This window comes from Epinephelus lanceolatus, chromosome 13, assembly GCF_041903045.1.
Source record: "Epinephelus lanceolatus isolate andai-2023 chromosome 13, ASM4190304v1, whole genome shotgun sequence".
Lineage (NCBI taxonomy): Eukaryota > Metazoa > Chordata > Actinopteri > Perciformes > Serranidae > Epinephelus > Epinephelus lanceolatus.
Genome location: NC_135746.1, coordinates 33,065,660 through 33,317,636, shown reverse-complemented (window position 1 = coordinate 33,317,636; position 251,977 = coordinate 33,065,660). Strand labels below are relative to the sequence as shown.

General features: G+C 40.4%; 5 protein-coding genes and 1 non-coding gene across 15 annotated transcripts; 2 read left to right on the top strand and 4 right to left on the bottom strand.

The window, feature by feature from the left end:
* Window positions 1-687: 687 nt before the first annotated feature.
* Window positions 688-6,380, bottom strand: LOC117270611 (lactoylglutathione lyase-like). Its single transcript, XM_033648317.2, has 6 exons — window positions 6,224-6,380; window positions 4,606-4,688; window positions 4,298-4,438; window positions 2,851-2,918; window positions 2,511-2,600; window positions 688-1,080 (listed from the first exon to the last, which is right to left on the bottom strand). The coding sequence occupies exons 1-6, from the start codon at window positions 6,293-6,295 to the stop codon at window positions 986-988; spliced, it is 549 nt and encodes a 182-aa protein (XP_033504208.1). The 5' UTR covers window positions 6,296-6,380; the 3' UTR covers window positions 688-985.
* A 2,036-nt stretch (window positions 6,381-8,416) lies between these two features.
* On the bottom strand, window positions 8,417-22,800 carry bub1 (BUB1 mitotic checkpoint serine/threonine kinase). Of its 3 annotated transcripts, none has more exons than XM_033647987.2 (24): window positions 22,621-22,800; window positions 22,383-22,442; window positions 21,496-21,637; window positions 21,187-21,383; window positions 21,000-21,040; window positions 20,804-20,883; window positions 20,665-20,714; window positions 19,912-20,093; window positions 19,165-19,283; window positions 18,498-18,979; window positions 17,936-17,976; window positions 17,732-17,851; window positions 17,040-17,150; window positions 16,781-16,865; window positions 16,503-16,581; window positions 16,108-16,285; window positions 15,887-15,953; window positions 12,940-13,766; window positions 12,004-12,104; window positions 11,468-11,629; window positions 11,180-11,337; window positions 10,863-11,040; window positions 10,559-10,665; window positions 8,417-9,195 (listed from the first exon to the last, which is right to left on the bottom strand). In XM_033647987.2, the coding sequence occupies exons 1-24, from the start codon at window positions 22,641-22,643 to the stop codon at window positions 8,997-8,999; spliced, it is 3,789 nt and encodes a 1,262-aa protein (XP_033503878.2). In that variant the 5' UTR covers window positions 22,644-22,800; the 3' UTR covers window positions 8,417-8,996. The 3 variants fall into 3 exon arrangements, with proteins under 3 accessions (XP_033503878.2, XP_033503880.2, XP_033503881.2); XM_033647989.2 differs by having other exon boundaries at window positions 20,804-20,880; XM_033647990.2 differs by lacking the exon at window positions 17,732-17,851.
* A 2,652-nt stretch (window positions 22,801-25,452) lies between these two features.
* On the top strand, window positions 25,453-35,596 carry LOC117270763 (heterogeneous nuclear ribonucleoprotein Q). Of its 5 annotated transcripts, none has more exons than XM_078174057.1 (11): window positions 25,453-25,612; window positions 26,544-26,703; window positions 28,289-28,407; window positions 28,552-28,773; window positions 29,125-29,301; window positions 29,595-29,730; window positions 29,849-30,054; window positions 30,225-30,374; window positions 30,501-30,622; window positions 30,726-31,107; window positions 32,828-35,596. In XM_078174057.1, exons 1-11 carry the CDS (start codon window positions 25,610-25,612, stop codon window positions 32,864-32,866), a joined length of 1,716 nt encoding a protein of 571 aa, XP_078030183.1. In that variant the 5' UTR covers window positions 25,453-25,609; the 3' UTR covers window positions 32,867-35,596. The 5 variants fall into 5 exon arrangements, with proteins under 5 accessions (XP_078030183.1, XP_078030181.1, XP_078030180.1 ...); XM_078174055.1 differs by having other exon boundaries at window positions 32,825-35,596; XM_078174054.1 differs by having other exon boundaries at window positions 30,726-31,264.
* A 1,341-nt stretch (window positions 35,597-36,937) lies between these two features.
* Window positions 36,938-66,513, top strand: LOC117270918 (sorting nexin-14-like). Of its 4 annotated transcripts, none has more exons than XM_033648928.2 (30): window positions 36,938-37,127; window positions 37,325-37,477; window positions 39,177-39,297; window positions 39,483-39,556; window positions 41,819-41,897; window positions 42,168-42,211; window positions 42,298-42,385; window positions 43,680-43,764; window positions 44,509-44,665; window positions 44,820-44,895; window positions 45,277-45,321; window positions 45,427-45,507; window positions 46,321-46,435; window positions 47,141-47,296; window positions 48,489-48,613; window positions 48,766-48,824; window positions 49,198-49,224; window positions 51,069-51,201; window positions 51,568-51,754; window positions 51,981-52,064; window positions 53,484-53,584; window positions 53,998-54,109; window positions 54,732-54,772; window positions 57,699-57,818; window positions 58,400-58,523; window positions 59,412-59,576; window positions 60,491-60,586; window positions 61,965-62,056; window positions 62,678-62,734; window positions 66,342-66,513. In XM_033648928.2, exons 2-30 carry the CDS (start codon window positions 37,338-37,340, stop codon window positions 66,381-66,383), a joined length of 2,826 nt encoding a protein of 941 aa, XP_033504819.1. In that variant the 5' UTR covers window positions 36,938-37,127; window positions 37,325-37,337; the 3' UTR covers window positions 66,384-66,513. The 4 variants fall into 4 exon arrangements, with proteins under 4 accessions (XP_033504819.1, XP_033504817.1, XP_033504818.1 ...); XM_033648926.2 differs by having other exon boundaries at window positions 39,447-39,556; XM_033648927.2 differs by lacking the exon at window positions 49,198-49,224 and having other exon boundaries at window positions 39,447-39,556.
* Window positions 66,514-69,795: 3,282 nt separating this feature from the next.
* LOC117270406 (snake venom 5'-nucleotidase) lies at window positions 69,796-89,879 on the bottom strand. The gene is made up of 9 exons (XM_033648004.2): window positions 89,317-89,879; window positions 81,852-82,074; window positions 79,299-79,487; window positions 74,245-74,442; window positions 72,865-73,019; window positions 72,477-72,585; window positions 70,869-71,018; window positions 70,391-70,591; window positions 69,796-70,305 (listed from the first exon to the last, which is right to left on the bottom strand). Exons 1-9 carry the CDS (start codon window positions 89,671-89,673, stop codon window positions 70,139-70,141), a joined length of 1,749 nt encoding a protein of 582 aa, XP_033503895.1. The 5' UTR covers window positions 89,674-89,879; the 3' UTR covers window positions 69,796-70,138.
* Window positions 89,880-114,911: 25,032 nt separating this feature from the next.
* On the bottom strand, window positions 114,912-114,983 carry trnae-uuc (transfer RNA glutamic acid (anticodon UUC)). Its single transcript has one exon. It is a non-coding gene; the product is annotated as a tRNA-Glu (tRNA).
* Between the last annotated feature and the right edge of the window lie 136,994 nt (window positions 114,984-251,977).

Here is a 251,977-nt window from a genome sequence, read left to right as displayed (position 1 = left end):
CTTGACCATTTTGAGTGCACCATCCAGGTACTCATAGTGCACTGCAATTTCCCATACTTCTCAGTGTGAAAGCACCGATGCACTCAAAATATTAAGTGTAAGTACAGAAGTACGCGATTTTTGACACAGCTTAGATAGTGAACATGGTAACATTATACCTGCTAAATAACAACATGTTAGCATTATCATTGTGAGCATGTTAGCACGCTGATGATAGGTTAAGAACAATGTCATGTTTCTGTTTGTGACAGAGCGTGGAGCATAAACCATTTCACCTTTTAGCTAAAAGCAACTCTGCAACAAACTGTCAAATGATTTTAAAGAAAAAAAAATCAGAGACCACTTGTTGATTTCTGTTTTTTAATTATTATTATCCTTTGTTTCTGGATTGCAAGAACCACAGAAAATAAAAATGATAGACGTAGCCACAATGACGTGTAGACGTCTCAAGTTTGACATTTTGGACGTTACCATCTTGGATTTTTGGAGCCAGAATTGACCAGATTTAGACGAGAGGGCGGAGCTGTGGAAGAACGAGGTTTGGATCTGACTGAGAAGCTGAAGACACTAATGGCAAATAGTCTGTCACTCAGCATGGCCATCCCCTTAATTACACATAACTTTAAGTCCTAATAAAATGTAAAAAGTTGTCATGAATGTTGAAATAAGCAACAGAAACCAAAACCATTTCTTGCACCAGGCTGTAAACGTGTTTATTTCTGTTGTAATGCTGGACATTTTAACATGCGTGGTCTAAGGGAACTGACTCTGTTTTGGAGCCAGCCTCAAGTGGCCATTACAGGAACTGCAGTTTTTGGCACTTCGAGTTGGCTTAATGTTTCAACCCCAGAGGTTGCCGCTTGTAATGGACAGAGCTTATGTGTGTATCAAAGGTTTGTCATGTAAAAAATAAAAGTCTTCTTTTATTTCAGCAGTGTTTTCTCCACCATGATGCCCTGAATGTTTCCCCCAGTGTTTCTCTGCTTTAAGGTGCCATTAATGAGACCATGTTGTTAGGACTTAAAATCTCAATCCAGTAGCCGTCGGGATCCTGAATGAAGGCCAGATCCTTCATTTTACCTGTGAGGAAGGGAAATGGTGTCAGTTAATATAATGGTGAACACAAACACACACACTAACTTTTGTCTCTCAGAGGGACGCTGCACTGGCTTACATTCATTCCTGAGATTCGAAACTGAAAATTAAGTTCAGCCCTCCTGTGGGAGGACCATTGTGCTGGGAGGTGAGGCCCCATAACAGGACTGAACAAGTCTTATGTCCCCACATGGTGATTAATACAAGCAAACCATCAGCTTGCTGGCATCCAGCTGAACATGAGCTCCATCTCCTGGTGGAAACTTATATCAACCAACAACATGTGGGTGTTGTGGGGACATTTGTTTAGGTATAGTAAGATATTTGCATTTCAAAATCTAAACCATTTCCAGACTGTTTTCAGCATGTTTTGTCTGCTGATTGTGACTCTCATAAGGTGGCTGACGGTGCTGAATCCACTGCAGCTTAAGGAAACACAAGCAAATAGATCACGTGTGTGTGTGGGTGTGTATATGTTCTTCAAATTGTACACAACTGAGTAACAACGTAATATATTTTTCTGGGAAACACAAAAAGCTACTGAGTAGTAAGTAATTAACGTAAATAAAAAGTGGTTGTCATATTCGTTGGGGTTTAGTGTGCCCTGAAAATTTCCATTGTGTTGTGTTGGACTTGCAGAGCTTCTGTATTTGCAGTGTGTATGTGTTGTCAAATGGGAAAACGTGTTCTTAATTTGCTTGTGTTTTATTTAGTAGTAACATTTTCATAAGCTAAGCAGCACTGACCTCTCCTGGCCACCGTACTGTTGAGCACTGTCTGTCATTTGGGTTATTTTACCTCATAAATCAAGGTCTCTCTTCACAATAAAATCAGTCGATGTGAAATGACAGTGAGTAATTTTCAAGTCCCCAAAGTGTCCGAGCTCACCTTCTAGACTGATAAGTTAAATAATACACTTGGTAATATTCTAGATTTTCCTTGTCAACAAATCCCATGAAAAAACAAAGCCAACAGTAAATGTATCCACTAACAAGTACTGTGTATCAACGCCTGATATATCTTCTTCCTCTGTGCCATAGAGCTGCAGTGTTGTCCACATACTATTATGAGCCACACTGCTGCACTGGGTGACATGATCCTTTATTACTATGAATACACATTGTAGTTTATTTTGACTCATTCCCACATACACCATCCTGCTGCCATAAAAACTCAGTAGAGCACCAAATGTGGATTAATCCGCCGCTGAAAATAGTTCCTAACAAATGCACTGTTTACTCCTGTCTGTTTGATAAAAGTGACAGTGACCAGCTGTTTCAGGAAATCACTGAGAACTTCATAAAATTATATTTAATAGTTTGTTGACACAAATAAAACATATGGTGTAGCGACAGTCTGATTTTTTAAATCTCTAATATACAATAGTTACAGTGTGGACCTGATTTCTGACTCACCTGAATCTGGTTTCTTGACAAACGTCACTCCTTGCTCTTCAAAGACTTTGCAGGCAGCGTAAACATCGGGAACAGCGACGCCAATGTGACCTGCAACAAGACAGCAGGTTACACCCAAAACACACACACACACACATAAAGAAAACAGTGTAGGTGCCATCCTCACTTTGATCTCATCCTTAGAATAATTGGTCAGCTTGGACCAGTTAATTACAACAAATAGTGACATTAAAAATGTAAATATAGTCAGATAAAAGTAAGTGAAGGTGGTAAAATGATAAAAGAGTTACTTTTAAGCTACGTTTACTAACAGTGAAATAAACTTAGTTCAAATTCTCACCAAATCCTCTCGGCTCGTTGTTCCCATTGTGGTATGACAGACTTTCATCTGCCTCTGAACCCCAGTTACTGACAGACAGAGAAATACGATTCATTAAAACACTGACACAAAGGACAAACTTAAGATATACCTCTTGAAAAAACAGCAGACAAACAGGTCGGGATGGGAGCTGCTAAGATTCTATTGATACCAGTGCCATTATTGATTCTGCATATGGGTCCGATTCTTTATCGATCCCTTTGTTGATTCCTTATCAATTTTCTGTGTGGAAAAAAAGTAGGCCTACACAGGCTTTCAGTGTCAACGCAACTATCTTATTCTCTCTGAGGTGAAATGAGAGAATATTTGTACAGCATTCACTTTCATTTAGGTAGTTTTAGTCCAAGCCACCCTGTGTGGTGCTAATGGTATTATAATAGGATATTTACCATCGGTTACAGATTCGGTTGGAAGCAGTGGCACTCATGTGTGGAGTGTCAATTACATACCATTCTTCGAATTAAAGTCCATGTTGTGTAAAAAGATGTTTCAGCATATTGCTAGTGTTTCCACCCTCACTTGAAATATCAATTTACAGGAATTAAAAGCAGCTGTTGTCGACTTTTTTGTCACACATTGGGCTGTTTCTTTCTCTACTTCTTGTAAGTTTAAAGCAGCGTAGACGCGTGAGTTTGAACTGTCAAAAAACACATGCCGGCATCGATAAAAGGAATATATAAGCCTGGAGGCATACGATTCTAATGTCAGTGTCAGTAGTGTCAGTTCTTGATACCCATCCCTACAAACAGGTCGTTATTTTTATTTGTGATGAGCTGAAAAACAAAAGAACAACAAAGAACATTTAAACCATCTGACCCAAAGTATGTGGACACCTCAATCTATTAGATTAGATTAGAGCAAGTTGCTTCAAAGCAAAAAACTCAATGCTTCTCCAACACACATATTTGCTGGTTTCATTCTTCTTCTGTGACAGTAAACCGAATATATTCTGGTTTTGGACTGTTGGTCGGGAAAATCAAGACGTGTGACTGATATTTTCATGACATTTCACAGACTAAACGACTAATCAATGAATTGAGAAAATAAGCAGATTCATTGCTGGTGCAAATAGTCAGGCTTTTCATGTGCATTTCTTTGTGAGATCACTTGCATTAATGTGCTGCTACATAGCCTCCACTTTTCTGGTTTCAGTCTTTCCAGAATATGATAACTAGGTTCTTTGTGTATCTGAAGAAAGGGACAAAACTAAGTTTCTTCAGCACCAAACTGGGAAAACCAATTCTCTGTGGAGCTGAACGCAAACTGTTGACACAAATCGGAAGAACACTGTTGTCTACATATCACTGTATGCTGTAGCAGTACCTTCACTGGAACTGACGAGCCCAGGCCAAAAGTACACACAGTGTCATCTGGTGCTTCAGGGTGTGTTTGGTGTCATCATACGTACTGTGTGAGCTCTATGGTGGCTCGGCGAGAGAAAGTCCACGCCGTCCTCTCTTTGATGTCAGCCGGGATATCTGCTTTGTCCTCGTATCCCAGGAAGTAGAGGGTGAAACGCATTGAGGGGAAGTCGATTTTCTGGAGCAAGCTGGAAACCACAGAGGAGCTCAGTGGTTAATGGTTTAAAGGCTGAACAGAGCAGAATAAAAATGCTTGGACTGATGATAACTCCAGTGAGCACCACAGAAAAGAAAAAAGTTGAGGTGTTGGAATGAGATTTGCTCGGAAAGGTTCAGGATCAGACTGAGGACTCACGTCATGCCCAGGATTCGGGTGTAGAAGTCCAGAGATTTTGCTGGATTTTTGACTCTCAGCATCGTCTGCTGCATCATGTAGTCCTGCAGAGACAAGTTTTTCAAGTCCAATGTGACTCCTATTAGCTTTGGTTTGGTCTCCACCAACCCCTGAGAGAAAGATCTGCTAAGAGCTGCTAAATGTTCCGCAGCTAGTCTCTGACTGTGTCGTGGACTTTATCTGAGCTTGTTTGATGCTCGGCAGCCTGGGGACCAGACGAATCTGCGACCTTATGTTTTATTTGTTCTGGCAGATGCGCCTGGTCTAAGGGTGTAGAGTCACGTGTTTATGTACCGGATTGTGCAAAGTGGGAATATTCTAATTCTTCACTTGTAAAAAAAAAAAAAAAACCAAGAAAAAAAGTGGAGGAGCATCGTTCTGGTGCGCTTTGGCATGCTCCAGCGGCACTACACCCCTGGTCCGGTCCCCCTCCCAGTTTAGACAGATTGCTAGCCAACCAGGCCTGGGATGCCACTAAATCCACATCCTACACAACAATACCTATAAAGCTCCTTTTCTACTGCCTCAAATGGCATTTGCTAGAATCAAACCAGCGTGGTCATTAATAGTCTCTAACCATGCTGTAAATCATGTTAATCACTGCTTGGGAACTGGTTAAACTGTCAAACTAGGCAGCGCCAATCAAGTATGAATCAAGATTTTGTTACTGCACTGTCTATTTCTTGTCTCAAATGTTTTCAGAAACATATTTTAGTGTACTGTTTAGCTGTTAAATGAGAAAGATGGTCTGGGCGATGGGCGGTGATTGGTACTCCATTTATCTGTGTCCAGCATGGCAGTCGGGTCACAAACTTTCTCAAGGCCATTACCAGACTATAGAATAGGCAGATGGGTGTGATATTGTCATAGATTATCTGTCTCACTTAGTGCTGTCTGAATATAGTGACAGTTTTAGCAAATAGTTATTTTTATGGAAGTTACTAACTGTAGCTTTGAATAGTTGGAGAGATTTCCATCAGCAGCAGCTCTTGAAAGAAAAGGTGTCTGTGTTACTCTGGATCATCTAAAATTTCACTGTGATCTACTTCCTACTGTTCTGTGGGTTATAAAGAGTTACCTGCTTTTGGAAAGACAAGTTGTTGAGTTTCACTACCATTGTCCTGGGGTGGAAACAAAAACCTAATAGGTGGATATTTTCAAAATGTTGGCACATGAAGCCGAAACTCTCTGCATGACTAGATAACACCAGAAGTGACTAAGTGTTTAATGTAATTGAGGTGAATTGGCCCTTGAAAAATCAGTGGCAGCATTAATGTGCTGTATAGCTGTGACTCTTATGTGAGTATAAACCCTGGTCTGAATCTATCATAACACATGAAACCTCTTGAAATGGAGCTTTCAGCAGCTCAGCAGACGCTCCTGTATAAAATGTTAAAGTGTGTGAACTGTCAGTGTGGCCTGCAGGCATCTGCAGGGCTGAAGGCTCAGACAAATTGCTGCCAACAGGTTCGACTGGATTACAGTCACCCCACAGTCTGTGTCCCCTGCCAGAGCCGTGAAACAAAATTAATGAAATCCATTACCACTAAAATAAATATTAAAAAAACCAAACACTCACCTTAGTCATGGGATCTCCCTCTTTGCAGGCATTAGACACAGCCTCGTCCGACAGTCCCCCTTTGTACTCCATGGCTCTCAGATCACACTGAGTGAACAGAACAAGTTCTCCTTCTATGCAGTGCTGCCTTCAAGGGCTGCTGATAAAATGGTGCTTCTGAGATGCTTTGCTGATGTTTACAGCAGGTATATGCATTATTTTTCAGGCTGTTTGAGACATAGAATTCCTAAAAATCTGTACGTCATTTGCACAACCATCACTCTGTAAAGCCTAAAGCCCACAAAGTTTAAGTTACTTCAAAAACCTGAAAGATCTAGGGCTTTTTTTTTTTTAAAGAAAACATTTGAGGCTGATTACACGTGGAATGGAAATTACTCCCCTTGTCTATACGTGTAGAGAGTTTGGGTTTCCCAACAGCATAGTTGAGCAAATCATTCACATATGTCACCACACACTAAACACAGAGAACATTCTGGCTGCATCACATTGGCTGTTCATTTGTTTCACATACTCAGATTTTTTAAAATCACTTTTAAGTCTCAGATTGTTGGCATTTTTATAGATTATTGTTCCAATAGTTTGTGAGCATTTTTATCTGCACTTGCACTGGTTTGGAAAGATCGTATGGAAATAAACTTTACTTACTTCTGTTATTGCTGCTATTATTACTTGTACTATTACTTCTAATGCTATTACCATAGTATCTGTTCTGTTGCTATAACAACTACGTTTCAAACCTCATTAAAGACACTCTCCCTAATGAAAGTCTCACATTATCTGAATCGGTTTAACCAGTTTCACAAGATATAAGAAGAGATGTTCACTACAAAGTTTCCGTTCAATCACAGGTTTTGGCTGTAACTGCCATATCATGAAAGGTTTCATGCTTAAATTGCAGTTTTTTTTATGTAGTAATAACAAAGAGAATAACATGACAAAGTAATTAAAGAAAGAACATTTCCTCATTCTAAAGATAAACTTGGCAATTTTTTAATTATGATTATTGGCAGTAATATAATGCAGGAGTAATACTTTTGAAACGTTTTAAACATATTCGGTGCTTTAGTTTCAAAACATCAGCAGAGCTTTGAGGAAATTGAACCTTTAATGTTTCATTAACTTTTTAACACGTTCATGCATCATCTGCTGTTGTGATATTGTTGTACTTTTAATTTCTTCTCTGATAGTAACGTCTCAGATATTGCAGGGATGTCAGACTTTCAAAATTTAGACATTTCCGACAGAACAGGAAGGCAGCATGGTGACAGCCAGGTGTCTCTGCTGATGGGGAGTGGTCACAGTGCGCCGGTGCCTTCACGTCCTGACTCAACCAGTGGGAAAGCAACACCCACAGCTTTCGCGAGAAAAGCAACCGAGCAGTGATGATTGCTGAAGTTCCACTCAAGACTTTGTTCTGCTATCAGCTTCACATCAACTTGACATTTTACCTCCTCCACAGAGCATAAACGAATCTCATTATTAAGGTGATTTTCTTTTCCCTTTGTTTTGGTTCAAGCAAAGTTAGGAAGTGTTGTAAAATAAAAGCACTAAAACTTAAAGGGTGTCTGAGAGGCATCTTTAGTGTCAATTAATGTTTTTTTTTTTAATGTCTAAGAAGATAAAGATAATGACATGTTGTGTTTTATACATCACCTTGTTTTTCAACATTATGTGAATTTTAAGATGAGCTGACTCCCAGATCCCTGAGGGGGGACTTTGGAGAATCTTGAAAACATTCAGGCAGAAATATGCAGTGAGCTGAGCTGCAGGTCTGAACAGGTAACAGACATATGAGGTGAGGGAGGATGAGTTGAACTGAGGCTTCAGACTCTCATTAACACACCCTGATTCTGGATCTGATTTTAAACCAACTAATCCCCCTCATACCCTCCTAGTGATTACAGTAAATACATATTGCACAGGTATGGGAGGTATGAAACATGATAAACATGTACTTAGAGAAAACTGGATAAAAAAAAACGTGATCCAAGTAGTAATGAGTCTCTCTCCACTGAAACTGAACCAGGAATTGTGACAAAAACCTAAACTAGGGATGAAATTAGGCAAAATGGCTCCGGAGAGCTGCAGAGTTGGTGATGAGAACACCTCTGTTCACATGACGCACAATCATTTGATCCAGTGTAGAGAAGAAATATATTGATTAGTGCAGCTTTAAAGCTCCTGGGTGCAGGATTTAAAAATGTATGACTTTAATGCCATCTGATGGTTGTGTCAAAAGTGACACTGTGCAGACCACTTTAGTGAAAGAGACAAAACAAAACCCAAAATCATCTGCTCAGTTTCATTTTTACATAAAGTGTACACATAACATCCCTGTTTAAAGAACAAAATGACTGATAAATACTGAGAAAAAAAATCTGACAAAAACAGAATTAGCATGTTGTGGAGGCCTCGAATGGCTCAAACAAATAAAGTCGAATAAAAAAATAACAAGTAAACAGCAAAACAAAAAAAATTTCCATCTGAAAAACCTGTGCAATCACATAATAACTCGTGCAGAATACACTCCACCATCTCATCTACTTTTACACACACTTTATTCTCCAAATGGTCAAAAGTAAATCAATTTGAAAGCAGATAAATCAAACCAATGAAAAAGCAACTAAAATATATTTACTTTTTTTTATATGTACAAAATTCTGACCAGATGATCAAATCCTCCTCCAGTGATGTTTAACCACATCTTTAAAATGTTTAATTTAACTGCGAGGTGAAGGAAAGCAGATCTGCCTCAGGCTCTCGGGCGTCGTCGTCATCTCCGAGCTGCCTTTCTGCTCTCCAGCAACAGCACCACCAAGCGGCTCTTGAGAGTGGGCAGTTTGCTGCTGTAGTTCTGCTGCAGGGCCGATGTTAGCTTGCAGCGGAGGCTCCGGAGGCTCGGCAGGGAGCTGCAGTCCGGCACGTTCAGCAGAGTGTGGAAGAACTCCTGCCACAGGTCGCTGTGGGGGTTCCTGTGGAGCAGACACAGAGAGAAAATCTTAGTACGTTGTGTTAACACACTGGAGATACAACTTAAAGCTCCATGATGCTATTATGATTATTTATTCCACTTCACTGTGATTAATCTCTCAAACCAGGATTTAAGATAAATCAATTTTATACCAAAATCAGGATTTTTTTCTTCTTCTAATAAACATAACTTTTTGTCATATGTGCTGAGACTGTCAGTACACCCTAACAGTCATACATGAGACAGATATTATATAAAAACATAATTTTCCTTTGGCTCCTCCTCGTGCTCCTAATGGCATTTGCAAGAATCCACCATATCTTAACAAAAACAACTTCAAGTGTTTATGTATAATAATTTTGACTGCATTATGTGAACTGCATATACTAGCGTCGCGGTGCATTCCTGTGGGCTCCGGCAACACTAAACCCCTGAGCTTACCTGAGAAGAAATGAATGTAAAAACCTGCTATTTTTGAATATCGAATGGAGGGAGACTCTCACTGCAGCCTGTTTTATTTTGTTCTGAAAATGTCGGCGTGCAGCCTTGTTCTGTGGACGATAATCTAGGCGCAGACTTCCATCTGTGTCACGGGTGATGAGGAAATACAGTGAGTGCTGGACGGAACAGTGAGTGGCAACAACCCCGCCCATAGTTAAGAGTACTGTTTGCGGTGGAAACGCTAGGGTCTAGGTACCATGTCTGAAAGGTTACTTTTGGTTCCAAAAGGTACCATACCGAAAATGTTTGGTGGAAATGGGGCTTAAACGTGGTGTTAATCATTGGTCTGTCAAGCTCAATGTCTTCAGTGCCTGGCTTTAGGAGGGGCTTTGCAAACGCAATAGTTGAGAAACAACCACCAGCAAAAAACAAACAAACAAACAAAAAAAAACAAAACAACCCAGCCCATCCCCCCCTTTGCCGAAACCAACATATGTGGCAAAAAAAAAAAAAAAAAAGAAAGAAAAGAAAACAGAGGAAGAACGCTGACAAAAATCTTTCCATTAGGAGCACTAGGAGGTGCAAGAGGAACCTGATTTTTCACAGAATATCTGTCTGGTGTGTTATTTTCAGGATATATTGAAAGTTTCAGTGAATATGACATAAAGTTATTTCCCTAGAAAAGTTTCCTTCTGAAACTTCATAGTTACATTCCTTAAGATTTTCATTAAATCAAACCCTGTTTTTGATACAGTTTATGATTGGCATTTTTTTCTGCAACCTGCTACTCAGATTATTTACAGTTCCTTCCTCTCCATGGAGTAGTTGTTTTTATTTCATCTTCAATCAATATGTAAATGCTCTGCCATAAAGAAACCATACAATCTGGACTGGGGACATGAAATGCCATTTGGAGGAATTACCTTCTGAATACACCGTTTGTCTTCCACACACCGCCTTCATTTGTGACCTGCATGTACGTCCCAAACAGCATGCAGTAGACGGTCCCTGCTATTCCAAAGTAATCAGTCTAAAAGCACACACACATGTGGGAAAAATACAGAACAAAAGATAAAGTTAGACCTTTAAAGAAACCTGCTTAAAGTCTATCAATATAAAATCGATATATAATGTATCAATATAAAATGTTACTAAAGAAAACACTTGTTTTAAGTGAACAAATAATTCTGCAGTTTAGTTACAGGAATAGATCCTGTATGTCCTCACCTGATAGTTCCAGGGTTTCCCACTGAGCATCTCAGTGCACTGGAAGCCCGACGTCCTACACCTGGCGGTGAAAGCAGTGCCCTCTGGGAAAAGCTCCATGTTGATGCTCTGCCCGAGATCGATGAGGACGAGGCCGTGGTCCACGTTCTCTGACTCAAAACACTTGTTCTCCAAGAACCTGAAACACAACGGCAGTAGTAATGATGACAACGATGACCCAAACCTGCTGCTTCCTGTCCTGCTGTTACTGAGCTGTACAGCTCTTCTGTGAAAATCAGACTGGTTTAAATGGTAGAATAGTGGTTATTGATCGTCACCTTTCTCCTAGCATGAAGTTGTCAGGTTTGATGTCGGCGTGAATGATGTGGATGTCATGCAGCTGCTCCACCATGTGCAGGATACAGATGGTGAAGTACATGACGAGAGGCTGAGGCATCACTTTGTCACTCAGGGTTTTATAGATGTTAACTGCATTCTGAAAGCGGAGTCAAAGTTTCAAGATTATCAATGAGATGGTATTTATGTCCCAATCATGTTACTGCAACAAGTGAGGGAATCCTCCAGAGATTCTCTGCAGTGGTGACAAAACATCGGCGTGAACGTACCAGTAAAGTGCCGTAGTTGTGAAGCTCACCGAGCAGCACACTCCCGTTGCGGAACAGGTGAGCTGAGCGGATATTGCTGTAGAGATGACGGATGGTGGGTTGGAGTCGAGCGTCCAGCTGTGTGTTGATGTAAAACTCCCAGGGATTGGCTGGCTTCTGAACCTGCAGTGACAATAAGAAGAGAGAAAGATACATAAACCTAGAAAAAAATAAAATTCATATCCTGTTATTGTTTTCAGAAAAAACTGTTCTCACTGTGAAACTGCAGTGTTCATACACAGGTGACAGTGGCAGGCAAATCCCAAAAATCAAGAGCCACCTGAACAATTCCATCTATCCACTCCCAAAGACTTTTACTTTTAGAAATCAGTCTACATTACTCAGTTAAAGCAAAGCAAGGCCTTCCCCATCTGTGACCTCAGCGCATCAAATGTGTGAATGTTGTTTTTTCTTCAACACTGTGCAACTGCATCATGAAGATGTGTACGTAGTGCTGAGATCATAGAAGTGATGATCTTTAATTACCACCATCTTACCTTTAACACCATCCTCTCTGAGGTCACAGGGTCAGTGGCCTGGTAAACTGTGGCAAAAGCACCTTCTCCGAGGATACAGTCGACTCGCAGGGACGCTTTTCCTGTCGGCAGATAAATATTTTCAATTCAACACACGTCTCTCTTCACTTCATCTGTGTGTTCAGTGCACCTTTAGTATGTTTGGAATATACCCAGATAATCTGACTATTTAAGAAAGTGGTTCTCAGACTTATGTATATATATATATATATATATATATATATATATATATATATATATATATATATATATATATATAAATATAAATATATATATATATATATAAATATATATAAAGAGGTACAATACAGCTCTGTGCCACCAGCAGTGACTGATTTAAACTAAATGACATGCAGCAAAGACTTACTTTTAACAAGATTTCTTTACCAAATCTATAATTGATCAACTTACAAACTGGCAAGAGAGACAAGTTTCATGATGCAGTCATGTGCTTCAGCATTTCTTAGTACTTATAGACTTATTAAAGGAGTAATTCAGCATTTTGGGAAATATGCTGATTACGTCGAGTGTTATTTCATCAGTGGTTGTCTAGCACCTGTGTCTCCTGTAAAGCCATATTTTTTGGTGTGTTTTCATATGTCTGGTTTTTGTAAAAATTAGTAAAGCAAGATACAACTTGGTAGTTAGTGAGTTTAAGAGGAGTTGGTAGGTGTATTTTTTATCTTTGGACAGAACCTGGCCAGCTGTTTCTCCCTGCTTCCAGTCTTTATGCTAAGATAAGCTAAGCTAAAGGCCTGCTGACTGAAGCTCAAGAATTACTGAATAGAATCAGTCTTCTCATCTGAATCTCAGCAGGAATAAGTATATTTTCCAAAATATTTATTTAATATAGTAAGAAATACATAAATCAATAATAATCACAGCCCTCCTCCTTACCCATGCTGATGGTAATCTTTGGGGTGATGTTGGGTACGTTGCACTGCCAGGTGATGCAGCGGGGGTGAGAGGTGAGAGGCGGGGTGAGTGATGACAGCAGATCAGAGATCCGTGTATCATCCCAGGGATCAGACATCAGCTGGACTACAGCTGTTGTTGCATTCGTGGGCACATCAGCGCTCGACCTTAACCCTCTGTCCGGACTCATCATGGGCTCATCCTCAGCACTGACCCTCGGCGGCTGCGCTGGGCTCATGGGCACATCGTCGCAGAGTTGCGGCTGTTGTGGACTCATGGGGACGTCCAGGGTCCTGTTGGTGACAGCGTTCTTATTGAGCCGACGAGGACTTAGGAAGGCGTCCAGGTCCGGCTCAACTGTGGCCTCAGGGCTTCTGACAGTCAGCCAGTCCGGTTTAAGAGCGCACTCCGGGCTCATGGGGACATCATAGACTTGTTTCTGAAGCCGCTGAGGACTAGCAGGTTTGTCTTCATCTTCCATGATTGTGAAAGGTTCACTTTTGGGTCTGACTGAACTCTCTGGTGGCTGTGAGAGCAGAGAGGCCTGTTTGGGAGGCTGCTCAGAGCTCGTGTACACCTCCCAGCTGGGTGCTGTGGTCCTGGGGATGGAGGAGTCGGTGGGACATATAGTCTGGTCTCTGAAGGACAGGACAGCAGGAGGGGGAGGTAGCACCATGGTAATGGAGGAGGTGGTCAGGCATTGCTGGGCTGTGGCAAGCCCTTTAACCATGATGGTACCATGTCTGTCAGAGGATGGCTCAAGCTGACTGCAGGCTGTCTCATCAAGCGGACTCTGCTCCATGATGGGGCTGAGGGAGGGAATAGAGAATATACATGTCACAAATACTCAGAGCTGACGTTTTTAATAATCTAACACCAAGATACTCCATATTTTGCTTGGCTAATATATTGTGTAGGACCACAATTATGACTTTTTTAATTATCAGTTAAACATTTAGTCTATAAATAATGAAAAACATCCCTCACAAATGTCCCAGATCTCAAAGTGGCATCTTCACATTGTCTGCTTTGTCCGAACGACAGTCCAAACCCCCAAAGATATTAAATTTACAGTCATATCATACAATGGAGAAATTTGGAAAATGTTTGAACTTGTTGTCCATTAATCACTTAAATAGTAATACTGTAAACACATTACTTTAATCACCATAGTTTTAAACATTCATTAGCAGTATTTATGTACATCCAGGTCTTACAGGGACAGTTTGAATCTTTTGAAGTGGGGTTATATGAGGTACTTATCCATGGTCAGTGTATTACAAACAGTAGACGGTCGGTCAGCATGTCCCCAGTTTAGAGAAGCAGACAGAAGTACCACTATGGAAGCTAAGCAATGTACTGCTGTAGACAGGGGGCAGCAGCAAAACTTGTTTTAGCCACCTCAAAAAAATTGATATCACTTTAACTGTGACTTATATTTAGAATATTTTCACCACCTGTACCTGCTATCAGACAGCAATATCCAACAGGGAACTGAAGCTGTTGCATCGCTCTTTTCAAAGCCAGAGTCCACTGAGAAAAACAGTAATTTAATGTCGCTGAACACAGGAGTTTGAAGGGTTAGTTTGAATTCACCAAAGTCGCACAATAACACAAACTAACTAGCTGATTAAGGTGGTGGTTGACCAGCAGCTCCTGTGTTCAGCGAGGTAAAATTACTGTTTTTGTCAAAGGAGTCTGGTGGCTTTGATGAGAGCATAGATGGGAGAAAATGAAGCAATTAACGGCTTCACTGCCTGAAAGGGCTGTCTGATGGTAAGGTAAAGCTGTGAAAATATTCTTAATATAACTTACACTTAAACTGATATTGACTTTTTTGGATGGCTAAAATATGTTCTGTTGCTGACCCTGTAAAAATAGACCGCAGCCACTAACAAACTACTTCTACCATTCATGCACTTCTCTAAACTATAACACCGGTGTATCTGCAAGCTTCCTTTTTAAGAACTAAACAAAATGAACTTTTTCAGAGCAAAGCAAACTGGACATTATGTTTTAAATCAATCATAATATTCAGATGGATTTCTTTTCTAATATTGATATGTACCACTGTATAAAAAAACATGCAAAATCACCTTTAAAATTTTCTTAACTTCATAGATTCAACTTTAAAAATCATCACTGACATCTTCATGAGGTAGGTAGTGTTGGGAATAGAATGATTTTATGTGTTTTACTATAAGTTGTGTTTCACTATATAAGTTTTAGATGTGTGAACAATGAGAATACTGAGATGATTTCAGCTGATCTGAATGTGTTTGCTTTGCAGAAGTGGAGAAGTACAGGAGAGGAAGAGACATCAAGTCTGAGGAGCACATACCGCAATGCTTAGATAATTAGTTTCATATACGGTAAAAAGAATAGAAAGTGATGAACAGATAGTAAGGTACAGCACGTGTAGGGAGTTGTGTTGTTCTCTTGTCTTTCAAAACAGGAACCACGCCCCCACCGCCAGCGGGAAGGAGTCAGATTAACACGAGGCAGGGGCGTGGTGTGGTGAAGGAGGAAGTGGAACTGCCAATGAGAAGAGGACAACGCCTCGCGTGCACAATGACACTCTGTTACGCTCAAATATACTGGGTCAGGGGAAGGACAGGAGGTCAGACTTCGTGAACTGACACACCTTTGTTGTTCGTCAGGGACGTGAAGTTGAGACCCAGAGCTCTGTAATTTTATTCCTTTACTGCTTAATAAACTACATTAACTGAGACCGAATATCTTCTCCTATTGCTTCATTAAAGAACACGCAGGACTGAGCTCACACATAGCACATTAGAGAGTAGGATGAGACTCTTAGTCCAACAGTAGTGACAACGCAATCAGCTTTTATTTTCATTTAAGGCCTTTTAAGATTTCTAAAGACCCCTGGTAGCCTGAATACCTGAGGAAGTAGGGACAGATTGGTTACCTGAGTTTTTTTGGCTGACGTCTGATGAAAGCATCGTCATCAGCTTCTCCACCATCACAGTTCATCTCTAGAGAACAGGAAAATAAATCAGTTTGAAACTAATTTTGTTCCCGAAAAAGAGTAAGACCACATGGTGCAGGACAGTTGAAAGCTGGACTCTGTCAGACATAAAAAAGACAAAATACAGGGGGAAAGTGTGTGTGTGGGTCCAGTTGTGTTACCTTGGTCATCATAAAAGGTGCCACTGAAAAACGTCTTGTGTGTGAACGGAGTGGAGACGCACTGAGCCGCCATGGCGAAGTCTGAGGTGCTGTTGGGACAAGCAGCCAGCGAGTTAAGGGAGTTGTAGCGAGCTCCCCACATGGTGCTCTCATCTGGTATCAGGTCCGGAGGAGTGTCCTGGTCAGGGAGGATAGGGGGTACAATATGTGAAGCCCACAGTGGGCAGTGGGTCTCGTTTTGTCCCTCTGCTCTGCTAATTAATGTCCAGCTGTCCTTTGATTGTCAAGCCAGGTGCCACAGTTAATACAAACATAAACTAACCAACCTTTTATCATGCGTGCTACTTTAAAAGTGATTTCAAAGCTCAACGTCTTAAAGTTTTGTTTATACTCACATTAGGTTTGTTAGTCACTGGGATTTCTGCCAGCGCTCTGATTGGTTTAGACTTTTCAACTGCAGCGGGAGCAGCAGCGCTGAGTGGGGACAAAATAATAACAGCAACATTATTCATATAAAATGTTAATTCTAGTTGTTTATTTCATCAGAGAATCACAGAGAAGCATATAGCACATACTGTAGGTGTGTCTACTTTGGATATAAACTCCAAATAAGATGTGAGGATGATCATTTTATGTATTGCTGGCTCTCTGGTGACCTGGCATTCATTTTTACCTGCAATTTTCTTTGTCAGTGTCATCATCCTGGAAGACGGTGAATGGTGCTGCGGTCGTTGGCTTGGTCAAAGAGGAGATGCCTCCTTTGAAAATCAACGAAAGAAGAAATTAGTTAAGTAGAAGACAGCTGTAGGAAAACAGGCAGGGTGATGTGTGATTGTAAAAAATAATGTCAAGTTTGCATTTTACATATATTTCTACAAACCCTCTGCCAATAAGTAATAAAGTTAATTTGGGTGCAGCAAGAGCATATTTACCGTTTCTTGGGTAGTCGAGATCAACCTCCCTCTCAGTGGTGTTAAGCACTGATGTGTTGTTGAACGGATCCTCCAGGAGAGTTGGGGCCTGGAACATGTCCATGATCACGTCTAGATGATAATACACCACATTATGTTATTCACTGTAATTTTAGTGCAACAGAATTTGGTGCTTTATCGCCAAAAGTTGGACTGAAGCACAGGAGGCTCAGATATGTAGGATACACTGATACACCTGGAATGCAAAGCTGATGTTGTGGATCACAGCAGCTAAAAACATTACAAGTGAGCAGAATGAAATGACTGAAATTTAGGGCACATTCACGCTGGTGCTATTTGGTCTGCTTTAAAGGAACCCTGGTCCACTTCCACGGATAGTTTGGTGCCTTTGGAGTGGTGTGAACACTCATTCGAACTCTGGTGAGGACCAAATGAGCAGACCCTGGTCCGCTTGAAAACTGGGGATCTCGGTTCATTTGCAAGTGAACCCTGGTGCAGTTTGCTTACAGTGGGAAATGCAAACGGACTATCCAGTGAACCAAAAAGAGGAAGTCATGTAGAGCACAGTGCCTGGCTATTGAGAGTTACAAACACATATTCACTCCCTCTTTAACTAGCTGGAAAGACAAATAAACCCTTCAGCATGAAGATGTAGGACATATCACCAAAAGCCAAGAGGCTATCGTGCTCACCCAGTGCTTCCCGTGTGTTGACTGTGGGTGACGGCAGCACCCTTGATGGTGTGGCCTGAACATAGCCCAGTGAGTTGTTAGGAGTGATGTGAGACAGGTTAGCTGTGCCTCCCTGTGACACTGAGAGACACAAAGAGAAGGTTTGAAAGCATCCACGAGAAGTGACAGCCGGAGGGTTTACTCATCAACAAGTCGTGTACTTACTGTTGAGTTTGTCCTCGAGCTCTGGTCGGTGAGTCACATCCCTGAGCAGGAATAATGATTGGAAAAGCAATTTAGAATATCACAATATAGTTTTCTGTATTATGTTGGGCGAGGCACTAATCTGGTGTTGTTGCATTGCTGACAACTTTCATAACAGTATCGTCCACTTGTCCACATTACATACATTTTCTGAGCCAGTTTTTGTAAAATTGTATGCAGTTTTATAATTCACCTAAAACTGGAGTTTGGATTAACTTGATGCTGAGGAAAAGTTAAAAACCTGATGATTCTCAGCAAGACACGTTTAATCTAAAAAGTTGTGTGTTCACATTTGAGCTATGGCTCTATGAAGGTGTATGAATTTGGCACAAATCAGCTGCAAAAGTTTCTCCCTCCACAAACCTCCCTTCACCTCAGTTAAAAAAAAACCTTGTTCTAGAATAATACAGTATAACCAAACTTTCACAAGCCTAAAAACATTAGTCACCTCTTTCTGTGTTTGCATATGCACAAATGCACAGGAGCTTCTCAAATAATTAGAGCAGAAAAAGAAGCTACTCACTGATGTGTTGTGTTGTGCTCCTCAGGTCGACAGCTCTCAGAGCCGCCGGGCTGAGCTCCATTATCCTGGCAGAGAGCATCAGTGTTCACAGCAGAGATGCATGCGGGTTTGTGGAGTGACAGGTTCATCTGCTCAAAGCTGGCAGGCTGCTGAACCATTGAGGCCTGGACAATAGGTGCTCGGTCTGTGGACGCTGAAGTCAGTGCAGATTGTGGTAAATGAATGCTCCTGTCAGCCAGGATGGAGGGATGAAGGGACACCTCTGGGCTCGGAGTGTTTGTGTCTGCAGCCGTGGTGTTATGCTGCTGCTGCAGCTGAGGAGGTTGGGGGACGGTGATCGCTTCTTGGATGAAGGTTGGCTCAGTGTGTAATCTCAAGCCAAGAGAGCGCCTGCTGCTCAGACGGTTTGAGGGCTGAGGGCGCCCAAAGGACTGCTGGGTAGGATTAGGGTTCAGCGTGGTGGCTGGTTCTACTGCAGGCAGCTGCAGCAAAGAAAACAGAGGAGTTTCACAGTCACTAAATGCATTGTGTTATGCCAACACGGCATAAGAGCATGATGCAATATGGAAAAACACTATTTGTATCTTCAATGGAAGATGAAACAGGAAGCAGAAAGCATTATAAACTATTACAACAACAACGTTATCACTTTAATGTGCAGTCTCACCCACTGTGACGAAGGCTGGCTAGTTGCACCTCCACAGGCCTCCAGATCCTGGTTTACTCTCGCCAAAATAGATGTAATGCTCAAGATGTCCTCTTCCTGCTGCCTCCGAGCCTTCTCCACTTCAAACAAACCAAAAAGAGATGTTGTAATAAAGTTCATGGTCCCGTTTATACCTGGTGTTAACATGTGTCTGATCTGATCACAAGCCGACAGCGCTACATGCAAATGTAAACACCCACAAAAACAAATTGTGATCCCAACACTCAAACCACTTGCCATGGTGGTCTGAGATGCATTTGACCACATATCTTTTGTAGTGTAACAAGTTTGCATCCCTGACAAGGACTACGTCACTAATGCAGGGCGTTGTGGTTGTTCTGGTGACAGGACATTAACACTCTATTTACCCATTTTATGCTGAGTTGGACAACGTGTTGCATGACCCTCCACCATTCTGCCATATTGAAGGAGACGTGTTAAATGCTACTGCCAACAATATTACCTTCTAGGATAGGTGACATATGCGGTAACAAAATCTGAACACAAGTGGTCAGCTAGAGGCACATGCACAGGCGTGTTTAGATCACCAAAAGGCATGTTTATACCAGGTGTACACAGGCTCAATAAAGCCCTTAAGAAAACACTTCATGTGAGTCATGCCAGTGCAATTTTACTTAAAACCTTTTTTTCAGTATTTTGGATTTGTTTTTTCCCCAGAGTAGTTGGATGTATAAACCATCAGCTTACTGATTTCTCTTTGCTCCTTTTCCTGCTTTTCCCGGAGCTTACGGAAGTATTTTTCTGCTCGGACCTCCTCAAAGCATAATTCAGATCCCTCAGAAACAAGTTCATCCATCATGTATTCTGACACAGTCTCAACGCTGGGGCGACTGGAAGGGATCGTCCCTGAAGTCTCGGAGCGAGAGACTCTGTGGAGAAGGAAAAACATTAGACAAGATCGTTTCTAAAGTAGTTTACAGTTCTCACAGTACACATGCTACGTTGGTGACCAATCAGGTATCATATTTATATGATGTAAGTATGTGAGCTCATCAAAATAAGTCACAACATAAATAATGAATGAGTCAAGATGTAAAACTTAGATGAGTGAAAAGAGGATCGAATGCGCCTGCTAAAAATCACCTAGTGTTCGTATGTGATTATAATTAATGCCGTTTCTGGAAGTGGTCTACTACAAAATAAAATGTCTAAGTTAAAATGTCAGAGTGGGGATACATTTCTATTTTTAAATCACATTCCTTCAGCTTGGGAGATGCCATAAAGTTAAAGGGATAGATCAGATTTTTTGAAGTGGGGTTGTATGAAGTACTTAGCTATAGTCAGCATATTTAATAAAGTAAATGGCAGCTGGCATGCCTCCAGTTTGAAAAAGCAGGCAGGAGTCCAACACAGAAGCTAGGCAATGCACTGCTAGGGATGGGGTCAGCAGAAGCATAAGCCCATCTTATAGAAAACAGATTTAAAAGTCCAAAAACTCACATAATGGTAGTTTTATATGTAGGTGGTTTGGGTAGGCAATCCACAGAGGCCTGTAACAGAGGGAAAAAAATATTAATGGATTTCAAAAGCTGATATTAGGGTTATTAAATAATTATTACTGATATTCAAAGACACACACGTTGTTTTGAGCTACAGGCTCTCTGTGGGATGACATCTGATTGGTTAATTGGGAGTTTTGCAGAGGGGTCTGACCTCCTGCTTTTAAAAAAAAAATTAAATCAAACAGTTAGCAGCTGATATGATATACAGAGCACTTACAGGAAAGTGCTAAATCTTTTTTTAATAAACAAATAAGCAAGCAAATACGCTCTTACCTGATACTGGTGTCTGGTTTCCAGTTCTTATTCGAAACTGCCTGCAGATTAGATTTGGTTGTTTGTTTTTTTTTGGTACATTAAAGTTATTGTTGTGTATGTTGGTGACAGTGTATAATAAACTCTCAAACAACTATGAAACATCAAGGAAGGAGTAAGTAAATAAATAAATTCAAATGGGTGTTACCTGTGTTCATTGAGAACAGTGTCGACTGGCTGAGCTTGGTTTTCCATTGCTTTCTGGTACACGGCGTCAGCCTGTTCATTCATCCCCCTCTGTTCAAACTGCTGTGCCCAGGCCACATAGAGGGCAGCAGTCCTGGTGCCGATGCCCTTACTGAAGATGAGACTATACAGTGCAATGGGGTCGGAGTAATAACTCGCCTGTGAGACAGAGTTAGAAAAAGAATTGCTCATGTGAGGTTTAATCAGTGCAACAAGTCAGTTCTAGGTGTGCGACTGCTGTATTGTATCGTAATATTTCAGTGAGACTTACACATTTGATGCAGTAGTTCACATATCTGATGTCATTTGCGTATTGCTGGATATTCAAAAACTTCTGTACAAGACTTTCAAACACCAATGACATTGCGCTGCCACCATCTGCAGGTACTGTTTGCTCCAGGTATTTCACAAACCTGGGAAAATATACAGGGAATGTGCAGTCAGTACTCTCACAGCTGTTGGACATGCATATTATTCAAGTGCAATTACATGTACATGCACAAAATAAGCTGGACAGATAGAGCATTTTTAAGTACTAACAAGGAAATGAGAATCGCTGGGAAGAAATGAAGATACTGGGATGAGAGGAACACTGACAATATTTGAATTTAAAAAAAAAGGATCAACAGCTTGCTGACACTACAAAGGTATATGTTAAAAGCAAGGGAATACTGACACAGAAAAACAAGAGCATCATTATGTACCCATTACACTTGAGACTACAATACCAGATAGGTGAAACTGTAATGATCTCTACAACAAAATTGGTGAGCTGTAACGTTACATCTGAAACAATGACTATAGCAGGCACACAAAAGAATTAAATGGGGAAGATCAGCTGTGTTTGAGGAAAGGTTTAGAATACACAGCTTATACTTTCTTATACTATCTACCTTCGTCATGTGGCACAGCCTCAGACTTAACATGCAGATCAAAGACTGTAAAATTTGTATCTGAATTGCAATGTAATAGAGCTCTAAAGTTGCATAAATTGGAAATACTCGAATACCGAAACAAAACTGAACTTAAGTACCGTTACAGTCCTTGAGTAAATGTAGTTACTCTCTACCACTGGGGGAAATGACAACGTAATACTTGGGCAGCGGCTGTTATTAGATAAATAACGTTACAAACCAGTAAACCAGTTAAATTACTTACTTGTCCCACTGATCCAGAGGGTCGTCTCCTGTATAGGAGCTCATACTGCTTTCAAAGCTCCTAAAAGGGTAAAGGAATAGCGTAACTTAAAATTAAAGGAAAGCAACTCAATATCTAAAACTCGTGTTATTCATAAATTAGTTGCAATTAAATGGTACATTCGTAGCGCTAAAGCTAACCGTTAGCATGACGCTATCACCGACTACCGTTAATGTTTAAGTAGCTACTGTTGACTTACTGTATATAAGTGGCAATATCCATTTCGCATGAAGTTTTAAAAGGCTCTTTAAAATCCAAATTGGTGTTTTTTTCCCGAGCAATATATCCAATAGACTGTTCGGTTTGCTTTACAAATCAATTCCTCTCGATAACTTGCATCGTTAGGTTTGTTTCTTTCCTCCGCTCTGAAGGAGTTGTTCCTACGACATTTGAAATTTCGCGCTCAGCCAATAGCATCGCGAGACGCTCCTGTGCATTGGAAAACCACGCCCCTCGAGTGTGACGAAATTTCCGGGATGAAAATAACAAAATAAAAGAGATTAAAATTGTAAAACCAACATAAAAACTGTACCTCTGTACTTCTTTGTATGTTGACATCGTTAGATGTTATGTCCATCACCCTATGATAAACTGATAGGACACAAATTATGGTTAAATATGATGCATATTATGTCAGCAATGAAGAAGTAATTGATGAAGAGGGAATTTGACACTTTTTTTTCTCATTGAACTCAAATAGACAAACACTCGGGACAAGGACAATAAAGCTGGACAAAATTGAGGTAATCTAAAACATTTACCATTTTGTATGTAATATTGGAATTATATGTGAAAAATTGTATATTTACCAAATTATTCAAAATGACACAATTAAAAGTTACAGTAATGCCTTTAAGGCCAACAAAATTCAAAACACACCAAATCATAAATTGAGCACTATTTATTTTATTTAAGATGTCATACATTGTCAGGTTTCTGAATTGTATATAAAATATTACGATATTGTTGCTAATAGAAAGAATATAAAAGACTGCACATACATAACATACTGTGTTCAGTGTGACAGACTGAAAACTTTTGACCTTTCAGAATTATTATTTTTCATTCAGTCTGAACCATCTGTCTCTTTCTAGATTTCAGAGCACAGATGCAAGAAGGTGGTGACAGCTTCCTGTGTCTGTGTGCTTGTGTTTGTGTGTGAGGAGCGTCCCAAAGTCAACAGCGCAGAAGAAGCAGACTGTAACAGCATCACAGTATCCTCTGGTCAGGGTGGATTGGGGTGGTAGTTAGGGTGGATGGGTGGTGGCCAGGGGGTCTCGGACTCACTTGGGCTGAGAGTGGTTTAATGTTGTGCTGCGGTGCTGGGACTTCCTGGAATGACTGGTTGGTTTATGCCCACTCTCAGCTGCTCCAGGAGTGCCAAACACTCAGCGGAGTCGCGCCTATGAAACAGAAACACAACTGATATTTTTGTACTCATATATACAACCTTTACATTGTTGGTAGCTATATTGTTGAATTTGGAGTATTTACTGAGCCCACTGAAAGAAAGGCGACCCTTCACTCTCCATCTGGTCCTTTAGTCATCCATCCTTCTCGTAGGCTATATCTGTAGTTAACATCTCTGTCGTCAAGGAAACCCTGGATACTGAGTCTCAGTCTTCCACCTTGTTGCCTCCAGTGTGGGTGGGGGTCTGTTACAGCCATCATTACCTCTTTAAAAGAGACTTGGAGGCTTTTCTTAATGTTAGTAATTACTACCTTCCCTCAGTCTGTTACAGCCACCTACACCTAACTAAAAACACATGGCAGTGCAACAGAGTGAGAAGAAAACAACAACAACCTGGTATTATTATACTGGTCAGTGAGATAAAGACATTCAGAGACTTGTGTCAGTGTTGTCATTAAGTATTGACATATAGCCTCCTATACTTTTTAGAGCAAAATACATAACAGTAGGCCTACAGCATGCATCATATGTTACCTTGCCTCTGGTACATGTGTCAAGAATTATTCAAAAGGAAATTAAATATAAAAAAAGCCCTGGTGCAGGATGAGTGCTGTGTTAGCCTCACCAGATGTGAAGCCTGCCTGGGACACAAAGGTTTTCCAATCAGGGTTGTTAGTCTTTGATCGGAGTTGCTGTCATCAGACCTTAGGTACTCAAAAGGACTTGGCCAGTATCTTCTCTATGTGGAGGAGCTGAGGCCTGAAGTCGAGGGTGCTGGCTCTTCATCACTGCGCTCACAAGGTTTTAACAAGAAGTTTTTCACATTATAACAATATATTTTCACGTTATAACAATATAGTTTCACATTATAACAATATAGTTTCATGTCAAAATGTGATAACTTATATTGTAAAAACATGAAAAGTTACTTTTTATTTTAAGCATAAATTACCGTGAAACGTTTCACGTTCTTACAATATTAATTATCACGTTATAACAGAATTTTTTTTCAAGTTTCTACAATGTAAATGATCACGTTTTAACATGAAACTATATTGTTATAATGTGAAAATGTATTGTTATAACATGAAAAACTTCTTGTTAGAACAATAAACTTTTCACATTATAACGTAATGCTGATCCATTATTTTTTTTTCCTGATGTGGCAGCAATACGTTTCCATAGTTTTCTAGTTCAATTTAATATTTTTGAGTATTTTTTACTGTTTTTTTCTGCATTGGATCGCCTACTGTTACTTTTAATACTTTAAGTACATGTTCCTGCTAATGCTTTCTTTTACTGGTAATATTTACTTTTACTTCTCAAAGAGTATTTTCATAGTGTGGTATTAGAAGTCTAATTGTCATAGTAGGATGTGAATACCCCACCACTGGATAAAAAGTAGGCTGGCATGAAAAACAAACACTAAAGTGGAGTATGCTTGCTAAACCATGGTGGTTGTGTGATAAATGAGTATTTGTGTTATCGTGAGAGAGTCTAGGTAAATTAATGTTAGTGATACAAACTGTAGAATATAAACAGTCACTGCGTCACTGTCTGTTGACCGGATGTATGAAAACTGAGCAGCCCGTGAGAAGCAGTCTAAGAAACCCCTTACATGCAGGCAAGAAGCAGAGATCGCGACGTTACGTCGTAGCCATTTTGTTTCACCGGGAGTAAAGAAACCAACCTGAAAAGCACCGGCGTGAATATTTTCCTTTATTTGGAGCACCTTCAACACGGCGGATCAGCATCGTGCACCCAAGTTTAGATTCGCATGGTGAGTACACACCGAGCTGATCGTTACAGAACGGAAACACGCTGTGTTTTGTTTGTGAGTTACCGGCCAGTGTTAGCCACGGAGCAGCTCGTTTATATGGCTAGCCGGCATTTTGAAAAATGGGCCCGCTTTGATTCACCGCGGGTTAAACGGATGTGGTATGCATGGTTAATGTGCACCAAATGTGGGGGATTAAGTCAACACCAGAAAAGATACAGTCGTGTGGTTTATTTGCTAACATTACTCTTATATAGTTTGCACGTCCACGCGTGTGGCGAAGACTGGGGCCTGTGATCCTCATCAGCCAGCGATGCTAGCTAACATCAGCTAACAGGCGTGGTGGATGTTTGGAAACTAGCTTGATTCAAGCGGAGATGTTTTTATGTTAGTATTTTTGTTTCATTGCAGTTAAGTGAGAACGGTAGTTGCCTTTTTTTCAAATGAGTGTCTGGCGTTAAAGTCAAAGCCATACACTCATTTGAAAAAATGGTGTTTCAGTTTCAGACTTGAGTATAACGTTAGTGATCACACACATTTTTACCACCGTTGCAGCTCTGTTAACATTACAGCTTGCAATTACTGTTAACCATAGGCATAAATTATTATATACATGTGTATGTTTTTGCTCCATCGTTTGACTTTGCCCTCCTTATGTCGTAGATTACCTTTGTTGCTTGCGTGATTTTCCTTATATACATAATTAATGAGCAATGTGAGAGTGAGGCTGTAACGTTATTTAAGATTTTTAGTGCCAACCACAGCTTTTCTATCCAACTGTTGTGCACACGACATCATGAAACACAGCAGCCACTCAGGCATTACAGTCTATCAACAGTGTCCTCTCTGGCGCCAAATCGCTCTCCTAATGTGTTGTTGCTCTTGTAACTTCAGCTGTGTGTTTGGTAACTCTGCAATAATCTCATCCGCACAGATGTCTGGAGACATGGCCACAGATCATGTAAATGGGAATGGTACAGAGGAACCCATGGACACTACAGCGGAGGTGACCCACTCAGAACACTTCCCAGCTTTACTGGAGGCTGGTTTACCTCAGAATGTGGCTGAGAAGCTAGATGAACTTTACGTTGCAGGTAAGCAGAGGCTCAATCTGTGTGGTGTGAGCTCTCCCATTGTTCTTGCCTTTACCTGCTTTGAGAAAAACATGTTCATACAAATGTAAGGCGTCACCATGCTGTGGATATACAGAACTTGTCAGAGATGTGCAATAACTGAGGATTATCTAGTGTAATTTAGCATGTCCAGAAATACTTTTGTATTGTGTGGGCAGTAGTGGCAAAAGTACTAAGATCTATCACCTAAGTAAAAGTGGCAATGCCACAGTGTGAAAACTCTCTGTAAGTTAAAATCCTACATTCAGAACTGGATTTAAGTAAAGTAAAGTGGTGTATTAATGTGTTCATCACTGAAATGTTGCAGGTGGTAACAGTGAGGCGCATTGTAATTACTTGATATACTTCTGGGTAGTTTAATCTAAAATAATAAACCATAAATTGTCAGTGTTTCGTCACATAACGTACAAGTACCTCAAAATTGTACTTGAATTACAGTACTACGATAAATGCACTTACTTAGATTACACCACTGTCTGTAAGGCCATTGTCATTAAATTCTACTTTAAAGGATATGGCTGGTGATGTTCCCTCTCTGTTTTGAAAGAGGGAGTAACACATTGTTCATTTTGGTGTTTTTGTGTAATTTATTGATGACAAAAAAATATCGACTAACCTTTAACCTTTCAGTATTGATTGCTTTTAACAATGGTGTCCTGGGAAATAAAAACACCATTTACTCATTGTCAGTAGCGCAATTGGCCAAAACCTGTAATCAAGGCGTTGTTTTAAGTTGGTGTACTAATCATTTTGAGCAGCCGGATGTTAGAGTGAGGAGGAGAGTTCCTCTAACTGCTGGTTTGGCTTGCATCTTTTCCTGTATAATAATAAGTTACCTCTGTGTAGATTAAATCATGAGAGGCCAATTTCCTTGCAGAAGTCAAAGTATTTACTATTTTGTCCGCACTTACTTATTTACCAATCAGTGAGTTGATTCAGATCTAACTGTTGTCATACTGTTAAATATAGAAACTGGATTGAATTGGTTTTAGCCAAAAAGCGTTCTACGAAATGTAAATTGAAGCCAGCTGGTACTGTGACATGCGTAGAAACAAAAGAGCAGCTGTCTGTCTGCAGCAGGTGTGACTCTTTGAGCACGAGCCACAAGGATGTTCTCCAGAGCACAGTGAAATTGAACGTACTGGTGGTAGAAACAGTAGCGGTTAATAGAAAGGAGGGTTTTGCTTAAGTGTCTTACTCTGTTGAATTTTTAAGTAACACTGTTGTTTGATTTTTACTAGTCGACTTATGCTGCATGTCTTGAGGAGATTTGATTGTATTGAAACTTGGCACTGTATGGGGCTGTAAAACATTAGCATATGTGATAATGAAACTTTGATGGAATCAGGTCATTGTGCTTTCAGATATTTTCTTCAATTCATCCTGGTACAGATCACTTATTATTAATAAGCCTAGATTGTGCAACTGTTTCACACCTGCATGAGTCACACGTCCTTTGTCTGCCAGTGCTAACCTGCCCTGATGATCAAGTGTTTTTCTTCTTTTTTTAACACCACATTTACTGTATTTTTTGTTTGCTCATTAGGTCTAGTAGCACATAGTGACCTAGATGAAAGGGCTATTGAAGCTTTGAAAGAATTCAATGAAGAGGGAGCCCTGCAAGTGCTGGTCCAGTTCAAAGAGAGTGATCTGTCACACGTGCAAGTAAGTTTAATCATCTGAAAGACAGCTGGGTCTTTGCAAGTGTTGTTTTAGGACACTCTACATTGCACACTGTAATGTCATTTTATTTGTGCATAAAATGGGGGTAAATATCCACGTTCCTAAAACAGTTCTTGTCTCTCCCAGAACAAAAGTGCCTTTCTCTGTGGGGTGATGAAGACTTACAGGCAGAGGGAGAAACAAGGGACTAAAGTTTCAGATTCCACTAAAGGACCAGATGAGGCTAAAATCAAAGAACTCCTGGACAGAACCAACTACACACTTGATGTCACAACAGGCCAGCGGAAGTATGGCGGGCCCCCACCTGAGTCTGTGTACTCCGGTGCCCAACCCAATGTTGGAACAGAGGTACACTTCGTCATGTTTTGTTGACAGTCAGCTAACGATTGAAGCTGAATTTTTGTTCTTTAGAGTTATAATAATTGTTTCAACAGCTTTTTACTTTAGCTCTAGTCTGTACAGACATTATGAAAGACAGGTTTGAGCTGGATTTTGCATTGTCTTAACACGTTAACAAAATAGCTTTAGATATATATGTATATACGGAAACAAAAATTCAAAGGAAAACATGTTAATTTATGTCTTTTGTAGATTTTTTTTTTTCTTTTCAGTTTTTCCTCCTTAATACACAGAGATGTAGTTGAGTCTGTAAACATAATGTGTGTATCTTTTAAATGTCAAATTCTTCTTATCTCTTAGATATTTGTAGGAAAGATTCCCCGTGACTTGTTTGAAGATGAGCTGGTTCCTCTCTTTGAGAAGGCTGGGCCTATCTGGGACCTCAGGCTAATGATGGACCCACTGAGTGGCCTGAACAGGGGCTATGCCTTTGTCACTTTCTGCACTAAAGAAGCAGCCCAGGAGGCAGTGAAGCTGGTAAGTTTGTCGGGAATGCTTTTTTCACTAGAAAAGTCTTCTTTGGAAAACTGAAGTTGGAACAAGAATCAAGTCAGGAAATGCTCCACTTAATAAACTAGAAGCCTGGATTAAATTGTCAACCAGAGGACAAAAGGGAATGAGCATGTGGATGAAAATTGTTCTTGTTTTTTATGTTAAGTATTAAGTTTGTCATGAAAGTGTTCCTTCTCTTAGCAAAAAGTTGGAAGCAGTTGAATTTGCTTGGTATCTTCCACCATCATCACATATATGGTTGATTGTTTTTTTAACAGTGCAATAATCATGAGATTCGCCCTGGCAAGCACATCGGGGTGTGTATATCTGTCGCCAACAACAGGCTATTCGTTGGCTCCATTCCCAAGAGTAAAACAAAGGAGCAGATTGTTGAAGAGTTTGGTAAAGTCACAGGTAAATAAAAAAAAAAAAACCCATGTGATTGTGCTCTGTAACGCACTGCTGCTTTAAAACGTCTTTGTAAACCTGATTACATAATCTCAGAAAACATCTCTTTTCTGTCTGTGTATAGAGGGCCTCAGTGATGTCATACTGTACCATCAACCTGATGACAAAAAGAAGAACCGAGGCTTCTGCTTCTTGGAGTACGAAGACCACAAAACGGCTGCTCAGGCTCGCCGGCGGCTAATGAGTGGCAAGGTGAAGGTTTGGGGCAATGTGGTGACAGTAGAGTGGGCAGACCCCATCGAAGATCCTGACCCAGAGGTCATGGCCAAGGTGAGCTTTAACAGTCGCCATGTAATGTGACAGAAAACAACTCAGTTTGAAAGAAGGAATGGTATTTGCAAAGTTGATGGCATAGAGCACTCATTCAGGAATGTAACAATGGCACATATTGTAAACATTCTGCAGGGTGAGATCTGACCTTCTCTCGTCCCATGTTGCAGGTAAAGGTTTTATTTGTGAGAAATCTTGCCAATGGTGTCACGGAGGAGATCCTGGAGAAGTCCTTTAGTGAGTTTGGAAAACTGGAGCGAGTTAAGAAGCTTAAAGACTACGCCTTCATTCACTTTGAAGAGAGGGACGGCGCAGTGAAGGTGTGACTTTGATTTTTAGTTTTTGTGTCCTTTAGTTTGTCAGCTTGAATCAAGAAAATAAATTGATTGTTGAGCCAAGGACATTTGCAGGAGTTAACAAAGGTGTCTAACTTGCTGCTTTCTCAGGCGTTGGAAGAAATGAATGGGAAGGAGCTGGAGGGAGAGCCCATTGAGATTGTTTTCGCGAAGCCACCAGATCAGAAGAGGAAGGAGCGCAAAGCACAGAGGCAAGCAGCCAAATCACAAATGTAAGAAATGTCTCAGCAGGTCTTTTGGATCCCATCCTCTGATATTTTGCTCAGCATTTTCTTGTCTTGATTCTTATTGCTTGCCTTCTTTCACCCTCATCAGGTACGATGATTATTACTACTACCCTCCCCCTCCCCACATGCCACCTCCTGTCAGAGGCCGAGGCAGAGGCGGCAACCGGGGTGGCTATGCTTACCCCCCTGACTACTACGGTTATGAGGACTACTATGACTACTATGGCTATGACTATCACAACTACCGTGGCGGCTACGAAGACCCCTACTACGGGTACGACGACTTCCAGGCCCCAAGCCGAGGACGGGGCGGCAGCAGGGGCTCCCGGGGAGGATCCTCTCCAGCCAGAGGACGGGGCGGCGCCGGGGCACCCAGAGGCAGGGCCAACTTCTCCCAGCGGGGGGGTCCCGGACCAGGCCGCGGTGGGCGGGGAGCAAGAGGAGGCGTGCAGCCGAGAGGGCGAGGAGGGGTACGTGGTGCTCGGGGTGGCCGCGGTGGAAATGTAGGAGGAAAGCGCAAAGCTGATGGGTACAACCAGCCAGATTCCAAGCGTCGCCAGACCAATAATCAGAACTGGGGCTCTCAACCCATTGCTCAGCAACCGCTCCAAGGTGGTGATCATTCTGGTAACTATTCCGGTTACAAATCCGACAACCAGGAATTTTATCAGGATTCTTTTGGGCAACAGTGGAAGTAAACCAGTAGGGCTTTGATAACAAAATACGTGTTTATTGTTTTTGTTTTTGTCTTTTTATTTAGAGACTTGATCTGATTGGCCCTCAATCCCATACGGTTGCCTGCATTTTTTTCCTCAAAATTGGTGACATCTGGCAAGATATCTTTCTGTACATATTTTAATAATCCGCTTGGACTCAAACAGTAGTCACACTCCCACCTGTTTCTGGCGAACTGGTTTTTCTTTTTTTTTTCTCCTTTTGTTTTTTTTTCCCTCTTTTTTTTAAGATGGTCGTTTAAAAGATTTTCCATAATAACGTTTGAAAAAATTTTTAGATGCAAATGTGCTCGAGCTGTCTATTTGGCTATAGCTTTATGTATGTTTTTAGAGATTCTGGTTTCCATGTTTTAAGTAGCTAACAGCAACAAAGCATATGTCTCCTAAACATGTATTTAAAACAAATGAAAATACAATTTGTATTGTCACAAAGTAATGCGTGTCTTGTTATTGAAAAGAAGAAAAAAAAGGACCGTCGTAGTCCTATTTTTTGGCTTTACATTTTGGCTTGTATTCTTTGCTGTTTGTCTGCTTTAATAAACATACACGCACACGTGTACAAAACCTCAAATTGTGTTGCAAATTCATGTTTCGGCAAATTCTCTCTTCAAATTGCCTTCAAATTTAAGGCTCCTTGTGGAAGAAAATGGACTAAAGGTTTGCCAATGTTGGCCACATGCTACAGTGTCACCTTGCATGCCATCAAATTCCAAATCACCTACTTCTATAGTCGGCATCTCTCAAGTGCTCTGTATGTGTAGTGACATACTTCATCCTTATTAGTTCCTCTCATGTCCAAAAACATAATGTATCACAAATTGGTGTCCTAAATTCACTGTCAGTGCAGCATCAATAGCAAGCCCCTCCCCCTACAAGTCTGCCATACAAGTCCCTTTTGTACCAGTCGGGGGAATAAAAGCACAATTTGATTTATTAATGTCAAAGTGAAGCTTTTCCTTGTCCCAGAAGGATCTACCTAGCTGTTGAAGGCCTGGATACTAATCTTGCATGTCTATCTGAAGGATTGATATTGTGCTATTGTGAGAGATAACTGCCATGCATGATTGCTTGTAGTGTTTTTGTTCAGTTTGCTTTTATAGATTTAATGGCTGCTCTTAACCCCTCCCTTCCTCCTCCTCTTCTCTCTGCCTGTTTTAGCGTGTCCACGTTTCACCTGCTGCACCTCAATTTAATTTACAATCCGAACCAGGCCGATTCTCTGCTTGTCGTCCTCTTTAAGGCATTGACATGTGCATGTTAAATCAGAGGGCGTGCGAGTCTGTGGGAGTGCTTTGTCTTCTAATGTATGCAAATTCATGTTTTACTTGTTACACAGTTCCTCCTCTAATGAATGAGTGTGTGAGCGCGAGGGACTCAAAAACAGTAGATGTGTGTAGATGTAATGTGATCCTGTTTTCCATTCTCTAATTGCTTCCTTTTGTTACCTGACTAGCAGGAAAAAGGGGTCGAGGCCGGTCCTGATGTGTCGCTATGAAGACTGACCAGTGTATGGCGTCACACACTGCAGGCTGCCAGTGGATGGGAATGGTAAGGTCAACTGACTCAGTGGTCCAATGGTATTCCAGCCTTTTTTTAAGGAGCAGATCTCCTAAAACTGCCATGTTCGAAGATAATCAGAAGAGCAAAACTTGAGCTTGCTTTTTTTGTTTTAAAAAAGAGGTGACTTTTAAGTTTATAAGCCCTGTGCCCCCAGCCCCAAATATGCCATTTGAGACTTACTGAGTAGGAGTTCAGAATGGACATCCTCCTGGAAAAGTCTTTGCACTTTTTTTGTTCAAGTTTGGAGTGGTTTGGTGGAATTTGATGCTTTTCTTTTTGTCTTTTTGAGCTCTTAAACTACATCTTTTACAATGGACTAGACCTGATGAGCTATGATTATCAGAGATAGTGTTGAGGTGTGATCAGCTGGTCTTGAAGGTCGGGCATTCCAGGAAAATGATTCTTTAAGAACGTTAGCCACCAAGGGTCCGTTAACTACCTCAGTTTCGAGGACTGGCCTGCTCTGTCCCATTTTGTACTTGAGGAAACTGAGGCAGGGTTCGACCCCCCCAAACTCCCACTCCACCTCAGAGATATGCACAGGCAACAACAGAGCACTTAATGGATTTTAGCTCTCAGTTGAGACTTGACGTAGGCAGCAGCTGCTGTAGACACGTTAGTTGGTCCTCCTGAAATGAGCCTGAACGAGCCTTGCTGTCTTGAGAAATGAACAGAGTGAATATGTAGTTTACAGACAGGAGTTGTTTTGTAACTTGTTACTTTTTCTTTGTAAAATCCTAAATGCCTGGAAACCAGAGTCATCCTTTGTCTTCCACGATGGGAAAACTGTCTTTTGTTTTCGTTTGTACCCGTCGATGTAAGGATGTTTGCAAAGTGATGTCTCAGGCTGTCTGTTCTGCACAAACATCTGTGACGTCAGAGGTCATTCACAGATGACCACTGACATCCAGTCGCGCTACTTTTTTTTTTTTTTTTTTTATTTAGTCTTTTAAGCAGGTCTGGAAGAATATGAATTTATTTCCAGGTCCTGAAAAGTTTAAGAAGAAATTAAGAAACTAGACATGGCATGGAAAAGTTTTCATCGCAAGAAGCATGATTATACGTTTCACATTGTATGTCCCTGTAGATTATCATGCCATATATGTGGTTGTGACAAACTTTCTATAAACTGGTGTTAATTCGTGTCTACACATTATACTGGAAATCAAAATGTTAAGAATTTAAAGGAGGAATCCATCCTAATGTTAAGCTTTTGGGGAAAATAACAGGCTTTTAGTGATGTACCTCGCACTTCAGGGCACGTGGCTTCACAGGGTGTGTAATAATGTACCTGCAGAGCGCAGCTACATGTTATTATCTACAGTACTTAAAATGATTTGATTGCTTGTGTAAATTGATCAGTGAGGGTTTTCTCTTGTGGTTTTAGCTAATAAAAATCAACTAAAATCCAGCTTTTCTGTAAACCGTCAATAGAAATTGGAGATGATTGTCAACAAATCCCACAAAAATATCAAAATCAATTGTGTAAATTAATCTCTGAATACTCTCTGACTGCTTGTCTGTAGCCGTCAGCTCCAAGCTCATTGGTTCCTGCTGAAGATGTCATTAAAACCATAAATATATAGTTATGTTTAAAACAAAAAGTATGTCACTGAAATAGCGCATTTGTGGGGACTATTTTCATCTGCAGATTAATCCACATTTGGTGCTCTAGTGAGTTTTGGGGCAGCAGGACAGTGCATGTGGGTCAAAATAAACCACAGTGTGTGTGTTCATGGTGATGAAGGAATATGTCACCCAGTGCAGCAGTGTGGTTTATTGATGTGTTTTGGACAATAGAGCTCTGTGGCACAGAGGATCAGGCTGTGATACACACAGTATTTGTCCGTGGACACATTCACTGTTGGTTTTGTGCACTTTATGGGATTTGTTGATAACACGAAACATCTAGAGTATTACCAGACTTCTCCGTTTAAATGATGCGAGATATTTACAATCACGTTTTGGTGTCGTAAAGTCACAGTGTATGGAGCACTTTATAGGGCTTACAGTTTACATCATTGTTAGGCAATCACACAGGGAATGTGCACAGAGATCTATGTCTTCACTCATATAATGTAATGCACCCACAAGATGTTTGAATTATGAAATGTGGCCATGGCTGTATAGCAATATTTATAGTCCCTGTCTTTTTATAACTCCAATGCTTTTCTGGGAGTGGTAAAGGGCATTCTGGGAATTGTAGTTACATAATGAAGTAGTGCAAATTTACTGTGTCATAAAGAAACTTTTTGAATGGATTATATGTTACAGACTTACATGATTTTTGATGGTGACAGTGTATTAGGTTGGATTTCTCCTTTAAGCTCTTTTTAAACATCATTAGTGTGTAGTAGTCTTTTTGCCTTTTTGTGACATTTGCCATGAAACGCAGTGTCTTTGAATCTCACTCATGTTTAGCGTTCTTCAGAAGGGATTGTGCAGCTTGTTCTTTCTCTTTTTACCAGGTTTGTGAAAAAGAGACAGATTTTTTTTCATGCTAGTATTGACTCTGTTGGATTCCCAAATATAAGAGTCAAGAATGATTTTTTTTTTTCATTTTGTTTGTTTTTGCTAACAAGTGTGTTTGCATTCTTGCAAATGAATTGTTTTATACTGTACAGTGAGGTGAGTTAAACCTATTTTTCTAATAAAGTTATTGACTTTAAACTGGGCTTGTGTGTTTCATTGTATTGCAACTGCCATTCTTTGTAAATATGTTTGATTTGGATCATGGATCAATCACGAATTTTAGATTTCTATTTAAATAACTAACAAAAATCTACGTTAACATTTTAGAGGTCCTGAAAATGTTTACTTGTGCAGGTCTATAATATTTTCTGCGTAACTGTAGTGCTGGTTTTAAGCTATCTATATGGCAATAAAATTGTTTCAATTACAGAAATTGGTTTTCCTTAAACCTACAGACAATCCTTCACAAATAAAAACAAAATAAGTGGGTTTGTTGTACTTTTATTAAATCATTTGAAAAATTAATCTCTATTGGCTGAGAAGTATAAATAAATGTTCCCCTACTCTGATGATTTTTACAGCCTCCAGTGGTGGAAACCATACTTGGATTAAGATCAGGAAAATTAAATTAAATCAAGAAATGTTTTGGAATGAAAGTGATCACTTGATTACTAATACATATTTGTTGACATTTCTCAATTGTGGGACCAATAAAGGTGTAAAGGCATTTTACCTCTTATCTCTAGTCCCAGTCGCTTCTGACTATGGATCGCCTTAACGGAAGTGGCGTTATTTGGATTTAGGGTTGCCATGTCCGCTTAGAAAATACACGGTGCGTTATATCTTATCAAGTAAGTCATGACTCTCCAATACCAATTATAAAACGGTACAAATACAATACTCAAAGAGGGGGAAAGATTAAATAGATTTTTTTTTAATATTTTATTTGCCACTGCACTGAAATAGATCTTAAACACACACATAGATTTGAAAATAGCTGTAAAACAGCTGGCTATTGAGTATTCACTTAAAAAAGGCAAATATTCTTTTTTAAATAACTTTGAACTGAATATTTTTTGATTATAAGTTGGACAAAATAAGCAATACATGATGTTAGACTTCACAGACCGATTCACAAGATGGAGAAAATAATTTGAAAACCTTTCAGTTGCAGCCCTGCACTAATAATGAATAAAGTCCACATTTTTTCCTGTATGACATTTAGAAATGTAAGCACATTTTCTTGTGCCTAACTTGTATAAACAAAGAGCAAATATGGCAATTCAACCTTCTGTTTAACTTGCTTGTAACTGCAGCAAAATAACGCAAATGTAGAATGAAATGAAAGTAAATCATTTTATTTTGTCTTTTTCAGATGAATGGGTAATTACGATATGCGTCATTTGATTAGTGTATCATTGTTGGCCATATAATCCCATTAAAAACTGTATTTGAAGACAAAAGTCGTAGTTCTGTCTTTAAAAAACATCTCAAGATTAATTTACGTGCATCTCTGGCGGATCTGGCAACCCAGGTCGGATTAGAAAACATTCCATCTGTCAGGGAAGTCAGTCGGGACTTTCAAAAAAAAAAAAAAAGGAAAACATGAAGTAGACACTTTGGAAACTTGAATTTGTGACTGGTCTGACCGACAGACATTTGTGACTGCTTGTGGATAAAATGTGTTGTGTTATATGAAGAGGTGCTCCGACAGTATTGTCGCCGTAAGTTTGTTCTAGTAAAACTAACGCCAACTGCTAGCTAGGTCAGCTAACTCGGACTAGCTGTCTTCGACGTAGTGTAAACTTAAGTTACATTTTAAATGGCTAACCTCATTTTTACCAGGTATAACTCATTAAAACAGGTAGAGACCGTCACTTATGGTGTCGACTTGCTATATGAAATATGTGCATGTCAACAGGTCCTTCGTAAGGATGGCGGGTATTTTATTAACATATTTGGAGAATGTGAAGCGGGGACTGAAGATTGACGTCCTGAGAGAAGCCGGACGTCAGTATCCAGTCTTCTGCTTCCTGCTGCTGTCTATGGTGGCTCTGACTTTGCTGCTCAACAGGTAAACTCCAAAGAAAAGAACTGAAGTAAAAAAAAGTGTGTTTACTGGGCTTATCTTTTCTGGGTTATCTCTGGACAGTGTGTTAGACGTGATGTGTGGTGCAGTCAGGAGTGTTGCAGGAGAGTGTCAGATTATCTCTGAACACTGTGAGTCATGTGATGTATGGAGGAGTCTGACCTGCTGCTCCTGTCTTATCAGGGCAGAGCTGTTATACATCTTTGTCTCTAACAAAGACACTGAGTAGGTTTAAACTGTGATTTTGCCAGTCCATAGTATGTCCCTCTGATATTCCCTGATCCAGTTTAAGTAGTACTAACCCAGGACTGACCTTCTGTTTCTGTTATGAGGTTTGAAGAATAGCTTTGTGCAAGCAACACCCTGCCTGTTTATTTCAGCTTGTTATAGGCATTATTGTGCCCTTACACTGGAACAGGAACCTATTCCTATTAAAACCTGCACACATACTGATACCAAGCTTCCACTTTCTTTTACCTATGACTGATGATTTCTTCTGTTCTTACTGACCTGTTGCTCAGAGGGATCTTTGTGTATTTCTGCCATTTCAGTTGTATGGTTGAACTGTTGTACAGCATTTTGTGTGCATGTATCAAACAAACCCTTCACACAAAGTAACATCTATTCGTAAATAGGGCTGCCACGATTAGTCGACTAATCGATGACTAATCGACTATTAAAATAATCGGTGACTATTTTAGTGGTCGACTAATCGGTTTGAGTCATTTTTCATAGGAAAGCACTATAAAAGTACCCCAAAATACTCTTACTGCAGCTTCTTACGTTCAGATATTGGCAGCTTTACACACTCTCCCGTGACAGTGAACTAAAACCCTTTGGCGTGAGTACGGAACAAGACATTAGATGACATAATTTGGGGTTTGGGTGAGACAGACCGACATTTTTCAACATTTTAACACATTTTTCGATGAAATGATTAGTCGACTAATCGAAGAAATAATCGACAGATTGGTCGACAATGAAAATAATCGTTAGTGGCAGCCCTATTCGTAAAGAGGACTTTGTACAACCTAAAAGCATCAAAGACCATTCAAACATATAAAGTAGTCCTCTCAGACATCTGACTGTACCCAATCAAGCTTTGTGCAGGAGATAACAAACTTTTCAACTGTAAAATATATGCATACATTATTAATTAACAGCGATGATAAAATTGAATTCCAGTATTCGATCCAGGTCTGTCTAGTTTTTAGAGGTGTTTACTGTTGATGTGTAAGGGAGAGTTACAAAGACATTTTCATTATTTATTGCACTGATTACTTAATGAATAATATGACTTTAGCTGCAGCACAGGTGCAGTGTACAAAACCATAAAATCTTATTTCTCATCCAATATCAATCATGTTATTGAAAGATTAACAAGTAATAGGTCTATCTGCAATTTTAAAAACTGATGTCTTCAAATGTCTTGTTTTGCCTGATTAAAAAGTCCAATATAATATGATAGAAAGAGGGCTGTCTGTGTTTTTAAAGGTATTGAAAAACATACCTTCACGGTTTCTAAGTACCTTGGTACACTGTAATACATATAATACCTACAAACACAGGGAGCTGCCCCAGAGTCAACACTGATTACTGTTACTTTTTATTATTTGAGCAGTTTTAGTAAGTATCTTTGGGTCATTTACATGTGTTTTAATCCTGTATAATAACCTGCCTCTAGGTATATCCACATCCTGATGGTCTTCTGGTCATTCCTGGCTGGTGTCGCTACTTTCTATTGCTCCCTCGGACCAGAGTCCCTCATACCAAATATCCTCTTTACCACAAAGCCAAGAAACAAAGTAAGTCAGAAGCCTGAGACATGTAGCTGAGAAGTATGTGAAGCCTGGTTGATATTTATTTAACTGTGAATCACTGCATGGAGCAGTGCGGTGTAGCATTCACACAGATGTTTTCTCCAGTTTTATGTATATATTGTGTGATATAACAGATTGAGGAAACAGATGATTCCTTTTTCCTCCGACAGCGGCAGGAGCAGGAGTTGTTTCCTCTGGGCCACAGCTGTGCTGTGTGTGGGAAGGTCAAGTGCAACCGTCACCGGTACGTTCACAGGATTTATCTTCAACAGATAAATGCTTAATGTAATTCCTAGTGAACAGACACACAACTAACAAGTGCATGTACATCTACTCCATCGTTTCTTTACAGTGGTGGATTGTAACTAAGCACATTTACTACTTTTTATGCTACTTAATATTTATACTCACACATATATTTCAGAAGCAAATATTTAAGTTTTTTTTTCTCATCTACATATACATTTTTGATGCCTTTTGTGGATAGAGTTAGTGGAGAGGTGACAGAAAATGAGGCAGAGAGATGCAACAAAGGTCCATTTTCGGATTCGAACCGGGGACATTGCAGCTCTTGGTCAGCCAACTCCTCTGTGGATCATTCTGTTTAAAACAGGAGGTTCTTGTCCACATTTTAGATTTTGTTCAACCTCATGCATATGCAATGTGAGACCAGAACATCATGACATTTGATAGGGGCACAGGCAGAACAACTACTCTGCTGCATAATGTACAACTGTATTTGATTAGTGGTGGTGTGATACAAAATTTCAGGGGCTCTAACCTAAACATAATCCGATATATGACACAAGTGATAAGCCAAGGTTGCAAGTTGTTGCTTTTTTGAGATGCCAAAATGGTGATGTGGAAAATTTCCCTAGGACCATTGAAATTTGTGTGAAAAGGGGTTTTATATGTTGGCATTTCATGTGTAAAGGTGCAAGTTCCTTCCATGACTCTATCTTTATTTTGAACAAGATATGAGGCTTCTTATGGCCACTTGACGAGCCATGCATATATTGAGCACAGAAAAAGAGAGACTGGGACCTCTCTGTTAGATCTGATAATAGGTGTCAGGTGTGATTGGTTAGGGTTGTTCTCCAGGAGCAGGGTTGGAGACAACTAAGATTATGTCGTTGAATATATTATCAGCCTCCGTCAGACAATGTTTGTTGGATGCCAGCTGTACATGTTCTGTCAACCATCCAAGCACCAGCTACCACTGGGAGGAGGTTACTGTAGAACCTGGATAGGAATAACAACAGAGATATTGAAGTGGCTTTTTAGCACTTCCATTTTGCAGTTAAGTGAGTGTATAATCAGTTGAGGAAAAGTCACCTTTTGCATCATTCTGTAACACTGTCCATGTGTCAATACTTAGGGGGACTGCCTGGGGCCCCAGAGCCACCTACTTAACACTTGTTTCCATTTTTAAGAGCCAATAATAAAAAAGCGACTTCTGCTTGTGCCTCTCAATCAGTTGAGTCTGTTTTACACCGTTTTGTCTGTACTGCTACCAAATTTCATGGCAGAATGAATTATATTTCTGAAGATACTGAACCATATAAATGGCGTATTGCCAAATATGTTTTTTGGGGAGTGAAATAACATTTCCAGTAGCAATGCAATTCTCAATATTCTGCCAAAATATTTTACAGAACTTAATTTTTGGTCTCAAATAGCATATTTATAGATAAGGTCTGAACAAAATCCAAACTGTAAACAAAAATCTCACAAATAACTCCTGTTTCTTGACTCATACATTTTTCCACATACATTACATATAACCTGTTTATTAGAACTAATGATTTATTATAGATTTAGCTTCCCAGCTGTACATAAAGTAGTTTAAATGAACTTAATATCAACCTCCTACGAACAGTAAACTGCTTCTTACAAAAAAATGCATCAATGATAATAATTCAATAATAAAATATTGTTTCCGCTGCATGATGAATACTTTTACTTTTGATACTTTAATTACATTTTCCTAACAATACCAAGAGGCATACATGTTTTTAAATTACTTATCAAGTGGGCGAGGCATGGGTGTTTTACTTATAATCTACTCCCAGTGCAGTCAACATCTTTTTCTTGGAAAATAAACACAATTTGAAGTCATTTTTAATTGGGATGATTATGTTCTTTTTTGAGGGCTCATTACACTAGTTTGCCACCAAGTGGATATTACTAAGCAGTACCGCTCCAGATGTTAACTTGTCTATCGATTCTTGATGATGGGATCCTGGTCAAGTCAGTTTATCTGTCATAAATAACGTCTCAATGAGTCATTCAGACACTCACTATTTCTTGTCTTACGACCCAACTCCAGCCTAACCTTAGCATACAACGACAAAAAGTCAGCCATGGACACGTCACATTAGTATTTGGATGATAGCTGGAGTGAATAATTACCCTGGTGTTCTCTGTATTTCTCAAGTGTGGTGAGCTGAGATGTGTTCAAGGAGCACATGCTGATGACATGCACAAAATGTTTGATTCTTTGCAGGCCGACGCTGCTCCTTGAAAACTATCAGCCATGGTTGGACCTGAAGGTTCATTCAAAAGTAGACGCTTCAATAGCAGAGGTACCTTAGTGGATGGATACATGTCAGCAGTTTTACCCTATAAAAGATTATTGATTAGTTGTTGATATTACACTGACAATATAATTGAGAAACTTATTTTGTACCTTTTAAATGTGTCATCTGTCTATCTTCTGACATGTACTTAGAAAATGACATTTTAATGTGTCATCTGTGTCTGTAAAATTGGAATTCAACTGTTAACATAGGTAGTTCGGCAGTTTTTTTTTTCATTTCTGACCTCTTCTAACTTTTGCTGTCCCCAACCTGCAGGTGTTCGAGTTAGTCCTGGAGAACTTTGTGTACCCCTGGTACAGGTAAGAAGAAAAAAGTGTGCCATCTTTCTTAATTGTTATAGAAAGACATGGAGAAGTTGTTATAAACTACCTCCTTTGGTTTTCAGGGACATCACAGATGATGAGGCATGTGTGGATGAAGTGAGGATGACCTTTCGCTTCTTCGCGTCAGTGCTCGTTCGCAGAGCTCAGAAGGTGAAGCTTAAACACTCCTCGGCCTGCCAAAAAAGTGCAGTTACAGGAAGAGAAACATTTTTAAGGCTGTAACTAAAAACGTTTTTCATCATTGATTGTCTATCGATTATTTTATTGATTATTGATTAATTGTTTTTTTGTAAAATGGTGAAAAATAATATCCAGCAGTCCAGCAGATGTATTCATATTGCTTAAATGGTTTGACCAACAGCCCCAAACCAAAGATACTTCAATTACAATCAATATATGACAGAAAAAGACCCTTGAATTTTCAAATTTAAGAAGCAGGAACTAGCAGTTATTTTAGTACACCAGCAAATCACCCAAGTGACTAATCATTGGAGCTCTACAAATTTCTTTCTTTTGTAAAAGTTCTTGCAACAGTCCTTGTTCTTCATGCTCTTCAGTGACTAATTTACATAGAAGAAGAACAGTCAGGTTGTTGCTAGTCTCGCCACCAGACAATCAGAGATCTCCGCCTTCTGATAGTCTGGGGACACTCCTTTCTAAAGTGTGTTTAACACACTGGAGAAAACGACCGGCAACAAAGCAACGCCCTTTGCATTTTTTCAAAGGACACTCCCTCCCGGAAATGTGCGCTCCCCCTTTCCTTGTCCGCAAGGAAACAAACACACAGAGAGCTTGAAAATGGATGCTGAGAGATTTAACTCCGTTTTATCAAACGTGTGCTCAGTCCACAAAATTGTGGAAATGAAGGACTTACAGCGACTTTGTTTAAAACTTTTAACACAGTCGGACTGTGTTTACGAGCACAAGAGTTCAGCGAGCCACCGAAGGACCGCCCTGCGGATTTACTATTGGTTCTGCAACGTAGGGAGTTTTTTTAAACTCTGAAATTGTATCTGCCCATCTAAACACAAAATCAGGGAGAAAGACATCAGTCTTTAGTTAAGCAAAGCGTCTAAAGACTGACTTGTGAGTCTAGGTTGTTGCATTACTAGAAGACAACTTAATGGCTAATCTTGTACCTTAACATGTTCCTGAAGTGTACTTTACTGTTCATTGATCCTTCAGACTGGAGGATATACTGCTTTTGTTCTGTTTGAGCATTTCAACTTGATGAAGTTGATATAACCAGCAGCAGTAAAGTCACTACAGATGAAGAAGCAGCAGGTAGCTCAAGCAGACAGTTAAAAGTTAGACATTCAAATGCCAGTTTTATGCAAAAAGGACATTTAGGCATGATCCAGCTGGAGCATGTTGTTGTGTTGTTTAATCCTATAAATGAACTCTGTTTACTCTATTTGACCAATTTTGCCCTGCTTTTCGACAGGTCGATGTTCCTGCTGTGTTTGCGGACAAAGTGATGAAAGCTGGAATGAAGCATATTGAAATTATTGCAAAAGCTCGACAAAAAGGTATACATCTGTACCAGTCAACATCATAATAGTATTAACTGAACATTCCTGTTTTTGCAGTTTGTTTTTTTTTTGTTTTTTTTTTGAAAAAGTGGCAAATTTGAAAATATTATTCACTCAATTATTGTAGGAGTACACGCACATCACTTAGTTTGGGTGCTGGACTATGAATGAAAAACGTCAGAACAAAGGGAAAGCCCACACACTCTCATTATGCTCCAGAAATCTTTACTAATTAGACAAAGTTTCAAGCGTGTCAGCTCTTCATCAGGTCATCTTCAAGATCATCATCTTAAGATGACCTGATGAAGAGTTCACTCAATTATTGACATCACTCATTCTTTCACTCATATTTAACTTCTAGAGACACTGCCAGTAGTCAGTTGTTGAAAATGAATTAAAGAGATGGTGAAAGTTTCACCTCCCAGAACTAGAACTGTACCATCAAAACTGCAGATAAAACCAAAAAGGAAATGTTACATGCCACCACAAACACCTATGGCGATGTAAATAAGGATTATGTTTGTGCTGTGGTCATGCTGTTTATTGTCTTTGTTTTATTTACACTAAGAAATAGTAGATTTAGACATATTTCTGCTATCATAAATCCAGTTCTCCCATTATGGTTATGGTGGAAATGCTAGTGTAAATTGTGTCAGGTAACCTTTATTTGCAAGTGTTGATAATTGTTTGGTTAAACGGTGAACTGAGTTTAGTGTGCTCCTGCACTGTGTTTTTCTGCAGTGAGCAATGTGGAAGGTTTACAACAGGCAGCTCTGGATGAATATGGCGCCGACCTTCACATTGCTCTGCGCAGCAGAAAAGACGAGCTGCTCTACCTGAGGAAGGTGACGGAGATGCTGTTTCCCTTCGTCATGCCGCCCAAAGCAACAGACTGCAGGTAGGAAAATGCAAACCAGCCTGCAGAGACTCACTCACTCACTGTGTTCAGGGAAGTTAGGTTTGCATCTAAAGGCTGGAGTCTCTGTTAATGACTGTATGATCAAACCAAATGATCATGTGTTAGAAGTTGTAACTGAGTTGTCTTTGTTCAGGTCTCTGGCCCTGTTGCTGCGGGAGGTGATGGCTGGATCTGTCATGTTACCAACTATGGATTTCATGGCTGACCCTGTAAGTAGAACAGGAATAATATTTTTTTGGGCAGTGTGATGAATGAGCAGGCCATACTGCACTGTTTCAATACTGCACCTCAAGTGTTATTTGGCCTTACTTTTGAAGAACAACCTTAACTTCATTTGACCACAACATCAGTGATGTTAGATTTAAAACTACCAAGAGTCTCAAAATATGTGAGAATATTCTTCATATTTCTTTATTTTGTGTAAATTTTAAGGTCCCACAGGGTGTAGTGATCAGATGACACAGCATTAGAATAATATAACAGATTAATTATGTGAAAAACAAGTTTTCCATCTTTATGTTTAAGGTTTTACATTTTAAAATGCAACTTAATCCTGACATTAAGATAACATACATTTCTTTGTTTTGCAGGATACTGTGAACCTCATGGTGCTGATATTTGTTGATGACACTCCAGTAAGTTAAAAAAAAAAAAAAAAGCATTTAAGCAATACTGATAATAGATTTAATCTGCTGTTCACAGTTTACGCATCTTCATTTGTATCTCCTCTGCATCTCCAGCCTGAACCAGCCACAGAGCCTCCGTCTGCTTTGGTTCCATTTTTACAGAAGTATGCAGACGTCAGCAACAAAAAGCCATCTGTGAGTACAACACTAGGAAAGAGACCTTATTTGCTGTACGCCGAAAGATTTCTATTAGATTGAAAAAAAAAAAAAAACATTAAAGGTGAAATATATCTTCCCTTATACTGCAGATTCTGACCATTTTGTCCCCCTTGCCACCGCTTAAAGGGACAGTTCACCCCAAAAAACTCAACAGCAGTGTCTCTTTCCAGACCATGACCAGATTACTCAAAACAATTCACACACCTTGTTGTGAGCAGTTTCATGTAGGAACTATTTTCTTTCTACCAAACTACACCCCCCAACCACAGAAGGAAGCGTGCATCTACCGTTAGCTCAGCTAGCAACACGAAGCTAACTAATGTTACAGTTCAGCTGAGGAAGACACCAATAATGTTTACATCTTGAGCTGTCACGAGCATGAGTAGATGCATGCTTCCTTCTGTGTGCTGATACGGTTGGTGGGTGTAGTTCAGTAGAGAGAAAATAGTTCCTACATGAAACTGCTCACAACAAGGTCTGTGGATTATGTTGAGTAACCAGGTCATGATTTCTGGAAAGAGACATTGCTTTGAACACCACAAGCTTAGTGCCATCTAGTTTTATTATATTCTAGAGAAGGCAGACATCCTTACAATCTAGACTGATAAATAGCACTACAGGTAGGAGGGAAATGATGTATGTTTGACTTTGGGGTGAACTGTACCTTTAACATACAGTCTGTCTGTGTATCATCTTTCATTAATCTTTCCCTCTATTTTAACTGAGTATTTTTGAAACATTTCCTCTGACGAAGTAGCTATAACTAAACCTCTCCCTCTGGACACACAGGTACTGAAGTTGGACCTGAAGGAGATCAGGGACCAGCAGGATCTCCTCTTTCGTTTCATGAACTTCCTGAAGCAGGAAGGAGCCGTGCATGTGCTGCAGTTCTGCCTTACTGTGGGTAAGAACAAACCTCGCTGTACACTTAATCCTCTAATAAAGCTCAATGGCCTAGCTAGCCTTTAAATTTCAATTAGCCATGCAAGCCTGTAACAATCTCAGTAAGCTAGTTAGATGACCTCTCAAGATCAACACATTTGCAAAATATACAATTTCCTTTCATTCATCCATTCATTTTCTGACCGACTTATGGGTCCAACCTGTGCTCCACATGCACACGCATCACGTCTGGTTTTGCAGAGAGAGACTCAGCAAGCTTCAGGAAGAATTCCTCTGTATTTATTGTAAACATGTCTTTGCAATTAAACTCCTCTTTCCAGGATAATTGAAATGCTCGTATTCACTTCAGCTCATAAACTTTGTATTTACCTGCCGCCATTTTCTTGCGCGTGCCTGATTAGGATAGTGCATGTGCAGCTCTCAACAGAGACAAAAAGAAAGTGAGATGTCTCACTCCATAGCTACACCCATCAGCTCCAGAAAAACAGTCTGTTTAATTCGTTTTTACCACCTGCCTGATTGAACAAGAGAGTTGCTATATTTACCAGCCCAGCGTGGTGTTTTACTTGCGAGGGAGTCCTTATTTTTGAGCCCTGCTGATGCAATGGAGCTTAAACCCAATTGTGGAAGCTCTGTCCAGAAGCAAGTATTTGACCCTGTAACATAAATATGTCAGTCAGACAAACCTGTCATTGTTTTGCTCCAGAGGAGTTCAACGATAAGATCCTGAGTCCAGACCTGAGTGACTCTGAGCTGCAGCGTCTCCATGGTGAGGTGCAGCACATCTACGAGACCTACTGCCTGGACGAAAGCATCGACAAGATCAGCTTTGACCAGTTCATCGTGGATGAGATACGGAACAGTAAGAGGCTACTTATATACCTAACTGTCCGTGCAGCTGTCACTACTTCATAACTCCAATATTTTTGTTATTAATATTTCACTTGAAAAGGTGCACTCCACCAATTTAACACACCAAGGTCAGTATAACAGTTTTAAAATCATTGTGTTTACATGGACATGAATAATCTGTTTATGATCGGGGTTTTGGAGTATCCATATGTGTGTTTGATTATGTAAAAACCTTATCCTGATTTCAGAAACCTAGTTCAGCCCTGTCCCATTTATGAGAATCCCGAATGGGGAATGGGGAAAGGGAATTATAAGTGTAGTGCAGCTGCTATCAGGAGTAATATTAGCTCAGTATGTAGTGTGTGTTGAGAGACAGAGAGCAGGCAGCTTTTGGTGATAGGAGGAGAGAAGAAATAAGTAGCTAAGTCGTCAAGTGTTAGTAACAGTAGTAAATACACAGTGAAGTGTTTGATATTTCCTGTCCTCCTGTTTAGGTAAACATCACAGTGCCTGTACAAACAGACTGCAGTAATCAGTAAAGGGGTTGCTGGTATTTTTCATGTATATGGGGAATATGAATTACCCAATTTCTCTGTGCTCATGTAAACACCATATCCAGAATATGAAACTAACCGGGATAAGCCTCGTACACGGATGATTTATGTCCATGTAAACACACTCAGTGTCTTGTGACTATATGAAGTCTGAAAAATAACTTTGATTATGTTATCTCAACTTGGCCTTTGATACTACAGATTTATAAATGAAACCCCGTGTTACCAACTAGGGGTATGGAGTTTGAAAGGTGTAGGCATTTATGAGGAGACACTTGAGTTCCATTTTGGGAATTGTAGTGGTTTTGGAGACTGGTCCATATTAGGGTCTAAAAGTCAGGCAGTCTTGGCTTCTGCTGCTTCGACCATTGTTTCTGTCTTTCGCAAGTCTCCCTTGTGGAATTGTGTTTATTTTTCCCCACTGTTTAGTGTGTTAGTGCAGTAAGTGCAAAGGATGAATTTAAATTGAAAATTTGTAAACTAACTTTGCTCTGTACATGTGAAACACTACCTTTCTGCCTGTTTAGAATGTAGTACTATCTGTGTATGAACTTTTGTAATGTTTTCCTGTTTGCCTCCATTGTAAATATTCTAACTTTGTAAACAGAAAGGTGATAGCAGTTTAACCACACGCTGTCTCCCTCTCAGTTGCCAAAGGTCCGTACACTGGTGTGGTGAAGCTGCAGACAATGCCCTGCCTGTTTGAGGCGTACGAACATGTGTTGTCTCTGCTGGAGAGAGTCTTCACCCCGATGTTCTGTCACAGCGATGAAGTAAGACCTCAAACACTCAGTTACCCACAAATCTGCTGGTCACTGATGAAGGTTTTCAAAATATACAGTATTTGTCTGTTTCAGTGCTGCTTATTAACAAAGTACATTTACACAAATACTGAACAGTATGTGTGTCTTCTCTTTGTGTCCAGTACTTCAGATACCTGCTGAGGGGAGCAGAGTCTCCAGCAAGAAACTCAAGAATTAATAGGTTTGTGGTTTGCGTATAAATTAGACCTTTAATTTGCTTTTCATTATCGCTCTCTGTGTCAGTAATACCAAATAAAAAGTTAAAAATGTGAGAAGGTGCTGATGAACACCCTACCTGAAAATGATAAGCTGAAGCTGAAGCTTGGTCTTGTGTGTACCAACCAGTGCTCCAGCTTACTCCTTAGTTTTCACTGTTTGTGCTGTAAGATTTAGAATTTCTTGGAAAAAGAAATTCACAATCCACCAAAAACATTCTTAATGGTAGTACTGTGAAAGGTGTTTTTAAAGTATACCAGCTTTGAGTTTTGCTCACATCCCTTGGAGGTCTTTTGTCCAAACACTTCATCATCAGCCACTTGTGCATCTTATTCCAGAAATAGCTTCAGTCTGGATGAAAGCAGGTAAGTAGGTCTTCACCATGTTACCTGGCCTCTCACAGTCTGCTGCCTGAAAGACGCTGAATGCAAGCAAACAGCGTGCAGTTTGATGCATGCAGATACAGTATACATCTCACTGTAAGCTGCTCTCACAATCAAACAAATCATAACATCATGAGCTACTGCTGGGCTTTATGTTTGTTCACATGTTATGCTGATGCTTGCACTTTGATTTTATTCTCATGTTTGAAACAATGGACCTGTTAAAGGAGACAGCACTGACACTACAAGGGTGTTAAGAAGTCCTTTATCCTTATAGGTGTCTGTTGATGACTAGCAGACAGTATAGCAATGAAAGAGTTTGTCTCTGGCAGGGATTAGGTTTTTTTCTTTATACCTGAGAATGAGGTGTTAAGCCTCCATCTGAAGCTGACATGTCTGAAAGGCAGTGTCATGTTGCATCACTGTCCTCTGTCAGTCATTGACAGTTGGAGTCCAGGTCAGGTGTCTTGACATTACAGATTTACTACTTCACCCCTTTCAAATAGTTTTACATTTTGATTCTGGGGAAAAAAAGAACTAATACAGAATCTGAGTTTCAGTACGACACCAAATCACATCTTCATCATTTTCATATAAAATTCTTTCTACATTTAGCAAAACCAGCAGAACTTCTCAAATATTGTACTCAAATGTGAGTCTGGTTTTCTCTTGCAACCATACTAGCACATTCCCTTAATAAAATACAGTGTACATTTTGAAAGATTTGTTTTTAAATCAGAAATCTGACCACACATTCAATGCCTTCTTTTGGCACTTGACAGATGTTTGCTCTTGAAGTGTTTTGATCAGTACCTTAAATTATTTAAGTTTGCTTCTCAGCCTTTCTTTTAAAAAGAATATAATATAACAAGGAAGGATATAATCTTTCTGCTGTGACATATTTCCAGTCTCCGGTATTTTATCATTTCACAATAACAGTGATAATCAGCAACATTTATAGACAGTTTTTCATCCATGAAATGCTGGTCAAAGTATGAAAATACAAGTGTAAATGTTCTACAAACACAAATCTGCACCTTCAGAAAAAACTTTAAAGATGCTATAATTACAAACAAACAGATTTAAGACACCAGGTTTTCTGTTTTTCTTAATATTATGAACATGGCGACCATTTTCTACAGAGCAACTGTTGTCTTCCTCAGCATGGAGGAGAGACGGATGAATGCTAAAGCCTGTACTCGCCTTACTTTTTGTTCCAAAGGGATATTAAAGGAAGTTTTAGAGGTGACCATCTCAAACATCTTTGAATCTCTGATCCACCTCCTTCTCAGCTGTTGTAAAAGTCTGATTTTATGCCCTTTTTAAAAAAACAGGACTTCCTTTAATGTGTCTGAGGACAGGAACGTAATAACTGCAAATCTAATGACTTTGTCGGCACGTTGCCAGGTGCCTAATCATTTTTAGAAGGTTCTTTTCCATCATCAAACTCAACTGCCTCGTTGAACATTAGAAATGAGTTTTGAGTGACTACATGCTGCTGTGGCCGCTGGATGAAAAGGCTTGTAGCTATTCTGCATGTCTGCTGCTTGACTGATGTCAAATTGAAATGCTATATCAGCAAGTCATTTGACAAACGTGAAAGATGAATCTGCTTATTTACTTACTTATTTAAGCTACTGTTTTCCAACGTATGAGCATGATCATGATGAAGAGAAGCACCGGGGACAAAAGAATAGGCTAGAGGAGGGGGAGTAGTTTCAGACTAGTTAGACCAAATAGATGAGATGTGTTTATGGGGTTGTGTTATATTAATGCAGGTTAGATGCTCTTAATGTATCAGCATATTTCTCTGTTCACCACCGTAGAAACCTGTCAAAACGAGGGGAGACATTCGGGATCAGCAGAATTGGCAGCAAAATCAAAGGTGTGTTCAAGAGCACGACCATGGAGGGAGCCATACTGCCACCCAGCGCCATGAACGACATGGACGATGACCAGGTGGGTTTTTCTTTTTGACGGGTAAACATTAAATCCTTTCATCTCGTTATAGTTATAGTTATATAATATACCAAAGTAGAATATCAGCTTTGCAGTTTGCAAAGTGAGGCATGGGGTAACTTCATTCATGCATCTACATTCATTTGTCCTTTCCTTCAATGCATCTATCCATTTAATCCATTTGTCCATCTGCAGCCTTTTATCCATTATCAACCTTGTTATCCAGGCTTGCAAGCATATGCATTTATTCATCATATCTAAAATACAGACAAAAATACACTAGGTAATGATAGATAAAGGGGTTTATCAAATTTTTTAAAGTCAAAGTAAAGTTGTAGATTGTTATTTGTTATTGTTTCCCTGTAGGTGGAGGAGGCGACTGTCGTGATGGAGGACGACTCTCCCGCTGAGCCGGCCAGTTCGGCGGGCACCCTGAGAAACCTTTCGGCCTGGAGCATCACCATCCCCTACATCGACTTCTACGATGACGAGGTCAAGAAGGAAAAGATCCCCGTCTTCTGCATCGACGTGGAACGCAACGACAGGAGAGAAGGTGAGTGAGAAGTTTTAGCTGGTTGTAATCTGCAGTCCTCCCCACGAGATAACATTAAATCCCCCTAAATCTTACACACTGGCCCTTTAAGGAGAAAGTCTGGGTTGAAAGAGCAAGTTAATAACCACTGTTCGAAGTCTGTACCTTGTGTACAATGTCAGTTGTACCATTAATTATTCTGCACATATGTATGTAATGGTGTAATTTACTTGTTCTTTTCTTGCAGTTGGTCATGAAACTGAGAAGTGGTCTGTCTACAGAAGATATCTTGAGTTCTACGTACTCGAATCCAAACTCACTGAATTCCATGGTAACACTGAACCTTTACCAAAATTATTTTATTTAAATAGCTGTGACAATCACCATATTTTAAAGGGAAAGTTCCGTTTTTTTACAACCTGGACCTTATTTCTGGCATTAAATACGGTTGTTTACTCACCCAGATAAGTTTGGTTTCATTTGGAGTCCTTCGGAAGATATTTAGATCCGCGAGAGCCGCGTACATCCATATAGTGGGAATGATCGGGGCACCGACAATGAGGCTCTAAATAACACATTATCTGCCGCGAAACTCGTTCATTTCACCAATATGTTTTTATAAATCGCTAGAGTTGCTTGTCATCATCATCCAGGTCATTTATACTGACCTACTAACCTCTGACCTGGATGATGTCATCCAGGTGTGCGCGCCGCCGCACCCGCAGCACGGCTCTGTTTACAGCTGGAATTTGCTACTGTTTTGAGCCGGAGTATACGGATGAGGAGCTCTTTGAAAGGAGGATGCAGAGGCAGAGAGAGGAACAGCTGGCCAGAGAACAACAAACCGCTGCACGTCCGAGAATAGATGCTAACAGGTGGTGTTCTTGTGGACAATGTTCCACTATGCCAACAGAGGAGGAATGCCTTTGTTGCTAAGAGTGGGATTTGAGGCCAGGAGATACACGTCTGGATGTCTCCAGAAATGACTGTCTCACAACAGAGGATTTCACTTCTTTCGTGTCCCGAAAGTAAACTGGAAGACCCAGCCAAAGCCTGCAGGACCGAACAGGCAACTTTTGATTGAGTAAGTAGCCTACACACATGCATAAATTGTTTATTTTCCTTGAAATTGTTTGCTTGATAAGTAAATAACTATGAGAATTTACATTTCTTTAGTTTCTTCTCATCGCTTGTGTAGAACGGTCCGCACAAAAAGCAGAGGCACTTCTTACGCAAAACATGAATTTATTATTACATAGTGCTCAGTGACAAAAAGTGAGAAACAGAAAGGTGAACGTTTCGGTGGTAAAGAAGACTGTCTTTACGAATTGCCTCTGATTTTTTTTTTTTTTTTTTTTTTTTGCAGAGGTTAGTAGGTCAGTATAAATGACCCGGATGATGATGACAAGCAACTCTAGCGATTTATAAAAACATATTGGTGAAATGAACAAGTTTTGCGGCAGATAATGTGTTATTTAGAGCCTCAATGTCGGTGCCCCGATCATTCCCACTATATGGATGTACGCGGCTCTCGCGGATCTAAATATCTTCCGAAGGACTCCAAATGACACCAAACTTATCTGGGTGAGTAAACAACCGTATTTAATGCCAGAAATAAGGTCCAGGTTGTAAAAAACGGAACTTCCCCTTTAATGACAATACTAGCTCTCAGTTGTGGAAAATATAAATCAGATGCTGTTTCCTTTTATATTCTCTATAATGAGCTTCATTCATTCATCATTTTTTCCAGGCACATTTGCAGATGCACAGCTTCCATCCAAAAGAATTATTGGACCAAAGAATTATGAGTTCCTCGCATCAAAAAGGGAAGAATTTGAGGAGTATTTACAGGTATTCAACATTGATAGTAAAAAGAATAACTCTAGCTGATGTTTTTCCTCTTGTATTATCATTGCTTCTGAGCACTAGTTTTTCTCATGGGTAAGAGGAGTGAGATACTAAACCAAGTACACCTCTTGAACTGAATATAGTTGCATTACATATACTTCCATATTGTCATTAGAGGGCAGCAAAACAAAACAGTATTAGGAAGGTATGATGTCATGATGAGTGGAAACAGGCATGTGTGATTGTTGTAGTCATTACATACTGTATGTTTTGTAGTCAACAGTACGTACAAGATGTGCCGACTGTTTTATGTATATTACAAGTTAAGTTGGTGATCTGGAGAAGAACTTAAGTTATATGTCTAAACTATAAATGTATTAAGCTCCAGGTGTGTGTGTATTTGTGTGTGCACGCAGAGACTCCTGCATTATACAGAGCTCAGTAACAGTCAGCTGCTGGCAGACTTCCTGTCTCCTCACAGCATGGAGTCTCAGTTCCTGGACCGGATGCTGCCCGATGTCAACCTGGGTATGCACACATTATATACCTAATGGTCTGCCGTTAATTGCTTTTCAGTTTATTACTTTATATGGGATTTAGTATACATTCCCTACGCTGTGATATTAGAAAATATTCTTATTAATATTGTGTATATTGATTCCAGTCATATCATCCTGCCCTGCCACTTCAGAATGAGTTTCAGAAAATAAAAGTCAAAGTATTTCCCTTCATGACACAGTTTTACATCAAGAGAAGGTGTCTATGAGCGAGGCATTGAACCCTTACCTGGCCAGGTCTGGGTGACTCCTACCTCTTCCTTGAAATGTGTGCATGTCCATTTTTATCAAAGAGATATGAGCCAAAGTTTTCACACTGTGTCGAATGAGGCAGATGGGGTACAAAACTTATGGAAGCATATCCACAAAGCTTTTACTTTTACATTCATGTAAGTAAAACTACATTTTAATCTGACATACTGCTGGATATCCATCTCAGAAAACTCAGCTGGTTGTGATTAATTTCCTGCTGACTCTGCCTTTTCTATGTATCACAGTTTTCTGATTACTAATTGGAACATTCACCTTTTCCTCCTTCACTGTTTTACTGTTCAGTCAATTTCTTAACTGAGTGTTTTTGTTTTTTCTTACAGGGAAAATTTTTAAGTCTGTGCCAGGAAAGCTGATAAAAGAGGTGAGTCCCCCCGAGTTGAAATGCTGCTGTAATGATGATTAATAATGCAGCTATTTTCCAGATATGTGTTTTTATTTCCACATGCACCTCCCAACCTACAGGAAATTCTTCAGTTTCCAGTCTTTATGCTCAGCTAAGCTAAGAGGCTGCCTGTTGTAGCTTTATATTTAGAGTGCAGACACGAGAGTGGTATTAATCTTCTCATCTGACTCTCAACAAAAATACCAATAAGCCTGTTTTCCAATCTGTTGAACTATTTCTTAAATGTTTTCGTTAATATCATTTGTAACCAAACAAATTAATAAATGAAGGTAATAATACAGTGCATGGAAAAACTGAGTGTCTGTAACTTTTATTTTTATTTACATTTTTGGGTCAAACTTGCCCATTGTGGCTTTAGGTAATTAAGACATTTGTTTTTATGAGTTAATCCCAGTCGAACCAGCGAACATCTCATACTGCATTAAAGGAGCTCATGTGATGTTGGAGAGATGTGAGTGTGCAGAATTGCAACCCTCAGCCAGGGCTTCATATCAACTAGTGTTATGGAGAATAATCTTTTTCCTTTATCCTCTTCCACATCTGTATTATTCACTATAAAGAAGCAGTAAATAATTTTTTAGTATGACCAACACAACACTGGATAAGCGAACAGTGAAATAAACTTCTCATTAATGTAGACCAGGCCTACATATTATAATGAAATTAGGTTAACTGATGCATTAATAGATATGAATATCTTTATTTATCTTTAAAAAAAAACTAGAAGACGAGAACTAACTTGAGTCTTTGGGAGCTGCAGCATTTATTCATGGACAAAGTTAAGCTTAAACTGTATATTTACCACCACTTGACGACTTCACTGTCAGTTTGTTCTCTGCTCCAGTCGCCAACACATGTCTGCTCTGAGCACATTACATTACACTTCTCTTAGTATGTAAACATGTAGAATGCACTTGAACCCGGCTTTAGCCATTTTCACACAGTAGTATTGTGAGCATCAACCATTAATCAATCATTAGATTGTGTAGCATTAAAAAATCACTGCTTTTGTAGTTTGAAAATTGTGTTCTATCACATTATGATGTTGATTTGAATCTGATTAATTGTTCAGCCCTCATATCAATATTCTACACCTGTGTCCTGCTGGTAGTGATACTCCCCCTCTGCTGCACTATAAGATGCTATTGTGAGCCAAAAACCACAGAGTGGTTGCCAAAAAGAGAACCTTTGTTAGCTCCTAAATGAAGCAGTTGTTTTCCCAGCAAAAAGTCACTGTGGTAGATGTGTAGTGTGTAACAGGGTGTGCATGGAGGAGAAGGGGCGAGGCTGGAGACTTCCTCTTAACCAGAGGACCTTTGGAATAAATCATCCAGCCTCTTACAGGCTCCCTGAGTGTTGTTGTGTAGCTGACCCCTGACCTCTCTGTGTGGGGGTAGGAAAATAAGACACATTCATGTCTGGAAGCTTCCTTTATTTTCTTGATTCTCCCAGTATTGTAATACGAGAGTCCAGGATCCTCAAGGAAAAATCAGGCTGAGCAGGAATTCGAGACAGATTAGTCCAAAAGTGCTATGACTAGTTCAAAATGACACTAGGAGGGGCTCTATGCTACCTTCTTTCTCAAGGACAGCTTTCCCATGGTCATGGAAAACCTGGAAAAGTCATGGAATTTTACAAACTGATTTTCCAGGCTTGGAAAACTCATGGCATTAGTAGATGCATTGAAAGTTTTGGAAAACTCACGTAATGTAACGGTAACAGCAAATTTATTTTCAGGTGTATTTTTCTGTAGCTCTAATATGTGACAGCGTTTGGTTTACCATCATGAATGTTTCTTTATTTTTCCCCATGTTACGTCTCTCCCTTCATTTATGCTAGCTAGCTGGAATTATGTTTGAATAGAGTTTCATTCTGATATGATTGAAAAACGGTGGGCAAGTGGGGCAAGATTTTTTTAACGGGTTCTTGAAAAGTTATGGAAAGTACACATGCTCCTACATGAAAAAATTAGGAGCTGACAAAGAACTTTAGTATGAAAATTGTTTAAGTCACACAGTGTTTAACAGTGTAACACTTACATATTTATACTGCGTGTCTGCTCAGTCTCCTTGTGTGCAGTGGTGGAATGTTACCAAGTACATTTACCTAAGAGCTGTACTCAAGTACAAGTCTACCACTTAACATGAGTATTTCCTTTTTTTGCCACTCTACTTCTACTCCACTACATTTTAGAGGAAAACATTGTACTATTTACTCCACATTTACTTGATAACTTTAGTTACTAGTGACTTTGTAGATTTAGATCATTAATACAAAAAAATAAATCAACTAATAAATTATGACTCAGTTACCCAGCAGTATATGACGTCATTATTTTTTTTGTATTTTTACACTATAGTTTTGTGACAATAGCTGCGATAGTTACTATGTAGTTACTATAGCAGTGGAGGACTGTGATGATGGAAGACGTAACCAAGGGAACATTTTCAGTTCTCCCTCCACTGGTTTCAGTGGATATTGAAGTGACAGCAGGGGTCACGTAGCTTTGCTTAAGTTGTCCTCAGTTAAACTGTTGTTTCTAGTTGCCACGCTAATGTTAACTAAGCTGCCTCAGTGTGAAGTCTCTCTCAAAATAAATACTGAGCTTAATTTTTAGTGATTTAACTTACAGCTTGTCCATACCGATACTTTTCCCATGTTGTTCACGTTTCTCTCACTTTACACCAATAGTAAACTCTGCTGTTATTGGGACGTTGCAGTTTGTGGAATTGTGGGACTTGTAGTTTTTGAGCTATTAGTAGGTTTCCGTAGTTTCTAATCTTTTACTGGCACACACTACACATATATAGGGGCAAATGCAAGTGAAGTCCTCGCACTGTATAGCCCTGCTGAAGATACTAAACACTGTGGAACTGTTTTCCAGAAAGGACAGAACCTGGACCCTTTCCTCCAGTCCTTCTTCAGCTCCTGCGAGTCGCCCAAACCCAAACCCAGCCGACCTGAACTGACCATCCTCAGCCCCTCCGCCGAGAACAACAAGAAGGTAAAACAGAAAAAAGTTCTGCTCAACATAAACTCTGCTGCTCACACCAAAGCAGGATGTTTACTCTTTTATGCCCACAGCACTTTAACGGCCAGCTTCAAGGGGTAATGAATTATCTCGAACACTTAATCAAAAGTTATTTAAATGGAGCTTTCCTGTCGGTCTGCAAAGGTTTTAAAAAGTTCCACTTTATCAGAGTTGAAGGAAATGAATTTCCTCTGCCCACAAGGAGGAAGAGGTATGTCAGCTTGTGTAATAAACCTTTATGTTTTTCTCCATGGAGACAGTTTGGATAAATGAGGGGTGTTAGCCTGTGTGTTGGGCAGGAAACTAGTGTTTTAAAGCACTATATATAGACCGTTTATAGTGCAGTAACCTACCCATTGTTTACACCCACTCTCATTGTGTTACCAACTGAGATGGATTATTGGGATAAAATCCTCTATGTATGAACATTTATTTATTTATTTTTTATATCATTATATGTAAATTTCCTTGAAATTCAACCGAAAACACAGGAGAACACAAAATGATCACTGGTATTAATGCCACAACACTTACTGGTTTACTTTGGCCTGCAGCTCTTCAACGACCTGTTCAGAAACAACGCAAACCTGTTGGACAGTTCAGAGAGGAAGCAAAACTACAATTGCTTCATGGAAATGGTCTCTGTAGACGGCATGTATGACTACATGATGTACGTCGGTAAGTGATGCTCACCAAGTTGAATACAATGGTAACGTCAGCACGTCTAGGGTCAAGTTCCTTAAATTGATCTTTTGACTTTCTGTACCCTACGGATACAAAGAACTTACTTTGGGATGTTTAAAGGTCAAACATCCAGACAGCAGTTCAGATATCATTTAATATTAAACCACTTAACATAGTTAACAAAACATCAGCAACTTCTAAACAGGATATAGACCTTAAAAGTTGTTTTTCTCAATTTGACTCCTGAACAACTCACTTCTCTTTAGCTGCACCTTACGGTACAGGTTTACCAATTCCATTTAGTAGTACTTTCAGTAAAAGAGATGTGGTAGTGAAAAAAAACAGACACATTAACACCAAATTAAAAGGGAATATAAAGTTACATAGTCAGAATCAAAAAGGAAGCTACACGGTCAAGATGTTTTAAGTCTAGGAAAGTTTATTTGGAGGTGATTCATATATGAAAAATAAATCGTTTTAAACATGTTTGAAATACAATCAGGTGGAATAAAATGAAATACGAGGCAGTGCAGTAATAATTTTCCCCAGATTATATAAAGCAAATAAATGTAGAGTATAGGAATGTATCACCAAAAAGCAGGCACAGCAAAACAGGAGTGTTTTAAGACTTAACAAATAAGAGAAAGACATTAAGATAAGATACACCTTTATTGATCCCACAATTGAGAAATTCCAGAAAGAGATAGATAGGAGTTGTGCATGAGGAATTCAAGCTGATGTAAAAACAAATTCCCATTACATGTCATCAGGAAACAGTTGCTTCAGAAACAGCTTTTAGGTATTTGTCATGTATGTTAAATCACCCCCTCCAGCCTCTCTGTGATTTGACTCTTCAGTCTGTCTTGGTGTTTTGACCGGCAGGTCGGACGGTGTTCCACACGCCGGACTGGCTGCACCACTGCCTGGCTGCAGGGAGGATTCTGTTCAAGAACACGTTTGAAGCCTACATGGATCAGTACATGCAGTCCAAACTGGAGCAGATCCTCGAGGAACACCACTTGGTCTCCCTCATCACACAGCTCAGAGGTGTGTGTTTGCATTTCCTCTTATAGACTACATGTAGACTACCATTCAAAGGTTTGTAATCTCCTCGACCACAGTCTATAGTCCCAGCCCCATGCAAGACCCTGGTCTAATGTTAGCACTATTGGAATTTGATCAGGGAGTATCAGCTAAATTTACTGTAGACCAACAGATCCCAGTTTCAACCTCAGTAATGCTAGAGGGTCTCTTCGGTTTTTCTGGACTGGAAAACAACTTCAGAATCCAAGTTTCAGTAGTGTTCTCCCCTGTCATACATTACTGTGGGAACGTTGACTAAATGGAGGTTTGAATCATTTCATTCTCCTTTTGGAGCCAAAACTATGTCAAATGTAATGAAATATTTAGTGTCTAAATTATTTATTGCTATTTTAATAGACATTATTGAAGGAAAGAAGAAGAACGTCAACATAACAGCTGATTACAATCTTTTAAACGGCAGTATACATACTGTGTGTTGTGTTGTCTTGAAAAATAATGATCAATAAAGTGGTACAGTTTTGTTTAAACATTGGCCATGACTAGAGGTTTTTCATAACCACACATTGGCTACGGTTACATGATGGCTTCTCATTCGGAATGAAGAAGCCATCATGTAACTGTAGCCCATGTAAACGTACTGAATGTTTGGCAATCCACTTGTGGTCTGTTCTAACAAAAATGATCTGATGACACATATTCAAGGGGACAGTGGAGTTTGAGAAATAGCAGAAAGAGCAATCAACTAGATTCCTGCATCTGTGTAGGCTGGTTTGGGTATCTGCAGTCATGTTTGTAGTTTAATGTCTGCACAACTGTTTTCTCCTCTTTTGTCTTTAAACTACAGAAACCAAAAAAAATTGATGCTGGTGTTTAATAAAATTTAAAGTTGTGCTTTGTGTTGACATTTATTTCCGCAGACGCTGTTTTCTGTGAGAGCAGTGAGGAGCGAACCACCGAGGACAAACAAATCAGAGCCAAGCAGACGTTCGAGGAGATGATAAAGTATTTACCAGGTCAGTTTTCAAGTCACAATGACTTGTAGTTTCATTAATCCCTATTTATATATCTGTGTGGTGCTGTAGTATGAGACAACAGGAAGACTTGGTCAGTACCTTTAAAGGTTCTCTGTATCTTTACTCACAGTCTAAATTTATGTGATTAGTTGATTGGGAAGACTTAAAGATAAACCAGGTTAATTCACTACTGCCTGTTCATTATTAAAGCTGCATTAATGCCTCTTTGGGGGGCAGAGGAACTCAAAACAACTGGAAGAAGCACACAGCTTTGGGTTATCGCCTAATGAAGTTACTGAGATGCACATCTCAGCAATCAGTTGCCCAAACTCAGTCACATTCATGCAAATACAAGCAACTCAGCTTAGTTAAATAAAAATTATTTCAGATGCAGTGTTTCAACGACACAAGCAATTCAAAAAATCCATACAAATATACAGTATGACCCCCGGAGAGAAGCAGGTTCCAGCATTCACCCGTTGCTAATTTTGGTCTTTTTTCATGGAATTAATTGACGATAAGAAAAATACAGAATATCACCAGACGTAAGCTTTAAAAGCACAGACTGAGTGCTGTTAAACAAAAGGGAATGGAGCAATGAAAAGAGGAAACCATCATATCTTCTTTCAGTTCCCCAAACTCCACCTCAGCAGATGTGCAGATTCCAAGTAGCAATTGTATTATCAGAAAATGAATTTGTTCAAGGCCTCGGTTTCAGTGTGTGTCCTGTCAGAAATACACTTCTGGTTTCTGTTACTATTCAACCTTGTTCTTCCAAGTAAGTTGAAACTTAAAAGGAACAGACGTCAAAGCATGTAACCTTTTTATTGCGTTTATATATCTGAAAAAACGTCTCAATACCACTGAAAGTTTCTAGCTTAAGCTGTTTTAATGTGCTTTAGGTGTGTCTAAGACAGGCATACTCAACTTGTTTTGCCCAATGGCCGCTTTTGCAAAATGACAGGAGTCCAGGGGCCAGTTTTAGGAGTTGAGGAAATTCAGGGCTGAGCACGGACCTCTGTTTGGTGTGTGTGTGGGGGGGGTGATCCTCCCCTGGCACAGTGCTTGATGCTTCTTTTATGCACTCTTGACTTTTACACACAAAGTAACAAAAAAAAAAAACAACCCAGTTTGAATCAGTTTATTTTCAGTGTAAATTAGAAAAAGTTGAGTGTCACTGATCCAAGATGACAGTGTACATTCACACACACCACATCAGTTCAATATTAATACAACTCCTGATCACTGTACTCAGGAATGTGCTAGCTCTACATCCAAACGTGCTCTGCAGAGACTTTAGAGAGGTCAGAACTGACAACAGATGACCTGTTCAGTGTTGCAACAGTTCAATAAGTCTATAGTGTGTTTTTGATTTCAGACTTTGTGGTTAAGTGCATCGGCCAGGAGGCGAAATACGAAGGCATCCGGCTCCTCTTTGACGGTTTCCAGCAGCCTGTTCTCAACAAGCAGGTAAACAGAACAACTTTGAACTATAAAAACATGTACAGATGGACAAAATAACAGAAACAGCAGGTTAAACAACAGACCTGCAGTAAGTAAGTACAGAACCTTTTTACAAAGTTATGCATTTGCAAAGGCCATTTTTGAAACATTTTTTAAACTTACATTGTTTAAATGGGCCAGCTTTTTTCTTCTCTGCCTTTTGCTGGTGTGTGTGTCCACTCTTGGGCTGCTGAAATAACATGAAACACTAACTCTTTTTTGTGCTGTTTGAGTGAGACTTGTACACACAGGTGTATTTACCTAATAGCACATCAGGCTTACAGCCTTAAAAATGTTTCAAATCATGAACTATCTGATTAAAACTAATTTAAAAAAATTTGACCCAGTACTACAAATACTGTACATTTAGATACCCAGTTGTACATAACGTTTTACAATTTCAGTTTGTCCTAAAACATTTGTCAGAATAACTAAAAGGTGAAATCAAATTCAAAATACATTGTTGTATTTTTGTTTCCTGTATTACAAAGAGTTTGAAAGGTAAAGTGAAGCTCACTGACACTGTGTGATTGTATCACAGCTTCCTGGTGTCCTCTCTAACTGATGGGACATTTTGTGTCTCCTCAGATGACGTACGTCCTGCTGGACATCGCAGTGCAGGAGCTTTTTCCTGAACTCAGCAAGGTAAACAAGTGACAGTGGAGAATGTAAAGACATAATACAGGAAGAGACACATGTTTGAGACACATGTTTAGGAATGTGTACCACAAAGTCATTAACAGTGGGGCAGGGGAGGACTTCAGTATTTGACATGAGAGACTCATCTTAATGTGAGCATCAGTTCCTAGCAGCAAGGGGAGTTATTCATGTCCTCTGAAAGGCTTTTAATCTGAAACAGCAGATTCATAAACACCAAATTCTTACTAAAACATGATTGAAGGCAGAATACATCAGACTTGTTTCTCTCCTCTGTCTCTCCTGCTATTTGAGGATTTACGGTACGCTTAGTTTCTGTAAGTATGAATGCTAAGGCCAGAGTAGAAGTCATTGTGCTTCCATTTACAGGCAACATTTTGCCGAACAAGAGTACTTTTACTTTAAATAAATGTAGCACATTTTGCTGATATTACACTAATGGTTCCCAAAAAGTTGTGACATTGTGTAAAATGTAAATAAAAACAGAATGCAATGATTTACAAATCTTTTTGACCTAGATTCAATTTAATCCAGTACAAAGACAACATATTTAATGTTCAGACTGATAAACTTATGTTATGTTTTTAAAATATACACTCATTCTGCATGTGATGCCTGCAACATGTTCCAAAAAAGTTGTGCCGGAGGCAACAAAAGACTGGGGAAGATGTGGAGTGCTCAAAAAACGCCACTTTAAAACATTACACAGATAAACTGGTTATCTGGTAACAGATTTATTTAATTTATATTTATTCATTATTGGGTGTGAAAGGGGCATCCTTGAAAGGCTCAGTCGTAGACAAGCAAGGATGGTCACGTCATAAAAAACTGTGTGGGCAAACAGTCCAACAGTTAAAGAACAACCTTTCTCAATGCACAGTTGCAAAGAATTTAAGGATTTTCCCGTCTGCAATTCATCAAAAGATTCAGAGTACCTTGAGACATCTCTGCACATCAGGAGCAAGCCTAAAAACCAAAATTGAATGGCTGTGACCTGTGACCCCTCAGGCTGCATCAAAAATCTGCATGATTGTATAAAGGATATCACTGCATGGGCTCAGGAGCACTTTGAAACCATGGTCAGTAAACATAGTTTGTTGCTGCATATATAAATGCAAGTTAAGACTCTGAAATGATACAAAGAGGAAAAGAGTGTTGTGGTCTAAGGAGTCCGCATTTGAAATAATTTTTAGAATCATGGACGTCGTGTCCTCCGGGCTAAAGAGGAAAAGGACCATCCAGATAGTTACCAGTGCAGAGTTCAGAACCAGCATCTGTGATGGTATGAGGGAGTGTTGGTGCCCATGGCATTATGGGTAACAGCACATCCGTGAAGGCATCATGAAAGCTAAAAGGTACATACAGGTTTTGGAGCAGTGTATGCTGCCATCCAGATGACGTCTTTATCAGGAACGTCTCTGTTTATTTCAGCAAGACATTGAGCCACATTCTGCCCGTGGTACAACAGTGTGGCTTTGTTAACGTGACTCCCATTGAACATGTGTGGCACATTATGAAGTGCAAAATACAACAACCGAGACCCTGGACTCTTGAGCAACTATAGGTGTATATCAAGCAGAATGGGAAAGAATCTATATTTTAAAACTTAAACAGTTAGTGTCCTCAGTTCCCTTAATGCATACTGAGTGTTGTTAGAAGAAAAGGTGATGTCACACAGTGGTAAACATGCATGTTGCAGGTATCAAATTTTGAGTGAATGTATATTTACAAGATATTTAATGTATAAATGATCAAGTTAAAAGTTTATACATTAAATATCTTGTTTTTGTACTGTATTCAATTGAATATAGGTCTAAAAGGATTTGCAAATCAACTGCAAAAATCAATTTGGGTTGTAAACTGTACCATAAGGCCCGTTTCCACTGAAGAAGTTCCTGGTACTATTTGGGGGGCAGGAACTACTACAGGAACGTCCTCTCGTTTGGCCCTCTCAACCGCCGTGTCTCCACTGAGAGAGCGGAGTACGAGGAAGGTTCCTGTAAAGTTACGGGCTGCCTCTGGATGTGACTTAATCGTTGCGCCACCATTTTGACCGGGGCGACGTAGGGACGCCGTTAGCCGATAGCGGTGTCTGTAATAACTCACTAAATGGCCCGTGAAAAAAATATTTTTTCCAGCGGATGTCTTAGTTACAACATGACTGAGCTAACTGGAGTAGTTTCATGTCGTATCCAACAACGGGAGGGTTTTAACAGATGACATCCTGATGTTAGCCTGCTGTTAGCTGTCCCTGTCAGCGGCAGCCACTGATGCTTTCTAGACATCTTGATTTCCCAAAACTGAATAAATACCACACACAGCAACACAAAACTGCTTTGCTAGCTCAATCATGTTGTAACTAAGATATCCGCTGGAAAGAATATTTTTTTCACGGACCATTTAGTGAGGTTTTTTTACATGGTGGCGAAAGCTATATGAACGAGCTAACACTCGTCTGCTGAGTTTTAAAAATGCCGGCTATTTTGTTGCTTTCTGTTGACGTCACATCCCTCCTTGAGTATATCCAATCAGCACCAAGTAATCCCCAAGCCCCAGCCAGGGGTCTTTCGGGGCCGTTCTGAGTACCTACCCTGAGGCAGGAACTTGTTTAGCCCCCGTAAAAGTTCCGGAACTCTGTCCTTCAGGGGTGGTTCCTGCGGTGGAGACACGCACCAACGGCCCCAGCTCCGTAAAATTACCCCGAAGTTCCTGCGGTGGAAACGGGCCTATAAACTTTGCTCCAGAAGCTTCTTTAATCAAAATGTCATTGAGAGTTGAAATGACACAAAAAATAATGTTCCATAAAGTTTGGCAGAATATGACACAAAACTTTAAAACTTATACTTCCATACTTTAAGGTTTTGAATGCAGGAGTTTTTGTTGTGCAATATTTTCATAGTGTGGAATGAGTTCTTTTCCCACAGTAAATTATCTATGTTCTTTTTCCACCACTGGAGAAGTGTTGTTTAAATATAAAGTATTGTTACGAACAGGTTATTTAGTTTGACTTTGCTTATGCATGTGTAACTTTAGTGCAGGTGTTGATGACATAAAATTCTGGCGAATTAGTGTGAGGTCTGAACAGCTGTCACCTCATTACTATTGAACCAGTACAGATGGTTTAACACACCATGATGCAACAAGGTCATCAGTGTATTTAATACATCTATGAACACGAACAGGGGGTTGTGATCGGTGTGAAAGTTGACTCTCAATACAGTTTTTTTTTTTTTCCTTTTAAAGGAATAGTTGAACTGACGCCACACTTAATCGTGTTAGATTTCTATTTGTGTCTGGTTTAAATAAACAAGATTTAACCTGTTGTAGTAACCCCTAGAGGGGTTGGTTTGCATATTAATAAACTTTGGCACTGAGCCAGGCTAGCTGTTTGCACCAGCCACCAGTCTTTACACTAAGCCAGGCTAACCATCACCCAACATCAGCTAAATGCACACATGACCATCTAACTCTTGGAAAGAAAACACCAACATTTTGAATTACTACTTGAAATGATCAGGACAGATGAACTTTAATGAAGAGCTCTTAATAAAGACTAGAAATTGTTAAACTTCTGTGTGCGTTTCCTCCTCTGCAGGAACTGAAGGAAGCCACCGCCGTGAAGCAGATAATGTACTGAACATTGTATCCACATCTCCAATGATGGAAGTGCAATAATCAACTATTTCCAAAACCTCTGGGATCATGTCTACATTCCAATGTACATAAATAAACTAATAAAAAGATATATATTTATTGACGCCACTGCAGTTAATGCTGTCTGTCGTCTTTTCTTTCAATACCAGTGACAATATTTGCACATTACTGAAAGTTATTAGATGTATTCTAATCTTTCTATGATTCATTCTGTCAACATTTGAGGATTACTTTGTTTATTTAGTTTAAATTTAGTGACGTCACAGGTCAACTCCAGGTTCAGTAAAAGTGCAAGCTGTTATTACCTGACTTTAGTTATTTAGATCACATTGTTGAGGTTTATTAAAATTCATCTGTGTTACAAAAAAAATAAATGTTTTGGGAGGTTTTTAAATTTACAGTATAGAGCTTCACTTTGATGCCAGGAATCGTTTTGCAAGACCAGATGTTGGACAGTTATGTTGCTGTCGTATGATGTCATCATTTTACAGTCAACAGAGTGAAAACTGCTCAGTTTAACTTGAATGGTAATGTGTTCATGGACTGTTAAAAGTGTTGTCAAGACATACGCATTTTCCACTGAATAACTAAATGTAATACTAAAAACCCACAAGTGAAAACTGGACCGTGTCCTGAATGTGACCCAGTCTGATTGCGACATGTGCCAGCTCTGTGTCCCCATCTCCTCTCAGACGTCCACTAAATGAAAGCAGATGGAGAACAGTTTCCACTGAGTGTTAATGTGGTCGCTCTGCAGCATTTGGCAGCTCACATCATATGCAGGCTGGTGCCAGCTGTGTTGGCGCTCAGTGAACTGACTAATGAGGAGTTCCTGAATATTAACAGGCAGCGAGCGTTGTTTGGAAGATCCCTCACACAGGGGAGGCCTTGTTCCCTCAATTCTGAGGAGCTCTGGTTGAAAAACAGTGGATGCTGCAGACAAGAAAGTCTGCTGAATGCTGCCTCTGTGTGAGCTGACATACAGCCACAATGAGAAGATAAACTGCTCTAAACTACAACTCATAATGTGATTATCGATAGAGGCCTACAGTGAAATCTTGTCCTCTCTCCACAGGAAGTTCAGAGGTCAGTCAGATACATGAGTTTTGTTCACAGGAACTTTAACCCAGACATTCTGAATAATAAGTATTTGAGTGTTTTTTCTCTCTCACAGCAGTAAGTTTCATTTGAAATTATCTTCACACCAAGTCTGAAATTAGCATGCAGTTACAGTGCAACAGTTATTGCTCAGGGTGTCTACAGTATCAGACACTCTAATTAAATGCTTTTTAAGACCTTTTCAAGCCAAATTTAGCTAAGCACAAAGGTAAGGAGTATAAATGTGGTCCTGTGCATAGGAAGTTTTATGTAGGAATATTGTTATCAGAGTGAGTTAGGTTAATCTACATTTTGCTAATAGGTCGGTGCAAGTATAAAGGAAAAATAAAGTATCAGGTTCAGTGGTAGATTTAAAAAATTGTGAGAAAAAGTGGACTCTCATGGAGAAAGGCTTGACTTATTCTGACAAAAATTAAAAGATGGATAAATGAAATTAGATCAAATTAAGTCAATTAGGAGCTCACAAATCCAAATGTAAGACTATTTAATGACTTAATGACCTAATATTTCTAAAATTGGATTAGAGACTTGTTAAGCAGTGTAAAGGGAAGCCAGAGATATTGTACATAATTCATTGGTTTATCTTTACGAATATATCTATCAGTTACCTGCTAAATTAATAGGACTCAAACCATGCTTCTTTTAATCTCTAAAACAGATAACTGCACATGTATCCAGGATCTGGGAGCAACGGGATGAGTTTGTAGTCTCACCAACGTCATTCCGTGTGGAGAGGTGGAACGTATTGACTGAATTGCAGTCTCATGACCCAATGGCTATTGTGTGATGATGATTTAGCTTTTTTTCTGTTTTTTTTTTTCTTTCTTTCATTAAAGGAAATGGGGGTATCGGAGGATAACAGCTAGCCGGAATAACAGCTACACTTGAAATGCACGGAACCCACATTTTGAAAATGTAACAAAACTCTGCAAATGCATTTCAAAAATGTCAGAACAGCTTGTCCATCGTAAGCCGCGGCATGCAAAATTGACTTGAAAAGATGTAATTTGCTCCACTTTTATAGCATAATTTCTCGCCGTGGTCAGTTAGCCTGCCCTGCAGACGTGCTGTGTTTACATGGCAACTTGCGTGAGACTTGAGAACTAGCACCACCACTAGCCATCAGCTAGTCTCCCTTGAGTTGCCATGTAAACACAGCATTCCAACTAGCTGTTGTCCTCTGATACCCCGAACGAGTTTTGTGGATTGAAAAACTACACTGGACTTTTTGTCAGCATGAGGGTTAGTAATTACTGTCTGTATTTTCATTCTAAAGTGGTAATTTCCTTTAATTTATCTGCATTCTTATTTGCCGAAATCACCGCTGCACAGAAGAGAAAGTCTTGTCCAGGATATCTGCTTGCTACGCTAGATCTCCTGAAATACTATCACCCCTTGAAAGTGCACTGGACTTAGTAGACATGTAGCTGCAGCCACACTTGATTTGTAGCATACACAATACACCCCTACAAAACGTGCCCAGCACTAGTACAAATCAAACTCACCAATGCCATGGTTATTTGAACCCTGCCCTTGAACATTTCATAGCTAGCTAACTGCTAACTAACTCTTAAGGGCTTCCACCTGCAGCTGATCATGTAGGTATGGTAGACGAGTCATGTAGCTGGTGGACAGGTCAAGTAGCTGCTCAAGCCACAGCTGTACATACTTGGGATTTCAAAGCCAGTTTGACATAGTGGTCAACCTATGTGTCTACAACTTTTGGCTTTGCATGTGTGACCCTGTGGCCCGAACAGACTTCCTAGAGACTGACATTGGGGAAGAGACGTCTATAAATCAGCAGATACGTTTTTTGAGCATCACAACCTCCCCACAAAACTGACTGGTTTTCGGAATCGGAATTTGATCCTTTCAATTCGATTACATTTGTAAAGTCTAGAAGAGTTGCACAATTTAATAATTTTATCCTTATTCAAGTTAGCCAAGCACTAAAGTTGAAGTCAGCCACTCGGCTGGCAGAAGTCAGTGCACCTGCTCTGTGATCCCAATGATGCGGATGATCTGGGTAATTTTATACCCGTCAAGTCAAACTTTTTTGCCTTCATGTGCCACTGAACAACTTTCATAGGAATAAATGCTGTACCAAGTTCTTTTTGTTCTGTCATTGCACCCAGACGCTTATTGTCGCCAGGGGAGAGCTGATGGGTTCTGAGACTGTACTTCACTGAAAGCCATAATACCTTTGTGATGCAACAATGTTTCACGCTGCCATTAAAGAAACATAACTAGTAAAATTTAAAATCTGAGACCATAAGTTCTTGTGTAAAGAGTGTTTTTATTTCATGTTTCTGAAAAGACATTTGAGGATTTCCCGTTTAACTCAAAACATTCTGTCTCCTTGAAGTTGTCTCTAGTGGTCGTTACAGGAACTGCAGCTTTTACGGCACCTTAGCTGCGGTTTCATCCAAAGTTGGTCCACATGGAAATGGGCTTACCTTTTATTTTACAATCATTGTAAAACACACTTAAAGGTAAAATTAAAATCATATTTTCGTGAAGTAGTTAAAATGACATCCTTCAGTCTGGTTAGTGCTTCAAGTTCTCATGCAGTTTGGTTAGAAACCTTTTTCAGTCCTGTGTTTCTGGGTAAAGTCAGTCTCACACACTCCCCCACAGAGTCCATAGCAGCCCCAGTGAAACCAGTAAAACCATTGAAGCGGTTTGTCTAGAAGCTGAGTTGTAGATCTTGATGCGTCCTTCAACAGAAGGATAAACTGTCTTTTTCTGCATGATGTAGTTGGACACGACTGAAATGTCCAAATTCCCTGGAAGGAAATAAAAGGTAAAATAAAGTCAGGGTCAAGTAAATGATGACGTTACAATGAGTTCCTGAAACAAACAAAGTCTCACCGCTGTCGTGTTTGAGCATCTCGTTTGGGATCATGGTAAATCCATCTCCACCCTTCACCATGTAGGAAGGCAGCACCACTTTATAAACCGTCTCATCCTCAACAGGCTCGTAGCGTGGAACACGACACTTTGTGCAGAGGATGCTGAGGCTCTTCACCAGATGCCCCTTAGGTTTGGAGAAGTCAAACTCCACATGAAATCCTGTCAGAGGACACAGAAATTTAATCAATACATGTCTGATGATCAAACTGAAATACCTTTGACGTACCAACTGAAATATCTCAGTAGCAGAATATCAAAGTCCGAAGGTAACGAAATACACTCTCCAGCACCTCTGACGTTTTCACAGAATTCTTTAATGGTGAACAAATGTAATCGATACAGAAAGTGTGTCATCTTCTACTACTGACAGATTGGAGTATTCTAATAAAAACAATATATATATAAAGGATGGAAACAATGTAAAAATAAAAAATACCGGACACTTGGAGGAACTCTCCGGTGCTCTGGCCGTATCGTCTCACTGAGTGTTCGAAGGCTTTAAACAGCGTGGAGCCCTTCAGCTGCACCAGGTCGAAGGTTCCTCCGAAAGGTAAGACGGAGATCAGGTCCTCCATGGTGATCGAACCTGCAGACGACACATCATAACTGTTTTACAAAGTTCCTCTGGCAGAAGGATCATCACAGGAACATGCAATCATATGTGTAGTGTAGTGTCAATTTGCAGGTTGTTTTCATGCGCTGTTCATATGCATACATACAAAAAGGAATGGACCACAATTTACAGATGACCCGCAAAATCTTGAGCCAATTATTCATATATAACCATCATATTTCAGAAGGGAGCAAAGAAGGAAGTAGTACATAAAGTGATAATCCTCATTAGAAGGCAGGTTGGGATGGTAGATGGAATCAAACAAACACAGGACTCTCCCCCACGAGACTGGAGTTTGTGTCCCAGGTGAAACCGAGTTATTTATTTTAAGATATATTGTCATGCAATCACATTACTCTTTGTATGTAACTCGGTGTCAGGTCATAACGTGACAATGCCCAAACATGATTCTTTTCCTAAACCTAACTTACCTAACTTTCATTTCCTAACCTTAACCTATGTAGCTTTCATTTCCTACACCTAACCTACATAACTTCACTTTCCTAACCTAATCTATGTAACTTTCATTTCCTAGCCCAACCTTTACGTTATGCAACTGTACATGAAGTTTGTACCATGACAACAACCAACCATGATTCTTTTCCTAAACCTAACTTACCTAGCTTTACGTTAAGAATGTAACTGTACATGAAGTCCGTTACATGACAACAACTGACCATGATTCTTTTTCATAAGATAACCTAACCGGTAGGATAATTCGTTAAATATCATCCGAGCTGTTATATGATGATACATTGCACTTTGAGGAAAGGTAATATAAAAAGATACATGAATGGATTTGAAGGACTTAAACAAGGTCAAATAGAAGATTACAATTAGAAAAAAATAGAACAAAACAGTTTAAACAGTGAGTAAAAATTACAATTCAAGTTAGGAATAAATAGTCCCAAACTAAAAATGCAGTGGCAAAAAAGTGTTAAGCCCTGATATAAGAAAAAAACACTCAGAGTCTGAGCAGACCTCAACTTTTGTTTGTTTAAGATATGTGGAACTGAACTCTACCTTTCCATGTTTAGTTTGAACTCTGGAGGCAGAGCTAACACAGACCATCTGAGAGGTCTGGATGCTTCATAAGGCAGCAGCAGATCAGAAATAAACTATTCAGCATTTTATAAACCAGCAGTAGTTTTTCAGAGTCAGGTCTTTGGCAAAGATCTGAGAACTGGACTGATGTGGTCTCTCCTGGTCTTACTGAGCTCTAAATCAGCTGCAGCTGATCCACTTTGTTAGAGAGGCCTGTATGTCCATGTGTACTGAAGATAACCACAGGACATGTTGTTCTAAATAATGCAGAGAGACAAGTTCTCATGTAATTGTTGAGAGGACAGAAAGTCATTTTCTTTCTCACACCAAAATCATCTCATATTATTTCCTGTCACTTTTGGGTTCTAATTTTAAAACACTTCTGACCATTCCTGGTGCGTTCGTCAATCGATGTGCGGATGCCTCCTCCATTGAAGATGCAGGCGCTGACGTGGTTCCACTGGAGATCATCAGAGGATCTGATGTTGTTGTCGATCTGAAAGATGAAGACCAGAAGCAGATTCCCTCAGTTACACATATGTATGTAAGGCACCATGCACAATAATTAAACATAAAACTTCATGTACCAGTGTACTTCATGTTTTCTGTACTGTCACTGTGTGGCTGCTACATCACACCTTCTTTTTAATGAGGAGCTGCTTAAATACAAGACACAAACCTTTTAGGTGACAGACATGCCCGACCAGTGTAGACCCTCTGTTTTTTCAATGGAATATTCCTTTACCTCCTTAATGCCTCATTATTAAATACTTACCATGGCATCACAGATAAGGTTTCCCAGGTTGCACTCCTGAAATCGACACTCCTCAGTTGTCCCGTTCAGGAAGACCAGAGTCCTTCCCACCACCTGAGCCGAGTAGCTGCTCAGATTCTTTTTCCATTCCTCCACATCGGCAAGAATTTCTGGATCTGGAGAAGATGTTTACTTTCAGTAGGAGTTGAGGTGATAACTCACAGTGTTTTTGTATATTATTAAAAGTCTTTCATACTTCCTGTCACCACTCCTAGTTACTCTAAACACATTCTGTCTGATTTGGAGCTTTTCATATTTACAATATAACCAGCACATTCTCATTCCCAGGTTTTTGAAATACTGATGCTTTCTCACGCCCCTTAGGGTGTGATATTGACGGCAAAGGCACCCTTTGGCATCTTTATGAGACTCTCTGGGCTTTCAGCTCCGATGTAATCCCATTCATGGCAATACTTGACGCTGAGAGCAACTTATGTAGTATAAAGAGGGAGAAACTGCCAGTATGGTGGGAGGGAGGGGAGGCCGGACTTTCACCCAGGAGACTGCAGTTCATATCTCTTGAGAAACCAAAAGTTGCTGCTGGTTTAACGTAACATTATTTTGTTGCACTCTGACGTCACCTAATGTTACGTAACAAACATTCTTATTTGAACCCAAAACCTGATTTTTTTTGGCAAGTAGTTTTGTTGCCTAGACCGAACCACGACCATTTCACAACATTAACCACACTTCACAATGTATTTTAGCTGTGCGTCACATAGGGACGCTAAAGAGTATGTCAAAGTGTCGGTATTTCTGTAACACTTTCAACACAGCTCAATGCTGCAGCAACACAAGGTTATTACAAAAAGAGAGATTATCTCTGAATCCATGTAAATCTGTTTAATAAACACTGTGAAGGAGCTCGTCGTCTCATATTGAATCAAATTCACCTCGCAGACAAAAAATTCAACAATAATCATCAGACCAGCAGTGTTGTTCTGTACCTTCAATCCTCATATAGGAATCAAACAAGAGTCTCAATTTAACATCTTCTTAATATTTGCTGTCAGTCTGACATGATAAGATAAATCACATAATTCTCAAATAAATGATGAATTTGACGAAAAAATGATAAAACTCCATTAGTAATGCAGCCTGAGTCTTCTTCCTTTAGATCAATATTTACTCCCAGTGAGCAATTACAGACCGTTCACATGTCTGTGTAGTTTAACAGATGGATGGAGACAGCAGTGTTATATATTTTATGTCTGAAAGGGGTTTTTGAAAAGCATTTCTTCTTCTTATAACATAAAAAAATCAGTTAAAGATAAAGAGAGTGAAAACAACATAAACAAAGTCACACTTAGACAAAAGCAAAATGTAGTGTTTTGTCTTTACCCTGTGGAACGCTGCTGTTCAGCAGGATTGGGTTTCCTGTCGACGTCAGCACGTTCCCAGCTTTATCAAAGGTCATCTTCAGATAACCCAGATATTTTCCAAAAGCGTAGGCCTGTACAACAGGAACCTGCCGCCCGTCATCTGACTTCACCATAAACGGATAACGACCTGCAGGGACTTCAGAGGAAGGAGGGGGTCCTGAAAAACAAAATGTGGAGAGAAAGAAAGACAGATTAGAAGTTTTAGTTTTAATTCATTATAGATCAACCCGTTGATTCTTTTTTTTTTTCTTTTTTTCTTAATTGTAAAATGGGCTCTTTTAAAGTCATATTTTGTCGACTAACAGAAGAGAGGAAACTGATATTCTGTAAAACATCCTCAGGTGATGTCAGCAAAATGCTAAGCTGGCAAAACAAATATCCAAGTTCCTGAATCAAGAATCAAACCAGCTGGTGCAGACTCACCCGAATTAAAGCTTATTTGACCGTAAAAATGTCTTGGGACAAAAAACACCTGGTGGCCAAAATGGCAGCACAGAGTATTCTGTACTGCCATTTTCAAATAATAGCCTGGGCTATTATTTGCTTACATCACTGAAATCAACAGGCCTATATTAGAGACAGGCCTTTACTTTCTTTCACACAACACTGTTGCTCAGCAAAGATGGAAAATACAATCAAACTGTTTATTTAAACCAGTATGAATATTACTTGTATAAAAATTAGGCTTCAGATAATATATCAATTATGAATCATTGACATCGACAGCACATCAGAGAGAGAGTGAGAGTTACGGCATTCAAGGATTACGGCACCTAGCATACTGACACAATATCACTTTATCCTGTCAAAACAATATTCACAATTTGGATTCATTTTCACGAAAGACTCTTGATTCTTTTGATCTGAGGACCCTTATGGACTACAGAAATATAAATAATTTACAGGGTAATAGAGAAGTGCACAAATAATTTGAGGAAGCCAACAACCGAGTTTGATACATCCAGAGAACTTCTGTAAAAAAAAAAAGAACTACTTGGAAACCAGATTTGGAGTCTTATTTATAATCACTGCGTATGCACAAAACGGAGATGGTGAGGTGGAAGCCTGATTGTAGAAATTGTTGAATATTTTTTGGCACGCGCCATTTTTGGCTTTTGTCTATACGTACATTTCTAGTGTGGATCCTACACACTGTTTTGTAAATGAGAACCCAGGCCTCTAACTGAGACAGGCATTTATTTGTCAAAATGTGTCACCACAGCAGGCTAATAAAAGGGACTGGGTGTTTAATTGGGACTGGGTTTTTAATTTAAAGGTTTAAAGGTTTATGGTATGTGTTTTGATTGTGGCGTTTGAAACACACCATAAAACAGCAGGAAGTTAGTTATTGAAGTTTGGCACCAAATTACATGAAGAAAAATCATTAACTTATACTTTCCAGCGATATTATTATCTATGTCCATTGCGTATGAGTGTTCATAAGTCTACTCAGAGGTCACAGAAAGAAAAAATAACACTCCATATAACTCCTTAGAACTTGCCTGAGAATCATCACATTTTAAAGTGTTCTTCAGTATCAAAGTAATCCAGTGACTTGTCTGTTATCCATGGGAACACTGCAAACAGTGTTTAACACTTTAATGGTGCTGATTTTCCTAGAGCTAACTCACTGACCCCATGGAAACACTTCAACCCGGTTGTATTGAAGTTGATATCCTCTGGACAAAGTTTATAACTTATATATTGCTTTTTTGTTCTGGTTTAGTAGCTGCCAATTTTTTTCTTCACATTATTCTCAACAACTGCAGCATTCCTCGCTTCTAAATGGAAATGAATGGCGATAGGAGGATGAAGCCCAGGCTCTCTGCCATCACTTCAAAGGAGCCTCTGACCCCATCATTAAGTGTGCCTCACGACAACATTCCACCTCAACAGTGACTCAATGTGGACAGAAAAGCTGAGAAAATCTCACCCCTGTGGTCACGTCAACATTAAGCTCACTATGAATAACACTGAACTACATCACTTTAAATCTGATGACTTGACTGTGAGGAACACACTTTTTTTGGTCCTGCTTATGGGCATTAAGTCTGAAAACACAGGCGTTACAAATACTCTGTGTGACTGATCATCCAATGACGGCTTTTTAAAGAATGCTTTTAGAAGCTACTCACCGCTGGTTTAGAAATAATCATCTTTCCCAGACCAGGGTGTGATCTCCTATTAAAGGCTTAAAGAGTGGTGTATGTGTTAAGTTCAAGGTTTGAACGTGCCATCATAGATACTGATTTTTTGAGTACAACATTTTGTACAAGCTGAACTGTAATACAAATGTTTAAACCACTGCCTGCATGTGTACATATTATCCTGTATTAGGAGGAAGTGGAAGCTTTTATTGTGAAGAAACAGGAAGCTTTGTTGTTTTTGCCACTGTATGTTTTGACTAACAGTATGTTTTAAGGTGCGTTTACTATGGTTGCAGCTGATGATTAATATCATGGGTCACTGGGAGTACCACCAGTTGGTCCAGGAGCTTCTCCTCAATGAGGCGTATTTAAGGATGAACTGGGGGCAGTTTGAAAACCTGCTATCTATCATCAGGCCATATAGCTCTGGGTATCCAGCAACCGCTACCACCAGTTTCTCCACCATTGTTTACTAACTGTAAACTAGTTGTCATGACCGCCACAGAAGACCTGCCTCTCGAATCATCCGTTTGAGCAATGCAGAAAAGGCGGAGATGGCGTGAAGCATTTTTCTGCTCTGAGTTGAAGTTTTTTCAACTCGAGGAGTTCAGAGCGCTCCAGCAAAAACGCCAGGTGCCTAGAGCCCAGAAATGTGAGGAGCATCGCAACGCAAAAAACATGTCTGTGATAAATATGTAAAAGTTGATCATTTTGGTGCAGAGCTTTACATCAGTCCCACAGACAATATACTTAAAAACAGCGCCTGGAAGAAGATCAGCTCTGCACTCAGGATTGCAGGTAAATAGGCTATGATACGATGCTTATTAAGGTTGCTTAGCAACCTCAGATACAACCTGCTGGCTTAAAAAAAGGCACAAAATTAGCGCCCAGTGCCTGACCTCTTGTTTTCCAGGCGGTTAAAGTGTGCACGGCCCCATAAACAGCTCATTCTAAGGTGACGAAAACACAACAATTTTTATTTTCATTTTTATATACCATTTCTGCCAATCAATGCCCCTAAATCTTACACACTGGACCTTTAAGCGCAGTGGAGAATTGTAAAATCTGGTAGCACTATGGTGAGGTTCAGCCTCACCGCTCTCTCTAGAAGAAAACAATGGTTCACACCAACGATCACTGGGAAAGAGCCCTCTAGTCTGCCATCTCTGTTTGTCTGCCGCTAACTAACAAAAAATGGCAAAAAAAAAAACGATCTTTGAAAAACTTGCTGATGCCAAGTTCATGTTTTTTTTCTTCTGTCTGTTGGTTTGACTGATTTTTACAGCACTTAAATACATCACTGCCAGCTTCTCAGACACTCTCCCACTGTCCAAGCATTGACTAAGTGTTGGCCTGACAGTTACACACTCCCTGATCTCTGTTGCTTAAAAATATCTGTACTTTCCTGGAGTTTCTGCATCCTGAAGTCCAAACGGACAACTCTCTTCCTCTCTGTCTGCTCAGTGACCACTGAGTAAATAAAACACTACAGGGTTATTTATGGAGACCAGACGTGTCGACACCATGTTTACTCTACAGCTAACCACGAGTACAAAGACTCAAATTTTCCTCTCGTAGTACAGCTCACTGTGTTAAACATTGCAGGATAGTCAAATGAAACACTAACCAGCAGTGCAGGATCTCTCCTGAAGGACAATGTCTGCTCAGGAGAAAAACCCAAGAAGATTATGTCAGGAAAGTAAAAAGCTAACTAACAAAACTGGAAGTTTTTAGCACCACTAGCAGGCTGTACTGCTCATTAAGAAACTGAAAAGTTGGATAGATGAAAAGCCAGACACAACTTTGCCGTTCTCAGCAATAAAAGTTCAGTTTGTTCTGGAACTTACCATCGTCAGAAACACTGTTCAGGTCAGTGTCTGTCTTTTAAATCATAGCTGGAGATGTCAGGAATTTCTGATGATGTAACTTGGCATGGGCAGATTATTACATAATGGGTCCCTGGGCCCAGATATACAAAAGGCCCCACCACCTCTCTTACATAAGAGCAAGACTCACAGACTTTGTGATGCTTTGACTTCTTTTTTTTTTGGTAGTAATTTTATGTGTGGTCATTTTGCCTCTTTTGTAGTCGTTATGAATGTGTTGTGGGTTGGTTTGTTTTTCTTTGTGGTGATATGTTGTCTTTTTGGGTCATTTTGTGTCTCTCTGTAGGTATTTTGTTTCTATTTGAAGTAACTTTGTGTCTCTTTGTGGTATTTATGTCCTTTTTTGTCATTTCATATCTCTGAGACAATTGTGTGATTCTTTATAGTTGTTTTGTGTCTCTTGGGGGCAATTTTATGTCTTTTTTGTGGCCATTTTTGATTACTTATGTCTTTGTGGTTTGTTTTCTCCCTTTATTAGTTATTTTGTTTATCGTTGCAGTTCCTTTGCTTCTCTTTGTGGTCTTTTTGTGTCATTAATAATCTCCTCCTGATCTGTTCGTGTTACTTTGAGTGACATTTTGCAGGTGAAGGCCAAGAGGGGACACTATGGGCCCCTGGGTCTGTGCTCTGTAGGCCCGTACAGTAATCCTTCCATGACAAAAAGAGCCACCGAAGTGTCAAAAAATTGGTGACAAATTGGCAGTTACATCAAAATAAAATCAGACATTATCACATAGTTTGTTTGCATCTGTTTCTTGTTAACAAACCACACAACACAATGTTAATGATGTGACTACACTGTGGCAGTGAGGGAAATCGTCTTGAAATAATCAGGAAGGTCATAGGTTCCAGATTTTACTATGTGTGCGTAAATGCAGGATTAAACTCAGCTCAATGAGGGTGAAGTTTGCAGTCTGGACTCACTACAAAGACACCACATCACCATCAACAAACACATATCAGAGCCAGATGTTCCCCACCTGTATAGAGGAAAGTGTTGCTGTGTCCACCGATGACGACGTCGACTCCTCGGACCTTCTTGGCAATCTCCTGATCCACAGTGAAGCCTGAGTGACCCAGAGCGATGATCTTATTGACTCCCAGCATCTGCAGTTTGTCCACCTGCAGCTGCAGGGCCGTCACCTCGTCCTCGAACTTCAGGTGTGGTCCTGTAGAGGCATTGTGGACAGGTGAGAGGAACCACTGTTATGAAGTTTCCTTTTTTCTAACCACGGTAATTCCTCCCGATTCATATTGATTTTCTCTCTTTTACACAATTGACTGTGCAACTTTACCCATGATTTCAACCATAGTTTGGTTATAATTCTTCAGGCTCTCTTCTGACTGGCAAAAATTGGATTTCTTTTTGATTCAGCAGTTTCAACAGTGACTTTATCTCCTGAATTATGAACTCAGTTCTCTTTTGTTGGACTTTTTTGTGCTAAGTCTGCTTTAACCATAGCTGGGGGCACTTTAGAAACAAGCAGTCAGCCACATCTTATTATATATGCATTTGGCACAAGTAATTTTTAAAGAATCAGCATTGTTTCATTGTCCGCGTCCATCACAATCAAAGTGGGTAATTTATGCCAAAATATTACGTTTTTCTTAACCTTAACCAAGTGGTTTTTGTGCCTAAACATAACCATGTGTTAACCACAGCGTTGTTGATAAAACTGAAACAAGAAAAAACATACAGTTTCAACATATGTGAAACTACAGAAGCGTATTGCATTCACTTGACAAATAAAAAAAATCTGTTTTATTGAGTAATTTTTTTATTTTTCTGTTTTTCGTGGTAATTTTGTTTTTCGGGGTAATTTTTTCTGTTTTTCTGAGTATTTTTTCTGAGTTAAGAGAGCAATAGAACTTACACCAAAAAACAGAAAAATTACTCAATAAAACAGATTTTTTTTTATTTGTCAAGTGAATGCAACACGCTTCCGTATAAAGCAAACAAATGAAACATATCCATGGTTTGTGGAAGCGTAGTCTACAATGCCAACATCTATTCTGGCGACTGGGTTGACATGTGCAGCTAACCGACAGCAGCCAAACTGATCAGTGTTCAGTTCTCAACATAAAGGTGGCTAGCAGCTAACAGTGCTAACTCCATAAGCAGCGCTAAACAACAGCGACAGTGCTGACAGAGCTAATGGTCTTAACAAGAGGGTAACCAGAAGGTGGGCGCTGCGCTTCTGCAACGATGTCCCAATATCAACAGTAACTGCTGTGTGAGTGCAGCACAAAGCAGCAGCTATGAGCTAGCCAGTGGATTACAAACATGCAAACACAACAAACCACAGAGAAGCTCAGATTATTGACACACAGAGGGAACATGACTTCATTCTCTCTCTTCTCAGGACACCATTACCCCGTATATATTTCCCTAGCAAATAGTGGTTTGCTGCTATATTAATGCTCTGAATGTTGCATACAGAAGCCTTCATTAAAAATATGCTAAATCTTGGCCCGGTTGTAGGTGCTAAGCTAGTGTTAGCAGCTTACATCAGAGCAGAAAACACAATGTTTAATCCATTACTTACTTTTGCTGTTGGGTTAAAAGTCTTTGGAAAGGTAAAAAAGGACATCAACCTCATAGAGTGTCTTTCTTATTATAGCTCCACGACAACGTTTCAACAACTTTAAACAAATTAATAAGAAGCTGGGACTCAGTTGCAGAGAAAGGCACTGAACACCGAAAACAGTTTATCAGATCCAAATCTTTACTTAGATCAGGAGTCAAACATGTGAAAGCAGTCAGCAAAGGCAGAAAATTCCGTTCAGGGAAATCACACAAAGAAAAAAAGTCTGTAAATCCAAGCAGAGTCAAAAGCCAGGGAATCAAACACGAGGAAAAGGCTTGAGACAATGACCCCACTATGGCCACAATGACAATCTGGTGACTGAATGGGGGAAACATTGGGCTTTAAATACACAAGGGCTGATAACACTACACACACAGGAACTACGCACAAGTGAGTGAAACAAGACACAGGTGAAACATGAGATCATCGACAAAGGTTGAAAAACTCAGGAAACAAAAGAATCACTAAACACAAGGAGAACCCTTTTCAGATAAAACAGGAACTGGACAGAAACACATAAAGATGAACTTTGACTGCAAATATCAGCGTCCTGTATTGAGAGGCCCTCAGATCTTTTAAGCAGTTATTCCACTAGTAAAGCACTGATTCTAGTTAGGTATCACACAACTGCTAATAATGTTCTTGCATCTTTTGGTTCCTTCCTCTGGGAATTCCCTGCCTCTTTTTAAGTTTTGCAGGGATTTTTCCTGATGGAAGTTTTCTCAGGAAATCGCTCCCAAAGACTTTTTTGTAAACATACCAAACATTTTCACTTGTCATGACAGCTGGACAGGAAACAGTGTATACTACACTAATGTAGGCAATGAGAGGAGAAAGTGAGTACACCATGATCTTGTTTACAGTGTGGAGAACTCCAGATGAGCAGGGGACAGAGTTAGAAGCAAACAGAGAAACCCCAGACAGAAAACTTCCTCTTCCACTCACCAGGTTTGGACAGATCAGGAGTTTCCCGCGATGTATATCCCACCACGCCCACCTTCTCACCACCAACATTAAGGATCTTATAGGGTAAATAAGAGTTGCCGAACGTCGGGGCCAAAGTTTTGTCTGGTTTGATGTTGGCGCTGAGAACTGGACACTTGATCTGCTCCATGAATGGTTTCATGAGTCCTTCCACTCCATTGTCAAACTCATGATTTCCAAAAGCCTGAAAAATAAAAAGGAAATTTAAATTAGAACTGCAGACAGAGATTCAGAGCTGCTCTCACTGATATCAGATGGAAGTGTACACATGTGTAGACATACTGTATACGACAAGTTTCAACGTCCTTGTTAAGTAAAATCGCATACTGATTAGTCTCTTTAGATTCTGAAATGAAATGAATGGAGGAAGTATTCAGATGCTTTACTCAAGTGAAAGTAGATATACCACACTCTAAAAATACTCCATTACAAGTGATAAAAGTCCAGAATTTAAAACATTACTTAGGTAGAAGTACTTAAGTATCATCAGCATAACATACTTAATCTATCAAAGTAAAACTACTCATCACGCAGAATGGCTGCTGTCAAAGTGTTATATTATTTTAGAATTTTTTTATATTGTTATTCTGTTTCCATTGATGACTAATGCATGTAAGGGCATTTTAACGTTGTGGTTCATCATGGGGAGCCAAGTTTAGATACTTTTGTACTACTGGGTAGAATACTAGTATAAAACAGCATTATATTGATATGTTTATTTATGTAAATGGTACAATATTTCCCTTTGAGATGTAGTGAAGTAGAAGTACAAAGCAGTATAAAATGGAAATACTTAAGTTAAGTACAAATATTTCAAAATTGTTCTTAAACACAGTACTTGAGTAAATGTACTTAGATACTTTCAACCACTGATGACATCATATAGAATTACTTGGTTACTCAACCATAAACACGTAAATAGCCAGTGATGTGTTATACTGTTTATCTATGGTAAAAATTGTATAAAGGTAAAGTAAACAGTGGTAGGACTGTGGCCGAAGCTTACTTTTTGGGCAGTGTTCCACAGTGATGTTTCTCTGCTCACACATACTCACATATATCAGTTTTCTCTTGACTTGTTGCGCTACAATTCAGCAGACTTTATCACACAGTCAGCCTCAGCACTGATAACAAGCAGTCTAACAAATTGTGACCGAGATTTTATCACAGGGATGGCTGTTATCACAGTGTTTGAGGCCTTTGATTATCCTGTGACCTCACTGATTAGTTCCCAACACTCATGGCTCATGGGTGGGTTATGAGCCGATGGGCGCCCTGGGCACAGATATGCAAAAGGCCCCATCACCTCTTTCTCACATGAGCACGACACACAAGATTTATAGTTGTTTAGCTTCTTTTTGTTTTTGTTATGCATCTCTTTTAAGTCTCTCTATGGTTTTGTGTCTCTCTGTGGTCATTTTGCCCCTTTGTGTTGTTATTTTGTGTCTCTTTTGCAGTTCTTTTGCATCTCTTTGTGGTCACTATGAGTCTTCTTTTTCGGTACATGCAAACTTGTGTGACATTTTACAGCCCAGGTTAAGAACTTACAGTGCATATTTCAAAGGAAGAAAAACTTAAATACTTTCAACAAAACATAAATAACGCAATTAGACACACAATCGTTTTCTCTAACATGAACACTGGGAATCTTACACATTTTTAGATGTCAGAACACTACTTCTCCTCTGTTAATTATTTCTTATTTGAAAATCCGATTGAAAGAACAACATTGTGCGACAATATAACAAAGGGTGGAGCACAGGTTAGACAGAAATCTGTTTTAATTGGATGATCCACTGACCTTTGACCTCACTTATCTTAGTGGCAAGAGACAAGAGATTCTCACATTGCTGATCAGTCAGGTTATCGCTTCAGTCCTTTAAGTACAACAACACGGAGCAGGTTAGTCATAGTTTACTTAAATTCTGGAGTGTTTCCTCCTGTACTTCAATTTGTTTGAATCTGAATGAACAATCTAACATCCTCATCCAAAGAGCTGTGCAGTGGCTCATTAAAGAGAAGGAATTTAAATTAAAACCAGTTACAGGAAACCAAACTGTAAGTGTTTCCGGATAAAAGAAAATGGATGTTGACATCCGACAGCCAGCAGCTGCAGACGTGAAAAGGACAGAATTTAATGAGAGGAAACTGAAGTCTGGTCGCCATGTGACCCACAATGGTTGACCGCTCTTCAGTCAGTTGATCTGATTCCGAAACGCGGCTCCTTTTAGGGAATAAGATCTCTGATACTTCACTAAATATGCCACACACCGCAAATCACACAAGTGAGATGATTTTGTTTTAGAAGTAATAGTCAAGTAACGGATACAGGTAGTTGTTTCCCAGTAAGCATTAATTTGATGATTTGCAGGTCAAAAGACAACTATGCGTTCGGTTTAAAACTAGTCCACATAAGAGCCCTGCGCGGGACTGTTTCTTCATCCTGCTCCTGCCCGCTCCCGCTGAATTTCTGACCATTACTGCCCGCAACCGCAACATGTGTTACATTCCCGCCCGCACCCGCAATGTGTATGTCCACTCCCGCCCGCTCCCACAAAACTCTGAGAATTTATGCCCGCACAATAATAGAGATGCATTGATTTTGTGTGTTCTCCTGTCCCACAGGAGAAAACACGTCATTTTATAGGCTATTAATAAAGAGATTCATGGGGTTTTTTGTTTTGTTTCCCTGGCCTGCATGTCTTTTGACGCACTGGTCAGGAATAGCGCTCCTATTTCATTGTTTTCATTTAGTTTTTAATAAAACAAAGGCTGTTTCATATTCTATTCTCCTCCTCTGTATTTTATTTATTTTTCTACTTTTATATAATCACGCAGTGATTGAGGTTAAGGTCTCTTTTCTAAGAGAGACCTGAATAAGAAACATTAATGAGATAAAGATAAAGCCTATGCTCAATAACACCGGCATCATCACGCCTCTTTATGTAATTAACAAATAGCAACGAGAGTAGGCTGTGAGTGGCTCAAATAACACTAATAAATAACATAAAATAAACAAAGTTAACGAATGAAATGAATGAATTTAACAAATGAATCACTTGGCCATAATATTGCTGTGGAGGAAGAGAATGTTGCTGACCAACTGCGGTCCCAATCCCGTGCGTCTCTCTTCCAAGATGCACCCACAGACACTAAAGGCCCGCTCTGAAGGCACACTGGATGCGGAGATACTGAAGATGAAATGCGCCAGCTTTGAGAGTGCTGGGAAGTAGAGAGCTCAGTGCGCCTTCAGACCTTGCTTGAGCTTCTTTTCCACCTCATTTGTTAACTTCATTCTGTCGCTATAGGCTACATCCCGATCCCGCAGTGTTTTTTTTTAGCTGCCTGTTCCTGCCCGCAGCAAAGTTCAAACCCCCCGCTCCCGCAAGATTTGGGTTGGGTCCCGCGGGACCCGGCGGGACCCAATCCCAATGCAGCCCTCTAGACCACATCTAGTTAAAATGTGAAAGTTCTTAGACATCAAGGTTACATATAACTGCTGCTTCAACAAGTTAAATGTATATTTCTAAGTGAAATGGGTTCTGACATGTAGTCGCACAATTTTCTATCAAATTTAGCCCAGGTTGAACATAGACGTCTTTTGACCTGCTAACCACGTTGTCAGTAATGCTGGTATATAAGATAACAACACTTTGTTTGCATGATTGTGGTAATTTTTAAAATATATCAACTGGATATCTTAAGTGTTATATCGTAGATAACTGGACTTGAGAAACTCAAGCAAGTCCAGTCCAGTTGCCTACAATATAGCACTTAAGATTACCATGACCTGAATGACTGAGAATCTTCACCAACATCGACTTGATATATTCACATCTATGCAGATGATACACAACTTTCACATTCCCAAAATTTTCTCCTTAAATTTGACACAATCTATTTTTTGACAACCAGGTGTCCAAAGCAGTACAGTCATGCTGCATTCAACTAAGGACATCAGCTAAAGTTAAACCTTTTTTAGCAACTGCAGATCTTGAGAATGTGGTTCATTTACCATAATCCTCTTTACTCCATCCCAAACCATTGAGTTTTTTACTGACTTCCAGCTCATTCAAAATGCTTCTCAATCAGTCCTACAGGTGTTACGACTGTCCAAATCTATCATTTGAATTAATTTGTGATTCAGTTTTTGATTTAAACCTTTTTTCCAACACTGAAGGGGTTTTCATAAGAAGGATAGACTATATCCTGGTATCAAGTGTGATAACTGCCATACTTTCTTGGAATGTACACTGAGGCCTTTTGGTCAAAATTAAATAATTTATCTAAAATGTAATGTCAAGAACTTATTTAAACAGTCAATTGAAAACAAAAAGACGAGCCATTAGATTTTAGGAGGGTACTTTACAACAACAGCTTGAGTTTCCTCGCTTCACATTCACTTGCACTTCAGGACCATACCCTACAATTTTTATTTATTTTTTTTTTTTGGTCAAAGATTCATATGGCCTTTACATAACTCACAGTGAAGCAAAATGTTGACTTTGATTAAGTACGAGGATTTTCCAGTTTTGTTGTTTGTCCGTCATCTCAGACATCAACAGAGGCCAGGGTGTCTGGAAAAGTGCTGCTGCAGGCTACCGGAAAACTACACTGTGTCATCTTCTTTAAGTGTTCTTTATTTTTTCTCTGGCCACACAAAAGTAAGCAAGTGGTGGAGAGGATCGTCGATCTTGCTTTTGATTCTGATTATAACTGAAAGCTCAGTTCAATCCAGTTTTGATTTAACATGAAATCATGAAAACCCCTACTAGCTCCAATTCTTTGTGTCTTTGCACTGGCTCCATGTGAGTTTCACTTTTAAAAACTTATATTAGAAGACCATACCTTAAATTTTAACCTGTCAAGGTTATATATGTTATATGCTCCTCATTATTTTATTGTTGTATTATGTTTTTAAAAACTGTACTGGCAGCCTCGTTGTAGCACATTGCAATGTTTACTTGTTGTTTGTAGCTCTGTTTAGAAAAGTGCTACATAAATGAAACTTATATTCTCTTGAAGAAACTTCTGTTTTGTGTGCATATTTCTTTAAGTCATTTATGTGTTTAAAATTTGTGAATACCTTGCTTAATTTGCTCATGTGTTATTCATTTGCAGCATTTATTTTCAAAAATTGTTGACAAATGTTTTCCTCGTTTGCTTTTCTGAAGTTGCATACCCAGTTGTGTTGACCTCACTGGGCCACCGTACATGAGTCATGTTTTACACATACAGAATTTAAAACATCTCTTTTTCAGCTAAAACTCCTCTGCAGGAAACAGCTCAGAATAAATCTCCATCAAGTTTTAAAATGGTACAGAGATTAAAGGCACATGGAGCAGAACGCTGATCTATTAAAATGTTTCTCTCTAAGTGGATGCTGTTAAGCTGATTAAAACCATCTAAGGCCTTCAGACCTCAATCAATAGATCAAAGTCAGCCTTTACTGGGGAGAGTCCGATTCGTCTGCTCAACTGAGACCTTTTTATTTCTACTTTTGATGGATTTACTTTTGTTTAACTGTAAATCAATCAATCAAAAAAATCAACCAAGTATCTAATTTCAATACAAGAACACTGTGGTGATCCTTTCACAGCAGATAAACAGTAACACCAGGGTTACAATTATCACTGTCACCAACAAACTACAGGCTCTCATTGTTATAATTAAGAGTACTGTAATAATGTAACAGTATTATCATACATAACAGCAGAAATAAAGTAAGCACATTTAAAGCCCCTACAAGGAACTTTCATTTTGAGTTGATTTTGGCGACCCTGTGGACAAAAGCGGTAGTGTTTTGCCAGAATGAAACCTACATTTCCCATGAGCTCTAGCGCGTATTATCGTAAAGACGCTTACCTGGCTCGCGCATGTGTTTGTTTTGGGGATGAATGAAACAACAAGACGGGAAAACTTTGCCCCCGCTCCTATCGGGGATCCCAGCTCACCTCTGCCGCGCCCCAGCTCCACCTCTCCGGTGTAGGCACCACCGCCGCCGGGGTAAACACAGCAGTCGGCTGGTAAGGCTGAAGGCCTGTTTGGCGAGCACTTCCACAGCTTCTTGGACTGAGTATGGAGCGGTGCCTCGCCTCTTTATTTCTCGGCACTCGCTGGACCCTGTCGACGCCTGGCTGGTACCTGTCGTCGGCGAACAAAACGTTTATCCTGAAGGATTTCCTGACTTCCCGAGGATTGGATTTTCTCTGTGTGACTGAGACGTGGCTGACTGTTGGTGAGTCCAGTGCTTTCACAGAACTTTAACCCGATGATTGCTGCTATTTTAACTCCCCGCGGACGTCGGGTCGAGGAGGAGGAATAGCGACTATTTATAAGAGTCACTAAATGTAAGCAGCTAGGTAAGATGACGTGTGCCGTCTGAGTGCCGTAAATCGTTTTGTCCTGGAAGCGACCTGGGGCGGACCCGGGCACAGTTTCCTAAAGGTATGGATATACACTATATAGAAATAGCTTATCTTCACACCGATAGTCTCATTTGCTGTTGTGGGTCACGCACAGACATCAGCAGAAACGAGAGACTTTTGCATATCCAGTTAAAAGTTTCTTGTAGTGGCTTTAAAATAGCTCTGTCCTTAAGTACAGTTTTCACAGATTTTTTCTTTACTTGAGTATTTCTATTTCCTGATTCTTAACACTTTTACTTAGTTATCTGACAGCTACTTTGCAGATTTAGATTTACATACAAAATATGATTTTTTAAAATAAAGTATGATCCATAGGATTCAATATTATGCATGCTTATGCATCAGTAGTTTCATGAAACAATGATGAGTACTTTAACTGATACCTTATATGCTGAAAATTGGGTTTTTTTTTTACTGGTAACAGCATAGGCACAGATTTCCAGGGGACACGCGCCCCTCAATATATAGAACATGTGCATTTGTCCCCCCCTTAATAAAAACAAGTAGCAGAGGACGTTTGTTTTGCCAAACATAACCATTTACACCATACACTGATGATGAACTGAAAGGAACAAATTGATGTGTAAAAATTCACCAGAATGGAAAAAAATTTAATGTTTGATGCTCAAAATGTTCTGGCGGGGGACCCCTAAATTCCCCATTTCATATGTGTCCTCCTCAGTAATGAAATGAAACCTACATCCTTGGGTGACAGAGTATTTATATAGTATAAAGTATTTTGATTGGCTACTTTTACTTAAGAAAAAATCTGAAGACTTCCTTACTACTGGAAATTAAACACATTTCAGTATAGTTATGGTTGGAATACAAGAAATGTATAATGCAAATTCCTAATAGAATCTATCTATCTATCTATGTATCAATGCGCAACATCACTTTAAAATCACAACTTTCTGATTAGACATACAGCTGAGCAGTCTGCAGTTGTTATTAATAACTGCATTAACTTAACTTATTAACTTCTCTGAGTTTCTCACCATGGCATCATAACGCAGTTTGTTCATGAAGTGAGCAGCCTCGGCTCCCTTGTAGTAGTTAAACCAGACGGTCCCCTGGAACTGGTCTCCAGCGTCCAGCAGCAGCACGTTGCTCTCGCTGCTGCGGATCCCCTTGATCACCGTGGCTCTCCGGGCCACCCCGGCGAAACACCCGCTGCCGCCACATTTCCCGGAGTGCTTGCTGGTCTCCTCCACCCGGGCGTGTACATCGTTGGTGTGGAGCAGAACCAGGTCCCAGGCCGCGGAGGTGGACACGGAGAAGCCAAGGAGAAGGAGGACGAGGAGGAGGAGGCAGTGCAGCGGCAGAGCGCTCCGCTCCGGGCGCACCGCTCCCATCTCTCCGCGGTCCGCGCGCAAAAACACTGGAGGAGGAAACCGGGATGGTGGCTGTTTTTTTTCTCACATGACCCGCAGGAATCCTCTCTGCCTTCCTTTTATGTGCTCCTAGGCTTGCTATAAAGTCTTAATTAAATAAGTCCCGCTGACACTACATGCTGGGCAGACTGAGTGCGCGTCAGGAGGGACTCCGGGAAAAAGAGGAGGAGGAGGAGGGTATCAGGGAGGAATCTGGTTGTTATGATACGCCTCTTCCCCGATGTCCCTCCGATGTCCCTTGACTTTTTCACACATTTGTTAACTACATTTGATTACACTTTGAATGGAAGCTGTGCGCACAGTGTGAAGAGAATCTGCTTTAAGGGAAGTTTTATTCAGCCTATAGACAAGATAAATACAAGGCAATACAAAACTAGACATGTAGGCCTATAGAATAAAATATCCTCACACACCATGAATGTACATCTGGAGGTGGAAGAGATTTCTTTCTCATATTAATTCTAATAAAACTACATAAAGTTTGGTAGGAGACACCAGCCAGAGACAGAGACACCTGTGAAAGGTTGCTTGCTGACAAAAACATGTAGGCTGTATCAATTTAAAAGCACTGTGAATACTAATCACTGTGAAGATTCTTATAAAGGTGCCAAATAAGATGCATTTCTACATGCTATTCATTAATGGCACATTATTGTAGTGCACCACCAGTGTCTCTCTCCCACTGCCATGCCAATAAAGTTGACAAGCTCAAATGTAATTGAAAGCGAGAGAGCTGAAGACAGAGAGCTGCAGCTGCTGGTTTCCATCCATTTCACTGTTATGAGAAAATCTGTTTATAGAGACTTTAGAGAGAAATTAGGTTGAATGAGGAAATCCATCACAGCTAACATCATTCCTGTCTTTTTTGGGAAAAAGACTTCACACCCTTAAATCAGTTTGAATACTCAGTTTTGTTTTTCAGTTTCCATGTTCAGCACAGGGCATCTTCATTGTGTAACAGTTATTTGGCTGGGAGGTCCCCAGACGATAAACCCTAATGTCTTTTTCCTCTGGGACCACCTCCGTTAACACTTGCTGTTTTAAATGACCAACAATTATTTGATGGATTGCCTTGAAAATGTAGTTCAGACATTTATGTTTCCTTCAGGATAAATTGTAATATCTTTGATGATCCTATCTCTATCATCAGGTCAACATTTTAATATGTCCAATACTAGTACTCTTCACACTCCCATCAGTCTCAGCTCTACTCTGTGTTTACTGCTAATTGGCAAATGTTAGCATGTTAACACGCTAAACAATAGGGAAAATGCTAGCATGCTAATGTTTAGCAGGAAATATTTTTCAGATTCACCATGAGCATGTCAGCATTTAGCATTTTCAACCGCTTATCCAAAGCTGGGTCGTAGTATCAGTGAGAAAGGATAAGGAGAGAGAAACTGTCTGTGGCCACCACATGTAAAACCATTCCCTTTTTGGGGGTTGTCTTGCTTTTGCCTCTTCATTGCACCTGTTGTTACCAGGGGCGGACTGGCCATCTGGAGGCTCTGGAGAATCACAGAATGGCCGGTACTCCAGGACGGCCGGCGGTCGCCATGCAGTCATCACTGTTTTTTTTGTGGTTTTTTTTTCCTTGTTCTCCCTGATAATCTACTGTTCCATGTCCAGTCCGCTAGGTTGCAGCCTTTAAATTGGATGCCAGCCGGCCCATAGATATCTATGAGCCAGCCGGCCGCCAATCAAATTGAAGAAGAAAGAAGCGCATACCGTATGCGCACTGGTTGTTGTGGGCTGGGCCGAGTCAAAGTCCAGGGTTGTTTTTAGTCCCAGTCCGCTGAAACTGATTCACAGTCACTTGTGCTTCTTAAATGGACAGATTGATATCCCTGAAGTTTAACTGACTTGGTGTTATACTGTGACCATTAAGTGTTCCCTTTAATTCTTTTGAGCAGTGTAGTAATAATCTGTTGTTTGTCTCACATTTATCTTCAGAGAGGGGGACCCCGTCTCGGACCGCCACTGCTAGCATCCATCACAGTCTGGTTTAGATCAGATAATGTATTGCACTTATATAGTGTATTATGTGTTGTACAATAGCATGCACATAATATCCACTGAGAGTCAAACCAGTCAGAGCAGACTGTGTAGCCTATATTCTGGATATATTGCATCCATCAATAGACCTACATAAACAACCTACTGTACATTAAGTAAGTTACTCTATGCTCTGTGATATTTCTAACCTCAGATATTAAGTTTACAGAGCACTTTGACTTGTAATTACATCTACCTGAAAATAAAGACAGCTATGACGTACACTGGAGTGGATTACATAACTTTGTCAGGTTGAAACCTGAAAATGAAAGGAAACCTGAGGCAGCCTGGAAGGAAGGAAACAGAAGACACACCTTATTAAAGCTTTGCAGTCAGTTGGCCAGAACAAAACAGCAGCAATATGGCCCTTCATGTTATATTTGGTCCTTCATCATCACACACCTGTCCTATCTGACGTGTCTTTACTTATCGAAACACGTTTATCAGTAGCTTACGTACATCACAATAAACCTCAGACACCTGATAAAGCAACAAGTGCAGGAAAGTTGTTTGGGAGTTAACACAAAGCATTCATGGAGTGTATCGGATCACTTTCACACCCCAAACCTTTCACCACACTCCCTCTGTATTCGTCTGTGTTTCAGAGTGTGAATGCATTTATCTGTATGAGTATTCATGTGTGTCTACTTGCTTGCTTTCTGACTAGTGTGTTTCTTGTGTCTCCTTACAATCATGCCTATTTTCTACTGATTTGCAACAGGAAATCTGTTTAGAAAGAAATGCAATGGCTCTGCAATTACATTTTTTATCTACATAATGAGGAAGCCTTCCTAATGAACAGGACAGAACAGTCACAGTCGGCATATGTCATTTGCTTCCTGATAATAGCTTTGTACGGCCACTATCCACCCTGCCATCCTGTGTGGAACAAGATCTGTAAAAAACACGTTGCCAGTGATCGTAATCTAGGCAGCAATTACATTTCCTCCAAAACAGGTTTGGCAGCACTATTTGGCAGCATATAAATTTTTTAGGAGATGATCACAGAGTGGTGATTTACATGTTACACAAACTGCTCAGTATCAAGACACGTAACTCATGATCCAGTGTGATATTTGTGATGAGAATATACCATGATCCTACTGGACTGGCTGACAGTAAAGGTTTCTGTTTGTCATCACACTGCTGTCTGTAGCTGACATTTAAGTGACCCGCACTGCTGCAGAGCACTGGTCCAGGGTGTTACACACTCCCACACAAACCAAACACAGCCAACCCAAGCAGACGTCATCATGGAAACAGACTGCAGACCGTCTCGTGGTTTCAGCCTTCAGAATGCACGCTTCAGAGCAGAACCACTTTGATTACAGTCTGGTATGTTAACAGCGGGTCAGGTATATTTATGATGGTGTTGACAAAGAGCCACACTCTCTTTCCTTAGAGCCTTAACTCTTACCAGAAAAGAAAAGAGCAGCAGGGGAGGGATCCTTCTTCTAGGACAGACAGGCAGGCAGTGGGTGTAGTATGTACAGAGGAGTACACCAAGATGGTTCCATGTGATTCACTACAGAGCTGAGGCCAGTGACCACGTGAACATGTTTGACTTATAGCTCAGACTATAGACACAAGAACCAGACTGATAAATTGGTCCTAACAGTATGAGAGGAATTGCATTTGTCAGGCCATCAACAACATAGAACTGCAGTACAGTATAGATGTGTCAATAGTTCAACTGTAAAATGTTCCCTCAGCTCAGTCACCATTATTAAATTATTCAAGGCATCGTCATCAAAAATGTGTTTATGTAAAAACAAAAAAAAAAAACCCAATAAGCCCAGAACAAGTCTTTGTGCTATTTTCTTATCACCTCCTGCTCTTACTTAAATAAATAACCTTGCCTAGTACTAATTAAATCCATCTACAGACAGGCACCTCTTTACAATAATCTCATGGCCGTTTGTTATAATGATCTCTCACACGTGATCTCATGATTATGTATACAGCATTTATATATAGATCTGTATCTGTATGAAGATGCAAAATAAACACTTCTAAGCATCATTAAAATAACCCTAAAGTATTGTGCAGGCTTGATGAAGATGTGAGTTCTGAAGACTTTCCAGTGTTTCTACTTAATTATTTTTGCACTTACTGTCACATAATTAAGTCGATACAATAAATGTGAAAATATCTATTTTTCCACCCTTGTTTAGTCCAATACATTCTCACACCTGCCTCGTCACATATCGTCGCTTGGTTGTAGACTTTCCATGTTGACATGTGATGAGCAAGGCAGCCTGGGCGCATCTGTTGTTGTCGACGTTTCCGGATGCTGTTTCAACTTCACCTTGTTACATGCATTGTGTCTTTTCAAAATACACTTCTGTTTTCACAGGAAATGAAGAGTTTGTATATTGTTTCTTTCAAAATAAATGTTCTACAATGTGAAATTATGTTTTTTTTTACCTTCAACAAAACATGCATGTGGTTAGGTTTAGGAAACAAAAGCACTGAACCGCTAAAAGGGTTTGCCTTTACATTCATACTGGAAGCGAACACCAGCCTCCTGGTGAAAGTTGGTGATTGTTGGACCCATCCACCAGCTCTCCTACCCACCCTGCTTGGAATTTTCAGCCCCTTAATTGTTAATGTTATCCTTCAGCAATTCCCCCTGATGCTGTCGGGCGTCGCTACACACTGATGGTGCCGAGCCATGTGTCATGTCGACATGAAAGGACAGCTTTTTTTGTCTGTGTCTGACACAGATGTCCCTGCACCAGTATTTAATGGCTTCGGAATGAGACCAGGTTGTTTGGTCAGATTTTGGGATGACGTGTAGTGGCGCCCCCAAGGGCGGTGGCAGGGGCCATGGCCCCCTGAAGAATTGCTGGCCACCCTACTGGCTCCCCCAACAAAAATAATTGGAGGTGGACATTGCTGTTTTTAAAAAGCTGTGGCACACTCATTTTTTAAAATAGCGCAAACATAGTTGGCAAAGCATGTTGGAAGGGGGCTAAACAAAGCTCCGAAGTTGGGCTAAATTTGGTAAACAACTAGTGTGGCCATTTTCAAAGGGATCCCGTGAACTCTCACCTCAAGATATCTGAATGAAAATGGGTTCTACAGGTACTTACGAGTCTTCCCTAAACTTGAGAAGGCTTGTTCAATGTGTTCCTTCAAATTAAAGCTGGATAACCAGCCTATTTGAAGAACAATGAATCCCCTAACATGTATTTACAGTTACAAGACACATTAAAACAGGATTGTAGTGGAACGCGTGTTAACTGTACCAGTATTAGTCCATGCATATCAGATAATTAGTAATATTAACTGTGGCATAAGAGACTAAAGTACAGTATATCACTATGGAATTCTTTAACTCTCCATAGTGACATAGTCTTTGAACTAGCCTATGCACTATAACAGCCTAAACAAAGTCCTGAAATTCAGTTATGGCTTTTGGTTTTTGTGTGCCACCCCAATATTTTCAGTGGCCACATCTGGCTACCCCTGTGAAAGATTTCTGGTGCCACCACTGATGATGTGACTGATCCCCTTTAGATACAGTCATCAATGTCATTATAAAGTTGAGTTTCCACAAAAGTTCCTGTAGTCATGGTGGACCACTGAATCAGATTTTAGCCTCCATGAATCCACAGACTTTGATGCAGTAAATCTGGGAAATAGATGAGTACTCAGTATCAGCAAATAACCTGAGTTGAGGTATCTGAATCATTATCAGGAGAAAAACTGACTATGAGCCTTGAAATGATCATTATGAGGGAGAAGCCCTCCAGCTGTGAGGAATAATTTACAAAGCTGATGAGGGTGCTGCTGTCAAAACACCATAGTAATCTGAAAATAATGCAGAGCCTGCAGCCACACTGGTGTGATGTCCCTCCTCATATGTGGCAGGTGGAATTGATCACCATCCTCTTGCACAAACTACAGGTGGAAGCAGAGTTGAAATTATTTAACCGTGTATTGAGTTTTGGGAACATGTTATTCAGACTTCTGTCTCGTCACCCTCATCTGTGCCCCTTTAATGCAGAAGACCATAACGGAAATAAGGCGATGAACTCTCCTGAGGATTTACTGACTCAATTTTTGAGTGTATGTTTTTGCTTGAGCTTGTCAAATAAACTTGCTAATTCACTCACTCATTCAGCCTCAGGCTTTCATTATTTTGAATGCAGAAACAAGAGACGGTTTATTATTCCTGGCTGCTCTTTCTACAAACTCTTTAAACTTTTAAGCACTGAGGATTCATGTCTCTGTTGAGTCTGGGTTTTACTTTCAAAGAAATAATGTTTCTGGTTTCTTGAGGGAGTCTGGGTTTGTTTAACTGTTTGAGTCCATCAGGGGCGGAACTAGACTGTGTAGGCAGTACGATTGCACTGGGGCCCGTGGGGTGGGAAGGGCCTTTGAGAAAGTGGACCCTCCAATATTGTGTTGGGTGGAGATTGTGCCCTCGAGAGTGATTTAGATTGCAACCTTAAAAGTATACCCGTGTTCAAATAAGAACTCCGGTTGCAAAACACCGGGAAACATCTTCATCACAGACGGAGCCAGCTGAAAAATCAAGCAAAATGTCTTTTCCCCCAAAAAACTGCATGAGTTCATACTCTTGTTCTTGTTTAATGTTGTTATTGGGCTAAGGGCCCCGGGTTGCAATCAAACCCAGGCCGCTGTGGAAAGTACACAGCTTTAGTACATGGGGTGCACACTCTACCAGGTGAGCTACTGTGTCCCTTAAATTCAGACTTGATAGTAATGGGCACAGGGCTGTCCACATATTTTTGGCAATATATGTTTGAAATTATGTAGTGTTGATTCTTTGTTCCTTCTTGGCCTGCATTTAAAATGTGTCTGTGCATATTTCTGGTTCTCTTGTGCATTTTCCTGATAAACGTGGTTTTTAATATGTGTTTGAACTCATTTTATGTTATATACAGTATAGTATATTTACAGTACTGTATGTGTTTGTGCTCTGTGGGGGTGAAGATGTGTCCTACTTACCACATGAATACATATGTTGTATCACAGTCTTGACACCAGTGGCTGCTTTGATGTCGACCCTCCAGGCTTTCAGAGTAGGCGCTCTGCTGCTGCTGCTGCTGCTGTTCAACACATCCCGAATGACGCAACAAACACTGGAGACAGATTAGTTCCCCCTTTCTAAAGACGCTGAGGAAGAGGATGAAAACCCAGGGTCTTCACAGCAAAGTACCATAAAGCTGGAGGAATCTGTTTATAGTACAATTCCACAGTTACAGGAGGTAGGATAAAATATGCATGTAGAGTAGATCAGTTCACACAACAGCTTTGCTAATGATAGAAACACTTTGGAATCTTACTTTGTCAGATAAGAAGGTGACTGACAGCAGCTTCATCTCTGAAATAGGCTACATTAAGAAGATCTAGATTATGTTTTCTTTAAATCAACATAATACATGAAAAAAAATCCAACTGGCAAAATAAAATGGCTGATCTGAAGCTTTCAATCATTTTCCATGCTTCTCATCAGCAGTTGTTATCATGGAGTTGTATATAGGCAACTTGAACCCCCCTCCCCCACTACTGATTTTAAAAAGAATAAATAGAAAAACTGGCTATGCTTTGACAGGCAATCATGCACTGCTGTCCGAAATTATCATTAGCAAATGTAATCATAATCATGAATAAGTTTAATAAATTCCCATTATTATTAGTATTGTTATTAGGCAGCACGGTGGTGTGGTGGTTAGCACTGTCGCCTCACAGCAAGAGGGTTCCTGGTTCGATCCCAGGGGGAGCCCTTCTGTGTGGAGTTTGCATGTTCTCCCCGTGTCAGTGTGGGTTTTCTCTGGGTACTCCGGCTTCCTCCCACAGTCCAAAGACATGCAGGTTAATTGGTGACTGTGCCATATTGTCCGTAGGTGTGAATGTGATCATGAATGGTTGTCTGTCTCTATGTGTCAGCCCTGTCTGGCGACCTGTCCAGGGTGTACCTGCCTCTCGCCCAGTGTCAGCTGGGATAGGCTCCAGCCACCCTGCAACATTCAAGAGGATGAGTGGTTACGAAAATAGATGGATTATTGTTATTGCTACTGGATCTAGTATTATGGTGTACTGCAGTTCTGCGTGTGGTTTATCTGAGTGGTGTTGCCGTGTTTGTGTAGACACAAACAGTGTCAAACATTGTACTTTCTCTTCATTTCAAATGTATGAAAAATTAGAAAATGTACATGAGAATATAATATAAGTGTTATGTAGGCTATATCACTGTCAGTGTGATAGCTTTTTGTGTTAGCATGTCATAAACAGTCATAAAAAAGTCAGAGTATAGTTTGTCATAAAAAACATCATTTAAAAAAAGTCATTGTACAATATGTCATTAAAGAAGTCACACTGTGTGCACTTTTCCTGTGTAATATGCTGGCTCCCTAAAATGGTACTGTGTCATCAAAAGTTTGGGACGCCCTGACCCCTGACCCAAGATTGTTGTTTCAAGATGCTCCAAAACGGTCAGTTTTAGCTGTTAAGTTTCTCCTGGGGGAGATTCTGACCAGACACCCCTGGAGATTTAAGACTTAAACAGACGAGTATGGCCCTACAGTGAAGACATGAAGTTCAGAAGGTTTTAAAGGTAACACAGTCTTAACACAATGACTTCAGAAACTGTGGGACGAACACAGGTATAAGTAATCATTCTTATTAGGTAATATTGTAGGATATAAAACAACTTTTATTTCATAGGTATAGGCCTGTAAAAGAGTTTGAAAGAGGCAAGTGAAATAAACATTTACACAGCACATAAAAGCAAAGTGACACACAGCAGCTCTCCTCCTCCTCTCTTTGCCTCTAATCTGCCACCACGCCTCCAACCCACCGCAGCCCCCGCAGACCTGACAGATTTATCAGCTTCAGGGAGGATTTAGCAGCATTTGGCTGCTGGCTCTGTGGTTATTTCCGTCCCAGAACCTTTTTATTAAAATATGAATCATGTGAGGCAGTTTTGCAGAGCGTGTTGTCTCACTAGAGGTCAGCAGACTGCAAGAAATGAACTGACAACATGAGGCCAGCACAGCAGCAAACATGTCAAAGTAAGAGAATACAAATAATGTATGTTGTGTATTATGAATATTCAGCAGCTAATATGGTTTGTCTAACCAAAGTGACATCTATTTACCATATCTGTTTGGATGTGCAGTGGATTATAATAGAAACACAGAAATATAGGAACAGAAGAACAAACCCCTAGGAGCCTATAAGGAATGTCACCTCAGTAAGCATAATCAGCAAATACAAAAGTCATGTTATCAAGAAAAATAAACAAACAAGCAACCAAAGGGTCAAGAAGCGAACATGAAATAAACAAAATAAATCAAGGAAACACATAAAATAATTATAATAATAAACTGAGAGTGTGATTGTGTATATGTGTATGAGTGAGTGCATGTGCGTGAAAGCATGCACGTACAAAAACATATTTATGTATAGATTTTCAGTAAAGAGAGATAGGGATCAATTATAATCAGATATGATGAGTGTGAATAGTTTGGTTCAATTGGTTGGTGAACTTCCTCAAAGAGGTAGACTGGAATGCAAATCAAATATAAGTGTTCTATAGAGCTGAGCACCCCTATAGAGATATGACATAGTCCAATTCAAAACAATGGGAGGTGTAACAATTTGGCATGTCTGGTATTATAATAACGTACCTCATCATTAGACTGGCAAAAATACTTTGCAAGACATGGGAAACTTATCAGGCTGATGCAAATTTTTATCAATGAAAATAACACCCAGTCCCTTTTACTAGCCCAGTGTGGCTACACATTTTTAAAAATAAAGGCCTGTCTCAATGAGAAGCCTGGTCTGGTTGCCAAGCAGTTAATTTTTATAGAAGTTCTTGGATGTATAAAAGCAGGTTGTTGGCTACCCACTTGAGCATTTTACTAAAAGACTGAGCACCAGAGAGGACCATAAGTCATTCAGATTTACCTGCATGATGAAAAAACAAGTGTTGACTCCCTTCCTCTGAAGCTGTCATAAAGTCAGATCCTCCATTACTCAGCAAGTTATTTATATTCCTTTAATCTGCAAGGGTCCAATGATCAAAATTATCAAAAGTGTTTTTAATAAAAATGAATCCAAGTTATGAATATTGTGTTAACAGGATAAAATGGTGTTGTGTCGGTGTGCTTGGTGCCGTTATCCTCGGGTGCTGTGCTTGCTGGAACAAGTGTCATAATATAACACATAATTGATATGTAATTTGAAGCCTAATTTTTATTATTTAAATATACAATTTGATCATATTTCCTGATCTTCGCTGAGCAACAGTTTTGTGTAAAAGGAATTAAAGACCTGTCCCATATATAAGCCTTCTGAGTTATGTGATTTAAGCAAATAATAGCCCGGGCTATAAAGGTTTTAGGGTTTGTTAAAAACTGATATAAAATTGAGCTGATTGAAGAGAAGGGCTGAGTGTTCAGTTCTGCTGCTAAATGTGACAACTCCACAAAACCTTTTTTGTAGAATGTAAGGCTTATGAAAAGGCTCCCCAAAAATAATAAAGATTTATTAAACATTTCTGACGAACCTAACTTTTTATTTTGCAGATGATGCTAATAGATTTAGACATTTATTGCAAACAGAGCGAATATGAGTCTTCCATGAGACCTGGCTAATTGGGTTATTTCTGGTGGAGAGACAAGAGTTAGAGTTACAATATTTGACAGTAATTGCAATATTTGTTTTGAGTGAAATATCTCAGCAACTATTAGATGGACTGACATAAAAGTTAAGTTTGGTTCAGACAGTCACTCTCTCCTCCAGATGAATCATAATAACTTAGATGAACCATGAACTTTCCATCTATTGCCATGATCAGGTCAAAATTTAATTGGTAGCATTTTTTTGGGATATGACCAAACATCTGCCAAACTAACCACTTGTCATGGAAGAAAAAAAAGCACAGATGATACGCATTATTAGTTAACATTGGCTTAGTTTCCCTATTAGCCATGACAATGAGCCAGTATGTACAATACCAGCACCCTGGGGCTAACTCACCTAAATTGAATGAAGAGTGTATCTGTGTTCCCAGGGCCCCATGTTCCACATTTCAATCAGCTGTTATGACAAATTAACCCTCCATAAGAGAATGTAAAGATGTGTTAAATGTTTTGGATGTGGACGCCATCTTGTGAGGATTGTGTTGAGTTACCTTTGTCTACTACGGTGGTCAGGCAATGGTATTTGGACAAACTTAGTACAATAAACAACATAAATCCATATGAGTTGGCAGCCCAAGGCTGAATCACAGACCCTGATGCACTCCCTCCACTCACGTACCTGGACATTGTCAAGTACCTTGGTTTTGGACTGAGAAGATAAAAGAGCGCATACCCTTCAAAATGTTGCCCTAATCCCATTTGATCCCTTTCAAGTTAATGGTTTCATCTTTTGTTTTTCTTTTTCCTCTCTTTTGATTGGTTAATTAAGTGGCTTCTAATTCTTATTCATTTAAATTCAGGGCTAAAATGTGTTTGGGAGTTGTTCTCCATACAAAAAGGGTAATTAATATCTAGACTAAGACCTGCACCAGTGCAATTTAATGACTGTCAGAATCATAATCACAGCACCCTAACCTGCCAGCCCGTGTCATATTAGGCGAATACAGACCTGAGGCACATCTTTTTCATGTTCCCATTATGTGCTACATAGAGCTGGGAAACATACAATCCTAGGAGAGCACATAGAAGTGGGAAACATATAGGACCCTTTGCAATGTTCCTATTATGTGCCATATAAATCTGGGCAACATACAACCCTGGGAGAGCACATATGCAGAACTGGGAGACATAGGACCCTTTGTAATGCTCCTTTTATGTGCCATATAAATCTGGGGAGCATACTGTAGGATCCTTGGAACATAGGAATGACACCAATGGGAGGAAAACAGTCATATAATGTTGTGAATGCCTCTTGTGCTTTTCTTGCTTTGACATGCCAAATGTCTACTGTGAAATATCTCTGTGCATCCTGAGGAGGATGTGAATATCTGCACCTAATTTCATGGCATTCAGCAGCTGCTGAGACACACAAGACCACAAATGTCAGCCTTAATATGGTGCAAAAGGAGACATCTGGGGCCTCATGTACAAAGGGTGCGTACGCACAAAAACGTGGCGTACGTCCTTTTCCACGGCAAAGTTCAGATGTATCAAGAGTGAAATGACCGTGGAAATGTGCGGTGCCTCACGCCAACTTCATGGCTGGCGTACGCACGTTTCTACACCTGTTGATCCTTTGGCGACACTTAGAGTTGTTGCTGGGAAACTGTTATAAATAAATAAATGTGAAAACAATTAGTCCTCAGAGTGATGTGCACACCAGAGACACATGAACAATTAACACTGATGAACAATTAACACACCCACGTAAAAGCATACGCAAAGTGGTGCCAAAAATACCGTTAACAACAACGGCTGTTTTAGCAGTATTTGCCGCATTGGTTCCCGAGGGCAATCCTCCTGGAACCGTGCGCAGAGCTGTGGCCAACCTTGGAGCGCGATACGGCGAGGAGCCATGCGCTGCCTGTATCCATACAGGTGCTGACCACACCGGGACTCCTAGCAACACGGGCATTCCGGAGGGAGCTGGCCAACCGATCGGGACTGTGCCAGTCGACCCTGAGCCGAGTCATGCCAGCTGTGTGGGACGGAATTATCCGCATGTCAGCCAGGTATATCAAATTCCCATATGCAGCTGAACAGGCCAACATTAAAGCGCAATTTGCAGCGACAGCCGGTTTTCCTAATGCTGTCGACTGCACACACATTATAAAAGCGCCATCGCAGGATGAATTTGTTTTTGCTTCGATCAATGTACAGATCATATGTGATGCGCAAATGCAATTAACCAACATTGTGGCGAGGTGGCCTGGTTCAACGCACGATTCATAGCCTACATTCTGAGTAACAGCATGGTTGGGAACAGAGTAGCTGGCACTGTGCGCGATGGGTGGCTTCTTGGTGAGTAAATAATTTATTCGTTTAATTGTCCTAATATCAATCCCACTGAACATGTGCGCCCCCAAATATTATCTTGTCTTCACAGCATCAGTACTAGTCAGTGGTTAAAGTTAGTGACTTGCTGTTTGTTGCTGGTTAAACTTCAGTTTCAGAGCTTTCGAACAACCCCCTGATTGTCTCTGTGTGTAAAGTACTCATGTCAATAAACCCGTGCGTAAAGTGTGACATTTCTTAATCAGCCTCACCGTTTCCCCGGTGCACTTCTGCATTCATTTACAACAATAGTATGTGATCCCTGTAAGTGGTGTATAAAATTAACAAATGGAAACTGTAAATCCAGTTCACATAATTATTTGTCTGCTTTCAATTGACCCCAGGCGACTCTGTTCAACCGGGGTGAGCTCCTCCTCTCCTGTCCCCCCGCCTGTTTTGGCCACACTTTGGCGGTGGGCAGCCCTCCTCTGCTTCACTTCCACCTTAATGTCGGACCACTTCTTTTTTAATTCTGCGTGTGTACGCTTTTCTGACCCCACAGCATTGACAGGCTCACACACACTCTCCCACTCACTCCTCTTGCGTTTTGTATTGATGCCGGAGGACAGTGTGCCAAAAAGTACATCTTTGCGCTCCTCCACTTCAGTGAGTAGCGTTTCCAATTCGCATTCTGTGAAGATTTTCTTTTTTTCCCGTCTTATACATTATTTTGTTTTAATTTTCTGATAGTGCAGAGAGGGGAATCTCAGGTGCAGGGTTTATTTAAATATGATTTGCATATTTAAATAGGGGCGTGGACAGGGAGGGTTCGGGTACTCCAACGTGCGCTCAATTCCACGTTGATTGGGATGTACAAAAAAAATGTACTTATATTCATGCGTATGCACTGATTCATACATCTGGATATTTTTGTGCGTACGACGTTTTCTGGATTTAAGCGTACGCCATGTTTTAGTAGGAGAAGTCTTTGTACATGAGGCCCCAGGAGATTACCAGAAGTTATTAGGATCCATTCTCTGGGAACCACGAATGTTTGTGCAAATATAGGTCTTGAGATATGGGATAAATGACTTTATTTACCTGCTAGTAATACTGAAGGGACAGTCAAAGTATTATTAAAGTCAGTAGGATTCATCCTCCGGGAAACGAATGCCTGTACAAAATGTCATGAGAGATTATCCAGTAGCTGTTAACATATTTCAATTTTTGCATGATTTTAAAAAGTCTGGAAAGGCGTAGGCTGTCGGTTGATGAAAAGTAGGTTTATTTACAAAGTGTGTGGCTCTCGCTTTACACTAAGTCATGTAGGACCCAAAACTGAACTGTATATGGTTCAGTAAAGCCTTAATGTTAATTTTTGGTTGGACAAAAGCTATATGTAGTTAACCATTTTCCTGTCCATTAAAGCTCGAGTGGGCAGTTCAGTTTTGGCGACAGTGGGCAAAAATCCCATAATAACCTTTGAACATATTGTGATTCAAGTTGTCTGAGAGAACTCTACATTTCTGCACCTCCTCTTTGCTGTGTTTTCAGGTTTTAGAAAATCTAGCTCATGATGGGAGACAGGTCATTTCTGAGAAAGGGTGTTCCTATTTGCTGTTCTACAAATGCATGTCCCTTCAGTAAAAGCCTGAGAATCCTACAGAAAAAGTTGCTGTTCTGGCATTGGCAACAACTGCCTACACTGCAAAGCAACCCAAAAAAGGAAGACAGACTTATCAAAAAGAGAGTGACAATAAAAATCTTAAAACACATGTCATTGTCATCGAAACATTTCAGGGATGGAGAGAAAACATTGCTAAAAGTTTAGCCTTTTGCTAACCTTTTGCTAACGCTCACAGCTGCGGCTTGATGCTCATAGTTACGTTGCTAAAGTTAGCTTGAGCCTCAAATCACAGTGTGTCCTCCGCCTCACTCCCCATCGCTACAGACCACCTCGCCGGGAGGACTCAGGCAGCAGCTCTGGAGATTGACCGCCAGTCGGTGGCTGCAGGCAACCAGAATCCAGCCAGTGCAAATTATGGGGAAACTTTCTGTTGCTGCTGTTACACAGGTTATACCAGATGCTGCCACTGGCCACTAGTCGACTGTGACATCCGGCACTGAGGAGGTTTGAGCTGTCCATATTCAAAGCTGTCAACTGAAGGTCCATCTCCTGACCTGCTGCTCACCTCCCAGGGAAGCAATCTACTGTGGCGGGGAGCAAGGCCAAGGGACCAAGGGGTGGCTAGCTAGCTCATTCTTATTTCATTTATGGTAAAGAGAAAGAGAGTAGGGCGAGGAGGGGGCTGCATGAATCAGCTGAGTGCAGCTATACAATGGAATAAGACTAAATAAATGAATGTTTGGGAAACACTGACTTACTAAATGAACAAGTGCATGTGCCCATGGTTGTTTGGTGGGAGGAGCTTAGGACGGAGAGGGGGGAGCTGCAGGAGGACTGTGTATTTTCAAATTCCTCCTTTTTTCCCCTTTTTCAGATTTCTGTCAACTCGCTTTAACTAATTGATTGATCTCCTAATCTCTTCACACACAACTAACAGATCCACAGTGAAAAATCCTGAATCCTGTCAAAGTTTCATTCATAAATCACCAAACGCTGAACACGGTTTACTATTATTGAAGCAGCTGTGGTCGATGCAGGTTTTAATTGCCTAAACAGCTCAGGAAACATATTTATTCATCAGCTTCACATCCCTAAACCCACCTCTTCTCACCACACCTGCCTCAGACCAAACAATTCATCAGCCTCAGGGAAGATTTAGCAGCATTTTGCTGGTGGCTTCTGTTTATGTCCCACCAGATTCTATTAAATATGAATCCCTGTCACAGGGGAGGGCAGCAGAGAGCAAGAAATGAATCAGGAGAGGAGTCACGCTCACTGCTCACAATACACAATAACATGTCAGGGCAGAACAACACAAGTCATATTTTCTCTACATGTTATATTTATGTACATGTTTGATATGAAAAATGCAATAACTGGTGTGTCATCGTGAGGGATGTTTGGTTATTTTAACAGGCGCTGTGGGGGACTTAAATAAAATGAATGAAGGGGTGAAGAACAGCAGAGTGACGCAGCCTTTTCTCAGCCTTTCTTATTCCAGCTGATGGATAACAACAGCTCTCCAGAGAGCGACCAAGTGTATCTGGAGAATGAGAATATAGCAGGCTTACAATAAAACTCCTCCTTCATGCATTCATCCTGTCCGTCCTGCATTAATACTCTCAACAGAGACAGCGCTCCCTGATGGATTCATCCTTTATCTCCTCTCTGTGTGCTAAAGCTGAAATCTGTAACGTTCACACAACAGTGAAGGTGACAGAGTTTCTTGTGTCGACTGTTTGAACTTGTTTCACCTTGTTTTTGTCTGTGTGACTGACTGTGTACAGATGGGTGACAGATTAAAAGGGACAAATCTGAATGAAGGAGTTGAGAAACAACAAAGTGCGGAAGCTTCCACACAAACACAGAGACCCACTGAATGGTTTGATGACAATGATGTAAACTATTTGCTGTGGCCTTCACAGTCGCCAGAACTAAACATGTTATGTTTATGTCTTTCTTTCCATAACTTAAATGCAAATTTATGGACGTTTACTCTGGATGGACATCAGAAATAATAATACCATCTGAAAGTGGAAGTCATAATATCAATATGGTTCATGCTTTGTGATAACATTTGACTGAGATATCGCTCCCAGAAGGAGTCGCAGTATCTTTGTCTCCCTTCACCTCTCTGGCGCCCCCCTGTGGAGGCTTTGTTTTTTCTTCCTCTGTCTTGCGGTGCTCACACTACAGGGAAGGTGACAGAGCGTCTGGTTTCATCTTGATGAACTTGCTTCACCTTTTCTTGTTTGTGAAGAATGAAAATTAGTATCTACTTGTTGCATACAGATGTGTGACAATAAAAAAAAATCTGCAAGTTCCGACGTGCCTTTTTTATGATTTCTGACCAGATTAATGGATGGTTATACTCAATGGACATCAGCAATAGTGATATCATCTGGTAGTGTAAGTCACTCTGAATGATATCAGTAGGTTTTATGTCTCTGTGATAACATTTGACTGATTCAGAGAAAGGAGTGCAATTTTTAGACTGAAGCTCAGACAGTTTGTGCCAAGCAAGTCAAGAATCCTTCCTTGGTAGGACAAGTCCTTCTAAGGAAGGATTCACCAGAGGCAAGGCAAGAGTCCTTCTTAGCATTTGGTAACACACATTGGAAAAACAAGTGTCCCCAGGTGTACGACATTAACCCTCAGTGCATCGAGAGGGTTTCAGGATACTGTGAGAATTCCGGCACTCTCCAATGTTGTTGTACAATTTGAACAAATGTAAGCAGTATTTTCAAAGTCATGTACCTTTTAGGGAGAATATATTTCTGGATTATACTTCAAAAAACAAACAGATAGGCTAAACGAAACTTTTGTGGCACTAATCGCTCCATCACTGCTTGATCGATCAATCTGAATACTTTTATGTTTTATCCTAATCATGTAATTTAACAATCTCATTATTCGGCAGTGGACTCATTGGAAAGCATAAATTATGAGGTTTCTGTCAGTATTTTTTATGCTTGTATGATAAAAACTCCTGGAGATATTAATCCAAATAAATGACATATTTATCGAAATCATGCTGGGCTTTGCTGGCGCAAGTTTTATTGAAGAGACCTACGCCTTCACTTCCAGCAAATTGTGCGCAAAAAAATTGTGGGTACCTGCTGAGGATACACACATGCATCCTTTAAAATTCTCTAAATGAAGGACTCTTTTCTTGGTAGAGTTTCAAGGATCCTTGACATTGGAACAGTCCTTAGGCGGAATTTGATGATGTAGCATCCTTGACATTCAGCCATTTAAAGATCTTGTCTTGACTTTGAGAAACACCTAGTATCTTGGCCTCCCCTTCAACTCTTTATCGCCCCCCTGTGGAGGATTTTGTAGTCCTTGTCATTTTACAAACCACATCCTGTGATTTACCAGGCTGTTCTCATGCACTGGTCACACAAATACCTTCAAAAAGTAATGCACCACATTTGTATGTAATCAACGTAATCAGGAAGGCTGTGATTACTTAACAATTGCACTGACGAGAGTAAACAAGGAAGTACTGTTAGGAGCGAAAGTCCATATGAACACAAAGTAGGGTGGTGGATGAGTAAAACAGCACAGGACTTTCCCCAGAAGACCAGTGTCTGTGTGAAACCAGGAGAACTTTGAGTTATTTTGAGGTGCGCTGCCACCATGTTTCTTTTCCTAAACCTAACCTACGTACAGTACAGGCCAAAAGTTTGGACACACCTTCTCATTCAATGCGTTTTCTTTATTTTCATGACTATTTACATTGTAGATTCTCACTGAAGGCATCAAAACTATGAATGAACACATGTGGAGTTATGTACTTAACAAAAAAAGGTGAAATAACTGAAAACATGTTTTATATTCTAGTTTCTTCAAAATAGCCACCCTTTGCTCTGATTACTGCTTTGCACACTCTTGGCATTCTCTCGATGAGCTTCAAGAGGTAGTCACCTGAAATGGTTTTCCAACAGTCTTGAAGGAGTTCCCAGAGGTGTTTAGCACTTGTTGGCCCCTTTGCCTTCACTCTGCGGTCCAGCTCACCCCAAACCATCTTGATTGGGTTCAGGTCCGGTGACTGTGGAGGCCAGGTCATCTGCCGCAGCACTCCATCACTCTCCTTCTTGGTCAAATAGCCCTTACACAGCCTGGAGGTGTGTTTGGGGTCATTGTCCTGTTGAAAAATAAATGATCGTCCAACTAAACGCAAACCGGATGGGATGGCATGTCGCTGCAGGATGCTGTGGTAGCCATGCTGGTTCAGTGTGCCTTCAATTTTGAATAAATCCCCAACAGTGTCACCAGCAAAACACCCCCACACCATCACACCTCCTCCTCCATGCTTCACAGTGGGAACCAGGCATGTGGAATCCATCCGTTCACCTTTTCTGCGTCTCACAAAGACACGGCGGTTGGAACCAAAGATCTCAAATTTGGACTCATCAGACCAAAGCACAGATTTCCACTGGTCTAATGTCCATTCCTTGTGTTTCTTGGCCCAAACAAATCTCTTCTGCTTGTTGCCTCTCCTTAGCAGTGGTTTCCTAGCAGCTATTTGACCATGAAGGCCTGATTGGCGCAGTCTCCTCTTAACAGTTGTTCTAGAGATGGGTCTGCTGCTAGAACTCTGTGTGGCATTCATCTGGTCTCTGATCTGAGCTGCTGTTAACTTGCGATTTCTGAGGCTGGTGACTCGGATGAACTTGTCCTCAGAAGCAGAGGTGACTCTTGGTCTTCCTTTCCTGGGTCGGTCCTCATGTGTGCCAGTTTCGTTGTAGCGCTTGATGGTTTTTGCGACTCCACTTGGGGACACATTTAAAGTTTTTGCAATTTTCCGGACTGACTGACCTTCATTTCTTAAAGTAATGATAGCCACTCGTTTTTCTTTAGTTAGCTGATTGGTTCTTGCCATAATATGAATTTTAACAGTTGTCCAATAGGGCTGTTGGCTGTGTATTAACCTGACTTCTGCACAACACAACTGATGGTCCCAACCCCATTGATAAAGCAAGAAATTCCACTAATTAACCCTGATAAGGCACACCTGTGAAGTGGAAACCATTTCAGGTGACTACCTCTTGAAGCTCATGGAGAGAATGCCAAGAGTGTGCAAAGCAGTAATCAGAGCAAAGGGTGGCTATTTTGAAGAAACTAGAATATAAAACATGTTTTGAGTTATTTCACCTTTTTTTGTTAAGTACATAACTCCACATGTGTTCATTCATAGTTTTGGTGCCTTCAGTGAGAATCTACAATGTTAATAGTCATGAAAATATCAATGGTGTCATGGCTGACTGTTCAGTGTCACAGATCTACCTGCCCTGCGTTCCAATACCCATACTACCATACTATTTAGTATGCCAGAAAAAGAATTAGTGTGTCCCAATACATAGTATGTCAGATGCAGTATGCCAAAAGTACCAGGATGTTCTACTACATCCGGTCATATTTCGCAGTATGCATGTCAGCATGCTTCTTTGGCCATTCTGACCCACAATCCTTTGCGCAGCGGAAGTTACGTCACACTGACTGAGCTGCGTGTACAACCAACGCCCACACTTCCTTTCATACATGGTTTATTTAATTTGAGATACTAAGACACTACATATTAGGACTGCAATGATCTGGTTATATACTGTCACATATCATACAGTTTTGCAAGAACACAGTTACAACATTCAACTTTATTGTGATTATAGTATAATCAGTGTTAGGATTCAACTATGACTACAATATAGAAGATTCTACCAGTATAGGCAGTGGTGTAAGTGTGGTATAAATAATGAATGCATATGACTAAATATGAATACACTATGGGCCAGGTATGAGCAGTATAGACTAGTAAATATATAAATAGTAAAAGTCAAATACATATTAAGTAATGTAGTAAGAATGTGCAAGTGTGTTACACTACAAATAAAAGTAATGTGAATGTAAGGCTGCTTCACGTGCAGACAGAATATAGTGCCAGCAGCTGCACAGCTGTAAATATATTCAACATCAAACATCTGCCAGCAACAGAGAGCTATGTGTGAAGGGGGTTAATGTGCCTACTGGTGACTAGTTCAGTAGACAGGTCACTAATAATAGGCTTGGGACTGTTTACGTGAACACATCAGTTTATTAGAAACAACAACATATATTATGACATAACAGCAACAGAGCTCTCCAGCACCTCCGACGGTATGCGCGACTCTGGCGGGCTCGACGAGAGGAGATTGGCTGCATCTCCGAAGTACAACAAAACAAAATATTCAAATGTGGCGCTACGGACGGCGGCGGAGGTGAGCAAGAGGGTCGGAGTTCAGGGTGGATGTGATGGCGGATGTAGTGTGTCCCAATAGTATGCACACTGCATGCATACTGCATACTACGCTACATACTTTTTAAGGGCAGCTGCAGTACATACTAAAAGTATATAGTAGAAGTATGCGATTTGGAACGCAGGGCTGGTCACAGATATCGGTGTAACACCTGCCCAGCCAGTGCAGCTCCTTTAGCATCGTAATGATTGACAACATTAAATGGGGATGTTGAGGATAACAGGCATCGAGCAATGGAAAATAACGAGCGCCATTTAAAAGGTAATTAATTTAAAAGGTGACTTATTTGTTTGAGAGTTAATATTAAAAGTTTGAAGATGCTGTGTCACCTAACATTAAAATGTATAATGTTGTAGTTAGCTAGCTAGCACTAACTAAGCTTTACTAGCTAACAAATAACCACAGTTTGCCATAGTTTAATTAAAAAACAAGTTTGTTATTGGTTTTTGTCTACAAACCATGGTATCTACCACCATTGTTTTTATAGAAATAAAATGGTTGCACAACAAACACATGCTAATTTCAGCTAACGTTACATTGCTTGCAGTGCTTGCATTAGCCCATGGCATATTAAAGCTAGCTAAATCACGAAACTAGCTAAATTACGAAATAATGACGTTATGTAGTAAAATTTTGCAATTACAGTCACATAATTTGGAAAGACTGCTCGGTAGATTTGGTTATATTAAAACAATGTGAATAGCGATGTGTCAACAATATAAATATGGTTATACTGACTGATAATGGATCCTTGAGTTATTTGAGAACTAGCTAATTGTAGTGATAATATGGGTATTGACCAAGTCAGTGGTCTTAAAGGTGCTTCAGGTCAAGGACCCCTTCGCGACAGGGAGATGGACCAGGGGCCCCTTACTACATATACTGCGTAAAACTGAGTTGCACATTAAGCGGAATTTATACTTGTGCGTCGCCTACGCTGTTGTGAGCATTTACACATGTGCATGTGTCTGTGTCACTCTGCAGTTACACCCAAAACACCCAAAATACACATTAAACATGGCTTAATAGAGACAATTTCAAACACAAGTACACAAATTAGCTTCACTATAACTCGCAGTATTGACAGCCAGCACTTGTCTTTATCTGGACACATTTTCCCCACAAACACAACATGCTAATGTTAGTAGCACAAGCCTATGGCATTTTACATTGTAAAAATTAGCCAAGCAGCTAGTGATCTATTCCTCTGTACTTAAAAATCGAGGGACAATGGCAACACAAAGGTAAAGGTACATAATTTGTCTCCATTACAACTCACAAGGTTAACCGACAAAACAACTGTCTTATTCTAAACACGTTTTTCCCCACAAATACTGCTATATCAGCAGTCTTGACCTGTATTTGCTTTTTAAGTTGTTAAGAGAGGACACTCTACTCTCACACTCTTAAGTTGTTGCAAAAGGCAAAATACATAATCAAACATGTTTTAATTTCTGAAAAGAAAAAAAAAACGCTTTAAAAAATTACCAAGCAATAATTTAGTGCACCCCATGCAGTAACTCTGAGGACCCACTAGAGGTCACAGACCCCCTGTCAAAGACCCAGGGCCTAAAACTCGGCTACTTAACTCTATCTTAATCTGCTAATGTTTTAGAAATAGCCATATTTTTCCATTTGAAGGAACTGTATTTAATTTCACTCTTTTTCATTTGTAATACTTCATAGAATTGTTTAGCTGTGGTGGAACGTAACTAAGTACTTTTACTCAGTGTTACACAAGTAGAAATTTGAGGTACCTTACTGTACTTGTGTGTTTTCTTTTTCTATCAACTACATTTCAGAGGTAAATGTATGCTTGACTTTTTTATGTCTACATTTATCTGACAGCTTTTGTTACTAGTTACTGTAAAATTTTTTGCTACAAAACATACGGGGTATAAATGCTTATACATGTACAGTATTTTGAGTCATTTTCCATGCAAAAACATATGATGGTTCTAGCTTCATAAATGTAAGATTTGCTGCTTTTCCATTTGATAATTGTAAAGTATTAGTAATAATGTTGAAGTTTGGATAGTTAGTTCTACAAAAACAAACATTGTGAATGTGTCACTTTGGGCTCGGGGTCATTGTGACAACATTTCTTGCTTTTTTCTGAACATTTACAAACCAAACAATCAATAGATTAAAGGTCCAGTGTGCAGGATTTAGGGGGATACATTGGCAGAAATAGAAAATAATGTATTTGGTATGTTGTCTTTAGTGTGTAATCACCTGACAACAAGAATTGTTGTTTTTTCGTTACATTAGAATGAGCCGTTATATATACATAAGGAGCGGGTCCTGGTCCGAGGAGTCTGTCATTTTGTGCCACCATGTTTCTACATGGTAACGAAACACTGGCTCTAGATAGGGCTGTTTGCATTTTAGCGTTGGCCACTACTGTATATTTAATTGCCCCTGTGATGAGCACTGTCAGAAAAACACTTTGTTTTTTGTTTTTTTACACGAAACTGCTTTACTCAGTGTTTTTACCCTTCTAAATCACCGAGTCCATTTGTTTTGGAGAGGAAGAGACCTCTGGGGATAATTTGGCTCCTGGTAAAAACCTCCTGAAAGTCTGGGTCTTAAGTTATCAGAAAGAAAAGGGCAGCACACATTAACAGGTACTGGGCTAGCGACCCATCTCTAATGAGCCAAGCAGCATCAGAGCAACACAAATATATAAGGTGAAATTGCTTTATTGAATGGTTTTTATCGGTTGTCCTTTTTGTTTTGGGGAAGAGGAGACCTCTGTGGATAATTTAGCTCCTGGTAAAAACCTCCTGGGCATATGAATTCGAGATAAGGTGAGCACACATTACGTTATCAGAGAAATTAGGCGAGCGCACATAAGCAAACCGAGAAAAACCTGTGTTAGAGGAACCCTGCTTTGTAACGTCAAAGTGCTTTGTTCAGTGTTTTGTCAATTTTAATCACCTGGTCGGTTTGTTTTGGAGAGGAAGAGACCTTTGCAGATTATTATGCTTTCAGTGAAAACCTCCTGAACAATAAACACTAAAGGAATTCTTTCCAGGAGAAGTTCCAGCTAGTTGCAATCTGCAATCCTCACCTCACCCTAAATTACACACACTGCATCTTTTTAATGGAGAAAAAAATAATCAGATTAATCCATCATGAAAAAACTCATACCTAGAGCTTTCATTCTAGAGTACTCTTACTTTTAATACTCTAATATACTACACATAACTTTAATACGGATAAGCTGGAGTGATTTTGAATATAAACATTTTTGCAGATTAATTTACTATTTATTGACTATAAGAGGAATCATTTCAGTTCCACCCAGGTTTTTGTTTTGGCTGCTAGGTTTCTCTGCCTGAGGACGTTGTTGTAGATCGAAACGTTGCCTTGAAAGGAGAAAAAGAGAAATAAACTATTTTTTTGGGAGCCTAACAGTGTGCAGACCTCCTTTGTGCCCTGTTGTGAAGTATTTTCTGTCTTGCACGACATGTTTTTGCCTGGATGTGCACACACTTGGTCCCTCTTCTAAAGTTTCTTTTTGCCATGTGCTTCGGCAAAATACAACATTATTTTAAAAACGTGAAATCTATGAACGTGGCTGAATTTTGAGGTTCTTTGCCCTTTGTGGATGTTTTGTTGGTTGACTTCCCTTAAACTCTGTCCTCCTCACTCTGTTTTAGGAGCAAGTCAGGCGGAGTGGTTTTTAACAACAGCCAAAGTTGCCCTGGCTGTGGCTATAATGAAGAATAAACCCTCGGGTACGAGTAGCAGAGAATACCTTGAGGCTTTGGTCTGCAAGTTGAAGAGCCAGGATGAAAGCTGGAAGGAAAAAGCCCAGGGGCTGCAGCAGGAGGTGCTGAGGCTGCGGCAGGAATTACTGATCACCAGGATGACATCAAACACAAAGAGCACCACAGAGGCAGCAGGTTGGCTTTTCTCTGTGTATGTACGTTACTAAAAATAAGTAGAATATCAGTCATATAAGTAGGACTACCATAACAAGAAAATCACTTCTTAATTGGATTAAATGTAATGAATGTTTTTTGTTTTTGAATTGGCGACCCTCTGGTTCAACTGAGGTATTGATGCCTCCAAAGACTCTTTTTTCTTGCCTTTATTGTAGTGCAGCTGTAGATTGACAGGAAAGTGTTGAGAGGAGGAGAATGACAGGCAGCAAAGGGCCATAGATTGGAATTGAATCTGAGGTGCTGCAAAGAACTTGGCCTATACGGGGCACAGACTCTACCAGGTGAGCTGGAGGTTGCCAAATATATGTTCCCACACCGGGAGTTGAACCCGGGCCGCCTGGGTGAAAACCAGGAATCCTAACCGCTAGACCATATGGGACACCTGTAACAATGTCTTGTGTATGCTTACTTCACACGACAAGACTTAAGACTTGTTTTTCTACTCAATGTTGGCTTACAACTTGTCAGTGAGCTACAGCCAGTGAGAGCACAAGACATGTGTTGAGTGAAATCCCAGGGGAGTTGTAACATTAGCTGTAACATTAGGAACTGTAGTGGATGTGTTACACTGCAACATGGACCATAGTTGTTGTTGCAACTAGAGGAAAAAGACTATGTATATAAAGATTGACGGAAGCACGTGTGCCAACTGGGGCTATATTTAAAAAATTGTTTTTCCGGTTCAAATCAATCTTCATTTGAATAATGTGATATCGAATTGTAAAATAGATCTTCAATATAAATGTAATACAAATAAAAATGCAGCGTTTCCCATAGATGTGCTTTACTAGGCCGGCCTGGAAAAGTAAATTAAATCCAAATTCCAATTTTCACAGTGGGCTGGTGGCCATTGGCAGCACTTGCCTGGCCCTGAACGTTTTGAGTGTGGCCCTGAATGGTATAATTTTAAGTTATGCTGCACAGAGCGCCATTTGCTTGCTTATCCAATGTTTATTAAAATTGAACGTGTTGCTTGTCCAATTTCCACTAAAACCGAAACATCCTTGGGTCCCCAACAGAACATGTGCAAAGTGTGATGTAGATTGGATGGGCGGCTGTAAAGACATGCATACATACAGACAGAAAGACAGAGATCCCTTGCTTTATAGTTAGATTAAAAAAGAGAACATGAAAAGTCAAACTGTCACAACGTAAGATTTGTTCAAAGTTTTGCCCTTATAAAGCAGTTGTTTGAATGTAAATAAAAATGCATGTACTCTAGTACTGTATATAAATACTAATTTGAGGTGTTTTTATATTTCAAGTATTTTAATTTTATGCAACGTATACTTTTACTCCACTACATCTCAGACGGAAATATTGTACTTGACTCCACTGCATTTGTTTGACATCTTTAGTTACTTTTCAGTTTACTGTTTTATTTTTTTTTTTATCTCCTTCCTGTCCAGTGAAAACTATATATCTCCAAATGTATAGATTTTGCTTGTTTGTGATAAACTGAAGGATGAAGTGTTCCTTTAGGTGTTGAGGATATTCTCCTGCCCTTTAACCCTTTAAAAACCCTCTTGGATCAGCTGGAAAATGCATTGTCGCAAAGCTGAAAACAAGGCTGTTTTTCTGACACCATGAAAAGTTGACTTTTATAGATGCATGGTTCTCACAGGACGGCCAGGCTATAAACAAATCATGATCTTATGATGCATTGCTGTGGGTAAAACTATCCAACGGGATATAAAGGAGTTAAAATTAGCACAGCCTTAAACATCTACAGCCGTAACATGCAACATGGAATCATATATGATAGTAAAACACTGACAGGAACACTTTAACTGCACAGTCAATATTTTAATTTTACAAACTTTAAGTACATTTTGCTGATTATACTTACATACTTTTACTTAAGCAAGGTTTTGAATGCAGGACTTATTTGTAGTGAAGTATTTTCACAGTGTGGCATTAGTACTTTAACTCAAATAAAGGGACTGAATACTTCTCCCACCACTGTTAAAAAGTAGCACAAGTTTCAAAATAATTCATTCAGTGAGCTGTGGAGTAGCTGTTTCAACCGATAAGAGCGTCAGCTGAAAGGTGAGCTCGTGTCAAAAAGAAGTGCAGACAATTTTGTAAAGATATGTAAGCGTAGAGTGTGTCTTTGTCTGAGGAGAGGATATCTCAAGGACATTCATGTCTTCCTGACACTGAGCGAACTGTCCTGAAGTTATCTCACCAGGCTGCTAATGATTACAAACATAATTCTCAAGAGTGTTTAGTTTTCAGGTTTATAGCTGCTCCTCCCTCCTGCTGAACTGGTCAGTGTGTATTGTACAAACAGATTGGCTATTTCTTCCCATCAGACTGGTAGAATGTAGGAGTGTGATGATATTTCATGGCACCTAACCTAGTTATCTAAACATAAAGATGTTGATGACATGATGAATACAGCATGATGTCACATGTCAGTGTTTCCCTAATTCTAAACTCATCTATATCCATTATGAAATGGATAATAATTATATTTGCTAAGCTATAAGATTAGTCTGTTGAGTTTGAAATAATATCAAAACTGCTCCATAGCTCTGCTAGTTCTCAAACAGGGCGCCTTAAAGTCCAAAGAGATGAAAGCTAGAGCATCTTTAGGTTCTCTACTGTGACGGTTTTCCCAGATCCATGGTCCACACAAGATTTATGTGGTGTGTGTGTATATAATACAAGAGGGATTTAAATCAAATGCAGTGCAGATTAATATGACAGTTGTGGATAGCTAGTCGCTCAAAGTCTCATTTGATTGAATAAACTTTTGTTAATGCTCCTGAGTGCAGGATGAGTCATCCAACATTTGAAACCATTTTACCTGGTTTTACAGAAAGAGAAAATACAGGAATTTTTTGATGTAAAAATACGCTGACACTGATTTTTGGACATACGTATATTTGGTATATAGCTAGAGCTATATGGACACTTAACACACTGGGACACTGGGAAAATGTATTTACAATTTCGTGGTGATGAAGTGATGAAGGGTGTAATGAAGCTTGTTTATGATTGGTGGGCTGTGTGGTTCCATGTTGTTATACCAGAGTTATCTGCAGGTCTTGAAGTATTAAAAAGCACTGATTTCAGTTACTTTAAAACAAACAGGCCTTCAGAGGTCTTAAATTTAAAATGTTTTTGTCTGAGATTTTAGTAAAAAATAGCTTGAAAACCCTCTGTAATATTTCAGACCTCTGACCTAATGTAAAATTTATGGGGGCCTTCAATTTCTTGCAGCCAGACCACCGCTCAACCTGGATCAGTCTTGGTTAAGGTGCTGGAAACAAAAAAGTCCAAAAGCAAAGAGAGGATTTCCGCACACTTACATCTGTGCAATACTTCACTTTAATGTGAGCTTTCGGTCTAGGAGACCTTCATCAGAGCATACATGATTCGACAATGAATAGGCAGGTTAAAAGCAGGTCAGTCCTACTCTAATCATTGGCAGTATGCAATACACCTGTGTACAATCATCTGGTAGAGGCAAAGCATTCAGGGAATTGTAGTTTTGTAGTTCTTAAGGTTCTGGCTGTGAGGCCTACACATGGAGGCCTTCTCAAAATACCACAGAAGAATGTAACACAGTGAACAAAGAAAAACAATCAAAAAAGCACTTTTGAAGTACAGTAGTAAAAGTACAGTAGTAAAAGTCATATATGGTAAATGGGGCTTTGGAAGGGATCAGGAAAGGCCATCTTAAATCAGAGATCCCCAGATCCACAATAAAAAGACTACAAAAATAGAACAGAGTGCTATGGAGGGGTATCAGGCGAGGGCTGTCATGAACCATAGACCACAAGTTCTACAAAAAAACAGAAACAAGAACAAAGAGACATCCTGAATATTAGCCAGTAATGATTCTCTCTTAGAGCCATTGTGTAATTTTGTTGATTATTTTCTCAAACCATATGTTCAGAGGTTTCCTTCATACATTCAGGACTCTACTGACTTTATCAACAAGATATCTACATTAAAAGACTTAGCTAATGATATCATCCTGGCTACCTTAGATGTAGAAAGCCTGTACACTAACATTTCCCGTGATAGAGGTCTTGAGGCTCTTGAGTATTATCTAAAAGATCGTACTGAGGAAGCTCATCCTCCCAGCACATTTACTTGCGAACTGGCTATTTTGGTTCTTAAACTGAATTATTTTTCCTTTAATGGAGATTTCTTTCTACAATGTAAAGGGACAGCGATGGGTTCTACTTTTGCCCCAGAATATGCAAATCTGTATGTGGGTTTTTTTGACCACAGTTATGTTTTTGACATTAACAGAAACCCTTTTCTTCATAAGATCCTCAAATGGCTTAGATATCTTGATGATGTCTTTTGCATCTTCCAAGGTACCAGTGATGAGCTGACTGAGTTTGTTAATCTTCTTAATGGTATGAATCCTGACCTCAAATTTTCAGTTAATTTTGACCAAAAACGTGTGTCTTTTTTGGACATGTAGGTTGAATTATGCAATGGCAGCCTCATCACTACCTTGTATTAGAAAGACACTGACAAAAATACTTTCCTTTTAGCCAGCAGCGCTCATCCCAGAGCTCTTAAATATGGTTTACCAAAGAGTCAATTCTATAGACTAAGACAAATTTGTCACTCTGATGAGGATTTCACTGATAAAGCTGCTGCCATGAAAAAATGTTTCCTGGAGAGAGGTTACTCTGTACAGTGTATAGATGAAGCTTTCCAGGTTGCGTCTTCTAAAACCTGGTCCGATCTTTTACAAAAAAGTGTCAAAAAAGACAAAAGTTACTCTTTCTTTTATTAGCATATATAATCCCCAGGCTTACATAGCAAAGAACACCATCTTAAAATACTGGCCTATTTTGACCTCTGATCCAACAGTAGCTCAGCATTTTAAGGATCCCCCCCTCTTCGTTTATAGACGAGGTCCAAATCTGCGTAATAAAGTAGTGCGGCTAATATTAAGGCAAGCCCTAAGCAGACTCTTTTAGCTCCTCTTAAGGATGGGAATTATCCATGTGGTCATTATGCCCAGTGTCACAACACATGGAGAACTCCTGTCTTTAGACATCCTCGATCAGGCAAAAGCTTTTCTGTTAAGAGTTTTATTAGAGATGGGCAGCACAAGCATAAACACTATTTGAAAATCATGGCAACTATTTGACAATTTTTCGAATCCATGGCAAGCCAGCCATGGAGCTGTGTGGCGCGGCGCCGCCGGTGTGGATGACACAATCGGTTAACATGGGCGCCGAAAGGAAACTGGCCTTGCTTCTCGGTGCTTTGAGGCTATTCGCAGTGCTTCCGTGGGTGGTGTGGCCCTGGCGTTACGGTCCCTCGCCGCCTCCTGCGTGCCTCGCTCTCAAATGACTGTGCATACTTGTTGTAGACTTGTGATACGCAAGCTTTGCGTCACAGAATTTGCACTGCACCTCATTTTCGTTTATTTTGTCGAAGTTGTTCCACACGGAACTTTCTGATGACTGTAGTAGTCTCTGCATGTTTCTCCTGTTTGTAGAAGAGCATCAAACTAGCTGGTAGCCCATCTCACACCGCTATAGCAATCCTATACTGCCCTTGTGCGGTTAGGAGCTGAATTGCATGTCAAATAAAGGGGGGGGGGGGATAAGACGGCGAATAGTAATAGTCGCATTAAAAAATCGATTTTTCAAAAATAAAACGACTATTCGAAATTCGAAAATCGTGACCCATCCCTAGGTTTTGTCACATGTATTACAGAAAATGTCTTCTATCTAGTGAAATGTCCATGTGATAAGATTTATATAGGCAAAACAACATGTATGTTGAAACAAAGAATTAGTGAGCATAAGAGCTCTATCAGACGTAATGATATAAATTATCCTGTAGCCCGTCGTTTCAGTGAGGCCTCTCATCCTGTCTCTTTACGTTTTCAGGGCATTGAACATTGAATTGCCAAGAGGGGGAGATATAGATATGAAGTTATGCCAAAGGGAGCTTTTTTGGATTGATACTTTAAATGCTTTTCAACCTACAGGTGTGCGGAAATCCTCTCTTTGCTTTTGGCTTTAAATTTCTTAAAAGGTTAATCTATCCATTTATCCATCTATTTCCTGATGCTTATCCAGGTTAAGGTTGTATTTAATGATAAATTAATTATATATTACTTGGAATTATTGTTACATACAGCTGGCAAGTGCTGACAAAAATGTGATATCAGTGTCAATAAATTCATGCACTTAGTAAATAAGTCCAGTATATAATAATACAATAATGTCCTGACTGGTTTTCACTGATATCTTTCACACTTCACCAAGTATGACTTTTTAAATGGTATTTAATTACATTCTGTTTGGGATTAAAATTACTTTAAAGGTCTTAAATTGAACACTGTGGGGGCGTCGGTGGCTTAGTGGTAGAGCAGGCGCCCCATACACAACGCTGTTGCCGCAGCGGCCTGGGCTCGACTCCAGCCTGTGGCTCTTTGCTGCATGTCACTCCCTCTCTCTCTCCCCCCCTTTCACGCTTAACTGTCCTATCCATTAAAGGCAAAATGGCCCAAAAAAATATCTTTAAAAAAACTGAACACTGTGAAGTCATTTTCAAAGTAAATATGCACAATTTGTATTTGTACTTACATCTTTCCATATCTCTGGTATTAAGAGGCTCCTCTCTCACCAATTGTTCGTCCTTCTTTTTGTCAAATGTAATAACTTGTTTAAATTTTGTTATCATTCATTTCTCAATAATAGCTGTCACTGTCTCCCAGTGGAGATTATGTCATTTTGGAACAACAGTCCACTCCATATAAAAACACACAGATATAAATGTTGTTGCTTTATGACAGCTTAGTTTCACTACAACACTTGTCCACCTAAATCTGAAACCTTTAGGGCTGAGGGAGACATTTAGGGCTGTGGCCTGTGAAAATGATAACCAAGGTCCACCTGCTCATAGAATTATGAGTTACCCCAGCTATAATTTAGGTTTTAGAAGCCCACTGATCTGATTTTAAGGCCTTAAACTACAACAGAGAGTCGTGGTCTGCCTTCAGAATGTTTACCTTAACATATGCTTGTGTGAAAAGAATTTATATTGACTTACAGAAATGCATATTTGTTGGTGTCAGTCTCGTCCCCACTCTGGATTTTTTCGCCTTTGTGTTTTCCTTTCATATTTATTCAGCAGAAAAACATTTTACTTGCAGAGAAAAGTATTATTTAGCACCATTTTCCTCAAGATATGTGGTCCTGCTGTTTTGGATGTTTATGATGTTGTGTGAAAAGAAAAATAATGTTTTATAGAATAAAACCATAGAAGCAGTGAGTAGAATATAAACACTGAGGTTGACTGAAATGTCCTGATGATGACCACAGGGTTCATATTGGCAGTGATTAATTATGTGCATTGTGCTTTTATTAGCAGGGTCTAATTACATGAATATCACTTTGAATTAATATTATTCATGATCATTTGTATTATAATTCAATGCTGGCTTTTCTAACAGTCTTTAATAGGCTTTGTCTATCTGCAGTTACCTTTTGACTACAGCTATGGCTTATAGCATTAGTTCAAAAGATCATATGCTCTGTGCTTTATTAATATGGTCTTTTGGTAGTGCTAAGAGTTGAGTGAATCAATCTTATTTAGCCTGACATTATCTCTCTGTTTGCCACACAGGTCAACATTTTAATAGCAACAAATTTCTCCTTCTGTGAGCCTTTTGTTCCTCTTTCATTGTGACATGCTCATTCGTTTTAATGACTCTTCATATGTTCAGTGTCACTGAGTGAGTCACATGCCAGACTTCAAAGAAGGGACATGCAATCGTAATGCAGATATGTGAAAATTTTGATTTTGCGGGTAGCTTTTTGGCTAAGTAAGATATGATAATACATCAGAATTTATTAGTTGAATGTAATTTATATTCATAATCTGAATCTTTAAAGTAACTAGAGGAATCTAAAATGTAATGGAGTAAAAAGGAAACATCTCTCTGAAATGTAGTGGAGTGGTAGTATAAGATAGCACAAAATGGATTTGCTAAAATTGTCACTTCATACACACCGGATTATATGAGACAAAAACAAGACTGTGGCACAGCAGCGACAACCAGTCAGAGCCGAGGAGTCTCTAATGCAGCTGTTAATCATGTCAATCAATGCTCGTGAACTGCGGGCAAAGTGTCAAATGAGGCAGGGCTGATTGAATATGAATCAAGATTCTGTTACTGCATTGCCTATTTCTTGCTTCAGATGTTTTCAGAAACAACAGTCAAACTGAAATGAAAAAGAAAAAAAACCCCCAAAAAAACACCCACTTGCCGGACCAACTTCCTTACTTTCTCTTAAGGTTTCTGTGTAAAACCCTCCAGGCCATGATGCCACGATGGACGACACTTCGCAGTATCTGTTCGGTCCAGGAAGTGAGACGTGCAGCATAGACCTTCAGTCAGACTCAGAGACTCCTGAGCTCCTGCACCAGGACCCCCAACTTGCCATCACATCCCCTCAGCCATCAGTGACCTCCGGTTGCTACAGAAGTCTTCGTGGGAAAGCTATGCCTCGTCATGTACAGTTACTCCAGTTGCTGTGCACCCTACACCGAGTAAAAGGGAACAACAGAGGCCTGGAGTCACTGTGGTTCAGCCCCGATGGAAGTGCAGGGTCCCTGTTGGGGGACTCTGTGTGCCAACTCCTGGAATCAGTGGTGGCAGCATGCAGACATCTCTCTCCTCTAGAGCCCAGTGACGTGGTCCTTCAGGCCTGCCAGGTGGCAGCCCAGGCGATGGATCTCTTCTGCTCTCAGAGGCTGCCGTCTGTGGAGTTCATGGGACGTGTGGAGGAGTGTCTGAGAGAGCTCACCGGGCTGCTGCTGCACAGTAATCAGCTCAGCAGGGTGAGTAACAGGATCCATGGGGAGGGAACGTTTGCATGCACACAGTATTTCCTTATCAATTTGGCCACAGCTGGAAAATTACTCACACAGTCAGAGCAGTTTAATTAACGAGAGAAATTGATCTGGGTCTTTTTTAAAAATCATATATATATAAACATACAAACAAACAATGCTGTATCAGTTCTTGTCACACCACAACTCAGTTTCTCACGGATGGCTATTATTTCTCCTCAGTGTTGTCTTATTCTGGTATCTTGGGCACTGAGCAGGAGCTAAATTATAAGACTGTGGTCTGTCAAATGCTTATGAATTGTATTTTCAGTCTCATCAAACTGACATAAGGATCCCTATTTATGTTGCAGAATTTGAACTACTTAGCTGCGTCATGTTCACTGTCTGTGTAAGAAAGTTTCTTCAACATTTGCCTACACAGGAGGCCAACCTAAAACTTACTCTTAACATTCTACCTATAAAGATAACTGTTGTGCATATATTTTTTTAATACAAGTAATACAAACCTCAGAATGTATCCCTTTATATCAGACATCTCGAGTCACCTCCTGTGAAGTCTAAATGTGGCTATTAAAAGTCTGCTGCATGATAATGAAAATGCACTCCAGTGATGGCAGAAAGATAGTATCAAAACAAAACTTTAACTCCTCTGCCACAGCAGGTGTAAAGATCCAGCATAAGATAAAATGAGGAAAAAATGTAACTAGTATACAAACAAAAAAGAAAATTTGCACTAAGTAGAAAACAAAGAGAGAAAGCACGGCCAGGCCAGGTTGTAGTGATCTGCCTTAGCATGGTGTAGGTGCAGGGAATTTAACATTCAAATCAACCTGACATGAGTTGAAACAGTAAATAATGATACAAATCATATTCCAGGAATATGTATTTTCAGGGAACCCCTGTCTTCATGAAGTTTTACTCTATAGATTAAAGCTGCTGCAGATGAAATCAGTCACCATATTGGTCACATTCTTTTATTACCTCTGGACATCCCTGGAGTAACATTAGTCTTTTTGTAAATAGGGCTTAGGGTGCCTACGTGTCAGTTGCAGTAGTTTGAGTACATTACCTTCGACCAAATTAAGTTTTAATACTTCACAATTTCCCACGAGCATCATTAAAGATTGATGATGTTTTATTTTATCAAGGCAAGACAATATTATTGGTGTTTGTGTAAAGAAGATGTGTTGACTCAGCGTAATGTATTCAGCTGCTGCAGCCCAGAGATTGTAGGCAAATGTAAGAATTGATAATTTGTCTGCTGAAAACCAAATAGCTTGAATATAATGGGCCAGACAGATTCAAAGGCAGCCGCAAATAGGGTGAAAAAATGCTGGAGTTCTTGGTCTATAAAATGACTGAGAATAGTGAAAAACGCTCATCACAAGGTGACATTAAATCATTGTTGCTCAAAATCTGGCCCACAGGCCAATGTCGGCGATTTTGTGCTTTCTCAGAAAGGGACATGAATCATCCATTGTCCATTTCAATGCCTTCACTTTCAATAGCTTACATATAATATACCACTCTGCTACTGCATTGAACGGCGCCCCCTAACAAATGTCTTGTCAGGTCAGGGATGACAAACTTTAGAAAACTACTGGTTGCGTGGCAACTAGTGTCACCTCACAAGTGTTGCAGGAATTACACTCTGTCATCAGTGCTAGTGCCGTTCACCAAAATCAGCAATTTAGGTGGACAACTCACTACTGCACTTTTTCTCTGTGACCCTCACTCAAATGCTGGCTCCCTAAATTTGCACTCAAAACTTTAAGCAGCCCTGCTTTAAATATACAGTTCTTACTATCTGCAGTATCCGATGATGACAGTGGATACAGTGATCAACCACTTGGATTAATAAGCTTGGAACAGAATCATACCAATACAAATGCTGTTTTAATAATTTGCTTACAAAAATAGTCTACTGACAGTGTTTATTTGAAGTCTTTTCATACATGACAACATATAGGAAAACATTTTAAAACAAAAACTGCTGTTACACCAAATCTGGCGTTGTAGCGAAAACATAAGTCCTCCTGTTCATTTGAATATGGATAGTGCATCATGCCTGTAGTGGTGAAGCTGCAGGGGATGCAGAAAAGTTAAACAGAATGAATTTTTAGTTGAATTGCAACCCAACGTCACAGTGCGATGACCAATCACATAGCCAGCGATCAGACTGAAAACACCCACAGTTCACCAGAACAAGTAATACAGAATCTTTCTATTGTTAAATGTTAGAGAGTAAAAGAAATAAGAGCACTTGTTTATATCTGCACATACACATGTCTTTTGTGGCAATAAAGATACTACAGTGATGATAATACACAGGAGATCCTTAAATCTTTTAAGCCAACATAAACAAATTCACCAGAGACAATTGCTGAGATGGGAAAATTGGCTTTTCATAGTTGGTCCCCGCCCTGCCTCCCTCACAAAATGGCCATTTAAAGCCTCTTTCCCACTGCACAAAAAACCCACTAACACCTACTGGCATCTGTCTTTAGTATTTAATGGGAAAGCTTAAAATCAGCATTCACTCCTGGGTCAAATGACTTTGCAATAGTCATGAAAACTCTAGCTTTGATCTGCTGTGATCAGCAGTGATGGAAATATGACACCTGTGGATGTGCTAATTATAGTTCCCTTACTGGCAAGATGCAATGACATGCCACTGAAAAGTATTATCTGTTTCCGCTAGGGTTGGGTACCGTTCATAATTGAACCGATACGGTACCGGTACCAGTATCTGGAATTTGGTACCGGTACCAAACGGTACCTTATTTAGGTACTTTTTAACCCTATGGGTCCTAGGCCTTTTTGGGGTATTTTTACTGCCTTTACTTTTAAGCTCATATCACAGTCATTATAAAGGCTACATACACATGCTATATCATGCTATCGCTGTTCTTCTATGTGCCTGTATTTTATATTAATTTTTATATCAATGAAAAAAACAAATCTGTGTGCCTAAATTCTTACATTTTTACATGTATCTCAGCATAGTAAGTTGGAAAAAGATATATTCTACCATATATGAAGAGGGGAGACTCTCTGGAATCTGGCAATGTAAGAACCATGATACTGGGACATTCTGTCACTTCACAGTTGTCCAAAACATGTGGTTTGTGCCAGGTGGACATGATTGCCAGAATTTTTTCATTATTGCAAGAAATTCCACTGACTCATTCACAAGTCAAAAATGTGTTTTAATCTGAAAGAAACATGCAATATTTACATCTAAGATCATAGAAAAATAGTCAACCAAGTGCAATGATGTCCTCCAAGATAATATTTATTTTTCAGTTTCAGTTATATATTGGGGAGACATTTTGGGCATTGGTGGGGGGGCACGTGTCCCCCTCAATGTATATGGTAACTACTGCCCTGTCAGCATGCATTAGGCTGCAGTTGTCTGGGTGCGCAAAGGTGAAGTGGCTGGTCTTGTCATACAAAGTTTGATGGAGTGTCAACTGGACAATATGGAGATATTTGCATCTTGAAAGCCAGACTACAAATGTGGATAGACAGGGAGAAACACAAGCAAGCCTAAGACGTGGTAAGATATGATATTCCTCACTATATGAAGTGACTGACAACAAGATCTGTATAATGGATTGTAAAGAAATTCGTCAAGTTTTTATTTTGTAGACAGTTGATCTGTATTTAGAGCGTGATGGGATGACAGCACAATGATGTGTGTGGTCCTGCGCTTTCATGTGATATGCGTGGCATTTCTGTGCGAGCCTGCGTTCACGAGTAATCCATCCAAGAGTAATGTGTGTGCAAAGCTGTATGAAAGCTTCGTTATACATCATTTTATTGTAATTTTTCGCTGTGAAAACATTGGATTACCAACAAGTGCAAGTGCTTGGCCTTGTCGGAAAGCTACAATTCTGCTGTTTCCGTTGATATGCGTGGCTTCTCGCTATGACGCATGGTCGCGGAAAAAATCCACAGAGAAGAACGGGTGTGAATTTGGACGCACTATGCGTCGTTCGGGCCCATAGTCTAAACTTCTCAGTTTCAACATTTTATTGAGAACATTTAGGAACAGTGCTGCACGTTAACTTTTGTCTGCACATTGTTTTTGTCGCCATTGTTGCTGAGTCTGAGGTGTGAGTCATGCGCTCTCGCTCCGCCTCCACCTCAGGTACCGAAATTTGGCACCGTTTCATTTTAAGTGAATCGGTACTGGGTAGTACCGACGTGAATCAGTACCAAGTACAGAAAGTACAGAGTTTCGGTACCCAACCCTAGTTTCCCCCCAAACGGTGCTCGAACATAAGTCCAAATTTAGTCAGCACCGAGTTTGAGAGAGAGACTGAATAAGTAAGTGATACATAAAAGAAGTAACCACTATAACATTGTCACTGGCCTTGAGTCTGCTTTACTGTTTGCTAACCTGTTTTCAGGCATGAGTGACCCTTCTACAACAGCACATAGCCCTGTGGCTAATTGCTGCAATGTCTGATTTGGTGTGAATGTAGCCTAAACCTACTCAAACGAGAAACAGTCATGGCACCCAGTGATGGAGACAGAAAATGAAGGCGCATCAGGAAAACACCTATGGTTAGAGTCGCCCTTGTCAGGTGGATTGATAATGCCTGGACATGTAATGCCCCTGTAATGAAACAGCTTTACTGTATTTTAAAAAACAAATGGCGAAGCTGTCTGTTTAATTACATTATATTCATGTAATATTCATACAGATGTCAGTTAGATGGTAATCTGCATGAGACATAAAGGAAAGAAAAGGTTATAATCAATTACACCTGGACAGATGTGATCAACATAGGTGGTTTCCACTGTACTAGGTAGTGTATTGACTTTTAAAGGAGCAGCAGCTTGCCACAATTTTTCTGTGAGACGCCACATGCTCTACCTTCATAATATCTCCGCTTAAACCTTTATTACCTTTGAAATGTCATCGAGAATATTTTCATCACAATAAAGAAGGAGAGAAGTATCCTGTATCATTAGACTCAACCTTCACTCAAAGCCCACTGAGTCCATAAAGGGTAAAATTCAGAGCTGCTCGTAAAAGTCAGTCACCACCTTGCACATGTTACCGTCATGACAGGGCTCAGCAGCTGGGAAATGGAGATGAAAGAGAGCCGGAGCTGACAAGGATGAAGTTATCCCATCTGGCTCTAACTGAATGCTCAGAGAACGGCTTACCCAGCTAAGATGGCTGCAGGCAATTTCTTCTTACCAGCAAATTGCCCTTTCTGTTTGTTGTGACGAATAGTAAAGAGATGGAGTTTTCTTCCAAAGAGGCGAAGTGATGTTAAGCAGTTGTCAATGAAACTGATGATGGTGGTGAGGATGGTGTAAAGTAATGTAAATTTAATGAGGACTTCGATTAACACAGCGCTTGTCTCTGAGAAACTTAAATGCCACGGCAGAGACAAGGCGCCTACAGCCTTATAGGACAGGTTACTTAGAGACAGACAACCAATCACAATAATGTGGTTACATTTAAAAGAGCAGGAATGTCATTAGCTGGACTCAGTATTAGATTATTATGGAAGGACAGTACTTAGTTGTTATGATTGAATCAATGCATAATCATTTTTAAGGGAACTTGCATTGTCGGAGATTTAGATGTGATGAATAAGATGTTTGAATTGTTTAGGCTGTATGTTCTGACTACAGTTTATTTAATGTTGCATAGGCAGCTTCTCTTAAAGCAGGCCCCTATGTTGATGGGTGGGTGGGTTGGAGTGGTGACTTTAGGGATTGTGTGACTTGCTGAAATATTTGGTAATGTGTGGGTATAAAAGTTTAAGAAACCATTTTAGACCAGAATACAAAAGAACAAATTTTTTTGTCCATCGAGGTGGAAAATTGGCTTTACCTCACCATGTCAGGAAATGGGCACTAAAGCATACAAACCCCATAGAGGAACGGATAATAATTATACAGCACCATCAAAAAACTGGGCACCATAAAATACCGAAAATGGCTTAAAGGAAAAGACAAAAGAGAAGTCACAAAATACTGTAGAGCAGGATAGTGTTGGAACTTTCGGATGCTGATTGCATTGTAAATGTGTACATTTCCGGGAAACTTCAGTGAGCAGTTTATAGATACGGATTCTGATAGCTCAGGGTATCTAATGGTGCCGAATACAAATCAGTAGCGGTGTTCTTTGCCCCCTAATTTAGAATTAGTACCTCACTGTTTAGAGTTTATTGGAGTCTTTTTCATGTAGTGTAACACGAGGCCAGGGATACTGGTCCAGTGAATCGGACCACTGCATCCACAAACTAAAGACAACGTAAAGGAAATTGAGAAAAGACTACAGTAATGTAGCAAATTAGCAAAGTAATCTCCACTACAAACCTTATTCACAGTAAATAAAAGAATGACTTAATGCACAACAGTTGTCCACTTTTAAGAAACCAGACAACCTTCCCTCTGTTGCTCCATATGGTAAAGTAAATGAAAGGATGTAAAGTAACTGTTGGCAATTTAAAGAAAGCACAATACGACCTTGTCACTTGTATATTGTTCTAGTTTTGTGGTGTTGCTGTCGGCAGTTAACTGTTAGGGCTGTCCTCTGAAAGTTGAAGATTTGTATCATCAGTTGGAGAACCCTCAGTCGACTGAGATACTTCCAGTCAAGCATTCATTTTTATTTTTTTTCTTTGATTTTTTTGCTTTGTTTTTTACATTTTTTTTACGGTGTATGGTGTGGTATTAGTTCCCAGATTTAGCTTCAGAGTGAGCACCCCTCACTGTCAGGCTGTGTGGAGTAAGAGAGGCTTTGCCCGGTCAGACTCTGAGATCACGTTATCTTCTGCGTAGAAGTGGTGAATTTACAGCTCACAATACAACACACTCTCTGGCTTTTGTTTGATATCTAGTATCAAAAAATGTTTAACATTCGATCTGTCATTAGCGTAGTTGGTACGCATTAGCCCACATTACTATACTATATGAATGTCGCTGTCACCCTGAACATCTTGCCGAACCCTGTTCAAACTCTCAAACCCTGGAAGGAATAGGTGAATAATTGTACTGAACAGCCAAATTGTATTTAACTGATATAAATCTGAGCTGGGTGCAAGTGGCAATCTCCGGGGCCTAAAAGTGAAGCCACACTAAGTGTCAAAAACTGCAGTTCTTTGAATGGCCACTTGAGGCTGCTTCCAGAGGCCAGTCAATCCTCATAGACCCCCATGTTAAAATGCTCAATGTTACAACAGAAATAAACATATTTACAGCCTGGCACAAGCTACTTTCCTCCTTCGTGACAACTGTAGAGGGGGAAGAATTTATATATAACTAACCCATTTATATTTCATTAAGGCTTAAAGTTACGCATAATTCAGTGTGGGCCACATAGAGTGACAGACTGTCTGCGATAGCGTCCTCGGCCTCTCAGTCAGATCCACCCCTCTAAAGATCCAAGGTGGCGATGAGCATAATTTCAAACTCGATGCTTCAAAATGGGAGTCTACAAAGCAATGGGAGACATCACGGTAGCTACATCCATTATTTTTACAGTCTATGGTCGGGTACAGCCCTAGAAACTATAAATCAAAACATAAGCCACAGTTGCATATGTCTTGCATCAAGCATAGATCCAGGTGTGATCCATCCTGGTGTATTAATGTAATGCAAAAGTTACCACTGTTGGTTTCTGATTTCCAAATATTGTTAATGTCAACATCCAAATCCTAAGTATGACTGTGAAACTCATATCTCTAAATTGGGGCTGCAACTCACAGTTACTTTAATTATTAATGAATCTGCTTTATATTTTCTTGATTAATAGGTTAAGCATGAGATGCCCATCGCAGTTTCCAGTCCGCAGTGTTATTATGTCTTATTTTGTCAAACCAAATATAGCCAGTTTACTGTAATGTAAGGCAAGGAAAGCAACAATTTCTTGAAATGAACAATATTTGGCATTTTTGCATGAAAACTGACTTGTACAATTTATCAGTTATAAAAAAAGCTTGTGAAGTTGCGGCACAATGCACTTTATTTAAGCTCCTCACCACCCCAAGCCAGTTGATCTAAGGGAAACACTGAGCTCTTTAACTGACTCGGTGCTAAATAATATGGAAGTACAAATGGTGTTCAGCACTCAAAAGTAGTGAGAGAGCTTGAGTCCTCTGCCAAGAGAACACAAGCACAAGAGCTGTAAACATGGGATTCTTCCCCATCGATGCCCTCCATCCCACATGATGTAAACATGACCTGTCAACAGGTTTCTGATGGTGTGAGCACCTGTAGTCCTGTGTTTATTTTAAAATGCTGTTCAGTAACAGACACGTTGCACCTGTAAACATCTCTGTGGGATTCCCATGAGATTTGGCACAGGCCCTCCTACCTTTTCATCATAGCCCCTAGTAGTTCTGAGAGAGACTACACTCTTCTGTTTAAAGTAAAAACCCTCTCTGATACCACTACTGTTGGATATCTGTGATGCTCAATGCATGTGTAATTAATGTTTTTGAAGTGCTCACTCGCCTGCTTGGTCCTCTCCTTTTAGTGAGTATTATTTTAGTTTTTCCCCAGAATGTATTGTGACAAGGCCTCAGTGAAGAGATGTGAACTTGTTACTCTGGGTCAAATATGGGCATCTACAGGCAGAAAAATAGCTTTTTAAAATGTGATCATTCAGCTGCGGGTATGGGTCACTGATCTGAGCTGTGCCTGTTGCTCAAAATGCAGCACCTTGTGGCTGCATCACAGTTTGGTCTATTGACACAACCATGCCTGGAGAAATTGGTTTCTCTGCCTTTTCTATTATGGATGCGCCCTTGTATTGGTGGCTGATATTCCCAAAGGCAGCTTGGGAAAGAAGCCTTTGCACAGTGATTTTGAGGAGCTGTCACTGAGACCCAATGTTGTTCTAGGTCTTTAAAACATTTTTGAACCCAACTGATGAGCTGCTGATACATGTTCACCATACATATATGTACATATACAGCAAACAACAAACTGAACCACAGTCAAGAGTCAGAGACCTCAGGGAACTGCTCCTCAGTTTGGAGAAGCAGACAGGAGTGCTGCAGTGGAATCTAAGCAATGTACTACCAAAGACGGTGGATTAACCAAGACAGTCCACTGCGAGTCAGTTTCCTGTATCAGTGTCACGTGGGGTTCGCGACCACCACGCCCCTTTAGGAGACTAACAGCAGGTCCTGAGTCCATTGACTTCAGTGGGAGAAATGAACGTGATTATAGAATATGGCCGATTCTTTCGCCCCATAGTCACGGAAGCAAATATTGGACCCATTTATCACAAGCCACATATCTTAATAACATTCCGACTCCAAAATGGCAAATTTCAGAAGGACAAATCAGGAGACAATTTACTTTGTTCAAGACCTGTCTCTGTCTCAACAACACACTCCAGTGGATATCTTGGTTACAACATGATTGAGCTAGCAAAGCAGTTTTGTGTTGCTATGTGTGGTATTTATTCAGTTTTGGGAAATCATGATGTCTAGAAAGCATCAGTGGCTGCAGCAGACAGGGACAGTTAACAGCAGCAGCAAAGCTAACATCAGGACGTCATCTGTTAAAAGCCTCCCGTTGTCGGATACAACATGAAACTACTCCAGTTAGCTCAATCATGTTGTAACTAAGACATCCGCTGGAAAAAATCTTTTTTATTTATTTAGCTTACGGCCAGTAAGGGTACACACATGTTAACAGAAGCAAGGTTGGGGATACTCATCTTTGATTGGCGGTTCTCCATCGTCTTTGATTGGGGTACGGGGGACAACGCCTACTTAGGAGACCAGAAATGTATACCATTTCATACAATGGGAGTATATTGTAGGTGGGCCATCTTGTAGTAATCCAGTATCTTTGGTACTACTGTAGACAGGGGCAGCAGCAAAATGCCACATAAAAAATGTCTCGCCTAAAATAAAATCAGTAACAGTTTAAGTGTATGCTATATTGAGAATATTTTCATCGTTTTACCTTGCCGCAGACAGCCCTTTCCGAAGGGGAAATCTTTAACAGCTTTAGTTCTCAATCTACAGTGTGCTCTCATCCAAGCCACCAGACTCCATTTACAAAAATAGAGATTTAACCTCACTGGAAACAGGAACTGCTGGTCTTCTGCTTCCTCAATCAGTTAGTTAGTTGGTGAATCCGAAATAACCCTTTAAAACACCAAAGTCACATAATAACACAAATTAACTAACCGATAGAGGCAGCAGTACACCAGCTGCTCCTGTGTTCAGTAATGTCAAATTAATCCATCCGGCTTTGAAGAAAGTGATAAAATGACTTCAGTTCCCCCTCGGAAAATCGCTGTCTGATGGCAAGGTAAAGTGGTGAAAATAATATAGCACACACTTAAACTTAGAATAAGTTTTTTTTTGTTAGGTGGGGCTTTTTCGCTGGTGCTTATGCCCACTTTTCCAAACTGGGGGCATGCCAACGGATGCCTACTGTATGTAATGACTAAGGACAAGTACCTCATACAACCCCACTTCAGAAGATCTGAACAAGGGACTGATGATATTTTTCTTGTGAGAACAGACTCTCTGACTGAAATAAAGCCAGGAAAATATGCTATACAAACTATGACTATGACTTAATCATAATAATTTAAACAATAATACCTCCACCATATCAACTGTAAACTCCACCAGAACAGTGGTCCTCAATTAAACCGCAATCCCACACAATTTACCAGTCTCTGCAAGTTGCTTTGGCCTTTGTACTAAAATGAGCAGAAACCACTGGCTGCCTCGATGGTAGGGAATCAATCTAAATGCTCACCGTGAACTGAGGAAAATGGTGGTCAATAATGTAGTAAAGTATATTGAGTTTAGTTGTAATTTGAAAATGAAGAGCCCACAGCCCTGTTTGAAATTGTCTTTACCTCAACTTTCACTTGGCTAAAAGTGTTTTTTTATTTTTAGCTTGGAGTCAAGAATTATATTATTTTCCACAGTTGTCCGAAACCCACAAACATCAGTAGAATTAATTATATGTTTCTGCACTTTAAAGCATTGCATTTTAAATGGAGGAGCTGCAGCACCTGTGCAAGTGCCTCAAAAGCCCTGAAAAGACTGACATCCCAACAGCTGTTAGCATCTACACATTAACTGCCACTTCAACTGCCTCTCTTCTTATTTTAAGACTTTTTAACCTGTTTACAGAGTTTTTGCCTGGGATGTAGCGCATAAGCGGGCACATTAGCATTCCCCCGTAGCCGTTTCTACTTTTATATCTGGCTGTATGAGTGCCTTGCCATGCACAAATCACTCTGCATTATCTGAATGTAGAGTTCACTGATTACAGTGTATGAGATGTATGTATGTTGATGTGTATTTCAGAGCAACACGTCACTGCTTTGACTTTGACCGCAGAGCTTAATGTTCGCCGCACTAAGCATTTTCTGTGTGTAGACGATAACCTTCTCGCAATTTCCCTTCAAAGAACTGTCCTCAAAGATTTGCACATTCTTTAACTTTCTCCATCAGGACGTTGCAAAAGACTTTGAGGATACACGTTAATGAACTCTTTATATTTCTGACGTTGAGTGAACACTCCATCGCTCTGCCAGTCAAACTGATTGTTGAAGACAATTCAGATATGGAGGAGGGAGGTCAGAGATGAAGGGCAGGGGTAATTTCAATACTGGAAAGACTCCGACAAGATCAAGGAGTGTTAGCGGAGGAAAACCATCACTGGGACACAACTAAAACTGAAACATTCTGACACAAGACTAATCTTTCCAACACGCTGTTCAAAAACAATTTTATATTTGGAGTGGGATAAGATTGTCTTCATGAACCACTGAATAGATTTCTAGTGTATTTCCTGACAATATTAAGGGATTACTTAGCATATGTAATTGTGAACATTTTTCATATTGTCACAAAATGGAATAGAATAAAGACATGTATATATATTCAAGTACAGTCTGACCTCCTTTTATGAGAAAAAGAACAGAATGTAAATAAGCATATCTAGAGCAGATGACAATATAAAGAAATTCCTTGTGATCTGACGTCAACTTGAGCCAAAGTAGAGACAAACATTGGAAACAAAGTATTTAGATGTCTCTAGAGTATTCTGTAGCCTGAAGTTTTTGCTCACAGGGATTACTTTATATATGTTTACCTCATTATTGGAGACTTTGGCCATGTTTAATATGAACATCCGACATTGTCAAATACACAGTATATGACAGAAAATAAGGAAAAGCATAAGAGGTCCCCTTCAATAAAAAGGTAGTAATAAAAAATGATGCTGTAATCGTTATGAGTGGAAAACATATTGCAAGACAAACAAATGAATACATTGTTACATTTTGCTGATACATTCATTATCATCAGTTTTGCAATATGTCAGCCTCGTTAATTAGCAACATTTCTTCATTATGTTAATAAAAGTGTAATTTGCTTGGCATTATGTTTCCCAAAACTTCTTTGCGGTTTCAAATTTGTTGTATATAAAAATATTTCTCTGAGACAGGGCTCTACAATTACACTGTAACTCTTGTTTATGTGACATGCTGTTTTTCCTGGTAAAGGAAAGAGGGAAGCCAGTCAGTCCATGATGGTCTGTGTACATGAATCACAGCCTCAGGAAATTAGATTGTGGTGACAAGCAGGTTTGAGTTTAAGATATGTCTTCCACAGGCTCCTGTAGGTCTGCTTTGTTGTCATACAGGGAGGGGTGTAATATATCTTACTGTACATCAAGCCCTGCCTAAAGTGATGTATCATTTGGATTTGGCCTGTCCTCAACAGGGAGGCGGCCCAGGTGCTCATACAGGTTGCCTGTAATCTTTCTCAACCACTGAAACTGGGAATGGAAGTTTGTTGAACATGTGTTCTCTGTGGGAGCTGTAACCCAGCCCAACAATCTGCTGCTCGCAAACATGGTCCTATAGCAGAGATAAATTAGGTATTTGGGTGAAAATGGCCTTCTCAGCTGCTTTAGTCTGTGCCCTCCATCTGTGGAGATAAAATAACCGAACAGTATATATATGTATATATGTGTATATATATATATATATATATATATATGTATATATATATATATATATATATATTCAAACAGCGCACCTAATTAACAGTCCAGCTCCAAAAATAGAAAATCAAATGTGGTGGCAGATGTTTGAATTGTGGTGGCTCGCCATAAATAAAGGTGTGTGCACCTGTGGAGAGGCTCTTCAGCTTGGACAGTCTTGTTGTGACTCAGAGGAGGAACAGGCCCACAGCAGCAAGTGCTAGGCCTTTGAGCGACCCTTGTTCGTGTTCTTACTGCAGTTTTGGCTCAGATTTGAATGCTCACAGTGTAGTCACTGAGATGTCGCCATTTTAGGTGATGGAAATGGTTTGTTGTGTTTCCTGTCTTGGCTGGCACCAACTGAGGACATATTTTGCAGACCATCTTTGGACTTTTTTATCCACATTTTCATCCGTGTTTGAGGATAACACGAGCTTTTTTTAAGCTTTACTGCCGCTTTGCTCCTCACTTCCACTCATTTTCCCCTTTTCGTTATGTCCACGCTACTTAAAATTCCTCCTCACCTTGGCACACTCACCTCAGCACAAACTTTGCTGTGAAAAATGGGCGTGTACAATGAAGCGCATCCCCAACACTGCAAATTGACTGACAGCTGTCTGTTAATTTCTGCTGCATGACACGCTGTTTGGATCTATTAAGGTCTATCCATATCGAGTAAGAATGACTATAGTTTATCATCATCATCGACATATATTTTATTGCAATCCCGTTTCGAGATTGTTTTATCGCCCAGCCCTAGTTCATGTGTTTAGTCTGTTATCATCTGATTGTGTTACTCCAGGTGAGGATAGACAGTTGTGCTGATTTGTGGGTATATGTAAGGTGCAACGTTATATTGTTCTATTGATAACATTAGCCAGTAGATGTCGCATTTCTCCTCCCCTCCCCCCTTTTCCATTGCATCACTTTTTCTTGAAAAATAATATATATATGTATGTGTATATAAAAATGAAATAACTGTTGTTAGTTTTAAGTATGTTCCATTTTGAGCAGTGATGCTGGGAGCGGCAGCAATTTACCCAGCAGCAGGTCCGTACTTTGAGTCGCTCGTGGCTCTTTTTTTCCAGGCTCAGTTCTCAGACACACCTGGAGGAGTTGTTACGGTCCAGGGAGGAAGCAGATTGGACAAGATGAAGAGCCCAGACGATGAAATTGCAGATCCCTGAATCCCAAGTGGCGTCATTCAAATGTCACTCTCCCACTGTGTTCAACTGCAGGCATATTTCATGTAATAACCTTTCAGAGAAGAGCAGTTTAGTGGCTGGTTGTCCTCATATAGTCTCACAGCCACCTCATCTCACTGTGTCATCCCTTTTGTCTACTGGAAGAACTTTTATTACCTTCTCACATATTGCATGCAGCAGGCCTCGTGTGTTCAACCCCAAACAAAACGCTCAAGTACCCCTTTTATCACTTCGTTCATTTTTCAGACAATGCCACCTTTCACTGTTATGGCTACAGCGTATGCCTGTAAACATGAAGGATGGGATAGAAGTTATGTAAATATACACACTCTGGAGGTGAACCTCGTCAGTGAAAGAGTTGTCAGTTTCTTCTACAGCATGCTCCATGTTACCCAAAAACATGGTTATATACTGACAGCCTTAAGTGTTTTTCAGTCATGTCTGGCTTCCTAAGAAATAAGAGATGTATTTTTCCTCCAAAAATCCAGTGTGGAGTTACTCTTTATCAGGGTTCCTGCAGATCCTTAAAAAGCCCTAAATAAGGCCTTAATTGACATTAAAATGTCTTGAATCAGTCTTTCAGAATGTCGAAAACTGCTAAGACATGGGAAGTAAGATTTCCTTTGTTTTTTTTCTCTGACGTTGCATTTAAAAATCTTAACATTATTGGTAACCCCTATTTGAAAAAAATAAAAACTACAGAATGCCTCTTGCATGTACGTCTCACAGATCAGAATAGTGAAACCAACAACACCTCATATTTTGTTTCCACTGGATCTGGCATGGCTGAAACAAGGCAATGCATACAAGGCTGGCTGTATAGTGCTTTGTGCAAGAAAGTTTTTCAAACTTCAAGGCAGTGAAATTCCACATGCAGAATCACTAAATCACAATCAGAGAAACACTAAATTGCTGTGAAAACCCACCAACAAACACCAAGTATTTCCCAGTTATATTCTACCCTCGTCTTCACCAAGTGATGAAAACGTCTTGTTTCATGTTGCAATGATTACCAAATGGATGTCGGATCATGCTTTAGTTTTCTTAGATTTTAGTTACGGTAAAATTGATCTTAAATTTCATTCTGACCGGAATTAAAAAAAGTCTTGAACAGTCTGAAAACTAAATTGCCTTATGCTAATGGAACACAGCTCAAGTACTATAATAACTTATTTGGCCTTCATGTATGCTTGAGGACTGGCTGCTGCATTTAGAGCTGAAATTATTTATTGACTAATCAGTTAGTCAACAACTTTAATACATAAAAAGTCATGTATTAAGCAAAAAATTGGTTGTAGCTCAGTATTCCTCTGCACTGCATCTTTACTATGTCAGTGCAAGCAGCATGTAACTGAGGTGTAAATCACAAAAGCTTGTGATAATGCTTTCTTAAACATGACATCAATACTGCATCCACCAGGATTGTGAAAAGTGGTCGAAGGATAAGGACAGTGTTGAATGGAGAAGACTTGAACAGAATAGGGCTTTAGTGCTTGACATGAGAGAAGTGGTGAATCAGCTGATGAATGCAGTGAGAAAGCTGAATTCACCGAGAAACTGACCTCTATGACAAAATCAAAACACTTCAAACATGGCAGATCTTCAAGTGCTTTATATATTTCTTTTTTTTTAATATCTGTTCTGCAAGTAAACAACCACACTAGTAAAGAGGTCAGAGACGGAAGGCCTCAACAATCTACAGCCTGAGAAAATCTGGTTAGAAAAACTGAGTAACAATCTCCTCCCTTCAGTTGTTTCAAATTATGAATTAATCTCTTGATAGGATAATCATGCAGACGATTTCACATGATGTCCTCGTATCATCCAGTGCTCTGGGGTAATCAGTAGCAGAGGCAATACAAAGCGAATTGAATTTTCTTTCTCCTCCTTCAGTTGCTCACACTCTGAAGAACGCAACCAAACACGCCTATCTGATCAGCTGTAAGCATTAAACTGTTTCAGCTGTGCACTTCAGAGATGTGCAAGGTTACTAGTTGAATTCCCCAAACCAAATTAAAAGGCAACAATGGTCATGACGCCCTTGAGCCAAATGATTTATCCCCAGCTGCTGCAGCGGCGCTGCCTACTGGCACAACAACAGAGGACAGTTTGGATGTGTTGAAAATATGAAAAACTGAGTGAATATAAATGAGGCTGTTGCTGAATGTGAGCATGCATGATAAGCGTACCCCCTTCCAGGATCACAGAAATTAAAACCTGTAGCAGCAGCTAACTGTGTGCTGCATGCGTTTAGATACGTCGGGTGATTCCATATTTTTTCTGATTGTCAAAAGACCAAACCAGAAGTGAATCTGCCAGCGAGTACTGTGTGTGTATCAGAGCCTGATGTATCTTCTTCCTCTGTGCCATAGAGCTCCACTGTTGTCCAAAAACTATTAAAAACACATCAATAAGCCACACTGTTGCACTGGGCACCCTGTTCCTTCATTACACACACACTGTAGTTTAGTTTGACTCTACCACACATACACCGTTTTTCTGCCTCAAATACTCACCAGTGCACCAAATGTGGATTAATCTGTTGCTGAAAGTAGTCCCCAAAAAATGCACTATTTCCTTCCAATGCGTTCTCATCCCAACTTGTCAATTGTGGCCACATTGTCAGTGGACTTTCATGTCTAAATATGACACGCTAGGTAACCTCCTGCATCTGTTGTTAGCATTCTGGGATGGTTTGACATTTTCACTTTTTAGATGCATTGTGTCTTTTCAAAATACACTTCTGTTTTCACAGGAAATGTACAGTTTCTGCTTGAAAGATGCATACAGTATTTTAAAAATACACTGACAGTGTAGGTGAAACAGCTGGGGCCATATTCACAAAACTTCCTAGCACTAAGAGTTACTCCTGTGATTAAATTCTAAGAAAATTCTTAGAATTGTGCGTTTTCTTTGAATTTCCCCTTAAAGTTAAGGCTAGGTCCTTGTAAAGATCAAAGTTATTCACAAAGTGTCTTAACCTTTTAAACAGCTCCTAAGGTGAAAGACTGTTAGGAACAGGGAGGAGGTATTTTAAGAGTTTCTTAAACAGAGGAGAAAATGGTGGAATGATGGAGAAGTTGGAGAAACATTCTCCAAACACTGGATGACAGTTTATGAAATGCAACAGATTAGATCATGCAGTGATAATATGTGCAGTCGATCTCACTAGGGATACGCACACATTACCAATGCTATAACACCAGAAATAAAATGATCACAACACTAAGATATTTGAAAAAATGCAACAGTGCAGCAGTGATGACTTGAGTCTGTCTAAACCCTCCATCGGCAAAGTGATCACACTAACAATGACAACACTTTCACAGTCAGCAGTTCATTTTCATTTCCACTGGGTGTCCACACCTTGCAGGCTCACAAAAGGGTGTGTCTCTGACAACCAGTCACATCTGTTAAAAGAAAGCATCACACCTAGCAATGGGGTCAACCACACCTTGACACTGAGGTAAAAGTTTCTGTCTCTTTCTTGCTCAGAGTTGCTATGAGAACTTTTCTAAATCACTCAAGTTAGGACTCCTTACTAAACGATTTTAGGCTAGGTTAGGAGCTCTCTGAGTGTTCTCAGAATGTTTGTGAATACGGCCCTGGTTTCTGTGTTAATTTCCTCATGAAACAAAAGCACATGGATAGGTTTAGGCAACAAAAGCATGCGATTAGGTTAAGAAAAAAAAACAAAAACATGTTTGGCTTAAAACTTCCATGGGAAGCAAACAGCTGGCTCTTGGGTGAAAAGGGTTGGTTTGCCCCATCCATCTCCCCTCCCACTTGCCCTATAGGGACTTCATAGCTCTTTATATTACGTAGGCGGCATTACAAGCTGACACTGCCCAGTGGTGTTACAAACTGACGCTGCACGTTGGAGTATTATATCACTGCAAAGGTGCCTGTATGCGTGGGGATCTGATACCAAAATCACTGACAGAGCGTCAGTATTTGACAAGTTGGGAATGAGAATGGGCTGTTCCTGCTGTTTGTTTGATTAAAACTACAGAGACCAGCTGTTTTAGCAAATTACATTAAAAAAATTGAACTATTTATTTGTGTGATTAAGAAGTCTGAAACCAGGTTAGTATTGTGCAGAGGTACTGGGTTATTATGGAAGTATGCGTCTCTGGGGCTGTTGATACAAACTACCCGGTTCTTGTATAGCTGTCGTGCCAGATGTAAGTTCAGTAAGTTCTCAAAGAGTTCTGAGTCCCTTGTTGCCTGTTGTGTGTGTGATTTTCATTGACAAAAACTGAAGGCAGCATTATTTTGCTGCATTGCTGTTGTTTTTTGTTTTTGTGCCAGACATCGAGATAGTCACTATTACTCATGGTTTTAACGATTTTGAAGACTGAGCATATTTTGCTGCTCCTTTGTCATCTTTTGCTTCTTTTCTATTTTCAGTTCAAAGGTGAAATTGAAATTGTCTGCGTAACTATTTTTGTATCAATTGTGATCATATACATGTATGTGTTTTTTTTTAACAGAGTAATCAGCAGCAGGACTGATTTTCAAGGTTCTTAATTTTGAGCTTCAGACAGCATTCACTGTGACGCATTTGAAGGCTCGGGGAGCAGAGAGTTAGTGTTTATGTGTGGAGGGTTTCTTTGTGGCTGACATAAAAAAACAGCGGATAGTTGGAAAAGTTTTGCAGGTGGGATTTCATGTCATGGCTCAATGATACATGCAAATAATTATCGTCAAAGTGAATTCCAGTTAGCTGTGGACCGGCTGAGGCTCAGGGGGTTGAGAGGTCATCTGCTAATCAGAAAGTCAGTGGTTGGATCTCTGGCCCCTGCAGTTTACATGTCAAAGTCTCCTTGGGCTGATTGCAATGGCTCACACACCAATGTTTACCACTGCTGATGAGCAGGTGGCACCTTACATGGTTGCCTCTGCCACCAGTGTGAATGCTGGTTTGTGTTGTAAAGCACTGTGAGTGGTCACAAAGACCAGAAAAGCGCTATATAAATGCAGCTTATTTACCAGTGAGCTGAAAATTGCAAATTTAATTACCTGTCAAGGCTCCAACCTGCAATCTTTTCAATTCAAAATGCATTGGATGTGAAAATGTTACGAGAGAACAAAAGGCAGCATAATTAGCATGACTTATGTTTATGTTTATGTTTATTTTATTTAAGAAGGGACAGTGCACATTAATTAACATGATCACTTAAGTCACGTAAATATGCCAGATTTAGCCATACAGGCTAATTTTCATCTGCAGTCCCTGGCAGGTTGATGGTATATACATATATATATGAACAGGCATTAAAATAACATTCAGAAGTACAAAAGCACATAAGCACGGATAAAAGCGAATTGATGGCATGTCCATAGAAAGGCACATAAACATATATAGAAAGCACGTAAGCTCAGAGTAATTACATAACCACAGACAAAAGCACATAACAAAGCACATAGCAGAAACAGCAAGATTTAAAGCCTATTAATAAAGTAACCTAACCATATAACAAAAACATTAAAAACTTACTATACAAAAGTAGAACATAAAACATAACACACAGCCAAAAAGAGACACACAAATGCACAAAGCAAATCACATTAACAAAAGCCACAGCACATGAGCACAATTAGCAAGACAGTGAGAGAACGTACTATACAGAGCACCTAAGTCCTAAAATATATTATGAAAAATGAGGACACTAATTCAGATCATGATAGCAGGTTTGATTGTCCAGTAACCACTGTTTTATTGATTTGGAAAATGAGTTAAGATTTTACATTTTAAATAACATAACGTTTCCTGCATGTTACAGTCTTGAATAGCCAGACCTATCTCCACATTTTAAAGATGTGTGTCGAACAAGGACCACTTTCAAGCTCATAACAAAGCGGCAAACTCAGGGGCTGCAAAGTAAAGCCAACACGGAAGTGCTAAAAGATGCAGTTCTTGATCGGCCGCTTGAGGCTGACTCTGGAGGCCAGGTTTTGGTCTCTATAGCTAATTTCTCCCTTCGTAACAACTATACAGGGGTGAAGTTTTATTTTAAGTCACCTGTTTACCTTTCTTTAAGGCATAAAGTTGTGCGTGATTAAGGGCAAGCACTTTGAGGGGCAGGCTGTATGCAGATAGGGTTCTTGGTTTCTCACTCAGATCCACCCCTCCCTCCTCCACAACTCCAGCCCCTCTCCCAAATACGGTCACTTCTGGCTCCAAAAAAAAACAAGATGGCAATGGCCAAAATGCCGAAAACTGGAGCCAATGAAGCAATGGATGACGTCACAGTAGCGACATCCATTATTTTTTACAGTCTATGCTAGCAGCCCACGTGGTAAATCGTCTTTTAAGTTTTTACCACCTGCACAGGTGGCGAATGAGGGAGGACCCACTGTGCAAGTTTTGTGGTAGGAGCGGCACATTGGTGCACATACTGGTGGGGTGCAAGACTGCCCTTAGCAAGGGGAGATACAGATGGTATAATGACAAGATCCTCAGAGCACTGGTTGACATCTTGGAGCAGGAGAGATAGAGAAAGCACCAGACCCACATAAGACCAGTTTAATCCATCCAGTTTATCAGCTGCCACCAAGAAGACCAAGATGAGCTTCCTGCAGATAGCACAATCATGGGAGATGAGGGTGAACCTCGGAAGGAAACTGATTTTACCCAGACTGTCCAAACACCCCTGAGACCTAATGTGGTCATATGGGCTGAGGTGGCATAAGAAAATCATCCTGGTGAAACTGACGGATCCGTGGAAAGAGGCCTCACAGAGGAAAGCCACCAAGTATCAGGACCAGGTCTGACAATGCAGGAACAAAGGGTGACAAGCCTGGCTATTTCCAGTTGAAGTTGGCTGCAGAGGTTTGTCACACAATTTGCGTGGAATACACTTACGGCTCTGGAAATAGCAGGGAGGGAAAGGAGGACAGCTGCTCGCAGGTTGGGGGAAGTGGTGGCTCTAGAACAGACGGGAAGGGGTTGAGCTGGAAGCCAGGAAGAGATGGGCAGTGACTGGCCATCACTACCGACCCACTAACTGGAGGAAGTTGTTGAAACGTCCTCGGAAATTTGGTCGCAACCTGAGGACATCTTCTCTTGGCTGAAAGCTACAGTCAAGAGAGTGTGACAGAGGGTGTTAGCATCTCCAGTAGATGTATCTAATAGTAGATAAATTCATTAATCGAGAAAATAATTGATAATGAAAGCAATCGGAGTCACTGCCCTTAGTCTTTCATACATGCAGTGTACAGCTCTGTGATGTCATTAATCAGTATGGCATGAATTGTCAGCACATATTTATTGTAACAACCAAGAGAGAAGAAATGACTGGAGCACACAGATCAATTTACAACCTTTATTAATGCAAACACACAATGTTGCAACACCACTGTGTCTTCATCAGAGTCACTTTGACACTCTGTCCTTAAGCTGAGGGGCACCTTACTTAGCCGCGTGCTGCTGGAAGATGCATGCAGAACCCTGTTTCCTTTATTGTATTTTTCCTTTATTGTAGTAAAATTAGAATCAGTTGATTTACAGATTTTGTTCCTTTAATGTTATTAAAGATCTAAAGGTTATTAAAAGAAAGTTACAGGGAATGTCCCTAAGTTAACTCTTGTTTTTCCCCAAACCTCAGCTCCAGGCTGCAGAGAAGCTGATGGAGTACCTGATCACGCTGGGGAGCAGCAGCATGTCAAAGTCCTTTCTCATTCGTCACATCCTCTCTCAAATCAGCACCCTGGCTGATCAGCTCTGGCAGGCCTTCCAGGTAAACACCCTCACTGCTTCACCACACCTGCTCCTGCATCCCCATCATTCTCCTCTTCTTCTTTTTCTGGCTCTTTCTCTTTTGGCTCAGTGACAGCATTGATCCCTCCACTGCCTCATGATTGTTTTCTCCCTGTCTGTGTGTGTTTTGCTGCTCAGGTCGTTCACTTTTTGACATTGCTGTCTATCAGCAACCATATTTACAGTTCATATAAACATCAGTTTCGCATTTGAACCATATTAGGATCATGACTCTCTCTCGTGCTCTCACTAGTTCTGTCTCTGTTTATTTCTCCCCCACCATCTCCCTTTCTATCCCTCTCATACACTGTTTTATTTCACCTTTTTGCTCTTAGACAGTCAGCCTTTGTGCCAGGCTTCAGGTGCAAACAGTTTGCCCTATTGACCGGTTGCCACAGCCTCTTCTGTTCCTCCATAATCAATACTGCGTCCCACCAGTTTCCTGTCTGCCATGTATTCAAACGTCTCTCAGTAGCTTTTTCAACCATCTGAGTCACAGGCCAAGTGAAAGCTGCATTTGGCCAGCCTGCTTCCCGTGAAAGGCAGAGCTGAGTGTCAAGCCACAAGGGGTCCTTGGAAATGGAAATGTGTAAAATAGGAAAAGGATACAGATGATTTTCCCCCCTTCACCCCTCCCGCTGAGCTTCCCTCCCACTCAGCAGGGTCGGTCATGCTCACTTGCGCCTGTTTTTCTCCTCCTCCTCAAGAGAGCCTCCTGAGGCGGGTGATGCCAAAAAAGAGAATTTTATCAACACTGCATTTTTGAGGGCCAAGTTGAAGAGAAAAAATAGCTGAACCCACTGTTCGCTGGAGATATTGACAATGCAAAATATCCTTGCGCTGAGTTGGATCCAGGGTCTCCAACAAAACAGCAGTAAGGTTATTTCCAAACAAGAAGTGTCATCACCATTACATATGTATATACTCTATATATAAACCAGTGTGTTACTGCTCACTAGTTGATGCGTCACTAAACTGTGTTGCTGTGAACCGCCTGGGTTGTCAATGTGTTGTTGGTCTAAACGCACTCATGCTTGCAGGTAGCTGTTCTGAAACTCAGTCTTCTTGGGCATGGTCCTTATCGCTCTGTGTATTGTGTGTTCTGTTTGACTGAACATCCATTGTGTAGCCACTAGGGTTGTAACAGTATACAGGAGTCATGGTTCGGTGTGAGCTTAGTACAGCAGAAAAGAACCTCAAGTGCCTGAGGATCCGTTTCTTTTCATTTATTTTGAACAGACGGTAGTGCAAGTGTCAAAGACAGACAAAATCCTCTTGCTGGGGACTGAGGAACTATTTTGCCCACTGGTAACTGTAGTAAACTATTTTCATTACAAAAATATGGAAGTTTACAAGCACTTCTGTATTACACTGTATGGACACTGAACAAACACTTTCCCAAAAGGCGAAAGGTCACTATACTATGCTTATCACTGTAAAACTGATAAGCATCTCTTACGATATGAAACTACAAAATAGTGGTTGATTTTTTCCCTCGTCCCGGTCATCGGCACATCTGGGTTGTGCTGTTGAATGTGTGTCATGCTCAAAGTGTTTCCATCATAGACTGTGTAATAAAGGAGGACGACAGGACCAGTGACTCCCCAGAAGTGAAGCTAAAACATCTCGATCGCTCCCTGGTGGCTGGCTGCAGTATAGCTCTTAAGCCCCACTCTCTCCGTGTTAATGGATGGAACATGGGCCAAACTGAAATTTAAAGTACACATCAAGTAAACTTTTGGTTGACTGTTGGTATCTGTCATTTTAGGTAGTCCTTATAATGCTGATGTATGTTCAGCATGGGTTTTTTCCTGATGTTTGATCATAACTGCTTATTTGCTATAAAAAATTGGTTTGACATTGTGATTGACAGCTTTTTGTGCCAATCGGTGTGCTTGCGATCAGTACCGCTGCTTGTGATTAGTAGGTCAGTGGAACCTTGATTCCACAGAAATCACTCTGCAGAGCCTATCTCCAAATGACATCACTAGCACAAGATGGCAGTGGCTGATTTGGGATATTTGGCTTCTTTTTTGTATAGTGGAAGGAAGTGAAGAAGTGTTGTTCATCTTTACAAAAGTGGAGCACCACTGCCCTGTACCATGATGGTTTGGCATGAATACACAAATCATTACAGTCCAAAGTTGATAAAGAAAATACATAGAGTTACTACTACATGTTTTATCACTTTTAATAAAATTGAGGGAACATCATATTGAGGGTTCCACCTGCCAGGTTGGTCACACTGAATGTCTGACTGAGGATTTTGCCCTTGCAGCCATTAGTGTGCCCACAGAAATGTCTCCACCCCCACCGCTCATCTCTTTTCTCTCAAGGCTAAAGAAGGGACCAGATTGCTTTTGAAGCCTCTGTGTGTTTGAAGACTGAATCTCTGGACTGCTTTATTTGCTTGTAGCTCCACGCCTTCAGCTCTCTGCTGTTCATTCTCTCAGGGCGAGAGGTCTCAAGAGAAAAGCTGTGTGCCACCCCATTATGTAAAAAGCTGTAGGGGAGACTACATCTATATTTCCATTAACATTTTACGCACTTAGCTCATGCTGTTATACAGAGTGAATGATAATGAGTGCAACTGTTAAACTGTCAGTTTTCTGAATCAGTGCCATCACAAGCAAAGTGTTAAGTTTGTCAGTATTTGTTCTGGAGGTGATATATAAGAGAATACTCCTGGACTTGAGATGGCAGGATAAAGATGTGTTAATTAAGGCAGTGATACAGAGGGAGAGAATTAAAAGGTTTGATTGAAGTAATTACAAAACAACAAACAAACATTATCTTACTTTAAGCAACCATAATGGATATATTTATGCCTCTGGGTTGGCGGCAGTCGTGGCCAGAGGCAGCTGTGGCTGGAGGCATTATGTTTTCGGGTTGTCCGTCAGTCTGTACATCCATCTGTCTACAATGCTGGCCATACGTACAAACATATGGACGGCCTATTGTCATGAATGCGATATCTCCTTGTCGCCTTGAAGGAATTTGTTCACATTTAGCACAGTGTTCCACTTGGACTCAAGGATGAAGTGATCTGAATTTGGTGGTCAAACGTCAAAGGTGACTGTGACTTCACAAAACCCATTTTTGGCCATAATTAAAAAAAAATCATATGCTAATTATGACATTATTTCACCGTGACATCATAATGTTCTGCAAAAACACTTTTCTGGCCATTATTCAACAGCATAACTCAGGAACAGAAGGGGAGACATTTGGTCAGATACTGAATTGGCGACACCAATCTTGGGTGTCCACATTGAAACTGTGCTGATTGTATAGAACCTTTTAAGGCCGTTGTCACCATGATATCAGTTTGTTAGCTGGAGGCAAAACCTACTTGCTACCACAGGGCTGTAGGCTACACAGGAGTCTTAAAATGTCGTCTTCTTGTGTTATTGGGAGCCAGAATAGAAGGAGTCATGGCTCAAAACTTAACAGACAGTGAGGTTAATCACACATTCACTCGCTCTGCACTCTGCTGCGCCGTCTCCCCAGAGAGTGTGTCCAGAGTGTTCTCTGCCACTCTGAGAGTGCGGTGCTCTGGATAACCGAACAAGACATTCTGACAGTCCTCCGAATTTATGAACAGTACAAGTTTGTGCCAGAGTGTGTTCTGGCAATCAGAATCAGTATTTCTGAGTGCACCACTTGCATCATCTTCCTCCATTGTCTATAAGCAACCCAACAGAACTTGCTAGCTAGCGCTGGCTAATGTCTGAGGAGAATTGTTTTGCCTCCAGCTAAGCTCCGCCCACCAAAAAAATGTAATACTGTTTGCTAACTTACTTAGATCTTCTGTGCTGAGGGGGTGAAGATGTGTGTGAAGCATCCATGTTTTAGAATATTTAGCTTTTTTTGCAGAAACATGCATTTGTCCACTGTTATGGCTACACAAGTCTGGACAGACCGATGTAAACAGTAACTGCAACTTGACCGGTTCATGGAGGCATACAACCACTAGGCAGTAGCTCTACTTGTATCAAATAACAATGTTATGTTTGCTCTCTTGTTTTTGTACGACTAAAAAAGATTAATAGTTCAGCACTACACAGGATTAAATTATCAGTGAAACATTCTGGTACCAGGTTTCCTCTTGTAAATCTAATCCCGTGTAGATGTAGCACATGGTCGGTCGTTTACCTTTAAGATGAATATAGTGCATGGAGGTAACTTCTAGTGACATTAAACTGTATGTCACTTTGCAGACTGGGACTCTATTAAGACCCTCTGGGAGTTCCTTGTCTCCCGTTAGAATACCACTGAGCTCCACACTCCTGTTATAAAACTGTGCTTTCATAAAGTCTCCAGGCTGAGTCGGAGCCACCAACAGACCCCTGCCTCAGCTCTTTGTCAGCAGCAGGAGACCCCCAGCTCCTCGTCGATAGTGCTGAATGAAAAGTATTTCTCAGCATGGAGGATTTCCTTTGTGTGGAAACTGTCATGGCAGTGACATATAAAACTGGATGTGTGGCTGGCTTCTCTGTCTCCCTTTAGTTCAGTTTCCACTCTTTTTTTGAATTTTGTTTTTTAATGTTAGGGTTAAAGCAAGTGTGGGTGCAAGGTCACATTTCTTCAGTACAGTACATCATTTGGTGATAGAACTGTTTGTAATTGAGGAAATTACTTCTGATTTCACAAAAAGATACCAAAGGTCTTTCTGGTGATAATATTGCCTTAATAACCAGTTTGGTTTGGTTAAAATGAAATGGCAGTAATTGGGGCTGATTTCGAAAGCTGTCAATCAAACTGGACGAGATGGCTTGTGGCAGCCGTCCTGTTGTTCCGGGGACAATAGAAAATATGTTTGGGAGGAACAGAGATCCTACAAGAGCAGTCTTGGGGACGAAAGGACGAGGTAGACTCACCATCGGCGCATTACGGGATGCAGCCTATTGTTTCCCTGATAGTGCTTCATTGTGAACAACAAATCTCTGTTATAACTGGCCGGAGGAGAGCTAGTCAACGTTAGCTGTTAGCAGCTGGTGGCCAGGGCTTGTCATTCTGTATAACTGTTTACTCCTTTAGGTTTGTTTGCAAAAAGTCACTGTGAAAATGAACAAGACCAGAACTAAAGGACGACCTGTCATATCAACAATGTCTGCCCATACCGGATGAACTGAATCACAAGTGTGACCCTTTATCAGGCATAGGCCAAGGCAGGTGTAGCCTTTTTTCAATTTATATAAATAGCATGGATAAACAGACTTGCAGCTGCCCTACAGCACAACATCTGAGAACACAGGATAAAATGCCTGAGCTGCTGAAAAAGCTACTTTTTCATTGAAGCACTCCGATCTAATAGGTAAAATGAGCCGTCATCAGGCATCCACCAAATGCAGCATTGCTATGCATCTGTTCCTGATGAAAGTAGAGATTATAGTAATCAACAAAGAGCATTAGTCATACTTACTGCAAACTGAAAAGTAGAATAATCCTTCAGAAGCTGAAATGGTGAATAGCTGTGGGTTAAATCTTTGAGTTGATTTTATAAATAAGAGGGGTACTCACTGTTTCCCTTCATTTATTGTACTACTTACTTCTAATTTCCTTGATTAATAATGACACAAGGTTTTACTGAGGCGTTCTCAGGCAGCAGGTGATTTGAATGCAGTGTACAATGTGTGTAAGTTGAATAAGTGACTGGCTTTGCTGGAAAAAAAGTCAACCATAAATGATAATAAAAACAGGGATTTTTGTGAAAATCCTAAGGATTATAACTTAAAATGGTGTACTTTAATTAAAGTACTTTCATTATTTTTTTCAAAATCTAAATTACAAATTAAATTGATCTTAAATTAATCTTGAAATTAATCTTTCAAATTGCAGCTTTCACATAAAAACTACACTCAACTACCTGCTACTCTAAGGACACATTCACACTGGTGCTATTTGGTCTGCTTTAAAAGAACCCTGGTCCACTTCCCTGGATAGTTTGGTTCGTTTAGAGTGGTGTGAACACTCATTCGAACTCTGGTGCAGACCAATCGAGTGAACCCTGGTCCGCTTGAAAACTGGGGGTCTCGGTTCACTTGCAAATAAACCCTGGTGCGGTTTGCTTACAGTTGGAAATGCAAATGAACTATCCAGCACACCAAAGAGAGGAACTGACGTAGAGCACAGCGCACAGCAACATGCTGGGTAGCTCACTGCCTCGCCTGCTGCTCATACTGGGCAACTTCTTGTGAAACAACAATTGGGTTTGAACACCAAAGTAAAAACAGAAACCCCAAGACTGCATAAATTTGGTGTTGCTCCATTATTTTTGTGGTGACCAAGCCGGCTGAAGGGGATGGATTTCTGTTTTTGGTCCTGGCCAATCGATGAGCCGGGTTTTCTTCTTTCTCATGCATTTTTTCTTCCTGGTCAGTGGCCGTTTTGGGCAGTACCGCCCCCAAACAAGCAGCTGTTGTAACTGCATGACTTTGTCCAGGCGGTTTGGTCCACTTTAAAAAGTGTAGTGTGAAAGTGAACCGAACCAAATGAAGGTGTGAAATTTTTCGGTATTTCCCGCCCAATTGAACCGAGTTCCCCGGGCCATCCGGGTGCGAATGTGCCCTAAATTACACATAGGTGTGAATGCGCCCTAAGAGGGAAGCAAACACACAGATTTACTGCAACTTCAGTTTTACCCAAAGCAAACCTTTGTGTGTTTGAGTTTGTGTTTGCATGCAGTGTCAGTCTGCCATCATCATATCTACCAGCCAGCTGCTGTGCATTATATTTTTAGTCTCTGTGTCAGTGATTTATGTGGGTGTTTAGATTCAGGCAACCTTCCACTCCAGCTGATAACAAAACCATATGGTTTGCTGGTCTGAATCTCTGGCCAGTCATCGCTGCAGCCCCTCTTCCCCCAAATGTTTTGTTCCCAGAGATAGTTTCAATCATTAAATCATTTTGATATAAGTGCATTAGTTATTAGTTTTGGTCTCATTTATACATTTTGCAAATATATTTCAACACTGGCGTGCCCTTGAAGAACATTGCACAGTTTTCCTTGAAACGCAAACAAACCCAGTTTAACACGCATTCATCGTCTCTCACCAAAGTGGATGATGAACATGATGTTCATGTTGTAATTTTGGGTGAATTTTTACTGAAAAGTTTACTGGAAGAGGAAAATGACATCTGTTGTACTGATCGCTTGGATGGGACCAGGATCAGTTGATAGTGTAATAAAGTTTTTGTAATGTACTTAACTCTTTATAATAAACATGTTAAATACTTCAAACATTTGCAAAGCCCATATACTTTTTTAACATGCATTGTCCTCTTGTCCCTCTTTTCTGTGCTTTGTTACTTTTCACATTGCATTATGGCAATCAGCTGCTGTTACTCGTCTGAAACCGTTTTTTCCCAAAACCAAACTGAAACTAACTAACTAACAAAACTAACACTGAATCTATTTTATGAAAGAAAAAATGAAGAAAGATTTTATATCAAAGGGAGAATAAATAAGTATTTATCTACATTTAGAGCAGCGATACCCTGGGGCGCCGAAAAGAGGGGGGGGGGGGGGGGGGGGGGTCGGAGAGGAGAAGGATTCTGGGGGCCCATGATTAAGAGGGGCCCAGAGAGGCCCCTAATAAAATCATAATACTGACACTAAGTTATTAACTAACTTATACAATGTACTCGTAACAATAACTTTATTTGTTTTGGAAACATTAACGCCCCCCCCCCCCCCCCCCCCCCCCTATTTACATAAAATGGTTCAGTCCAACTGGATCAGCTGCAGTGCGCTGGTAATTTGTCACAGACAGCGGGTAAGGAGGCCTCAAAAATCAGGTAGCCAAAACTGAAAGAAAGGAAGCTAAGAGAGGAGAAAGAAGCAAAGGTTCGACAGTATGTCACCCAGTATTTCAAAAAGCAAGGTGGGTTTTTTAGTGGTTCATGTGGTGGAAAATTATGGAATATTAACTTTGTCCTTGGTCTATAAACAGCTTATAGACCAAGGACAAAGTTAATATTCAGAAGAAGGTGATCATTTTAGTTAGGGATGAGTAAGCAAACAACATTTTTTTTTTTTTGAAAAAAAGTCCAAAAAAGTTAATAGCTTAAAAATTATGGCGAAAAGGTAGTTTCTTGCAACCCTAGAATTAAGATAAAAATATTCACAAACGAAAAACCACTTCTGGTTGCTGATAAGTAGTGTTTAACTTTTGATTTAACACTAAAAATTAAAACCCTCTGCGCGTACTGCAGCGCAAGCAGACAGATGCATGACTCAGAGCAGCATGTGTCACTGACACCAGACTCAGAGCGCAGCGGACCGGTGGAAAATGTCACCATCAGCATATTATTTTACATCAATAAAATCTATTTTATCATTATTTTGAGTCACATTGTTGAAAGAATTTCTTTCTATTTCCTTTTCGGAGATGGTGTTGCGTTCAAGGTCCCCCCCAAAAAACGGGAGCCTATAACGTACACTCTACAGAGCCAGGTCCAGGATCCTCTTCAAGTTTGTCAGGGAGGAATGTGGAGGTGGAGGAAGAGATTGTTCTTTTTTCACAAATATGGGAATGATAGTCAAAAATACCATCAAAATGTATAGTTTTATGTAAAATAGCATCAAATATTTTCGGCGGCCTCCCGGCCGGCTGTGCTTTATACCCAGTTAAAAATATTTTCATGGGGCCCAAAATCCCTGGCGGTGCCCCTGGCGATACCAAATCATAGGCTGTGCCTGTCATTACAATTAAATCCCTAAGTAGTAGTTGTATGATTGTTATTAAGATATTAAATTCTCAGTTCATCAGCACACCACCTGTTACCATAGTGACTGCCAAACAGGCCTCCACCCTTCTCCAGCTGGTGGTTAAGAGAGCAGATCGTTCCCATCTGTCTTGGGACGTTTAGCTGACTCACACTTTATGTTCCAGAGGTTGAGAGGACAGGCGATGATGGTTGAAGGGCTTTATGTCATGTTCACACATCATCAGCCTTATTTCCTTGTTAAGACTCGCATTAGAGTGGTGGAGACCTTAACAGTCCCTCAGGGCATTTGTCTGGTAATGCACATGCAAGAAAACGAGGTCGAGAGGAAACCAGTCAGAAGACTTCCAGATTTTTGGTTGAGAAATATTAAAACTGTATGATCATACACAGAGATAAGTGGGTATTTTTAAGTTAAAGACCTATTTCACTGCAGGAAAGATGGCTTTTTAAGAAAACTAGGATGTCTATGCAGTAGAAAGATGCAAACGCTTTTGAAATTGGTGTTACAGAACCAGAGAAAACAGAGGAAAAGAACGCTTTTGCACAAAACTTTTGAAGAAAACCTACAACTACCAGAATGCCTTGCATCACACACACACACAGATTAATAAATGCTCCCGTTGGCGGCTGGCTGGCAAGAACAGTGTTGTATTATGGTTAAACATTAAGCTAAAACATGTTTCTGAAAACATTTGAGGAGAGAAATCGACAACTCGTTAACAGAATCTTGGTTTATATTTTATCAGTGCTGCCTAGTTGTACCGTTTGTTCTCAGTTTTTTCCGCCTCTGTTTTCACTGTGCAGGAAAACAGTATGGCGCTCACTTCCTGTTCCCAAACTCTGGCTATTACAGCTACACATGGTACTAAAATTTGTTCCTAAAAACATTGTAGGCAAGTGTGGTCCTCCTGACGGCTGTCAGTTTAAGCAACAGCCCAAGAGTCAGCGAAACTTCGCCAAATGATGCCGTGGGTCGGGAAGGGATATCTAGGCACTGGATAGATGGGGGGAAGTCTTCCACAGTTCATTTACACATATTACCCAAACTGTTTTGACACAGAGCTGTTTGAAAATCGGTACCCCTTAAAGTTTCTTTCCACCAAGCAGTCCAGCTCATTTCAGTTTGTTACACATCAGAGCAGTTATTTTAGAGTTTCCATTGTTCAAAGTTGTGGATAGTATCAGTAGAACTGTTCCATTCCATCCATTTTCTTCATCACCCCTCCTCCAAGCACTGCAGCCCATTGATTTGAAGAATTTAAATCAAATCCTTTGCTAGTGACCACTAAAAAGTGTGTGGGGGTTAGAGTTTACTGCGATACAGAGCTACAGTGAAGTCTGTTGCTGAGTGGACTGTTGGCTCCACACACACTTCCCTTGCCGCCAGGAGGAAGATGAGGCAGAGAGAGATGAATGAATTAGACCTTAAACACATTGTTTTGAAAGTGAAAACAACGGTTTTGCTCTCTGATATCCAAACACACATCATCTCCTATCTCTCTTCATATTTCTCTCCCAGCTACTAAAACCCACAAACAGTGAAGTGTGGGTTTATATGAGCAGTGTGGTTTGCTAGTTGCCCAAAGGCTTATTTGATTGGATGAATTTTTGTAAGTGCCCCTGAGTGCAGGATGATTATCATCAAACATTTGAAACCATTATACCTGGTTTTACAAAAAGAGAAAATGAAAATAAAAGGAATTTTAATGTAAAAATACTCTGTTACTGGTTTTCTGACATTATTTAGCATTTAACAATGATGGGCTGACACAGGGATGCAGGATTAAAACTGGGAAAATGTATGTATCATTTTTCTGGGTCTTTAAAGTGATAAACAATTTAATGCATCAATAATTATAATCAAATTGAATGTATTATTCTGAAATAATGCATAATGAGTACCTTTACTTTTAGTACTTTTATATTTCGAATAAGAAAAATTGCTCAATGATTAAGCAGCCTTAATTAATACATTTCTTTTGATGGTCCTGTCTGTTACATGAGTAGTTGTGCCAGCTCTAGGTAGACCTGTGATTTCAGTAAAGCAGACATCACAGTACAGGTATACTGTCTGCATTTGAATATAACTGCATACTGCAAGCTACATGATGCATCACTTTGAATCTCTGAATTTCAAAGGTGTCATAGCAATCCTCTAAAGAAAGAGTATTTTGGTTGCATTATTTCAAGGACATAAGTCATTGTGAGTGGAGGCATTAAAGTCATGAGTGTCCTACCAGGAGCAGAGTGGCTGAGGCCAGTGTTTCCTGTCTGACATACACCCTCAGAGATTCTGTAGCGCGGTGCCACTGTCCTTGGAGCAGCGCAGCATACAGATAAGCTGTGCCATCTGGGCGCTGCGTTGTTCTGTCAGAGGGCGTGACAGTCAGTGGCATAAACCAAGCAGCCACAGCCCCTCAGGACAAAGCCACCGTGAAACCCAGCAATAACACTAAACCACTGGGCAGTGTAAATGCCACTCTAACTGTATTACTATGCACCCTCAGTTGTCCCTGTCCCAGTGTCTGCATTTTATGCAAACTGTGGGTGGTCTAGAGGATTGTAGGTGCGTGTAGAGCAGATAAAGCCACAGGATCTGAGATGGATCCTGTACAACAAGGAGAAAACAACAAGATGAAACTGATTAATTACTTAAATTATTTACATCAGTGTTTGTTGTTAACCTGGCAATGGTTTAAAATGAACTGTGTAAGGCTGAAACTAATGATTATATTCGTTCTTAATAAGTCCTTTGATTACTGTATTACTTGTGAATGGATTTGTCTATACAGAACATAGTTAAAAATAGTCATCAGTTTCCCAAACACAAGGTGATTTCTTGTTTTGCCCAAGTAACAAACCAATGTGGAAAGAAGCAGCACATCCTTAAATTTGAGAATCTGGAACCAGAGAATGCTCTGTACTTTTACTTTGTAAATGACTTAAACAATTATTCAGTTATGAAAATAATAAAATAAAAGTAAAATGTATTTTCTACTGTTTGACTAATTGGTTGTGGGAATACAATCATGAGATTATAAGTTGTGTATACACAGTCTATATATGGCAGTGTTGTTATGAGTGAAAAATGATTTGATAGTAAACAGAGAAGGAATGTCATATGTATTAACTGATTTAGATTGTGGGAAAAAGAAGGAATAAAGAATTTGTGAAAGTGCTGAAACAGTTCATTTAAGCTGCCATGTGCAGAATTTGTTTGTATTGATAACGTATTTAAAATTATTTCAATGGCATATGTTTTTAGTACAGATGCCAACTTTGAAATTTGATGCTGTCACTCATATAAGTGTCACCTGGTCAGATCTGTGTGGTGTGTACTAACGACTGTCTTTTTAAAATGACCTAAAATGATCTACTCATTATATAGGGGCTTTAATTGACCAGAAACATATTTTAAAAAAGCATTCTATTTATTTGTTATTAATTTTAAAGCCCCACAAGTTGATTCATTTTTTTACCACTTGAGGGCTGCACAACAAACTGAAAACACAACACTGACATGTTATTGTCTTACTAAGATAATATTGTGAACACCTTACCAACAACGTTTCCTCTCACAACGGTCATATAATATCCTAAGAATTAGCGCCCCACAAATGACATTAATGTAAAGTTACTATTAAACGTAAAGTTATATAGGCTTAGGCAAATGAAGTTACTGCGTTACTGGTTTAGGAAAAGAAACATGGTAAAGGCGTACCTTAAAAATGTTCCGATCACTGGTCTCTGGTCACCGGTCTCCTGCGGAAAGTCCTTTATTCCCATGAGCACATTGGTCATGTGATCGCAGCCTTCCAAAATACGTGAATTAATTGGCTCATGATTATGTGAGATATGTACAAATTTTGCTTCATCACTTTCGAAAAATGTACGAATAGTGCATGAGAACAGCCTGCCAACAGTTGTCATCATTCCTCCTCTGCTATCATAGGATCGTCCAGAGGTTTAAATGCACCTTATGGAGATGAGGAATGAGTGAGGATGGAGGAGGCTTCTAGAAGAGCTTAGAACAGGGAAAAACCTGTATTCTACACGTCTCTGCCTTAGATCTCTAAGACGGGAGTGAGGGAAAGCACCCTTGGAGTAGTGTTTGTTTTGGATTGGTGTGCAGGTTGTTAAGTCCAATATTCACTTCCCTTTTAGCTCTCATTTTTGTCTCTTTAGCTGCTTACTGCTCCACAATATTCACTAGCTGGTCTCTAGCTGTGTCTGTCCTTTCAATCACTGATAATATAAAAATATTGGTTTGTGCAGCTATAAGTAACTTATTAAATGAAACTGCAAAACATTTGCAGGCAACAAAACCAAACTTAAGATGAAATAACTGGAAAATGAGATAATAAACATTTAATATGTTAAACAATTGATTAATTAAAACATCATCAACATGATCATTAGTTGCTCTTCTAGATTGGATTTCCTTTGAGGAATCATCAGGCATATGTGTGTTAAAGTGGTCTTCCTGGCCAACCTTCATTTGGCATGAGATCCCATGAAACTTCTCTGTGTTATTGTCTCATTAGAATGATCTGATGAGTTTCATAACCAGCCAGTGTCTGGGCTGATTGCCCTTAATGATATTAAGTTTGGCTCGAGGATATTAAATTTGGCTTTGGGGTGAGGTTTCAGACACGCAGGATTCAGTGGTGGTGGCAGAGCCAGAGGAAATGAGCATCACAGCGGATGCCTCTAAAGGCCACTGCCAGTTCAATTTGCACTCTCTGGCTCCACAACCCTCAATGAATGCTCAGGGAATATTTTTGCTCCACACATCACATTTCATCTTTAAATACCAAGAGGTGGCTGATTCCTGCATTATAAACACTCCCAGTCCGACATTATTTCTTGAGAGCCAGGTCGTCTGATGCTTGATTGTAATCTCTGACTCTGAAAAGTGTGAGTTTAATAGAAGTGCTTTGTCCGTGTGAGTGGTGGTGGGGTTTGGAGGAGGAAAGTCTTCAGGAGATATGAGTTAAGCTGCTGTGCACGCTCATGACATTACCAAGAAACGGGCTTCATGTGCCCTAAAGCTCATTTGTTCTTGTGCTCACGTGTGTCACCATGACAGCAGAAAGTTCAGCTGAGACCACTGTTTCCAAGGCACTTAGTGACTCACTGTGAAACTGAAAAAAATCATTTGTCGTGCTAAGTTGACCCTTGGGTAAATCTGCTTTTAAAGACCATAGTGTCAAACAGTAGAGGGGAATACTGTGTGCTGGATTGCACTATGAGGTATCAGGTAACTCCTTCCACAAAATGTCAGTTCTTGCACTTTGTGAAGGTACAAAGTGGAGGTACCCAGACAAATCAGTTCTGTACTGATGATAAATAACAATAAAATAAATGAATCCAATGCCAACATTTGCAACCTTACTACCTGATGAAAACCTTGCTGGTCAACACATCACATCAGTAAATACTGATATAAATATAGTGCAGACTTACTCTCTTTACCCAGTGTATAACATCCTGCATGTGTTCTAAACTGTTCTAAATAGTCTATTATATAGTTTTTGCTTCTATGTCATGAATTACCTTTTTTAATTATTTTTTTAACTGCAAAATTCCAGGCTTATATTTAACATGGGAGTACCCCAAGACTGCGTTTTGGGTCCCCTGCTGTACTCCCTGTACAACAAGACAGGGACAACAAGATTTCAGATCATTCAGACTAGTACACCATTATCAAGTGTCCAGAAGACACAGCTGTGTTGGGCCTGATTAGAATATTTATCTGTTTATTTATTGTATCAAAACTAGGAAAAAAACTTGGTGAAATAAAACTTTACTGCCCACACAGCGTGGTGGCTGTGGCTGATGCTGGCTGTGTCTATATCACCTTTTGTGAATATTCACAACTAGTCAAGCATTTGACCACAAATCTAATACAACAATCTTCTACAGTGAAGATAGCAGTTTAACATCCATCAATGTAGTGCTGAAACTATCAGCACAGCAAATGACATGGAACGTCAATGCATGATGATAAAATGTGCTGCGTTAGCTAGCGTGCATGTTAATGTTAGCACACGTTTTATTGTTCGGTAACAGATTATTACAAAATAGCCCAGTAAACGAACTGATGGCTTCTAGAGGACAACAGTATCGTGGTAGTGAAAAATACACATGTAAACCGATTTGTACCTTGGTTCTGTGTTCACCATGGTTGTCTCCTCGGCCACCATTTCATAAGCTTGAAATGTGTTTGTTGTCACGGTGACAGACTTGCTCAAGGACACGTTGACATTTGGACAGGTTGAGCTGCAGATTTACCACCAACTGTGCGATTAGTGGACGACCCCAGCCCTCCTGCTGAGCCACTGCATCTAGCGTGGGTGTGTAGTTGCCCCTTAGTTAAGCTGCCCCCTTTAAAAAAAAACAAAAACAATCAAGGTGGAATAATCGCATAATTCATTTAAATTAATTCAAACACAACTGAAGGGAAAAACCTGGATCTTGATGGTCTTTTCAGCAGCATAGAATTCTTGTTTGTCTTGGTCATAGCAGTAAAAGCACAGGTGGAGCTAATAACATTAAAGATGCCTACATTTCAGTTGTTACTGCAATGCAGCAATTACCTGCATTATTCATTACATCCGTGTTTCACAGGTCAAAATGTCTGCTGTGAAAAACTTTTTTTTTTATTTGATAAAGAAATCAGCGTCCACTGATGGATGAAAATGAGCATATCATTGGTATTGTTTTACTACCATTTCTTGTGTCTTATCAGTTGACAGTACATCAGTATTAGTGCATCTAATCTAATTTACAAGCTGATTCATCTGTTAAGCTCTGTTACACTTTATGTTTTATACGTACTAAGCTATTAAGCTGAACTGCAGTGCTTGAAATCTGTATGAAAGAGGCCAGAGTAATGTAAGGTAACATATATATTTAACGCCTATATAAGCTAAAATTGAACTTTTTTCAGCCAACATGATTTGCTAGTTGTGTCAGCTTTATAATGTTCACACAAACGTACTATGAGAATAACAAACAGTGGTCTTCTCGGCTCCAGTTGCCACAAAGAGCTTCGTCAGTGTATCTCTGCCTCTTTTTATCATTACTCATCAGCTCTGCTCGTATCCTCAGGGAGAAAGAAAACCAATAACACACCTTCGCAGGGAAACAAACGATGACGACATTGCTCGAGTTTTCTTCCTGTTGTACAGCTTTGTAAAAAGTACAGGGCAGGCAGGTGGGGAGTGGATGCTGGCATGATGAGTTGAGTCAGCTGTAAGTTGAGAAGTGGAGATAGTCGGTCCTGATACAGGAAGAGCAGCAAGAGGGAAACGATTGTGTGGTAACACTCAGTGCAACATCCAGGTGCTGATAAAGCTGCAGACACAAAGACGCACATCTCAGGATAAAAGTCAGGCTGCTTTTCAGTCTCTATGTTAACCTTATTAAACGTGTATCAGCAGTTAGATTTTTCAGTGTTGAAAACAACCACTTAACCTGTGTTGATTAGAATCTTATTTGGTCCAAAACTGACCCCTGTACCTTGACTCTTAATGAAAAGTTGGCAAACTAAGATGTGAATCGGTGAGTTCAGTAAATGTTATTCGCTGCTGTTATGCTAATATACACTGGAAAGATGTGACAAGATAGTAAAATTAATGGAGCACCAACTCGCTGGTCCTTTGTGACATTTCATCACTGCTTCCCACCTAAGATGGCATTTGTTATTTTAATGAATGAGATGGTCGCTTCCCACCCAGACGTAGCCTGCTTTGTTGTCATCAGTGGCTATGGGGGCTGAAAGGGACATGACAGTAACTGGGTGGCCAGGACAGAGGACGTTGAGATTATTCTATGTCAACTACACAATAAAAACTATATTTCTATCAGCCTTTAATTTCAAACGAAACATTTATTTTCCCTCTACAGTATGAAAACTGTTTTGTTATGATTTAAAGCACTTTAAGACATAATTCTTTTAGCTTATTACTTTCTGTTCATGTATTTATGGTATTTGGTATATGTTTTCTTATGCGTCGGCACAGGCGATGGCTGTGGCTGGAGGCGTTGTGTTTTTGGGTTGTCTGTCTGTCCCATTGTGGTGAACGCGATATCTGAAGAGGACCTCGAGGGAATTTCTTCAGCTTTGGCACAAATGTCTACTTAGGCACAACAATAAACTGATTAGTGTTTGGTGGTCAATGGTCAAGATCACTATTACCTGGTCTGTTCCATTCTTGTGAACCTGAGATCTCAAGAACGACTTGAGAGAATTTCGTCAAATTTGGACTCTATGATGAACTGAATAGATTTTAGTAGTCAAAGGTCAAGGTCACTGTGAACTTTCGTCCGTCTCATTTTTGTGAACGCAGTTAAGTCAACACCTCGAAGGAATTTGGCACAAACTTCCATTTTGACTCAAGGATGAACGTAGCAGAATTTGGTGGTCAAACGTCAAAGGTGACTGTGACCTTACAAGACATGTTTTGATGACAGGATATAATGATGACATGATGAATTTTCCAAATGTATATCCAAAAGGTCAGAGGTCAACTTCACTGTGACATCATAATATTTTGCAAAAACATTTCTCTGGCCATTACTCAATGTCATATCTCAGGAACAGATACTGAATTGGTGACACTAATCTTGGGTGTTCATCTTAAAATTGTGCTGATTGTATAGATCTTCTGTGCTACTGGGAGTAAGATGTGTGTTTTCACAGACATGGATATAAACCATTAATGACCGGTGCGTGGAGGCATACAACCCTGAGGCAGTAATTCTAGTTCAGTTTGTCTCTTCATATGATGGTTTTATTAGTATTCTGTGTTGAATTTTGTTTTCCACTCAGGCAGGCTCAACTCAGAATACCAAATCCCATCTCTAAGTAGACACCTGTTAGAGCTGCTGCCGAAATGTCCAGACGCTGGTACAACCTCTTCTACTGTCATCCTGTTCAGCTGCCTGTCACCAGCAGGAGATATACTCCTTGGTGTGCAAGGATTTTGTAAGTGGACTATGAGCAGAAGGCACACTTTTCATCTCTCTCATTGTGTAGATGACTAAGGCATTAAAACGTCTTAGAGGTGAAACACAAGACTTGTGTTGGCTGTAATAGTAGTTAACTGTGGTGCAGCTGCTCTGCAGAAAAGCTGGACTGCACTGTAACTGGGTGAAGGCCATGAATTATATATTTTTTTGTAACTGTGGGTAAGGTGTATTGAAGAAAAAAATCAGCTATAATGTTGATATAAACAAAGTTGAATTTGAGTGTCTGAAAGAACAAGATGAATATGAACCAAAATATAAGTGAGTTCACTTTGTAGTTCAGTTTGCCAGGAGAGGAGCTTAAATATCTGGTTTGGGAACGTCTTTGGGTCTCCCAGGAAGATCTAAAGGATGCCACATCAAACCTTTAACCTAAGCCCAGCATTGTCCTTGATATGTCACACCATACTTTCTGCACTAGTGTAGCCGCAAAGGTTCTAACCACTCTAACCACTTCTGTCTCCCTTTAAACTGTTAATTGGTTAACCACTGAGAATATTTTTGACATGTTACACCTATAGGTTACTTTGCTACTCTTCAGCTTACTGCACCACATACAACCCCAGTCTGGTAGGAGCTAACTAGGTAGTTGCCCGCTCATGTGGCCATTTCCACTAATAACACTGTCCCTTAATACATGTAGTCATGTCAGGTGTTTCCTGTTCTTGTGAATGCCATATCTCAGGAACACTGTGAGGGAATTTCTTCAAATCTGGCACAAACGTCCACTTGGACCCTACCATGAACTGCTTAGAATTGTTGGCGCTTCTGTGCTGCTGGGGGAAGATGTGTGTAAAGTAACCACGTTTAGAGTAGCTTCTTTGCAGCAACTTAGCCATTTGAAGCATTGTCTCCTGTCATGGCTACGTCTGAGTCTGGACAGACAAGAACGTAAGCTCCAACTTGACTGGTTGGCAGAGGCATATAGCCACCAGACAGTAATAATTTAATTTAATTTAATTTATTTTCCACATTGGCTCAATGCTGCTTGACATCATGGGAAAATGAAAACTGAATGCGCAAATCATAACATTTTTAATGATCTTACCTGTTCTTAATACATAATGTGTGTATGTCTATGTTTCTGTGTAGTCTATATCTCATTTTCTGTAGTAGTGGTGGCATTTTACTTGATGTGCTGAGTCATATGGAAGACTGACTGTGTTGTACTCAGCCATAGTTGAGGCTTGCAAATCAACATGCCCTGTAAAATTATGACTGACTGTTGTCTCCCTCACCATCACTGCTCTCAGCATTGAGCAGCAGATATAGCATTTGCTTAAAAAAAATCTATGCAGTAGGAAACAGAAAGGTGTAAAGGGAAAGGAAAGGAAAGGAAAAATGCTTCACTATTATCACTTTGCTTGTCTTGTTAGTATTTTTCAGGGATTTTCTGGGGACATCTTTTGTGAGGAAGCTCTGGTGGCATCTGTGGTGATGGCTTAATTAATTAGCATTCTTTGGCTCTCCAGTTGCCTGTTGTCTTCATCTCTATCTGTCATCTTCCTCCCACAGTGCTCGCCTGTCTCAGCTTTCATTAAAATAATCCACTGCATCCACAGCTCTGCTTAATTGTTGGTATTACATGCAGTACATGGTAGAGCGGTGCTGCCTGTATTATGTTATAGTGCAGAAATGCATTGGAAATATTTGTTTTCATGATTATCATGGCCTTCTTACCACATGATGAAGGTTACTTCCTGCAGACAGGCCTCAGGCAGGCGAAATATACCCCTTCTCTTTCTTCATTCTTCCTTTTTTAATGGACAGAAGCATTATTTAATGTCAGTCAGATGTGCCCCACATAAATGCAAGCTATAGCATTCTCAGGCAACTTGAGTAATGGCTACCCGCACTTCACAGTTATAGTCATAATGGTTTTGGCATTTTAGGTTGAGCTACTATCTGTCTGGCCTACAAATTCACTACAAGCTAACTTATATCATCCTGAGCGCTGTGTGGAGACATGCACACACATTCAGCTATATTAAGTCTGCAAAGCAGCTAAACTTGAGCTGTCATTGCAGGAGAAGTTGTAAAATTAATTGAGCCAATATTTAGACCAATCTGCATCATTGCCAAGTACATTTAAAGAGCAGGAATCTGGCCCAGAACAAAATATATTTTGGCAAAATTTCCAAAAAAAGCTCCACTAGAATCCAAACTATTACTCTGCAGAGAGAGAGGGAGACTGTCTACTAGTTTATTCTCTGAATCCACTCATGTGTCTAACTTTCCCAACTTTAAATGCACAGCATGTCAACAAAAGGAGAATTAAAATGTGTTTGGCTTGCTTTTGGTGATCCTTGTTGTTCAACATAATCGGTTCAATAAGAACCAGTTTAATAAGATATACACAAAGAATATCAGTGGCTGATGATGTGTCGTCATGTGCGGCAACTGATACAAATTTAGTCATAAACTAACCAAAAAAAAAAGATATTAGCACAAGGAAATACATAGCAGATCAAGAGCAAAATAGATTGAGAGCTTTTATGTCTGGAATCTCACATCTACAACGGACTTGAGATGCGCCCTTGTTGAGGACTTGGCTCAGATTCTGGAGTTACTTTCTTATCCTGAAACCTCCTTAAGGAATCTGATCCTGTTTGATTTGGCGGTGGGAACCTCTTGCGACTGCATGCCATTGCTGACGTCGACCCCAGCAGGATTTGAACCCTGGACCTTCCACATGGAAGATGAGTGCTCAAACCACTGCACTAAGGAGGCCCAAAGAGTGGAAGTCTACACCCAAGTCAGCTTTACTGCAATGTTGTAGGTCAAACAGTTGTGAAATTGAAACAATGAGTGCAGGCAAGCAGTGGCAGACAAAGCAGTGATAGGCAAAGCAACAGTGTTCCTGTATTTAAATTGGCGTAGTCGCTGCAGCTCCCAGTAAACAGAAAGGACCTGTGCCACAGTCCTGATCAGGCAGCACTGTAAACACAGTGAGCGAGAGGGGAGCGTAATGCTCGTCCTGCCATGGCAACGACCGGTAGCAAAGCTGGTAGATGTTCACACTGCCACACAGGGGATCGACAAGACAAGCATCTGCAACAATTTCAGTTCAGAAGAAGGAAGCTAGGCCAATGGGCATAGGAGGTGGACATGCGTTCAACCCCAAAGAGCAACAGGGAGATGAGATGGACACTGCCTCCATTTATAGAATGCTCTCTTGCGAGCAAGCAAGGTAACACAGACCCACTTGCACTAACACAAGGATGTGGCATATGATTCTGCTACAAAGGCAATAACAATCATTTACTGTCCGTGTTATAAAGAGGATGATCTTGTCCTGTACCTCAAGGGTAAGGAGCTCCTTGACTTCATTGTTTTCCCTTGGAGACATTTTCTGCCGCTGTTCTTCATCTTTGAGTTAGCTGCTAACTGCTTCTAGCTGCTTTTTAAATCTCCCAAGGGACTTAACTAAACTAAACGGCCATCCTGGCCATGGTCCTGTGCTGCCAGCTGTCCCTTCAACTATGACGTCAATTCGGCACCGTCATTACTTCTCCTGCCAGCTTAAACTCAAGACAACTCTGTCCCCCCCATTCCATAATTGTACATTTTATAAAGAATGGCGAGGCAGAATAATGGCACAACATTCCTGCGTTGAAGAGGACAGTATCAAAGAGGCTATATAGTAAATTAGACCAAAATTAAGAGCTTAAAGATGCTGTCAAGCTCTGTAGAGCTGCAGACATTTGATCCATTGTTAATGATGAAAATATTAATTAGCAGAGAAAATGTACAGAATAGCTCTCATTTTTTTTTTTTTTTACTACACCATTGAGTAAGTCATGAGTAGAAGGCACAGACGACTTTGAAAAACCTGTTGACTTGAAAATTAGTAGATTTGAAACTTTGTGTTTACATTTGTAGGTGTTCATTACCAACCAGTTTCCTTCCTCAACAAAGTGCTTAATGGCGGACATAGGACTGCCTTCTTACTTTTGGTGTGGTGAGCACGGCTTTGTCCTCGTCCACCCTGCACATGTGACAGATCTGAAGAACGTTCATCAGATTAATGGGTTGGGAAGAAAACTTGATGGACAATTAGTTGAGGATCAAAGCTGTCCTCTATCCTCAAAGCGCACAGCTCTCATTAGCGGTCTAACCAGGAAGGAAAATGAGACTGGTTGATCAAAGTCACTTTATAAAACTAAACCTGGGAGCCTCTGTGGACCGAACAGGTTTTTAACTTCCTCTGTATTCACTCAGTGAAAGGACCACCTGAATCTTTAATTTAGGATGTCTATAATCTAATTTTGCCTGTGAAATTAAAAGGTGGTCTAGTTTTGCCTCCACTACCTATTATTTTATATGGTTTATTTTTTTGTATCTTGATCTTGAACTATAGCTTCGCAGGTAACTAAAGTGTACTCTGCCTACTCTTCCTACTCTTGCACTTGAAATTAAGAAGATCATAAATGACATGTTCTGTATATCAAGGTAATACAGGGCACAACACATCAGAAAAGAACTGAGAGCAGAAAAGGTGGAACATGGTGGCCATTATTCAGCTCAAGAACAAGGAGGGAGACATTTGATCACATACTGAATTGGTGACAGTTGAAGTTAACTTGGTGAGAGTAACGCTAATACTGATAGGAACGAAAACGGCAAGAACAAGACGCATTCTGTGTGGGGAAAAAAACTCAAGTGACTGTAGTTTGTCAGTTTTAGGATTCACAAGCGGAAGTGAATCCAGTTTCATGAAGGCATTTTAGACTGACCTGTAGTGCCACTGTCAGTGGCAGGCCAAGTTAACTTAGACCAACCCAGGTTTGACAGTTCATGTTTTTTAGCTTAATTACCCAGAATTTATGGCAGTTTAGTCCTAAAATATACAAATGAACTTGATTTGGCTTTCCTTATAAACCAAAGCTTTGTGCAACAGATGGATTTAGACATCTGTCTGAAGTCTATTAGTTTGAGAGTCTGGTTATGAACCTGGCCCCTGGTGGACTTGGGTCAGTATCCAGTTTTGATGGTCCAGTCCGGTGTACATGCTTGAACTGGTTGGATTTTATGCAGACTGTCTGAATTGGCATGAGGTATTCTGATACATTTTGGCAAATTAAAAAACACACCTTACATCATCAACATGTGCCGACTGTGTCCCAGCATTAATCCAACTTGTATTATATTAGTGATAAATAACATAATTTTGTCTGTTTATAAATGGACTAATTGAGCCACTACTGTCTGACAGGCCATGCACAATTTGTTGCAGCGCTGAGGCAGGCAACATGGAAGAGATCAAATTTCACTTGAGGTTTGAGGGGGGGTGGAGCAGTGCACATCATGTTTGTTTACTAGAAAGTTCATGTTTTTTGGGGTGACAGGACATGAAAGTGCAAAGTTGGTCTATCAAGAAACCTAAAACTGCACCAATGTGGCAACATTTTGGATTTGCAGCCAATGGCAAAGGTGTCCTACCTAAATGTTTCTGTTTATTCCTGTCGCTCACTTAAATAGCCACGCAGTGGGTGACAAATGGCTGATCCATGAGGTTTAAATGAAGCGTTATCTATACGATACCTCCTGATTTTATTATAAAAACATACATAAGCTGGTAGCTGGCTGGAGGGAGATCGCCAGGGAGCTGAAAGTTTCTGGTTAATGACCATCGGTAACAACAACCTACTGTGACCTCAAGCTCACTGCTGATAGCTATGTGGTTTGTTTAAATGACATAAGAGAAAGGCATATTTATGGGTTTAATGTGGACAGAGAACACTGATGTTATGTGATGTGATAGCCGGACACTTCCTCACTGTGTGTCTGTTCTGTCAAATTTGGTTTACTTAATATCAGGCTAGTTTGAAAGTTTTTACACCGGCCCAACCCTAGCCCCTGGAGGCTATCCCACCCTCAGTGAAGGAGGAATGGCAGAGGCAAAGTTGAACTAAGGATGAGAGAAAAGAGGAAAAGGACTTGTACTTGTTGGGTCTAAGGTGAAGCTCTTCTGTCAGCTTTGGCATTTCTGCTCTATCAGGTCTCTCTAAGTGGGAGAACACTGAAAATATTGTGGTTTGGTCTTTGGGGAAAGGCTGCTGTCATATCAGCCGTCTCCAGATGTGACAGAACTGACCTTCTCTCTGTGACTGTCACTGCTTCATGAGACCATTTAACAAAAAGAAAATAATCATCCAACCTAGTGAACCCCTTTTGGGTTGTTGATGCTGAGATACACTTCCAGAAAACAAGGGGATGCAGTACATTTTTTTTGTATGTTTGTGTGTGAACCAGACAAACCTGTGTTCTTCCACCACCTCGGGCAGTCAAGATGTCAAGATATGAGCGCAGAGAACGCTGACTTAGATGAGATTGGATCGATTTTCTGTCGGTTGAATCAGTGGATTGTCAGCGGACCGCCTTGAAAGAGACGGTCAGGGGAAAAAAATAAAACACTGCAAGAGGACGCTTCTACAAGACAGATGCTGGTGAAAGAAGAGAGAAAAAATCAATTCCTGGGAGTTGTTGTCTGCCGTGGGCTAACAGGAGGGGAAGGTGGTGTGTGGTCGAGTTGTGCATGAGCCTGAAGCACACAGTGGTAGGACTCACTTCATTGGAGAACCACCAGGAGTCATTTGTACGATGAACTTCAAAGGAGAGTCTCACTATAGGTTTTATTAGACTGCTGTGCTTAACACGCCTGTATGAGGAAGACCGCAGGTCCAAAAAGAGTTTGTCATCAATACAATTTGTTTCAATGTGAGGATTTGCTGCTTTTCTGTTTACACCATTGTGCATTTAAAGTAATTTGATTTTGAAGATGTCCCCTTGGCCACTGGGAAATTATGATTTTCATCTTTTATTATTAAAACAATTAAATACTGTATTTTAAAATGGATTTATAATGAAAGTTCAATGTGATTTCTAAAACATAGTAACAGACACTACTAGCTTTACCTTGCCTTACCTTGTTAAACAAGAAATGGAATAAGAAGGAGCTCCGGCTGTTTTCTGCCTTTTGCTTTGTCTCCATTTTAAATGTCTGCTGTGTTTGTGACTGTCTGGATTTTATTTTGCATCTTTATCCCTGATACTTTTTCATATCACTCCAGACATGCTCACACCAAAGGAAGCTGTCATGTCAGATAAGCCATCTGTGATGCACAACCACAATGTTTAACAGAAAATTAGCCAGTTAGCATTTCAGGTTTGAGTCTTGCTGTAACTTGGACAGAAAATTAATTACACATAGCAGACGACAAAAGCCCTCAGGCGCAGTACTGCTGGGCGCAAAAGCCAATTTTTGACTCAGTGGCCAAGCCATGGAATCACAACTTCCATGTTTGTCATGTGATGTCATGGGGCCCAAAAAGACTCAGATTGTGAAAGAGAACTCTACAAGTCAGTGGATAAATCTTCTTGAGTTTCACAAACCCCGAGAAATGACTTGTTTCACTATCAGATTTTGATCCGATTGTCCGGTAACATATGAAAGTCCAGAATAAGTACAGAAGCTGCACGATTCAGTCACCTCAATCAGCCTCCTAAACTAGCCAGATCGTCCGACAGAGGATAGCCACTCTGCCTGCTAATTCTCTAGTGTGCTTCATAGATTGATAATAATTAGGGGGTGGGAATCGCTAGAGGACTCATGATATGATATCATCCTGATACTTGGGTCACGATATGATATCATTGCACTGTTGTGATACAATACGCCAAGTATTGCGATACAATTTATTGCGATATATTGCAATATATGAATTTTAAAAAATGTCGGGATGGAGTCACATACAAGGGTTCCATTGTTTTTAGCTTGTAACAAAAGCCTTTGTTTTCAACAACGCTGTATGAACACAGATCTTTGCACATGAAGTAAGTGATGGACTGTGTTATTTTCCTAGCTCTCTCAGAGTTGGATGGTAGTTTTATCAAGCTAAGTGTGTTCAGTTCTGGTCGATTTTTTTTGGTCGAGCAGGTGGCTTTTGTTACATCACAATGCTATTCTGTATTGATTTTTTCCCCCACCCCTAATAATCATACTACCTAGATGCCAGACCCCAAGATGGTGGCTTTTCATGTCAATGGAGTTCCTCACCTGGTGTATATGCCAAAAAAAGTCTCTGGCTTCCAGGTTTACTCCTGTGGTTTGCAACCCACTGCATATGTGCAGTAGTGTTTCTTCTGCTGGCCCTGCCAGCAAGTTCAGGCTTGGCTCATAGACTTTACAATGTGATGACATCACAGATTTTTAAATAGCTTCTCTGGCTTCCAGGGATATTTTACAAATATTAAACCTCCATGTATCAAATATTCATTATAAAAAGAGTCATAATATTTCTTTTATAATGGTGGCCTATGGGGAAAATGCTCTGTGAGACGCAGGTTTTTTTTTTTCTGCAGTACCAAATATGGCCACTGTGAAAAATTGGCTGCAAGGCTGAGCTGTGTTCTTGAGGGCCTGGTGTGCTTGCCCTGTGCGCCCAACGATATGTAAGATTCAGGTAATTTTACGCCTGAGATGTTGACCTTTTTTGTCTTCATGTCTCTTGTCATTATTTTAAGTTCTGTTTGAAGTTGGACATTAGTAATTTATCAGAGGCATTGATCTCATGGAGTGTCATACCTACTTCTTATCAGAAAGTTGGTGGTAATGTTTAAGTAAATGTTGAGAGAGAGCAAAACAGTTGGAGCAGCAACATTTGAAGTACCAGTTAATCAACGTTTGGAAGGTCTCTTAAAAAAATGAAGATTAAGTTTCATTCAAACAGAGAGAAAGTTTTCACTTAACAAATACTAACTTAGTTTAACTAGAATGGGTAAAAATGATATAAATAGAATATTTTATTACAGTGCAGTATGTGCTGCCATATCATAACTATCTTGGCTAGATGATAAAACTGTACTTGTCTTGTATATAGTCTTCCACCATCATCATTCAACCTTATTTGTAAGTGAAACAGGCAGTATTTGTCTTTAATTTAATTTCAAGGAAGCTTAACCTTGTAATAGATGCTGGGTAATATTCATAATGTGACATTATTGGCTTTTGTTATTAAGAGAAGTGATCGGAGAAAGAGAAAGAAGGGGGAATTGTTTGAAGTGGTCAAGGCTGATACATGTAGAAATTCAAAAATAAACCCAGAATAGAAAAGAAAAAGTACTTGTTTAGCAATTAAACTATATATATATTTAAACAATATATATTTAACAGGTTGTGTTGCAGCAGAAACATAAATGAATTACTGAATCTCCACATGTGGTGTTGACTTGGAAGCAGCACTGAGAAACTAGCCCTGCTTCAGCATCAACTGGACCGGGCAGTTGTGGCAGACCAAAGAGTGAAGTTGCAGTCTGGGTCAACACGGGCTGAACTTCTATGCATTTATGTGGTAATACTGTGCCGGCTAACCCACAGTATTGTTGTACAGAGCAGGCTGAAGCTTCTCACTCACGCTGTGGGCTTTCTTTTCCACTCTGGTGACAAATCAATCTCTGTCCTTGATCAGTAAATTACTGCCCTTCACACTCCCAGCCGAGCACAGCTTCATTATGTACTCTTTGTCAGCTTCTCCTTCACTCTCTCCACTTTTACTGCCTCACTCTCTGTTTGACTCTGTCACATGTTCTTTCCCTCCTTTTTTTTTTAATCAATCTCTTCCCGTCAGAGCTTTTCTTTCTCTGCATTTTGCATTTTCTATGTACCTTATTCCTTTCATAATCTTTTCCCTTGATGTCTGTTTTTGTCTCTGTATTCTCTATCTCTGGATTATTATTTTGTCTTTTTCAGCGATGTAGATCCGACAGTGTAAAAAAATAAATAAAGCAACACCTCCAGGAAAAAAGGTATTGATGTAAACTCTGAAGTAACATCAGAGTTACAAACAGCAGTAAAGTGGCGAGTCACAGAAGGTTGAAAGCTAGGTTAGCAGCATTTATCAGCTGTAGAAGTTCTGGCAATTAGCACTTTGATATGTGAGTTTTCAAAGTAGCACAAAGCAACTCCCAGAGCTTAAGAGGTGAGATCATTTGTACCCAAACTACAGGAGTGCAAGTCCCACCCACAGAAAATGTCCAAAAAGTATTTATTGTGTCTGGAAAATGAAGACAAAAACACAAAACTTCAGAGCAGCACACACCACATTGTATTTCTGTACATCTCAATCTGCTTCTCTTTATGAGCGAGGGTGTCCTTATGAACACAGTTTTTTTGCCAGAGCTTTTGTCCTTTGTTTTCTCGTTGGCTTGAAGATGGCAAGGCTCAGTTGGAGAACAGTGATGTCCTATATTTCTGTTAATATTTCTAATCTTTTCCGAGATGTAATGATGTTTGTGGGTTGGAGTTGATTAAGACACTAATCCTAAAAAGAAGAAAGTCTTCGGCACACAAAGTATGTATTATTTCTCGTTCTTTTTTTTTAAATTAACAACCTGCACACAGTGCTGATATAGGAAAAGCCCCTGCATACACACCAGAACACTTATAAAAATGTTAATAGTAATGAACATTATTATTACTATTGTCAAAGGTTTTCCCCTGCCTACCCATTCTTTATGTCGTTATTGCTTTTAGCATTTCTGTTTTTCGCTGATGTTCCTTCACTTACCATCACCACAGCAGAGTTACATTGTAGCATTACGTACTTCAAGGCCTGTGACCATGGCATTCGACTGATGATAGCTATTAATAGATCATCCACAACATCAGTGTTTGTTAGTTGGAGAATATTCGAGCAGTGGAAATATACACGTGGGATGCATCAGTCATAGATGGCTTGTGGGGATCGTATCAAACACGTGGTATTGAAAAATATTGATGTATTGTTACTCTTGACAACCATCTGACATCATGGGAAACAGAATATTTTGGGTTTTTTTGGACTGTTAGTCAGACAAAAAGAGCAATTAAAAGGCATCACATCGGGCTTTGGTTAAAAAAAGAAGCATCTTTTGTATTTTTTTTTTTTTTTACCTTTTGAAGATCAATTGAGAATATTGAGGATCATCAAATAAAAATAAATGTTAGTTGCAGTGGTGGTTTTTTTTTTAAAGTCAAACCCTTTTCATGAAGCGGTCCCCTCATATCCATCTTCTAATCTGTCTTCATTCTTGTATTTTCTCTCACATGAGAAACCTTCAATTCCACCCCTCAGTCTGACTCTCCCTCCATCAGGTGCAGGCTGCCGGCTTGCCTATGACGCAGTCCAGAACAGTAACAAGCTCCAGGTCTAATCAAATGGACCATTAAATCCCATTCAGGGTGCAGCTTTATAATCTCAAGGCAGCTGATGTTATCTGGGTCATGGTGCTTCAGGCTCCCTTGCTGCATACAGATCCATGAATTGTCTCCTCACCACAGTCCAGGTCCTCATCCACTGCAGTGCAAAGGCCTTTCACATTTTCAAATCCCACCAGTGGTAATTAACAGCGTTCCTTTGCAGGCATAGATATGTCAGTTGGTTCTTTTGACAGAGTTTTCAAGCGTCTCTACGAGGAACCCCAAACTATGAAATCTTCTACTGCTTGGTATTTCAACACTGTCTGGATACTGATGAGCCATTTCTCATTTCTTCCTTCAGACCACAGTGTTGAGACTTTGAGTAATGACAGTCGATTTGAAGGGCGACGTAGAGTTATGGTGGAAACTGACCCATGTGACCCTGTTTACTGTTTCACACATGATTCTGTCACGTTCATTTCAACTAATTTTCATGTAGCATAGCAATTAATTCAAGTGTCTGACTGTTTTTTGTTTTTTTTTCAGAATTCTAAGAAAATGTTTTTTGACACAGTTGAAGCTGATAAAGAAATCTCTACAAAACTCAAGGTCCATTTCCTAGCTTTTTATGCCTCCATGCCAGCAATAGAAGTGGCAGGAACCATTATGTTTTCGAGTTCTCCATCTGTACATAAGTCTGTAAGTATGTATGTCCATCTGTCCCATTCTCGTGAATGCAATATCTCAAGAGCAGCTTGAGGGAATTTCTTCAGATTTGTTCCAAACATCCACTTGGACTCCATAATGAAGTGAAAAGATTTTGGTGGTCAAAAGTCAAAGGGCAAGGTCACTTGCGTCCATCTCATTCCTCATGAGGATGATGAGGGCCTTGAGGGAACATCCTCAAATGTGGCAAAACGTCCACTTGGATGCAAGGATGAACTGATTACATTTTGTTAGTCAAAGGTCAAGGTCACTGTGACCACGCAACATGTTTTTGACCCAAACTCAAGAATTCATAGGTTAATTATGACAACATTTCACACAAATGGGATAAAATGATGATGAGATTTCATTTATTATCTAAAAGGTCAAAGGTCAACTTCACTGTGACATCATATTCTGCAGAAACACTTTTCTGGCCATTATTAAACACCCTAACTCAAGAGCACAAGGGGAGACATTTGGTTCAGATACTGAATTGATGACTCTAATCTTTGTTGCCCATCTTGAAACTGTGCTGATTGTATAGATCTTCTGTGCTGCCAGGTTGAAGATGTGTGTGAAGCAGCCATGTTTTAGAATATGTGGCTTCTTTGCAGCAACATGTGAAGCATTGTAAACTGTCATGGCTGCATATGAGTCTGGACAGACGTGGATGTAAAACTGTACATACAACCATGAATCAGTAATTCTAGCCAGTTTAGTTTAGTTTATATAAGGAGGTAAAATGCAAATTAATAACTGCACATTGTATAAAAATGCCAGAATTAGCCAAAAGACTATTTTACATCTGTAGCCCCTTGGCCAAGATGTTACACAAGGCTGCCTAAAATATGACACAGCACAAAAACAAACAAAAAAAAAAAACAAGCAAAAAAAACCCAAAGCAAATCGACACAAAAAAGAAAAAAGAAAGTAGGGCATACAGTTTAAAGGGCCAGTGTGTAATATTTGGCATGGTTTATTGTCAAATCCAAATCTGAATATTCTACCCATTAATATGTTTATATAAGTGTATAATCGCTATAAAATAAAATTTGTTTGGTTTTCGTAGCCTTATAATTATGCTTTTATATATATATATATATATATATATAGCAAGGGCCTTGCTTTAGAGAGGTCGCCATCTTGCGCCGCCATGTATGTACGGCAGACCGAGTGGACAATCTAGCCAGCCAGAGAACGCGTTTCGCGTGTATAAATAAACCAACAAGGAAGGAAGAAGGAGGAGGAGGAGGAAACAGCAGAGAGCGTTATTAGTTCGTCGATAGAGAGTAGTGAAAAGTTGTTTTAGTTATAAAGTTGGACCACACTTACCACGCAACAGGAGAGAATGAACCCGAACCGTCATCTGCGAGGAAAAGAAGACACAACTTCACTCCTTGTGATGCACTCTCTGCGGCGCTTTTACTCCTGATGATATATCTCCCCAACGATGGTAGCACCGAATCCCATTCTGTGCAGCAAAATGGGAGCGGCGGATTCAGCCTCTCTTCTCGCCGGCTCAGCATCCAACACATGGAGTTCCTCATCTGTATGCTCCGGCTCAAACAGGTATGGCTCTGGGTCTGTGTCCGCTACAAGAAACTCTTCAAAATCGCGTTCAAAGTCGTCCATTGCAGCTACTACAGTCCGGAGATATTGCTAGGCTAAATAAACAGCTGAGCTCTGTTTACAGGCTACGCTGTCAGTCAGTGTGCGGGCTGGAGATTGGTGGAGCAGAGAGGGGCGGGGGTACCCACTAGGTACTGTAAGTGAGTATGTGTGTATGAAGTGTGTGTGTTATGCTGGTCTCCTGCTCGTGAGGGATTCATTACAATATCGTAACATGGTTTAGATTTCTAAATAAATATTCACCTCGTCGCTAGATAGACCTACTCCTGAAAAACTCATGTCTGCACAAGGCTTTTTGTCCCTACGAGGCCACTGTCATTTACCCGACGGGAGGGGTGAGTGAGTGAGCCCTGCAGTCTAGAATTTGACCACTGATGTCACTGTTTTCAACCCATTTTACACACTGGCCCTTTAAAAGACTTTGAACACATCAACAAATGATTTTAACAGGATTATTAGTCAATGTAATGATCATCAAATTTGTGATTCAGTGTTAAAACTTGAGGCAAAATTGATGCAATATAAAAGGACATACAATTTTTAAAAGCACTAGAGGCAGTAGTGACATATTTCCATATAGAACAACATAACAACCCTAGCAGGACATATTATTAGTAGCAGTAGAAAATAGTTTAGTGCTTATTAACAGTTAATTCCAAATATGTCCATATATTGTTATTGTTTTTGAAGAATAGCACTTTAACAGACTCCGCTCAATCTGCGACAAACCCTCCATTTCCTATAGCTGTTGTACAATAGGAGCCACCCACTGGGTTTCTGGTGGGAAGTTTTTTTTTTAATGTGGATAAGCAGGAAATATTTGGTGCTGCATTAGTAATAACTTAACACAGCTCTGATATCAGTAAACAGTTAATTACATCGCCCGGCTGGCCTAGGAACGCCACGGGGTTTCCTTGGAAGAGCTGACGGAGGTGGCTGGGGAGAGGAGTGTCTGGGCTTCTTTGCTAAGGCTGCTGCCCCTGCGACCCGGACCCGGATAAGCGGAGGACGACGAGACGAGACGAGAGTTAATATTTTGATGTGTCTGACACATTCGATCATTAACTTATTGTTACTTACTGATTCATCAAAAGGTGAAAGCAGACCTCTGAGTTACAGTTATGTATAACTGATGTTGCAAATGTTGAAAGGTAAACCAAAGGAAGATTTGATTAGTGATTCAGAGGGATTCAGATTTTACTGGATTTGAATTCAATAAATTGCTATCAAATCTCAATCCCAGACATCCGACTTCACAAGCTCTGCATTTAGTGCTTAATAAGTGCCACTGACAATAAAAATAGAATTAAAAGCTGCAATAGACCTCAAGCATGAAAGCATCCATTGATCAAATGTCATTTTAGCATATAATCTTGTAGTATAGACATGGATAGACAGGGATGTAAATGCTCTTAACCATAGCAGGTGGTCTACATCAGTTTACATGGAGATGGATTTTTTCATTGCTACTTAGCAGGGTTAACTGGATATTCTCGGTCATTGACCGGATTTTTACAACAATAACCGGAAAATCTGAAGGCCCACGTGGCGGCAGAGTGCAGTCAGTGGTTTAAGTGGCTGCCGTTTTCACACTGTCTGCAGAGAAAAAGTCATTCATGACTGTTGTTGACATAACGCCCTGGACACACCGGACGCGGAACCGAAGCACGGCGCCCAGCAGCGGAGGCAGTTTTCAGTCATCGCCCATGTTAACCTATCTGACTGTCCACACAGGCCGCTGAGCAGAGCGGAGCGCCCGCTACGGTTCAGTTTGGCGTCTGATCTATTTTTCACGGGAGCCGTGAGCGCTTCTGTCAAGCTGGATCGAGCAGATCGTACCAAACAGGAAGTCGGACACAGAAAAGACGAGAGAATCCGGCCAATTTTCAAAATAAAATAACAACAGCACGCACTGCGTGAGGAGAAAATGCCGTGTTTATAATTTAAAATAACACAGCAGTGCATAACCGAACACATTTTTCAATACCCTAATCACTTCACTACAATTTTAATTTTGTGTCACCGAGCCTACAGGCATAACTACATCATGCCCTGGACACACCGGACGCGTTAGTGCCGTCCGGTGTGTCCAGGGCAAAGCCTAATGGCACGGGTGTGTGGATGTCTGTTCATCTTTTCGTTCATGTCCTTATTAATGCACACTTTATAACTTGCTTGTTGGATTTATTAAAAACGAACGAATGAAAACTAAATGTCTTTGAATATCTTTATTATCATTTAAAAACGAAAATTAAAATGACCGGTAAAAATAGATTATGACCGGATTTTTATGACCCTGTCGGTCAAAATGACCGGCGACGAAAAAGTCTAGCGCAACGTCTGCTACTTAGTCACCTGTTATGATTTCATCCAAAGTACTCTTAGCCAAGCATTTAAGTTCATTCTTGACCTTAAAAATAGTTTGATAAAACTGAACTGTAATGGATGATATTTAAGTCCTTGAAGACCATGTGGAACGGTTGAAAGCTCTGGGGAAAAAAACATAGTAAATGGACCTTCAGTTGAATTTTCAAATACCTGTTCCAGAGGTCAAGAATGAATTTTACTTTAAAATTTCCTTCAAACTCTGGTTATCAGTTTAATACATGCTATTTTGTTATGTAGTGACAAGAGTCTACAACCATGCTAGCAGCATTTTTAGGCTGTACTTAACACAGTGGTGCTATGGGCTAAATGCTGATGTCAGCATGCTAACATGCTCCTAAGGATGATATTAACATCCTGATGTTAGCAGGTATAATCTTTACCATATTTACCATCTTATTTTAGTGTGTTAGCATGCTAACATTTGCTAATGCTTATGAAGATGATGGCAAAAAGTTAACACATCACCAAAGTTATTACAGTTCCTCCTGAGGGGAACATGTACTAGAGGAAAATTGTGGGTCACCAAAGTCAGTAGGATTCATCTCTGGAAGCCATGCATGTCTGTAAAAAAATCATTGTAATCCATCCAGTATTTGTCGAGATATTTCAGTCTGGACCAAAGTGGTAGACTGACTGACCAAGATCCATACAGCCCGGCTGCTAGCATGGCTAAATACAAAGACAAATGTGTATTTTGTAGAAACATGAACCATTTGCAATGAAACAAAAACTACCCAAACCAAGTCCTTCTCAGTAAAGTAATTAAAGCAATTTTTTGGCCAACAAACTCACAGAAACACACCAGTTTATGTAAAATCTATTAGAAACATTTTTGGTGGCAGTGGCTTAGTCCATGGAGACTTGCCTTTGAGCAAGACACCAAACCTCCAACTGCTCAGGGCGCCTGTCCATTGGCACCTCCCTTGCTCTGACATCTCTCCATTATTCCCTGGGCTCTAGTTTCCTGGCGCAGCACAGGGTGGCGCAGGGTGCAAATTTTTCGGGCCTGTGTGTGTGTGATGTGTAAAATTATAACAAGAGTAGAGAAACTGAATTTCCCTTTTGGGATCAATAACATGTCCCCTTTACACATCCAGCCGACAAAAGGCATTGTCACATTGACAAAGGATTCATGTTATAGCTGACACAAAGTCCTGTGGTGTTTGTTGGGGTTAACACATTAACACAAGTAATGTATGTTATAACTTATACAGTGTTTGAAAAATAGCAAAAATCACGTACTAAATTTCAGTTGAATCCACAGAACAGCAGCTGTGAACATGTTGCACCATGCAAACACAGATGATTGTGTTCAGTTATAATGACGTGATTCTCAGGGTAGCTAATTATCACCTTTTGAGGGCACAGTTGTAGTGCACAAGCCTCTGTGTTAAAGTTGCAACCTCCTGCAGATATTGAAAGACTCTCCACAGCATCCTGTTGCCAGGCTTCAAAGCCAGAACTCATCTTCATGCTCACCCGGAAAGTCGATTACGGAATAACCTTCCCCTCGACCTCAGCCTTACCTGAACCCTCACATTTTAACCTTTAGCTGAAGTCCCTTACTGGGGGAGGAGATGCTGAGGATGAAGTTCATTTTGACTTTGCAGTTTGGCCTGGAAGTGAAAAACGGTACTGTAGCTGGCGTGGAGAGAGGTGGTAGTTTATCAGGATTATTAAAAGGCTGCAGTGAATCCTGTCACTGTCAGCCTGCGGCCCGCCAGATCCCCAAGGAGTGCTAACGAGCCAACAGACAGCACAATCAGTTTGTCCGGCTGTTTTCATCCTCTCACTTAGAAAAGGACTCTGGTTAGGATACATGCAGATGAGCCCTCCATCACCCCATCCAATGTTTTTATCTCCAAATCTTTCTGTCCTTTTTATTGATTGTCTTATGTTCTGTTTGTTCTGCTCTGTTGTTCTTTGGCTGCCACTGTTAGAGGAATATAAACACTGGTAGCCATTAGAGAAGCATAGGCACTGCAGACAGCTTTAATCTAAATTATACATAACTCATTACAAGTTTTATATGACTTTCAATAACTTGTATAAAACTTACACTAGTATACACTATATTGAGTTGTAGTGTATACACTATATTGAGTTATAGTGTGTACACTATATCTTAATGTGCATATTGAAACTTAAAACTTTATGTCTGTCTTTGGACAAATTTTGTCACCATGATAGCATCACAACCATGCAAGATGCTGTCATGAAACATTACATGTGTATAACTGAGATCAAAATGAAGGTTGAGTTCGAAGATGGTTGTGATCTGAGCAAGGGGGGCAGTTAGATAGTAGGGGCCATTGACCCCTCTATTTTACGCTTTTGGCATACATTTGTTTTGTGTTGCAGATGGTTGTATCACTATCAGGTCACTTACTGTATTCATCAACAGTTGGTCAGTTAAAAAATAGTATACACAGCAAAGAGTACACACATCTTAGTACCTTTGATAGATCAAACAAAATAACATACCACAAAAATACAGTTTATTAAAATACGAAAGTGCATCATAACCATAGACTGTATAAATAATGGATGTAGCTAGGTGAGGTCACCCATCGGATTGTGGTCCCCAGTTTTGATGCCTCAAGTTTAGCATTGCAGCCGTCGCCATCTTGGTTTTTTGAAGCCAGAAGTGACCATATTTGGGTGAGGGACGGATCTGACTGAGAAGCTGAGGACACTGTCAGTAGACAGCCTGTCAGTCAACGCGGCCTATCCTTAATTATGCATAACTTTAAGCCTTAATAAAATGTAAACCAGTTGAGTCATATAAAAATTCACCCCCGCGAACAATTGTCATGAAGGGGGAAATTAGCTATAGAGACTAAAACCATTTTTTTTTAACAGGCTAAATATCTGTGAATATCTTTATTGCTGCTGTAAAGGTGGGCATTTTAACATAGGTGTCTATGGTATGGGGTCAGATCAGTCTCATAATGAATGAACTCACGCAGGGTTTCTCACGAATACACATGCTCTGGTTCGCAGTTGTATTTTGGACTCACTAATGCACACGATCTGTTTCGCAAATGCACACGCTCTGGTTCACAAATAAAAAATTTCATGCAAACTTGTAATATAAATTCGGAAATGCACATGCTCTGCTTCACAAATATTGTTTTGAGGCACATTTGGAATATAAATTCACGGTTGATCGTAACAACTAAAAGGGCTATGTGAGTAAGTAGTTGGTTGGTATGTACACCACTTTTGTCCAGGCTGAAATATATTAAGTATTTGATGAATTGCTGTCAAATTTGGTACAGATATGTATTGCACCCAGAGCATGAATCCCTAATGACATTGGTAGTCCCTGACTTTTCATCTAGGGCCATAATCAGGTCAAAATTTAAAATGAATTGAAATATCTGGACATATACTCGTGTAGATGGAATAGTATAAAACAGCCATCCATGGTTTTAAATAAAGGTGGTGAATACTGTAAACATCAGCATGTTAGTATTGTCATATTGTCATTGTGAACATATTAGCATGCTGATGTTAGCACCCAGCTCAAGCACAGCTTCACAGAGCTGCCAGCTTGGCTGTAAACTTTTATGAAGTGTTTGTTTGTACTTGTGCTCATCAACGACCTCAACTGGCTGTGTGTGGATTACTACAGTCCATTCTGTGTGCTGTTTGCACATTGTTTAATACAGGCAAAGGTCTTGTTGAGTGTGTTGTGTTCAAAATGCATTTCATGTTTGAGAATGTATAGATTAAAGTACAGTGTGTAAGATTTAGTGGGATTTAGTGGCATCTAGCAGTGAGGATTGCAGATTGCAATCAGGTGAAACTTCTCCCAGTTAGAATTCCTTCATTGTTCATTGTTCAGGAGGTTTTTACCAGGAGCCAGATTAGGTGCACTGGTCTTTTCCTTTCCAAAACAAACAGACCCAATGATTTAAACCAGGAAAAACGCTGAATAAAGCAGTTCCATGTTACAAATCAGTGTTTCTTCAACACTCTTTGACATGTTGCAGATGGGCTCCTGCTCATGTGTGCTCACCTGTTTTCTCTGGTAAGACTTTGAGGTGGTTTTTACTGTGAGCCGAAGTATCCGCAGAAGTGTCTTCCTCAAGTTTCAAGTTTAAAAAAAAACAAAACAGTGTTTTTCTGACACTCTGGTTGCAAAGGGGCTACTAACTATGGTGGTGCAAAAACGTAAATGGCCCTTTTTAGAGCCAGTGTTTGATTTGGCTGTTCTGGGCTACTGTAGAAACATGGTGGTGCAACATGGTGATCTCTGTAGACAAGGAACCGCTCCCTATGTAAATATAAGCAGCTCATTCTAAGGTAACGAAAACAAGAGTCTTATTTTCAGGTGATTATAGACTAAAGAAAACAAACTTATTATATCATATTCCATTTGTGCCAATATATCCCCCTAAACCCTACACACTGGGCCTTTATAAGTAGAATTGCAGAAAACATGCTTATGTTTCTAAAAGTATGACAAAAAATGAATCTCACGTATATTGTAAAGGTATTCGTGAAGTTGATATTGTGTATTGAATCAATAGTAGCTGTTGTCTGGACTTGGCTTGGTGCTCAAAGCAAGGCAAGACTTCATGTGGAAAGGATTTCTAAAGTAGGTTGCACATGAAGAGGCCTGCAGATCCACTCTGTTGTTTCATCTCAAGCGGCCATTTCAGTTACCCCCTCTGGCTGAAGAGTAGTTGTGCTGTTTGTGTATCTTCCTGACAGAAGTTCCATCACTGCCCCCTCTAGACTTTCAATCCAGTTATCGATTTCTGCTGCCCATCAAATCCAGCTTCATGGCTTCATAAATTCTTCAGGCATGTTGGCATTGGACAGGTTGGAAATGAAAGTAAGAATATCTTAGGCCAACTCTTATCAGCCTAACTGACATAAACCACCTCTACTTCCTGAATGCTGTTATAAGTTATTGTGAAATTAAACTGCTGGTGTATTGTTTTTTAGAGGTGATGATTGGCTGCCAAATAGATCACATATAAAAAGTATAATGGTGGTAGTTTGTGCAGGTTGCTGCATCAGCGCACCAGATAGTGTAAACAAAACAAATAAGCATAATTTTAAAAATATGATGGCTGATGAGTTGAGTGGTTTGTTGTGTCTGAGTGTGTCAGACCAGAACCGATTGATGTGCAGAAGCAGCAAACAGTGTGAGGATAGAATGAGCTTTTCATGTCTTAGACTACAGTTAAAGGTGTTTCTGTTGGACAGCCTTATTTCCTGTGGTCAGACTGCATTTTGAAGCACAGTGTTTATTGGCAGTTATGTACCTTGGCTGAGTGCTCTGTGGCTCTTCATCTTTTGTAAGACACCTTCTTGTTTTACTTCAAATTACAGTGTTTGTCCAGCTCAGTGGTTTTAAATGATGTTCCTCCTTAAACGAGCAAACTTTTGCTGCATGTTTTAAACAATGGCAGGGACACCTTGCTGCCCAAGTTTTGATTCACTGATTTCATTTCCATTCCATGTTTCCTGTTACTCTAGAGCTTGACCAAAAATGGCCCTTCCAGATGTATCAGCAGATACATATATATATAAGTATAAAATATGAAGCTGCCACTAATGTTTGTTTTTTTTTAGTCAAAGCTTGGGTAGGCAGTTCAGTTTTGGCATCACTGGATAAAAATCCCATTGTAACCTTTGAACATATTTTTCAGGCTTTAGAAAAATCTAGCCTGTGATGGGAGACTTTGGGCAATCACAGGTCATTTCAGAGAGAGGGTGTTCCTATTGGCTGTTCCAAAATATAAATGAAAACCTGATTCAGTGGTGGAGAATCAACTGCAGAGACAGTTACTATTCCGGCAGTGGCAACAATTGCCTACATTGCAAAGAAACCCAAAAAAGGAAGACAGACTTATTCAAAAGAGAGTCTGTAAGAGTCTGACAATAAATGAACTAAAACACGTTTTAATATCAGCAGAACATTTCAGAGATAAAGAGAAAATGTTGCTCATAGTTTAGCCTTCTGCAAGCCAAAGCCAAACGGTCATAGCTGCAGATGATTCACGTTCATGTTTATGTAGCTAACATTAACTAGAGCCTCGAATAACAGCATGTCCTCCGCCTCACTCCCCACCACTACAGACCACCTTGCAAGGAGGCAGCAGCTCCGGAGACAGACCCCCAGTCAGCTGCCTTGGCAGCCAGGATCCAGTCAGTGCAAACCTCAGCTGCTGGGGACCAGACAACCCCGATTACCTGCCAGATCAGCAAACTTTCTGTTGCTGCCTTTGCAGAGGGTAGACTCTGTGCTGCTGCTGGCCACCAGCCTGCTGTAACACCGAGCGTTGGGGCGTTGTGCCGGCAGATTTCAAGCCGTTGACCAAAGGTCCGTCTCCTGAGCTGCTGCCTGTTCTCCTCCTGGAGCTGAAGAGGGGGTGAGGTGGTTTGCCAGCTAATTTTCATTTGTGGTCTCATTGTGACAGAGAGATAGAGCAGGGCAAGAAGGGACTGAGTGAAAGAGCTGTAACTATAGAATGATATAAATGAATACATGGGAAACACTGGGTTATTGTGTGAAGCCTTTTCTTTGCCTCTTCTAGGTTTCTGTCTACCCCAGCTTTATTCATTTATAGAATGTCAGAAACTGCCTCAAAAATGCCTCAGCAATGTTCTCAAAGTCACATATTAAAATGACATGTTTTTCCTGACAAGCAGTCTAAATTCTAATGATAATAAATTTAGAGTAATTTAAAATGAAGAAAAACAGCAAATCCTCACTTTTGAGAAGGAAACATCTGAGAACGTCAAGCATTTTTGCTTCACAAATGACTTCAAAGATTAATTTCTTTTTCAGTAATTATTGCAGATTCATTGTCTCAGCTCCAGTGTTTTTGTAAAAATGATAATGATATGAAAGAATAATAAATTGGTCTAAAAAAATCCATTACCTGTCTGGCTGTTCTCTCCAAAATTAAACTACTTAGAGGGGTAAAAAGCGAAATTGTTTCACCGTTAGGTTTGCTGTTGTGCACTGCCTGTAGACCAAAACAAAGTGTGTCATGAGCCACTCCTCCCTCTACCTCTGCTCTCCAGCGGGCAGCTGGCTTGCGGGCTGCCCGCTAGGCTAAAACATCACTTAAGGTTAAAGTGGGAAGAAGCAGTGGGTTTATCGGGCAGCTGAGTGAAGCTGGGTGAAGTGGAGGCTGCGGAGGAAACACCGGGATGGGTTAATGTCCGGAGCTTGAGCAGCTGGCTCGCAGGCTGCCCGCTAGGCTAAAACATCTGCTCTCTCCGACTCGGCTAGAGCCATCGCCGGATCCCAGCTAGTGCTAACACCGGGAGCTAACGCTAACGTTCCTACTCTTCTCCGTGAGTGAGAGCGATGTTTTAGCAAGGCGGGCAGCCCGCGAGCTCGCGAGCCAGGCGGGCAGCCTGGCGGCCTCGCGGGCTGCTCAAGCTCTGGACATTAACCCATTCCGGTGTTTCCTCCGCAGCCTCCACTTCACCCACCTGCCCAATAAACCCGCTGCTTCTTCCCACTTTAACCTGAAGCGATGTTTTAGCCTAGCAGGCAGCCAGCGAGCCGGCTGCCCACTAGCCTAAAACATTAACGTTAACAGAACGTTAGCATTAGCTCCCTGTGTTAGCACTAGCTGGGATCCGGTGATGTCTTCAGCCGAGTCAGCTGCATTTTACAATGCTAATTGAAAATGTTCGCTGGGCTGCCGGGCTAACTTACTCACCTAACACAACCGTAACGCCTGACCCATTGCTGGGACCGAGCCGCTAATAACTCAAGCTCTGGACATTAACCCATCCCGGGGTTTCCTCCGCAGCCTCCACTTCACTCAGCTTCACTCAGCTGCCCGATAAACCCGCTGCTTCTTCCCACATTAACCTGAATATCAAACCAGGGCTCGGTGCTCCGGTTGGATCCAAACAGAGAGCCGGGGCTAGTTAGGAAGCTTCCCTCCGGTCATGCTGCAGCTAACGCCTTGCCAGCCGCTCCCAGCTAGCTCCGGATTGTTATCAAGGTTAAAGTGGGAGAGGCAGTGGATCTGTGGGGAAGCTGAGTGAAGTGGAGCCTGAGGAGGAAGCACCGGTTAGCCCCAGCTCTTCGCCATTTCGCTTAGAAAATACGCGCTGCCATTGCTCACTGGCTGTAGCCTTTTATAGGGAGGGAGGGCCAAGGGCTCCGAGAGGAGGAGGAGGGGGGCGGGGGGATTCACATGAACGTACATGAACTCGCAGCCGGACCAGCTTGTAAACAAGGGGCTGGAGATCAACACAGAGAGAGGGTGTGTGAGGTCATGCTATACTCCAGATGAAATTACACCTCTAGTTCTTCACATAGCAATTTTTCAATTCCTTCAATCTAGAAATGATGAATTTTGCTTATTGCTCCTTTAAAGATCCAAACAATAATTAAAAATGGTAAAAAAAATAAAATAAATAAATTTAAGCAAACAATAGTTCTCTATCTCTTGTCTGGATTTTGTTGTGTCTGTGTCAGTGCTGCTATCTCAGGGGTTACTCTAATGGTGATCACTTAGCTTTAAATAATTAAATTAATCAATTTTGTGACCTTAGTCATGCTGAAATGATAATTCAGTCAATCATTGATGGACAGAGAAGTAACAATTTTGATATTTGATTAATCATTTATGTCATTTATCAAGCAATAATGCCAATCCTTCAGATTTTTCTTTTTTATATAATTGTAAACTGCTCAAGTTTTGCACTGCTGATTAGACAAAACAAGACATCTGAAGTCAACTTCTTGGGCTGTGTGATGGGCTTTTGACATTATTTTTTGAGCTTTATAGACCAAACAAATCCAAACAAGTAATCATGAATATTATTATTATTAGCAGCCCTTAGATCAGTGAGGTGGTAGCCATCTGCAGCGGCCAGGCTGCTGAAAATGTTTTTATGCTGCCCCTGGTTTCTGATGAGACCTGGAAACTGATACCTTTCCTGTGTGTGTAGAGCCGTAGTTGTTTTTCTGATTTAAAATCTGCATATTAATTAACGGCAAAGCCTGCAAATAGGATATGCACTGCTTAGTCTGTTTAACTGAAACCATGTTTAAAATAAATCGTAACATTCTCAATCTCGTAAATCCTTTAATTCCCACACTTGCAGCTTCATTTAATTTTATGTTTTTGCAGGATCTTGGTATTAAATAGATCATCCAACAATATTGGCAAATCTCTTAGAAGATGACAAGAAATCATTTAAATGTGCTGAGTTTAAAAGAGAGACCCCTGTCCAAACATCCAGACTCTGTTCATGGATAGAGTTAAAATTATCTTCTTTTTAAAGGAATACTTCAAATGGCCATTTGTGTATGAATTACTCAGCCCATGTTACGTTGAACTTCCAAAGGAAACTTTATTTTCTCACATGCTTCCATGATATACTAAAAATCCAAAAACAGAGAAAATTCTTGATGAATTCAAGTCTTGGGGTCTGTGTGAAACTACATCAAAACATCCATTCACAAACTCTCACACAACTCATACAGTATAATCTGTGTCATTTATAAAGTACCATTTATCCAGTTGAATGCTCAGTACTTCCCAAACACATTGATTTTGCTAAAACCACTATTTAGAACACTTCCACATGAACTGTCTCACACAGGGACGAGTAGCACACCTGGCACCTGGCACAATCGTGTGTGTTTGAACTCTGCTCAATGAAATTCAGGAGCAAAGCTCAAACAAATGGGCTTTTCTTTTCACTGTAAAAAGTCTTCTTCACGAATTTGATGTAACACGGGGTGAGTAATTGATATACAAATGATCATTTTTGTGGATGAAGTACCTCTAACAATGATTTGCTAAACCATGCCATGCTGCAGTCTTCCCTTCCCTCCTTTACTCAGATGCAATATGTCCTTTCCATCTTGTTGACAGTTGCTGCAGCTGCAGCAGACAGTGTGAATGTCTGAAGCCTCTGTGTCATGCTGCCTGGCTCCATCTCTTAATGGCAATGTTTCACCAAATATGCGTGCATATATACGTATAGCACAGTCCCTTAATTGACAAATCAAACGCAAATCTAACGCATGATTGGAGCCTGTTGTGCATATATTTTGATGTTGCTGTAGATTTATTTATACCAGTCATGCTTGAAAGCACTGCAGTAAAAGATAATTGAGCATCTATACCTCACTGCAGCTTTTAATTAATGTATACAGTAGGTTTCTATGGCTTTAGTGTATGAGTTCCTCTTAATTACAGACTAGGCCTTTGAATCAGTGTACTGATATTCAAAGATGAATGAAAAAGCAGAGATTTCCTCTCATGGCAAGCTTTCTGCTCATCAGTGTCATTGACTGTGAAGACATATTCATGAATAATGAGTGTATCTGCCCAATGTGAAAAAAGAAAAAGATAGCATGAACACAGTCCAAAGTTTCATCTATGTATTTACTTCCTGTGTGACCTGATAAGATAAAATAAGTATAACAACATGATGATTCATTAGGAGTGGTGTTGTGTCCACCTGATGAATGTAAGTCAATATTCACTCTTTTAGCTCTGTTTTTGGTCTCCACCAGCTCCTGATGGAAATATCTGTCTCTTTAGCTGCTAAATGCTCCACCGTGTTCTCCAGCTAGTCTCTAACTGTGTCTGGCAGCTGTTTGCTGCTGAGCAGGCTGTGAACAGTGGCTTTATCACAGCGCTGAGCCCGAAGTACAACAGTGAGGCTGGTGGCTGTAAAAACAAAGCAAATATTAAACAGCTAAGTAGAGCTGGGTTAAACTAAAGATTTCTCTGTGGATTCATCACTTTGATTAAACTTTTTCTCGTGCTTCTCATTCAATCTATTTTCAAGATGGCAATAGGCAAGTTTTTTGCTCTAAAGTGTCATAATGAAATAAATGTTGATTGCACAATGTGACAATGACACCCTCTGCAATTAGAATGGTTCCTTATTAGCCTTGTTTTCACTGTGCCACCTGTCTGCCACTGGGTAAGACATCCACTGGGAGAATGATGACTGACTGACGATCCAGTCACGCTGGCAGACTGGTACCATTTCTATTTGCTTTCATGTCTCCATTACAGAGCTATTATAGTTTTCTTTTCTTCTGGTTTGTAGTTTTTTCTTTTAGTTTTTATTTTTATTTCATTTTAAATATTTGTTTCCAATTCAGTTTAGCTTCAGTAAGTTCCCAGAGTGAGCTTGCTCATTTCAGTTTATTTGTTGCTGTTTAAAAATGTTTAGTTTTAGTTTAGTTTGTGCAGTGTGAACTGGCCAGTCTGTGCTCGACTCAAGCCGGCTGATGGTGTCACCTGCAACTCCACTAGTCAAATCTCCGACGGCTGCTTTTAGAACATATGCCCCCCACACACACACACACATTCTCACTGACTGATTAATTGGCACTAGTTATTTATATTATTGTGGCATATTTATTATGAATACAGTCCATTCAATGCTAATTTTGTTCCTGTTTTTCGTTGTTTCATCACTACTACAAATGCAACTGTAGCCAGTATCTCACTATCACTATCCTCATTCATATTTTAAGAAGCTACAAATTATATTTAGCCACCAAATAAGCTTGAAAAGCTTCAAACAGAGCAGAGTTTCATAGATTTGTTGCATAGAGATGATACACCATCTCATCTAGTTGCACTGGTGTGAACCAGCAGGTTTTTAGACTGTTGCAGAGCGGCGCATCGCAAGTAGTTGCCTGTTTCAGCTCATCTCGTCACGAATCTTTGGTCTGAACTGGGCTTTACAATACAAACACTTAAAAGGCAACTCACAGTCATGTAGACATCGCAGTTTCTAAACTTATGCACCACTGCCACCTCATGCTCAACAAATTTGACCAGATTGACAAAGACTAAAAATAAAGACATTTTCTGTTGTTCTGTTATTTTAGTTTAGTCAGTTGCAAGTACGCAATACTGTTTCAGTTCAGTCTGTGTTTTGTCTAAAATCTGTGTGTTTGTTTTTTATTTCAGTGAACAAAAATGTTCTTTCACACCTAGTTTTAGTTTTTAGTGTAGATTTAGTTAGCTAAAATAACCATGCTCCATTATAGACTGAATGAATAAGCTTTTGTTCTGTGTGGTTGCTAGTTTTCTGGGCTCCAAAGGAAACGGACAGCGATACAGTTGTTTTTACATCACCAAGAATAATACCAATTGGAAATGCTAAGGGAGAAAGTTTTCTGTTTCCGCTTTAATATTAAGATATTTAATAAGTGTTGAAGTTTTTACGAATCAAAGCTCCCCAATGTTTGAAAGGTGGCTCTGGTGTTTACTGAGGGTTCTGGAGAAAGTAATTCAGGTGCTTTGAGCATAACTGGTGGTAACATAGCAACAGATACGTTAGACACACTGCTGCCATTTTGTGCAAAGAGCCAGTAAAATGTTATTGATTACACTTTTTAGTCATTGATCATCAGGAGAATTCTGTCTTTAATAATTTGTGAGTGTAGCTACAGAAACAGTTTTCAGGCAAGCAAAAGTGAAAAAGTGAATCATGAGATAAAAAGAAAATGGAGTTCTGAGCACTCTAGAGCAAAGTGCGAAGTGACCCAATCCTGATAGGGTCTAAGTAGTGTGTGTGTGTGTGTGTGTGTGTATGTGCGTGTGCATGTGTGTGTGTGTGTAAGGGGTTACGAGGTGTTGTTGTCACATTCTGTCAGCTCTCTGAAAGCTTAGGCCTGGAGGAATACCTGACAGCCATCTGGCGGTTGTTTTTCTCTGTGACATCTCACACACACACACACACAGAAGTGCACACACAGAAACTTTCGCATGCAAAAAAAATGAGGCGCACACACACACATATTAACAAAGGCACAGTGAGATATCGCCTGGAAGAAATGCAGGAGCTTCTGTTTATTTGAATAATTAACATTTGGTTTGGAGTGTTTTGTGAATTGTATGCCTTGAACTTGGTGTGTGTGTCATGTGTTGCTAAATAGCTTGTGCAAGTATTTGCAGCATGTTGCAACATCATGTATAAACCTTCATCCCTGGAGAATTACTCCAGTGTTGGTTAATTTGTGTTATGATTCACATTTTCTGCTGGTTTCTTACTGCGCTCTCGTCCTCGGATTACACTGATCAGAAACAGCTCGGCATGACATGTAATTTAAAGGACGTCTTTAATGTCTACATCTTGGTCGCAGTAGTTTCTACACTAGTGCTGGTTGACCTTTAAATGTGGTAGGAAGCTCTGACATATTCAACATTTCAGAGTTCAAAGCTGCTGCTGGAGAGGCTGCTGCTCTGAGATGTGTCCAGAGGGTTGTAATGGCAGCAAACAGTGCAGTTACACTGTTTTAAGTGTCCCATTGCTGCTGTTTTGAAGCCTCAAGTTTGCCATTTTGAGCTGTGGAGGAGCAAGGGCTGGATCTGACTCATAGAATGTAGCGACGCCTTGTAGACAGCCTGTCACTCCAGCAGCCCTGCCCTTAGATATGCCTAATTTAAAGCCCTAATGAAATTTTAATTGTTATATAAACATCCCCCCAACCCCCAACTGAAATTGAGATATACATATATATATATATATATATATATATATATATATATATATATATATATATATGTATATATATAAATGCTTGAAGATCCACTCATTACTAAAAGTGTATGTAAAATAAAGACTAAAGTAATGGTTAAAGTTGTCATATGGAATATTTAATGTGTGTTGATTGATTCATATCGTCAACTCATGCATTGAGTAACATTACAAGTTAACGTTCCACCTTAAAAGTTGCTGGCAGTTGGCCCAGTGAATGAAGTTATATTTTCTCTGACTGCAGCTGCTGCAAGAGGCAGCAAAACGCCCTTTCATTTTGTAGTTCCAGTTTACTAATAAAACTCTCCACGGTATGACCAGTGGTTACATAAGTCTCAAAACCAGCCACATCTCAGCCCTGAGCAGACTGACCATCCGCTGATGACCAGTCAACTGACTGCAGTGTTCACAGCTCCACCTTTTAGTACCAGATATGTGTGCTAGGTACCCCAACAGAGGGGTGATAAAAACAATGGGGACGGTACGCAACAGTTCCATTGTTACCATCCACAACTTTTCACAGTGGAAAGAGAAAAATGTGTACCGAACTGAACTGTACCGTACTGCTTGGTGGAAACAGGACTTATGAGGATTGACTCGCTTCTGGACCCAGCCTCAAGTGGCCATTTTAGGAACTGCAGTTTTTGGCACTTCCTTGTTTGGCTTCGTTTTTCAGTCCTGATGGTTGCTGCTTGGGCAACAGCAGAGATGGAGGAAACTGTCAAATTGAAAAAGATGACCTTTTGGGTTTGTTAGCCTGGGGGACTCCTGAATCAGCACAGAGACAAATCTGCCCTGTATGTAAAGGTTTACACCTTTTCTTTTGTCGAGAAATCTGACAAGGAGATCCTGTAGAAGTGGTTATACTGTATGTTAAAGATATAGTCTTCAGTGTTATTAAAATAAAGGTGATGATCTACAATTTTGTTTTGATATTTAGTCTAGTTTTAACAGTTGTGCAGTTATCAGCCACTTCAGCAAGAAGCTTCAACTGTTGGAAACACCACAGAAGCAAACTAATGAATGAAATCAATTTTGCATTTACAAATCTCCATCAGATTTATGTGTTTCAGTTGCATTCTGAACCACAAAGGGCCAACAAGGGAACACCACAGGCTGAGCGTTCTTTTGCTTTTTGCACTTTCCTTCACTTCCTTCCTTTATTATCGTTTAACACTGATCCACATCATGTCACAGTGTTGTGTCTTACAAATTCTGCAGCTCTGTTGTTGGTGTTCCTCTTTTTTAGGGGCAGGAGAGCTCAGGGCTCGACCAGTTTCCCATGGACCTGCATCAGAACTCGTGTTACCTGTTCTGGATCCTGGAGGAGCTCCTGCAGAAGTCAGAGGTACCGTGCAGGGTGGAGGTGGGGTCGGAGCAGATGGGCCTCCTCAGTCACTTGGAGCAGCGCGTCTTTCTACTGTCAGATGAGTTCCCCTTGTTTTGCTTTGGCATGTGGAGGATAGGACGTTTCCTCACCTCCTCGCACAGGGAAGAGCAGGGGCCATCAGGCACATTCAGGGGTTTGCTTTCCACTTCCTCATATGACCAAAATAGTTTGAAACGTCAGGGTTTGGTCCAGGATGATTCTGTACAACATTAGTTAAGATATCGAGCACTTAAACCTAGTGGACAGTGACTGCTATTCAATGATACTCATACTTATTATCCACCTGTATTTCACATAAAGCCCAGAAAGTTCAGGTTGGGGAAAAGTAACACATACTAAAATTGATCATTTGAAAGTATTCTGTCAAAAGGTGGACATCAAGGCTTCTCTTATTGTTTACTCTCAAAAAATTATTGTTGACGTAGAAGTAGTTGGCAAATACCAACACATTTGGATTTTAATCTTTTTACATGCTTAGTGGAGTTTAGTTTGCAATAGCTGCCAAAAAATGTGGGACATGTTTGTATTTTGGGCTCATTCTGTTTTAATTTGTTCATTCTGCTAACTGGTGTGAAATTCATAACTGCATGACTGAGTGGGAAAAAATATTTTCTAATAGTTGTTTACTTATCTATCCCGTCATTAAATTTATCTGTAATTGAGTAAAAAACAAAACCTTTTTTAAAAAGTTTTATCCTGTCAGTGTTGTAGCGACTTGTTTGACTTGGAAGTGCTTTTTTAAATTGAGTAATAAAACTGAAACCATCAGTGCAAGGCACAAAATTACTATTGATTATTTTAAGTACTAATAATGTACTAATATGAATCCCAATCTGTAATGCATCAGTGAAGAGTGCTTAAAAAGTCCTGTTTAATTTATGTGAGGCTCTCTACATTATCCTTCGCCATGACTGTTAGAGACTCTGGTGTTGAATCAGTGGGAGATATCTGTTTTTGTACTTCCTGCAGGGGTTCAGTGAAGATCTTAAAATACTACACATGCGTGAGAAATGGATTGAGATCATCTCTGTCTTGTTGACGGTTAGGGAAAAGTGTTAAAACTTTATAAAATGATGTGAGGAAACAGTTTTCATTTCTGATTCATTTAGAACGCAGTATGTGTAATGGCACTCCTATTATTTTATGTGGTACAGTGAAGAGTACGCTTCATGTTGAAGATGAAAATTTGTTTTGATGGGGGTGGTAATCACCAGAGGCCTTACAAAATGGAAGGTTTGCAATACGTTTTGCAATATGCTGAATATTGTAAGTAATTCACATTATTCTAGTAGGCTACCAAAATTTTGTTTTTGCAATATAAAATATGCATATAGTAAAAAAAATTGATACTTGGCATCTGCGTATTGAGTATTGCCATGCAAAATATCACAATATCGATTATTTCCCCCACCCCTGGTAATTACATGTATGGATTAAGAACAAAACATTACAACACAATAACAAAACAAAAACTTGCTGCAGACTCAAAAAGAAGCAGCTAACTGAAGCTTAAACTTAATACACATCCATGTCTTATAATATGCAACTTATTTACCTTCAAAAGTAACAACGAAAAAATGTACATCTGCACTAAACTTATACCAACATGCCGTTCTGATGGCAGAATTTTCTGTTCATTAGATGCGTGTTTAATTCTTTACCTTTTAACTTAAAATGTGTGCTGTTCGCAGTTCCTCACAACTGTTCCATATATGTATATACAGTACAGGCCAAAAGTTTGGACACACCTTCTCATTCAATGCATTTTCTTTATTTTCATGACTATTTACATTGTAGATTCTCACTGAAGGCATCAAATCTATGAATGAACACATGTGGAGTTATGTACTTAACAAAAAAAGGTGAAATAACTGAAAACATGTTTTATATTCTAGTTTCTTCAAAATAGCCACCCTTTGCTCTGATTACTGCTTTGCACACTCTTGGCATTCTCTCCATGAGCTTCAAGAGGTAGTCACCTGAAATGGTTTCCACTTCACAGGTGTGCCTTATCAGGGTTAATTAGTGGAATTTCTTGCTTTATCAATGGGGTTGGGACCATCAGTTGTGTTGTGCAGAAGTCAGGTTAATACACAGCCGACAGCCCTATTGGACAACTGTTAAAATTCATATTATGGCAAGAACCAATCAGCTAACTAAAGAAAAACGAGTGGCCATCATTACTTTAAGAAATGAAGGTCAGTCAGTCCGGAAAATTGCAAAAACTTTAAATGTGTCCCCAAGTGGAGTCGCAAAAACCATCAAGCGCTACAACGAAACTGGCACACATGAGGACCGACCCAGGAAAGGAAGACCAAGAGTGACCTCTGCTTCTGAGGATAAGTTCATCCGAGTCACCAGCCTCAGAAATCGCAAGTTAACAGCAGCTCAGATCAGAGACCAGATGAATGCCACACAGAGTTCTAGCAGCAGACCCATCTCTAGAACAACTGTTAAGAGGAGACTGCGCCAATCAGGCCTTCATGGTCAAATAGCTGCTAGGAAACCACTGCTAAGGAGAGGCAACAAGCAGAAGAGATTTGTTTGGGCCAAGAAACACAAGGAATGGACATTAGACCAGTGGAAATCTGTGCTTTGGTCTGATGAGTCCAAATTTGAGATCTTTGGTTCCAACCGCTGTGTCTTTGTGAGACGCAGAAAAGGTGAACGGATGGATTCCACATGCCTGGTTCCCACTGTGGAGCATGGAGGAGGAGGTGTGATGGTGTGGGGGTGTTTTGCTGGTGACACTGTTGGGGATTTATTCAAAATTGAAGGCACACTGAACCAGCATGGCTACCACAGCATCCTGCAGCGACATGCCATCCCATCCGGTTTGCGTTTAGTTGGACGATCATTTATTTTTCAACAGGACAATGACCCCAAACACACCTCCAGGCTGTGTAAGGGCTATTTGACCAAGAAGGAGAGTGATGGAGTGCTGCGGCAGATGACCTGGCCTCCACAGTCACCGGACCTGAACCCAATCGAGATGGTTTGGGGTGAGCTGGACCGCAGAGTGAAGGCAAAGGGGCCAACAAGTGCTAAACACCTCTGGGAACTCCTTCAAGACTGTTGGAAAACCATTTCAGGTGACTACCTCTTGAAGCTCATGGAGAGAATGCCAAGAGTGTGCAAAGCAGTAATCAGAGCAAAGGGTGGCTATTTTGAAGAAACTAGAATATAAAACATGTTTTCAGTTATTTCACCTTTTTTTGTTAAGTACATAACTCCACATGTGTTCATTCATAGTTTTGATGCCTTCAGTGAGAATCTACAATGTAAATAGTCATGAAAATAAAGAAAACGCATTGAATGAGAAGGTGTGTCCAAACTTTTGGCCTGTACTGTATATGTACACCTCGACAACTGAAATATGTGTTTATTTTGGCAAGTTTTACGTGACATTTGGATGCTTTCAGGTCTTTTTTTAGTGTTAATAGAATACTTTATTTCCTAATATTGATGATCCTTTTATTTTTCACAAGCTATTCCCTGCATTTTCATCAATCTGGCATCTACTGTAACACATTATGGTGAAATTGTTTGTTGGTGCTCCTTTAATATTAATGGTATTCTAATCAAAACATTACAAATGCAAATTGATACACAAACCCTACTTAAAATCACATTGAGTTTCCTTTATAGAGCCCTTAAAAATTATGGCGGATACATTTTGTGTTGCCTCTTTTCTGAGAAGAGCTGCCTCATACTTGTTCAGGTCTAGCATCTCTTTAGCTGAGGTGCTGGAGCTGTAAGCTATCCAACTGAATGAAAAAATGCATTCACACACTCATTTTATTCAGAGGAATATTCACTGTAAATAGAAATACAGATGAAATGGGGGGTTTCTTTACCCCCAAAACATGCAGTGGACTTTGCTGTATTTCCTTTCCTTGTATCTGCAGTCTACCTTTACATAGCCTAAAGGGCACACCGGAAATACAGAAGTAATTTGCTGCTGCTCATTCTGTCTATTGCTGTGAGCTCATGCTGATAATTAGAGCTGAATCTGATGAGTATATCAGCATTTTTTATTAATTACTCTTTTCTCTATGGGGTTCGGCAGCTGGACTGTCAGATGGCAATATTAAGAGAAATAAGTGAGTAACTCAAGCAAGAAAGAAGGACCAAAAAAAGGTGGACATTTCCTCCCATCTCCAGTGGAAATTAGGCCTTGGCTTGCACAAGTAGAGATTATTGAAATGGAAGCTACAGCAGCCCTCTGCTAATGGATGCTATGCCTGCATCTGTTTCCTAATGCTCTGTTAGCCTTTCATCATTCCCAGGTTTGGATCTTACCCTCTCCTCAAGAAAGCGAGTGCCTCCATCTGCAGTGATGTTCTCCTCTCCCGCTGCTTATTTGGTGTCTGCAATAATGGATCGGGCATGAGCGCAGCTAAATAAGTTTCCTGGTATGTCATGAATTACCAGAGGCTCATGGGTCCCGGCTGCGCAGATAGCTATCGCCACTATTGTGTCTGCTTTGGGTTTCTGCCCGACTCTGTCTGTGATCTCCTCATCTTTCATATCCTGTTGAGAGCACAGCAGGGATAGGCAGCGCTTTAAAAAAATCAAAATGGACTGCTCATACGTGCACTGATGGTTAATGTGCCTCAGTGGGACTGACAGCTGCAGAAAATGGTGGGTTGCGTCATCAGCAGAGAACCCAACTGAGAGTCTTAGCATATGCGGATTAGCTGTTTCATCAGTAGAGATTTACATTTGGATCATGAAAGGAAGCTATAGGATATTAGAATCTGCCTACTAATACATTAAAGCTGGGGTGGACAGAAATCTGGAAAAAGCAGAAAATCCCAGCAGTATTTGAAAATACTCTGACCTCCTGCAGCTTTCTCTTCTCTGTCCTAAGCTCCTCCCACCAATCAGCCACCGGCATATGCACACGCTTCATACAGTAACTCAGTGTTTCCCATACATTGATTTATTTAATTTTATTTCATTGTACACTTGTGCGCAGCACATTCATTCATACCCTGCTCCCTCTCTGTTTATTACAAATGACACAAGAATTAGTTTGCTAGCCACCCCATGGTCCCTCCGCCTTGCTCCCTGCCACTATCAACATCTTCTGCCGGTGTAAAGCAGGCTGCAGCTCCATTGGTGGCTGTAGCAGCTCGAATTCGGCCAGCGCAAACCCTCCAGCACTTGATATGACAGCAGGCAGGTGGTCAGTGGCAGCACCAGGACTAACCTTAACGGCAACAACAGAACGTTTCCTGATTTTGCGGCGAGTCAGGGTGGTCCAGTCCCCTGGAGCAGAGGTTTGGATCCGCTTTTGGCTACTGTGGCTTCTGTTTGGGGGTCCATCTCTAGAGCTGCTGCCTGTTGTCCTCCTGGCGAGGTAGTCTGTAGTGGCAAGGAGTGAGGCAGTGGACACACTGTGATTCGAGGCTCTAGCTAACGTTAAATACATAAACATGAATTTGAAGCAGCAGCAATGAGCCTTTGGCTTTGTTTGGCAACATTTTCTCTCTATCTCCGAAACAGTTTGCTGATACTGACACGTTTTGTTGCGTTCGTCAGACTGTCTTTTAAACTTTCTTTTTTCTGTCTTTCTTTTTTGGGTTTCTCTGCCGTGTAGACAGTTGTTACCAATGCTTGAATAGCACGTTTCTCTGCAGGATTCTCCGCCATTGAATCAGGCTTTCACAGAAGATCACCTACATTTGTAAAATAGCCAGCAGGAACAGTGTCTCTCTGACCTGTGATTAGCCAAAGTCCCTCATCAGGGGCTAGAGTCCATAGGAGGTGAAAAAGGCTAGAGTTCTTTCAGTCCACTCGAATTATGATTTGCTCAAAGTTTATTATGTGATTTTTGCCCAATGATGCCAAAACAAAACTGCCTACCCCAGCTTAAGTCATGTATTATTTATTAACAAGAGAAGTGCTTAAAAGCATCTTTTTTGTCTAATGATATTCTATATTTTACTTTCTGTCGACAAATCCCATGAAAAGACCAAATCAACAAGTGTTGTATATTTATTCAAATCCTGGTATATTTTCTTCCTTTGTGCCATAGGGGGCTGCACAGTTAATAGTATTAAGATCAGGATCTTGATTCATGCCTCTGTCATTTTTGTGTGACAGCGATTCCTCCGTAGGGCGATTGACAGCATCAAAGCAAGCGCTTACAATGTCTCCCTAAGCTGTGTCAACAAATGACAAAGTTTGCACAGGAAGAGGGGGCAGGACGTTGAAGTAAAACTGTTATGTGTGAAAGAAAAGGAACACATCAGTGAGCCAAACTGTTGCACTGGGCGACATGTTCCCTCACTACCATGAACACATACACTGTCGTTTATTTTGACTCAATCCTACATACACCATCCTGCTGCCCAAAACACTGACTAGAGCACCAAATGTTGAGTTATCCGCAGCTTATAGTAGTCCCCAATAAATGCACTTTTCCCTCCTGTTTGTTTAATAAAAGCTACAGTGACCAACTTTTAAGTAAATTATTGAGCCTTTTTGAAAATCAAACTATATATTTGTGTTTTAAAAATGTATGTTTTCCATTGCTAATTGCCTTGGAGCTGGGAGCCACAAACAGGAAGTCAGGAAGTATTGAGAGACGCACTAAAACACTATTGGTTTACGTCTTGTCATGGGATTCTTTGACAAAAATATATAACACAAGCCTTATCATTTAAAGATATTCGGCATTTAACAATAAAAACAAAACTTACCGTACTACTCACTGTACTATATGTATATTTATTTTGCTGTTAGTAGTTTCAGATGAGATAAAATGAGTGTCCGGCAGCACACTGGACCGCTCGACCATGAATTATTGTGGCTATTATGAAAAGCATGAAAAGCTTGAAATAAGGTAAGAGAACATAAATCAGCGAGAGTGTGAGGTGGCTTAGTGTGCAAATCCTGCAGAAAAAAACCTTAGCAGATTGGGTAAATAATGCTTTGGTAAGGCATATCCACACTCTCCCATCAGGAGCGGATGATTTATGAGCTCTGTGACTCTTTAAATCTAGTCGACCTTGATTGATATGAAAATAAATTTTCCATATGTTCAGTGGCTGCTGTTAAAGAAGTTTTGATGGCTGATCCTGAAAGAAGCCTGGTGTTGTTAAAGCCAGCGTAGTCTGTTTTAAAATGTGGCATGTGATCGTGTGCAGGTTTTTAAATTGCAAAGTGATGTTTAATAAATTCAGCATGTATTATCCCCTTTGTATTTCTACTGATGACAGGAAAGTGAAGCTTTAAAAGTTAAAGTAAGGAGTGTATGCTGCTTCGTGGGTCATTTTTAATGCTAGATTTAACAAAAGAGTTTTAAAATGAGACAACAAAATGGACTGACTTGACACTGACACTACATATGGAGATAAAACAGATGGAAAGAGAATTGTATTCTCTTGAACTTGTGGGAGAATTGATTTAAAGAAACATTCATCACAATGCTTTGAGCAAGAGAAGAGGATTAAACCACTCTGTGTCCGTGTATTCTGAATTCAAAAGAGGGTTAAAGAGAGCTGAAAAGGGGTATTAAAACTGTCCATTTTATCATTAAGGACTTAGTGAATTTTGAGCCATTTGGGCCGATGTAGATGACTTTTGAGGCCTTTTTGACCTTGATTGATATGAGAACTAATTGAACTTTGATGCGCTCCCAGATGCTTAGTGTCTGATGTTCTAGATCATTGGCCTTATTTGACAGCTGTTTCAGAAATCAACTGTAACGGCAGCTAATTATTTTATTGCCGTGGAGCAATTAGCACACCAAATTAGACCCTCAAAAAGATATTCATAACTGGTCTGGCAAACGCTTATTGAAATGAGAGGATGCCAGTTGGGAACGACCTCAAAAATGACTCTCTGGTTGGACAAAAGCCAGATATTAGAACATATTTTAGGGAGTAGAAAGCAGAGGACTTGTTTTCTCACTGTCAGTCATGTATGGGTTCAGATAATACATTTCAGAGGTCATGAATTCATTCCACATATTACACTTTCTCTAAAAGCAGGATGGGCATCAACCTGCAAAGAGTGGCAGATCTTCCTTTTGGCAACATAGGCAGCCAAAATTACACCCAGTGATGTAATAAATACATAAAAAAGATAAATATGAAAGATATTCATAGTATAGTAATAACAGTTCTAATCATAATATAAACTTTTTGGAGCTAGGCTGCCGAATGTGCAAGGTCTGGCACTGCCTGCAGATGCACAGAAGCACTAAAATTTCAAATGCAATTTCAACGTTCGAGTTGAACAATAATGGCACACTAACAGATAATGTAATTTCTGTAATATAAAGCCCTAAAGTGAGATAAATCTTCCATATCACAGAATCAGGATGTGCAGCTAGTCATGTCCGACTGAGCCGTGAACAAGCCACTTGACCATGCTGGTAGAGTAACTGTGTTTCTCTGCTGCGGCGTATGATTCCTTTATGATGTGTTGGAGGTGTGCTGGTTTGCAGGTATCCCCCCAAAACGTATTATCTTCGTCTAACAGCTTAATGTGGTGTTATTATGCCTCAATGCTAGTGACAGCCATGGCCAAAGGCATTATGTTTTCAGGTTGTCCATCTGTCTGTCCGTACATATGTCCAACCCATTCTCATGAGCATTATATCTCAAGAACACATTGAGGGAATTTCCTAAAATTTGGCACAAATGTCCACTTAGATTAAAAAATGAAGTGATTAGATTTTGGTGGTCACGGTGACCTTACAAAACATGTTTTTGGCCATAACTCAAGAATTCATACGCTAATTATGACAAAATTTTACATAAATGTTGAATAGAATAAAATGACGAAATTATTAAATTTTATATCCTGGTTCAAGGTCACCTTCAGTGACATCCCACTGTTGTTCAGAAACACATTTCTGGCCATTTATCAGTGTCATATTTCAGGAACAGAAGCGGAGACATTTGGTTAGATATTGAATTGATTGAATAGATTGTCTGTGCTGCCAAGTTGAAGATGTGTGTGAAGCATCCATGTTTTAGAATTTGTGGCTTCTTTGCAGCAACATCCATATTTGAGGCATTGTCAACTCATGGTTACATATGAGTCTGACTCTGGACAGTAAACTGTGTAACTTGACTGGTTCACAGAGGCATACAGCTGCAAGGTGGTTATTCTAGTTATTCCAATGATGTCCATATATTGTTACTGTTTTTGAAGAATAGCACTCTAAGGGTGCTTTCACACTTGCCATGTATTTCAGTTCAATCAAACCAAAGTTCATTTGCCCCCAAAGTGCGGTTTGTTTTGGCAGGTGTGAACACAGCAATCACACTCATTAATGTGCACCTCCTTCTGTACTGCCTTAATATGCGCATTCAGTGCATCCAGTCCATCAAAACATTGTTTTCTAGTTGGAGCCACGCCTCGTTTTCAAACTCTGTGATTTGCAAGCAATATAGTACACGATGGCCAGCGCTAAAGTCAACCCCCGTAGTTGTCCCATTAGAAAATGTTGTATTTATGTCGCAAGTGTACTCTTCTTTGTTTACTTCCTGGATTTTTCCCACATGGAAATTCTGACCAATCAATGGCAGCTTGTTTGCGCATGGCATTTGATCTGGTTGTCTTGTAAATGCTGCCGTGAGAATGCACCAACTCTAGGCAATTATACAACTTTGGAAAACAAAATTAGCCCCTGATTCGGACCAAAGCAAGGTCTGAAAGCACCTTAACAGACTCCACTCACTCTGCGACAAACCCTCCATTTCCTATAGCTGCTGCACAGTTGAAGCCTCCTGCTGGGTTTCTAGTGGGAAGTTTTAAATATGGAACAGTGGGAAATATTTGGTTCTGCAAGCCCTGATATCAATGAACAGTTAATATTTTAATGTGTGTGACACATTCGATCATTAACTTATCATTAACTTAGCCTACTTATTCACTAGGTGAATGCAGATCTCTGAGTTACAGTTATTTGTAACTGATGTTGCAAATGCTGAAAAGTGAACCCAAGGAAGATTTGATCAGTGATTCAAATGTATTCTGATTTTACTGGATTTGAATCAAATAAATTGCTATCAAATCTCAATCCCGGACATCCGACTTCACAAGCTCTGCATTCACAGTGCTTATTAAGTACCGCTGACAATAAGAATAGAATTAAAGGATAACTTCGGTATTTTTCAACCTGGGCTCTATTTCCCCATGTGTATGTGTGCGTATGATTCATGGGTACCACTCGTTCTAAAATTGGTTCAGTATTGAGGCGCGAAATGAGCTAAAACGGTAACGGGGGCAAATGCGTCCCGTATAAAAGTGCTTTTTTTCGCCACTGACCGGTTCAGATCACCAGTGTTATCTCTGTAGATAGCATATTGTAGCGGCCCTGGGGCAGTGGTGACTGTGAATGAGTGGAGTCAGCTGTCAGTCAGTGTTGTTGCAGAGAGGGGGAGGGTGGCCCCGCTGGGTACTGTAAGTGAGTATGTGTGTATGAAGTGTGTGTGTTACGCTAGAAGAGTCAGAGGACGGAGTCTTTTACATGCTACCCCATGGAGTGTTACCGGAGTTTTTGGAGTGCTCAAATAAACGGGCCTTTTTCCCAAACGCAAGAACAGGATGTCACGCAACACCCCGTACAGCTTTCATAGGCTGCCTTTGTCGGACGGCGAGATGCTGAAGTTGTGGCTAGTTGTGCTACAAATGGATGCTAACACTCCTCTCCAGACACTGCGCCTTGCAGACCATCGGGTCTGCAGTGCTCACTTCTCCCAAGATGACTACTGCCAGTCGAAGAAGAGAAGACATCTAATCCCGAAACACCTCTTCCTCAAGAAAACGGCTGTCTCACGAGTAGAGAGAGCTACAGACACAGTGGAGCAAAGCTCGTCACATCACACAGCCCAGAGGTAAGGGAAAGGCTAGTATGCTATTTACAGAGCATACGGTGATCTGAACCGGTCAGTGGCGAAAAAACACACACTTCATACACACATACTCACTTACACTACCCAGCGGGGTAGTGGTCTGCTCCAACACTGACTGACAGCTGACTCCACTCATAGCACTGGCGATCTGAACTGGTCAGTGGCGAAAAAAAGCACTTTTTATGCGCAAACTTATACGGGATGTATTTGCCCCATTACTGTTTTAGCTCGTTTTTAGCTCCGGCTCAATACTGAACCAATTTTAGAACGAGTTGTACCCATGAATCATACGCACACATACACATGGGAAATAGGGCCCAGGTTGAAAAATACGGACATTGTCCTTTAAGAGCTGCAATAAACCTCAAGCATGGAAGCATCTGTTGACCAAATGTTTTAGCATTTATTCCTGTAGTGTAGACATAATTGCTCTGAGATGGAAAGCTTCCAATAAATATGTTTCCTTTTCAATGGGGCCAAATAGTTTTTTAAATTTACCGTCTCACTACAGAACTGTTTTGTTTATGTTCCTCCAGTTACACAACATGAACCCCCTGTTAGTTCTTCTAGGCCCCAAATAACCTGCTGTCATATAGTCTGAGTACAAACAGTCCTTGCCCCGTCTCACTGGCTTGGTTGCTCCATGAGCACGCAGTCAGGCTGATGAATCTAATCTGGTTTGGCTGTAAATTGTGGATGACTTCTGCTCGTTCATCTTAATTTTGCAGATTTTTGCATCACTGGGAGATGACAGCATTATTTACACTTCAGCCACGTTCAGTTGACACATTACTTCTCAGCATATCAGCGGAAATACACAGAGGAGGAGGAGACAGCGTCTATCAATCTCAATACAGAAAATGAGAGCTTTTTTTCAATACACTACTGCACTAATATCGAACAATATTAGGGGGAGTGTCAGGATTTATGCTGAAAATCAGTGCAGCCGCACATATTTATAGTTCCTCTTGTTTGTCATTATGTGACCTCATGAAGATAGAAGACAGCCATCCTCACTCTTGTAGATTTGTCATCTTATTCTCACATAGGCCAAACATTGACATGAATTATGAAGTCAAAACTGTACTGAAGAAAATCTGATTTTTATGAAAAAAAAATTAAACATTGCAAACAATGAAACACAGTAGTTTTTTCTTGTGAAATCTTTGTGTCAAAGTCGGAAAAAGAGCAACAGAATGACTGTAGCTTTGTGCCACTTACTCCAATTTACATGTGTGAATCCATCCTGCCTGGTTAGACAGTCCAGTAAATGGATGATTTTATCTTTAATTCAGACTAATTTGACAGCCAGCATCTGTCCTCCAGGGGTTCCCGCTAACTGCCTCCTTGGGCTACCAGGTGCTCTCCGCTACTCATTAATGACATTCATTTATCAAGAACACAAGCAGTAATGGATGCACATAGTCAATATGGCAGCCGGCAGTGTAGCTGAGCTTTGAATGCCACAGCGGATGAGGTTTATGTTTGTTATTAAGCTTCCCCACCCAGTGACCTCATCACCAATCTGAACATTTTCAAGTAAGACTTGCAAGCAAATGATTGTTGAAAAACCAGCTGACTATTTCCATCACACGCTTCACTATTTGTGATTTTCAGAATAAGTGGTGGAATCTGATTTTATCGATCAGTTAGCTCACATGTAAGATGTCAGGCATGTGAACAAAGTCCTGCACAATTTCCCAGAACTGTTCTCAAAAATATTCAATTTAGAACTATATAAAACAGAGAAAAACAGCAAATCCTTACATTAAAAAAAGCTAGAGCCAGACAATGTTTGGCAATTTTGACATTTATCATGAAATTTGACCTGGTTCTAAAATTAGACGGGGGCTACCAAACAGTTGGGGGCTAAAATCAGGTTAAATCTGTATATTGGCTGCCTGCCTTTACCTGATAGTATCTGTTGTAGGCATTTAAATGAGAGAAAACATATTTCTGGCCAACCCCCACCCTCAAATTAGTAGGTTAACTTGATTTCTTAGCAGCATAATATTAAAAATATTGAAATTTGTCATCAGTAAAATCTGAGTTATATTTATTGCACATATTCTTATTGCAAATTTAAATGTTTTGGTGTTTTTATTGTTATCATTGTAGGATTATTTTGAACTCACCTGTACAATCTACAGTATATTTGGCTGCACGTTCCTTTGTTAGAAAATAACTGATGCCTTTACATGGTTATTAATTTATGCTTGCGGTAAAGGTAACTGTAAACAAGCTTTCAGATGCACTTAGGGAGTTCTGTTTTCTTTTTCTGATGCAAATTTACTTTTAGCAGCTCCAGATCGGTCTGTAATTACTTCAACCCAGAATGGTCATGATTAGATTTTTTAAAAACATGTTGGTCAATGCTTAAGTTCAGTTACAATGTCTCTAGAGCAATTTTGGCCTGTGTTTTGTATGTCGACCGCTCTGAGAATTCCTTAATAAGCCATGGAGTAGAGTGAATGGAAAGGACTCTCATTTTCTTGTGTTACTGGCTGGTTTGATCTAACCTCTGTCAGACTTGTATTAATTCACACGAGAGTGAAATTTTTCACTACCTCCCTCTTGCTGTGCAGCCCTCTAAAATATTCAGCAAACAGTAAGCTAAACTCTTGCAACCTTAAAAGCTGTGGTGTCTTCAGATCATCTCTGATGCATGCCTCCATACAATCACGGTGAGTTTACCTTCAGTATATCTTTCGCCATTCTGTATTGATCGCTTTTCACCTCACAGGAAGGGCAGCCAAACAGAGCAGCACCTTCTACAGCTGTGAATTCAGTGGCTTGTTGAGGAAGCTTGAGTTCTCTGGCTGTAGCAAAGAGAACAAGATGATCAAAATCTTGAACATCCAAGCAAGCAGTGTGTCAGTCAATATCTGTCAAAATGTGCTTTACACTGTAAACAAGCTGCTTTATAATTCTCAGTAAGAGAACTGGCTCAGTGTCTGAAATATAAATGCGCAAAATGAAGTGATTAATTTTGTATTTTTGTGCAGAAATGGAGTGGGTGTTTGGTAACAGAGTTGTTTCATTTAAGACATTTATACCTTCTTGCATCACCCAAGCAAATTATTCAGAGTTCTGGTGACATGTGGGACAGATAATGTGTAAGTATGCCTCAAACCAAGTGGAAATTGGGGGGACAATTTTTTGTCACTTTCCAAAGGCTGCAATGAAACATTTACCCAACAACAGTCTCTCCTTGATGGTTGCTTAGATATACCTCATTTGTATGTCACTTTGGATGACAACATTTGCTAAATGAATTCTATAAATGTTTCCATCCTCAGTCAGGTCTGTCTTGTCTCAGTAATGCAAGTTTAAATTTTTATGTGCAGGGCTCAACAATAACAATTGCCCGATTGCCCAGGGCAAGTAAAACTCAAGGTCGGGCATGTAAACTAACAACTCACTTGCCCGATCAGGCAAGTTGCTAAAAATAGTAAAAGTTAATAACTAATTGATAAAATAAATGTATTTTAAAACGTGCTCCTTCGGCTCTGATGCAGCGGTCTCTCTGCTTGAAGTCACAGGCACACGTAACAATGTCCTGCCCACAGCCTCCATTGATATTATTTTGCGCGACGGATGCTTCATATAATAACGTAACAATATACTATTTATGGTGTTATGTCATCGTGTCATTTCTGTCTCTACGTGGTCACGCGTTAACAATTCTCCTCTGCTTTCTGTATCGCGCACGGCGGAGTTCCGCCACACACAGGTGAGCACGCTAGAGCGGCTCGGGCTGCATTTTCCTGACCAAACCTGACCCCGAGCCCGGTGCAGTTTGTCAGCTGACAAAGTTATTGAAATGGACAGTGTGTAAATAACCATCAACAGGCTGCTGTTACGCACAGACAAACATGCTGCTCGCACAGCAGCTCAGCACGGCACTCATGCTGAGCTTGTGTTGCGTTCAGGCGTTGTCACGTAAATAACAACTTCCAACACTTAAATAGGTCATAGCACAAAACAGCAGCATGTCAAGTGACTTTTTACTTTATTATATTCAATAAAATTGTATGTTCCTAAATGTTGAGACACCTCATATGTAGGCTAGACAGACATTTCACCTGCTCATTACTGTGCACACATGTACTGTATGTCCTTAGTCCTAAAGAGCCCTTCTGGTGCCAGTAGATACATAGAAACATCCCAGCAGGCTGTGCTTTGCAAGCATACAAAAAAGTTTCACGCAGGTAAAAATTATTTTTCATGCGTGTGCTTCACCTCCGCTGCTACAACTCCATCCTAGGGGAAACACTGCTGTGTGCGTTTTGTGCAACAGGTGGATGTGGTAGTCTACTGGTAGAGTAGAGAGAGAGCTAAGTAGTGTTGAAGTAGAATAGAGCAGGGCAGAGAGATAGAAGCAAAATATATTAAACCCGGTGTTAATACAGCAGAACTGGAGAGAGGGGTGAAAAATAAATAGAGGTGGGCATGGCTCAAGTAGGGTGCAAAATTATAGACGGAGAACGAACAAATTTTTCACTTTAAGCCCTGACACTGTCATTTTTGTGTAGGAATTAAGCTACAATACATATACAAGACATATGTTGTTTTAATTAATAAATACAGTGTGAATAAAGATTACATAACATAAAAATAACTGCAGTCTTTGTTATTTGATAGCCACTTAAATTAAACAATTTTTATAGGGCAAGCAAAAACTGACTTCAGGCAAGTAGATCTCTGACCAACTTGCCCGACCGGGCAAGTGGAAAAAAAAACCTTAGCGTTGAACCCTGATGTGGTTTGCATTTTTTTTTTTTGAGAAAACAGTTTCATGCTTTTTATCTATAACTTTGCTCAAGATGCAGGAAAAATTAGTCTTGCTGCACTTTTAACTGACCAAAAATAAGTTAAAAATGGGAGGTTTTAAAGGATAAGGCAGGCAATATTCTGTATTTGTTACTGTCAACTAATCCCATGAAAAGACCAAAACCAACAATGTATCTCTTAATACTTTCTGTGGCTCTCAGCTCCATGCCTATTGGTTTCTACGGAAGACATAACCTTTTAAAAAGTATATTCTGTAGTTTCATGTAAGATGACTGGTTGTGCATGTAGGTCTATAGGTATTTTTTCTGTTCTTCAGTTTACTGCACTGCACACCACCCAGATCTGGTATTGGCTAACTAGCAGCGCCGCTCATTCAGTGATAACATCCTGACCGAACAGCGTTGGTTTGGAAACATTGTACTCCCCCGCTGTCACCCCTGTGAGTTAGCAGCTAAGTTTTGAGCCAAAAACTCCCTTAAGCATTGTTAACTATGTTATCACTGTTAGGTCTGTTAGCACCGTTAGCAGTTTCAGCACGGCTAGTGCTGCTAACAAAGTTAACTATACTGAAGGGCTGCAGCCCAACATGAATCTGCTTACTCATCGGAGCCATATGGAGGAAAATCAGAGGGTGACTACCATGTTTCTGTTGCAACACCATCCCTGTCCCTGGTGGGACAGTGTCACCAATGGTAACTGCTGAATGGGCAACACCACTAGTTAGCTTCCACTCTCCTTGAGCAATGCAGTGCAGAGCTGCCAAGGCAAACATTAGCTAACCAGTGGAGACAAGAGGCTGGGCAGTGGGCACTAAGTTTCCACATATTAATGTGGCTAGCTGGCTGTCTGTTAGCAAAGCAAATAAAATAAAGGCAAGACTTTTACAAAAGATTAAAATTTCACCACCTTTAAATGGATAGTGCTTTGAAATGAGGTACTAAAGCTCACAGAGTCAATGAAGCGCCGGACTAAAAGCGAAAGGCCTCTTGTTTTTCATGCCATTTTGCTCTTTTTTTCCTAAAAATTAACCTGTTTATCACTGGCTAATGGGGGTCTGACATCCCTGATTTCGTGGTTAAAAATAGCTCTCCTGTAGTTTTTAATCAAACAGGAGGAAATGGTGGATTTGTTGGGGACTATTTTCAGCAGTGGATTAATCCACATTTACTCTTGTGAGTATTTGGGGCAGCAGGACGATGTATGTGGGATTGAGTCAAGATAAACTAGAGCATTTTTGATCTTTTTCCCTGACTCATTGAGTGTGTATTTTGGCTCCAAAGACATCGGCTGCAGTGGCAAAACATTATGGTTAAAAAACATTCTAAGTATCCTGTTGGTTAGGAGTGCACTAATAGGTATAAACCTCAGTAAGCAGCTTATACTTCCCTACTAGTGCACTGGCACAGTAATTAAACATTACAGCCTTCTTTAATTAAGTTCCCTCCTCTCTATTTCTAATGCAGCATAACAAATTACTAATTATCTGCTCAGAACTGTCATCACCACCCCACAGTTTGCAGGGGGCTGATGTCGATGAGTTATTCTTGTGTGTGAATGTCTAAATCCTGCTAAATATAGTCATCTGGCCTCAGCCTCAGTCATCTGACCACACATGGCTCATAAATAGAGAAGGTAGAAGAGCAGAATTTAAATGTAGTTCAAGTAGTCTTTGTGACATTTTGAAAGATCATGTGTCAAACTGTCAGAGAGCTATTAAAAGATGCTAGAGGGACTTTTATTGCTGTCAAAAGTCTTTTAAGCAGTCTCATTGAAGTTATTGACCCAGTCATCAGGCCTTTCTCTTGTTGTGGTATTAAGTGTCTGCAGAGGTGTTGTAGAGTCTCTACAGCCTTTGTCAAACTTGCATCAGGCTGTGCTTGTTGGCTTTATTTCAAAACCTTTTTTAATCACATTTCTGCATTTTAGTTCTCTCCTAGAATTGATCGCATGCTGGGATTATGGACAGAGCTCTCACTCCAGTTGTACAAAGACTAAATGGCCAGTAGCAACCAGTTAACAATACTCTCGCAGCACCCTGGGGGACACGGTTGTAAGCCCCCTCCAAGTCCACAAAAAACTCCCATGACCCCTCCAGTAACCCTGCAAGTAAATGAAATATACATGAAATTTAAAGTGAGCGATATGACCTTTTAATTTAAAAAACAAAACAAAACAAAACACTAGAGTTCTGTAAATTCCAAAAGTGCAATAATTAACTCAATTTTGAATTTTTATTTATATTTGAGCCGTTATCTCCCTGTAGTAATGATCGTTTAATTTGATCCTGAATTGTGTCACACTTTCTAAAGTCAGTTTCAACATGAGCATGATGAATAATTCTTCGATCATCCTTTTGGCATTTAATAAATAAAATGATTGATTTACTGCAATGATGGTTTGCAGAAACATATGATGAGTTGTTGCTACGGACGCTACAGATATCTACAGCGGTGCGTAATGACAGCTGCTCTTGCACCGCCGATGCATCACAATCAGTGAATTTGCACTTCTTTGTTGTTGACAGGTCTAATGAGTGGTGCACCAGAAATGTGGGCTCAGCTGCACAATGTTCGAGATTTATTAAACAGAATCAGGTGTATGCACAGCTTTATAAATCTGAAAAAAAGAATATGTGTGCACAATTATGTTTTTGTACATACACACATTTTTAGTTTTGAATCTACACAGTTTAATGCATCTGGCCTGAGGATAGAATCTGAGTTGCTGATCTTGAATCTGAGGTTTGGGTTTTAAGCCCAGATCAGACCAAAGATTCGCTACGAGACGAGTTGAAACATGCAACTACCTGCAATGTGCAGTTCTGCAACGTTGTAAAAACCTGCCGGTTCACACCAATGCAACTAGATGAGACGGTGTATCATCTCTGACAACTCTCTGTACTCCTGCTCTGATCTCCAGGCTTATTTTGTGGCTGAATATAATTTGTAGCTTCTTAAAATATGAATGAGGATAGTGATAGTAAGATACTGGCCACAGTTGCATTTGTCGTAGGGATGAAACGGCGAAAAACAAAACGAGCATCAGATAGATTGTATTCATAATCAAAACACCTCGATAATATAAGTCAGCAGCACCAATGAGTTAGTCAATGAGAGTGTGTGTGTGTGTGTGTGTGCATAAGAACATACAGCGAGCATCACCAGTGACCAACCATCTGATACGGCACACCTTGTGGACGGTAGCAGAGGACTTAGTGGGGACAGAGCACCTGCTGCAGCAAGTGAACACGCCGTCTGCGGTCGTTTTGTATTGACCAGTGGACTTCACTACAACCCGATTGGCTGTAGAAACAGGCAATGTGCCTTACATTCTAAAACCAGTTGCCAGCGATTTTACCAACAAAGTTGTAGATGACATCAGCCGGCTTGAGCTGAGCTCAGACCAGTCAATTCACACCACTGCAGCTTTTATCTGCAGCGTTCTAAAATGGTTTTGCCTCACCGCAAATCTTTGGTCTGAACTGGGTTTTAGTGTTGTGTCTCTGCTCTTTGCAGATGATGTGGTTCTGTTAGCTTCATTAGACTGTGACCTCCAGCACAATGTGGAGCGCTTTTCAGTGTGAGGAGGTTAGGATGAGACTTAGCACCTCCAAGTATGAGGCCTCGGTTCTCTGCAGGAAAATGATCAGTTGCTTTGTTTGTACTGATGATTGATGATTTGCTGTGAGTGAAGGTGTTTAAGTGTCTCGAGGTCTTGAGTGAATGTAAAATGGAGCATGAGATCAGCAGGTGGATTGATGGTGAACTGTCAGGGCTTGAAATTAACTTTTTTACATAGTACTATAGCACTGGTGCTCCTAACTTCAAAAAGTTAGGAATAGTCACACCAGAAGAATTATTTACACTCGCACCAGTGCTCCCAATTATATTTGGTCGCACAGATGAAATTTTGGTCGCATATGCAACCAAAACGGTTGCAATTTAGAGCCCTGACTGTGTGGTCTCATTTCAGTCTGGTTGTTCCAACCCTCACCTGTGGTCACAAGCTTTGGTGGTCTGGGCATCTGATAATAATGCCTACTGGCCCCCTCCTTTGTATGTTTTCTGGGCACTGTTTGGAGACCCAGAACATGCTGGAGGGATCATATACCTCATCTTGCTAGGAAACACCTCAGGATCCCCCAGGAGCAATTGGAAGACAATGCTGAGGAAAGGGACAACTGGACTACCTTGCATAGCTTGGTTCCACTGAGAACAAGCCCCCAGATAAGCACTGGAAGATAGTGTTCACACTTATGCCTGCCTCTGTGTGCTGCCACCAAATTTACAATTAAGTGTTTCACGTAGTTTGGATCATAAATTTTCATTCTAGTTTATGTTCAGGAACACATTAAAAAAATGAAGGAAAAGAAAACAAAGGGAAGCAAATTAGAAAGCCTCCTGAAAAGCTCATTACACACCAGAAAACTAGTGGGTTATCTCATTAATTCGTGAAAACCAAAGCAAAACTTTAATTTCAGAAATGTGTAGTCAAAGAGGCTGTTTTTACAAAGTCAACTTTTGGAGATGCGGCGTTTCATCTGATAGCTGCTTCATGATATTAATACCAAATGTACCATTATTATTCCAGTCATACTGCAGCCTGCTGATAAAATAAATGAGTCTCTGAATGTGGAGTTGATATTTTTCATACTTTTATATAAGTTTCTTTTTGATTGGCAATAATTGCTAAACCTGATCCTGTAGAACTTAATTTTCTAGTCTTGTGCACATCACGATCCTCCAACTCATCCACACTGTTCCTGAGACAATATGAATGTAAAACAGGGACCTTCTGAAAGCTCAGTTAATCACTCTATTTGGATTTCTAATGAATTAGGAAATCCCAGCCAGACTGAGTCTGTCTCGCAGGTTTAAATTACTTGGAGCTTCGCTGCAAAGTGACTCTGATGCAACACAAGGAGCCTGTTTCTTTTCCTTGTAAACAGTGTTAGTTAATATGTGAGCTTGTCAAAGTTTTCTGCTCAGCAAGAGGAGATTAATATGAGTCATGACTTCCAGTTTATACCTGACTTGTGAAGAATGTTGCTGTCACTCACAACATTGTCAGCGTTCAGATTACAAACACATGGCTTTTATTTGCTGCAATCAATCAATCAACCAAATAATCTCAAACTATGTGCTGACCAACCGCTGGTGTTCACAGTAATATTCAACCTGTTATCAGCTCAGTCTGTCATACCCACATGCTTTTAGAAATCTACCATTATTCATGTGCCCAAGAAGGCAAAGCCATCCTGCCTGAATGACTACTGCCCAGTGGCTCTCACCTCTGAAGTGATGAAGTGCTTTGAACAGCTGGTTAAGGATTACATCTGCTCCTCACTAACCAGCACACTGGACCCTATAGAGTTTGCCTACCATCTCAACCGATCTACAGATGATGCCATAGCACACATCCTCCACACCACCCTATCTCACCCTGAAAGGTAAGGGAGTTATGCGAGACTGCTGTTTCAGTGTTTAACACCACAGTTTACTCCAGGCTTTTACTACTGCTAAAGTCAATATAATTATAAACTAACAAGACATTTGAGCACTGTTTTTATTTATTCTACCCACATACACTCCCTGGCCACTTTATTAGGTGCACCTGTTTAACTGCTTAACGCAAATTGCTAATCATCCAATCACGTGGCAGCAACTCAATTCATTAAGGCATGTAGACATGGTCAAGACGACCTGCTGAAGTTCAAACCGAGCATGTCACAGGGTGTGATCATACCCAAATGCAGCACTCCAAGGCAGGCAGACAGTTGGTAATGACTTTTATTATATACGAGGTAACATGAACATGAGCTGACAGATAATTCTTCAGGCGCAGAGCCCCTACACAGTCTCTTGGTTCAGGGTCCAGGGAATGAGCCGACAGGTAGGTAAGAGAAGGACACACACACACAAGGCAATGTGTGGTGTCTCACAGCAGGTGGAAACACTCACTTTGTAACGGTGTGGCAGGAAGACACCACACAGCCACAGGCAGACAGAAACCAGAGACACTGAGGATGAACTCGTAGTCAGGGACAGAAGGTCGGGAACAAGCAGGGTCGGTACCGGGGAATCAAGCCAAGAGTGAGTGCTGGAATGTCTTACATGAGGTTGAAGAACAAGCGTGTGTTGAGTGTGTGGAGAGCAGGAGTCTTTGTACTGAGCCAGTCAGTGATTGAAAGCAGGTGAGTGGAGTTGGGCTGATCAGGTGGCAGGCTGAGTTGAGCAGGTGAGCAGAGTTGCCTTGATGAGATGGGTGTGGCTGGCAGTCAGAGTGCAGGTGAGTGGAAACTTACCAGGAGCAGGGACAGAAGCAGACTGTGACAGAGCATCAGAATGGGGAAGAAAGGTGATTTAAGTGACTTTGAACGTGGCATGGTTGTTGGTGCCAGACAGGCTGGTCTGAGTATTTCACAAACTGCTGATCTACTGGGATTTTCACACACAACCATCTCTAGGGTTTACAGAGGATGGTCCAACAAAGAGAAAATATCCAGTGAGTGGCTGCTCTCTGGGAGAATGCCAGAGGTCAGAGGAGAATGGCCAGACTGGTTCAAGATGATAGAAAGGCAACAGTAACTCAAATAACCCCTGGTTACAACCAAGGTCTGCAGAAGACCATCTCTGAACCAACAGCACGTTGAACCTTGAAGCAGATGGGCTATAGCAGCAGAAGACCACACCAGGTGCCACTCCTGTCAGCTAACAACAGGAAACTGAGACTACAGTTCACACGACTCACCAAAACTGGACAATAGAAGATTGGAAAAACGTTGCCTGGTCTAATGAGTCTGGATTTCTGCTGCAACATTCAGATGGTCGGGTCAGAATTTGGCATAAACAACATGAAAGCATGGATCCATCCTGCCTTGTGTCGACGGCTCAGGCTGGTGCTGGTGGTGTGATGGTGTGGGGGATATTTTCTTGGCACACTTGGGCCCCTTAGTACCAACTGAGCATCATTTAAACACCACAGCCTGCCTGAGTATTGTTGCTGACCGTGTCCATCCCTTTATGACCACAGTGTACCCATCTTCTGATGGCTACTTCCAGCAGGATAACGCACCATGTCACAAAGCTCAAATCATCTCAAACTGGCTTCTTGAACATGACGATGAGTTCACTGTACTCCAATGGCCTCCACAGTCACCAGATCTCAATCCAGTAGAGCACCTTTGGGATGTGGTGGAACGGGAGATTGGCATCGTGGATGTGCAGCCGACAAATCTGCAGCAACTGTGTGATACTGTCATGTCAATATGGACCAAAATCTGTGAGGAATGTTTCCAGCACCTTGTTGAATCTGTGTCACCAAGAATTAAGGCAGCTCTGAAGGCAAAAGGGGTCCAACCCTGTACTAGCAAGGTGTACCTAATAAAGTGGCTGGTGAGTATATATGTGTGTGTGTGTGTGTGTGTGTGTGTGTGAACAATTCTTGGTTGAAAGTCCACCAACTTTAAGGTGGGGAAAAACAAAATCAATTCCAATTTCTGTTTTCTTAACACTTTTACATTTGAGTGGTTAAATGAGCACGTAAGACCTTCCTTAATGTGCTGACCTGAACGTTGCCAAAGTGGAACAAGCTGGGTTGTAAACTGTGGTTTTAGCGGGAAGAGTAATTGAAGAAACTGCTGCAGGTGAAAAGTTGATCCAGTCTAACCATAATGGCACTTCGAAAGGTTAATATCTGTCAAAGGTGCCCAAAATCTTATGTAGGTATTGGGAGTAACTTATTCTCATTTCTTCAGGTGAGATGTGAGCAGTGGCCTTTTCCCCTGCAGTGACCAAGGACAGCAGTAACACAGACAGCCTGAGTCAGCAGAGGATGAATGCCTCATCTCTGGCTGCTTGTTTAACCTTTGTTTTTCACAGAGAAGATTTGCTGAGCAGGCTTGTTATTCCTCTGAGCCTCATGCCTACAAACACACTCCCAATACTCTATTGGACACGGAGCAGTAATTCAGTTTAAGTACCTTGCTTTAGCCTGCACTGACACCTTGTCTACAATGCCCACAAGGTTTATGTCAATTCTTTAAAGGGATCTTGTGGAGTTTTTGACCACTGGTGGACCTCCATGCTATATTATTTGTAGGTAATTAATAGGCGTGTGTATGCTGACACAGATACCCATTGAATTTCAATTTTGTCTTGTTTGTCATTGTACATGAAATAAATGCCACATTCTTGGCTCCTACTTTATACTTCCTTTGGTTTATTTCCGACAATTTTCTTATTGTTTACTAATAAGCATCACCCTTCAAAAGATTTTGATATCCATACTATTATTTTCGCTCCTTCCCCCCACTGGATGATTATTTGTAGACCATTGATTATGAGTGATTTTCTGATGTTGCTTTGTGGTAACTGAACGGATTTTGTGACCTCTTTTTCCCTATATGTGTGAGGGGTGTATCATAGCCAGACTTTCATACATTTTGGTGGCATCTCTACACACTGAACTGCCAACTCTGTCAAGGACACCATGCTTAACTTCACCACACCGCAGACTGTATGGGTAATAGCTGCTGCTGCAGGAGTGTGAGCTCCACGCTGGGTACAGTTGTGAGAGTCTGCCCAGCTGCACACACAAGGACAGGGCTAACTGTTACCACCATATGGCTAAGGTTACCTACCGTTATAACGGTTTCCATGTTTGTGTTAGTTTGTTGAAACGTTTAATAGCTCAGTGTTAAAATATAAAACGCTGCTGCTTCTTTAGCACATGGTGTAATTTGATTGGAGATGTTTCGTTGATACTCTGTACTGGGTCTTCATAAAGATGACCCCTGATTTTGGACATTAAAAAAAAAAGAGAGAGAACTGGCATCCTCTCTTACAGAGGGCCGAACCTTCTCATGTCTCATGTTTAACCATGAGACTGATTTTCGTTGGTCTTCCGTGGCCTGTTATGGCCTTAAAATGAAAGTCTCAAAGGTTTTTATTACAATGTCAAGGAAAGAAAGATTTTAAGTCATAGTTAAGGTATTAAATGCTATCGCACTATGGTTTGCCTTTTTGTCTTCTGACACCCACAGCACCAAATTTTACAGAGGTGCAAAGTTTCGATCGTGAGCCCTTGTCAGGATGTCTGATGATTACAAGTGCATACAGTGAGCGGGAATTCAATGTTTATTCCACAGAAGCCAGATCATTTGGTGGACAAAGCTCAAGTTAGAGAGAGTATTTCGAATTTTTTAAATGTGCACTCTGTGTAGAATTATGAGAAAACTGAAACATTGAAATTATTCTCATGGCACATGTTTTCATTTGTAGAGAAACAAGGCAGCCTCAGTGAAAGTTGGTGCAATCTGTTTAATACTTTCAGCCATTCATGGTCACTGTCTGTGCCTCAGATTCTTTGAGTTTCCTTTACAGTACTACCACTGAAGGGGGAAGTCCGAGATCCTCAAATCCTTCAACTACTGTAGTTGCTTTGATGAAATTTTTTCTCCACTGGGGTAGGTAACCACCAGGTCAGATTATTTTGAAATCACCATCGTAATCATTCAGTGTGGGGTTATGATTTAAGCAGCCATTAACTTCCTAACTATGAAAGGACGTCTGTTTGAGTTTTAACCACGTGAAGTTTAAGATTAGAGTCTAATGGTCATTAAACTTATTTAAAACTACAAATAACTGATCTAAACAGGAAAACTTTTGTGAACTTGTTTTTTTAACGTAACAGCTGCCCCGCATAAAGCAGCTGTAGCACTGACCAAAAAGTCATCCTGTTTGGATTCACTATGAGTGGTCCACTCTGGCCTGACCCAGGCTTCACTGCGCCTCTTAGGCTGCTCCTTATCCAACTAAAGGAGGACACGGACTGTGCAATCAAACTATAGCTTGAGGGATAGAGGAATAAACAATGTATAATTAAAAGGATTTGCATGCTATTAGTATTCCCTGACATTGTCAGCAGTGACCCTGGAGGCTGACGGAGCAGCAACAATGTTCGCAGATACATAAATTAGACTTTCAGAATCGTAAACAGCTGCTTGAGAAGAGCAGCACAAGAGTATGTGTGAGAGCACTGTGACACCAAGTGGGACTGTTCCCCCTGAAGGGGGGTCAGAGATCATGAAATCACTAAACGAGGTTGCCAGTTGCACCAAATCTCATTTGTTTAGTTAGAAATACAGAAGTGGGGACAACAACATGTGTTTCTTCCATTCTTATCTTTTTTCTTATTTTAGGATGTGAGGACGACAGGGGAGAGACTGTCATAATGATATTATAATTAAAACACATTTGTTTGTTTAAAATACTTCATTTCTACTTGAGGAAACTTTTTTTGCTTTAAATTGTGTTTACGTGAATCATTAAGGATACAGTAAGTATTGCTGTTATTTACAATTGATATTTTAATGTTTTTTTTCCCCTGATTATTTGGTAAATTGCTTCATCAGAAAACTGAGAAATACCCATCAGAGCTGCTCTTTTGGAAACCTTGTTTATATTTTACTAATTATCATACAAGAAAAAAGAGGGAGTGCTGTTGTAGGTTACTGAGTATCAGAGCAGCTGTGATTTGGTTGTAGACACGAGGCCACAGACTGAGTGCCAAAGATGAACCTTGAGTGTAATACTGCTTTTATACAACAGCTTTATAAGCACCATTTATTAGTTAATGCTAATAAGAGACAACGGGGCACGATTTGTTTGTTTATTTAATTATTTATTTGGCTCCACCAACGCAAATACTTCAGCATCTGGACTGGGGCTTTACTGTTGCCTAGCAACACATAAACATTCCTGCACACTAGCTTGCTTCTTTGTGTAGGTCTACATGTTACCACAGTCCAGCTGCTTTATATCATGTACTTTAATCTGTATGTTTCCATTTATTATGCAACCAATGAAATAAGAGTCTGTTGACGGTCGCTTTGGTGGCCTGTGTGATACCGATGAGTTAACAGCTTGGTCAGACAGTATTGTTATGTCACTGGCTGATGTCATATGGGCACACCTGAAGGTTTGCAGTCCTCGCAGACAACCATTCATAATTTAACTCAAATGTTATTTGTGGAAATATGTTCGCCATTGTGGCACAAAGTTTGTTACAATGACCGTTAATGTACGCTTATTAACAGTTCATGTAACTAACAACTGTAAAGTGGAGTGATACATTTAAGTCCCACTGCTGTTGTGCTCGATATCAGCACACGTGGAATATGCCTCTTACCCAATCAGAGTGCGTTGTCAAAACTAACTGTTGTATATATATGCATACATACTGTATACCAGTGGTTCCTAGCTGGTGGGTCGTGGTCCAAAAGTGCATTGGGGGTCCATTCGGAATGGATCACAAGTGTCTCACAAACGTGTCTTTTGTAAGACAAACAAAAAAAACACTATTTTTAAGTGCAGTGAATTTCTAACACAGAGCTTTTATTTTAAAGTGCTGTTTCCTGCTTTAATGTGACTTACCTAACGGACAGCTACTAGACAGCAAACTAACCCAATGACATGGCCAAACGCAATGACACTTAGTATATTAAACTGTGTGGACCTTGAACTAATGACTAAGGAGAAATCTGGAGCCTGTGGCTGGACCAGTTGGGAACCACTGCTGTATAAACACAGGAGTATGTTCAACCTTACCTGAGGAAGCCCATCTGTAGTGGAAATGCAATAGAAATACATTAGTTGGCAGTGTAGAAGTATTTTTTTCAGTCGATGCTTTCATACTCCTACGCAAGAAATTATTTAGGAGTGCTTTTAATTCCACTTGAGTAATTATTATGATATAACAAGTATATTGAATCCGTGGGTGGCACGGTGCATTGTTGTCTCATAGCAAGAGGGTTCCTGGTTCAAACCCCAGGGTGGGGGAGCCCATTCGTGCATGTCAGCATGGACTTTCTCATGTCCAAAGACATGCAGGTTAATTAGTCTAAATTGACTGTAGGTGTGAATGAGAGTGAATGTTTGTCATGTTCAAACAATAAATAACAGTTTAAACCACAATTAACTCTCTGGTTTCTTCAACTTTTACTCAGGAGCAAAAATCTGCCTTTAAACTTGATGACATAATGATTTGACTTTTTTTTTTTTGCATGATAGTTATCGATATCGACTGATGTGTCAATTTTTATCATGATAAAAGCCATATCCCCCAGCCCTGCTTCACAGTTTATCTTTAAGGAAAACATTAAACTCCTCCTACTAATACAATACTGTAAGAAAATCATCATAACTATCAGTAAAATATAGCGTAGCTTTAAAGAGGTGAAAACATGAGCATCACCTGCTGCAGGTGTTAATCAGTCCTTTGAGATGAACCACGAAAGTCGCTGCAGTCATCACATTGAGTGAGTCACTCACTCGTGATTTCTCTGACACTTTTAGAATGGTGAAAATCAGATGTTTGAACAGATGATTGACTCATTTCAGTCCGGGACTTTAATCCTGAAATCATGTAATCACAGGTTCATAATAGCTTTTTTACAGCAGATTACAGATTCATGAGAACAGCAGGGGATCATGTTCCTCACAAAAACCTTTTTTTCCTGTGACTCTGAAATGGAAATAGATTCTGAATAAATATGAATCCCTGTATGAGGTGTTTGTCCCACAGACTCTGACCTGTCTGACTGAGTGTGGCCGGCTTGTTTAGCATCTACTCTGTATTACTGTCTCCTCAGTGGAATCTAGTAAATAATTCACTATGACTGAAACCAAATGGTGTAATTTCACTGAAAATGATGTAGTGCTTTATTCATCCATTTACTTATCAGTTTATCCAGAACCAGGTCAAATTGAAAATACATGGAGTTAATTTAAACAGCTTTCCGGATTACAGGAGCAATTTTCTGTTTAAAATGCTGCAGAAGGCAATTTGGTGTTACTTTGTTTAAGAGGAAGCAGGAAGTAGGACATGCTAGTGGATTCAGTCTGGTTCAGACTCTTTACATTTCGTACCGCCAACAATCCCCTGAAAAGACTCAAACCAACAGTTTATTTTGACTCAGACCCACATACACCATCCTGCGGCGCCAATACTCACAAGAGCAGCAACTGTGGATTGATCCACCGCTGAAAATAGTCCCCAATAAATTAACTAGTTTGATTAAAAACTACAGTGACTAGCTGTTCTGGGGAATTGCTGAGACTTTTAAACAAACAGTGGCCATGGAGCTGAGAGCAAAAGACAGTAAAGTATTTATTGTGAAAACATGCAATACATGACAAAATGGAAAGACACATTTCCTACTTTGCCTCCCTCCACTGGAGTTACCTATCTGGCTGTCACCACTCCCTGTCTTTCATTTGGCACTGCAGCTGCATGAAGAGGTGGAGCTGTCTTCTCTCTGTGTCCACATTCTGTGTTTGGTCCACATCTTCCTCCTCTTCATCATCATCCACCTTCATATTACTATCCAACCTGTTGAAAGTTAGCTGTCTCAGTTATGAAATGATTCAGTGTGTACTGTTCCATTTTTTTGTCGCGGATGTGTCCCACCGCCACACAACTCTCTAAAGGCTTCTGACGGATGCGAAAAATGCAGTAAATCAAACCTGTTCCAAAAATTTAATGAAAGACAAAGGTTCAGACTAAGTGCACAAACGTGATTGACACAACCTGAAGTTGTATTTATCTTTGGACATGCAACAATTTTCGGACAAAAAAAACTGACTCTGTGGAGTCCCGCTTGATGATGAAGTAATTTAGGATAATAAAACAGGTAAAATTGTGGACTTGTCCACTGATGAGCAAGCCCGACCTCCCTCCTGCTCTCTAGACAGACTTCCTTCTTCCAAATCCAGCATTTAGAATCACCTCCTTGATTATGATGAATCTCTCCCACTTCAGATCTTAAAGAGCTCGTTACAGGATCCATCATACTTTGACATTTCCCTGCTTACAAGCTGTCAGCTAATTGAGACATTTTAACAATAGGGCTTCTGTGAGAATTGGTCAATACATCCTGTCTTGGACTTCCATTAGCACACAAATATCTGTCAAAACCACACAAATCATCTCATGTTTGTTTTCTCAGTCCTGTTTCTTAAGCGTGTGAATGAATTACTTGATGACTAAGTCATCTGTCAAAGCCTATCTGTGTTTAGGGGACGTGTAATATCATCTCCTATCCTTCAACTCATTGATCATTGTAGTGATGTGTAAATGTCAGATGGTAAAAATCTATCTGAACAGGCTTTTAAAAGAGGGAGAGGTTCTTTAAAGGTTTTCAGTTTTTAGCTTCACAGGAAGAAAAGCTCCAGCAGGATTTAGTCAAAGGTCATCAGGGACCAAAGTGTTTCCATCGGTGACAGTTTTATCCGTCAATAACCCTGTATCACCACACATCCACTCTACTTCACTCTGTGTTTAGATTTTTATAGTTTATACACAGTTTTTTTACACGTACATATCACAGTAAATGATAATATAAGCAAGCTGTATATACCATCAAATCCAGCTGCCTCAAGGCAGACTTCAGAGAACTAGCAGCGACGAGAGCCCCTGCTGCTTTGCCTCATGTCTCTTGGCCAAAATGTTGCACATGAACACACCATACCGACGGCCAGCAAGCACGTATGTTGTGCACCTGCGTGAGGGGACATCACCTCTCCATACCTGCAGACAGGGATCATCTGTAATCCTCATTTAAAAACAGAATTATTTGTGTCGACGTGTGGGTTCAAACAAAAACATGGTGACGTGCAACAGCAGTGCTGGTATCGACTCCTCGGAGCTTCAGCAAAATAAAAAATCATGTCGTACGCGCTCTTCAAAAGTTTGGGAACACTTCACATTCAGTGGAGCAGATACCGTGGTTTGGCGATTGTGTAAAACGCAGCTGGTGTATCATACAAGCACAATGGTGATGAATGAGTATCTAATAGGACGACACCTTGGAGCTGTGAATCAAGATGGCAAAACACCATAAGTTCTGTCAACTTTTTCCCTTTCCCATGTTGGGTGTTCGTTTTAGTCTAAGTTTAAGTCTAACGTAACGTTTGACTGTTGCTTGGTTAGCCTACTTATGTATCCTACCCTTACTAGTGTAGGCTAGTTTAAATGTGCAGTATATCAAACAAGTATGTTTCTTGCACTTGCACTGTCACGGACAAGTTATATTTTTGTGCGTAGCTGTGAAAAACAAAACAAAAAAGCAAAACATGGCATGTTGCTGTTTACTCCAGTTATGGAATTATATGCTCTAGCTGCCATTTTAAGTTTAAAGTCAACATGCAACGGCTACATGGCATGTTAAAACAATTGGTAAACATCATTAGATTAATGTATGGGTCAATTGGCATGACACGCCACGACTTGCTCGATGTCTGAGTAAATTCAGACAATGCTTAACATTAGTAGGAGTAGGATGTATTTATAAGTATCTAATCAATAGCAATCCTTTCTGAAGTTGAGGTCTAGTAGCCTATTTTCTGATTAAATGTCAGACAAATGAGTAACATATCAACACATGCAATGATGTGGACTGTACATGAACAAACTAAATTATAAGTTACAAGAGTAAGTTCATTAACCCCTGTGTCTGGGGTTTTCAGGAGCCAGCAAAGAAGTATGGAGGATTTTTTCCATAAGAAGACCCCCTACGCCCTGCACACCCCAGATGGCTGCCGTGTTGAATAAAATAATATCTGACCTCAGATTGTGTTATTTTGCACTACTCAACTTGACTTTTATTTCATGTTAAACATGTTTTTCTTGAATACCAATGCTCTGCAAGGCAGTGTTGAAGTGTTAATACATTATGTGTCAATAAATGTTAATGTTAATAAGAAATGTTTTGGTATTCATATTGTTAAAATTGCCTCATTAATCAAATAATGGAAAAATAATGAATAATCAAAAAAATAAGCGTTAAACTAATCGAAAAAATAATCGCTAGATGAATCGCTAGAAAAATAATCATTTGGGACAGCCCTAAACCTGTTACATTAATAGTTACGTATTCATTCAAGCACCCTTTGCACTCTGCAACATCACACTGTTGTCTTACTATCTACAAATTTCATTGCGCTGCATATATTTGTCTTCATACTTATCCCAAGACATTTCCATGTTTATTATTGTCATTAAAAAATATGACCCAAGTTCTAACATGAATCAGTCCAGTGTTTAAAGGTATAGTTTGAAGATTTTTCATCACTTTAACTAAAGTATGAGCAGGATTAATGATTTTATTTTTTTTCTGAAACCCGATGTTTTCACATCACAGATGATGAACAAGGCATGAAAAGTCTTAAATCTGATACTTAAAGTGTAGTCTAGGTCTTAACAGACATTTAGTGTGGGGCAAGTGAACCTGCGGAAGCCACAAAGAATATATTTATCATTATCGGTGAGGTGTACAGACTTTATTATATATGGTATTTAATTAAAAAAGAACAGTATCTTTAGAGAACTGCCACCTTATCGTGGTGGAGCAGTTTGAGTGCCCTAATGACCCTAGGAGCTCTGCTGTCGGGGGCATTTCGCCCCTGGTGGGGTTTCCCATGTCAGATTGGTTCTGGGCGAAGGGTCAGACGAAAAACGGTTCAAAAGACCCTTCATGATGGAAAACAACAAGAGCTGGCGTACCCGGCCTGGAGCTAGGCCTGGGGTTGGGGCCTGTGGGCGAGCACCTGGTGGCCGGGCCTTCGCCCATGGGGTCCAGCTGGGCCCAGCCCGAACCAGCTACATGGGCTCCTCCCCCTGCAGGCCCACCACCCGCAGAGGGATCCAGAAGGGTTTGGTGCAGTGTCGATTGGGCAGCAGACCAAGGCGGAGGCCTTGGCGGTCCGATCCTCGGCTACGGAAGTTGGCTCTTTGGACATGGAATGTCAACTCTCTGGCGGGGAAGGAGCCGGAGCTTGTGGAAGAGGTTGAGCGCTACCGGCTAGATATAGTTGGCCTCACCTCGACACATGGTTCCGGCTCTGGAACCCAAGTCCTTGAGAGGGATGGACTCTCTCCTTTGCTGGAGTTGCTCCGGGTGAGAGGCGGAGGGCCGGGGTGGACTTTCTGATAGCCCCCAGACTCTCTGCCTGTATGTTGGGGTTCACCCCAGTAGACGAAAGGGTTGCTTCCCTGCGCCTCTGGGGCGGGGAACGGATCCTGACTGTTGTCTGGGCTTATGTGCCAAACAGCAGTTCAGAGTACCCGCCCTTTTCGGAGTCCCTGGGACGGGTGCTGGACAGTGCCCCGACCGGGGACTCCATTGTTCTGCTGGGGGACTTCAACGCTCACGTGGGCAATGATAGCAGGACCTGGAGGGGCGTGACTGGGAGGAACGGCCTGCCCAATCTGAATCCCAGTGGTGTTCAGTTATTGGACTTCTGTGCGGGTCGCAGTTTGGCCATAACTAACACCATGTTCGAGCATAAGGATGTCCATCAGTGCACGTGGCACCAGGACAGCCTAGGTCGCATGTCAGTGATTGATTTTGTAGTCATGTCATTTGACCTGCGGCCATATGTTTTGGACACTCGGATGAAGAGAGGAGCAGAGCTGTCAACTGATCACCACCTGGTGGTGAGTTGGATCAGGTGGCAGGGGAGGACGCCGCACTGCCCAAACGAGCAGTGAGGGTCTGCTGGGAATGTCTGGCCGAAGAACCTGTCAAGATGATCTTCAGCTCCCACCTCCGGGAGAGCTTCGACCGCATCCCGAGGGAAGAGGGGGACATTGAGTCCGAATGGGCCTTGTTCCGCTCTGCCATTGTTGAAGTGGCTGTTGTGAGCTGTGGCGCTGGCCGCTGGGGCCAGTCGCGGCGAGCCGTCAGGCTGAAGAAGGAGGCCTAAAGGACATGGTTGGTCTGTGGGTCTCCAGAAGCAGCTGACGGGTACCGGTGGGCCAAGTGGAGGGCAGCAGCGACAGTCGCGGAGGCAAAAACTCGGGCGTGGGAGGAGTTCGGTGAGGCCATGGAGAAAGACTATCGATCGGCTCCAAAGAGGTTCTGGCAAACCGTCCGGCGCCTCGGGGGGGAAGGCGGCAACTTGTTCACATTTTTTACAGTGGGGGCGGGGAGCTGCTGATGTCAACTTGGGACATTGTCGTGCGGTGGAAGGAATACTTTGGGGAGCTCCTCAATCCCACCAACATGTATTCTAGTGAGGAAACAGAGCCGGGGGTCTCGGGGGTGAGTTGTCCAATTTCTGGGGCAGAAGTCGCCAAGGTAGTGAAGCAACTACACGGCGGCGGAGCCCCGGGGGTGGACAAGATTCGCCCTGGATATCTCAAGGCTCTGGATGTTGTAGGGCTGTCCTGGCTGACACGCCTCTGCAACATTGCATGGACATCGGGGGCAGTGCCTCTGGAGTGTCAGTCCGGGGTGGTGGTCCCCATCTTTAAGAAAGGGGACCAGAGGGTGTGTTCCAACTACAAGGAGATCACACTCCTCAGCCTACCCGGTAAGGTCTACTCCAGGGTGCTGGAGAAGAGGGTCCGGTCGATAGTTCGATAACCTCGGATTGAGGAGGAGCAATGTGGTTTTCTCTTGCTGGGACGGTTCGCAGCCGAGTGTGAAGCAGCTGGGATGAGAATCAGCACCTCCAAGTCTGAGGCCATGGTCCTCAGCCGGAAAAGGGTGGATTGCCCACTCCAGGTTCGGGTGAGGTCCTGCCTCAGGTGGAGGAGTTTAAGTATCTCGGGATCTTGTTCACGAGTGAGGGTAGGATGGAGTGGGAGATTGACAGGCAGATTGGCGTCAGCAGTGATGCAGGCGCTTAACCGGTCCGTTGTGGTGAAAAGGGAGCTTAGCCAGAAAGCGAAGCTCTCGATTTACCGGTTGATTTACGTTCCAACCCTCACCTATGGTCACGAGCTCTGGGTAGTGACCGAAAGAACGAGATCGCGAGTGCAAGCGGCTGAAATGAGTTTCCACTGCAGGGTGGCTGGGCTCAGCCTTAGAGATAGGGTGAGGAGCTCGGACATCCGGGAGGGACTCTGGAGTAGAGCCGCTGCTCCTCCACATCGAGAGTAGCCAGTTGAGGTGGTTCGGGCATCTGGTAAGGATGTCTCCTGGAAGGTGTTTCAGGCATGTCCAACCGGGAGGAGACCTCGGGGCTTCCCCAGGACACGCTGGAGGGATTACATCACCCGGCTGGCCTGGGAACGCCTTGGGGTTCCCTCAGAAGAGCTGACGAAAGTGGCTGGGGAGAGGACTGTCTGGGCTTCTTTGCTGAGGCTGCTGCCCCCGCGACCCGGACCCGGATAAGCGGAAGACGACGAGTACGAGTACGAGTATGACTATCTTTAGATAAGAAAAATCATGAACTACAAGCACCTAAGAAATGAAATTACCGAAGTCTGAAGTGCTGAATAATAATAAGGAAACTTTGCAATAAGCCAACAATGGCTGATAACATCCATAATGTATAGACATATCCAAATCATCCATAGCAACCATTTTTAGTCAATCAACAACCTCCTCATGCACATGTGAGCTGCCTCTGACATCCTTTCTGCTGGTATGTCATTATGGGGGAAGAAACCACACACAGTATATTTTTAAGTCTGACAGAGGTTTCTATGTCTGGATGTGTTGATTCACACATCAGTCAAACTCAGGAGTTTGCCCACCGCCTCCACACTTCACCTTAAAGTACTGCTGCACACAAAGTTTCCCTCTAACACCAATTTTAAGTTTTTTCTTGCCCTTACTTTAAGTCATTTCTCTTCAAAATGATTTTTTAATTCAAAGTATTGAAAAAAAAAATACTTTTTTAAATCAGAACTTAGGTGTTGTATTTACGACGGAGTATTAGGGCCACATTGAAGAAAAAAAAATTCGGAGATTTCGAGAATAAAGTTGAAATATTACGAGAAAAAACTCGTAATATTTTGAGAATAAAGTCATAACTGAGAAAAATTCATAATTTACGAGAATAAAGTCGAAATATTATGAGATTAAAGTCGTAATATTTCGAGAATAAAGTCATAACTGAGAAAAAGTCATAATATTACGAGAATAAAGTCGTAATATTATGAGATTAAAGTCGTAATTTAACGAGATTAAAGTCATAATATTACAAGAATAAAGTCGTAGTTTTTAAGGAAATAACCAACAACAAACAGAATATCAGATTGTCTTTCATGCCGTTGTAAGTAGCCTAATAATTAGGTTCAGGAACCGGCAGCGTGCCGGTTCTGTGTCAGTCGAAACTCCGGGCCCAACTCTGCCACTGATTGGCCAGTCTGACATTCTTCATAATACATATAGAACGTTAGTGAAACACAAATAGGTCTAACAGAAACATGCGTTTGTTTGGGGACAAGTTAGTGGTCACGTTACTCGTTTCACAGGTGAAGGACCCCGGACACATAGCCTACAGTAAATACACTGGTTGTAAGTAACTTTTAACATACGTGAGTCTTTGTGACTCTTGACTCTTGTCCCCTAACTAACGCTTGTTTCTGTTTCACTAACGATATTTTCACCCCATTAAGTCACATCCCGTTATTTCCTCTGTAAACCTAACGTTACAGCAGCCTACAAGCATGCTGTGTCAATAAATCAGCTCAGACACTGTTAGAAATGTAGTATTTAGCCTAATAACATCATGCTACAGCAGTAATAACGTCAGCTTTAGTCAAATGGCTCTAGCTCTCCCGGTAAATGTCATAAACTCTGGACACATTTTCCCTGTATGTTGACATGATAATGGCCGCGTTTCCCAGATCGCTCTTAGCTTAAGAAGATCTTTCACTAAGAAGGAGTTGTAAGATCGAGCTGACCCACTCTTAACACTCTTCTTAGCCACCAAACGCTCACAGATCCAGCCGCAGCAGGCACATTAATATTACACTAGCCTAAGCAAGGAGATGTGACTTAATGGGGTGAAAATATCGTTAGTGAAACAGAAACAAGCATTAGTTATGGGACAATAGCCAAGAGTCACAAAGACTCACGTATGTTAAAAGTTACTAACAACCAGTGTATTTACTGTAGGCTATGTGTCCGGGGTCCTTCACCTGTGGAACGAGTAACGTGACCACTAACTTGTCCCCAAACAAATGCATATTTCTGTTAGACCTATTTTTTGTTTCACTAACGTTCTATGTATTATGAAGAATGTCAGACTGGCCAATCAGTAGCAGAGTTGGGCCCGGAGTTTCGACTGACACAGAACCGGCACGCTGCCGGTTCCTGAACCTAATTATTAGGCTACTTACAACGGCATGAAAGACAATCTGATATTCTGTTTGTTGTTGGTTATTTCCTTAAAAACTACGACTTTATTCTTGTAATATTATGACTTTAATCTCGTTAAATTACGACTTTAATCTCATAATATTTCGACTTTATTCTCGACATCTCCGATTTTTTTTTTCTTTAATGTGGCCCTAATACTCCGTCGTATGTATTGGCTCCAGTGTCAAAATATTTCAAATGATAATCAGCAATTTTCTGAGGGCTGGCACCCTGTACCTTTTGCCTGATGGTAAAAGTTCGTCTACACTGAATAGGGCGTGTGAAACCATCTAATAATTGTCTGCCCTTTCCTCACCACTCTGGACTCGCAAGTCATCGTCATGCTGTTTTGCTGCTCTTATTGGACATATTGACTATCCTAGACAGTTTAATTGTTCACTGACAATGAAAAATACCAGGCAATAGAGCAGAAAGTGACAACGCTCTCTACAAATGGGGGTTAGAAGAGGACCGATATATGTCAGTCCACTTCATACTGTCTCAGTTTACGCGTGAAATACAGATGCTGCAAACCTTCATGAAGATGAATGAATTCAGAAGGCCGGCAGACCACTAGCTACAAGTTAATGTCATTATCATGTCGTTATGATAATGACATTAACTTGTAGCTAGTGGTCTGCCGGCCTTCTGAATGAATTCAGAAGGCCGGCAGACCACTAGCTACAAGTTAATGTCATTATCATAACATCAAAGATCAATGTTGAGTGCTATATTGTAGGCAACTGGACTTGCTTTAGTTTCTTGAAGATGTTTCACCTCTCATCCCAGAGGCTTCTTCAGTTCTGAACTGAAGAGGTCTATGATATAGCACTCAAGATTACCATGACCTGGATGACTGAGAATCCCCACCAACATATCAAAGATCAAACTGCTCCATAGCTTACTCAACCTGCTTAACCCCTTTGAAGCGAAGCAAACGGTCTGGGTTTGGATTGCTTCAAAGGGGTCTGTTTTCACATTTGCACAATAAATGCTGAGTCACCGCCCTGAGTCCGGTTAGAGGGCTGAAAAGGTGTGAAAACACCCTTACACTCTCTGTTAATGATTATGAATCATTATGAATCGCATCAGTTGTATTTCTAAAGGGATAGAAAATATTGTTTCAAAATTCTGAAGGACGTATCTCAGCTTGTCTGGATTTAAATCAACATGCTTTTTAATCTGACCTTCACTGACCTTCACTTCAGCACTGCCTCAGTCTGTTTAATGTACGTGTCAAGCAGTGATAGCAGCAGTGCTTTTATTTTCTGTTTTGATTAAATGCAGCCTCACTACCAAAACCCCAACAATATGTGAGTTACTCAAAACCCATCATATTTTTTCAAGCAGCAGATCTTTGGGGTGATATCCGTATCTTAGATGTCCAAATTGAAAAAATGTAGATCAATTTATTTAGGAATCATATTTAAAAAGTGCTTCTCTCTAAATGTAGTTTTTCTTCGGTACCAAAACTATTCTATAGATGAGCTGATTGACTAAAACACAAACAACTACAGAAAAGAAACTCCAATAACTCTGTTGCAACAGTATACTTCCCAGCATGATGAGAAATGTAGCACTAAAACTAAGAACAAATTGTCACAAACAAAAAATGTGACCATGATAATGTGCTTTTGATTTTGACTTTCACAATTAGATGACTAAGTCTCAAAATGTCCCATAAACATAGTGACTATATCTCTGTTACACCAACACTCTCCTCTATCCATTCATATACTGATATTTATTGGGCTGAACCAAAAAACCTGAACTAGAACAGTCAGGTGTGTTGTAACACATCTCTGAGTTATCCTCACAATAGCATATTACAGTACATAAAGTGACTCATCTCTAATGAATAAAGTGAAATTCGAGCAAAAACAGCCAAAGGGTTTGAAGGGTTAAATGCCCACTGTTTTAAAAAATGACCTAGTCATTGATCTGTCAACCCAGTCTCACTCCCAACTGGTCAAATACCAACATATGGTCAGTGGCCCTCCATGTACTGTACAGACCCATGGAGGCACTGTTTAGGAGCAGTATGAGATTCACCCAGCAGCGGCCTTTTTTAATGCTCTGAGCAACTGAGAGAAAGTGAGAAAGTCTGCATAGGATGGGTGGGAGTGAAGGTGGATGGATCAAACAAACTCAAGACTTTCACCCAGGAGGCCGCTGTTTATGTCCCGTGTGAAACCAAAAGTCAGTGGAGATATTTTTATAACATCATTGTGTGATACTATGTTTAGCATGCTATGCTAATGACATATGCTTGTGACGTTACACTGTATTATTAATAAACATACTTATTTTATGCCAAATTATTTTAACCATGTGCTTTTGTTGTCTAAACCTAAGGACGTACATCTAGAAACAAAGTTCAGTCAGGAACACTTTAGTCAAAGAAACTTTATTTCCATTTGTAGTATTTTATTTGGTGGTATGGCTCTCTTCTGGGACCTCTCCACCTTTCCTTGGGCCTTTGTGGAAAGCCTAAGGCGGAGAGACCACACTTCTCCACCCTTTCATGCACCTACATGGAAAGCCTAAGGCAGGGAGAGCAGCAGCAAAGACCCCCCCCAGGTACAGAACAGAACAAGCATCAATGACAAACAGAAATGACACTGATAAGTCAGACAGAGCATGAAAAGAAGAAGTTGAGGTGGAGGCAGGTTGCAAAGCGGCTTGCAGAGGAAGCAGCAACAGTAGGCAGGCTAAAACCATTTAAATAGGGCGTCCTGAATGAGATTTGCCTGAACTAACGCTGTGCTCAATTTTATTACCTGCGTTCTAAGTTTATTTTGAATAGAACATTACATTTCCTGTGTGAATGGATTTTTAAAAGACACAGTGCATGGAACAAGTGTAAATTGACACGCCATTCCTGAGCATCCAAAACTGAAGCAGAAGAGTTACCTAGAGCGTCATAGTTTAACAGATAGAAATGTTGATTGTTAACTCTTAAACGGTTAATAATTGATAATATTTTTGACTGGTAATGCATGTCAGTTCATAGGTTAATTTTGCTACTCCTCAGTGTATTGTGTGTCATCCAGTACTGGGAGCCAGATAGCAGCGTTACCATGTGAAAACATAGTGTTTACTACCCACTCTCTGGTCTCCACTGGTTAGCTAAAGTAGCCTTGGCTATTCTGCACTGCGCACCAGCCACATCAGGTGAGAGCTAGCTAGCACTGCCAGGCATTCGGAGATACCGCTAGTAACATAGCCCCAACCCAATAGCGTTGCTGTGGAAACATTGTGCCCACCCTCCAGTCTCAACCTGGATCACCCTGGTGAGTAAGCAACTCAGTTTTGAGCTGCTAACCCCCTTTAGCATTGTTAGCTTTACTGTTAGGACTGTAAGCATGGGTTTTGCAGCTCAAAATGAAGTCACTTACTTACCGGGGCTTACTGGTGAAGACCAGAGGGATGGACAGTGGGCACTATGTTTCCGCATGTTAACAAGGCTGGCCAGCTGTCTGTCAGCAAAGCCAACAGAAAATACAATTAAAGGCAAGACATTGACATCGCAAAACATTAAAATTTCACCTCCTCAGAATGGGCTGTGCTAAATCTCACTGAGGGTGCTTTCAGACCTGCCCTGTTTGGTTGGGTTCAATCAAACTCATGTTCATTTTCCCCCTGAGTGTGGTTCATCTGGGCAGATGTGAACACAGCAAATGGAATCTGGTGTGCACCAAAACAACTGCACCAAGAAGAGGTGGTTTCGGTCTGGTTAAAAACAAACTCTGGTGCGGTTTGCTTTTGGTGAGAACGTGTTCCGACCTTGATCCGAACCAACTGCAGTCACATGAGATATTGTTTGGGTTAAACATGAGCATGTTACAGTCCTGGAGGATTATTAATGTGCTTCTCCTCCTGTACTGCCTGAATATGCATATTTGGCGCATCCAGTGCATCAAAACATTTACTAATTGGATACGCTTCTCGTTTTTCAAACTCATGCTGAAAATAACATCAACATTTTGCCACATTTAGCTTCAAACAATGTTTAAAAAAGCGTTGTGAATTTTTTAACGTCACCTTTTACCACATTTACAGCAATATTTGTTAACTTGGAAATATATTAAATAGTTAAATCTAAATATTAAATGTGGCACCTAAATGTTAAATGTTAAATCTAAATATTAAATCTAAATCTAAATGTTAAATCTAAATCTAAATGTTAAGTCTAAATGCTAAATCTAAATCTAAATATTAAATCTAAATCTAAATGCTAAATCTAAATATTAAATCTAAATCTAAATGTTAAATCTAACTGCTAAATCAAAATCTAAATATTAAATCTAAATGCTAAATCTAAATCTAAATGTTAAATGTTAAACCTAAATGTTCTGGGTGAAACTAAATATTTAGCTAATATGCAAATTCACACTGCCGGTCACCGGAAGTACCAAAATAAAAGTTCGAGATGGTCAGACTGTGTTTATAGAATCAAATAACGAATTAAAACCAACTTATCGAGGGAAATGAACACTTGAACATACATTAGCGTGATAATAACTACCTAAAAGAACAAAAAACATGTTTGGAGAAATTTTATTTGACATGTACCTTGAGTTGTTAGTGTCCCTTCGGAGGGAATCACCTTGTTGTTTACAAATACTTCCGGGTAGAAAACCAGCAGAGTTTAGCTACATATATATGAATATCTCACATTTTTCACGTCACTATATCACCGTTTAGACTACTCTGGTGTTTGTAAAGTCTATAAACACAATGACTGAACAAACATTACTATCTCTGTGTGCATGTTTTGTAAATATTAACATGGTTATCGTAGATTAGCTGGGCTAACCGTTAGCTGTTAGCCACGTTAGCGGTGTCTGTATTGACTCATTAACTCAACGGTCTGTGAAAAAAATATTTTTTTCCAGCGGATATCTTAGTTACAATATGATTGAGCTAGCAAAGCAGTTTTGTGTTACTATGTGTGGTATTTATTCAGTTTTGGGAAATCACGATGTCTAGAAAGCATCAGTGGCTGCAGCTGACAGGGACAGCTAACAGCAACAGCAAAGCTAACATCAGGACGTCATCTGTTAAAAGCCTCCCGTTGTTGGATACGACATGAAACTACTCCAGTTAGTTCGATCATGTTGTAACTAAGACATCCACTGGAAAAAAATATTTTTTTCACGGACCGTTCATTGAGTTAATGAGTCAATACAGACACTGCTAACGGGGCTAACAGCTAACAGATAGCCCCGCTAATCTACGATAACCATGTTAATTACAAAACGTGCACACAGAAATAGTATTATTTGTTCAATTATTGTGTTTATAGACTTTACAAACACCAGAGTAGTCTTAACGGTGATATAGTGACGTGAAAAATGTGAGATATTCATATGTACAGTACAGGCCAAAAGTTTGGACACACCTTCTCATTCAATGCATTTTCTTTATTTTCATGACTATTTACATTGTAGATTCTCACTGAAGGCATCAAAACTATGAATGAACACATGTGGAGTTATGTACTTAACAAAAAAAGGTGAAATAACTGAAAACATGTTTTATATTCTAGTTTCTTCAAAATAGCCACCCTTTGCTCTGATTACTGCTTTGCACACTCTTGGCATTCTCTCCATGAGCTTCAAGAGGTAGTCACCTGAAATGGTTTTCCAACAGTCTTGAAGGAGTTCCCAGAGGTGTTTAGCACTTGTTGGCCGCTTTGCCTTCACTCTGCGGTCCAGCTCACCCCAAACCATCTCGATTGGGTTCAGGTCCGGTGACTGTGGAGGCCAGGTCATCTGCCGCAGCACTCCATCACTCTCCTTCTTGGTCAAATAGCCCTTACACAGCCTGGAGGTGTGTTTGGGGTCATTGTCCTGTTGAAAAATAAATGATCGTCCAACTAAACGCAAACCGGATGGGATGGCATGTCGCTGCAGGATGCTGTGGTAGCCATGCTGGTTCAGTGTGCCTTCAATTTTGAATAAATCCCCAACAGTGTCACCAGCAAAACACCCCCACACCATCACACCTCCTCCTCCATGCTTCACAGTGGGAACCAGGCATGTGGAATCCATCCGTTTACCTTTTCTGTGTCTCACAAAGACACGGCGGTTGGAACCAAAGATCTCAAATTTGGACTCATCAGACCAAAGCACAGATTTCCACTGGTCTAATGTCCATTCCTTGTGTTTCTTGGCCCAAACAAATCTCTTCTGCTTGTTGCCTCTCCTTAGCAGTGGTTTCCTAGCAGCTATTTGACCATGAAGGCCTGATTGGCGCAGTCTCCTCTTAACAGTTGTTCTAGAGATGGGTCTGCTGCTAGAACTCTGTGTGGCATTCATCTGGTCTCTGATCTGAGCTGCTGTTAACTTGCGATTTCTGAGGCTGGTGACTCGGATGAACTTATCCTCAGAAGCAGAGGTGACTCTTGGTCTTCCTTTCCTGGGTCGGTCCTCATGTGTGCCAGTTTCGTTGTAGCGCTTGATGGTTTTTGCGACTCCACTTGGGGACACATTTAAAGTTTTTGCAATTTTCTGGACTGACTGACCTTCATTTCTTAAAGTAATGATGGCCACTCGTTTTTCTTTAGTTAGCTGATTGGTTCTTGCCATAATATGAATTTTAACAGTTGTCCAATAGGGCTGTCGGCTGTGTATTAACCTGACTTCTGCACAACACAACTGATGGTCCCAACCCCATTGATAAAGCAAGAAATTCCACTAATTAACCCTGATAAGGCACACCTGTGAAGTGGAAACCATTTCAGGTGACTACCTCTTGAAGCTCATGGAGAGAATGCCAAGAGTGTGCAAAGCAGTAATCAGAGCAAAGGGTGGCTATTTTGAAGAAACTAGAATATAAAACATGTTTTCAGTTATTTCACCTTTTTTTGTTAAGTACATAACTCCACGTGTTCATTCATAGTTTTGATGCCTTCAGTGAGAATCTACAATGTAAATAGTCATGAAAATAAAGAAAACGCATTGAATGAGAAGGTATGTCCAAACTTTTGGCCTGTACTGTATATGTAGCTAAACTCTGCTGGGTCTCTACCCAGAAGTATTTGTAAACAACAAGGTGATTCCCTCCAAAGGGACAGTAACAACTCAAAGTACACGTCAAATAAAATTTCTCCAAACATGTTTTTGTTCTTTTAGGTAGTTATTATCACGCTAATGTATGTTAAAGTGTTCATTTCCCCGATAAGTTGGTTTTAATTTGTTATTTGATTCTATAAACACAGTCTGACCATCTCGAGCTTTTATTTTGGTACTTCCGGTGACCAGCAGTGTGAATTTGCATATTAGCTAAATATTTAGTTTCACCCAGAACATTTAGATTTAACATTTAGATTTAGATTTAGCATTTAGATTTAAGATTTAGATTTAATATTTTGATTTAACATTTAGATTTAGATTTATATTTAATATTTAGATTTAACATTTAGATTTAGATTTAGATTTAGCATTTAGATTTAGATTTAATATTTAGATTTAGATTTAGCATTTAGATTTAATATTTAGATTTAACATTTACCATTTAGGTGCCACATTTAATATTTAGATTTAACTATTTAAGATATTTCTAAGTAAACAAATATTGCTGTAAATGTGGTAAAAGGTGACGTTAAAAAATTCACAACACTTTTTTAAACATTGTTTGAAGCTAAATATGGCAAAATGTTGATGTTATTTTCAGCGGGAGTCACTTTACAAACGGCACCCCATAAAAATCAACCTGCGTAGTTGTCCCTCCATTGTGACATTAGAAAGTGTCACATTTATCTGACAAGTGTACTCTTCTTTAATGTTGTTTACTTCCTGGAGTTTTCTCGCATGGAAATTCTTACCAAAGCATTTTATCTGGTCCACTTGTAAATGCTGCCATGAGAACACAAACCAACCCTGGACAATTATGCAACTTTGCCACAAAATGAGTCCCTGATTCAGACCAAAGCAAGTGAACTCTAGGTCTGAAAGCACCCTGAGTCAATGAAGTGCCAGACTAAAAGGAAAGGTCTCTCTTATTTCATGCTTTTTTTTATTTATTTATTTATTTATTTTTACATATTTTCAGATCGCTGCAGTTGTCCCTTTTCTGTTGCAGCTCTGGGATCTCCTCTTTCTCCTCGGCATTTGAGTCATAATTTGTGCTCTCATGGCTGCAGGGGGGTGGTCTTCGTGCATGCAGTACCTCATAATGGAGGAGCTGTTTCATGTGTGTAACATGAATAATGAGGCATAGAAGAGTCATTTGTAGCTGTGCCTCTAAAGGGAAAAAATCCTCATGAAAGCCAGGAACTGAAGCCAAGAATGTTACTCAAAGAAGTCTGCAAAGAGGCCATTTATCAGCACAGAAGAATGCATATTTCCTCTTTGACACAGATGTTGAGTTTATAATTGGACTTTTAATTTGGTTTCAAGGACCCAGTAGTTAAGTCTTTAATTCCACAGGGGCAGGATTGATTTTAACTGTGAATGCAGGTGGCAGGAAGGTTAAAAAAAACTGCCCTTCAGCATATTGTTACTACTACATGCTTTACACAGCCCAGAGAGGGTGAAGGTAGGCAGGTGCGGCCTTTCAGAATAAAAGGATAACATTTGAGATTGTGCAATTTGTGCGATTGTAATTTTCTTTGACAAGACAGCAGGTATTTGCCACATAACAACAGCAAGGTGAACTTGTAATTTGAAATAGGTGGGTATCATTGTTACGTGTTCAGTGTTTGCGGATATCCTGTCTCGTAGAGCTTTTGACTTGGTAAAATGCCTAAAACTGCACAGCAGGACCTTCAGCATGACTGAAGTGATGGTGGAGGTTGTGACCTCAGGGGACTCAGATGATAATGTTCTTTTCAATACTTCAGACAAACATAATTGCAGCTAAACTTCACTGGATGTTTTAAAGCAGGAGCCAGCGATAAAGTTCTGCCAGTTCTTTTCATGATCATTCAATGGGGGACCAATTAATTTCAATTCATAGGTTTGGGTTTGTTTGTTCTGTGTTGAAACACAAGACTAGAGATGTTGTGGACTGGCTATTCACACACAGTTGGTGGTTGCTTGATTTTGTATTACTGCTGCTGCTGCTGCTGCTGCTGCTGTTATTGTTGTTGCTATAGTCTTGGTCCAGTACATTGCCACCTGTTTGTGAGACTAAATGCTGTATTGGACAAATATGATAAAGCTGAAGAGTTAACGCTGTGTTTGTATTCATCAAGTACTGGTTTTATTTTAAAAAGGTTATATTATTAATGTGTGTCATTCATCTGGTAAATATATAAGACTTCATCTCAGCACCGGGTGCTGCTCAAATAGCCTAATTCAGAACAAGGAACCTAACATGGGAGTGTTAGATTTTATTAGGTCATATTAACTGGGATTTTAAAGGGACAGTTCACCCCAAAATCAGAAGTACATATTTTTCCCCTTACCTGTAGTGCTATTGATCAGCTGCACAGTCCCACTAGGGGACGTTGGGTCCTCATGCCATCCTCATGTAGTGTGTTTCTGACAGTTAAGTCAGAAACATGCACACCAGTAGCCCGCTGGAGGTCATTTTGTAAGGCTCTGGCAGTGCTCCTCCTGTTCCTCCTCACACAAAGGAGCAGATACTGGTCCTGCTGCTGGGTAGAAGCTCTTCAACAGCCCTGTCCAGCTCTCCTCTTGTAACGGACCGTCTCCTGGTGTCTCCTCCATGCTCTTGAGACTGTGCTAGGAGACACAGCAAACCGTCTTGCAACTGCACGTATGGATGTGCCATCCTGAAGGAGCTGGACTATCTGTGCAACCTGACTGGGCTGCAGGTACCGCCTCATGCTACCAGTAGTGACAAGGACACTAGCAGAAAACAAAACTAGAGAAGAATCAGTCAGGAAGGATAAGGAGAGAGCAACTGTCTGTGGCCACCACATGTAAAACCATTGTCTTTTTGGGGGTAGTCTTGCTTTTGCCTCTCCATTGCACCTGTTGTCACTTTCATTAGCACCAAAGCAGCTGAAACTGATTCACAATCACTTGTGCTTCTTAAATGCACAGATTGATATCCCTGAAGTTCAACTGACTTGGTGTTATACTGTGACCATTAAGTGTTGCCTTCATTTTTTTGAGCAGTGTAATGACCTGAATGATCCAGTGAGACGGAAACTTTTTAGGGGCAAGTTATAAAATGACCTCAGGTGTTCTATCATGTTTTGCTTAATTGGAAATAAGTAGAATCTTAATCTACTTAATATACCTTAAGTTATTTTTCACAAAACATCCTTCGGCCAAACAAGGACCCAGAGCCTGAGGGTAAAAGTGCTGTTTCTGTTGTGCACCTGAATATTTTTACAATTAGTCCATCCCACAGTATGCATGGTGTGAAAGTACTAACTGCCTTTTTATGGTTGAGGAGTTGTCAGGAACTCCTTAAACACATCTTAATTAGGTTCCATGATGAATTTGACCTGCTGAAAGTTAGTTTCATCATCCAGTTTCATCACTCTGAATGACATGGTTGCGTGTCTTCTTCAAACTGCAGACGAGAGACACACAGAGCGTGTCTTCATCTCCACGGCAACAGCAGTGTGAGTGTGTTTTTGTACCAGTGTGTGTGTACAGTGCATGTGTGTAAAGAGAGTGTAACATCCTTCCCAAAAAAACAAAAAAACAAAACAAGGCTGCTGTAGTGTTTCCCTTTGGAAAATCTCAGCCTTCAATTAGAGATTTGGATGAGAAGCTCCCCGAAGCTTCATCATGTTTTTTTTCTCTCATTGATTTGCTGGTAATTGGAACAAATTATCCAAATTGAGATTTACCCTATTTAGAAGAGAGGAGGGAAAAGCCTATTGCAAGAAAATTAGCACAAAATTAAACCAGTAACCCCTGCCTCTGTGTTTTTAGTTTTCTCTGGTGCTGCTACAGGAAGTAGCAGGTGTAACGTCTGTGTCTTGCTCAAGGACTCAAGGGCAGTTTTCCTCCTAACTAGTTGTTAATCTATTTTTCTATCCATCCAACTCTTCTGTTTGCTGGTGTGCAAAAAGCATTGCAGCCTCATTGTGCAGCTATTACAGAGAAATACAAAAGCGTTTGAACCTCCATTAATATAGGCCTATATTTTATCTGCAAGTGCACGTCACACACTGAGCGAGCCGCCTGTTAATGACGCTGTCAGCAAAACAGTAATGATTGTGCTAAGTGGCTAATGGGCATGTAGCTACTTCCATGTTTCAGATGATACGTCATGTTTGTAGTCGACCAATGAAGATGAGCTTACATATCACCTTAGGTTCGTCCTTCACCTTCTCAAAATGATCCCACACTTTGGATTTCCTGCCTGACATGTTATTAACTAGCCTATGTAATAACCGCAGGTACCAGCCCTGGAAATTAACGTGACTCCTGTCTGACTGCTGATAGTGGCCACTTCCTGTGTCTGTCCTTTCAAATTAAATTCCCACATGGTCCAGTCATATAGGCTTTGATTTATTTTGACAAGACACAGCTCCTAACAGAGGTTTATGTTTGTTTTTTCTTTTTCCCTCTGCGACTAAGCAACCAATAAAATCTTGCCGACAAGTGACCTTTCTGGTCGAATAACGTTTGGTTCGACTTTTAGGAGGGCAGCCCAAATTATTATGCTATTGTATATCAGCGGCATAAAATGGTCTTATAAATGTCAATAATATTGTTTATCGGAACTTTTTCTGGGACAGCATATTGTCCAAAAAAGGAGTTATTGTGACAGGCCTTTTGATATTAGATAGAATGACTATAATAGAATGTTGCAGCTCATTGTGAAGAAACCAGCAGAGAATTATCACTAAATCTACAGTTACCCTTAACGTCTTTAAGCACGTTGTTTTTGTAGCACATTTACCAAGACTAGAAACACTGTTTGGCCCAGTTATAGTTTTGCATTGTACATCACAGCTAATCGAACCAAAGCTGGAGTCTGTTCTGATTTCGCCAAGTTTGTGTTAATAACATCACTGTATGGTGCTGATCAACACAACACAACCTCTGCATCAAGTCTGTAAGTGGAATAATGACAAAGAGCTGTCTGAACAGCAAACACAGTAACACAGTGCTGTAAGTGAGAGGGTGTTTGTTTATAGTGCAGTAGTTCATCAGGTTTGAGGTCAGAGTTTCAGTTCACCTCAATCTGATGGTGGTGACTCACCTCCAGCTCCCTGTGGACATTATATAGTCTGTGTTGTCAGTTTCTCTCCATCCACCCTGTCGTCTAAATTTGTGTTTGATTCCTCTATGTCTTTTTGATTTCCACACAAATCACTGCAAAATCTAGTAAGTCAAACTGTCTGTTTTGGTTCAGTCACATTAAGAGTTTGTGTTTGTGCTTGATTTAGAAAGTTCAGGGTTGTTTTGAATCTGAGGTGTCACAAATGTGCTGACTTTAAATTGCTTGTATTGCCTGACTAATAGTTGCCATTTAACTTGCAATTTTGTAAAATAGAAAAAAGCATCGCAACTTTATATTTAGAAGCCTGAGTCAGAAAGTTTTCTGATAAATGACCTAAATGATTAATTGATTAAAAAAATAGCTGTCAGTTATTTCAGCATGACACAGCTTCAGACACTACTGACAAATTTACTCGCCACTGGATTTATTTGTCATTCAGTACTGTAGACTTGTCGAGGTTGAGAGCGCAGGCAGCAGGGGAACAACCCAAATGCAGACAAAACAGATGAGGAGGCAACAAGATGAATTCAGTGATTTATTAAAAATGGCTGACAGGCAGAAAATCCAAATGGCAGGCACGTAACAAAAAAAAACACACACAGCAGCGATGATGAACAGACAAAGAAACAAACCAAGTGGACTGGTGTAAGTGGTGAGTGATTGATGTGGAAAGTGGGAACAGGTGTGTAGATGGGTGTGGCAGTCAGGTGATGGGGACAGAAGGGGAGTCAGAGGGCATCGGGAAGACGGATGGAAGATAGCAATGGTTTGATTTAGGTAACTAGAAATTAGACATCTTCTGGTGTGTTGGTTGATTGGTTGGTCAATATGCTCTTGTCCAGCCAAATTCTCATTGGTTGGACAATCTAGGCTGAAAATGCTCAGCGCTCTTCTCAAAACACCATCTTTGGAGGCACAGCGGAGTCACATTTCTTGCTGCGGAAGTGAAAATATCAGCACAAGTTAGGGTACTTGCTGTGGCCCTTCCTGTGAATGAAGGGAAAGTTGAAGGACGCAGGAAGAGAGGACCGACCTTCCGCTCTATGTGGCTAGCAGCATTAATTTCTCCTCCATTGTTGTTGTTGTTCAGCACTTGTTGTGACAGTTAGTCTTTGTGGTATTTGTCCCACCCCTCCACATCTTCTGCTGGACAAGTGGGTAAAAAACAACAATAACGAGTGCAGCAGTTTACCCAGAATTGAACATCTTTTTTTTTTTACTTCCGGCAACTAGGAAAATAAAGCTAAATGTCCAGTGCTCAGCACAAAATAGATGTTCACCACCTTGTCATGCTGCAGGCATTTGTAGCATGGTGTAAATATGTGGTACTGCCATTGCAAAGAATTTTAGAAAATATGCTGGCATGAAAATTTTAGAAAAAATACTTTGGTGGAGACAACAGGTAGAATGGACTCAGTGTGCTGTAGACGATCTAGTTAATCGAGAGATAGTATGTGGATTTTTTCCATCGATGAATCAGTTGGTTGAAGAGTAGGTAGAATTTCAGTTGACAGAGATTTTCTTTGGTTCACTGTAGCCTTACTACAAATGTGACTGGAGAGGAGGGACATAGAGACAAACTGTGCTTAGACCTGATATGACAGAAGATTAAAAGCTATTTCTCACCAGTGTGGTGTGAAAATGCAGTGAAGAAATACAGAAAATTTGCATGTGGATTTGACAACTTTGTGCACAGGTGCTAATTGTCTGTGTTGCCATGTCCCATTTTTGTCAAACAAAAAAAAGTGTTTCCTCCTAAATAATTCAGGTGTCCACTCCACACAACAAAAGCCTACCCAGGCAGTGAATGTTATCCCAAATAACAAATAACCATTACTCCCAAGTCCTGTTTCTCCAAAAATGCACTCTGCAGTTAAGGAGATTCATAGCTTGCAACTACTCTACTCTCTACAACTAACTCTGATCTGACAACACTGACATAATGTTCCTCTTACATTAGGGGAATAGATTAGATAGATTACACCCTCAATATGATTGTAATATCACTGCTGCATGCAGTGCTGTATAGTGCCAACCAGGGAAGAAGGATTGTTTATTTTATTTAAACGAAAATGGGAAAAAGGATGATCAACGAAAAACGAGCTCCGAAAGGGAACCGGATCACCTGTAGCAGGGACACACAAAATAAAGAAAAGATTAATCACAGCCAACAAATATTACCACACTTAGCCAAACGATTACTTTTTATCCACGTCGTAGAGACACACAACTGTTCCAGCCTTCTGGCCCACTGGAACGGCACTACTCCTCCTTCATTCATTTATACCCAGGCTGATGAGGAATGATGAGGATCAGCTGCACGCTAAAAAAAAGAAGGAAGGCGAAACCACAAAACAAAGGGCCGGCCCAAAACACACAGGCACGTATCAACCTAAAGGTACAAAGGATTTCATTGGTCAAATAATTTTTCCTCTGCAGGAATGTTACATAAGTGTGTGCAAGCATTCATAAGGACCAACAAAATTAGTTTTCATAAATTCCTGTCTGAGTTTTTTGGACAAAAATCCATGCTTGGTCAGAAATGGCTTTAATTGGCAAATAGTTTGACAGTCGATTCATCATTTGAGTCTTTTTTCAAATAGAGATGCCAAATAGTTTCTGCATCATCATTGTAAATTGAAACCCTGTGAGTGGCATGTGGCTTTTGTTTTGATAAAGAAAATAACAGGCAGATGAATCAGTAATGTAAATAACCGTTAGTTGTAGCTCCTGTCTGACTAAGATGAGTTCATATCGATGGGAAACAGCTGTTATGTGAGTTTAGTGTGTGCACCCTTCAAAACTGGAGAGTGACACAATAGTTCAACACGTCTTTTTTAAAGAGTACAGTAATTTAAGTAATCATGCTGTTGCATCATTGCGGATATTGACAGCATCTTGTTTACCTGTCGTGCATCCATCTGGACCACTGTGTGCTGTGGATCCTCATTGAGCTCGTCACAGCCTACCCGCCTGTCATCGGCGGGGCTGGACGGATCTCAGTGGGGGCTGATTGACACAAATACCCACTGAGCTGCCGCAGAGACGACCAGCCTGCAGTCAGCAGCCAGGAAATTGCAGTCAATCAGAGCGTAGCTTCGGTGTTGATCCTAATGAGTGCAGGACTGTCATGTCTGTGCTGAGTTGCCGGCTTCTCCTGGTGGACCTCGCTGCTGTCAGCACCCAGTAAAGCAGACAGGAAGTTGGTCTCAGAGGTAGTGAGTGAGGAGTATTGGTAATGAGTTCCTTAGCCTGTGTTTTATTGCTCTTAATTATCGTGACCAATGTCTGATTGGTGTAAAAGCTTGATTGTCCTCGTTGGTCTGATGAAGCGTTTGCAGATCCATAAAAGCCCTGAATTAAATTAAATGAACTCAAGGCTGTAAAATGGCTTTGATCAAGTTTAGTACCTTTAGAGGTCTTTCAGGTGTTTGTTGTTTTACTTACTTTTTATCCCTCTTCCTACAACACAGCTCGGGATTCTTTTGATTATTCATTGAGAGGAAAACATCAGAAATGAAGGACATTTTACTAAAAGGAGTCACAGTAAAGGCTCATATAATGAGCAATAAAACTTTGTCGTCAGTCTCACCTAAATCACATCAAAGAAAGTCATTTCTTTTGATCTTGGGCTGGGTTTTGCAGTTAGAGATGTGTTGAAGCATTAAAGACTGGGTTTACAATTTTTCAAGCCTGTCATAAAACAACATTATTACCAGGAGAAAAAGGTTGGCATTGTACATTTCTGTCAACCACAGATACGTTGCAGATATGTGCATGTTATTATGTAGTGAATACACTGAATGTGTGGTTAGGTTGAGGCACAAAGACCACTTGGTTAAGGTTGGGAAAAGATCATGTTTTAGCTTAAAATACATGACCTGGGGGGCACAAAGCAGCGATGCCTCAGTATCAAACTACTGCTTTTCATGCCTAAAAAGCCACTGGAAGAACAGCCATGCGTCCATTAAACACAGCTGGTTTTGTTGTTTGTTGGTCTTGAACAGTGGTCTGCAGCTTGGCAGGTGTTGCCCCCAAGTGACACACTATCCACCATCCCCTCCATCTCCTGTTAACAAAGTCAGCTTATATACTACATCACTTAAGAAACATTGATATGATATGTATGAAACGTGCACTTGTAATGTTTGTTGGTTCGCAGAAATGTTCCTCCTGTTTATACTGGTCATTAAAAGATTCTCTTGTAATACTCTTTAATGTAAATGTTGGGGAACAAAATTTACAGCCAGTCGAGTAGCTGTTTTCCAAAGTTACAGTCTTTTTATTGGAAAATTCCTCCTTTGTGTTTCTCTGTTGAACTGTAGTGGAAGGATAAAAACAAAATAACAAAATCTTTTTTTTAGTACGATATGTTATCCTGTCATCGGATAGAAGAAGACTTTGTTCCATCCATCCATTCATTTTCATCCGCTTATCCGAGACCGGGTTGTGGGGGCAGAAGGCCTAGCAAAGCACCCTGGACATCCCTCTCCCCAGCAACGCTTTCCAGCTCCTCCTGGAAGACCCCAAGGCGTTCCCAGGCCAGATGAAATATGTGATCCCTCCGCATGTTCTGGGTCTGCCCCCGGGCCTCCTACCAGTGGGACGTGCCTGAAACACCTCCAGGGGGATGCATCCAGAGGGCATCTTGATCAGATGCCTGAACCACCTCAACTGACCCCTTTCGACACGAAGGAGCGAGGCTCTATTCCGAGCCCCCTCCAGATGTCCGAGCTCCTTACCCTATCTCTAAGGCTGAGCCCAGCCACCCCAAGGAGAAAACTAATTTCTAACTAATTTACTTGTATCCGCGATCTCATTCTTTCGGTCACTACCCAAAAGTCATGACCATAGGTGAGGGTTGGGACGAAGATGGACCAGTAAATCGAAAGCCCTCTTCACCACCACGGACCGGCGCAGGACCTGCAAAAGTCTTTAAAGGCATTGAACTCATCAATCTAAAATTAAGACCTTAATGGTTATCAGAGTGTCTTAAATTAAGCCTTTAGAAGTCTTAAGTCTCTTTTGGCTGGGATGATCGGAGTCTGCTAGCTAGCTGTCACTATACAACATAGGTAAGATGGGAATCAGAGCAGCCTTATCCCACATGCAGGGTGAGAAACACAAAATCCCCAAGGAAGCCCACCAACAAACGTCAGGTATTTCCCAGTTCTGTTTTACCACTGTCTCCGACATGCCTTGAAAGTGTTTTTTTTTTATTGTTATTTTTCCAACATTAAGAGTAGTTCATCTGATTTTTTCCCTGGAACAAAATAAATCATGTTTTGTGTTACAATAAACATTTGAGCAAAATTCTCCAAATCCCTAAGTAATTGATGTCTGTTCACATTTTGTTTTTTCATTATTCAATTTTAGTTATCGTAAAATTGGTCTCAGATTTCATTCTGAGTACCATTAAATAAGTCTTAAAAAGACTTAAATCTAACTTGCCTTAGCTGTATAAGTCCTGTTCATAAGGGCAGGAAATTGAAAACATTCACTCATATAATATGAAGTTAGAAACACTTTTTGATACTTTGGAGGGTTTTCTGTAACTCACTTTGAAGTTTTTCACCACACGTGCCAAATGATGTGTAAAAAACATTCCCAGCTACTTTCAGCCTCTTGACTTGGTGAAGGAGCCTCTTAGTATTCTGGCGGCGTCCCGGGCTGAGGAGGCAGCGTCTGCACCCGGGCGGCGGGGCAGCGCCGGCTCTTCTGATGAGCGTCTGAACTATGAGATCTGGGCTAAATCTCTGGCCTCCTCCGCAGGTCATCCCCCTGCTCCGCAGCAGAGTGGAACGCAGCTGTGAGAGAAAGAAAAAAAAAAAGACTTTTGAAGTTCACGTTGGGCTTTGAAAAATGGAAGAAATCATTAGAATGTGGTTTTTCTGTGGCTGAGAGGTAGAGCTGGATGGAAGGAGCTGTGGCTTTGTGTCACTTTAAACTTCATCTCGACCTCTGACCTGCGACTTTGTGGGAGTTCTCAGTTGTCCTCTGGGGACCACCTCACTGTCAGTTTGCAGAGGGAAAGCATGGGTTTCACCCACAGATTATATTTATGCTCATACTCTCACTAAAGTCCTTTTTTAAACTCTTAACATATATTGTATTAAAAAGCACAACTTTCAATATTAATACAAGCTGAAGTTTTTTTTTTGTGTGTACAGGAGTGATTCTGTATGATTTTTGCAGCCATGCACAACACCATTGCCAAACAAGAACTTCAGTATTGGATGATTCTGCAAAACCCTAAATTACATTGAATTATGACTTTTTTTTAAGTTCAATTCCAGTGTTTAAAATTGTGACTTTGTGCACAGTTTGACCAGCAACCAGAGACCATCTTGCAATTGGATCACTCCAGGCGCAATTAGTGTTGCACGGTATACCGGTACTAAAATAGTACCGCAGTACTAGAGTATTCCAAACGGTACTATACTGCATTTGGAAAATACTGGTACTTTGAAACTGATTCAGTTCATTAATTTAGTTAATTTATTTTACTCATTTATGCACGCAAACGCCTTTCTTGTTCCTATTGGAGCAGAGATTGCGCAAGTGGTGTGTATGACAACATCTGTATCAACATTTGCAGCAGGCGCACGTGAAAAAAGACAAGAGAAAGTCTGCCTCGCAAAGGGAGACAACACGAGACAACACAAACTTGGTGGAACATTTGAGTTACCAAACCGTGACGTCCATACCAAGGTACTTACCGAACCATGATTTTTTTTGGTACCGTTACACCCCTACTACTTATTTTTCTAAAGGTTTGTACCCAAAAGGACTTTTCCTTAGGAAAAGTACCGAAGAGTATCGAAAAGTATCGAAATTCATATTGGTATTGATACCGAAACAAAGATTTTGGTATCGTGACAACACTAGGCACAATACAGTGATCCACAACTTAAAACCAATGTAGGCCATGGTATTACAAATGGTAGTAACAGTACGGTTAAGGTTAAAGAAAGATTGTGGTTTAGTTTAATAATAAGGCAAACATCCAGTCTCCTGCATGAAAGTATGGAGACTGGCACTGGACAGAAACTGTGAGGTGCAAAATCATCCAATATGGATGTAATTCCTGGGGATACTGGGCTGTCATGCATTGCACCTAGAAAAATGTCATAATCCTCAAATGCAAAGATTTGCTTTTTTTTTCTTCATTTCAAGTCAGAAAGTTTGGAAATGGTTGTAAAAATTAGTCTACCAGAGAGCATTGACTAGCTTATTTCCACACTTGTTAAATTTGTTGATGTGTTCGTCCAGTACATGACAGTGTAACCTGTCTTTAATCAGTTTTTTTTTTCCTGAAATTTTATACTTAAAAAATGTATATCGGCTGACATGTTGTTATGTTGTATTTTAAACTACTAAATATCAACATCAGTGTCAGCTTCCAAAATTCAGTGTCAGTCAGACTCTAGCTTTAAATCACCAATAGCTTTAAACAGTTATTTTTATTCCCATTTCATTTACATTGTCTTGTGATGAGCACGACTTGACAACATAAAATTCAAACACGTTGTGAGTGGGTGTTGGCCTCCGCCAGGGTTGTCCCTTGTCACCGATTCTGTTTGTGATTTTCATGGACAGGATCTTAAGGTGCAGAGGGCAAGAGGAAGGGGTCCGGTTTGGGGGCCTCAGAATTGCATCTCTGCTTTTCACAGATGATGTGGTTCTATTGGCTTCATCACACCGTGTGCTCCAGCATGCACTGGGCCGGTTTGCAGCTGAGTGTAAAGCAGTCAGGATGAGAGTCAGCACTTTCAAATCTAAGGCCATGGTTCTGTGCTGGAAATGATGGATCGCCCCCTCTGGGTTGGGAGAGAGTTACTGCCCCAATTAATGGAGTTCAAGTATCTTGGGGTCTTTTTCATGATTGAGGGTAAAATGGAGCATTAGATGAATAGGTGCGGTGTGGCGCCAGCAGTGATGCAGATGCTATGCCAGACCATCATGACAAAGAGGGAGCTGAGCCAGAAGGCAAAGCTCTTGATATACTGGTCCATCTACCTGGTCCCAACCCTCACCTATGGTCATGAGCTCTGGGTAGTGAACGACAGTATGAGCTTGTGAATACAAGAAGCTGAAATCAGTTTCCTCTGTAGGTTGGCTGGGCTCAGCCTTAGAGATAGGGTGAGGAGCTCACACATTGAGAGGGAGCACGGAGTAGAGCTGCTGCTCCTTTGTGTCCTTTGCGTGGAAAGGGGCCAGTTGGTGGTTTGAGCATCTGATAAGGCTGCCTTCTGGGTACCTTTTGTTAGAGGTTTTCCAAGCACATCCAACCGGTTGGAGGCCCCGGAGTAGACCCAGAACACCGTGGAGGGATTAAATATATCTCATCTGGCCTGAGAAGGCATTGCTGGGGAGAAGGACATCTGGAGTTCCTTGCTTAGCCTGCTGCCCCATAAGGCGGATGAAAATGGATGGGTGGATGAATGGATGTGATGAACGTGTGAAAATTTTCTCTCACACAGTTATCATGACTTTACACACTGTACATGTGCCATTTAATCTGCTATACATATGCATGAGAAATTGTGGAAAATGAGGGTAAAAATTTGCCAGGGCCCTAAAGTGGCATTTCCATTTTGTTTCTTTAGATCGACCAACATTGCAAAAACATACAAAAAAATGATTCAGTTTAAAATAAAATAAAACAGAGAGAAGCAGCGAACTGTCAGTTAGGAAGCTGGAACTGGGGAGTATTTCACCGTTTTGACTGAAAAGTGCTTATTATTGATTATCAAAGTTGTCATTGATTATTTATGTTGATCAACTAATGGATTATCAACTTTCAGCTCTACACGCAACCATGTTTGAGTATTTGTATGCGTAATGCTGTTTGTTTGTTTGCGTATTTGCCTGTCCATATGTGTGACTGTGCAGCAGTGTGTGTCTAATGACTGGGTTTGTGTGTGTGTGTTGCACTGCATGTTAATGTTGACATGAATATGCATGAACG

Excerpts from the sequence above, each read along its gene's own strand:
- LOC117270611 (XM_033648317.2), bottom strand. The coding sequence starts at position 6,295 with ATGGAGTACAAAGGGGGACTGTCGGACGAGGCTGTGTCTAATGCCTGC. Across the intron at positions 4,439-4,605 it reads ACCCGAATCCTGGGCATGAC|CTTGCTCCAGAAAATCGACT; the intron begins GTGAGTCCTCAG and ends TGTGGTTTCCAG. Across the intron at positions 2,601-2,850 it reads CAACGAGCCGAGAGGATTTG|GTCACATTGGCGTCGCTGTT; the intron begins GTGAGAATTTGA and ends GTCTTGTTGCAG.
- LOC117270918 (XM_033648926.2), top strand. The coding sequence starts at position 37,338 with ATGGCGGGTATTTTATTAACATATTTGGAGAATGTGAAGCGGGGACTG. Across the intron at positions 45,322-45,426 it reads TATTTGTTGATGACACTCCA|CCTGAACCAGCCACAGAGCC; the intron begins GTAAGTTAAAAA and ends CTGCATCTCCAG. Across the intron at positions 48,825-49,197 it reads AGAAACTCAAGAATTAATAG|AAATAGCTTCAGTCTGGATG; the intron begins GTTTGTGGTTTG and ends ATCTTATTCCAG.
- LOC117270763 (XM_033648608.2), top strand. Across the intron at positions 29,731-29,848 it reads AGAGTTTGGTAAAGTCACAG|AGGGCCTCAGTGATGTCATA; the intron begins GTAAATAAAAAA and ends GTCTGTGTATAG. Across the intron at positions 30,623-30,725 it reads CAAGCAGCCAAATCACAAAT|GTACGATGATTATTACTACT; the intron begins GTAAGAAATGTC and ends CACCCTCATCAG.
- LOC117270406 (XM_033648004.2), bottom strand. The coding sequence starts at position 89,673 with ATGGGAGCGGTGCGCCCGGAGCGGAGCGCTCTGCCGCTGCACTGCCTC. Across the intron at positions 74,443-79,298 it reads CAACACTTTCCTCTATACAG|GACCCCCTCCTTCCTCTGAA; the intron begins GTGGGGAACATC and ends TTTGTTTTTCAG. Across the intron at positions 73,020-74,244 it reads GAACAGCAGCGTTCCACAGG|ATCCAGAAATTCTTGCCGAT; the intron begins GTAAAGACAAAA and ends CATCTTCTCCAG.
- bub1 (XM_033647987.2), bottom strand. The coding sequence starts at position 22,643 with ATGGATATTGCCACTTATATACA. Across the intron at positions 17,852-17,935 it reads GCTCGAGGACAAACTCAACA|TGTCACAGGGAGGCACAGCT; the intron begins GTAAGTACACGA and ends TGTGTCTCTCAG. Across the intron at positions 16,866-17,039 it reads TCTCGACTACCCAAGAAACG|GAGGCATCTCCTCTTTGACC; the intron begins GTAAATATGCTC and ends TGATTTTCAAAG.